The sequence below is a fragment of the Podarcis pityusensis genome (genome assembly GCF_964106645.2).
Source record: "Podarcis pityusensis genome assembly, chromosome: 11".
Classification (NCBI taxonomy): Eukaryota; Metazoa; Chordata; class Lepidosauria; order Squamata; family Lacertidae; genus Podarcis; species Podarcis pityusensis.
Genome location: NC_138036.1, coordinates 33,838,239 through 34,098,979, shown reverse-complemented (window position 1 = coordinate 34,098,979; position 260,741 = coordinate 33,838,239). Strand labels below are relative to the sequence as shown.

The following is a 260,741-nucleotide window of genomic DNA, read 5'->3' as shown; positions in this document are numbered from 1 at the left end:
TAAATTGATCAGGCAATGAAGGGAATTGAATGTTGAATTCCACCCTATGAATTGTCGCCTTTTTAATCATAATGTAGTGTAGTTGCTCAGAAGCCTTGTAATAGTTACCGTAGTCTTATTCCTGATTTACTCCCATGTAGGGCAAACTCAAGTGGAGTGGGACCACACTTTTAGTCCCCAATCTTGACTTTGAGCCTCCTTTCCCCCCCCCCCCACCCTTAGTTTGGGTTGAATGTGGTTGTCTGCATAGGAAGGCCAATGAATGAGTACCTGCACATGTGTAGAGGCTCAGTACAGTCAGGACACTCACACAATCCCAGGTGCCCTGGTCATGCAGAAACCCTACATGCGAAGAGGAGTTGGCCTTCCTATGCAGACAACCACACTCTGCACAGGTTTCCCTCTGCTCCCATCTGTACTTGAGCATGCCCTACACACAAATGGCTTCTGCATGGGCCTACTACCTTGCTTGCAGGTTTCTCACAGGCATCTGGTTGTTCACTGTGAGAAGAGGGTGCTGGACTAGGTGGGCCATTGGGCTGCTCCAACAGGCTCTTCTTGTGTTGTCATGCACCCAGTCAAATTTACTTCTGCTGATTTTAAGAGGTCATTTCAAAGGATATTTCACTTTTCAGAAAACATTGATCTAATTAATCATGGATAGAAAGAAGTGCCATTTTAAGTGGAGTGCCGTGACATGAAAAGGCCAGTGCCCAGAATTTGTTGAGGGAGGAGATCTGAGTCTTCCAAAATGACTAAATCAAAAGTGACTCCGACATGCCGCTCAGCTTGCCAAATAATGTATAGGCTCATTAAAAAAAAAAAAAAAAATTAAATCAGAAAGTCCTTTCTCTCTCTCATTTAGTGCTGAGCTCTGCAAATAAAAGACATGCATTCGTCAGAAGAAGGCGTAAAGATGTGTGCATCGAAAGGCTGAAATACTGACAGTCTTGCCAGTGAAAATCCTCTTTATCCAAAGGCGAGGCACTCTGCAGGCAGCTACACAGAAGCTTAGAGTCCTTATGTTACCCTCCTAATAATAATCTTTAGGGCTGAACAGCAATGCAATGCCCATGTCAGCTTAAAATGCAAACTTCCTGCTGACTGAGTCAGACAGATGATTGTGAGTGAAGGACCTTCTCTCTCTCTAAGAAACAAATTCCCTTAAGTATTACAACTTCTGTATTTCTAACCATCTATAAAGGCACAGCAACCATCCAAAAATCAAGTTTCTTCAACTGCTTCTATGGATTATATATTTAAATTCCTCAGCTGAAAACAGAGGACTAATGAGCCAATCCTAAGACTTGCTGAGCCAGCACATGGCTGCTTAGGATGGAGTCCTGCTGGCTGCTACAACAGGAAGACTGCAGGGATATTAATGCTTGTCATTAAATAGACATTGTGCCAGGGTTGCAAGCAAGAGAAGATGAACAATCTTGGGGGCCTGGGCATGGATACTTGCAGAAATAATTCTGGGATGGGGTCTATAATATGTAACTACAGGTTATTGGCTTGCCAAACACAGTCTTTGTACAACTGAACCCCATGCACCATAACATGGTGCTGAAGAGAAGCAACAGCAAAGAATGGTGGGCTGTGCCTGTTGGTGATTTCCTGGATTGCATGGGATTATACATTTCAAAACTAATTTCTAACAAATTGCTTTCCTAGAATCATAGATATGTAAAGCTGGAAGGTACCTAAGCGGGGATGCCAACTTGAATAAAACATTGGGGGGAAGGCCAAGTAAGCCCTGCCCTGCATAATCCATCCCACAACACAGTGCACAGTGCACCATTTGAATGGTAAAGCTCATCAATTTTGGGGTGATCGCTTAGAATATAGAACCATAATAATTAGTAGTCCTTGATGACTAGTGCTAGCAATAAATCAATTGTTACAATACAGTCATACCTTGGAAGTAGAAAGGAATCCGTTCCAGAAGTCCGTTCGACTTCCAAAACATTAGGAAACCAAGGCACGGCTTCCGAATGGTTGCAGGAAGAACATTCACAAACTGGAACACTCACTTCTGGGTTTGCAGCATTTGGGAGCCAAAATGTTCAACTCACAAGGCGTTTGGGATCCAAGGTACGACTGTATATCACAGAAGTCTTTCAGCTCTCTCTGTAGCTTCTGTTTCTCTTGATTCCTTCTCTGCTTTCCTGGAATCTAAGCAGATGTGTTAATTTTTAAAATCAAATGGAGCACATTATATACCACTTTTTGCCAGTCTCCTATCATTGGTCCTAAGTCAGTTTTGCATTCTTTTGTAATTTCAGTTTGTGCAGTTATAATTACATTACTAATCATCTCCTGGTGTCCTGTGTGCACCAAATTAGCGACATAATTCTAGAAAAGCCTTAAGTGGAGTTAAGGGCAATATGTATGGGTATCACCCATAGCTTTTCTTTTGCAATGTTTTGCGTTATGTATACACTGGCGTACATGTAACAGTTGGCATCACTCATCATTCCTCACCTTACACATGCTGACAGGGTGCAAACTCATTACATTATCTCGATGCAACTTAACGTACAGTATTATGCGCCCTGGTATTGAATCTGAGCTCCTGAAACATGCTGCAACCCAATGGAAAAAAACATCCCTATAAATAGCAGTGCCATTTCTAGGCAAAGAGAAGCAGTATTTGACATTTTCTTGAAAATGTTCCCACCTGGTTTTGCTTGGAACAGCAGCACGATCGTTCAATGACAGGAAAACTCTCTGCCAAGCAGCTTTGCCTTCAATATGATCCCGCTTCTCTCAAATCATGCAAAGAGGGTTCATATAGCAGTGCTTTAAAATACTGTATATGAAGAGCTATATAAAGCGGTGTGTTTTGCTCTACATCCCATATTAATAGCCTTCTGCTGCTCAAGCAACTTTATACTACAACGTATTATTCATCACCTTCTATTCTAGTAGTGATTATTTTGTAAACGCAACACAAAGGTCTGTCATAGGGAACTATTCTAAATCATACCAGCAAAAATAAACATTGCTGTATCAAAGCCCATTTCTTTCACTAAGGTGCCTTATAATGGCACATTAGCATAAAAGACACAGTGCCGGCTTTTCAGGTTCACCCATAACGAGGCATTTGAGTCTAAGTGCATTAGATGCTGTTACACATGCAAATGATTTTGGCAGCAGGCTCAGTTGTGAATCATATCTGCACAATTTAAGCACACTTATGCAGTCTTGATGTGTGTTTTGCCTAACGGTTACTAGCCACAGATGGATTGGTCCCCAATAATTCTCTCTTTCTCTGTCTCTGTCTCTGTCTCTTTCTCTGCCCCCCCTTTAACCTATCATAGATTCATAGAACTGTAGAGTTGGAAGGGACCCCAGGGTCATCTAGTTCAACCCCCTGCAATAATAATAATAATAATAATAATAATAATAATAATAATAATTTATACCCCGCCCATCTGGCTGGGTTTCCCCAGCCACTCTGGGCAGCTCCCATCAGCACGATAAAACATCAAACATGAAAAACTTCCCTATACAGGGCTGCCTTCAGATGTGTTCTAAAAGTCAAATAGTTGTTTATTTCCTTGACATCTGATGGGAGGGCGTTCCACAGGGAGGGTGCTACTACCAAGAAGGCCCTCTGCCTGCAGAAATCTCAACTAGATAGATGTTTAAAAACCTTCAAGGAAGTGGAGTCCACCTCATCTCATGGGAGTCTGTTCCACTGTCAAACAGCTCTTACTATCAAAACGTTTTTCCTGATGTTTAGTATGAATTTCCTTTCCTGTAATTGAATCTATTGGTTCAGGTCCTAGCCTCCAGAGCAAGAGAAAACAAGCTTGCCGTATGCTCCATGTGAAAACTCTTTAAAATGTGAAAACATGTTTAAAAATGGTTATCATATCTCCTCTCAGCCTCCTCTTTTCCAAGCTTAAACAAACCCCTCTCCTTTAACTGATCCTCATAACAGCTTGGTTTCCAACCCTTTATCATCTTGGTTGTCTTCCTTTGCATACATTCCAGCTTGTCAATGACCTTATTAAATTGTGGTGCCCAGAACTGGACACAGTACTCCAGATGTGGTCTGACCAAGGCAGAATAGAGTGGTTTTATCACTTCCCTTGATAGGGACACCATAATCCTGTTGATTTGTCCCTACTGAAATTCATCTTGTTAGTTTGGGCGAAGTTCTCCAATATGTTAAGTTCATCTGGAATCCTGAATCTGTCTTCTGTGGCATCGCCCAGTCTCAAATCTTCCATTCTTGGGCAAGGTGATTGAGCGAGTGGTTGCTGAACAACTCCAGGCACGCCTGGAAGAAGCGGACCATTTGGATCCCTTCCAATCGGGATTCAGGCCTCATCACGGGACTGAAACTGCCTTGGTCGCACTGGTTGATGATCTCCGGCGGGCTAGGGACAAAGGTGAGAGCTGTTTCCTAGTTCTGCTGGATCTCTCAGCGGCGTTTGATACCATCGACCATAACATCCTTCTGGACCGTCTTGAGGGGCTGGGAGCTGGGGGCACTGTCATACAGTGGTTCCGCTCCTTCCTCCTGGGCCGTGTTCAGAAAGTGGTGGTGGGGGATGAGTGTTCAGACCCTTGGGCTCTCACTTGTGGGGTGCCTCAGGGTTCTGTCCTCTCCCCCATGCTTTTTAATATCTATATGAAGCCGCTGGGAGAGATCATCAGGGGGTTTGGACTGGGTGTTCATCAGTATGCAGATGACACCCAGCTCTACCTCTCCTTTAAATCAGAACCAGTGAAGGCGGTGAAGGTCCTGTGTGAGTGTCTGGAGGCGGTTGGAGGATGGATGGCGGCAAACAGATTGAGGTTGAATCCTGACAAGACAGAAGTACTGTTTCTGGGGGACAGGAGGCGGGCAGGTGTGGGGGATTCCCTGGTCCTGAATGGGGTAACCGTGCCCCTGAAGGACCAGGTGCGCAGCCTGGGAGTCATTTTGGACTCACAGCTGTCCATGGAGGCACAGGTTAAATCCGTGTCCAGGGCAGCTGTGTACCAGCTCCATCTGGTACGTAGGTTGAGACCCTATCTGCCCGCGGACTGCCTCGCCAGAGTGGTGCATGCTCTGGTTATCTCCCGCTTGGACTACTGCAATGCGCTCTACGTGGGGCTACCTTTGAAGGTGACCCGGAAACTACAACTAATCCAGAATGCAGCAGCCAGACTGGTGACTGGGAACAGCCGCCGAGACCATATAACACCGGTCTTGAAAGACCTACATTGGCTCCCAGTACGTTTCCGAGCACAATTCAAAGTGTTGGTGCTGACCTTTAAAGCCCTAAACGGCCTCGGTCCAGTATACCTGAAGGAGCGTCTCCACCTCCATCGTTCTACCCGGACACTGAGGTCCAGCACCGAGGGCCTTCTGGCGGTTCCCTCACTGCGAGAAGCCAAGTTACAGGGAACCAGGCAGAGGGCCTTCTCGGTAGTGGCGCCCTCCCTGTGGAACGCCCTCCCACCAGATGTCAAAGAGAACAACAACTACCAGACTTTTAGAAGACATCTGAAGGCAGCCCTGTTTAGGGAAGCTTTTAATGTTTGATGTATCATAGTATTTTAATATTCTTTTGGAAGCCGCCCAGGGTGGCTGGGGAAACCCAGCCAGATGGGCGGGGTATAAATAATAAATTATTATTATTATTATTATTATTGGCTGCCCTTCCCAATTTGGTGCCATCTGCAAATTTAATGACCATGACCTTATTATGTAAAAGTGAAAAGGAGTATTTCCTTTGGCTGGTCTTCTGTACATGCTTGAATTGAGCTTCACTTCTGCTCTGTAGCAGGATCAGAGAGCGGGAAAGTTCATCAAGATCACATGAAGATAATTATGTCCCATCGATCCTATGAAGTCTTGTATCAAAGGGAAAGTATGTGATAATGTTTCCAGAAATGGAAACAGGAGGAATTACCTACAACTGAAGAATGGAGAACTAATATGATGGACTATGCAGAACTGGACAGAATGACAAGAAGGATCGACAAAGATTTATAGAAGATTGGGAAAAGTTTATCCAATATATGCAAAAACTGAGTGATAATAAAATTACGTTTGTAAGCTTTAAGGAAGCTCTGTAAGGGGAAAGGGTTATAAGGGCAGAAATGTGTAAAAAGTAACAATAGGAAGGAAAGGCAGACAAATTGAGGGAAGTCAAAAAAGAGAAGTATGATGTAATTAAGATGTATGGAATGTATAAATTTGTTTTTGTATTTGAAAACTAATAAAAATATAATATATATATAAAAAAACAATATAGGGACTACCTGAATCCTTATATTCCAGATCTATCACAGAGATCATCTGCAGGAGCATTGTTGGTTGTTCCCCAAGTTGGCGAGGTTCATTACTATCATGGCAGAGTACTCTGCCCATAGAGATTCAGCAGGCACCTTTTGTTTCAGCTTTTAAATGCCTACTGAAAACTTTTCCATTCCATCAGGCTTATGCAGGCAATTAAGAATACAATGGTACCGAAAAGAAGTTATTTCTATATGCAGTGACAGCAGCAAGAATATTGATGGCCCAGAAATGGAAACAGGAGGAGCTACCTACGATAGAAGAATGGAGAACTAAAATGATGGACTATGCAGAACTGGATAGAATGACAGGAAGGATCCGGAATCGACGAGATCAAAGATTTACAGAAGATTGGGAAAAGTTTATTCAATATTTGCAAAAACTGAGTGATAACCAGATTACGTTTGTAAGTTTTAATGAAGCTCTGTGATGGGAAAATGTTAAAATAAGTACTAAAAATGGAATGAAGTTTACAGTAATAACATAAACAACGGGTAGAAATGTGTAAAAAGTAAAAATATGAAGGATTTGCAGACAAATTGGGGGAAGTCAAAAAAGAGAAGTAAGATGTAATTAAGATGTATGGAGTGTATAATTTTGTTTTGTATTTGAAAACTATATATATATATATATATATATAGAATACAATCTGTCAGGGAACTGACATCGGAGCTAGAGGCGGAGGGAAGGCTCTCAAATGATGCTGGTGAAGGGCCCAGCAGAGAGAGAGGCAGCTCCGCAGATGGGGAAGCAAATCAGCGCAACACCAGGGATAAAGAGGGGCTGATGGGGGAATCGGCGAGAGGGCTCCAGGACTCTTCACTGGACACCAGCGGGGAGAGCACAGGTCCTCCGCTACCCACGCCCACCCTGCGCAGAAGACTTCCACGCAGAGAGAGTAGGAGGAGACTGGGTGTCAAACAACTTTTATGTTGGAAAAGATTTAAGAAACGCCCACTGACGGATTCTGCTAGCGACTGAGGCAGCCACGAAGTGAAGGGCTGCCCAGACTGAAAGGTTTAGCAAGGCAACAAAGCCTGGAGAGGCGGCAAATTACGCACGAGCAACCCATACACATTACACAATGGTACCTTGGTTCTTGAACTTAATTCATTCCAGGAGTCTCTTTGACTCCCAGAACCATTCTAAAACCAAGGCGCAGCTTCCGATTGGCTGCAGGAGCTTCCTGCACTCAAACGGAAGCCACAGAAGCCTCAGAAGCTGTGTTGGATGTTCGGCTTCCGAAAAACATTGGCAAACCAAAACACTTACTTCCAGGTTTGCGGCATTCGGGGGTCGATTTGTTCAGGAGCCGAGCCGTTCGAGTACCAAGGTACCACTGTACATCTTTCCATAATAGTTAGCTGAGACAGGTTTCTCAATCCTGTCTGAAGATGCCAGAAGTCTAACCTGGGACCTTATGCCTACAAAGACACTGAGCTATGGCCCTTCTGTTGTTCCTTTTAAGGGCACCTTCACAAAATATATTTAAAGCATATTTAACACACATGTCAAGGACATGTGTTCCCCATAAAGGATCCTGGGAACTATAGTGTGTTAATGCTTCTGGGAACTGTAGTTCTGTGAGGAGTAAACTAAGTTCCCAGAATTCTAAAGTAATATGTGTTAATTGTGCTTTAAATGTGTTGCGTGGATGTGACCTAAGATTCAAGGCCTTCTCCAATTGCCTTATAGAAACCCATGCTCATTTGAATCAATCAGCACATGATTATCATGATTCAGATAAAGATGCATTTGCAAGCAAGGCTTTGTTCTCTGAATGCAATTATAAGTAGCCATTGTGCTAAGAACAGCATATAAATCCATTGTGAAAACCTGGATTCGATTGTGCCTTAGTACCTGGAAAATTAGAGCTCCTTCATGTACACAATAGATGAACACTCCCCTGCTCAAGACACCCTGTCACAAATCCAGAACACAGAGAATAAACTGGCACTGGGCAGAAATCACAGTGTTGCTCCCTGTCTCATCAAGCTGGGATCCTGATCTCTAACACACTCTTTCCTAATCCTCGGGGGATTCTCTTGGAAACAGGGATATATTCAGTGGGAAATTCAGAAGTGCATGGTCCCTTCATGAATGTCATGTCCCCTGACAGTCTAAGAATATGCAATAATCTTAAAGTTATGTGATAATAATAATTAGGTGTTCATTTCAACAATCAGTGTGGATCTCTATGGGTTGCCTTTCAGCCAGACCTACTATTTCCTGTGCACATACATGAACAAATGATTTGGAGAGTTCCAATATCTTCTTGTAGGGTGATTTAAGTTGTGTTTTCCATGAATTTCCATTGTACGTGACAGAAATTGCACACGTTTCTCTTGAAAGCATCCTGTGCTTGCAGTGTTCCTAAATCCTTAGCTTTGGAGCCTACAGCGGCAAAAAACCCTCTTCCCTGTCAAGCTGATTGGGCAGCTCTTGGATTCTAGAGACAGAGATTCTGCAGGGACCCTGCTGAAGAAATAGTAAAAGGCAGTGCTATTTTTCTAGAAAAAAAGAGGTGCCAGAACTCCCCATGAATACCTCTCTTGTTCTCTTATAATGGCAATAACACCTACCTGAGAGGTGCTGGAACTAAGTTCCAGCAAGTTCCAGCTGAGAAAAGCCTGGGTAACAGATATGTGACACACACACACACCAGTGACCCCAGATTACTGCCCCACTAAATATGGCAAAGTGGCCTCCAGGATTCCAAAGTTTGCTTTTTTCCAACCCACTCCTTCAATTTTCTCACCTGTTTCTCTCCTTGGACAACCCAGCCCTATCCTCTTTTGTACATCTTGGATCAAAATGGAAGGAGGGTTTTTTTGGTACAGCCAGTTGGGCCTATAGCTTAGGAATGGAAACATTCATATACACAATGTCCTGTCCATGACTGGCACTGAAGGAAGCTATCCATCTGATTGGAAAAACTCGGGTTGATGAGCTGTTATAAAAAGGCAGGTGCCTCGGCTTCCAAAGCCCAGCTTTCCAGTTTGACTTCCACTGATTCTCTGTGGGCCTCCAGTGTTTGGAATACAGCATAGGAAAAGATCGGCATGTGATGAGTGCTCAAAGGCTCACTTCTCCGCTTAATATTTTTAGATGATATATTCCACTTTCCAAGCTGTGGTTGGCTTGAACCACAGCCACTGCACTGACGACATTACAGGCAAGAAAGGAATTCTGAAATATGACATATCCTAAAGTCTGTTCCCTTGCTGTACAACAAATCCCCCGTGTTTTCGATTAAATTAGGGGAAACAGGAAGCAGAAGTTGAAGTTTATACGGCATTTCACTTTGTTCTTTGAACAAAGTTTTGTCTGCTCCCTTCGAGTCAGTAAGAATCAAAGTAACGTTATGGCTCTTTAACACATAGCTAGTATGGATGGAAAATTGTAAGGGCTCATAAATCAAAGATCTATTAGAGGGCAGAGCTCAAAACTAATTACACTAATATGTGACATGCCCTTTTCTTCTCATCCAAAATATGCTCTGCTCACACCCTTGCCATCTCCTTTGCAAGTTTTAACTACATTATTTATTTTTGCACATTGCCTGCAGGCAGCTCACAGGGCAGAGGGACTCTTCCCCATTTTACAGGCCCATTTAATGGTTTACTTGGCAACCCTAAAACTTAAGAAATAGTGTGTGTTTTTTATGATAAAAGAAACAAAGTTATGTTTTAACCCTCATCTCCCTCAAATCTGAAGCTCTTTAAATATCCGGACTCATTGTGGGAAGTTAATACACTGCTTCACTGAATTTAAAATCAGTGTATTGTACAATTATCTCTGCCCTCCTGAAGCTTTGAGCATCATTGGAAATCAGTTCTAGAGAGCAAGAGTCAGAGTTAGCAGATGCAAGAGACATCGGGTGCAACAATGACTAGGCTGTGTATGAGCTTCTGCTGATTCACCTTCACCTTCATCTTCCTCTTACTCCTCCTTCTCCCTTCCTTGCCAGCTTTGTTTGTTTGATTTCTTTTTACACAGTGGGAAGATGGGCATAACATTTATTATTATTATTATTATTATTATTATTAACTGCTTAATATATTAAAAATAACTCTAAGCAGTGTACAAATAACTGAAACAACAACAGACAACTTAAACAAAATATTACAAAAACACACCATTACATATAGAAATGTTACATTAATACAAAGTTACTAATATAAAATGTCACTGGTTTTTAAAGCTGAAGGGTGATATACATTGTTAGTAACTTAAAGTCATTAATTTCAATGGATTTACTCTTAGTTGGATAGCAACTGAAGACTCACCCATCACAATACAGGAAACAGTTTTAAAGTGAACTATGGATGTTTATGTGTGATACTAAAAGTTCATTTCAGCTCCATTTGCACAATGGGAGCCCATGAATGGGTGCTACTAATGTGGACATCCATTATTAGAGTAGTGTGGCTACATGGAAGAGGATAATCCAAATTCAGCATCTAGCTGAAAAGGGCTGAGTCAGTGTGTGTGTGTGTAAATACTTACGTCACTTCCAGCTGTGAATGGCACCAACCCATTGGCTCCCGCGATGTTGCCAATAAATACCACACTCCCGCAAAGAAAAATCTTTGGAACATATGTGTATGTCATTTGAGCTGCAAAGGTAGGATGAAGCCAGGCTCACCTCAGGGCTCAGGGATGTAGTGACAGTTCTGTTCAACTCTTTGTATTATGACATCTGTCTTCACCATCATAGTGGATCACTTTAACCTCTAGGGTTGCCAACTCATGGAAGACAACAATTTTAGTCCATGGGCCAGGGGGTTCAGAAGGCAGAGAAAGATGTGCCTCTGGAGACAGAGTTCAAGAATTAAAGGACAGAGCCCCAGTGACTGGGATGAAGTCCAGGATTAAAGGAGCAGAGAATACAGAAAACATTATGATGGACTAAGGTTCACAAAATCCAAGCAGTACATGCATACGTGGTTGAAAACCAAACGCAGATCATTCTAACACAATCCAGACTACAGCTGTCTCACAAGCATAAAGCAAGACCTAAGAGTGCATAACTTAAGTAGTCTGCGGCTAGGCTTGTCTACTCCTCAGATCGCAAATGTGGAGCATATTATTCAAGAATTGGGTACTCAGGGGGGGGAAAACTAGAAACTATTTGTCAGTTTTACAGGGAGGAAGCACCAAAACAGAGAGTTTCTATCATGGAGGACAAGCAGAGAATTCATAAAGCAAGCTCAAAAAACATGCAAGGCAGATAATTCAATGAAGTGAGCCAAGCCACAGGCTATAAATCAAGAGAACGCATAGCAGAGGTATCAAGATAGCAGATCACTCAAGAAAGTGAGCCAACTTAGCCATAGACTACAAGTGGTCATAATAGGCATTATATTGTCAAGCAACTAAACATGTAGAAAACATGTTCCCATTGCAAGCCTCTCCCTTTCATAGTGACACTCTTTGTCACAAGAGCAAGTGGGTCAGTAATCATACAGTTGAAACTCCAGTTAACTCTTCATTAGCAAAAACAAAATCTCCACAAACTGAACTGAGTGTCAGACCTAATGAGCACAGCAGCTCATTCCCAGTGGTCTTAATCCATGAAAATAAGTTGCTGAGACTGAAAGTCCCTGCTTCCCCATAGCCGTCAGTCCCCTCCTCTCCAGCAATCAGAGCCTGTGTGAAGTCTGATGCTGCTCCACATATTTCAGTCCTCTTCTGGTTCTGAGAGACAGGGCAGGAGGGGGGCTTGTTGCAGTAGGAGGAGGAAAAACCCGTGACTCTTCATCAGTCTAACTCATCTCTGCCTCTTGGCCTCCCTCCTCCCCTGCTTCAGCTTCAGCTTCTGCCTCTGATTCTGGCTTCCTCTCTGCCACAGACTCTCCCAGCTCACTAAGCCCTGTGACCTCTTCAGCTTCTGACACCTCCTTTTCTCAGTCTTCTCTCAATGACTGCTCATCATGGTCCCACCACCACTTCTCGGACTCCGAGCTTTCTTCCCTTGGTGATTCCCCAGCTAGCTCAGCCCACCATTTCTCTGCATCCAACCAGTCCATGATACTTTTCACACATGCACACAAGCACAAACATGATCACATTTTCACTCCTAAGATAAGAACATTTCTCTCACTGACTCACACAGTCACAGAGCAGCTACTATCTCTGGATGGCGTGGATGGGGGATGGCCAATATAGACAGCAAACAGTAGTGGTAGGTGGCTGGTTCAAGGAAGAAGAGCACCATTTCCAGCTGCTCATCAATATACTAATGAGACTGCAATCCCATGGAAACTTTCCAGTGCTGTAGCCCACAGTTTTTCTTCCCTCTTTAATTTTGATGTCATCCATTTCTTTCCTTCACTAGATTTCTTTCCTCTCCTCGAATATTCCTCTTCAGTAGCACATGATGGCAAGAAGTGGAATGGGAGACAACCCCTCTAGAAACATAACTAATTCTTGCAGAAATGGCTTTCCAGTTAAATTTCTAATGGGAATGTTTTTGAGAGGTATTTTATTTCTGTCCAGGTGCTAAGGAGCAAAGTTAATAAATTAAATGTTCATATTCATTTCTCTTTGGTCACAAGTTAAGGAAACTTTTTGCTGTCTTGGAATGATGCTCAGGCCAGCATGCTCTCATTTTTCCTTTTGGAGTATGTTGAAATGTGCATAACCATTTGTTTTAGTGGTTTTTACTGAAAACTGACCATTGTAACAATAAATACAGCAAAGACCTTTTTATTCAGTTATGACAGGGAGAATGAGCTTGTCGAGCTGATGGAGGTAGGAACGGGAAACTTATTTTACTAGGGGCATAGAGCCAAGTTGGGGAGTGAGTTGACATTAGAATGTAGCACTCTTCAGACACACACATTAAATGCGTGAAATAGCTACAGGCTGTGCACACAAGTGCACCCTGAGCATTCCATGACTCCTGGAGACCTTCCTACATTGAGCAGGAAGGTCTGAAGGGTCTAAACATGCTTACCTGTAGTTGGGAGGATTTGGGGTGGCGAAGGTGGGAATGATGCATGCTGGGATACTGGAGATGGGACTGGTGTGCCTTGTTCCATGCCCTCTACACAATTTGGGATACATCCTGTTCAGGAATAATCCCTTCTACTAACATCCTCTTGGCACTGGAACAACCCCAAAACTTAAGAACTGACAGTTGGGTCAAATCTCACAATTTCCAGGGCATTTTCTTCTTCTTCTTTTTTTCTAAGGTTCAGATAGTTTACAGTTGCAGAAGATAAGGCTCAGTAAAACAGTTCCAGATGTTGATACAGCTTGTAGGGTTTTGCAGATACAGATACACTTACAAGTACAAATGATCTCTGTTCTTCTAACTAAATTGAGCCATTCTATCATTTACCTTATTGAAAAAGACCGATGTTGAGAGATGGAAAGAAGAAAGAATCCCTACCAGAGAGGAATGGCAAACCAAGCTATTAGACTACGGCGAAATGGCAAAACTGACCAGAAAGCTCAGGGACCAAGAAGACAAAAGCTTCAAGAAAGAATGGGGAAAATTTATAACTTAGGAGACTGCTATAAGCAGATGAAAACATTAGCAGGATTTCAACCTCACTTGTAATATAACAAATACTATGGACAATATGGATAGATATAAAATATAGATTATGATATAATTTGCAGGACCCATGGAGGGAAGTCTTGAAATTCGGAGAAATATCTTTATATGGAATGTATTTGGTTTTGTTATAAATATATATCTGTAAAATCAAATAAAAACTGTTTCAAAAAGAAAAAAGAAAAAGACTGATATTGGGGTGTTGGGAGAGGTTTGTTGTGTGTGCCAGAACTCCAAATCCATTTTCATCATGCGACCTCAATTTGCCAGTATGTGATTGAATCCCTCCTGAAAATACAGTCTGGAAGCTACCAAGGTGAGAAGCCATGCAGGTGAGCTCATTTCCAGACCCATGAGCCAGAAGTAGCCCCCAAAACAGAGCCCATTTTTGTTCTACGCCGTTACACATTCAGGATACGTTGATGCATTAGATGAAGCAGTTGGGAGTACAAAGTGTACCTAGAGGAAGCTGTGCAGTTAAAAGGACTGAATAAAAGTGCCTTACTGTAGCAATAGCCCTTATTTTCCCCTCTAGGCTTTTGAATCCTTTACCAAAAGGCATTCGGAGCTGTGTCAATTCCCTTGCCAAAAAAGGTGTAGTTTCTTGGTGAACATCTTAACAGAGCTTGCAACTTCAGATCTTCCTCTGGCCTGTGGCTTGGCCTGTGGCTAAGCTATTGATAAGCTCTTGGGGCTTAGAGTGGCCACCCATCTTGTTCTGCAGCTAAACCTCCCAGTTTTGTAGGTGCTTTCCTGCCCTTCCAGTTTTGAACTTACAGTTTGATCCCCCCCATCCACTGTGATCCTATCATGCTGCTATCTAAGGTTTGTGAGGCAGCTACATTCTCTTGAGCAGTGTGTGGTAGTATAAGGAGCAAATAAAGTACAAGAAGAAAGGGGAAAGCTTTTACCCTTTGCCTGGCCTGTGTAAATTGATCCGGCACAAAAAAATTGAAGTGAATAAATGCTTTAGAAACCTCAACAGGAGAGAGCAAACTTTTAAAAGATCAAGGCAGCCAGGGACCCCAAATGATTTCTGGCCTTCCAGTGAACAGAAACAGAAATACAAATTGCGGCAATGTGTCTAAAAGATTATTGATTTGTAAGATCACACTATCTATAGGAGAGTCACAGTAGATCTCATCCATCCCACCCCAAGTCTTCAACTCACCATGCTAGCGTGGATCAGCAGTTCTACTTCTATTGTCTAAATCAGGGTTGGTGAACCTGTGACCCTCAATTTGGACCACACCTCCTACAATCCTAGACCATTGTCCATGCTGATGAGAGTTGGAGTCCCATGACATCTGGAGGTCCCCATCCCTAGTCTGCAACAATAAATAAATAATAATAATACATATTGAAATTACGAGAGTTGGAATCCATCAATAGTGGCTGGGCTGAGAGCAGTCACTAGTGGTCAAGCTACATGGGTGGGGAAAATCTTCTCCACCTTCTCTATCTTGTCACAGGTATTGCTGGTAGTACCTCAATTGACTATTCATTCTCACAGTGTGTTGTTCCATACATGCATCAGGCATGGTAATTTTTAATGTTCTATCTTGATTGATTGATTTTAGAATATGTATATGTATCTGTATCTGTGTTTGCGTATATTCAGGCATACATACACATGTATATATGCATGCAAAATGTGGTCATTATACACTGCACTGTGTGTGTGTGTGTGTGAGAGAGAGAGAGAGAGAGAGAGAGAGAGAGAGAGAGAGAGAGAGAATCTATCTATATTCACACATGTATACATATAGACATGCACATACAATACAGAGAACTTTCTGCCCCTACTTTAGCTCACATTCTGGGCATACATATAATGCATACTCAGTCTGGGAAAATGTTTTCTGTTGATTAATGCTTCCTGTCATTATTCCTTCCAAGATCACCAGCAACTTTCAATGCCTGATTTAGCCAATGCCTGATTTAGCCAACCTATACCATTTAGCATGATATAGGTTTGTGCTAATCAATCCTTTAATTTGCTTGAAGTAAGTCATTCCTACTAATGTTCAAGAGCAGCAGTGGTGCAACTTGTGCAGTGTTGAAGGCCACAGTGGAAACATATCACAAACCACATCAAATACGCATTCCTCTGTTGCATGTGATGAACATAACTTCCACTTAAAAATAACAAAGCAGCTGGGTTTAACTGCTGCCATATTCTGAACCAGTTGAAGCTTCTGAACCATGTTCAAGAACATTCTGATGTAGAACACATTGCAGTAATCTAAGCGAGATGTCATGGCTGCAGAAACACTTTTTGAATATCCCAACTAAGGGCTTCTCTCATGACATGAGAATCATGCCCCCTAGTCCAAAAAGACTGGCCCTGGGTCCTGGGCTGTGGAACATGTGGTATACTACAGAGGCTGTTCCTGCATTAATGAAATTACCTTAATATGCTGATGACACACAACTCTACTTCTCCTTTACATTTGCAGGTGTGGGAGTGGATATACCGTCTTGCCTCAGTAATGGACTAGATGTCAGTCAGTAAACAGAAGCTCAGTCCAGATAAAACTGAGGCGCAGTTAGTGGGTGGTTCCCTAGACCAGATGGATGGAAGTTTGACTACTCTTGAGGGGTTACACCACCTCTGAAGGAGCAGGTACATAGCTTGCAGGTCCTCCTGGATCTGTTGCTGTCACTTGAGCCTCAGGTGGCCTCAGTGGCACAGAGTGCCTTCCATCAGCTTCAGCCGGTGGCCTAGCTATACCCCCATCTGGACAGGAATAGCCTAATTCTGTCATCTATGCTCTGGCAACCTTCAAGTTAAACTATACAATGGGTTATACGTAGGGCTATCTCTGAAGACGGTTCGGAAACTTCAGCTGATGCAAAATTCAGCAGCCAGGTTGCTCACCTGGACAAGATGGTTTGAACATATTGCACCAATCATGGTGGGACTGCACTGGCTGCCAATTAGTTTCTGGGCCCAATTCAAAGTGCTGGTTTTGACCTATAAAGCTTTAAATGACTCAGGACTGCAATACCTCAGGAACCACTTTTCCCCATATGAACTGACCCTGTGATCATCATCTGAGGCTCTTCTTTCTGTGCCTTCTCTGTGAGAGATTCTGTGAGAGATTCAGAGGGTGGCAACATGAGAATGGGCCTTTTCTGTGGTAGCACCTTGCTTGTGGAATGCTCTCCCCAGGGAGGTTCGCCAGGCACCTTCATTACATATTTTAAGGTGCCAGGCAAAACCATTCCCTTCTCCTAGGCATTTGGCTAATTGAACAATCAATGGCCTTTTAAACTGTAGGGCGATGGTGATCACTATGTTGGCGGCAACCACATGAGATTCTTAAGACAGATAATATGCTAGGATTTAAGACATTGACAGAATTAAGACACTGATATCAATCGCAATGATACTCATACAGTCATGATGCAAATAGCTAAATATATGCAGAGAGAGGGATATGTTGTGTTTGCATTCTTGCTAGCTCTCCATTTCAGAACTGCCAGACTGTTCCCAAAGCCAAACAATTTCCTGTGAAGCATAGGATATTTATAAATAGCTGGTGTATGTGTAAAAGTACTGAATAATGTAATAAGTTTCTTTGCACAAGTAAGCAATACCTGTAGACCTTTCTTGACACCATTTGGTGATTTATATAACACCTAACACCCCTTAGCAAACAAGCTCTGGTTTTAAAATTAAAATGAGCGTAGGTAAAACACCACCAACAAAAAAACCAACCCTCATCCTAAAAAAAAAAAGAGCTTTCCAGAGGACCACAAAGAGTTACACAATAGGGCTTCTGTGGCCGCCAAGATTATCTTGAAAAAGCAAATTCCGGACATGAAGCAACCCATCCGAGACAAGGAAAGATCAACCATTTGCAAACCAAATAAATACAGCCTGCTGCTGTTGGCTACCAAATGTGACTCAGCGTAGGAGGGGAGGAGGAAGAGGCGGGATTCGGGGAAGCAGGGACCATTTACCGTAAATGAAAGCGGAAGGTGCCCAAGAATGGCAGCAATCGTAGGTGGAACACTGCAAATGTCCCTCCAACCCCTGGGAAGAGACCCTCACATTGTAGCAAAATAATTCCATACACGTTGCATGAAGGGCATTGACATTCCTAATACACGTGCATGAAGATCATTCATCTATATGGTGAACATCAGCAAAGTAAGAGGAAAGGAGGATTCAAAGAACACCTTGTGATTTCACAGATTTCATAGAATTGTAGAGTTGAAAGGGACCCTGAGGATCATCTAGTCCAACACCCTGCAATGCAGGAAGGTGCAACTGTCCCATACAGGGATCGAACCTGCAACCTTGTTGCTATCAGCACAGTGTTCTAACCAGCTGAGCTTTTTAATATCCCTGAGTCCCTCAAGACTTGTCCCTCCTTTTCTGGCCTATTTCCACTTGGCCTGGGTGGGAGGAGCACTTGCTGATTCCAGCAACAAAAGGTTGCTGCTGAAGGTACAAAAGGCCACTCTGCATGCCCTGCAACATTTTTCCGATGAAAATAGGGACATCCCATTCCATAATAATAATAATAATAATTTGATTTGCACTCCGCCCATCTGATTGGGTTTCCCCAGCCTCTCTGGGCAGCTTCCAACATATGTAAAAACATAATAAAACATTAAAAAATAAAAAACTTCCCTATACAGGATTGCCTTCAGACGGCTCAGGGGTTGGATAACTCCATACTCTCCAACACTTCTCCAATGAAAATAAGGACATCCTAAGGAAAAACGGGACATTCCGGGATCAAATCAGAAACCGGGATGCCTCCTCTAAATCATGGACGTTCCTGGAAAATAGGGACACTTAGAGGGACTGTCCTTGCTGTGAGTCCAGAAAAACATGTTGCTCAAATGCTTTCATTTAAATTTTGTTAGATTTTGTAACTTAGTGGATCATGTGATACCCCCCTCCATGCTGTGAACAACTTTGAGCATAGTTTCCAATGGAAAGATGGCAGACAAATAAATGGTGATGGTGAGGACTTTTCTCAACTTGTAGCTGCTATGAAGAGCGTATTACTCATCATCATATGCTGCCTGGGTGGGAGATTGCAGCTGTCATAGATGTAGTGACCAGAGGGGTAGGGCTAGACAGTGACTTTATACCTGCACATACCAGCATTTTGTGCATACATAAATGCTGTCAAATTCTCTATTAGGGCAGAGGTTCTCTACAATGCAATATACTGAGCAGAAACTGGATTTCTCCTCATTCTTAGTGAATATGCATTGATGGAGACATGCAGTTCACTGAAACCCAATCCTGCAAATAGACACTTGCTCATTGTACTTCCATTTCAGTAGCCACCACCTAATAATCTATGCCAGTCACTAGAATGTGTAGTAACTTACCATCACAAATCAATGGCACTAGTTTGTACGATGTCAGAGATGTAAGCCTGAAAGGGATCAAAATATGAATGTAAGTGAATATTCAAGTTCAAAGCTGCTCATTATTTAGACGAGGTTGCTCAAGGATGTCTGAATATGCCTTTGATATTTAGGGTCTGCTTTCATATATGCAACTGATATGTAAGGTCTAATTTCATATATGCAATTGAAAATATACATTTGAAAATATAACCTTGGTTAAGGCCTCGTCATCTTTTGAAAATTCTGACTTCCTGCCCAAGACTGTGGGAATCTATATAATTCTAAATATATTTTTAAAAACCTGGAAAAAAATGTAAGGGGGAAATGCTTACACTAAAACCCCAGCCATAATGAACTAAGGTAAAAAAGAATTCACATTATATGCAAACAACTCATGGGTAATATCTGTCACTGGGTGCTTGTGAAACCCTTTCCTCTTTAGAAAGCCGCAAAGAAGCAAATCCATATTTAGTAAATTTGGAATAATCTCACAGTAGGTTCTCAGAGGGTCTCCGGTTTTTACATAATACAGATTTACTCTTAGTCTTCCGGGTAGCATAACAAAGTTGTCAAGACATTAATTGCTGTGATTAACTTCTGTGTGGTCTTCTTCCACACATCACATGGAACCAAGTCATTATTCAAAGTGACAAGGGGCTGATTAGAGATCCTTTTCATGTCATGGATCCCATCATTGGGAAGGTTCAGAAAGACAGATAATGTCTTGCCACTATCACCTCTGAGTATTCATATCTATTCTCAGAGTGGTTTAATAGTCAATCCCCCTTTCCAGGGAACTCTGAAAATTGTAGTTTCCTGAGGAGAATTGGGTTCTCCTAACAACTCTCACCACCTTTAACAAACTACAGGTCCCACAACCCTTGGTCGTGTTTGTGATTCCGTTTAAATGATACGAGGACAATGGGAAAAACTTGTCTTTGCTCAGTTTTAAATCTGTATGCTGAGTGAGGCAACAGTTCCACCACTGGTCTGAGACAGGTCTGCCACTGGTACAAATATCACCCCTGTATCGACAATGCAGAATGAAAATGATGTCTTCTTCTGCAACATATTCTCTGTTGCCAAAAGCATTGGTGCTTGCTGTTGACTGTCCACCAAGGGGATAAATTTAGCTTTCTGCTATGAATACGTATTTGTTCTCTACTTCTTTTGAATTATTATCAATTCTTTTCTTTGTCTTTCACAAATGGGAAAAAAGTCAGAGCCACAAACTGTTCAGAAGCTTAATCTGCTGCACAACCAGAATTAGATGTGATAATGAAGTTTCTGTTGCTGAAAGAGATATTGCTAACTGATGTATGTAGTGAGAAAGATGTCCACAAAACCAATACAAAGGCTACGTCAATTTTTAAACATCTTGTTCATTTTTTTATTCAGCTGATGTCACAGCATTTGCGTGAAGATGTTCTTTTAATTAATTACGTTATATGCTGGAGAGCAGTTTCTTCAATGCTCTTATTGAAAACTGACTGGAGATTAATAGCATCAGGAATATTCCACAGACCAATGAAAACCTATCATCCTCAGAAGACTATGAGAACTGATGCTTTCAATGCGGCCTGAGGGACAACTTAGTAGTTGCAGAGATGGTTCTTATTTGTGATGGAGAAGATTTGGTGTAGCTTTTTAAAAACAAGCAAAACACTTTGAATGTTTCTTTTAGGCTTCAGATAAGCAACAAAAACAGCAGAAGATTAGTGTGTGAGTCTTTTGAGATGTGACAAAGCCTTTCCAGCATCTTGCCAACAATGCAAGAGTGGCAGGCTGTTTTCTTGAAACTTTGCACAAACAGGAGTCATATAGCCATCAGACTAACATCAACAATCAGAAGGAAAGCAAAGATATTGGAATATCAAATCCAGGCATTATGTATAGGAAGCTTCTCCATTCAGTGGAAAGGTACGGAATAAGCCATAAAACTAACTTAAGTTCTGTTGACTTTAAAAGGATTTCAGTTTGACGAACGCGGGTTAAATCAGAGCCAGAAAGTTGAATGTATGAAAATCACATGCACACCATGCACCTAAAGCACTCATATCACTTTAAGAGTCCTGGCTTCCCCCAGAAGCACCCATAACAACCTACAGTTCCCAGGATTCTTCTAGCCACCCTTATTGTGCAACATCTGAATTGGAATGTTGTACATCTTCCCCACAATGAGAACCATGAACTAACTATTTTCTATTTGCTTTCATTAGCTAGCTGGTGATTCATTTTGCAGTATGTGCGGACAGGCCCTATTAATCAGAAGACTCAAAGTTCAGTGCCCGGAGACATGATATTCTGATCCTTCTTTATATTAAAAAGTTTGCCTGTGTTCTCAGTAACTTTTTCTTCCTTCCTTACTATTACAGTTTCATCAAAATGACAAGTAAATTGGTCAAAGAATCAAAAGGGGAGATTGGTGGCATTTGGTAACCTCATTAACCAGTGGAAGGCTGTTCCACAATAGCTCATGCTATCAGAAAACAGGTCGCCTACTTCTCAATAAATTGCATGAAATTACATGACAGCATGTTACACTTTCTTATGGTGTCAAATTATAGACAAAGAACAGCAACACTTGAAAACAATATGATGCTATCTAACTAGTGCTGTGATGGAACGTGAGAAGGGGGGGGTCATTGATATCCTTCCTTGAAATCTACCACCTTACCTGGATTGTTATAAAGAGACAGGGCTTCTTTCAGAATTCCCATTATCATTATTAGAACACTGTTGACAGTCTTGCTGAACTTCAGATACATGACTAAGATTTTCTTGTTGCAGCAGACATTTTAAAATAGTGTTCAATTTTGTGAAATATTTCTATTGAGTGTCCCATTTACTGTGGATTGTTTTTATGTCCACATCTTACAAATGTGAACAATTAAGTGGTATATAAATGTCTCAGATAAATAAATAATAAAACCCACTTTATTCCCTGGAAATGGGGAGACTGTGGTGTCTTTATGATATATGGTTTGTTTACACAGATATACAACCTGAGTCGACAATGGAGGGGTGCCCAGCATTACATTCCAAGAGGACCTCTTGCTTCTCTTTAGGGCCAGCAGCCTTGGATGCAAAACAGAAATCAGCCATGCTCTCTGCCTCCTTTTAAAACCCATCCCAGTTTTGCTAACTCATAGCTGTTAACTGCAGTCCTTTAAAAAATGAACATGGGCCTTTTGTCTTAATACCTAAAACCAGGGCCTAGGGAGGAGCTTCAGCCATTGGGCTGTCTAGCATGGAATCTCCTCATGCCCCTCGGGGGGGGACTTGAACACAATGCAGAGTTCCCCCCCCCCAAAATAGACCAGAGGCATTATACTTCCTCCAGCAAAGCTTTACTGCTACTGAAGGCAAATAAGCATAATGGTCACAAATCCAATACATTCAGGATTGACACAGTATAAGAAATGCAGTTGCAGCACTTACAATAAAACTTACAATACTTATAATAAGACTAAATTTTAACATGAAGCACACAGAACACCACACCAGAACAAAGAGACAGAAAGAGAAAGTAAGTGAAAACCCAGGCTCCTTCTGGCCTCTTATTATAGTTAGCATGACCTTGACAGAAAGATAACAGAACCAGTTTAAACCAGCTTTACTTGGCTTCTCAGAAGCAATAACCCAAACAAGAACCTTCCAGAACACTCTTGAATTAATCAGAATAGGAAAGATCTCTACAGAGCAGATCAATACTTTCTGTACTAAGAAATGCAAACTGACAGGTCTAACTGCCTACCTTTCATTAGGTCAACAACTTTGCTATTATCAAATGAACACCTCATGAGGAAGCTGGCCTGTGTTATTTCCAACCTTTGCTAGATCCAGGAATTTAGGGCTTTGCTTGAATTCCAGCTCTCTACTGAATCCAGAGTTTAAGGGGAGTCTAACTGCCCCCTCAGAAACTCATAAGAGTATGTATCAGTACTGTATGTCAGCACACATCAGGATGTGATCCAACCCTTATACACTCCTGTGTTTGTAACTTTTGCCGCTTATGGAGATCAGGAACATATCCAGAAATGTCCTAAGGCTCATTTCTCAGAGTATGATGAAGCATAGATGTAACACCAATAGAAGCTATGTGTCATCTTGAAAATATTCACACCTCACTGAGGAGCTAAATGGGGACAGTAGTCTGCCCACTGTCAACACTGTTGAATGCAGTTTGTAAGAGAACCCTGCATACTGTATTGCAACTTAAGGCTCATCCAGACTTCTTTTTGTACCATGTTTCTAGACACAGGGCTGCACTTTAAAGTTCAGTGTCTGAGCACTTGTTTATTTGTTTGTTTGTTTTGACCAGGTGATTTCCCCACGATAACCAGCTCTTTAACCGCTGAAAACAATTCTGTGGAAAACCTAAATTGTCATTTGTTCTGATTCAGAGTTGGTTTTCCTAGAAAAAGCGGAGGAGGCATTTGGTCATGGACTGGGAAAGTGCTGATCTGTGCCTAAAAAGTGCTTTAAAATTGTGTATGAGCCCTTTGGTATTCTGCTTCATTTTAATCCTGCAGTCAGGACACACATGCAGCATGTGGCCCATAGTTTGTGTGAACTGGTGTCTCCTCCAAACACTTATGAGTTGCCTCCATAACACCTGCTACGGCTGTTGTTCAGAAAAGTGCTGCCACGATGGCATCAGTTCTCACAAACAGGCTCTCATGTGAGCTATCAGTTGGTAAATAAAGAATGGTGGGCATAAATCTGAGGCGCTTCCCAATGTGCATCAGAATGGACATCTGAGTGCCAATGCAATCTGTCAGTCATAGAACGTGCGTCCCACTAAAAGCACTGAACTGCTGATGAGGAAAACTGCAGCCCAGTAACATCTGAAGGGACTGTGCTGGCTGTCCCTGGCCCAGCCCATTTATTAAGCTGTCATGGTCTGAGTGCTGTGAGGAGGCTCAGGCATGAAGACCTAGAGCAGAGCAGCAGTTTGTTCTGGGGCAAGATGTTCTGGGGAAATCTTGGAGGAGGCCAAGTAGATGGTCCGGAGACATCTGCTTTTCAGCTGTGATGCTAAATCCTATGAGGTATTTTCCCCCCTTTTTGGTCCTAGCCCAATGCAGGCTTCTCAGGCAGGCCTGGGTTCTGGCACACTTCCAAGGCTTCTAGGGAATGTCAGCTTTCTCAAACAGACAGGCCCAGAGCCATTATACAAGCATAGATATAGATAGATAGATAGATGATAGATGATAGATGATAGATGATAGCTATAGATATAGATATAGATATAGATATAGATATAGATATAGATATAGATATAGATATCTGAGCCACCTCTACACTGTCCTGTAGGTTGGTGGCAATGCTCTAGAGAGCTAGAAGATTAACACAGAGGGAGGGGAAACTAGAGGAGCTCTCAGTGGCATTGTGATGGCTGTAGAGGCAAGGCCTGGCTTCTGATTGTCATTGTCAAGACTTCTATCTGGGTGGTTTTTGAGACACAATAGCTTCACATGTGCTCTGCCCCTGAGCTTTAGCCTTTCCAGACCACCCATGTTGGTGGTTGGACTTCCATATGCCCTCATCCCTGGTTTAACCCAGCACCATTCAGGAGCATGCCTAAATGAGGCTCAAAAGTGTCCTGTACCAGCTGATAGTGAGTGTCTGCAGTTGTCCACTCCCCAGCGGCTGTGAAATCCCTATATTATTCCACAGTAGCATACCGACTTCTCAAGCTTTTTATCACCCTTTTTCTTAAAAAAAAAAAAAAAAAACAGAACCCATTTACTTCCCACTTCAAACTCTCCCTGCAGTGACTTAAAATGAACAAACGAACACACATCAGTTTATGTGCAAATCTGAGATGATCACGAAAAGCACACCAAATGGGACAAAGAAGGAACAATAAACTGAGAAGTAAACATGGCAAGGATCGCTAGAGAGGTTTACTGAGGCAAACCCGAAATCAGAATACAGGTCCTAGTGTGGTCGCTGAAACACAGAGTCGCCCCTCAATTTATTTAGATACATCTGTAAATATAAATATCTTCAGCTCCTCATCGCGAGATGTGTTTAGGTAGTCGGCATCTGGGTCTGGAAGGCTCCCCTCCTCAGACACTGAATCGTCAGTCTCCTCTTGACACACAAGTGCAGCAAAGCAGTAGCTTCTCCTCATGGCACCAGTCTGAGCAGCTGTATCTCCTAAATCATCCACCCAGGTCTCCGCTTCTGTGTGGGTGGTAGAAAGAGAACAGAATGACAGAGCAGGCAGCTAGTGCCAAAGAATTTAGGAGTAGTAGCTTGGGTCATAGGAAATAGCTAGCGATGTCTATGTGAGGTGGCTGGGCTCTGCCTGCCAGTCAAATCTTCACTCAGCCATGAAACTTACTGGAGGATCTTGGGCCAGACGCTATTTCTATTGTGTAGATGAAGGCGGAGAAAGGGAATCTCTGCTATCTTATTTAAGCAACTTGGAGGAATGGCAGGATAATGATAGCCTAATGATGCAATCCTTGTGTATATTAAGGCATGCATTAGTTTGTACATATCTTTATATGTGTGAATGCAAGAGTGATGTCTGAACTTGGTAGAAGGGTGATCTTAATTGGTGGAAGCTGTCTTTTTATGACACACACACACACACACACACACACACAGCCAGTTCTTGATCCTCTTTGGGAACAAGTACCCGGAGTGTATTTTGATTACATGTCTGTGACTGTCTCCTCACCAAAAACAAAAGCCTTGCTCACAAGCAATGTAAATATAGGAAGTGACTAATTCACAGAAGATCGCCCTTTTTCCCTTGTGAAATGGAAATTTGCAGTTTTCCATTTCAAAGTAGAGGAGCTGTGATCTCATGCAATTGTGTAGCTCCAATGATACAAATCAAACTCTCTATGTAATTGGGGATGAGGGGAGGTTGATTCCAGACTGTCAGTATTTTGCAGGAAGCATTTGAACAGAAATTTAGGTTTGCATAATTAAGGTGGGTTAAATAACTCTGGTACAACAAATCAACTTTTTAAAGGACAGGAAAGTGTTAGGAAAATGTGCAAAGAAAATGCACACAAAGAGTGCCCAAGATTGGGGGGCTGTCATGCATTGCACATGCAACAACATGTATGTGACATGTGTCACACACATAACGTTGCATCATCGGGAGGAGGCTGGCATGGTGCGGCTTCTTCTCATGCACTTAGGAGGAGACAGTCACTGAACTGTGCCATACTTGGCGCAGCGCTCAGCTTCCTCCACCCCCCTTAATACTGAGGGGGCTCAGCCCTCTGCCAGCAGATATTGAGGAGAAGCAAAGACACCACCCTTAAGAGTCGGCACACCTGCTAAGAAGTGTGGGATAGATTGATAATGTGAAGGTGAATAACCACGATGCATCTAAATCAGAATAAATGTGCATCAGGATGAAGCTCAGCGAACGGGTTGCTTAGAGTAGCTGAGAGAGTGTGTGTGTTTGTTTTGACTATTGCCAGGCATATCACTGGAACTGATCCTTTTTGATCATCCCAATATAAGTGGTTAGTGCAAGTCTGTAGTTCTGCTATCACTTGTTGATCACAAATATGGGTACATTTTTCCACTGAACCAGTTAAAGATCTTGTAATAGCTGCTTAGACACATAGCATGGGTCAGGACTGGTTATGTTTGGGGAGGTCCCCCCCCCCCGCCCCCGATAGGATGAAAGTGAGCATCAGAAAGTTAGAAAAGATTATGGGTTAACATTTGATTAACATAAAATACGTTTGCAGCACAAGCTCACTGAGGTATAGCACTTATCTCCCACCAGAAATGCAATTCAGCGTGAGTTGTTTCCTAAAGGGAAAAAGTACATGTGAGAATTTAGATTATTTTGTCTAGCACAGCTGCTGCCTGTACTGCAAAACGAGAGCTGCAACTGATGACAAGGTAATATGGAACTTGACACCTCTCTTGGCGTTCACCCAAGAACGCAGAATGTTTTAGCTGGCCTGTGGCATGCGATACATTTCTTAATTGTTGATAACATATAATTAGGACAATGTAAGCTAAGTTTAATGAAGGCAGTAAGTTAAACCAAAGGGCTTTACTATACTTGGACAGACTCTGTTAGTCTTGGAGTGTGACTCTGCAGAATAACATTTTATAAACAGGACAAAATAGCATCTTCTCTTCACAAACTATCAACCTAGAATTATGGCTGACACCCTAAGCCACAGTAAACGCTGTGTGCTGAATAAACGTCAGCTGGTCTGAAGGGGACACAGTGCCTAAAATAAACTTTTCTCCTTAAAGATGCTAAAGTCAAAGCCTGCATGGAAATTTCTGGCATGCAAAGGAATTATTATCTCATACTGAATACTCTCTGCTGATCTTTACAGACTTAGGCTGCAATCCTGTGCACACCTTACCTGGGAGGAAAATGAACTGAACTCAGTGGAACTTACATCCGAGTAGATACATGTAGAATTGCACTGCACTTTGGTCTTAAAGGTAACATTATGATGGGGGGTGATCTAGTCATGCTGAGCACTTTTGAAATAATGATGCCTCCAACTGAAGTGAATTAAGACTGCATAAAAATATATTAAAATCTGTGAGAGCTGAAACAGCTTAATCTAATTAACTCCTGACCACGTATTTGCATGGTGAGCTGCCATCAGGGGCAGGTGCCGGGAGCAGGTCAGTAATAACTCACACGGCGTCAGTGAAGTTAACTCTTTATTCAAAGAAACAAACAGCTCAGGAAACCAGGCCTAGTGAGCACAGCAACTCTTCCTGGTAGAGCTTGCCCCAATTAGGCAGTTGTGAGGATTGAAGGTCCCTGCCTTCCCACAGTTGTTTAAGTCTCCTCCCCACCCATGTCCTTCCCAAGCAATCTGAAACTCCTTCAATGAGTTTATATCTGCTCTGCCCTCTTCATAACTCTTCTGGTCCTGCAAGACCATGGGGGGAGGGGAGCTGGTCACAGCAGGATGGGGAGAGTTCCTGGGCTCTTCTGCAGTCTGCCTCATCTCTGTCTCCTGCCCCAACGCCTCTTCTACCTTTGAGTCTGGACTGCCTTCTGCCACAGCATCTTCCTACTCACTAAGCCCTGTTATGTCTTCAGCTTCCAACACCACCTCCTCCCAGTCTTCCCTATCTTTTTCCTCTGACCACTCAATGTTGTCCCACCACCAACCCCCGGGCTCTGAGTCTTCTTCCCTTAGGGTTCTCCAGCTGGTTCCTCCTACCACCCCTCTGCATCCAGCCAGTCCATGACATGTGCTGTAAAAGCATGAATCACTGGCACAATTTTGTGTGACTTACTTCTGAGTAGACATTCACAGAATTAGATCATAAGGAATAATTACATCCTACTTTATTTCTATAAGAACACTATAGGCTAACCCTTGGTCTCCCACACCAACCGAGTTCTTCCAATGCTTGCAAAAGATACCAAGACTCACAATTTGATGAGCCTTCTACAAAAGGAAATTCTTCAAAATATGAGAATGAAGGGTGATTTGTAAATTATAACATGAAAGACACGTGGAAGCCCTCTTTGGGCATCCAGAAAATAGGTTAACTTAACACATGCAGGGTATGAGGAAGAGCTTTCTAGCTCCACCCCCTCACCATTTCTCTCACTCTCCATGAGCCAGAAGTGGACCTTCTCAAGATGCAAACCTACTGAACTCATGTATGCTTCCTACATGTTTTAGAACTCTGATGTTCCAAATGTAGGAAGCCCACACAAAAATAAACTCCCTGCTTCAGAAAGTCACCTTCCAACTCAGGCAGGGTTGACAAAAACTGTGGGAGATAAATCTAGTGTGCTGTGCTTATCTTCACAGTGCCCCCATGTTAAGTTACAAGTACCTGAAGGGGACAAGCTGTTTGATATGGTGGGTACCTCCTGGCAGAAATTCATTAGGAGATCGCCATACATGAGGGTTTTGCCAAGCTTGAAAAAGTCTAAATATATTTGGGTGGGCACAGTGGCATGAAAATACTCTCCCAGCCTGTATGGTAAGCTGCTGCAGCAGCCATCAACACAGAGGAAGAGCTGCCAAATAGAGCAATTTAAAATAGTGACTAGTGACTATCCAGCATGTGAGCTAGTCCTAGGAGTGGGAGAAAAATTTGATTCAGTTCTCGTTTGAAGGTGGACCAGACTAATTCATACTTTCCAAAGCAATATGCAAACCAAAACAAAAATCGCACTTTTCTGAACTTTGCAGTGCAGATCTCTGGCCAAATAGGGTGTACAAAAATGTATATATTGGTAAAAATAACATACCAAATAGCATTATATTAGGGCTATCTGCTCTGCATAAATTTGTATATTAGGTAAAACTGCATAAAAACCTGTGTCTACTAGGATAAATCCACATTTTTTAAAAAGCACAAGCTGTTGTGTAAATGTGAAGAAATGAACCAAAAACCAGGGGGAAAGTGAGAAACTGGGAGACAGTGAAATTAACAGATTTGCCCATCCTGAGTTGGTCTTCTCATATTTCATTGAGTCATCCAGTTAAGCTACTGCCCCTCAGGTGATAAGCAACAAGGCTAGAGGATCCTACTTCCAAATGAAGATTATATACACATTTGTTACTATGATCTCCCCACACTCAGGTACTCTTAATTATTGTAAGCAGCAAATTCATTTCAGTGCATTCTTAAACATGTCTACTCAGAAGAGGCAAGCCTTGTTGGATTCGGATGGCTTACTCCCAGGAAAGTGGGTACAGGATTGCATCCTTGATGAACTGCTCACCTTGATGGATTCCTGTTATGGTTATTCAAACAATCCTTTGTTAAATAATTTTTTTTAAAAAACCAGGAATAAAACGTGGCCAGGTATTCCAAGACAAGAGGGAAAATGCAATTATTTCAGTATATTAAAAGAAATCTGCACAGGGAATAAAGATGGTTCTGTTTATTCATTGCATGCTTTCGAAGGCTTTTTGCTCTTTAAATTTGTTCTAATGTTATCAGAATTGATTTTTCATCTCTGTAATCCCAGAGAGAATGCCTTTGGTGAAGCTCTCAGTGGTTACCTATAATGAAGAATCAGTTTGCAGAACAGTTGCTATGCTTGCTCTTAAATCCAGAGCTTATCTAGAAAAAAATCCAAAGGGCTAAATATAGAGGTATGGCATATATGAAATATTTATTTTGGCACAGGTGTCTAGAATACCAGGAAAGGGTGTTTGTTTGCATATTTTATAGACTTTAAAATAAACCTTGAGTCTTGCTGTAAGCTTGCTTTAAAAATTCACAGGAGATAATAATGCAAGAGACAATATCATTGTGTTGTCACTGATGTCATTATAAGGGGGGGGGGGGTTAGCCGCAAAGCACATGTTATTCACGCAGTTTCAATCTTTGGCATCTCCAGAGACAACCAAGAGGTGATGATGGGAAAGACCTCTGCTTGAGACGGGGACAGCTGGTGCCAGTCATCAGTGGTGACTGGCCCATTTGGGCACATGGGGCACTGTTGGACCTGCCAACCTCAGCCTGCCCTCAGCCAACCCCCAGCTGCCAGTCCTGTGGTTGATACTGCCCATCAGCTTTCTTCTCCTTGATTTCAATGTTGCCCTTTATGGAACTCAGCAGAGAGGAGGTTGGGGACTTAACTTGAACGACCTGGGGTTACTTGTTATTGGCTCTGGCTCTGCCTGTCATTGGCTCTTGTTCCACCTACTGATGAGACTCTCTGCCTTCTGCCCTACCAGTCACAATGAGCACCAGCCATCACTGGTAGATAATACTGAGCTGGATAGGCAAATAGTCTCATCTAGATTAAGGCAACTTCCTATGCTCTTGAGAATGAAGTCTCTTAGTTGACACTAGAAAACATTGTATTGCGTGAGAGCTAGTTGCATGTTTACTTTTTACCTTTATTTAAGGATAGCATTTTAATAGAGCTGGCTCTCTTGGGCAAAAAGCCCAATACTATTTTGGGGTGTGAAGTGTCCTAAACTGTGAACTACATCGCACAGAGCAAGGGGGCAGAGAAAGAAGCAACATATTCAAGTTTCTAGTAGTTTTAAGAGGAGGCCAACATTTCTGAATATTTGCATGAAAGTCAACCCTTCAGCCGCACCTATTTCCCTGATCTACTAACAGTCCAGAAATAAGTATTAATTTATGCATACATCATTCTGTTTCATGTACGCAAAACATATATTTAAAACATGAAAGGGAAGAGGAGACTGAAAATATGGCAGCAGAAAACGACGACAAGTGGCATACAATTATCACTCAATTTTTAAACCCTTCTCTCACAATATCTGTATATTGAGAACTGATACATAATTCCATCCCAGGGAAAAAAACACCCCTATAAATCTCTTTGCTTGATAATGCAGCTTCAACTTCCCCAAGCAATTACTGTTCACATGAAGGGCTTCACTGATTTCAGTTACCCTTACAGGGACAGGGTTGAATTACTGGCCCCTGCACAGATGTCTGTGTTTACAAGGCAAATTTTGGATGACACCTTTTTTTTATTTCCACCTGCACTTGCCTGTTTGCCATTTGAAACTCTGTTCACAGCCCTGGCAATCAAATTCCATTGTACAGATGTTTCCTGAAAACTCAACTGCATACTGGCCAGCAGGCAGCCACAGAAATTGTCTGCAAGTGGTGGGAGGAAATGGGAACTGTAGTGGTGGCTGATGACTAAACAGAAACCATTGATGAAAAAACACACAATTTAGCACGAAATACTAAGCATTGCACCATGTCTGACAGTGCTTTTACATTAACTGGGGGGGGACGGGGAGAAGTAATAATAGCAACATTTTGATGCCTTCATAAAGTTGGCTACCTCACTGCTTACTTCTGACTAGGGGTGGGAGAATCTGCCATTTCTCATTTTTTTCAATCTTAAAGTCAATTCTCTATATGTCTGCAGCAATTTGCAATTTTATAAAAAAAAATCATGAAAATTCACCAGGATGTTAGTGCAAATCACTCCTAATAAACACATTTTTGTATGCAGTTTTAACTAATGCACACAGTTTCAGAGACAATTTACACTAATACATTGCATTTTAGGGTATTTTCACAAATATATTCATGTTGACGTACAACTCCCCCTATTATATGCATTTGTGTGGACTGGAGAACAGCATCACAAAATTTGAATAAGTGTGGATTTATTTCAAAGTATGGCTGTGTTCTGTTCCAAGAAGTGCAAATTTGATAGAATCACCTTTAAATGTAAACTGAATTGAATTTCTTCTCCCTCTGTACTTGCAACTGCAGATAATTTATGAATATGTTAAGTGTCAACCAATACCAGTCATTGACAAATATTTTTGTTTATTTTCATTGTTTGTTATCTACCTGAACTAAGATAGCACTCAACACTTACCAGAGCAAAGAGACCATTAATGCTGAATCACAAATTTTATTTAGTTTAGGGAATGGCTTTGTGGTCGTACTTCCTCCCTGAAAGTAGCAGCTGGGGAGGTTAAGAATCTAAGTCTTATAAAATGCTTTAGCCCTAGAGAGGACTTGAGATAGAACAGGGGAAGGGGTAAGACTAGAAACAAGCAGGTGCTTGCTGGCTAGAAATGTAGTGGTTTGTTTTTAGTTTGGCTGCTATTGTAATTATCAAGATAGGGCTTTGTGGGGAGGGGGTTAATTATGCATATAACTTTCACTGAGGTGTTAGCATCAAGCTGGATGTCTGACTTAACATTTCTGGCTGCTTTCTGGGCACAGCATAATTGCATGTCAGCTCTTCATACAACCTTGTATTTCATGTTCTGTAATGGGTTAGCAGCCCAAAAAAGGCCTTCGGGACACTGGTGGTGCTGTGGGTTAAACCACAGAGCCTAGAACTTGCCGATCAGAAGGTTGGCGGTTTGAATCCCCGCGACGGGGTGAGCTCCCGTTGCTCGGTCCCTGCTCCTGCCAACCTAGCAGTTCAAAAGCACGTCAAAGTGCAAGTAAAAAAATAGGTACCACTCCAGAGGGAAGGTAAACAGTGTTTCCGTGGGCTGCTCTGGTTTGCCAGAAGCGGCTTAGTCATGCTGGCCACATGACCCGGAAGCTGTACGCCGGCTCCCTCGGCCAATAAAGCAAGATGAGCGCTGCAACCCCAGAGTCAGCCATGACTGGACCTAATGGCCAGGGGTCCCTTTACCTTTACCTATGTTTTCTCAAGAGTCTCTGGTGAGGGGCTTCAAAGGGTTTTGATGAAGTCTGTGTATATGAGGACTCCCAGTTCATCCTTCAGTTATATGTTTGTTGACACTCTCAACAAATTCTAAGAAGCTGATAGAAGAGGATGAAGCCATGCTGATTCTTCCTCAGCTAGGCTTGTTGTGCTTGCTGCCTGAGGCAAAGCTCAAGATGACTCCCTATCCCTCCTAATCCATGTGCAAAAAGCCCATCAGACTTAGGATGGCATCCTCCCACCAGGCCTGAGGGCAGCAAAATAGTTTAGGGGGACAGGGTAGGTCACGTGGTGCTCGCAGACCTGTCTTCCAACAACTTGCCACTGTTCTGCACTCCCAGCATCTGCTGCCTGAGGCACCTGCCTCACTCTGTCTCATGGTAGGGCCAGCCCTGCTCCTGAGCAGATTGGAAACAGGTCTTCTCAGATTCTGCTTTCAAACTTCCCATAAGCATCTGGCTGACCATTGTGAAAACAGGATGCAGAACTAGATAGGCCATTGGCCTGATCCCACAGGCTCTTCTTATGTTCTTAACACACACCTGATTATGGTTATCTTATCACTTAGGTCACCTACCCTTTAGTTTGTTCTAGAGCACCATTATTTTATTGCACCTAGAAAATTTTGTCTCTTTGCCGTGATCCACAAGTATATTTACCCAAGATGTGTAAAAGCAGCTGAAGGACAGAACTGTCTGTTTTTCTCCTTGGAACATTAACATGTTTAAGAATCTAGCTTTCAAACACACAATTGTCCTGACAGTGAATTTTACTGAAGTCTCAAATGCAAATAAATAGTTTAAAACAAAGGTTGTATAAATATCCGCCTGTGCCAGCAGTTCAGTTTGAAAGAGAACGCTGTAAACATGAAGTAAATTAAAAAGGGATCTGCTTTTGTGGAGCACTTGGAGGAGTTATTACAGAGAAAACGTCTGCTGTGTGGTGCAACAGCACGTACCCATGTGGCTAACCCACAACTGGTCAAAGAAACAAGTCCTGCCCGTACCTAGGACTTCTGCCACAGCCAGACCACAATTCCTGAGAGGGATAAGCTTAATTGGCTGAAAATAAAGCCCAGGCACTGTTGCAGCTCATTAACTGGTCACAGACATGTTGCAAGGGAGGGAAAGTGGGATCTGTTGGACGAAGCTACTTCTCTGTGCACTGCAAATAAAACAGACTATTGGTTTTGTTGATAAAGGAACATTGTTTGGCTTGTGCCAACTAAGTAATGGGAGTCATTTTTGGCCAAATATAGCCCTCCCGGATTACTCCAAAAAACCCAAGCTTTTAACTCAGGAGCTGAAACCATTGAAAAGAAGGGAGGGAGTTTACATTCCGGCAGTCTCCTGTAGCAAAGCCAAATGAATGTTTGGCTTAAGTTGCATCTCTGTCACGAGCCTCTCTCAAGCCAGAAAATGTCATTTCTATAATCAAAGAATTGAATGCAGTTTACTATTACTGTGAGGGGCATCATAAGGTCACTGCAGTGGGCATGGGAGCAGCAAGCCAGTAAATGCATAGCTGTTGGTGAATACAGACACTGCATCCTTCAGAGACATGCTGAATAATTATTACCTGGGTACCCTCTTCTTTCTTCTTTTATTGAAAATGAATATAGCCATCCTTCCATTTATTTATTTATTTATTTATTTATTTATTTATTTATTTATTTTATAGCACCCCCACCCCCAATCAATAAAAATCCCTGGGACAGCTGAAGAGCAATTCAAATTACAATGTATGATACAGTGGTACCTCAGGTTACATACGCTTCAGGTTACATACGCTTCAGGTTACAGACTCCGCTAACCCAGAAATTGTGCTTCAGGTTAAGAACTTTGCTTCAGGATAAGAACAGAAATTGTGCTCCGGTGGCGCAGCAGCAGCAGGAGGCCCCATTAGCTTCAGGTTGAGAACAGTTTCAGGTTAACTACGGACGTCCGGAACAAATTAAGTACTTAACCCGAGGTACCACTGTAATTAAAATATACCCCCCAAAATAAAAAAGAGCAAAAGAAGCACAAGCACTTTCCCATACAAGAGGCTACTTTGCTTAAAACCCTTTTCCTTGCAGCTCTTTCCCTAAACACTTTGAAGCCTGGATTTAAAGCTCTCGGTGAATAATAAGATCTTAGACAGCCAGCCAAAGAGAAGGGGCAGGCAAGCCTCTCTGCAGATGAGAGCGACTCTCAAAGTGTCTTGTGAACACCCCTCAGTGTGATTTTGGGGTTTCTACCAAATCCCCTTTTGGACAAAATTGCTTGGGGGAAAAAACCTTTGCTGGACAACAATGAGAAGATACAATGGTGGGGGAGAAAAATGTTTCATTGTCTCCATCACCATCACAGTGTAGGTCTGGTAAAGCAGGACTGGGGACTCTGTGGCCCACCTGTGGCTGCAACTCCCATCACCCTTGACCACTGGCTATGTTGCCTAGGATTGGTGGGAGTTGGCATCTAACAGCATCTGCAGGGCCACAGGTTCCTCAGCCCTGTGATAAAGCTTTCTGTTTGATTCAGCTTCATCCCAGCTTCTTCAGGTGCATTTCTGTCCTAACTTCCCAGCATGCCTCAGGCCCTAGCTCAGAAGAAGGGACAGGAAAGATGCAACTGCTTTAAAACAGACAGTCAAAACAAAATGTTATAATTTTCTGAGGTCTCCTTGAGGATAGAAAGCACTTGTTATGGCTCTTGTAGCTGAAAACCAGGAGTGTGGGCAGTGACATGAAGAATGACAGCTCTCTGTCTCTCCCTCTCTCTTTTTAACAGCCCTTGGCTGACTACAATGTGGACTTCATCTGCACGCATGCACTGGGACTAGGTCTAGGTTTTTGTGACAAGAGATCCCTTCCAGACAGGGTGCTCCTTCCACAGCAAGAGAGCCCTCTGCATCACACCCATCCATTGGTTTTCTGAGCAGCAAGAATGGTGATTTGGGAATCACAATCAGGCTCAGTATCTAACTCAATGGGCCCTTTAAACAACCAACAGCCCGCTTACGGGTTGCTGATTTTGTTGGGTATTGGTTTCAGCCGTGATGCCAGCATTACAACTCTGTTGACTATGGGTCAAGAGAGAAATTTACACATGATCTTATCATAACAAATAAAGCCTTGTGCTGCAAATGTGCAGAGAGGAGAAGCAGGGCAGTGTCAATACTCCTTGCTCCTGACCTCCATGCATTCATTCAAAGTTCTGAGCAAAGCCTGTGCATATACAAACTTTGTGCATCTACACCCAGTTGGTGGGGTCCAGGGACTCTGCCTTTTGCAAGTTTTCCACACGTGCAAAGAGACCTGAAGTCCATTGCTTTGTTTAGACCTCAGGTAACCGGAACTTGCTATCAAGTAAGTGTACTGTATTTAGAACTGTCTGCAGTCAGTGCAGGCTGGTTCATTAAGGTGCTGCCCCACCAATTTCAGTTTGCCCTCAGCCAGTCCCCGGCTGCCTCCCTTCTTATTTATGACCAGTCGAAAGAGTGGAACTGCCTGCCAAGTTCCTCCTCCTTGGTTGCAATGTTGCCCTAGGACTCAGCAGGGAGAAGGATGGGGACAAAACTAGAATTAGTTAGCTCTGGGCTTGTCTGCACTTCCACTTGTTCTATGCCTGGAAAGCATGGATCCCAGCAGTTTTCTGCATGCCCTGTACTTTCTAAGCGCGGCTCCAAGCAATTTTACCTTTGCCCCGATGTTTTTCCTCGGAAAACCTGCTCTTTAGGGCTAAATCGGAACAAATGGCAATTCGCAGAAAACCCAATTGCTGTTTGTTCCGATTCAGCACTAAACCACAGATTTTCCCAGGAGGAAGTGACAGAGCAAATGGATGCATGGTTGAGCCTCCTGCCTCTCACTGGCTGTGGTTCCACATGTTGGTCTCCCTTGCCTTCTGCCCTATCAGTCCCAATGAGCACCGGCTGTGCTACCGTTGTTATTGTTGTTAAGAGTATAAATGACCGTGGTGATCATCATGCATTTTGCTGAGTTCAGTCTTTGACTAAACTGCTCATAATGATTTTACCTAATATTTTAAGGGTTCCCATTTCAAATACCAAAGCACCCAAGATGCCTTATGAATAAGACAGCAATGTTTTTTTAAAATAATAATAAAGGAATCATATGCTTGTACTCTGAAACAATTACTGAAAATGTATTAGAAGAAAGAGGGAATCTTCTTCTGCTAATATGGTAATAGCAACGTATGCTGCACTGAGCTTCATTCTGTGTTTTTATTGTGGGGGAGCGGAGCCCTCTGAGGGCAGAAATTTCACTTCTATACTATTTCTAAAATGTCTAGCCAAACTCTAAATTAGAGGTACCAACATATTATGGGTGAAAGCTCTCCCTGACTTCAAGTAAGCACCAAAATTACGTTTTCGCTGCCTCCAAGCTTCACCGTGTTAAAACTTTTGCCTGGCAAAAACTGATCTCAGGGGTGGGAGAAATGGGTGGAAAACAGATACTAAAAGCCTGAACACATGAAGGAAAAACACCCAAGTGGATATAGCAACAGCGTGCTCTACTTCTTCCACTTGGACGGGTTTATGGTCACACTTTTGCTTGAGCTACTATGACTGATCCTGCTGCCAACGCCAGCACTTGATGTTTTGTTCCAAATAACAGTCCACGAGGAAATGGGGTGGAAATTTCCAAAATGCAGGCAGTCTGTTTGGATAAAGACTGCCTTTTATATCACTCCGGGGCCTAGCCTGCCATGATCACTGGTTCTGTGTGGGTTTGCTTGTGCGGGTCCACATGGATGGAGTCCACAAATGAATGAGGCTCTCCCTCCCCCGGCAGTCATTGACTCCTGGGGTGTTGCAAAGGAGAGGGGGGGCAATTAAGCATGAAGGGAGCTGTCAACAACCCCTTGCAGTTAACACACAGCTCTTACTGGGAGTGTGCTTGGCTCAGGGCCTAGAATGGTGTTATTGTCTTCTTCCATAGGGTGCAGAGGAAAGGATTTTTTATTTAAAAAAAAAAGTTTGCAAAAAGATGCTGTTCTTAGCAGGGGTGCTTTGCTCATATACAATACTCTTTGCTCAGTGGTAGCACGCAAAACAGAATGTGAATTTATGGTCTAACATTTACTCTGCTAAAGCAAATGCAAACGCTCCCGCTGCCAAACGCAGGGGTGGCAATAAACGTTTAATGATCCAGACAGGCAATATGTTATAGTGGTTAGAGCACTGGCCAATGACTGGGGAGAGCAGGGTTCAAATCTCCATTGAGCCATGAAGCCCTTTGGGTGATTTTATGTCAGGTGAACCTTCCTCACAAGAGGAGGAGGAATTTTGTACAGTAGTGTGGACTCCCTGGAGAAAAGGTGAGACATGAATGTAAACAGTTAGGTAATTGCAAATCTCATTTATCTTGTTTAGTTTGACCCTCAGACACAGGGCTTATCCACACTTAGATTTCACCCTGTTCTTTCCAGGCACAGGTTCACACTTTAAAGCTCCATGTCCGAGGGATCAATTTTTTTCCTTGGAGCTTTCACCGTAAAAACGTGCTCTTTAAAGCTGAAGTGCAACAAATGGCAGTTATGGTTTTCCATGGACTGCCGTTTGCTCCAGAAAGTGTGGAGGAAGGGAAGTGTGGATAAGTCCATAGTCTCTCTTACAAATGTAAATGCTAAGTAAACATGGATATATTATTGCACTGAATAATAAGAATAAAAACTTTATTCGAGAACAAGAGGAAGAAAATTCTGCATGTGCTGCTCATAAACATTTGCACTATTATATTAGCCTGCAACACTTAAGCTGCAATCTGTTACCTGTAGAATTCAGTGTACAGATGGATGGATGGCTCAATCAATCAATCAATCAATCAATCTATATTCAACCCATGTCAGCTGTTGTTTTTCATGAGCTAATTCACAGATCTTTTCTGTTGCATTTCCATGTCACTCTGCAGATTAAAAAGAAAAGGGGGGGAAAGAATTTGCATTATTTCTCACAAAATATGCATTTTTATATGCATTTTGTCCTAAAATATACATTTGTGAGTCTGTATATTTTAACCTAAGATATGCATTGTATATGCATTTCTTTGAGGCAAAAGCTGTGTTGGAAAATTCGGAGAAGTGCACAAACTGAAAGATAACAGTGTTCCAATTAGCATGTTAGTCTGGGAAGCACAAATCAGGCCAATTCACTTAAAAACACAAACTGCTTGAAATCCTTGAGCACCCCTAAATCAGTGGGCCTTTTCCAAAGCCATATATAGGAATGCACCATACAATACTGTTCCAGCATACGATTCCATGCTTTGTAGTCCTGTACAGTGTGTGTGTGTAGGCACAGCAGTCCTACAGCCATTTCTACTCATTCATGAGCTGGCACAGCATATTTTAGTGCTAGGCCATTAGTAACCAAAAAGAAGGAGAATATCCACAGCCATTTTTTTGTAAATGTTGGTAACAAGAGCATCAATATTCTCTGGCAGCAAAGATTAATACTTTGTGTGTGTGTGTGTGTGTGTGTGTGCGCGCGCTTTAAATACTGTGAAATGAAGCAGCTGAAATTAGTTGCTATTGCCAGTGTTTTGTAAATAAGGTTTTCGGAGCTTGCTTCACCTGTTCCCATATTAGGAGATTTTTCCTTAGCTTCTTGAAAGAATTTCTACTTTTTTTGTCAAGGAATTCAGAGTTAACATAAACTGCAATAAAATATAGAGTAACACGAACCACTTGGCAGTACTTCTCTTGCTTACTGCTCTGCCATTAGAGTGGAATAAGGCTACCAAAGAGGAACTGCTTTGAAAGGGGTTGATGGAGAAATTGGATTCTCTCCATGAGTTTAGAGCTCTCATCATTTTCCTAACAGCCAAAGAAAGTATTTTCCAAGAAAAAGAATGGCTATATATAAGTTGAATGCTTAAGTGAACTTCTTTGAACACACACGAATGTACACACACACAGACACACACAACTGTGTGAAAATACAAAAAAGTCGTTATTGTTTCTTGAATTATCCGTTGGTCCATCTAGTTAATATTGCCTACACCAGTGATCCCCAAATATATTTTTTCCATGGACCACTTGAAAATTGCTGAGTCTTGGCAGACCGCTTAATGATTTTTCTGCCTGTTGTAGAAATCACAATGCACTGTGCTAGATTTTAAATTGCATTCTATTTCTTTTCTTATTTCTTTCTTATTTCTTATATTGTATTTTTATTGTATTACAATTTCAATTCCATAGAATTCAATTTGTAAGAATTCAGACATGTGGTGCACAACCTGAATGCAGCTTGCGGACCACTGGTGCATAGGCTCCACCTGTCCCCCAAATCCTAGGACAGTCCTGAAAAATCACTAGTCATTGCAGCAGAGATGTTGCCTTGGGCCAAAGATTGTGGGGTCCAGTGGCATGGCACGCACAATATCTCACGGAACGCTTCTCCCCATATGAGCCAACCCAGACCCTGTGATCATCATCTAAGGTCCTTTTTCATGTGCCTCCTCCACAAGCGGTCCAGAGGGTGTCAACAGTAGAACAAGCCTTTTCTGTGGTGGCTCTCCATTTGTGGAATGCTCTCTCTTCATTTCATACCTTCAGGCACCAGGAAAAAATGTTTATCTTTAACCAAGCCTGTGGCTGATTAACATTCTATGACATTTTTAATGTGTTTTGGGGAGGTGGCTTCTTGGTTTGTTTTTGTTTTATTATGTATTTTGCGTCCTCATTTTATATTTTTATGTTGTGAACCACCCAGTGATCTTCGGATGAAGGGTGGTATACAAATTTAATAAAGAATAACAAACCATACCATACACTGACTGGCTGCGTCTCTCCTGAATTTCAGGCAGAAGTCCTTCCCAGACCTACCTGGCGATACTGGGAATTGAACCTGGGATTTCCTGCATGCAAAGCAGATAGTCTACTGCTTTTGCTATAACATGGACTAAATAGCAAAGTCTTTTCACTTCCCCTTCCTTGGTTATGAAGTCTCATGCTTCAAATCAATGTGTTTTTTGGAGAGCAATCCCAAGCAATCATGCGGTCATGGGAAACTGGAACAAATGACCACTTGCTGTGGAAAGCAGCACAGTGCGAGGCTGAAATCGCTCTTGTTTACCTAGTGCCTTGACTCTCAGCGACAGGTTAAAAGGGAGGGAGGCAAGAGCTGCCTGAAATATCATGTTGGGCCTGTAAACCCAGGAATGCTCAATCAGCTGCCAGCAGTGCCCCCAAATGATCTTGCATAGTTTGCCTTCCCTGAAACCTCAGTGAATTTCAGACATTTCTGACTGAACTAGTGTGCCTAAGGTGAGATTTATCAGACAGTGTCAGAGCTAGTGTACGACGCATACTGGGTTCTCCTTAAGCCTAACTTCTGCTCCCAACTCTATGGACAACCCAATGCACACACAGAACTCTGGGTAATCAAAGGGATTTGTCAGCACTGCATGATGGAAGGTAGGTCTCTCTTTTGCAGCGTAGTTTTGGAGTTGCTGTGGACATGGCAGTGTTTCAAAGGAAAAGCCCCTTGAGACATTAGAACTCCAGACATGTATCGGAGGTCCTACACACGTAGCAAGCTTCTGAATCAAGATGTTTGTCAAATTCTTTTCATGCCAGTTTGAAGCAGAAGCATAAAATGGTAGATTCCCTAGACCAGCTTATGGTACGTGGGGCCCAATTTTAAGGTGAAATTGTTTTGTTACAAAAAAGTTGCTTACAACACTCAAGTAAATGTGTTAAGAAATCAGCATTCTTTTAAGGAGAGGGAATGCGAGGTGAGGAATGTGGGGTGAGGCTCCATTCTCCCCAGTCTTAATTCTGTCACGCAATCCACAACACCACACCAGCTCTTAGCTAAGGGCAACTATAAAGGAAACCTCTTGATAAATGGTGGGAAGAGGGTGAAAGTGTCAAGAGAGAAAATTGAGGCAGAAGCAGAAGCTATAATGGAAAGAGAGGGAGGGAGTGAATGACAAAGAATATCTAAATTGAGCTTCTGTGCAGTGGATAATTCTTTTTTAGTAATGTGCATCACCTGGAAATGTAAGTTAAATATAATAAAGAGTGTACTACAGTTATTTAGAAACTTAAGAGACATTTAAATTCAGTAGAAAGCAACCCATTTCATTCAGAGTTCAGACATAACATTAGGACTGTTTACTGTTTTATATTTACTTTTTAAAATATATTAAATACGCCCAGTGGCGGAGCTTCATGCTCCGACACCGGGGGGCAGAGAGCAGATGGGGGCAGGGCTGGCACGCATCCCAAGGGGCGTAGCACATGTCCTGGGAGCGTGGCACGTGTCCTGGGGGGGTGCCCAGCACGGGTGGGGGGAGTAGCCGCAATGGCACCCCACCAGGATTGCACTGCCAGGGGTGGTGCTCTCCCCTGCAGTCCTCTTCCTCCACCAGTGAATACCCCTTCACCTTGTGGATTCCATATTTAATCCCTTTTTAGCTAAACAAGCACTGCCTTTGGAGCAAAGAAGGCAGTGAGGGCCACTAACCTAGATAGCCTTAGAAGAGGATTACATAGATTAATGGAGGAAAGGGCTATTGGTGGCTACTAGCCATGATGAGGACTATGCTATGCCTCTGCAGTTGGAGGCAGTAATGCTTCTGAATACAGTGGGGAGTGTATTCTTCTGCTCGAATCCTGCTTGTGTAGCCACTGTGAGAACAGGATGCTGGACAAGATGGGCTTGATCCAGCACAGAGCTTCTTATTTCATTTTTTTATTTGAAACACTTCACACACATTATCTTGTCATAATCCCTATAACCCTGTGAGACAGGTCAGTATCATCATCCCTATGTTGCAGAGGATGAGGCCAAGAGATGGTGGCATGTGTCCAGCCACCCAGTGAGTTCGTGGAAGAATCACGGTTCAATATGGAGTTTCACAGCTTGGCCTCAGACGCTAATTTCTCAGATGACCACATTACAAAGGGACCGATTCCTCCCCAGTTCACAGGCTACCATACTACCCAATTAGGGAAGCAGATGCTTTTATTTAGCATTCCCTCGGTTTTTATGAAGTGACCTATCTTTTTTCCTTCACTATTAGGCTTATTGGTGTTCTTTTTAATCAGGTTGGTGTGGATGAAGTAAAACACCAAAACAAGATCAGCAAATCAGTGAATGCATCAATGCTACCAACACTTCACAACATAATTCCTGTGGAGTCTGTCAGGGTGAAGATTTGGGGCTCATGGTAGCCATGAAGAATTAGCATGCTTACACACATTATGATTTTGGGGCTGCACACACAAGTTAAACTTGGTCAGCCTAATAATATCAGGAAGTGGGCAGCTTAGACGGGGGGAAACAAGAGATGAGTAATAAAGAATGCTTTCTTGAGGTAAACAGCCTTCCTGTAGTGATTTGCCTCTATTTTTTGTTACACCTGACCCAACTTTACAGTGAGAAAAAATATATTGTGGTATTTTCTTTCTGTTTTTGTTTTTATTGAAAACCAGGCATATCTGTGAAGGACAGTGGACACAAGAAGAAGCAACCATCTCTGCAAAGCAGGAAATGAAAAGAAAGAAAAGGCAAGTTTTGTAAGAAGTACAGAAAAATAGAGTTGGAAGGACTAGTGACCAACTATCTGTATGGTCCAGGGATAGGGAGGGAGCCTGTAGTTCTTTAAATGTTGTCGGACTCCAACTCCCATAATTCCTGATCATTGGCCATGCCAGCCAATGACATCTGAAAGGCCATATATCTAGTCCATGAGGAAGGAAACATTCAAACTTCTACCATGTTCTCTTTAAAAGCTTCCACTTGTAAAAAAAAAATAAAAAAATCCATACAGCTATTTTACTTATGCGTTTTTTGCCTTGTGTCCTGTGCTTCTTCAAATGACTTCAAGGTATCATACATGAGGAGGGGTTATTCTGTTTCATCCCCACAACAATCCCATGATGTAGGTTGGGCTGAAAGATCAACTTGCTCCCAAATTACTTTGTATATTTTCCCTGTCGAAACCCAACCTGATCCAAGAATATTGATTGACCAGTTGGGTAGGTGGTTGAGAGTCGATATTCTAGGCTCAGCATGTGTTATGTTTTAAATTAAGTTGTGTATGCTCCCCAGCCATTCTCGGCTTGAAGGCACTCCCTGTGTGGCCTGGTGCCCTGACTCATTTCCAGTAACACGGTGCCTCAAGTCTCATTCCAAGTAATGGCTGTATTTCATTTCCTTTACTCCTTCTTTTTGACAGCTTCCACCTGCTGCACAGCAGGAGCAACTGGGGCAAAATCAGGCTGGGGAGAAGGAGAGGTGAACTTACTTATACAGTTAGAACTCTAGGCAGGAATACTAGTTCTCGTTAGAAACATAGGAAACTATCATATCCTGAATCAGACCATTGGTCCATATAGTCAGTGACGTAGCCTGGGTTGCCAGTGCCCAGGCTGCATGGAGGAGGAGTGGGAAGGAGGGAAATGGACAGAGTACACATGCACCTTCAACCTGCCTAAGGAGTCCATGTCACACAGGAGATCACAACTGCAGAGATAAGAAGAGTCGTTCCGTTGTCTGGAGAAGTCACTTCCTGGTTCACATGGAGAAGCCATTTTCAACAGAGCCCAGCAATGGAAGCATGCAGCTGTTTTTTTTGTTTTTTTGTGTTTTTTTAATAATATTTATTGAAAATTTTAAGATTACAAAGAAACAAAGAAAAAAAAGAAGGGAGGAAAAAACAAGTAGCATTTAAACAATACGAATCAATAAAAATAAAAAAACAAGGTCAAAAAGAGAAAAAAAACCCAAAACACATAATACATCAAAATCAAAAAGCAAAAATAGACAAAAAAATTAAAAACAAATCCAATATTCCCAAATCATTAACTGTCTTTACCTTGTTTCATCGACCTCCTCACACCTCCCTTTTTTGTATTCTAGTTGTTAATTATCTCAGCAAATCCTTTCCATCTTTCATAATATTCTGTCATTAAATTACCTTAATCTATTTTAACCTTATCTTACCATAAAAGGCCCTAAAACTTAAAACTTAAATCTTATTTATACCAAATTCTCTTAACCATAACATATTCTTACATAATTCTTTTTAACATTTCTGCTTAAGCCAAATAATTTCATTCCAACGTTTTTCTAATACTCTTTACTTTTACAGGATTTTCCTAAATAATTTGTTTAAAACTTTCTTCCAATCTTCATCCAACGTCTCTTTCTCCTGGTCTCGAGTTTTGTCAGTCCTTTCTATCCCATCCATCTAGTCCATCAACCTGGTAACCTTATATCCGAGGCCCTTGGATCTCTTACATGTCCCATCCGCAGATCTTCTTCATATTTATACCTGTGCTTTACTTTGTCTTCTGCTCCTTTCACTCGGGGAGACTCCAGCTTGACAATGTTTTTGTCCCTTCTCGACAGATCAGCCCCTTTTCCAAAGTCAACACTGAACTCCATGTGGTATTTAAAAGCATGTTTCAAAGTCCCTCCAAAGTTAAGGGCCCGCACAACTCCGAACGCCTCCCGGCACAAAGCCAGACTTGTAAGGTCAAAACATCCCTGCATAGGGGGGTCTATCCAGCCCCCCATCTCCAAGCCAAACAGAACTCTGTCTCTCCAAATCTGGCTTTCTCCAGGTTCATTCGTCAAGTCCAACAACTTATGTTCCTGCTGGGCCACAGTTCCCTCCATCTCTGCCTCACTAGGTCCAGCAACAACCTCCTTCCTCATCTGATCTGTCAAAGCACACCCCTGAGTTAATTCCTGAGTGGGTTCTAAATAAGTACCCACTGCCTGTCCAAACTTTCTGATCCCAACAGTCATCAAATCCATCTTCTCATGTAACTGTTCCAATAAAGCACTTGTCTTACAAAAAGCCAACACCAGAGCCTCCGAGTACATTCTTGTTGAAGGTCAGAGTCTTTTCCCACGATCTTAATCTATTGCAGCTGCAAAGCTCCCCAGTTCGAATTTAATAACAGTTTCACAAGCTCCCTCTAGGGGAAAAAGCTTCTATTTGTATCTATCTCTCTTTTTTCTTTTTTTTTAAAGCAAATCTAACAACAAAGTTTCCTTTTTCAGATATTTTGTCAATATTTTGTTCCTTTTAGATGCGAAGGGGAACAATGGAATCAATATGTTTCTCTTCTTTTAACTATCTGTCAAAAATGTTTGTCTATAGTCAATGAACTTCCTGAAGACGTCTGTCCTGACACCCCGCTCCCAGGTTCAGGACGGTGGAGAATTGCTTTTCTCTACTCATCTTCTGCAAGTTTAATCAGTCCAGAAAAAGTCCCCCCCTCTTCTGCTTCCAAGGGGGGTTCAGTAATTTTAAATGATGAAAATTGATCCTTTACAAACGATTTTCTATGCTCTAGCTTGCCGTGTCTTTGCTTCAATCTATTTACAAAAAGCGGAAGGCAGACTTCCTGTTTATACCTTTCAGCTTCAGTGCCAAATTAAAGGAAATTTCTTATTCCAATTTTCCATTCTACTCACGGACAGTTATTTAAGCTCCAATTGTCCACAGGAAAAAGTCAGCGCTCTCCGGCAACAGGAATGCGGCTTCACTCCGTGAAAGAAGCAGTCGATTCAAGGCACCGCGCCACTCACCCCACGTCGCTCCGGAACCCCGAAATCGGGTTTCCCCGCGAGTAGGGGGGGCGCAAAGGTACCGGCCGAATCCCACGTCCACAGGCTTCTCCCGCCTGTGGTTTTTGATGGGTCTCCGCGTCGCCGTGGCGGTTCAGACCCTGTTTTCCATGGAGCGGATTCCTCCCGATCGGAGGAAATCCGCCATTGCCAGAGGCGCCAACCCGGAAGTCTAGCATGCAGCTGTTTTGAGGCAGCAATTTGAATATTGAAATTTTGCACCCCTAACAAATTTTGCACCTGGGGCAACCGCCCCGTGCCCCCTCCCCACGCTATGCCACTGCCCCTGGCCCAATATCTCCAGGGTTTGGGCAGGAGAAAAGAACCTGGATGATAGAAGTTGGGAGCTTTTGCATGTAACACACGTGCTCTACTACTTAGCACGTGCCCTTCCTCACAGTCTTCCTGCCTATGGCTTTCTTGAATATTCTGCAAGGCAAGCATCAGCTCTGCCAAACCCTGTGTTGCCAGCTGATAGTCCAAAAGCACTAACAGGATTAGCATGGGGAAAAGATCAACCTTTATGCAAAATCAGTAGCTGTCATTTCAAACTTCCTAGTTTCTTCCTACTTTCAAGCTGATGACTGTCATCACTGGAGCGGGGGGGGGGGGGGAAGCAATAGGATAAGTGCATCCATGGCTACGTGCACCTTTTAGGTTCAGGGCCATTCTGCATTATCTCTGAAAAGTAGCAATTGAGGGGCAACAAGAGTAGAGTCACTGCCTTCATATCCTGCCTTGCAGGTTTCCCAGAGGCATCCAGCTGGCCACTGTGGGACTAGATGGACCCTTATGGTCTCACCCAGCAGGGCAGTTGTTATGCTCTTACGAGAAGTGCCTGGCTGTCAATGATGTTCACCTCAATAAGATGCCTGTGGAGAGCAGCATGTTCATTGATGGTGTGAAAAGCAATGGAAAACGTAATTATTTAAAGCACCAGCAGCCCACACTTCAGAGACAACTGGAACAGCGTACATGAATTCCTGTGTTTCACTTTTGTCTACTAAGCATTGCAACACAGTATCATATTCTCACTTGTCAGACGATAACTGCAGGTTCAGTCATATAGTGGGATGGGGGATTACAATGTTGTGCTCTGGGATTTACATTTGTTGATGCCTGCACCCCCTGAATGTGTGTCTTTCAGGACTTCCATCCAAGCAAACATGTTGAAAACATAAGCTGCTGCCACTTCGCAGTGTGCCTTTGTGGGAACTCTTTATCAGTATTATGTCTGTAGGTATATTATGCCCTTGAATGTTTGAAACCACTTCAGATATTAAAGCTGGGAAGGTCTGAGGAATCTGATGTCTAAATAGTAATTCAGTACAGAAGGCTTTCTACTCACATGCTTTTTTAAAGGGCAGGTCTGAGTTATTTTAATCTTTATGTTCATGTCATGATTCTTGTCCTTTATTTTCACTGTTCATCTTATCTTATGTTGTCTGCTTTGTAGTTTTGAGTCAGTAATTTCTTTTCAACCATAGGAATCACATGCAAGTGGGGGGGGGGGAGGTGTGGTTCCTGCAGTGGCGATAGCAACGTCCCCATGACTTCTTCCCAGACCTGCTCAGCTCAGTTAATTTTCTGTATGTCAAGTAGGCATGATGCCTCCTTTGCCTTGGGACTTTGGTTTCTAATGGATCTGGGCATTAAGCCTTCTCCCCTCCCTTAATCCTTTAGAAGAGACTTGCATTCTGCTTATTCATGGACAAGTGGATTCCCACCCACCCCCCAATGCTTTTAATCTTTCCAGACACAGATGTGATGTGAGCACGGACAGAGATCTCTCTCAAAACCAGGAGATACTCACTGCAGGAGGACTGAACGCACTAGCTGTGCTCCTCATTTCCCTGTGTTGATCAAGTCTTTTGCACACAACCTAAGCACACACATGGAAACCTGCACATGAATTCTGCATGATACAGGTCATGCCAACAGAGCCTGCGCATATACAGTTGGTACAGGTGTAGGCTCCATGCAGAACACCTTGACCAACATGTGGAGATCTGGCAGGTGGCCAATGGATATGAACATGCTCCTCTCTCCATGCGTTGACTGTCCCTGGATTTTTAATTGTCTGACTATGCAACACTTCACATGTATGAACATGCTCCACAGAGGGCCCCCCCCCCCACAGCACCCATATCTCTCACACAAAAAGCATATCACTCACCGTCATGTTTGGCAGGAAGGGAAACGGGGGGGGGGGGGAGGTGGTGAAGACATCTCTCTCTGTTGGAGCTTTTGCTGAGGATATACTGGCTCTGGTTTTGCCTTGTTTAACTATACCACACAAAGTAGGTGCATGTGTTGTGTGTTGTGTAGGGTCCCCACCTTCCTTTTCTTCATTTGCAACTTCTTCCTTTTAGGAATTCCTGCTCTACTTTTGTGTCTTAAGTTTTAAGACATCAGCTAAGCATGTTGTGATACAGACTTTGAAAACAGAGATTGCAAGTGGTGCATAATGCAACGGCTAGGCTGCTGGTAGATGCTCCTACCCAGACTCACATCAATTGTTTTGAAGGATCTACACAGATTGATGAATCATTTCCAAGCCAAATTCAAGGTGCTTGCCCTGACATATAAAAGCCCTAAAAGACTTGGGACCCAAATATCTGAAGGAATTTCTGTCCTGCCTGAGTGTTAAGATCTGCAAGGGAGACTCTACTGATGGTCCCAGTGCAAGATGTTCAGGGAGCAGTGGCAAGGGAAAGGGCCTTTTCTACATTGGTGCCCCATCTCTGGAATGACCTCCGCTTACAAGTGTGTCTAGCACTGACACTGCTGACTGCTTGTCTGATAGTGAATATGTGCCACTTGGCCTAGGTCTTTGGGAGGGAGTGACAGCTATAAGGAAGCTGCTTGTTGCCTCATGTAAGTTGATCTTGCATATTTTAAGGATATTTTATGATATAGATAGATAGTTTTTGTTTTACTGACCTGGACTTTTATTGTTGTTTTCTAGTGTTGGGACCAGTTAGAGAAGGGTGGGTTAGACATACTATAAACCAGGGGAAGGCAACCTAAGGCCCATTGGCCACAAGCAGCCCACAGGGGTCGTTTAACTGGCCCACAAGCTGTCTCCAAACTGAGCCGCCCACTTGGCGAGTCCCCATGCGCTGCACTAAGCCGACGCAGTGCAGCACATGGGGACTCGCTTCCGTGGCACTGAAAATTGTGCCTGCGCATGCGCAGATAACAGAAATCACATCTGTGCAGACACTGGTGTGTGCGTGATCCAGCCCACGGGAGGGATCTCCGCTGGAGTGAACTGGCCCAGGCAAGGTAAACCCTGCCGACCCCTGCTATAAACAAATGAAACAAAGAACAGGCTTGAGGACTGGGTTCATTGAAAGCCTTACTGATATATACTCACTACAGTTATGTTACTGGCAACCTTTGGACAACCCAAAAGGTGGGAGGGGATTGTTGTTGTTGTTTTACGCATGAAAGGATGTACACTACAATGTTTGAGAATTGTTGCTTAGTTTAGAGACTCACAAAGAATCAGAGATTCAGTAGGAAGAGTCAAATCTGTATGGCTCAGTTTGTCCAACACACTGGGAATTTCTAATGCCAAATTATTTGAAATTGGCCTTTTCTCTGCCTTAATAAGGATATATGGGCTTTGACTTCTTGAAAATATACCACCTCTGGCAGAGGAGGTGTGTGTGTGTGTGTGTGTGTGTGTGTGTGTGTGTGTGGTGTGTAGGCCATCACCTCTTTTACATGTTTAATTGACAACAGAAAGGAGACAAAGCATTAAAAGGTTATTATAATTATATTTGCTTCCATTTCTTTTCATTAGCTGCATTTTGTTAACTTTCTAAATTATGCAGTGTTGCTTCGACCTATATTTTTAAATGCCTGAAAGAATAATAAAAGATCTGAAAGGCAGTAATTTTGGACTTAATGCTTGAACTTTGAATGCTTGTATTTTTAGTGCATATTCTAAAGGTGCCTGTAGAAGGAAAAAATAGGTTTAGGTCAGCTAATAAGAGTAATTTGTGAAAAACAACAGCCCTTTGTGAGCTTTTTTTTAATTGTTCATCTTTTCATGTCTAAGGACATTATTTCCTTTTAAACTGACAATTATGTAATATCACAAAGTCTGACCAAGAAATACTAATCTATTGTAAGCACTTAATATCAATGAAGTCTTTTACCCTTTTGAGATCTTATGAATACCTTCAATGTAACAATGGAATTAAGTGTAAAATGAAGATATCTAATTACAATAAAATGATGTCATGATATGTATTCCAAAACGGAATCTAAGCTGTTTTCCATTCCAGAGGCTATCAGAATATACTCTGCCGGATTCTTAAGGAATATTTGGGATTCAAGAAGCACAAGACATGCTCAAATCCTTGGAAACTATGTCTCAGACTTGGTGGCTGATGGCTCTTCCAAATGGAAAAAAGTCCTACGGTGAAATCTGACAAACATGAAGCAACTGTTCTGAAGAATGTGCTTTACAGTTTTCAGATTGAATGACAGCAGTTGGATTCGGTGTTCGTAGAGAGTACAGACCAGTGGAGCATCACACTTCTGTTTCATTGGGAGCATTCAGAAAGATTCACCCAAATAGCACTTTGTGGAATGCAGTTCCAGTGCAACATCCATTGAAGCAGACAAACAGTTCCAAGGAGCATTACTGCTGCTTAAGAAACTGTATTGACCTATGCAGAACTGCTTCTCATATAAGCCATGGGACTGCACAACTCTAGTAGTAATGAAGCAGAAGTAGACAAAGTTTCACAAATTATGCTGGCAGCCCAGATACCAATGGAAAATTACTGCTATTATTTTCCTTCTGCAGATAAGCTTTTCATAAAGATATCCTCACATTCCTTAAGAAATCTCATTGCCTCGAAATGGCTCAATATCATAAGAATAGGAATTTATCTTGTCCAGAATTTTAGGTCAGCAGCAGATGTTGGCGAATTCCCATAGAATATGTGCCCAGCGTGAAGGCATTTGTTTTATTTTATTTTAAAGTGGCAGAAATCTGCTCGCTATTCTTGCATTATCTGCAACAGCTGAGCAATCTTTCAGTGCCACAGGGAGATTGAAAACTTGGCTGAGATCTAGCACGGACAAGCTTGCCTTAATCACATTGCTCTTTTACATTTGCACAAGGACATCAATACTGACAGTGCCACAGTCAAGCCGCCATTTGCTGAAAACAACTGTCAACATTTTCGAGTTTTTGGAACCTTTTACAATGCGATCTGTGTGGGCAAAACTTATATCACTGTATTCATCGGCTGTAAGCTCCCTTTACCAAACATAGCAATATGCAAAAAAAGTGCATTGGCTGCTACCTGATTCTCCTGACTGACAATCAGAAGAAAAATGGAGGGGGTTGCAAAATGAATAAATTGAAATGAACAAAAGTTTGTGTCAAATTATCTGTTATTTAAGCCTTCCCACAGCTTTGAACCTAACCCAGAATTTTTTCTTGAAACACACAATTGGTCTTCTCTGGCAAAGCTTTCAACAGGGAGAAAAGAAAATTAAACTAACTGTCTTTGTTGGTCATGAGGACTAGCCAGTTGTTTTCTATTTGGGTGAATGCTCTTGACCACTCAATTCTGTTGAGTCTGTGGCAAAGCTGAAATCTCAACAATGACACAGAAGCAAAATGTGGTCTAGTGAATCATCATACAATCCTAAATTAAAGTCAGATCTCTAGATAGCTTTTTAATAATCTTATCTTTGTAATAGTCTGTGGCAACTTCTCCCTGTAGGAGTGAGGGACAAGTTAGAAAGGTCTGCCCCCAGAGACTCAGTGAACCAAGTGGATTCCTGAATGTTCTGGGAGATTTTCCATTGCTGATCCTGTTGAGTCTCTGGTCTTGCTCTGGAAAGAAGAAATGAGGTAAGCCATTGACAGGATCACTCCTGAGTGTCCTATGTGGTGCTATGAAGCTCACATTGGTCCCTCATATACCAGAGACTTGTGAGTTATAAAGCAGGCAGGGTGAAGACTAGAACAGAAGGAGTGGAAAACTTGTTTCAAAACTGGCCCAACATTGGTGAGTAGCATGTAGGCAACTGTGCTTACTATGTAGCATGAGGGCAGTGAAGAAGGCCTGCTCTGCTGCCTCCATTGCATCCTCTATTGGCCCTTCAGGGATTTTTGCTAGGCCCCTCAGAGGGTCACTGTGATGAGTATACTGCCTGTCATGAGAGACTTTTGAGGATAAAGTCACTTAGCATCACAGCAATCTTGTTGTCGTGGTTGGTGCTGAATCAGTTGAGGTGTTCAAAATGCATATTTAGGAGGAGATGCATTGGAATGTATAGAAAAATGTGCATTTTAGGGGAAGAATGTATATAAAAAACACTCAAAATGCATACAATTTAAAAGTGAGATATATATATATATATTGCACAGGATGGATCTGTGATTGAACACATGGAAAACTGACATGGAATGAAAATAAGCTGGTCCACGCATCCCTAAGATATATATAGGTATACTTGATATAGGTAGGAAAACCTTTTATCACCTTAGCCACTATTTCTAAAAGGCACTATCAGTAATCCTGCTGATTCTTTCACATTAGGTTGTTGTTGTTTTTGTCACCTACTAGCATCACTTCTGAGATCTCTGAGTAAACACTAAACAAGTCTTGGTTCTTAGCTGTATCTGAAGTGAAAGACAGAAAAAGGAACATGTGTAGAGCACACATCTGGCCCAGAGAGTTTCCTTTCCTATGAGAGGTCTGGGCTCCCTGTCAGATGGAATGGTGTCTTACAGTTAATTTGTTTAGTGGCCGGCGGCAACAAATAATTCTTGTCCAATGCCAGGAATTAGTCAGCTGTATAATCAAGACCAAAGCCTTTGCTTCTGTAAAGCCAAAGGCTTTGTGGCCATTCTTTTTCTTTTTTTCTTTTAGAAAAACCAGGAGATGATAAGGAAATGTATACATTGCCACCGGCTCAATGAGGTACTTGCTCTCGGCTCTCGGCGTAATTAGTTTCTAATTGTTTCCAAAGTTTACAGCCGATAAAATGGTTAATCTGCACCATGGCAAAAAGGAAGCAGGGGGAAAAACGTGACACACTTGAATGAACTGTAAGGAAATAAAGTGCACAACATGTGATAATGCCATGACTCCGTGTTGCTGCTGCACATTTCTGGGCTGAAAAGATATAGCTTGATGGGTAATTTGTCATGCTGTGCAATAGAGAACAACAGTAAAGAGACTTCAGACAGAAGAAAATTACACAAATAGTAGGGTGGAAAGGTATAATTGAAGATGGCAAAAGATTGAAAGAAAGACATTTAAAATTACTGTACTGACCTGCTAAATGCACTTGGGCGTGGAATCCTGACCCCACAAGAAGAGGCATTAAATGACTGCAGGCTGTGACACTACTACAGGATAATGCCAATCTAGCAAAGAGCTGAGAAAGAATGGGAGGGGGGGAGGCAGGCAGGCAGGCACCTACTGAAGTTACAGGAAAGAACCTGAAGCTTATTCACGTGGAATTCAAGCAATTTAAATAGGACAACCCTGGATAAAAGAGAGAAATGGAATACAGAATCAGAATTTTGTTGGATGCTCTTGTTGCACTGCCAGCCCTTTGATGATGATTTATCAGATTTTAAACGGCACAAAAATGCTTCTAAAGGTTCACTTTCACCATTGCCATTTTACAAGCGGGGAAACGAGCTGTCTCCTGCTTCTCATGGGCTTTGCCTCCACCCACCCATCCTTAACTGCAGCCACTCTTTCTCCCTTGTTGCACCTTCCCCTTTCAGCACAACTGGTACTGAGGGTCAAATAAGATGTAACTATGAGGACAGTAGCAGATGTGGCACAGTGGAGGTTTGCTCAACCCTTTACTCACCTGCTGCAGCTCAGAGGAAACTCCCTCCACTGAAGCTGCTATTTGCATCCGGAGGAAATTCCTCACTGGTTCTGGCCAGTAGGGGATTTCTCCCAATGCAAAGAAAGTGGCTTCGAATTTTCCTCATTTCTACAGCAGGGGGAGAAATGGTTAAATTCCCCCCTGCACACCTCCTGCGGTGTCTAGAGGTAATCAGCTCTTCCTGCCCCCCCCCCAAGCTGATGCTATTTGCATTTTTAAAACTTGCACATTAACTGTAGAGGCACATTTAATGTTGCATCTAGTTTAGTCCTAAGTGTGTAATCCAGGTGTTGGGAACTTCTGGCTCTCCAGATATTACTGAACTACAACTCCCAACATCCTCAGCAAGCATGGCTAATGGCCAAGGGTGGTGGGGGTTGTAGTTGGGTAACTTTTGGAAGGCAAAAGGTTCCCAATGGGCCCCATTTCTTACAGCTCTTCCAAAACCCTGGTGGTGGTACATATGCCAGAGTAGAAGCTCAGCCCTTTCAGTCTGTGGTGGAGAGCAGCTGCTCCCATGGCCAGTACCATTTGATGTTGTGGAGAAGGCAAATTGAGAGTGTTCATACAGGCCTATTTCGTAGTATGGGGTATCTAGATCTTGTGAGATTTGCTGGAACCAATCAGATACAAGGTTAGGACAGAACAGGTGCCTTTCTAAAAAGTGAGCTGCTGTCACAGGCTCCTTTTGAGTATTTGTGCTTTTTTTAAGCTTAGAAGGGACATCCATGAGGATTCCAGAATGGAGAACCTCTATCCTTTCTTGGCTCTCCTTATGCAGTACTAACTCTGAGGATGGAGATCAGCAATGCATCTAAGGAAGTAGAAAACAGTTTCCCAAGAAACACACAAAATGAAAAACAGCTATCCTTTGAAATTCACTTTTCTGAATTTTGCAGTGCAGTTTTTCAAAATATGTATTAAAACACGCATGCATTATATGGGAAAGTGTGCATTAAAATGTATGGCATCAGAGGAAATTGCTTGCAAAAGGTGTGGGTATTTGGCAAAATTGAATTCCAAAATTATATGTATTAGGAGAAATGCACTATAAAATGCCGATGAATTTTCATGAGCGCTTTTTAAAAATCAAATTCACAAACTGATGCAGAAATATGAAGAACTGAATTTTTGGAAAAAAGAAAAAACTGCAACTAACAAATTTGTCAATCCTTAGACACAATCTACATTTAATAATTATGTTAATATGATACTACATTATGGAGGGCACCACATCTGTTAATCGACAACAACAACAAACTCTCAGAGGAAGGCTAGGCAGGTTTAAACCTTTTCTGTAAAAAAAGGACACTTGGTTTTGTTTTCAACCGAACATCAGAATGCAGCTGGCCTCTTTAACCTCAGAGAGTTCCCAGTTTCCTCTGAGAGTTTTATAGGTATGCGGGTTCTAGGGAGCTGCTTGGCATTGCAAACTCTGGAAATTTGCCATGGCAACCACCTACTCCATCTTCAATCTGGGCAGGGAAAAGTGATCTTTTCTGGGGTTTACAGAGAATGAGCAAGAATAATTCAGAGGATTCTAGTTTGCTTAATTTAAACGCAGGAGACCTGGCTAGGCAGACTGACTAGTAGAGTAGCACAGGGGCTGAAAAGCTTATTCCATTCCTGGAGGGAGCATCACACTGGCACAAACTGTGTGCCTTAAATCTCTCTTGCTGAAATTAGTGGGGCATCAAAGTGATTACCTTTGAATGGACCATGTTCAGAGTTTTAAGCAAATGCGTTTTTTTCTGGAGGCAAAAACATTCAAAGGATCTGTGTTTTGTTCAAATGGTCTAAATCTTTTTCATCTGAATGATCTCCAGGGGCAAAGAGCAATTCAGGTGAGCATAGAAAGGGGGGGAAGGGCCGTCACCTTCATGTGAGTCACAGCTCTCAATATAGTTATGCTGAGTCAGTTGCTGCATCCTCCATGTAGTTCAATGCGACACTGTAAGGATGTCGTTTATACAGAATTTTAGGGCAGCTGCACTGGGCCTCAATATTTGGCATGAGGGCCAAACTAGCATATTGTTAATTTGTTCCGTAAGCAGCAGGCATGAGAAAGCCTGAGCTATTATGGTTGTGTCCAAAATTGGGGCTTTTTGTATTTCAAGGAAAGCTATTGCCCTGATCGACCATTGGCGTCAACATCAAAGAGGTGATTTTTGATAAAAAAGAAACAGATAGCAGGATATCAAGATAGCTCAAGTTTCCTGGTGGCTGCTATTTATAACACACATACACACCCACTGTGCATGTTAATAGAATTCATGAAATTAGCACATGTCTACTTGGTCCTCAAATGCCAGATAACATGGGCAAGTTCTGTTTCCTGGGCAGGCTGCACAAGTTAGGGAGGGCCATAGCTCACTGGTAGAGCAATTTTTTTCATGCAGAATTTTTTTTTAATGTTTAATCCCCTGCCTCTACAGGTAGGGCTGGAAAAGGTTCCTATCTGAAACCCAGGAGAACACTTGTCATTCTGTGCAGACAATACTGGATAGACCATTGGTCTGATACAGTATATGGCAGCTTCATACATTCTTAAGAGATCCTGGTCCTGACTTTAATCCTAGCTCAGAAAGGAAGTTGACAGAGACAAGCAGATCATTATGACATACAAAATGAAGAACTACCCACAAAGGTGTTCTGAAGAGTGGTACTAGAATCTGTACACCAAATGTGGTAGATGGCAATGCATGATTATTAATGATCAACAAAGCTAGTATGTTACTGTCAACTTAAAACAGTAAGAGCAAGGCAGCGTTCCAAAGAGCAATTGGATTTTCCGGTATTCACTTATGGTTGTTTAAAATACAGGGAGCATGTCAATAATGCAAGTTTTTGCGTTTGTTTAGGATGTCCAATGAATGTGAAGCAATGTCCAAATGTTCTTCTGTGGCTGCTGAATATGCCAAATAATCCATCTGCTTCTGCAAAACTTGGCTCCAAAAGCAAACATCCACTTTAAGCAAATTAAATTAATTAAATATCATAGCTCCACCCTTTGGTAGCAAACTAAAATCTTGCCAAGTTTCAGCTGCGGCTGCCCTATTGATCTCAAATGTGTATAGCACCGATGGCCAACAGAGGACATTGAAATGGGCAACAATGTAAGCCAATCACTATCACTCAATTTTTGCAGAGATACCTACATGTTTTACATTTGGAGGAGGTTTCACTTGACTAGAGACTGGAGGTGCCTCTGGGTAGGTGGCCACAAACTGATTTCCGGATTTTATGTATAAAATAGTGCCTTTCAGCTGGCAGAATGACTCAGCAAGATCAAGATTAGTATACTATGCAAAATTTGTGTTCAAGGGCAGAAGTGAATGATTTTGAAACAAAGAAGGAAAATTTGATGGGAAAGTCGTCTGCTTAGCTCTACTCAGATCTCACCCTGGGTGGGAGCCCCATCTTTCCATATACCAGCTTGTTCCATTCCAAATATCTTCTATTTATGCATGCAATATAGACCAATCAATGTATAGGTACATAGAACTTTCATGGCCAAGAGATAGTGCATCTCTGAGTGCTACACCCTATAGGTGAGCTTCTAGAGGTATTTAGCTGCAGATGGAAGGCAAGTCTTTCTTCTTCTTTCTGGTGTTTCTTACCCAATGTTTGCTTTCCCAGCATATGTGAAAAAGGAACTAAGTTCAACTAACTTAGCCTGCATCCAGGGCTGGTTCTACCATGAGACAAAGTAAGGCAGCTGCCTCAGGTGGCAAATACTAAAGGGAAGCGAGTGGGCAGAGCTGTGTGTGCAAGTGCCATGCAGTCTGCTCTGTACCTGCTAAGCCAGTCTTCTGCCTTTAGGTACAGTGCAGGATTCTGAAGCAGAATGCAACTGCCAGCCTGGTCAGTTTTTGGACATGGAGTGTATCCTTGGCCTCAGGCAGCCCAGTGTCTTGGATCCATCTGAAAGTGAATTGTTGCTTGGATCTCTGCTATTGTACTTCAGGCATCGTAACAGACAGTATGGCATAATGTAAAGCATTTAGATCAAAATATCCAAAATAATGGGACAAGCTGATGATGGGCTATTTTGCTGGGGGCAAAATGCTGTCATACAGCACTGAAAGCTACAAGGGTCCTACCAAACGCTGTCATGCAGCATGCAAAGCTACAAGGGTCCTACATGAAGATAAAAATTGGTAGCCTGTAATGTCCCATTGCAAGTGGGCATTGCTAGGAAGCCTGGAAACAACAGACCTGGCTTATGTTGTCCCCAAGCTCTGAATCAGCTAGACCTCTAGGTTTGGGTCTGCTCATTATCTTCATACCACTGTACAACTCTGAGTGTCTTCATCCTCACTAGGGACGAATTCAATTCTGCATGCTATCTCCTCCATCTCAAACTCCTTCTTCCTTCAGAGTTCATCCTCCTCAGCCAGCAATCCTTTCCTGCCTAGGATGGTCACATAGGTCATCCTGGAAAGGAGGAAATGCATTGCCCAAAAAACATAGCATGGCATAAACTTTGCATAGCCCAGTTCATGTGTTGATGAAAATTTAGAAATCATGTGTACAGTTTAAAGAGAAATACAGCACATCTCACTATGGGGAGCCTGCCTACCAGTTCAGCCTGCGGTTCAATGGCTAAGTGTCGATGGGCAACTTTAAGGCCCTTGCTCTCCCTTTGGAAGGTTCTTTATCCTTCATCTTGACTTAGACCAGACAGCCTCTCAAAACAGACGCTTGTCCCCTAGCAGCCTTTCAAATAAAGCATGGCACATATCCATCTACTCCAGCCACCTGTTGTTCTTTGCTTCAGCCCACTGGCCTTGGCATTATTCTGCCAGGAATCCTCGTATCTGGCCTGAGGCTCCACTCTCACTTTTTCCATTCTTCTCCCTCCCCAATATGTGACTCGCTTGCTTTGTCCTCACTGTTCCCCACCCCCACCTCTAGCAGACGACTCTGGGGTTGTGGTGCTTATCTCACTTCACAGGCCGAGGGAGCCGGCGTTTGTCCGCATAGTTTTTCTGGGTCATGTGGCCAGCATGACTAAGCTGCTTCTGGCACAAAGGAACACCAAAACCAGAGCAGCGCATGGAAACGCCATTTACCTTCCCACCGGAGCGGTACCTATTTATCTATTTGCACTTTTTGGTGTGCTTTCGAACTGCTAGGTTGGCAGGAGCTGGGACCGAGCAACGGGAGCTCACCCTCTCGTGGGGATTCAAACCGCCGACCTTCTGATCAGCAAGCCCAAGAGGCTCAGTGGTTTAGACCACAGTGCCACCCGCATCCCCTTGGTACTGGGTAGCGAACAGCAATTACACAAGTGACCAGATATCAGGTGACAGTGCTGTCTGGATAGGAAGCTGCCTTATAAGGTCCATCATATGCTGTTGTTGGTCCATCTAGCGCTTCCCTGGCTACACTGACTGATAGTGGCTCTCTAGAATTTCAGACAGGAGCTTTTCCTAGCCCTACTTAAAGGCACCAGGGGTTGAACAGGGACCTTCTGTGTGCAAGGCTCTAACACTAAGCTACAGTCCTCCAAGGCTCCTGCTATACCTTCTTCTGGTTCTTTTATCTTTGAACCACATGTGGATGGACAACCTTCAAGACAGGAGTCTCCTTTCACATATTAAAAACTATCTTCTGTAAAGTAGGACACGCAGCCAGCCTATTTCTAGCGTATTTGTCCAATCCTCATTGAGATATTGGGTACAAGTGAGAGAAGAGCAATTATGCTGTTTCTTAGCAAGCATCTGAACATGCTTCTTAGCAGGATTCTCTCATGGGGAAATTGACATGCAGTCAGGGTCAGCTGTGCTGCCAAAGAAAGGAAGGAAGATATATTTTCTGTAGTGAAGAAATATGCTCACTTTTGCACAGAGGGTGCATTACACAAAGTAATATGATGGATTTTAAAAGAAAAGCTCACAATATGAGCTGACTTCTCACAGTATTCATGCTACGCTCCTCTGTGCCTGTGTATTTTAATATATTTTGGAGGACAATGATAGGCATGAGCTCAGAGCGAAAAAAAGAAGAAGAATGCAGTAATCCAACAAACAAATGCTGAGTTGGTGGAAAAAGCTTTGCTCATGTTACAAAATAATATTGCACAAGCCGAGTTGTGTGATGCACTCCAAACAGCTAATTAGAGCAGATCAATGAAAGCTAGAAAGATATGTGACAGTTGTGTGTCATCAAAAATGTACCTGACCTATCATCCAATCCCCATGAGAAGATGGCCCTGGCCCTGGTAAGTACTCTGCAGCCATCCTCAAAGCATTAACCTGACAACACACCAGAATAAGCAATTTTAAGCTTCCGCCGCAGCAGTTCTCAGACCATGTTCCTTTAAAGGAAAAAAAGCAACTTAGGACCAAATTCCAGGGCCAGCCCCAAACACTCTCGGGGCTGAAGGACAAGATGACTTTCCCCATCTCTCTATGCACAGAATCTGACAGGACTGACAGCTGGATCTTAGTATAACACTGGTCATGGGACAGTGTCCTCCACTTCACTTGAAGACAGCTGGCTACTTTAGGGAGTGCATAGCAGGTCACATGACACATACAGCTCTATCATCCAATGCCTTGCCACCACCACCGCCACCCCCAACACATACCTGCACTGAAATAAGTCCTGGAGCGGCACTCCCTCTCCACTATACCACTGGTTTCTGGGGATAAAACGTAGCAAACAAATGGTTGGCTGGCATCCATCTGTCTCTAGAGATAACGGGATGTATCTCCAGAGGTGTAGCACATAAATATACCATTGAGAAAAAGAAAAAAAATTGGTATTTACTCCGGACACTTCTAATTCAAAATAGCCCCTCTTAGTTTCAAACTTTCTTGTTTTTAATACTGATGTAATTGCGCAGCATTACAGATCTGCCAAAAAACTAAGTTCTTGGCTTCAATTTTAAAAACTTTGTTTGAAGTCGCTAATTAATTATTTTCCTTTTACACCTAGTTCTTCTTTAACCTAAAAATATTCAGTTTTATAATATAACTCTTGGCAAGCTGAAGAGACTAAATAGGCAACTAAATACTAAAAGCAAAACTATGCAAAACAGCAAATATCACGAAAGCTTAACACTAAATAATCCACACAATGGATAAAGCAGACGTCCATCTGGCCACAATCAAGAAGGTGGCCTTTTCTGTGATGATGCCCACTCTCAGAAATAGTCTCCCCCTCTCCTGACCAAAAAAAGGTATACACAAATATCTGCGCAATTCAACACATGCGAAAAATGTTTCTGCTTTCTATAGTTTTTGCTGGCTCCTGTTCTCTGCTGCTGTAGAACTTTAAGGCTTTTTTAACCACTTGGTTGTTATACATTGCTTTTTATATTGTATTTTATGATCTGCTGCAGACATGACAGGCAGCATATACGTATTTTTAATAAAGAAACAAAATTAATATTAAGAATAACCACAATAATAGTAATTTTTGTTTTTAAGAAAACCCAATTTGGTATGCAGTGTAAGCTACAACCCTTGGGCACCCGTGGCATTATAGAACAGCAGTACACAAAACATTACTAGGCATCTGTGAAACCAGCTTGAGAATATATTATTTATTTACTTATTGCACACTTCCTTTTACCAAAGTTGTACAGTGGAACCTCAGTTTTCAAACTTAATCCATTCCGGAAGACCGTTCAGCTTCTGAAAAGTTCAAAAACCAAGGATCAATGGGCTGGTTGCAAAGTCAATGGGAGGGGGGATGAAAAACGAGCCTTGGAAGCCATTCAGCTTCTGAAAATCATTCGAAACAGGAGCATTCATTTCCAGCTTGTTGGCATTCAGGTTCCGAATTCTTCGGCTTCCGAAGCGTTCAACAATCGAGCTTCCACTGTACTTGCATGAACATCCAGGGACCAATTTGATGATTAATTGGGAAGGTAACCAATTCTATCTGGGGTCTTTTCCCCACTTTAATCATAAATGTATGTACAAACACATAACCATCCAAACAATAACATAATCATACACGGAGCATATTTTATATAAAAAACAAATTGAAGAGATGTAGTGAGATTTAGCCAAGAGGCCTCTTTTTAGTGCTTATCCTTTTAAATGAGGTAGGTAGGATTTGCACAATGTCTTGTTTTATTGCTGTTTTATATTTGGCTTTAGTGTATTTGTATTATGTAAGTTGCTTTGAGACACTCAAGAAGTGATGAATATATACAATAATACCTTCATAGGCATTGGGGGGTGAAGTTATCTCAGGCAAAAAAGAGAGAAATACATCAGTCTCTATATTTTTACCATGTCCCCCATTGTAATAATAATAATAATAATAATAATAATAATAATAATAATAATGTATCACCCTTTATCCATAGATCTCAGGGTGGTTCACAGCATAAAAATACAAGATAAAACACAAAATACATGATAAAAATAAGAACAAAAATAAGCCAAGCCAATAAACCACCCTCCTTCCCACAGGCACATTTCTTTTTTTAAAAAAAAATTTTTAATTTTTATTAACCAACCAATCAAATCAAATCACATCACATAAATTCCGAATTACAAAGCCGAATTTTAAATTTTGTTGAGGGACCCATATTTCAAGATCCGAAAGGGGATTCTGATCATCTTCTTGCTACTGCGTTAATGTCCAAATCAGTCCAAACAAAGTTCATAATTCAATCCAGTCTTATCTTGCTGTTTCCACATCTCATCTTGTTCGTATATTTTCTCTTTTTTCTTTATGATCTCTTCTGATAATCTCCTTAAACCGGTAAACACCAATAATAATCCTGTGTGAATTTTCCGTTCATCCAATCCTCAAATCGAGATGGTTTCCATATATCATCGCATTCATAGATAACATCGCTCTTTCCATCATTAATCACAGAACTGTCATTCTTAAGTCCCTCTGAGGAGTTTCACCCACAATATAAAAACAGCTCTATTTCTCTATTTCTCCTCCCAGACTTAAGTCCTCCGACAGAACTTCCCAATATGGCGACAGTATTTTTAACTGCGTCATTCCAAAGCCCTTATACATTCCACGCTCTTCTTAAAGCATGCTTTGGTTAGAAAATTTATCTCCACACAGACATAAATCCACAGCTTAATTCCTTCAAACGACATTTCTGACTTGTGGGGGGGGGGATTCTTGTTTAATCACATAGAGAAAAGAAAGGAAAGTTTTTTTTTCCCCTCCCCCATCCAGTCCTTTTGCCATACCGAGTCTTGGTGTATCTTCATCTGGTTAATTCTTGTTCTTCCGACTCGTCTTGTTTATCAGAGATCTCTTCTGTTAGCAGTCTTCACTCCCCCTCCTTCCTTGAAATATGTGCATTCGCTTCATCCTAATCGTTTCTTTTGAAGTTCTTGCAGCTAGAGGCGCGGATCAGAGGCAGCGTCCAGGAGCGCCGATATCCACAGAAGGGCATTCTGCCTAGTGCCCCCATCCCCACAAATTCGGGGGTGGTATAGGGCACAGCAGGCAAGGGCAGCCCCCCCCAATCCTGGGGGGGTAGGGAGGCTATTTACTCCCATCACAGCCTCCAAATTACCTCGTGTGGGTCGGAGAGATGTTATTGTCAGCCATCTTCTGATGCGCCCCTAGTGCCCCCCCACACACATTTCAAAGGATCTGGGATGTTAGTCAGCCAAAGCCCTAGTTGAAGAAGAACCTTTTTGCCTGGCACCTAAAGGTGTATAATGAAACATCCCCCAAAATAAAGAGCAGCAGTTGCAACAACAGTGGCCAAAAACCCTCTTCGTACTACTAATAATTAAATTATTATTTTCAGGATTCCAGCCAGCCATGCCCTTTTCCAGGATATGATATTACACTCATTTCCAACAGTCCATACCAGCCCTTCACCCTTGGAAAAGTATCTCCTCCTCATCTGGAAGCTGGACGGTAATAAGAACAGACACTCATGGGGAGAAAATAAAATATCCCCACCTCCCGTACCAGTCCTCCTCTTCATCTCCCTGTTGCAGTGGCCGCAACACAAAGGACTATAAAAGATGTTGCTCTCCCAAGAACTCTTTCAGGAGTTCTTGTGAAAACCAACAACTACCATAATCCCCTGAGTTCGTCCACTGTTAGTTAGCACTATGGGGAGAAAGGGAGGGGTAGAAAACTTCCATCCAAGCGGGGGGGGGGGAATTCAGGGCTAATGTGCACCTCTCAATTTGACGCAGGCTTTCCAAGTGCCTGTCGTTCTTTTTCTAGCTTGGCTCAGGAAAACTTCACTGGTGCCTCTAATTTTAATATTGTGCTGCGGCGCATTTAGAACCATCTTCCATGATTTTGTATGAAATGCATATTTCGTCCCACTGTATATGCCAATATTTTTGTTTGTTAGTTTTATGTTGAGTAGGCAACAGTTGGAACATCACGCACACACCCTTACCAACCCCATTTTAAGCAAAGTAAGACTGAGAAGTGCCTAAAATGGCTGCCCAAGTAAATATCTGATTCTAAGTGTCAGAGCACAGCAAAGTCCCAAGTCCGCCCCTCCGCAAGGGGGATGACTTATCTAAGGCCTTGGAATAGATCCAACCATTTTTGACCAGGTTCTAGAATCACAATACTTAAGTAAACTTCTATAAAGAATCCGTACGCATACAGACCTGAAGAATGATGCGGAATCCGAAGCAGGCATGTGGTAAAGTAACATTTTTATTGCAGTAAGAGAAGTTTAATATAGAATGTCTGCAATACCATTCTGGCTTATTGAGCAGAGAATCTGTGGGATCATTCATGCCATCTGCACTCAGCAGGGACGGGTTGCTGAGAAAAGTTAGCAAATAAAAACAATAAAGAAAGTAAATGAAAATAATATGCAGAGTGATAAAAATAGGGAAGCCAGAACTCTAAACCAGTTGGATTTCAGTTACCTCCGCTGGATCTTTCAGCAGAGAAATGTGTTGCGGTAACGACTATATTTAATGAAATGCAAATATAAGAACCTAGTCCAGGTAGGGGAACTGCTATTTACCTGATTGAGGCTGTAATTCATAAACTACTTAATCGGGATTAGTCAGTGAAATCCATGCAAAATGAAGCTCATTTTAAAACAGATCTTTTTCTCTCTTCATTTTCAAAGGTAACAGATTCATAATATGGAAACTCTGGAAACTCTGGAAAAAATGTTTTAACTGCTTGTGTCTAGAATTTTTGCAAGACTTCACACTCTAACATTTTTTTTTATCTTAGTATTAGAAGGCATCATTAGAATTTTTTCTTCTTTTTTGTAGTAACCTTTTTTGTTTTGTTTTATATTATTTGTTTTCCATTGCCTATTTTTGCTTTTTTTTGCTTTTTGTTCCATTAGAAGACTATAAAGATATTAGAAGACTATAAAGACAATACCATCATTTTCAAAACGTTTGTTAGAGCTAAATACATAAATACCAGTTATTAACCACTCCAAAGTCTGCTGGAACCACAGTACCTTTACTCTTTTTCAGGTTTAAATAGACTTTGCTGGAAAAGAAGTTTCATTACTATTCTTGGACATCATGCTCAAGAAGGATCTATCTTTTCTTTTCATGGTCAGGCCTCATTTCCCAGTTATCTGGAAACTTGATCAAACCCTTTCCTAGTGATCTTGCTAGGTGCAGATGTCCATACTACAATATGGATATTAGTCGCTACAACTTTGTTCGGAAGAAAAGGGCCCTAATGCCAGGAGATTAACTGATAAAAAAGTACTTGTGGACATGTTAGACATCTGGGCATCCAAAAACAAGTGTGGATGTTTCTTAGCTCCCTGGCTAAGAAACTAATATTTCAGGGAAACTGATCTCCCATGCAGAAAAGAAATTTAAACGCCTCCAGATCACAAAGGCCACCTATAACTATATCCTCCATTTTATCTAGATTTAGCTTCAGTTGGTTTGCCTTCATATATTCCTAGATGTCAGTCCATAACCAAGATTACTGTTGACTAGGCATAGGCAAACTCGACCCTTCAGATGTTTTGGGACTACAACTCCCATCATCCCTAGCTAACAGGACCAGTGGTCAGGGATGGTGGGAATTGTAGTCTCAAAACATCTGGAGGGCCGAGTTTGCCTATGCCTGCTGTTGACTCTTAACAAGTATGTGTGTGATCCTAAGTTCTACTATCTTCAGAGCACAACACTACCATCACTTATGCCTCATTATCTTCATGAATATTTCCACCCAAGACTGCAGCCTACACACAAATAATCTAGCCTTTAAAAATAAAGGCCTTTTTAAAAAATAATTTCATTTGATTCAAACACAGTGCATGAAATTCTGGCCTCTCACTCTAGTCAAAGATTTCGTGTTGCCTGGCTAATTCTATGACCTAACAATCAAGGTATAAATGCTTTGAAAATCTTCCTATTTTATTTTGTTGGGGGGTGGGATACAATAGGAGCACTGCCTAACTACTAAGTAAACAAAGAAGCAGCTTTGTTCCAGTACTAACAGAGGTTCCAAGTTTCAAACTCCTATTCACTGGGTCTTGAAGAAGGTAGCTTGCATTTTTTGGTGTGTGGGGTATGTGTGAATAGCTAGAGAGTCTGAACCTCAAACACACGATTTTTTAAAAACATGATGAAAGCATAAGGGCTTTGTTATGGCACACGCAACACCCCAAACCTGTTTCCCCTTTGCGAGCTTCTAAAAAGTATCTCCCATATAATTATTAAATGAAAACACTCACTTACCCAGTACTCAGCCTTTAAATCTTGAATAAGAGACATTCACTCTGAGAGAGGTACTTACCGTGTTTCCATGGATACTGGATGATGCCAGTCAGGTCCATGTTTTTATCTGAAAGTGGTACCCTGCAGAGAAATGAGTTTGGTGAGTAGCTGTTTATGTGCAGTAAGTAAATAGGAAGCTTGTTTATTTGACAAAGGGCCTGTGACCCAGCCTCCCCTTCCCAATACCTCTCATTCTCTCTCCCCTCAACCCTCCCCCCCTTTAAGCACAACGGTACTGGGGCATGTCGTCAAATAGTTTGCGTAGTTTCCTGCCAAATTGCTGAAGATCAGGATTTTGGTAATGCAGATAGATCATTTGCCTGGTATTTCACCCATCTGGTGAATTAACGATACTAATGGAAACTACCAGATTCCCCCCCCCCCCCCAATATCTAGTACCATACACTTTTTTTCTCCCCAAGGGAAGGCAGATGAGTAACAATAGGTTACATAAATACAATAGAAGTTACATAGTCAAAAACAGCCTGTGAGTTGTGTGTGTGTTGTTACCAGGATGAATAACAGTAGCAGACTGGCGAGACATAAATGTCCTTACCTTAGTCTAGAAAGGAGAAAAAATCCAGAATGAAAATGCTTCAAGGTTTAACAAGGTTTTACTTATGCACATTTGCTCCGATTCCTCAATTTTCGAAGCCTCTGTGTAATTCTGAAATGCAGTCTCTTAACACGACATTCTAATTTGGGGAGCGAGATTACTGAATCCTCTTTGAGAAGTTTTAGGTTTCTAATATTTCTCCGGATAAAAGTAAGAGTGAAAAGGGAAAGAAATCCACTTTAATACTTAACATAGTTTAATAACCCGAATGATGTGTGTTCTGTTTCCATTTCTAAAGAAGTTTCCTTCCAGCTGTAATTAAAAAGTACAAAAAGTTGTCTTGTTCTAAAATTATTCTTGGAAATAAGATTTTTTTTTTAACTTCACTGTAAAAGAGGGGTATTCCCCCACCCCACCCCACACACTTTTTTTCTTTTACTTTCGGCCATCTGAAAGTCATTTCATTTTGCTTCCTCCCAAGAAGTGATTTTTGGATAAAGCTACTGATTTGATATTTTCCAATTGAACTTACAGCTTGCTTTGTGGACAGAGTAATTCTATGTTCTTTCGCCAGAGCTGACAAAGGTCTGCTTGTCAGTGATACCTTTTACAGCTAAATTTACTCTCGAGTGACAGGAGCAGGTGGGGCCAGGCATGCCAGACACTTGTGCATGGAAATCACGCATCTTACAGGTCAACAGCAAAGGGGAAAAAGCTTGTGCCTTTATAGCAGAGGGTGAGTGAGGCAAACAGGACCCAAACTGGGGGGTTTCTCTTCAAAGCCAGCTGGTCTGGCTTTATTCTACAGGAATTTTTTACCTGTCAGTTTAATCATCGAAACCCTCAGCAGGTGCTGACGGGTACATCTTCCTGGAGAAGAAGAAGGGCACTGGTGAGTTTAAATAAATAAAATCCTTTTTAATATATATATATTATAAAAATAGAGTTGAGGCTGATCTCCCAATTCTACTATAGAATTCTGCCTAGGACCAGGAACCGCAGGTAAGTTTTCAAAAACTTAAGGGATATTTTTTTATTTAAAAAATGAGACACATTTGGAAACATGCTTCTTTCTAATAATTCCTTTGACAAAAGAAACTTTCGTGACCAAGATCCAGTGTTTTATATTACTGCCGCTTTTTGGAAAAGGTATTCTGAAGACTAAATGCTGAGAATATATATGTTTAGCATGGGGGGGGGGAATTGGCAGGAAAGCTAGGAAGCACATACCCCCCACTTTCAAAATGATTTTCCTTTTTTTAAAAAAGTGAGAAGTGAAAAGAATATGTTCCATTTTGTTTGCCTCATTCTACCTATGATTCTGTATTTGTTTCTGACCCCTGTTGAATGTCCTATCGGATATAATGTACAGGAGTGAGTTTTTCAATCAAATGGGGAGTGAATGTGGAAGACTTTTTAAAATTTTAAGATGTTACTGATCAAAGGGCAATCATACATTAAATACTGGTGGTGTCACTGGGGAAAGAAGTTGGATTATGAAACAAAAGCTACGTGTTAATATAATAGTGTATTTGCACCCTGATTTCACTATAATTGCATCATGTGTGCTGTTTGAACAACTGTTAATTTCATAAAACCGCCATTCTGCTGGTGGAGTCTACAGAGAGGAACATTTTTTCAGGACAATCTTATTTTAATTACTGCAAAGACGTGGGGGGGGGGGAGATCAAATGCTAAGGCATATTTTAGGGAGGAGCAGAATTTTTATGATGAATTTCTATTTTCACAAGCTTGTGCTTTTAACTGTGCTTCACAGCAGTTCTTACAAACTGTCAAACAAATTGAAAGCATTTCTGTAAACAAGTAATCAAGTTTTTTTATTTAAAAAAAAGAGGGGGGAGAAGAAGAAGAAGGGGGGGAACCCAAGACAAAGTCTATATACAAAGAGAACATATGAAACTGCTTTTAACAACCAGATTCCATACTGACATACTGCCTGGCATGCAAGTTTAAAGAGCACAGAACAACAGATAGATAAATTGTGACATTAATTTGGCACTGGAGGTTATTCTGCTTGGAAAATAAGCATGGGAGTTTTAAAGCCAGGATTGTTCAACAACTTTAAAGAGATTTTCTACATGGAATATTTGTGATTTTCCCTATGTATGGAACATGAAGTCCAGGGGTTACTGATCTCAAGAAATGGGCAAGGTTTTTCAGACGCTAATCGGTTTTTCAAAGTAAATCCAAACAATTTCCTTTTTTTTTTCTACAAGAAATTTGTGTTTATGATCACAGCCTTGGTCTGCCTGTCTGTCTTGTTCATGAAAAAAAAAAAAATTGAAGCATGCAGAACAGCTGATTTGCCTTTATATCTGTCCTAAAACCAGGCAGCTGCCAAAGCAGAATGCCATTGACACAGACATTTGCAAGAACAGTTTTCAATTTGTGAACTGTCACTGTAGGTCACTTGATTTCATACAACGACACAAATTATGTTCAGAAAGAAGGAGGAAATATATAATCGGTAACTTAATTGGCTGTTTAAGGAACCTGAACCTGTGTTTCCTCTGATATCAATCCAAGACTAAAATCCTGTGTGCATTTGCCTGGGATTAAGCCACATGAAATACAGTGGGGTTTACTTCCAAGCAAACACGAATAAGATAGCACTGCATGGAGCTATACACTGATTGATAATACCTAAATATGTAGCATACCACATCATTTGCTTCCTAGGCTGTGACCCTAAATACATTGTAACTGTGGTACTACACACACTTTACTGGGAATAAGACCTGCTGAACACAGGGGGACTTATTCTGAGTAAACAGGCAAAGAAGGTTGCCTTTTATTTCTGAAAATCCTCCATGCCCATTATCTTGAAAGATAAATAATTCTAGAAAGTTTTCTTTTTTAAAAGCAAAACAGATACCTATGGGAAATTACGAAACTGTACAAATTCATGAGCAATGGCAAAAATAGTAAGCTACAAACTGTTTTTCTTTTTGTGGAATCAAGACACCTGAGCTTCTGTTAATGTGACTCACTTAATTAAAATCTTTGTAAATAGAGTTTGTAGCCTGAGTTCCTTCTGTTTAAAAATTAGTCTGTTTTGTTACACCTGAAATCATAAAGTAGTTTACTTCTTTTGAATAAGAAACCTAATTTTGTGTATTGGCAATCATATATGCAACTTATTTAGCTTCATACTGATTAACCCTGATCATCAGCTTTTGACATTGTTACCATATCATCTAAATATCTGAGTGTGACTGAATAATAAAGGGCTAACATTTATCTACTAACAGATAGTATCTGTTAAATGGACCTTTCCTCTTGTCAGTGAAATTTAAAATAAATAAATGTTGTTGTTTATTTAAAGGTTGGATGGTTTAAAAAGCAGAATTGGTGCACTTTGTCCTTTTCCTAAACGCTCAGGAGTGACTGAAACAAATTTAAATGACTGCCATCAATAGCTATGTATATTCAGAATTGTAGACTCTTAAGATTTGTAAACCGGCCCGGGAGGACCTTGAGTCCAGTCCCATTATTTAAGGCAGTCTAACCTGCACCTCAAGCTTTTCTGATGGGCACATTCACAGTATTTGCATAAAACCTTGCAAGGAAGAACATTTTGGAACCTCCATTGGTAGTTTACTGTTGCAGAATTCTTCCTAGTTCTAATCTTAAAATTTTGTTTGTGTAACGTGAGGCGGGTGCTTTGTACTCTATACTTGGAAGATATGGGGCATGGTCACTGGGGACTTCGTAATAGGCAAGCCCTATTAAAATACACCTTGCCTGGCCCCTGTTCGTTGCAATGAGATTTCCACCAGGGGATTTCCACATAGATTGTGCCTATAGTTACTCTCTTCCTTCTTTCTCACACCCTTTTAAATAGCTAAAACCAGCTCATGTGAGCCCCACAACATCGGGGGGGGGGGGGCTAAATATACTCTGTTTCTCTAGATTTTCCAGATAGACCTTTTATTATCCATTCCATTCCTTTATGTAAAAACGACAACACCCAGCAATCTAGTTCACTTTTCTACTACTTCTTTGTCTTTACCAGTAAATTGTAAAACTTGACAAAGTTTTCTCTATGTATTGTCTCTAACTGTGACTCCCTGGAAGTGCAGAAGTTTTGTGTATGCTGTTCCTTCTTCCAAACCTTCTTTCTTTCCCTTGCACTAGGGAAAACACATAATAGCTTTAATGAAATTAAGATAATGACGAAACTGCTGAAATTATAATCTTGCACAATTGCCCTTGCATACATCTGTTTGCATATATATCTATTGATATTTCATTTTAAAAGGTAAGTGATACATCTGAAAAGCCAATTTGCAAACTGGTTTTCCTTTTGTGTGTGCGTTAGATGCAGTATTCCTGCAGCGTAAACCCAATGCTCCTCTTCCTAATCATTTAATTTAGAGCAGTCTTGAAAAGTACAAAAATATGGCCTAAGAACAAAATATTCTATCAGAATCGCTCAGGTACTACAAGACCACTTGAGTGGCAGGTATAGTAAGTTATTCTTCCTGGAAGGAACTGTTACACATCAAGGGCAGTTGAATGAGTAGGAAATTGTTACGTTCTTAGAATAAATTATAGATCATATGAACCAATACTCTCAAAATCAGCCATGCTCTGATTGTGACTCCTCACTAATCCCTGAAATTAATTGAATACTTCCTTGACGTTGTCACTTTCAGAGCTATTTGACCCCCCTTTCCTCAATGTATTCTCATTCAATCATCTTGGGTGATTATCAAACACCACATTTTAATTCTACTCCAAGCCTGCAATAGATTAGCCTTTTTGTATTTCAGTCATGGCCTTACAGTCGAGTTCCATACTATTGGAGATCCAGCAGTTTAGGAAATTTGCAAAACAGCATCACTTGCAAAATATCCATATAGCTGTCTCAAGACACTGGGGAAAAAATATAGGCGTATAGGCATATGAATGAAAAGAGTCTAATGTAGCATCAAACACAACTAAGAACCAAAATATAGTATGGTGAAAAGTGGCAGACACTGTCCTTCTATCACTCTAGTATGTTATCTTGGAACATACTCCTCCAGAGTTAACGCTAAAATGAAAGCTGCCCTCAAGTATCTGGTAGGCTTTCATGAGAAAGATGAAGCAGACTCGTTCTCTCTTGCTCCAAAGAGAAATTAGAAATTGAAAGGAATCAGAGCTGGGTTAAATATTAGGAGGAACCTCCTAACAGTAGCAGCTGTTTGACAGTGTCTTTTCTAGAGGCCTGTCAGAAACATTGCAGCTGTACCCTGTATTGTAGATCATGCACTGAGCTGGGGGTTGAGCTAGGTAACTTCCGAAGCTCCTTACCAACTCTAAAATCCTGAAACCTTCCCTGATCAACACAGGTCACATCCACTCCATATGTTTAAAACACATTCATGCCACTTTTGCAGCCATGTCTTCCCCCCACCCAAAATCATGTGAATTGTAGTTTACCATGCACAGAGGCACAATTCCCAGCACCTCTAACAAACCACAGTCAGTTCCCTACAGGAGTTTTGGGAGAAAGCCAAGTGCTTTAAACATATGGTGTGGATATGATCATAATCTACACAGAAGACATGCAGCATTACAGAGATAATTGCCCACATAACCAATTCAAAGATAGAATTCGAGATGGTAGAGAATCCCAGACAGTGAATCAAAGTTATGAGCCCAGAAAAAGGGGAATCCGAGATAGTGGGGTGAAACCCACATCTCATTGTAGTCCATGGAAAATCTCGCTTTTATTTCTGTGAATCATATCCACAGCATGCTCTGACTTGTTCTTATGATCAAACAAATTATTTACACAGCAGACCTTTATATAGGTGGGTTGTGGTACTTTCTGTCTATTTATAAAAAGTTATATTTATTTGGGAGAGAAAAATTGCTAATTTTTTTACCAACTATATATCTAATAAAACTATTTAATAACGAATGTACTGTACTCCTTGTTTAACTCCTATTTACTAATTTGGCTGGCTTCCAAAACTCCTGGGGAAAAAAAAGACTGACTGTTTTTAATAGAATATAATGTATTTAGTTTCTGAGAAACTTGTTAGGTGTTGAAGTGTTTTAACTGATTTCACTCATATTCACAGCAATGCAAAGAGAAAGGACAATGAACAGATTAGAAAATCCATATGAATAAAGAAAGGTAGTTCAAATGCTAATGAATAAGCACCATTTAAAGTTTAAAAAGAATGTTTCTGATTGATAACTTAGTAAATTGTGGGTATTGTAATCCCAAAACTACCTGTTTTAAAATAAAATAAAAAAATACTCTGGGGTGGCATTTTACATGTGTTTCTGTATTAAGAGACAACTGCTGCTTTGTGGTGAATTTCAGGTTAAAGAAAGGAATCAAGCCTGAGACGTTTTTGTTGTGTTTTAACTGGCCTAGCATTTAGACTTGTAGTACTGCAGATGAAGTGGGATCTCATTCCTGCAAGCCTGGCAAGGCAAGCTGGCTTTATCCTGCTCGTCAGAAAAGCCTTCATCTCACTGCTTTGCTTTCTCAGTCCCAGTGCATCCACAGTTCCTACAGCCCATAGAATCCAACCTTGTTTTAAAACATTGTTTTAATACACTGAGTGCCATTCTATATTGCGCTGCACTGGACTATCTCTCTTCCACACCCAGCTTGACTGCCTTCCTGTTTTTGAAAACCTCTCTATTCAGTGTTTGCTCTCACTCCCGAGAGCTTGTATTTTGTCCACTGATAGTGCAGCGTGCTCTCTAGCAGGTTCAGTGTTGTTTCATTGTTTCAGATGCTTACTGAAAAACAATATACTGTATACCAATACTGAAAGTTTTGTGGTTTGCAAAGCAATGGAACATAATGGTGAGGAGCATTTTGTTTTGTAGCTCATGCTGCTTTCACACTCCGGCAGCTGACTTTCAGGCTAGATTAACCCCAAGGCTAAATAGGCTATTGAACGAGGCTTGGACCCCACAGTGTACAAGTACAGCCATGCAGTGCTCTAAGAGCATGTAAAGTGTGGGCTGGGCCTATATTGCATGCCTTCATTCCATGCCAGTCTCCTTTCAAATTCCACTCTTCTCTGAACATGGCAGCTGTGTGCTTAATCACATGACAAGGGAAGAGTGATATCATGTTCCCCAGTTAAGTACCAAAAGGCTGCAAAGCATGAGAAGCAGGATAATGAGCAGTATGGGACTAACGGGGCACGAAGAGGATGCTTTTAGGGGCTTAATTGTGCCAGAGGCAGGCTCAATATCTGTTTCCAGCACAAGGGCTTAACCCTGGAGAATATGAAGCCCAGTTTCCACTCTCAAACAGGACTCCCATTGCTTCCACATTTGGGGAGAGATCACATGGCAATAGCATACCTCTTACCTAACGTCACAAAGTATTGTGAGACAGTTGAGAGACCACACCTCTCCACTCCACCTGAGTTGCACGAAGGGCAAGTCTTCTGTATGTCCAGTCCCCTGTTCCTTGTAATCCACTGATGAATATACTGCTTAATGCCAAAAAAAGGATTCTAAGCGCTTTACAAGTGTAAAAACCAGTGGTGTATTATATTGCCTTTTTCTCCTGCAGAAAAATATAGGCTCAGTGAGGATTTTTTTGCCAGTCCATCTGATTTGGCTTTGGTGGCTTTTGCTGTTCTTGTTGGCCTTCTTGTATCAATTTGGGGTCAGGGTTTATCGATTTGGGGACTGCCACAATTGGTGCTTTAGCATTGGGCAGCAAATCAGGGTTAGAGATATTAGCAACCCATTTGGGAGTCACCTTAAGGACTTTGGGCTACTAGAAATAACTGTATCCCCCTCTGGGTCAAAGGTTAGTTGGGGTCTATTCTGCCTTCCACCATGTGATTTTACCAAGCAGGAAGGTTGGATGCTACATGTTGATGAGGAATTGCAGCACTAGACTTCATGTCCTCTTAATGTGAAACTGTCATAAGTTGGTAAGGGCTTTTTTCACCCAGCTCAGTACATCTGGTTTCTGGTGCCTTTCACTTCATCTCCACTGCAAGGATATGTAAAGAGAAGATAAAAAGCCTTCATCAGCAAGGGGCTACAGAGTCCCCCTGCACACCAGGGATTAGAGGGAAGAGTTTACAGATCAAATGCCAGTAGCTGGAAACTGCAGGAGGGGAGAATGCTTGGGTCTTACATGCAGGCTTCCCAAAAGGACACTGGGCTAGATGGGCCATTGGCCTGATCCAGCAAAGCTCTTCATATATTCTTAGAGGTTGGTATTGCCAGGTAGATTTGATCCTAAATATGTAGCTTTTGGGATCCTTATTATTTATCCCATGTCTGGTTGCTTTGATGTTTGCCCTGACTAATAGCTCAGATGGGAGAGCATGAGACTCTGAATCTCAAGGTTGTGGGTTTGAGCCCCACATTGGGCAAAAGATTCCCACATTGCAGGGGGTTGAACAAGAATAGATAATCCTCGTGGTCCCTTCCAACTCTGCAATTCTATGATTCTACTGTGGTCAAAGAGAAAAGAAAAGGTGATGACAAGCCCTTGCATTAATGTGCAATGAACATTATATAGTTTAGAAATACATGATGTTGGGGTGGGGGGCAGATCCCATGTTTCATGCCTCATTCCCCGGTAGCACCGTTGGAGGCAGTATGTCTCTGAATACTAAGTGCTGGGATGCACAAGTGAAATAGTGTGCGTATACTGCTTGTGCGCTTCCTACAGACATCTGGCTAGCCATTGTGAGAAGAGCCTACTGGACTTAAATGGGTCTTTGCTCTGATCCAGGAGGGTTCTTCTTAATGTCCTTATAGCATATGTATTTTTTTACTACTTGTTACTTTGTTGCTTACTTTTTTACTGGCATGGAGGGAAGAGAGATGCTTGTGGGATTTTAGCTGATTAATTTATGTTGTCTTTGGAGCCAAAATAACTCGATAGGTCTTCATTACCATGCAGCTTAACTTTTTTGCAACTGGCGGGAGGCAGGGAGCATCTGCTGCTCCACCCCAGGTACCAAAATGCCTTGGGTCATCCCTGTTCAGAGGGCATTCCGAAGCAGAGGATGAGGATTTGTCTCAGAAGGATGGCATCCTAACATCCCCCCACTTTCTGAAGAGCAGGGGCAAATGTTTGAGCCCTGGAGATCTTTTTTGTTTTCCAACCTTATACCCCACCTCATGTTCAAAAGAATCTCAAAGCAGCTTTTACAATACAAGACATAACACCCAAATAAAATGTATAAAACACGCCATGTTTCATTGCAAAAATGAAAATGTGTGGGAATGAGATCTTCTACTCTTCTAAAGCAACATGGCCTGAACTGGCACCCTCCATTAAGTTTTGAGCTACAACTCCCAGCATTGGGGCTGTTGAGAGCCCAAGACACCAGGTTGGGGAAGACTTTCCTACAAACCTGGCCACATTCCTGAAAAAATTATTTTGTTTAAGAACACACCTGAAACACAGAGAAGAGGATCATCCTGACCATCTCTTTTACACGTGTGTATGAGATGACTCCCTATAGATCTCCAAACCTCCTGCCAAACAGAATCAACCCAGAGCACCCAGGGAGTTATCTCCTTGTTGAGAGATTCCCCCGCCTTTCGTATGTGGGTTTTTTTCATACCCCCCAAATCCTTGTTGCAGTTGGAAGAGGAGGATCTGATCTCTGCACCGTGGAGCGTCTGAGCTACCAACCGGCAGCCAAGCATCAAATCGCTTTGCAGCAGGAGGAAAATGAAGAGGGGCGGCGGGGTAGCACATCAATAACCGAATGGAGCGTTGGAAAAGTATGAAGTGCTCTCCTCGCTCCCCACCCCCGCACCCCCGTTGGTCGGTCCCAGTTTCCTGCCAGCCGCGTGGCTTGGGCCGCACCAAAAAAAGACTGGAGGGGGGGTGGGCGAAGAGAGAGTCTGGGCATCCGGCAGACTGGACGCTCCTGGCCCATCGGCCCTTTGGGCTCCTCACGGGCGATATCCAGGCGCAGGAGGCGGCATGGCGGCAGCCGGCATGAGACGGACGGAAAAGGAAGTCTTCCGGCGTAGCTGCCGTGGGGATCGCAGCCCCGTCCCGACGCGCCTCGTCGCCGCCTGCGCGGTTTTTCTGGCTGGCGAGCGGCGGGAGATGGAGGCGGTGAGCGGATTGCAGGCGTCGGGCTGTGCGACCTGGTTGGCCCCTTTGAGGATCTCTCTCTTTCCTTCTTTTTGAACCTTCCCTGAGACCTGCGTAGGAAGGCAGAAAAAGGAGGGAGTCCTGACACATACCACCAGCTCCCACTTGGCATGAGAGGACTCAGTCAGCCTCCTTTTTATATAATGTATTTGTTTTAGTGTTTAACTTGCAAGCCACCTTGGGTTTCCTAACAGAAAGGCAGTATATAAACCCAGTCAATAAATACACTTTGAAGCCACAGCTTGACCCTCTTGGCTTTTCAAAACCTTGAGGTCCTTCTCCGTGAAGCCTCGCTCTGCTCCCTACCCCCTTGGCAAGGACAGTGACAGTGGCCCTCTTTTTTTCTCCTCTGGAAAGTACATAAAGCTGAAGAAGCGAAGTTGGAAGAGGGACACCATGGCTGTACACACACTTCTGTTCGCCCAGCATCAAGCACACTCCCGCTTCTCGTTCGGGGAGAGTTGTGCGCATAATGTTTGCCAGAGCTATTCTGCAATTTCTTACGAAACGCCGCATTTCGACGCTTCCTCTGCCACCCCTTCCGAAACAAGTTTCGATCCGAATTGAGAAAAAGAACAGCCTAGCTGTGTTTTAAGCTACTAAATGTGTGCACAGTCTAGTTCTCACTTCCTCTTTCAGCTGTATGGGCTTTTCAAAGCTCAGATTAACTCTTCTGAACCCTCCATTGATCCCTTGGAGAAGTAAAGTTTGTGCGCTCACTTTTTCTGTTGAATGAGGGTGGGCTGATAAGAGGGAGTGACAGGTGACAAGACGTGGGGGGTGTCCATGGCACTCACACAAAAAATTCAAATGTGTTCTTGGGCCTAAAAAGGTTGGTGACCCCTAACTAAGAGTTTTTGCATGCCAGAGCATTCAAGAGACCACATGAAAATGCCCACAACTCCCCCACAGTAGGTTTTGTGTATTGTGTGTACAACTGCATCAGAATGTAGAAGGAATAGGTTAACCCACAATCCTTTCTAGCAGCCTCCATTGTGGAGGAGGTAAAGTGTGAAAAGAACAAGCAAGCTGAACACAAGTCTGCAATGTAAAAGAAAAAATCAGGGCTGCAATTGTGGGCTTGTTGTTTATCTGTGACTAAGGTCCATGGACCATAGTAGGAATTGCTTCCAAGTAAACAACCCAAGACTCGAACTGGCTTAGACTCGATACAGTTAACAGGGTTCTGATGTAGATACAGACTATCAACACTTTGTTATTGCGTACAGCAATACAATGAATGTCTTCCCCCATGAATTTTGTAAGTTAGAAACATAGAAAGCTGCTCTATATTGGTTAGACCTTTGGTCCATCTAATTCAGTATTGTCTATGCTGACTGGAAGTGGCTCTCCGAGCTTTCAGGCATGAGTTTTCCACAGCCCTACCTGCAAATGCTAAGAGTTGAACCTTGGATCTTCTGCATGGAAAATGTGTTCTACCACCAAGTTATGGCAACAACCTAGAATAAAACATTCACACAAATAATTCAGTTAGTGATACATTGTATATCAAATCCTGTGTGTGTGCGCACACGTGCATGTGTGCATGCGTTTTCACCCTCCTTGCTTCCTTCAGAAGTTCCAGTGAGGGCGTTTTATGGGGGCAATTTCTCTGTGAGAGACTTAAGGCCCCTCTTGTAGCAAACTTTATTTACAAAATATACAGGAGGAGCAGCAGTAAAAGTCACCAAGCAACACCCATCCATCTTCTCAACATCCTTTACCAGCTACAAACCTCTTAGCAACCACTTCTCGTAACCTCAGCCTCAGATTTCTGTTTTCTCCTTTTTGCTTATATTCAAACACACACACACACCCAACAACAACAAAAAACCCTATATCTCTCAGTGTCTGCCTAGGCTGGTTGGGTATGATAAACTCCAGTGAACTAGGGTAGCCAATAGCATGGGAGTAGCCAGGATTTATTTTAGGAGGGGGGCACAGAACTGAGTTATATGTGATGCAATTGGTCGGTTAGTTAAGTATTTTTATTTATTTACTTGATTTAGGGGGCCTGGCTGCACGTATGGCCAATTGTCCTCAAAGCCATTAATCAGGAGACCCTCATACCACCATCAGATGTCAGGTTGGAGAGAAGAAGAGGTCCTTTAGCAGGATCAAGAAGAATGACTATATCTACACCACTAGGAACTAGAATTACTTTGAATCACAGCCCTTACAAAGTTTTTTTAAAAATCCAAAAACCCACCTGTGTTCCAAGCTAAGATGGTAGCTCTGTTGTGATGGATTGACTCTGAAAGGCTGTCCACATAAGACTCTTGTGCTTCTTGTTCAGCACCTTAACATACAACTAGAATGTAGGTAGAAGTACTTTGGGGTGGGGAGCACCATGTTGACCAAATATATTCTCAAGGGACTGTATCCAATATTGGTCAAATTCAGAGCAGACCCATTAAAATTTGTGATCAGGACTAACTTAGGTACAGTAATTTCAATGGGACTCATCTGAGTGGTGGTCTTTCCATTAAACATGCCACCAGCACTGCTGTCATGATCCCTCTGATTTAATATATCTATTGAAGATGAAATAGCTGTAAAGTTATGGAGCTCCCTCCTACTGGAGCTACAATTGGCCTGCCCAATACTGTAATGTTTTTCTAACACATTTATTTACTCTGTTGTTTGAAGTTGAGGCACTAGTTTCGAGTCTCTGGGACTGTTCTATGCTGTCAGATTACTTTATTTTAATGCTATTTTTTTGCTATTTTAATATTATCATTTTGTTTTATTGTATGGTTTTATATTATGTTGTATACTGCCCTTAAGATGAAGGGTTGTCTAGAAATAACAGCAACAATCAGTATAAAGCATCTCACATAATATGCCAGTTTGCATTTATTTCAGTCTAGCATTCCAGATTTGGTGTGGTTCACTATTATGATAATTCAGCATCTTGGATAATTTAAACAGTATTTACTCAAAATACTCAATCTTAGTTGCTTGTTAATACGTAGTTTCTAAGTGATATCAACCAGTTTGCCTAAAGCTTTACAGGAACTGTTGTCTTCAAGAATTTTCATATTATTTGCTTCACGAATAGAGATCTGCATTTTAATAATGTCTTACTGTTCTGCTTTTAAACATTCAAGGTGCCGACTAAGAGTTGTAAACTGTGAAGTAACTACTATGGAACAGCTTAAGTAAAGCACCGAAGGTGGATGAATTTGAAATACAGAGGGTGTATGTGGTGAGTGTTTCATATTTTAATTCCCTGCCTCCTGCAAGATCATTCAATATTACAAAAAGCTCTATTTATTGCTTCCTTTTTTGGATTTAGGGCTCAAGCTAAACTCTGCAGTTGTGTGTACTAAAAGGTATACGGATGACAAAGCTTCTCCCTAATCACTACTTATTGTACATTATATCGTTTTAGCCATGGCATGCCACGGTATTTAATATACATGTGTCACCCTTTCAGCTCCTACCTTTGAAAATATATTTTACAATTAATTCATTCCACAAGAAATTATATACATTTTCATTCTCCCCTATGGATTGTGAAATATTTAAATTACCCTCCTGGAATCTACATCCTATTATAACGAGATTTTGGGAATTTATATGTTATGGGCAATTATAAAAGCAATATGGATTGAAAGAATATTCTGAATGATTGGAGAACAAATACAGTATTGTTGAATAAAATCTTGTGGGGTAGATCAATCTATAGCCTTGGTTCCTCTCAGGGTGGGTTGCTGTGGCAACCGCCCCAGCTTTTATATATATATATATATATATATATATATATATATTCCCCTAAAGCTTGTTTCAAGAGCTGTACCCAGCATGGGCCAAGCTTAAAAGCAGACAGATGTAGAAAGAAGTGCTTTCGTGAACTACTCTTTCAAGACAGGCCTGTGGTAGAGAGGAGCATAGGAAGACATGGGGTGGGGCTGAACTATGAACAGAAATTGGAACCCAAGTCACCCCGGGTTAGGATGTATAAACTCTGGGGTATTCAAATGTGACTCTGGCACTCTGTAATTTAATTGTCGCTTTTGCAATGTAAATTGGCAGCGCTGTTTCTTTTGAAGAAATAAACATTTGACTATCACTCCAAATTGAAGAGGGGGGGGGACTCGGATAATTACTGAAAGGGGATGTTAACTGAGCTCACCATGAAATAATCATACTTGTAAGGGAAAGAGACACTTGGCTGCACCTCAGCCCGTGGTAAGGGTATGGAAGGGTTGATTATTCCAATAATTACACCTCCTGTTGTGCAGTTTTCCCCCTGTGTGTTTTGTTTAATTCAGATGTAAGTTTCAGGTGGAAGGCTGGGAAATGGTGCAAGATTTTCTGTTTCCTGTTGCCAGCAGGCCTAGGCCTAACAGGAATCCTTAATCTTACCTTCCTGGAAGAAATCCAACGGGGATTTGCTGCCAATTATTGGCTGTTTGTAACACATGTTTTTAAAATAATGGTCTGGAGGTGATGGTGTTTCAGTGTAAATTATATTGAATGCTAAATGACACAGGAAGATTCTTCAGGTGCTGTAAGAACTATTTTTATTTGAAGCCTAAAAATATTCTCTACTGAGTTTCAAGAATGAAGGAAACAATTTGACTTCTATACTGCTTGTCTATGAAGTACTGAAACACTTTTTATTTTTTAAGGGAGAGGTGTCTTATTCATTGCTTTGGGCATCTTTGCTCTGACTGAAAAATAATGTTGGCACAAACCACTGAGTATCAGTCCCCAGGATAAGGTCATGTCTATTTAAAAACTGGGCCCTAATAACCTAAATATGTAGACGATGCACAGGACATATGAAGCCACTGCATATATTTCTTTCAGTGGTGTCATTCTCTGATTTCGGGGTATTGAGACAAAGTAGTGCTGACCTTTGCCCTGTCAAGCTGAGAGCCTTGCCTTTGAGACATTTCAACACTTTGCAGCAGCTTCCCCCCAAAGAAATGCAAGAAATTATAGAATTTTGCTCACTACACTTGGGTTGGCTTCATATAATTCCCCTTCCCCTTATTTCACCCTCTCCCAAGTGATTTTGTGTTGTGTGTTTAGCAACATCCCAAGATGACAGGCAGTGTTGAGTTTTGTCACCCCTTGTCCAAGAGACAACCATCTTGGTGTATATAATTTCCTGCATTTTTTTCAATGCCCCCAGCTTTGCTTTGAATAATTACAGACCAGTTTGGGCTATGTGAACATACAGTTCCTGGGTAACCATAGGTAAGGATTTTGCAATGTATTTCTTTCTCTGTCTAAACAGCAGCTGATAGCCTGTAGATTGAATTTTGATCACCCTATTTTTGTGCGCAAAAAATAGACACTTTGAACAAGCAATAGCTTCTCTAGTCCTACATCTACTATCAAGATATCTATGAGATCCAGTTCCTAAATCCCATCTCAGAGCCACTACCAGACTGTTTCTATTCTGTGGATAAGAATTCAGTTGCAGATCTGCAAATTCACTTTGCGAAATGAAAGTGGATTTAGCCTTCTTGCACAGCAAATCCACTTCCCCCCAAAATTGGACATTTTCAGTAAGGAAAATGACTGGAAAGTATGAGAAAACAATATTTTGATACAAAGTTGTATAGACCCCCCCACAAACAAATCAGGATGAGTGTGCAACAAACAAACAACATTGTACAACCTCCCCGCAAACTTTGTGAAGAGAAATCGGGATGAATGCTCATTAGGTCACCTGGAAGCAAGTTTTGTCCTACTGAGCACTCTACTGCCCTTCTAGCACATGCTAGAAATCTGAAATGACGAAGAAATTGTGGGGACCATAGATCTTTGTTTATAGTCAGATTCATTACTCAACTCTATATGAAGTCAAGTTATGGTAGGCTCATAGGTCTCTGTTTCTCTATGTGCATGACTTCTTTCCTTGGGGGCAAGCTGGCTTCAAGGGTCAGGTGGTGCTGCAAGTGATGAAAGAGAAGTTTTCTCTCCATGGAAGAGCCCAGCCTCTGCCTCCATTCATGCCTTGCTTGTCTCCTTGGAGACAACCAGGGTGTGAAGGGGCAGATGGGCCTGTGAGAGTGAAAGAAGGAGTGCCCTCTCTCCTAGTGCAGGCTGGTGACTCTGAAAAGAATTGAGCCATACCCCATGACCATGCAGCCGCTCCCCCCGCAAGCAATGGGTAAAAGCAATGTTTCTCTCACTTCTAATTTCTCCAGTCTTAAATTCATTGTTGTTGTTGCTTTGAAGAATGAAGTCCTCATGAAAATTCATAAGCATTTCACTATAAATATCTCCTAATATACACATTTTTAATACAATTTCCCCTTATGAAAACATTTTTGCAAAAAAAGCTTTCCTGTAATGTAATACAATTTTTAATGCTATTTTCACTAATATGTGCATGTTTATTTACAAAGCTGGTGCATCATGGTCCTTGATCCAATTTATGGGGCTGTGAGGTTAGACAACATTATGTGTTCCCTTCTTCTTCTGTGACTTTGAACAGCCAGGTATCTTGAAAGGAATTCTTGGTGTTACTGTAATTCAAGACATATCCTACAAAAAGTTACATGATCTACCTTAAAGCCCATAGTCCAGATCCAAAGGGACCACCTAAACCTGAAAGCTGAGGAGAAAACGATGTGCACATTTCATCAAACCTTTAAGCACTTTCAAGCTCTGTTGCTTTCAAAAGGAGAGATTAACTCTCCCATTGAAATCAACGCAGGTTAGCAGAAGTTTCTCCATGCATTTGAACTTTTTGATGGCTGCAACAGCAAGTAGTTATTTCCATATGTGAAACAGCCATCACAAATCAAACACCATCTCACACCATGTCAAGCCCAATGATTTTCAAGTGAGGCAGCTCACCACAATCAGTGGTAAGTCACTGTGTGATGCATTATTGAGTGGTGTGCATTCATACATGCATGTGTCAGGAATGTGGCTGCATAGTGACGAAGTGATATACAGTCAACGAGCAATTTGCGCAGGGGTTCCATTCTTGGACCCCATGCGTGTTAGTGGAGAACGTATAAGCACACCCCACCCCATTCTGCTCTGCTCCTGTTCCGCCCTTTCAGTGATGTGTTTTCTGACATTTTCAGTCATTTCTGGGTTTGGTGCTGTGCACACATGTGCTTTCACGCATCTTTTGGATATATCTTAAGTGGCCGTTGCCAGTATTGTGAATTTCCCCTAGAGCATGGTCCCAATAATAGGTATACATTGAATTTTGAAACCACAGAGGAGTTATAGTGTATCAACCTTCATAGTGCATTGCAGCATGTCATCTGTCTGGGGTAACTAGATTTTTCCTGTTGTCTGCACCATTATCACGTTAAAGGTGTTTGTTTTGTTTGTCACTGTGGAAGAAAGAGCAGGGTTGGTGCTGAAAAGAAAATGCTAGTGCTGTATGACTGAACGTGTGGCAGTTATCAACAGGCCCACATTGTCCTGGATGCTATTTGATGCTGTGGCTTTCAATCCTGAACAGTTTCTACATTGTTTCAAAACCAGTTCCTGTTCAAAATGTAATAAAAAAAAATCCAAAATACTGAACTATGGTAAAATTGCTCCTCAGCCATTTATGGTGTGCCTCTTATACCCATGACAGAGATGTGTCTGACTGTTGTAATACTAGAATATCAAGTCTTTCCAATAACACATGGATCAGTGAAGCAATAAAACAATATCACGTTGCTCTTAATTTACAGTCTTACCTTGTATTGTGTGCTATGATGATTGTCACTATGATGTGCAAGAATTTTGTCTCTGGTGTTCAATGGGAACCTGGAGGTTCCTTCTCCAGGCAATAAAAAGAAGTTATTCTACATTTTCTGGTCTTTATGCCCTCAACTCTGGAAGTTCACAGGTCCTTTTCAGGCCATTTTGTTTGTATTTATTTATTTATTTAAAAATTCATTTATAAACTTCAATATGTCTGCATACATATACCCTGAATATGTAAGAAACCATTCTTTTGTGGTGCATCCAAACTGATAGGCACTTGACCATCTGAGATGGCATCATCATCATCCATTCCTCCATCACAAAAGAGGAGTCATGCCATGGCCAGATTGTTGGATGAGAACATGAGAACCTAAGTTTAAATCTGCCCAGCACCATCATTGTGCAGTGCTTGAATAATGCTTCCCTTTAGCAAAAATAAAGTTCAGTATCTGATGGGAATTATAGCAATTGTAGATGAATGGCTGAAACTGGATTCTCTCTGAAACAAAGTTGTGTGCTTCATAGATACCTCCTGCTCCCCGCCTGTTCAGCTATAGATTCCTTAGTCTATCTCTTCCTTATGCTACTATCTGTAGTGTCATCTGTGTGCCAGGTGCTGGACAAAACACTGAAGTCTGGTCAAGAGGACTTGGCAGCATTTGAATTATGTAATATGTATAAAAGGTGTGATCAGAACTTAGAACTTATCTTAAACACTCCCATCATGGTGATATACCAAACAATGTAAGGAAGGATTCAGATATCATACAAAATGCTGAAAGGTTCACTCTTCAGTGGCATAAATCCTAACGCCCAGAAAATAATGCTCAAGCAGCAGCAAATTATGTTGAATTGGTAAGTGGGCAGAGCAATCATAGGTGGTGGAGGACCTCTGGCAGAGAAACTGCAACTTTATAAGTTCTGCCAGCTTTCACGGGCAGTGTGTGTGTGTGTGTGTGTGTGGAGGAGACGGGTTTTCCATTCCCAAGACCCACCACTGTTCAGCCTTCCAAATTTCCCCCTCCCGATGACACTGATATTCTATTTCTGGGAGTGTGTTGGGTGAATGAGAGGGCCTTGGGTCCAAGACCGCTCCCAACCTGTCCTCTCCAGCATTCCTGAACACCCTGTTTCTGGCCTTGCTCCTTTCAGAGTTACTACTGGTAAACTCTGACAGCAGCAGAACCTGGCCCCACACCCAGAAAGCCTCTGCCTGCAGAAAGGGAGGTCCACACCACCCAACAGCTTCTCAGCCACCCTTTCAGGGAACAGTAGTTCAGTCCCTTATTCCATATAAATAATTAGATACCTTTCCATTCCTTTTCTTTTTAAAGAAAGCCACTGAATTCCAAAGTGCAAATCCTTTTCCTTTTCTTTTGGCAATAGGGATATTTAATTAAATATATACTTTTATGTTTCATTTAAAAAAAAATACAAGTGGCTGCATTGGTTCACGGGGTTGGGGGAATCTAAAAGTCAACAATATGGTGATATGCAGAGTGGGAGAAATGTAAATGTCTCCATGTACTGAGCAAGATTCAAAGTACCCCAGCACTCTTGTTAAACAACAAGTAGAAAAAGAGAGGAGGAAAGAAAAAAGATGGTCTTGGGTATCTAAATAACAATAATAATAAATCTCTCCATTTGCCCACACTCTGTTTTTTGTTTTGCTTTACATCCAGCCTGAAGAAGCATTCTGTGGAACTTCAAAGCTTGCTCTCTGTTGTGTGACATTTCAGTTGGTCTTAATTAAAAGGATTATCCTGCTCTTGATTTTGGATTTAACCTGGATTGTCTCCTGTGTTCGGGGCCTCTTCAGGTTGTGAAGTGGTGTGAATGTTTAAGCAATATTCATATACGTGAATATTCATGGTGAGAGGTGAGGCTGCAGGGAACCAGGCAGAGGGCCTTTTCAGTAGTCACTCTTGCCCTGCGGAACACCCTCCCAGCAGATGTCAAACAGATAAGCTGCTATGTGATTTTTGAAAGACATCTGAAGGCAGCCCTGTACAGGGAATTTCTTAGTGTTTGATGCTATATTGTGTTTTTACTGTTTTTTGTTGGGAGCTGCCCAGAGTGGCTGGGGCAACCAAGACAGATGGGTGGAATAATAATAATAATAATAATAATAATAATATATGCTCCATGCCCTTAATTTATCACCTCTTTAAAAGTCATGTTTTATTTTGTATTTGAACGCAATGAACACCCTTCCTCTATTCCCACCCCCTCCGCAATGAAAACACAACCCTCCATGTACAGATCAGAAGGCAAGTGCCAAAACTACGACGAATCCAGAAAGCAGACCGTCGTGGAGTTTCACAAGTGATCTACCGCCCTAGAGAAACAAGGAGGAAGGTCAGCAAGTCAGCCTGTCCCCTTTCCGAGAGCGGCCACTTTAGGGCCCAGGGAGCGCTTCTTGGCCGCGCTGCGGTCTCCAGGCAAAGGGGCAAGGTTGCTCTCAAGCTCTTCCCGGGCGATGCTCTCGCAGAGCTGAGCTGGTGAGCTGGCACAGCGGAGTTTGCGAAGGCCAAGTGAGGATCTGTTCAGACGGGGCACCAGGGAACGCGAGCTGCTGCCAGACGAGCGAGCACGCCTGGGCTCGGCAAGGAAGGGAAGGAACCGTTATTTTATCTTCCAGCCACCCCGACCCAGCTGCCCTACTGGCAAAGCCTGGCGAGTTTTATCTGGCTCCCCCCCCCCTCCCCAAATCGTAGGAGCATCCCGCTTTTTCCCCCGGAGCCCGCGCGCCTGTTTCCTGTGCAGTTTGTTTGGAGACGTCCCGGGTAAGTGAAGTCCCGCTGGCGCGGGGAGACGGAAAAGCCGCCCGAGTTTGGGAAGTGGGGCTGCTCCACTTTGGCGAGAGCGGAGCGGAGGGTCCGCGAGGAAGGCGCAGCAGAGGTGGAGGGAGGAGGGGGGCAGAGGAAAGGTCAGCGCGCGGCAAGAAACGAAACGCCAACAGCAGCCTGCCTCTCGCCTCCCACCCCGGCTGGGCGAAGGCTTTCGGGCAGAGAAATGTTTTCAGAGCACGTTGGAAAGTTAGGCTGGCTGGGCAGCGTGGAGCCAGCGCTGCCGCCTCCAATGTCGACGAGATGGTGCTGCCGCCGCTAGCGGCGGACTTTCCCTTGCAGTGCAAGCGGGACTCCCTCTGCTGCTTCCTCCGAGAGCCTCGCCGCTCCTCCGATCTGCTATCCCGTTGAGCCGGAGGGCTCGGATCGGAGCCCATCCGGACACGCACCTCGCGTTTATCTGCCGGTCGATTCCCTGCTTTAGCCTCATCTGTCTTTATTGACCTCAATGGGCAAACGAAGACGCCACGCTTCCTAAGCATTTAAGCAGCTCCCCCACCCCAGCTCCGTCCCCTCGCCCTTCTGGCTCCACATCTATCCCAGCCAGCCAGCCAGCCCACCGACCCACCGGTTTTAAAAAAAAGTGTTGCCGCTGGGGACCTCCGGGCGCCCTCCTTCCTTCCTTCCTTCCCTCCCTTTCCTCCCTCCCTCTTAACTTCCCAATCCACGCGCGCCTGGGGAGCTGCCGGGGTCGCCTCTGGCCGAGACCACTTCGCTGGCCCAGACGACTCCAACCACGATCTCGCGCGCGCTCTCCTCCTCGCCCCCACCCGCCCCTGTCCAATATCTTCTGGGGGACAGACAGACCTGATCAGGAGGGGGGCCGGCATCTGCCGGGCGGTGTTCTCCGCCTCTCTGCCGCGCGATCGCTTTGCTCGTGAATAATAATAACAGTAATAATAATAATAATAAGGATTGTCACCAAGGCTTGTTCCGTGGCATATACCAAGTCCTTCGACTCCCCATATCCACTAACCAAGACGTGCCCCCCCCCCCCACTATTAGGCGCGCGCGCGCTCTCCCTACCCCCCCCCCCCGGTAAAAAACTAAAATTAGCAAAATGTCAGGCATGGCAAGATTGATTCAGCCAAGATGCAATTATCATTTAAAAAGTGCTTGATTGAGGTGCCTGATGTTGGGTGATTTATTCTGCATACCATATACATAATTAAAGTAGGGTAGTGGAGTAATTTATCAATCTCGTTGAGACTAGAGAGGGGCGAGAGAGAAAGAGAGAGCGAGAGCGCTTTGCCATCGCCTCTTCCTCCCCTTCTAGACTCCTAGCTGGTCTCTCGCCTCACTCTCACTGTGTTTGTTTTATTAAAACGCTTTCGGGATGTGATCCCGCCCCCTTTTTTCAAGAGTGAAACTGATTATTTCTCCAGCTCGGCAGGAGAGAGTCATTCGTTTGGGATTGTGGGAGAGAGAGGGGAGAAGAAGAGGAGGAGGAAGAAGAAGGGAGGAGGAGGAGAGGAGGAGGAGGGAGGACACAAGCAAGAGAAGCTTCGCCGGGCGTGTAGTTGTGAAGCTTCCTTTCCCTGCCTCTCTCTCTCTCTCTCTCTCTCTCTCTCTCTCTCTCTCTCCTCCATCCGTGATGTTACAAAGCCTGTGAGCTGTTCTTTTCCCCCACTCGCCTCCTGTCACTTCCTTCCTAGACGCTCTCAGGACGATTCCTGCTTACTTTTAATCCGGCCAGCAGCACGGGCACTTTCGCCTCCTGAATCCTCAGATACACACACACATACGCCGCCACCATCGCCAGAGAGCTGCTGGCTGCTCATTGGATTGCTTTGCAAGGTTGTGTGTGTGCGCGCGTGTGCGTTGCGCGCGCGCGTATGTGCGGTTAAAGGAGGCTGCATGTTGAACCAGGTGGTGAACATCTTACAAGGCTGGAAGAACTAACGGCTCCCCCCACCCCTGCTTCCTTCTCCTCCTCCTCCTCCCCACCACTCTCCTCGGTCTCTTGTCTCTTCTTCTCCCTCGGTTGCTCCCAAGAAGGGGGAAATATCTCAAGGACTAGCCTGATCATCCAGCCCTTTGCAATGTAAGTACACGTGCGATTTCATCGCGAAGTAGCATAGACTTGCTCCTTCAGCCCCTCGTGGAGGCATTGCAATGTTTTGTATGGCAGGAGGCTTAGAATGTACTGGGAACGTGCGTGGCGCAGACATAGCGTAATCGGGTGGCTTTAGAGTAACTTTGCACTCAAACCCAACATAGTTAAAAGTTGTAGAGAAATTGTGTCTCTTCTCTTCCCCCTCCCCTCCCCATCCTCCATCAGCTGCATGAGTATTTAAACTTTCATGAAGTTAGTTCACGTCACTGGTGTGTTTTGATATTGTGAAGTGCACTCAGGTTTGTTTGTCTGACCTTGGAGTACTTGCCCTGCGAGTTATCAAACAGTGCAGTGAAGAAATAAGCTGGCATAAGTGCAAATGGCCTTTTCAACTCGGCTGTGTGCAGCACGTCACTTTTGTTTTAATGCCTCGGTTTTCGACACAGCATCCCTCCCAGAGCATCTTTTTCATTTGCACACTTTGCTTTGAGATGGGGGAATCTGGGAGATCCGAATGGGGAAAGGTCTCTCTCTCTCTCTCTCTCTCTCTCTCTCTCTCTCTCCAGCCTTTCCAACTTTAGCTGTAAGTTAAGCAAAGCTAGATTGCTCCCTGGCAAGCTGTCTAACTTCATTATTTATCTAATTTTCACCCGGTTTTAGTTTTGTGTGGAGAAGGAAGGGAAATCTATAGAAGATAGTGTTTCATTATTTGAAAATAGTTATATTTTGGAGTAGCTCAATAGACTTGACTTGGGAGATCATGTGAGAATAGTGTTACTTTAATAATGCTGTTTGTCTGAACTGTAGAACTTGTTGTTTTCATATTTACGTAGCTGGCCAAGCTTGTAGTGTCTCATCTTTAGAGTAACCAAGATAGGTCTTTTAGAATTAAATGCTTATGGTACGCACCTCATACCTGCTACTGTTTTTAAATGATTAAGCGGAAGAAGGGCATTCAGCCAATATTTCAGTGGTGGTCTATAGATTCCTAGCTCAAGACAAAATGCTTTTTAGTAGCATATATAAAATGAAACATGAAGGCCATTGTCTTAAATATATATCAGTACCTTACATTTGCTTTACTAGAGGATATAAAAGTGTCCAGTTGGCCAATTACATTAGACAGATATGTGAAGCCTGTTTCCCCCCCCCCCTTTCCCAGTGGCACTTAGCAGTGGCATTGTCGTTATAGAGTATACATATTTATATGTAATATAATAATGCCAAACCCTAAGGCATAATAGAGGCAGGGCATAGGAATATAATCACCTGTGAACCAAGACCTATTTTTTACAGAGTAATTTCAGGATGCTACTTCAGTCCTAAATAAGGTTCAAGGAATCTTTTATCATAATGTGTTACTTATGTTTTAAGGAAGTTATAGTCAATAAAATGAGCATCTTTTGAAGCATTTATATGTCCCCCCTATGCTTCAGTGCGCATTGTATCTATTCTTAATATTATACAAGATTACTCAGTGCCACTGGAAGCACGGGAATATATTTCACTAGCTAAAATCCTCAAGATCTGGAAAGCATTGCCTGCAATCTAGCAAAACATACATATATGAATTGTTATTGTATGTTTTGATATTAGTTTTTTGGGGGGCAGTTCTATGATTTGATCCTGCACATCTTTCTATGAGTTAGATTTCACAAAACTGCTTGGGTGACAATAGACAACTCATAGGAATGAGTAAAATGAAGCTGATAAGCAGAAAGAAATCTCTTTTTGACAGGTTCCAAATATGACATAAATGATTAGATAGCCATTTTATCCTTGCTGATAACTGCATATAGTTGGAATATATGAGTTTTGCTTTTCTCTAAAGTGTGCTAAATTATAAACACTGCACCTATAGCGAGGTTGTCTCAGAAATGTGTACCTGGGGTTGCATTACAAATATCATTGTACAGAATGCAGTTAAAGTTACTTGTTTGGGTTGCCTGTTCTGGAATCCTTAATGTGTGTAATAATGACAATGTAGTACCCTCATGGTAAGGATGTTTACTTGGAAAAGAAGTTGTAGGCAAATAACTTGCTTGTTGATAAATTCTTATGATCATAGAGCAGATGGCTGACTTTTCATAAACCATCATGTAAGCAGGTACCTGTCTTAATATACCTAAACTATATACATTTATATACCTAAAGCTTATATTCAAAGATGTAAAATATTTTTGTCCTGTGATTTCAAAATATTAAGTAACTCTTAAGAGGACAGAAATATTCCTACCAGTTCTGAACTGAAAGCTAATTAAGTTCTATATTTTCCATTTATTACGTGGATAAAAATGGGTAACACCGCACTCCAAAACGCATTTACTAAGTTGTAAGTTCTGTTGAAATATATGGAACTTGCTTCTAAAGGAAAGTTATTTGCCAGTGTTGTTGTATTTAATAGAATTTGTTCACAATTATTTTGCTTTTAAAATGTCTTATTTCTAAGAAGTAAATTTTTCAGAAGTTTGACACACTAATCAAGGGCATACTATCTCTACAAGACAAGCAGCCTTTTAAATGTTTTCAGCAAGTCATGATTTCATGTCAGATGCCAGAGAGAATGATCACTTTAATAACTTTCAGACTTTAACCTGTTGGACATAGACCAACTTCTTAGCTATGTAGCCTAACCAAAATTAGAATAACATGGATTTGAGTGGTTTTAAACTCTCTGATTATTTCTATATGAGGTTCACAAAGTTCTATTCATGGAAATAAAAATAGTATCTTCATCATTTCTACACATCATGTTGTATTTTGTGTAATGTGGGTTCTTTCCCCATGTTAAATTCAAGTTTTATGTAAATGTACGTTCCTAGCTACCCGGCAAGTTAAATGTTATAAATGGAATTCAGAAAAAGTATACAACTTGCTAAAAAGTTTGTTAACTAACTGAAGTGTAGCAAGTTGTGGCTTTAAATGACTGATGGCATAGGTCTGCCACATTTATGTTTGTAAAGTACAACATATATACTTTAGAACTAGTTGACGCAGACTGCAGAAGTTGCAAGTGAAATCTGCAGATATTCAGGCACATTCCCTTGCTTTTTGAATATAGTAATTGGTTTGCTGCTCTGAACAGATTTAAGTTAATCTCCTGAGAGCTGACGGTCAATATGTTACATGCGGACAGGTGATTAAATCCCAGTATCTTCAGTTCTGTACCTTAATCTCAACTGTCGCATTGACTGCAGTGCAGTAGAGCTTGGCTGTTCGCTGGGATTTGTCATCTTTAGGAAATCAGAGCAGCTTATAGAGACAATTCACAAAACCAACAGTGACAACAAAGTCTTATGTGCCTTACAAAAGGAGGATTAGGCAGTTCAGATGTCAACTTGATTGGACAGAGATAAAAGCTGATTGCTGCTGCGTGGCAAGGCACACTTCATTTTCAATTGGTTATTTATTACATAAGGGCTACTATAGCATGATTGCTTAGTCATTGTTAAGTGCAATTGGAAGCATGGGGAAATCATTTTTTTTAAAAAAATTGGAGGGGGGATTGCAATGTGATCATTCAAAAATTGCAGCTTAATGGTATTCTAATGCTTTGAGAGCTCAGTGGCTGTGCAATTACTATAGAACCTTAAAGTTTTATGTAAATGCACTACCTGGTTATATGAACCTTCTTCCCAAGTAATCATTCAGAAAGTCAAAGACTACACCTATTTCTTACTGTACCTCTATAGCAAAATGCAACGTAAAGGCACAGCGAATCCTCTAACAAGTTTATTTTGGAGGATTTCTGTTGGAATCATGGAGATTGCTATTGAATAATTTCAGGATGGCAGCTATTTGCCTCAGTTTATAATTTATTTATTTTTTTATGTGTGCAAGGCTTTTAAACTCTCTAACTCCCGGAAGCTTTTGGCTATCTTTTAGAATGGAATACTCAGTTGTGTTTTTTGTATTTGCATCTCTGGAGGGTTAACTAATATTTTTTGAACTAAACTTTGGAAGCACTGAACGTTCTGGCTGACTAATTGTCTAGTTTCTCCCCTTTTATTAAAACCTGATAAAACCCAATGGATACCTCTCAGTGTCTTACACAGTGTGACCCCAATGAGTTAGCCATAAATGTAAAAATTCCATTCCATTGCCTTTGGCAGAGGTAAAGGTGATCTCTTAAATTAATACTGATATGCTTAATTGTTTTTTAGTGATGGTTTGTATTTTTAGAATTAAAAAAAGAATAATTAAAATGGGTAACACTCATTTAGCTATAGATTTTCCCCTATTTGTCATATAGGAAATTTCATTTCCTATGTGTGTCTCTCTTTCCCTCATCCTCCCTGCCCCCACCTTTTCATTTCACATGACCTTATTTGTAGGATTCATTGCTTTGTTAAGGTGTAGTACATGTTCATAAGCAGATTTGGACTGTGATCCTAAGCACACTTACTCAGAAGTAAGTTCCACTGAAATCAGTGGGGCTTAAAATAAATGCTTATAGAGATGAAGAGCCAGTCACTAGAGAGAAAGGACTCACCCAAAGCTATGTCCCTAAGCATGTTTACTTGGAAATAAAGCTCTTCAAAACTAGTGGGATTTGTTTTTAAATGATGTGTTAGGACCAGGGTGCCAGTCAACTTAAATCAAAGCACTCTGGTTTAACTAGATTGTGGACTGGAGTGTGTAAGCATTGAAAACGAACAGTGGCAAGATTGCCGTCTTACTTTGAGGCTGCGAAAATATATAAACAGTGTAACAGAGCGTTTAACCTACCCTGAGCATTTCATAGCACTATCAAGTAGAAGTTTAAGTGGCAAGAAACTGTTTTAAGGCACGTTGTTATACTTCATGAAGCATTATTAATAATAAAGTTTAATAACAGAATGTGTAGATGCTGCTGGAAATTAAATGTATTCTTTCAACTTACTCTCAAGTGTCAAGAATAGAGTGGAAGCTCACAACTGCTCTGGTTTGTGTTTGTGTTACATGTTTTTATAAAATCTGGATATGTCTGTGTTTGTAAGCAGCATTTTCAGCGTACAGATTATGATTTCAATCTGTAAATATCTCTGGTAGTGATTATTTTCAGTGGGGGCTGAGCCACCAAACAAAAATCTCTTAGTTTTCCCATGTTTTGTGTGGTCGCAATGGATTCTGAATAACTTAATGAAGTGAATATCATCTAGCAGTAGTGGGGTGTATTAGGAAGGGAGAAACTTACTTATCAGAATTTATCAACTTTTTCTTATTGTTATAACAAAAAGTTGTGAGATGGTCTTTTATGGGTCACCAGCTGTGTTTTTGTTGTGTGTGTGTATGTAATCGTGAAAGTCTGTTTAGGTGGCTTTAAACCATTTTTCACAAATCTCAACTTTTGGAGAAAGTATTGGGATATGAACATCCTCAGCAATGAAATGTATTTTCTTTCTGACACAAGCCCAAGATGTCATAAGGTGCCATAAATGTGGTTTATGGCCTAGACTGCAAATACAGAGGTGATAAGACACTTAGCCTCATTCTGTCTAGAATTTACACTATAGACTAAAAGCATCTGAAAGAAACTGGTTCCCCCCCCCACTACAACCCACAGCTGAAGATGTGTGTTAATATACACTCAATTTCATATAACTATTAATTAAAACAATTTTCTGGGTGTGTAGTTCTTGCTGACATGCTGAAATTTGTTATTATTATTTTTTATCAAGTGTGGCAAATCTTTAGGCTAAAATGCTGCCACACAATTAGCTGTATTTCAAATGTCTGTGCAGTAGAAAAAGAACAATTCTGGAATCTGCCACTTATTCATGTCATTTGTGATGGGACTATGGCTCATTTGTCACCTTACAGATTCTTACTATCAAGTTAAGTGGTTTTAACAAAGGCATCTAATGAATTAGGCTCTTGATGTGAGCTCATGGGCTACTATTTATCAGTTGCTCAGGTGCCACAGGATACTTTGGCTGCAATCCTGCACATAGTTAGGCTGTTTAAATTTCTCTGGAGCCAGTGGAATTTAAATAGATTGATTGTGCACATGATTGCACCTGGAAATGTCTTTTCTTCAGGGGAGGGGGTATACTGCAAGCTGTACTGAATGTATAAGAATGCATGAAACGTAACATCCCGGTAGACAACAGATTAGTAAGTGTACATGCATGTTCACATGAGTGTGTATTCCAGAACACTCCAGAAAAGTGCTATAGAACTGGGTAGGTTTGGGGGGGGGAGTGTTACACTCTTTTTGGCTCACCTGTCTTTCCAGCAGGAAATGGCATAGCATATGATAAACTGTGTTGAAGCATTCCCTAGTAAGGCATTTGTGGCAATTCCCAAATGGTTAGTTAAATATGTACATGCTGGAAATGTCAAAATACATGAGAGGTTTTCACCCTTTAGCCAGGAAAGCAAACAAGCAAAACAGATTGCAAACTTTCCCATGAAAAGACATGCTTTTCTTTTTCCTGGAAAACAGAAGGCAACTTTTAATGCTTGCGTACATTACATTAAAGAAGGACCTGGATTTTATTGGGAAATCCTGCTAAGCAAGTGTGCCTAGAAGATATTGTAAACTATTGTGGCAAGGAGTGGGGCAGGTGGGAGTCCTTAAAGACAAATGTATAATTTCTTTCTAAACGAGATCATAGTAGCGGCTCTGCAACTAAGAGTAAAGTAAGTGGGCTGGATTGGAATAATAAAATTCACTACTGCTGCAGTTAAGAGATTTAGTTAAGCTCCATCTCTCATATCCATAAGTCTTGACCCTCTCCCCCAGTTCCTACAGGTTCCCCCTGTCCATAAAGCTATCATAGCAATTCAGGACATCAGTGCTGAATGAATGAGAACATCTTGGTATGCCAGAATGATTTAAGCCAGTGCCCATGTTCTGTCACATCACTGTCAAGGAGGGATTTCAAGGATGGGAGTAAAGAACAGGAAATGGAAGGGACTGCATAGGCCACAGGCTGGACGCCACTGTATCACAGTGTCACAACAGAGTCAGCTGTCAGAGGAGGCTGGGAACTAGGAGCTGAGCCAAGGAGTTATCTCAGAGAGACCATAGTGGGAACTGGAGCTGAAGAATGCACAGGAATACACCAGAGCAAGGAAGATCTTGTTCAGGAAATCAAAACAGGAAGCCTTCATAGTCTTTCATGTCCCGGAGGACCCAACGGCCAACATGGATCTAAGGAACAAGTCTGGGACCTGAGAGCCCTTTATTGCCAGGAAGGTTGGGTAGCAGACCACACAGGGCAGCCATGCAGAAATGAAGGTTCCCAGTGCTATTCCTGGCAGGTCCTGACAAACAGCAAGGAATAATTGCCTAATGAAAAAGAGCTAAAGAGTTTTCTCGTAGGCAACAGAGCCATGTGTGGTGCTGCCTTGGTACTCTGGTGACATTCTGGATATGTCAGACTTACACCCTCCGCTGATGTAGGCAAGTTCTGTCTATAGCAATTCCCGGATTATATCTGATAAATTAAGACCACTGTAGAGCTCTGAGCTCTGGAACTTGTTCTTAAAAAATCTTTGTGGTGGAGATGTTACAAAAGAATTGACGCTACCTTTAGAATAAACAGTTGCTTTGGCAGACGCAGCTATGTGGGCATGCCAGAATATAAAGAGTAAACTATATGTTACATGCTCACTCACTTCGCTATGCCTCAATGCTTATTTTGACAACAACAACAACAACAAAAAATTACTTTGGGAGGGGAAAATTTACAGCAAGCGAAACAATGAAGTTCAGAGTGTGATTAAACTAACACTTTGAAGCAAACCTTTTAGAGAAAATGACACTTGGACAGTGATTTGAAATGGAAAAAAATGTGATCAGGGAATGAGTTAAATGTGTGCTCCCTCCTCTGTGGATAAAAAAGATAACAAAAAGAAAAGATAGTTATATGTGAAATGTTGCTTTATTTCTCAGTGGGGCATAGAGGGGCTAATATTACCAGTGTTTAATGCTGATTGCTGACAGCATTCAGTTGACCCTATTATTTGCAATGTGATTGAAGTCAATGCTAAATTTAAATGCTGGCCTAGGAATCTATCTAATATATGTTTTAATTTTTTATCTTTTAGTACTTTAAGCCAGAGATGTAGAGTGAGATAAACTCAGTTAAAGACAGTGGCTGAGTTTGTAAACGTAGCAGGATGAGTGCCGCTTGCGGTATGCAACTATTGCCTGGGTTAAACTGCAGTATTTGCTTTTAAATATTCAATCAATACCTGTTTAAAGAGGGAAGACTTTGTACAAAGGGCTGAGAGGGCTAATTGCTTAGAGACAACTTCTATAGAAGCAAAGTTAGCAGATCAAACAATCCTTAGGAAATGTTGCCTTTTAACAGTGAAATCATGTAGCTATTGTGAATGTTTTCTTAATTTTAATTGTCTGAAAATATAAACTATCAGTGCAGTTAAAGACAATGCAACTGCAATAACTGCTTCAGTTTTGATGAAAAGCAGATTTTTGTTCCGGATAGTGAAATGGACAAAGTTGTTCCTGCACAATTGGTGACAGCAAGAGAACTTCCTGATTTAAAAAGGAAGCCCAATGTGGTCTAAACAGTCACATCAGAGCGAGGATTTGGGTGGTCCTGTTTCTCCTTTGGTTTTGCTACCCTAAACCACATTTTAGGAGGCCAAGTCTTCGTGTCCATGTTAACACTGTGGACTCCCAGAATGACAACGTTTTTGCTTCTGGTGGTGGAGAACCTCCGGGGCCAAACAGTGGGTTTAATTCTGAAGCCCTAAGCACAATTTACTATGAAGTAAGTCCCATTGAACTTGTGGTTGTTACTTCGGGCTAAAACATGCTTGGAATCCCACTATGGATATGTTACTTTGTTTGGCTAGATAATGCCAAGAAGATCGGGGATGATTATTTCCAAAATAAATTTTTCATCTCTTTGATTTTATTGCTCCAATTCCATATTCCTTTCTCATTACCTTTGGTACAGAGAAATTTGCAGGTGGGTTGTAGCTAATAAAACAAATTTTCAACAAAATACTCTCCTTTTATAAAGGAGACACCAGTGCATTTGGTTTTAAGGGGTTAGGCAAGCTAGACCAGTGAGGAGGGAGAGCCAGATGAATCTGGTTTAGCAGTTTCCCTTAACCATTTCAGGGTTTCCCCCCCTCAAAAATTGCTTCAAAAGTAACGAGCAGATTAAATTTAATTAATAAATAACTAAATAAATAACTAAATAAATAAATAATAAATAAATAATAACAGGATACTGTTATCACTAATATTTTTTTAAGTGTTTGTTTTGATTGAAAGGTATTTTGTAGCAGTTTTCGGTCACATTGTACATGCTTGTCTGGAAAAAAAGAACTGACACACATTACTTGCAGTGATTTTGCTGTCCACGGCAAAAGAAGTTGTCAACCCCAGTTTACAGTGTTCAAAATGCGAACTGGAATGGTCATAGGAGCCTTAGACATTCTGTACATCACACAGCTTAAAATGCAGACTAGAATATCCATCCTTGCCACTACCGTAGCATGTAGCTATTGAACTTAACCAAAAATACATTTATGTATAAATTCACATCACAGTAATATGATCGTTAATGTTAATGAGGTACGGTAACCTGATAGACTCATTAACTACCAAAGAGAATGAAACAGTATTTCATTAAAACTGCTTAAAGTGTAAACATTTTGTTTAAAAAGAATTTTGTAACCTAGTGATATCAGATCATGGATACTGTGATTAAATTTAAAAGCATGGCAGTGCCGACAGTGGAAGATAATTTAATATTGTATTTTAAAGGGAGAGCACTAATTAGTCGCTGGAAACCCGACATTTTTAAAGAAGTGATTGAATGTGCAACTACTAAAGTACTTTAACATATATGTGGAATTGATGCCATGAGGCCATCAACTTAGTGGGATCAGTCCAGCAGGAGAAAATTTCTTAGCAATTGTTCCCAATGAACAATTACTTTATTTGTCAATTATTTCTCAACAACAGAAATTTGAAGTATTTTGAAGCAAATTTTCAATTTTGATTCTGTCTTTTGAGTTTTGTTGAATGCAAGAAACCTTTGCCAAACTTCTTTAAACTGTACCTTTCATTATTTTGAATGGCTGACCTGTATGCTTTATGGACTGCAGACTTTGCATAGCTTTTTTGTTTCAGAAGAGTCCCATGCCACCCTAAAGTGGTCTGCTGCAGAACTTATTGCTGCGTGAAGTTGGGGGGCTTTTTAGTTAGCCTTCAGCACTGAAATATAAATTTGCTCTCTGATTGCAAGCTAAGATATGTATATAATGTCTCACCTAGTATATTTAAATGGTGATTTTGCAATGGTAAATTACGATGGAGGGCTTGCTGACTTTGACCGCAGGAGTTATGTTTTCCTGTGTTTTTGTAATTACCTTAAATAGATATTCAAAATATATGTGAAATGTGTCACAAGAGGCTATTGGATGAGAATGACAGAAGATCATTTTTCTTGAGTTATTGGGGCAAAAATGAGAGTTTGGGGATAGAACGGGACAGTCAAAAGGCACAATATGAGGTGGGGAGGATTGTGGTACCACTATAATAATGCTGAAGGGACATGAGTGACGCTGTGGGTTAAACCACAGAGCCTAGGACTTGACAATCAGAAGGTTGGCGGTTTGAATCCCCGCAATGGGGTGAGCTCCCGTTGCTCGGTCCCAGCTTCTGCCAACCTAGCAGTTCGAAAGCACGTCAAAGTGCAAGTAGATAAATAGGTACCACTCCGGCAGGAAGGTAAACGGCGTTTCCATGCGCTTCTCTGGTTGTCCAGAAGCGGCTTAATCATGGTGGCCACATGACCCAGAAGCTGTATGCCAGCTCCCTCGGCCAATAAAGTGAGATGAGTACCTCAACCCCAGAGTCGGCCACGACTGGACCTAATGGTCATGGGTCCCTTTACCTTTAGCTATAATAATGCTGACTCAAACTAGCCAGTAGTTGCATTTTGAAGTAATGCAATGATCAAAATAGCTTATCAGCTGCCCCTCTCCTTCTCAGCTGTGAGGAGGACAACTTGTGCAATTATGTGATTATACAAGCTCAGAACCCACCCCCTACTCACTAACATCCACACCAGAAACCCCATTAAATCGGGCCTCTTGCAGTGGAAATACCTATATTTGTGCTTTTCCACAGTATGGAGGTTTAGGTCACTATCAAAATATGCTGGTCACTGCATTGCTTTGTTTCTTAATGAAATAACCCAATGGAACAATTGTGTAGTGAGATCTACTGAAGGAATCAACTGAATGATTTTTCGTTTAGGATGGAGCTAACAAGCATAAGGCCTGGGGGGCCTTCACAGGCTCATGAATACAACCCATAGCACTCCTAAGACAATCTATACAAAGCAGCCCAGTGGGTGCTAGTGTGTACCTCTGCTTCAGCCTCATCCAGATTGAATCTAATTGGAACACAGTCATAGAAAAAGGAGTGTGTGCTTTACTAAAGTCAGAATTTGCAATGAATAGTGAAGGATGTAGAAGGCTGACAGTGGCATGGGTGCTTATGTTGGCAGGATTGGTGAGGGACACAGGTCTTTGGGTTTGTGAGGATTTGCAAGGGAATGTGCTAACCTTGAGAAAGAGCTGAGAAGGTGAGGAATGGGAAGCTTTGGTGTTGCTTAGACCAAGATGAGTGAGAACTGGTGGCCTGAGTTTGCAATAGTAGTAGCAGTGAATGGGTTTTGGGCAGGCAAGATATGGAAGGTGTGAAACTTTGGGACTTTGTTTTAATGGGTGTTCTTAAGAGTCATCCCTGGTCCTACTGCTGTGAAAAAAATTGTAGCTGAGACCTCTGGGCACGTGCTGTGTGAAGCTTTAAACCCTGCAACCCATTTCAGATTGCCGCCTGTAATTTAGGGAAATCGCAGTAATAGAATAGCCAGTCTACTGCAGTACCATAATACTTGGGGAAAGGGCTGTAACTCCATGTTAGATCATCTGCTCTGTATCCAGAAGGTCCCAGCTTCAGTCCTCAGCATCTCCTGCTAAGGCTGTGAAAGACTCCTTGCCTGAAAGTTGAAAGAGCTGCTGGCAATCAGTGTCAACCAACTAAGTTATATTCAGAGTACATCCATGGAAATTAATGAACATTCCTAAGTTATCTCTATTAATTTCAATGGGTCTACTTTGAATAAAACTTAGTTGAAAACCGCCAAATATAAGGTTGCTTTTTCATGTTCCTATGTACACATACAGTGGTGAGCAGTTCATGCAGTGGGGAGTAAATGGTAGTAAATGTCCCATTTCTGGAACTGTTAATATTTACTGTGCTGACTGAATGGCTGTGAATCTGCATTTGATTTTATTATGTTGCCTGAAAGAAGAATACCAACAAACTGGGCTAGAACATCCAAGCACATATTTATTCCCACCAGGCATTTATCTAAAAGTAATTTCAACTTGAAAACAGTTGGTTTGCAACTGAAAATTATTATTTTTTATTTTTATTTTAAGGCGGTACAATATTTACACATATAGATGCATCTGATAAAAACAACAACTTGTAGCGTGAAGATGAGCTGAAGGCCAGATTTATCACTGGTCTACTTTTGTCTTAAGTGGAGATTGGCAATACAATACTACGCATTTTTATGTGGAGGCTTGTCTCACTGCCCTCATTGGGGCTCACATGGGATGGCAGCCTGCATCGTACTGCTAAACCTCTGAAACATACAGCATTCCCCCTTGCAGCCATTCCCGTCAGAGTGCTGCTGCAACAAGGAATTCGCTGAAACGCAACATTGTGCTTACTAATTCTTATTTTCTCTGCTACTGTTCCTTTGTGGACTCTAGCTCAGAGTTGCGAGTGTATCTGTTTGTGGCTCCCAGTGACTGGGCATTCCAAGCAGATGTAAGAAGTTAGCAAATCCTCATCCTGCTGCTGCTTTCGTTATCTATCTGTCACTCTCTCATATTCTGAAGCCGGAGCATAAGGAGATGCAGTGACGGTGAGATAAAGCAGGGCTTTTTGCTGGCTGCAAAACCAGAAGTGTCTATAACTTTATCTCTTAGAGTTGTTAGGTATAGAATGTCATGCGATGCAGGAATTTGGGAGTATCAGATACTGTAAATGTAGGATGCAGCATGACATGTTGCAAGTCTCTCTCTTTTTCCCTGTTTGTTTATTTGTGTGTGCGTATGCAAAGCAATACACAAATGAAGATGTTAAGAATTAAACTGGATGTGGAAAATACAGATCATAGCAGCAGACAAAGAAGAAGAATCTTTTGTACTTGTGTAAAAAAAACCCAGGTGGTTTCCAGAGAAGGTTTTGGCCAGGATGCAGTATGCTAATTTTTCTCAGATGGATATTTCGTCATGTGCCTTAAGCAATGTGCTAGAGTTGTGCATTGGTGGGAGGATTCAGGAATGATTTCATTACAGAATGGGAGAGGGGGAGTACCTCCTTTTTGTCTACTGATGTCAACTATATTGGAACAATAAACACGATTAGAGTAGCAGTAGAGTAAATTTGTAGCATCATGAAAGTGTCCTACATTTCAGCAAGTGCTCTGGAATCCCACTTCTGTCCATGAGCAGAATATTTATTTGGTGTAGGACTTTAGCTGTTGTAGTCTGTGGGCTGAATTTGTTCCTTAACTGTGAATGGAAGTTGAACTCTGCACTTCAAACCCTTGCAGAGAGCTTATCCTGCATGCAACATACCTCAGCATAGAACATGGCCCTTGGAGGTATAGGATAAGCTTCAAGTAAATTTCCATGAGTTGAAAGGCAGAAAATTAGCGCTGCTCCTCAGACATCCCAACAAGAAGGGAAAAATTCTGAAAAACAAACAAGCATGAATTATTAGGAATGACTGCCAGCTGACTGACCTGCCACTTGTGACATGGTTGTGAAATGCCTTGCATAGAGCAAAAGCAGGGGTGTTTAACCTCAGGCCCAAGGGCTGAGTGCAGCTCTCCAGTTCTGGGCCCCAGATCTCTGCCCTGAGACCACACCCTTCCCTGGCCCCATGCCACACCCTCCTGCAGTACTTTTATGTGCCTGGAATATGTCTTTGAACTGAAATAATGCCTCTTGCTTGCCTGGATGGAAAGATGTGCATGCAGAGATGGAGTGAAGGAGGGGGGGGGGGAGAGAGAGAGAGAGAGAGAGAGAGAGAGAGAGAGAATTTGCAAGGGTAGACTGTACCCTACTTTTAAAAGATAAGAGACACATCCATTGTCCCACCAACCTCTGGCAATGTGGCCCCATATTTAACCAGAGGGATAATCAGGCATACGAGGGGCACTTAGATGAATGCTCATGAGCTTCATGGGTAAAGCCCTGAATAATATGTCTGGTGACCATTGTTTTTTTTCTCCTTGGGTACATTTCAGCCAGTAGAACATTAAAGGGGGGACGGTATTCAGTTTAGACCACTTCTAGTACTATAGCTCAGGGGTGGGAAAATGTGGGCTCTCTAGATGTTGTTGAACCTCAGCTCCCAGCAGCACCAGCAAGCATGGCCAGTGGCAGGGATGATAGAAGTTGTAGTCTGGCAACATCTGGAGGGCTGAAGTTTCCCCATACCTGTTACAGTGGTACCTCAGGTTACAGACGCTTCAGTTTACAGACTCCGCCAACCGAGAAATAGTACCTCGGGTTAAGTTTGCTTCAGGATGAGAACAGAAATCGCATGGCAGCAGCACGGCGGCAGTGGGAGGCTCCATTAGCTAAAGTGGTGCTTCAGGTTAAGAACAGTTTCAGGTTAAGAATGGACCTCCAGAACAAATTAAGTTCTTAACCCGAGGTACCACTGTATGGCAAAAGATGTGTAAAAAGAGCCACAGTTTCAAATTTCACACACACACACACACAGAGAGAGAGAGAGAGAGAGAGAGAGAGAGAGAGAGAGAGAGAGAGATTTCTTAACATCTTATAAGGGAGTTGTAGCTCTCCTTTTAAAGCCCATGTACTCAGAATTATTCCCATCTGTCCTTCCTCTACTCCCATTCAGTAACCTTGTTGCAAGGTTATGATTAGTGAGAAATGGATCTTAATCACTAGTTGTAATGTTCCCCTTTTTGCTGCAGCTGCTCGAGAGAAGCGAACAACATTGCAAAACTTTGTCTTCGGTTTTATTTGCTACCCAGAAAGAAAGAAAGAAAAGAGAAAATACTTTTCTATACATACAAGATATGGAACTCAACAGCGGGGAAAGAGAAAGGATGCTATATAACAGAACATGCTTGTTTAGGCGTGTTAAATGTGTCTCTTTCAATGGCATTGTGTTTAGTTGGGCCGAGTCATCATTAAATGGATAGTAGAAGGAATAACAAAAAGCATTCATTATAAAGTCTTTACCTTAAAAAGAAAAACTTCAGAATATATTACATGCATGGACATTCAGTCTACAATATGCTGCTGAATTTATTTAATTAGAATTTAAACATGTCTCTCTGATTATTTAATTGTGTGAGGGGAGGGGGTATTCGTGTTTCTTTTTCGGTAGTTGTGCCAAGCTATCCGTGTGTGTTTCTTCGGTGGTCACCTGCCTCGTTCCTAGCAGATGCGTGCAATCGGCTCATCTTGAAGATGTTAGAACGTGCTGCTGGTGTAGCTGTAGTTAACACATGAATCTTTTCTTGGGCGGAGGGTAGTAAAACAATTAAATAAGGAAGCTGCTTTATACGAAGCCAAGCCATTAGACTATCCAGCTCAGCATTTTCTGCACTGACAGGAAGAGGGTGTCAGGAGGGTTTTCACCAAGCCTAACTTGAAGACTGAACCTCAAACCTTCTGCATGTAGAGCAAAAGTTTTACTACTGAGCTTATAGCTGCTTCTTTGCTGAAGTGCAATTGCTCAAGGTGCAGTAATACCCATAAGCAGTAAAAATGTCTTACTTCAGGAGGAGTTGAACAAGGGACCTTCCAGGAGACAGGCTTCAGCCTTGAGTCACTTATTCTCACTTAAGCCCACTTCTTATTTTTAGCATGCACAGGTCGTCATCATCATGCTTATACATTATATTATAGCCTATGTCCCTCCAGACATGGCTGGACTGCAACTCCCATCATCCCCGGCCATTGGCTTTGCTTACTGGGGCTGATGGGAGTTCAGCCACATCTGGAGGCCCAAAGGCGCCCCCCGCCTGTTGCTATTGCTGCGGGGGTGGGGTGGGATGTTGTATGATGACTGCTCAGAGTGGATGAAGGTTTCCTTGTGGGTCTGTGAGCATTTCTGGCATTTTCACATCATCATCATCATGGGTACTACTGTTTTCCTGTTTCACTACAATTGATGAAGAGGAAAATCCCAGAATACCAATAGCAACCTATTCATTATGACTTGTTCTTTTACATTGTGAGTGGACGCTTTAGGGCATTGATAGGCAATCTAAGGCCTGGGGGCCGAATCCGGCTCAATTGCCTTCTAAATCCAGCCCTCAGATGGTCCGGGAATCAGCATGTTTTTACATGAGTAGAATGTGTCCTTTTATTTAAAATGCATCTCTGGGTTATTTGTGGGGCATAGAAATTTGTTTATTTCTCCCCAAAAAATATAGTCTGGCCCCCCACAAGGTCTGAGGGACAGTGCACCAGCCTCCTGCTGAAAAAGTTTGCTGACCCCTGCTTTAGGCCCCAACTGCTGATTGGGGGAGGGGTGCTTTCCAACTCATGGGATAGAAACTCCCCCTGCCATCCATGCCCCTTCCCAGGCCACCTTTCAACCTCTTTAGGTCTTTTTTGCAGGGTTGGAATGGAGAGGTATATGTGTGCGTATATGATTTTTGACTGACTGACATGTGGCCCCAGGAAGATTGGCTAAGTGAATTTGCAACCCTCAGATGTACAACAATTCCCTACGCTTGCTGTAGATGTTCTATTGCATAAATGTCCTGTTACTTATGAGAGGGCGTTATTTGTGGTGATTTTTTTGGGGGGGGGGGGGTTACAGCATGAGGAAAATCTGTCTCTTTTCGCTTCTCACCACCGCCAATAAAAAGGTGCATATCTCATAGTGTGCTCTGAGAACCCAGCTTGCTATATGAGGCAGAAGGTAGCAGTTGTTCCTCTGTGGGAAGAAAGTTCTGTGTCATATGAGCTTACACATCTGTAAGGAATGCGTTGCAATGTATGGACTATGGTACAGGAGCTTGGTGGATAAGATGCCCACTGTCAGTGGACCAGGACTGATAGATATTTTGATATACACATTGGATTTGTTATTCTCACTACCCATCGGCACACCCAGTGTGATAAGGAAGACTGGAATTCAGAAAGAGCAATCCAGATGGAAGTTGCATGCACATAGCTCTTGCTAATTTACCACATTCTTGCTCGTCTAACTGTGCAAACCTCTGTATCAGTGCTTTAATGACTCTGGTCAAAAGGTGGATATACATTCAATAAACAAACACACACCTTTTAAACTTTCTCACCATCATGCTAGTCTATACAAATCTTAATAAGCAGAAGGGAGGTGTCATTGGCTACCTGCCTTTCTTTCCAGCAGCCAACCTGGGCTCATGTCTGAAAACAGAGCTCTTGCCAAGGGTAGCCAATTGAAACATAATTGTAAGCAAACTCCAGGCTGTAGTTTTGTGGCAAATGAAGCAGAATAGGGCGCTATTCATTTTACACAACTGTTAAAACTTCATGGAACTCTTTAAATATATTTACACCCATGCAGTGCTATCTTGAGATCTTGAAATGAACTACTAGAACAAGCATAGCATTTTTTTAAAAGACGTGTGTTAACCTTAAAAATGTGTAGACACAATGCATTCATACCAAAGAACAGAATTTGTGTTACAAGTTAATGTCATCCATCATCCTATTATTCCCATTCTTAACGATAAAACTTCTATCTTTGAATTGCCCTCTTTTCAGAGGAGTTGATTTCTTTGGGCTTTTTCGATAGCTAAAAAATTAATTCTTCAACAGTGGAAAGCTCCATTAATTCCCAAAATCAAAGACTGTTTTAATGAGCTTAGTGACTTGACTGAATTTCAAGTAGCTGCAATATACATTTACATAAATTAAATATATTTAAAGAATTTGATCTCTATTTTTAGTGGGTTTTTTAAAACAAAAAGTCTGTTCTACTTTAGGGCTGGTTGCCATGAATTTAAAACCCAAATTATTCATGGTTATTGAGTCAAGAAAAAAACCCTACTATGTGTTTCTTTAAACAAGCTCAGGTGATATATTAATAAAAATTATTCAGTGAAGACAGTCATATCTGTAGTGTACTGTTGGTGACACTAGCCTTCTGTTTTTAAAAAATGGATCCAGAAACAGCAATGTGAAACATTATTTCAAGATGTGAAGTGATACTTTTAGTCTGAAGTCTAAAAACACAACTTCCTGTATGCTACTTCAGCAGAGTTAATGAACAGATAAGTCTAAGACATCTTAAAATTACTTTTTATATACTTTACTTTCTATACAAATGGCTAAAAGAACTGTGGTTGGCTTAAAATGCTGTGAAAAACACAGCAATCTGTACCTGAGCCACAAAGAGCCAGGTTTCCTCTTTTTCGTGCTGTCTGTTGCATGGCAGTACTTGAGGCCGTCCCCCATGGATGTGGTGTTACTAGAGCATACCAGTTGCCAACTGAAAGTGAATGAATATATTTTGGAGTGGGCACCTCAGTTAGTACACTGGCTGTGCAGTTGTCCTAGAAGTAAAAAGCAGCAGCAACAAAAATGTTAGCCATAATAATATCAAAGTAGTAATTCAAATTGACAGTTTCCATATTAGAGCTGTATACAGTTAAGGCTGCAATCCTAGACCCATTTACTTGGGAGTAAGCCTGTGAATTCATCTACTGCTGAGAGGGATATGTTAAGATTGCACTGTAAATTTCATTCATTTCGGTAGGATATAAGTGACCTACCTGTGTGCAGGATTGCAATCTAAAAAACTCCAGCTAGAATTCTAGTGCTGGTAGTCTGAAATAGGAAAATTCCTTCCTGGGCCCAATTAAAGCTGTGATGCTGGACAATGTCCAATGATAACATCTCTCTCTCTCTCTCTCTCTCTCTCTTTCGCTCTCGCTCTCTCTCTGTGTGTATATATCAATATATATATAGATATAGATATTGTGTTAGGTTGCTGGTGTCCACACTCTGAGGACAAGTGTGCGGCTAGTCTCCTGAAAGCCAGAGAAGACTGGGCCAGCAACCTCTTGCCACCCAACAAAATAACTCTGACATGCCTTCCCTAGCCTTTCAGAACAAAATTAGCTCCCTCCTCAGTGGAGGAAGTGGAGATATGTGGGAGAGAGTGTGGTATTTTCAGCCACTAATGGACTAAAAGCCTGCATAATGCTTCTGTTATTTCTGGACATCTGTGTGCCTGGTTCTTTTTGATATCTGTTCCTTATGTGAATTCTGAATCAACATTTGTGAATATCTGAATTACCCCTTCAGGATAAACTACCTGGAAAGGAGAATGTATATACACTAAAATCTTACTGTGCAGTCCTACACATGTTTACTCAGGAATAAACCCCATTGAACTAAGTGGAGCTTGCTCCCAAAATGAGTGCATCTGATTGAAACCTTACAGTGTAATCCTTTGCATGTTTACTTGAAAGTAATTTCCATTGTGTTCACTGGGGATTATTCCCCCAGTTACGTAAGTATGTATAGGATTGCAACCTAAGACAACTTTGCCTTAAACATCAAACATTTAGTAGTTTATCTACAGTCAGAAATAGTCCAACCCAGCAAAAGGCACACCTCATGGAGTGTCTGAATATTGGTTTTCAGTTCTTGAAATGTATTCTTAAACATACTTGTCTCTCTTATTGAACTCAAGATGACCAACTTGAGCAAGTTTATACCCTATATTAGGGATGGGAAATCTGTTTTGAATCTCTTGAAGGTAATGAATCGAGGGCTGCATGCTGGCAGTGGGTGTGGCAAAAGGCAGTACAGTGGTACCTCGGGTTACATACGCTTCAGGTTACAGACTCTGCTAACCCAGAAATAGTGCTTCAGGTTAAGAACTTTGCTTCAGGATGAGAACAGAAATCGTGCTCCGGCGGCACGGCAGCAGTAGGAGGCCCCATAGGCTAAAGTGGTGCTTCAGGTTAAGAACAGTTTCAGGTTAAAAACGGACCTCTGGAACGAATTAAGTACTTAACCCGAAGTACCACTATAGTAGACAGGGCTTGACCACATGTATCCCACACATGTATTTCCTTGAAGAAAAGGTAGAATAGAATTGCAATACAATAAATAAAAGTAAATACATTCCACACTTCAGCTAGGCAATTGCTCTTGGTATATCTATCTTCCCTCTTCCAGTGGTAGTAAACACTGTTGTATAACTCACAGCAGCAAAATACTTCCCATGTAATCTATTCTTTTTTAAAAAAAAAAAGAAAAAGAATCACCTTATCATTCATCACTTATGATTTTCATTTAGACAAAGATAGCTTTTATAAAACTGGAATGGAAAACAATTTCTTCCCTGCGGTTATACCATGGGAAATTAAGGAAATGGCATTAGAGGCAGAAATATATATATATATAAAATCTCTTGGTGCAGACAAGATATGACGAGCGTGGGCATTTTGCACTTAAAAATACCCTGTAATGCCTTTGCCAGCAGCCTCTGTTTCCGAAAGGGAAGGACCACCCTCTTTAGTGGTGAAATGCAACTCTTTAGTCATGCCTTTCTTGGGAACAGACAGCTTGTTTTGTGAAGCTGTCCCAAAATATGTATTATTCATGGATGGTGGCCCACCAAGGAGACTTGGTACAGTTGTAATGATAGGTTAGAACTTTGCCAGTCCAGTTCATGCTCTTCTTCAGACTCTGTTTCAAGTGGAGCAGGGAAAGCATTTATCTTGACATTTCTTTGTCCATGTCTACATGTGCTTGCTGTGTGGTGTTCATTGTGGTGTTCACCAATTCTGAGTTGGCTGTTCAAGGTGTGAGTCCACCTGAACGTGGTCCCCCTCTCCCTGACTGTGTCAGATTTATCCCTGTTGTGTGTGTGTGTGTGTGCGCGCGCGTGTGTGTGTATGTGTGTGTGTGTGTGTGTGTGTGTGTGTGTATTGATCTGATCTCCATAGCTCCCAAGCACATTTGAGTGTATAGGGACACAGCATGGTGTGTGGTCCTGCAAAGTATTGTTTGAAGCCTATTTCAGCATTTTTTATGTCTTAGTCGGCAACTTCAGAGAGAAATCTTTGCTTTTCTAGCTGTTTTGAAACTTCAGCTGTTGTAATCTGCTAAATGGAGTGGTCAGCATTTATCCCTGGCTGGCTGTGCTTCCTGATCTGGAAATCTCCTCATGGGAGGAGTTGCCCCATGAAGCATGTACCCAGAATGCTTCAGTGTGTGGACCATGGTTGAGATGATCTATAGAAAGGTGGGAAAGGGGTACACATGACCCCAACCACCTCAAAAGTATGTTGAGTGGGACAGAAGACTTTAGCTGATGGAGTGTTCCTTTTAATGTAAATAAGTATACATGAAATTTTTTATTTTGTCTACTGCTTCTACCCCTTGGAGCTGATGTAGTTATACGTGTCATTGTTGTTATTTCTTTTGCCTGGTCTTTGACCATTATAAAGATTGATGGATTGAGACATAAATGCAATTTTTCTCTGGATTACATAAAAAGGTAAATTGAGAAAATGAGCACAAAAGGGGTTAACAAATCTTTTAAATAATAAAATAAAATAATGGTTGGGAGCTTTCCTAACATATGTATTCACTGGAACCTCAAAGCATGGATGCAAAACAACATCTATAGAATATCACATAACGAAAGGAGAAAGACAGTGAGAAATCCCCTTGGTCCTTATTCTAACCTTGAGAAATTTGTTAATGAATTTTGGTGCTTCAACATCTTGTTCCATCTGTCGGTGGCAATTTTTCTTAAAGTAAAGCAACCTTAAGCAACCAGATGGAAAATGTCCAGAAAGAATTAAATGATCCACTAGTTTCTATATGTTCTCATCTTTAACGCCTGTCTGGCTAGGGGTATTATGTTTTCAGAAAGTTTGACGCCATATGGGGGAAACAGGAGTTTAAGTATTTGGTGGAAGTGGAAATATATGCAATGCTTACTTATCAAACCTATCCATCATTTACTACTGAAATGTGATGTGTAGTGGATGAAATCGTACGGTTTGGTATACTAATGTCTTTTATTTTATTTTATTCAAACCATCATTGCAAATGCACCTACTGTTAGAAATAGAGCGGCAAACTGATTCATGTCCCAGGACATCTTAGGATAGCCTAGTGTTTGCAAATCAAGGAAAATAGGTATAAAATACAAATTGAAAATACAAACTGCTCTCATTGCAGTGACCAGAAGGAAGGCTTTATTATCAGGCCTATAGCAAGAGTGGCCTGGAATGAAGAACCACACAACTACATCCACAGACTTAAGGAGGATATTTGGCTCTCTCAAACAAGAGCCCCTCCTGCTTTGCATGAAAACAGGGGAGTTTTTAAAGCCAATTAGGAGCATAGGAAGTTTCCTATACTGAGTCAGTCCATTGATCCATCTAGCTCAGCATTGTCCACACTGCCTGGTAGTGGCTCTCCAGGGTTTCAGGGACGGTTTTCTCCCAGGCATACTTGGAAATCCTTGGCACTGAAGCTGCGACCAACTGCCTGCAAAGCCCTTTCCAAAATTAGGCTTCAGGTCTGTATTTAGACTCAGCCTGAAGACAGAGATTACAAACCGAATAAGAGGTTTCCTTCTACTGAGTCGAAAGTTTTGCCCATCCAGTTCAATTCTTTCTGCACCAACTCACTGTTAAATTTGCACTGGTGGGTTTTCATGAGGACTTTAAAAACAACATCAATCCAAATTGATGCGGAAATGTTAAGAACTGAACGTAAGATTGAAAGAAGAGAAACCGAGAAACCAAAATATGACAGGTTCACCTGTTTCTGGTAGACATGTATAGGAACAGACAGCAAGCATTATTGTAATTTAAGAGAAAGACTCTTAAATTTGTTTGTTGAAATAGTCTTTCTCTTGCTTTCTTTCTTCCTTTTTTTCTTTCCCTTTCTTGCTTTATCCCAGTAAGTGTTTAGATGTTGACAAACTATGCTGAAGCTAAGAAGAGGAATTTGGATTTTTTTGCTTCTGATTTCACTTAATTAGTTTACTATTATTTCTGAACTGTGGTTTATCTTAACTATAGTTTGTTGAAACTTTCTCTCTTTCTTTCTTTCTTTCTTTCTTGCTTGCTTGCTTGCTTGCTTGCTTCATCCCAGTAAACAATAAACATGGAGGAAAATTAACATGATCCAAAGTTATTGCTCTTTCACATGTTAGATTACTCCTTGACTGCGCATGTGAATTCAGTTTATTTTACTTAATGAAAAAAGATAGAATGGCCAATTTCTCCATTTCAGGCCAGAGAGTTTGGGGGGGGGGATTCCCCTCTCAAAAAAGGAAAAGAAGAGAGAGTTCAGTCTTCCTGGGTCGTAGCATCACTATTTCATTTGTCATTGATAGATATGGGATTAAATTACCCTGACCAATATGGCTGATGTTCTTAGATCCAGTAACAACACTGGAATATTTGAACAGAGCTAGCACTTGCATTTGTTTGGAGGTGTTTCATTTTCAACTTTTATAATTTCTAAAGTACGCTCCAGTTCTTTTCATAGTTATCATCACAGCAAACCTATGAGGGAAGTTATTCTTCTAGATTTGCAGAAGAGAGCTGGGGGCTTAATGTTTTGCAATGAAAGTCACAGTACAAATCCATGACTTAGTCATGATAAGAACACTATTTTCCTGATTCACAATTCAACGTTCTGTATCTGTGCAGGGGTAGCCATGATGGTGCCCTTCAGAAGTGGCTGGACTCAACAGGCAAACTGAAAATTCATGCAGAAGTCTTTTTCTTTGTCAGGACTACAGAGTTAAGTCAGCCTGATGCATGTCTGAGAAATTCACATGGTAAATGTTACTGGCTACCTATCTTCATGCCAGAATTATTAGCCGACTATATTTTATTGTGTCAAGCATAGAGTGAATAACAGTTCTATTTGAAGCACCACAGACGTGCTGAAATTTGCTTGGCAGATAACCGTCTCATCATCTGACCCTGGGTAGCATGAGCTGTAAGCAGCAAAGTCCTAGGCCAGTTGCTGAAGATCAGAGTTGCCAGCTTTTGAAATGGCTCTGCAGTTGTGCCTTTAACAGCTGCTTGATACATAGGCATTAAGCAGGTAATGATCTTTCACCCTGTTTATGTGGTACTTACATGCACAACCTAAGTGTGTAGAGCAAGGAGCTTTTAGGCTCTCCTAACCTAACTGCCCACCCAATAACTTCAGGTGACATGTGGATATGTGAAAAGAAAGCCTGTGTGAGTTCCTGCTCATATGCAATCAGTTTGGGGAGACCTCTGGGATCATTACCGTCATTGGAGGCCTGAGTGGATTTCTGGATCCATTCGTTTTGCCTCAGGCAGAAGTGGCCTCATTGGTGCAGAGTGCCTTCCATCAGCTTGGGCTGGTCTGTCATTTGCAACCCTAACTGGCCAGGGATAGCCTAGTTTCTGTTGTATGCGCTCTGATAATCTCTAGATTAGATTACCTCAAAGACAGTTCCAAAACTCCAGCTAGTGCAGAATTCAGGGGCCATATTGTTGACTAATTTCATCATCTGACACTCTTCTTCATGTGCCCCCCCCCCCCCCGAGGGAGCTTTAGAGGGTGGCAACATGAGATTGGGCCATCTCAGTAGTGGCTTTCCAGCTGAAGCATATTCCCCACAGAGATGCACGAAGAAGTTCCTATTCACCCAGACATTTCACTCTTAATTGGCTTTCATCTTTTAGTTGGGTGTGGTTGGATGTGCCCTTTTCATATTATTGCAACGTTTTCAGTTCATAACTTTTTAAATATAAAAACACACACACACATGTATTGTATGCTTTTTTAAAAAATATATAAGTTTATTTGAGGCACTTTTAAAATAAGCAACAAATAAATATTTTAACTGATCATTAAACGATAAGATAACAATTCCAAGGCAACAGTTCCACCGAAAGCAATAAATCTGGTAGAAACATTTACATCCATTTATAGGTCATGCAACAGTTGCTATGAATTGCTACCCATAATATCCAAATAAATAATTTTTAAAAATGAAAATGAAACCTAATTGTGTGGGTCCCACATAATGGAACAATTCTCCATACAAAAGCGTAATAATAAAGTAACCCCAGAAAATAAACTTTTTGTCGGGGGGAAAGTTCTGGACTACCCTTCTCTCTGATGCTCTTGTTTTCCATGTGTAGGATTATTTGTTGGTTTGTATAGAGTAATATTTAATTTTATATGCTCTCTCTCCCCCCTCCCTCCGCCGCCAGCAGTCCAAAGTGGCACATCTCAGAGCTGTTGGATTACCACCACAATAAGAACAAAACCTTCATCAGTAAATGAATGTTTTTTTAGAAAAACAAAACAAAACAAAAAGACCCATGCCTGATATTCATTTTTGTCTGTGTCAGTCCGAGAGCTGAATCAGTTAGAAAGGTGTTGTTAATTGTTTTTAGAGTTTGTGTAGATTGTGTCCTTATTTATCCTGCTGTGACCTCATGATGCCACACACGGCCTCTTAGAAGTGGGACAAGGATTATTGCAATTCCCTCTAGAAGTGCTCCTCTGTCACTTTCAAGCTGTTGAGAATGCTCACCATCTCAAACAAGAGTACATTCAGCTTAACAAATTAGCTGCAGACGTTTTGAAGCAAGGGTTTGATTTTTAGACAACACTGCAGCATTCAAAGGCCTATAACAATGTGGATCTGGGATGTTTTCAAGATGCTGTCTTTGAACTTCATTTTGGCAGGCAAGTGAACCCAAGCACACCATGTTCCCTTTATGAATCTCTTCATTGTATATGAGATAAGCAAGTGATCAAGCCTTTGGCATAGCAAAAGCCTGCGCTCACCCACCATGATTTTATTTTATTTTTTTGTAAAGCAGACATAAGACTTTACAGTCTTCCGTAGCTCCTATCTCTGCCCACTACTCCTAACATCTTGTTTTCAGATACAAAAAAGGAATATTACTTGTTTTATTGTACTGCAGATTTTATCAGATGTATTACAACATGGAGCATCACATGTTGAGGTCCCGAACCAAAGGACTTCAGGGAAGTCAAAAGGTTATTATGTTCGGTCTTCCGTAGCTCTGTCAATCTACACCGGTTTGTTTTATTTAATTGTTACTTGCTGGGAACAGCAGGAGGGCAATAAAGCCACAAAATAGGAGGATTTTTAGGTGATGTACACACTATCATTTACTCTGTATCCAGTACAGTCCCACTACTAGTTTGAGAAGTGATGTACATACAACATTAGCCACAATCCATGTCTATCCTGTATCTCCGTAGTTGTTTCTTAGGAAATAGTGTGCTTTGATGCACTCCTCCACCCCTCCCAGACCAGCTCCAACCCAATTTGAGAAAAAGGACGCCTGAACTATGTTTTAAGCTGGTAATGTGTACATAGTCTTAGTGTGGGTGATATTACATGGGAACCTGATAGATACGTTGTAAACCCTGAACCAAAAGAAAGCTGATTTTCTTCTGTATCCACTTGACTGTGCTTTCTATGTATGAGAAGCACAGTAATGAATCCACATGGAATCGGTGCTTTTGGGCTGATCTGTTCAAGCTGTATAGCGATTTTCCTGTTTTGTATTACCAGAAGCCATGCTTTTAAAAATTTTGAAGCTCATTTTTCATATCAAAATTGTTGCTTAATCTAAATTATTGTAATAGTTTGGGTATTCTGTGCTTTGGCACACAACTCCTGGGTAGACGGTGCTGTGTTCTCTGGCGAGCAAAGCATGCTGCTGTTTGTTGTGAGCAACATATATTACAAACGTGCTATTTAAAGAAAAAATGGAGGAAACAGGGGAAGTTGACGTAAATACCTATATTTTGACAGAACTATATTTAGTTCCTGTGAAACTAAAAATATTTTGGTGTATTGTTCTGGTCAGGTCAGGTCACATGGGTTGGACAATGCAGTTACGTGGTTAGCTGTCTGGCTTCCTACTATTGGCAACTTTGTTTTGCTAGATTACAAGGAATAAGGAAGTTGGAGGTCATTTAGCAAAATTTCTGGTACACCTCGATGGGGAGGGGGAGAGTAAGAGGCCTGCTTTGATTTAGGCTTTTTGAATTATATGTTAGATCTGGCACTGATTATGTCACATTAGGTTTTGACATATCGTATTGTTCATCTTCATCCTGAGCATCCAGACAAAACATGGTGCATTTTTAATAGCAAAGGCTTATAGCGAGCAAGCTTTTATTATGGCATTCTGAAATATTTTCTATGCCTTGATGGTATATCATCTTTGGATACAAGTCAATAAAGATATGTGCTCATCTGTTTTGATTCACAGTCGCAAAATTGCTATGCTTCTGATTTGTGAATATGGACATTTTGATTAAATTTATTGTAAGTGCATCTGGCAGCCCATAATTGCATTGAACCGAACTATCTTTAAAAACACTGAAACCTCAGATCATTTGTGAAAATAATCATTTGGAACATAAAACACAATTCTGCCATGCCAGCTTGTTTCTTCAACAGCCCCCACACCCCTGCTTTACCACACTCAGGAATGGCAGCTTGAGGATGTGGATCATTCCCCACATGCGCTTTTTTAGGTCCCCTGCTTCCCAGTCTGCGTGTATCTATAGGTTGTATACGGTGTGATTGCCCAGGGATGGTTACCAGAATATTGGGACTGTCCCTTAATACAGACTGTTCTATCATATGCATGAAACAGTGAATGGCCCAGGCTCTGCCCCCCCCCCCCAAGTGTTTTGCTATGGCTTTGGGGATGAGTGTTAATGATCTCTCAAGGTCCCCAGCTCAGTGGTTCTGACTGTAAAAACAACAACCCAGGATTAGCAACTGACAAGAGTATAGGAATTTTTTTTAAAAAAAAATGATATTTATTAAAGTTTCAAAAAAAGGATACATAGATAAGAAAAAGAGAAATAGAGAAAAGAAAAATACAAAATACAAAAAAAAAAAATTAAAAACAATTCCATCTTTTCATCACTTATCTTTCATTTACTTGTTTCCCGGACCTCCTCATGCCTCCCTTTTTTGTATTCCAGTTCAATTTATTAGTTCAGCAATTCCTTTCCCTCCTTATTTTATCCTGATTTTTAATCTTAATATATTATAGCATTAGGTTTTTACGTATTAAAAATCCAATTTTTCCATATTCTTTTATACCATTACAGCTAGAAACCACTTAACTTCAATCCAACATCATTCTAACATTCATTAATTTTGCAATATTTCTGTAAATAGTCTTTAAGTTTCTTCCAATCTTCTTCCACCGACTCTTCTCCCTGGTCTCGGATTCTGCCAGTCATTTCCGCCAATTCCATGTAGTCCATCATTTTCATCTGCCATTCCTCCAGTGTGGGTAGGTCTTGTCTCTTCCAATGCTTTTCAATAAGTATTCTTGCTGCTGTTGTAGCATACATAAAGAAAGTTCTGTCCTTCTTTAACACCGATTGGCCGACTATGCCCAGGAGAAAGGCCTCTGGTTTCTTCAAGAAGGTATATTTAAATACCTTTTTTAATTCATTATAAATCATCTCCCAGAAAACCTTAATCCTTGGGCACGTCCACCAAAGGTGAAAGAATGTACCTTCAGTTTCTTTACATTTCCAACATTTGTTATCGGGCAAATGGTAGATTTTTGCAAGCTTGACTGGGGTTATGTACCACCTGTATATCATTTTCATAATATTCTCTCTTAAGGCATTGCATGCTGTAAACTTCATACCTGTGGTCCACAACTGTTCCCAGTCAGCCATCATTATGTTATGTCCATCATTATGTTATGTCCAATGTCTTGTGCCCATTTAATCATAGCAGATTTCACCGTTTCATCCTGAGTATTCCATTTCAACAGCAAGTTATACATCTTTGACAAAATCTTAGTTTTGGGTTCTAACAATTCTGTTTCTAATTTTGATTTTTCCACCTGGAAGCCGATTTTCTTGTCCAAATTGTATGCCTCCATTATCTGATAATAATGAAGCCAGTCTCACACTTTGTTTTTTAGTTTTTTGACAAGAGTATAGGAATTGGCCTGACAAGAACATGCCCTGTTTTAACTGAAGATTTTCAACTGAGCTGCTGTTCGTTCATGAGAAAGAAAGATTGTGTGTGGAGGGGGTGTGATAACTCATTTTTGTCTACTGTCTGGCCTGGCGAAGGGGGCAAGCTAGGTTGCAATTTGTGGCCCCATATTGGGCCCAGATTTGCTGGAAGTGTCCCTCCTATAAACCTAATGGGAGAGGAGGATCTTTTGGGAGTGTTGATGCAAGGAGCCTTCTCCTTGCTGAGTAATCAGGGTAGACATAGCAGGATTCACATTCCTGACATAATATCTTTCTGTCTAGGGAGTGGAGGGAGACAATGAGTCACTGAGGCTTCCATGCCCAAGAGTTGTCCACCTTTGGGGGCCCTAAGCTATTGTGGGCACCACACACACCACACAACCAAGGCTGTTTGCAACAATAGAAATTGTTGCATAATTTCAATGGGAGAGGGGGATTCAGTGGGCACCAAGAATGGCCTTTGAGGGCACATGGGCACAACACAGGTGACCCTTTCATATATACTTACCCTGGGAATAAGTCCCATAGAACACAACAGGGCTTGCTTTTGATCCTGGATAGGTAGACCTGTATAGGATTATGCAGCAAGGATCCTTGTCACCCTCTGAATGCAGAGAGCAGGATCAATGGCAGAAACAAACAGGCTTTTAGGTAGGCTATCAATATCCTTCTGAGAATTAAGAACACTTGGAATTATGCTTTAGAAAGCATACTTAGGTTTATTTGTAACATTTATTTCCCACTTTTCTTCTCAGTTGCTCAGGACCATGGACATTGTTCTCTCCCCCATTTTATCCTTACAGCGACCCCACAAAATCAGATAAGCTAAGATGGTAACCAGCCCAAGGTGAGCCTCATGGCTGAGTAGGAATTGGAATTTGGGTCTCCCTTTTTCTACTCCAACCACCACACCAGGGGTAATCAACGTGGTTGGTTTCCGACTGCAGCTCTCATCATCCCTGATTGTTATCTATACTAATAGCAGCTGATGAAACTTGCAGATCAGACATCTAGAGGGCATCCTGGTGACTATTAGCCCTGCACGACACCGTCCTGTCTCATCTTGAATACAGGCAGTGACCAATTTGCACAGGGGTTACAGTCCTGTTATGCCCCGTTGTGCCTTCACTCCGCCCCCTGTTCTGCTCCCTTTTCCAGTGACTTCCCGGTCACTGTGATCCACACATGCACAGTCACACGTCAGCTGGTCATTGCCTATATATTGACAATATCCTAAAATGTCTTTATATCTTATCTCCAGCACAGATTAATAAGCATGTGTAAGAAGAAAAGTAGCTGACTTTCTTTTAAGATGCTGGAATTTTATTCACCTATCTGAACTTCACAGTGTTATATTTAAGAACATGGCAGTACTCAGTGGTGGGATGGGAATAAAGACAGCTTTTGACTTATGATGTCTAGCACTTTACAGTACATGACCAAGCTGAGTCTGACCTTGTTGGCATCACATGAGTAATCTTTGCATAGGGACGAACAGTTCTTTGAACAGTTTCTAATGCCTATTGTACAAAAGGTTTTCCCTTCAGTCTAGTGCATATCTTTTTCTTCTTTTTTTGTACAAATGTAAAGAAATGACTACAGTGGTACCTCTGGTTACGTGCTTAATTTGTTCCAGAGGTCCATTCTTAACCTGAAACTGTTCTTAACCTGAAGTACCACTTTACCTAATGGAGCCTCCTGCTGCCACAGCACCACCGGCGTGCAATTTCTGTTTGTAACCCGAGGTGTTTGTAATCCGAGGTACTACTATACTGGCAAAATCATGCTTTCTACTTCCCTTGTAGTTTCTTTTCTCATGCATGGTGTCTTGAACTTCCATAGAGCTCAGATGTGGGGAATAGAGACATATAAATATTTTGAGTTTACATATCATCAATTTAATACATGGGGAAGGGATGCAGCTTGGAGGGAGAGCTGGAGGGAAGTTTGTATGCACTGCTCATGACAACAATTCCAAAGCAATATTATTTATTTAGGATAATAATTCATAATCATTAATCCGGGACCCTGATGCTGTGAAGATTTTTAGATTAATATAACTTAATCAAAGAGTGTCACAAGTTTACAAAAGTGAGCATTTTATTTATCGTATAGATGTTGTTGACACCCATCTTTCTCGGGAGACAATGCAGGAGTGTACCTTTAGGGGGTCACAGATTGCAGTGCCTGCTGTAGAGACCAATATGGGAGAGACATGTTTTGTTGCAGCTGGGGCAGATAAAGGCATTTGGTTGTGCTGCTGCAGATGCACCATGGGGTTTCTTCTATTTCAGTTAGAATTTTATTTGATCCTACATGTGCAAAGGAGATAGCAATTAGGGATGCAAGGGTCTGGCGGTTTTGGTTCTCTCGTTTCTCACTCCCCACCCACCCCCCAAAAACACTTCAATACAGTTCTCCACATTTTGCAGCAGTTAATGCTTTTAAAAAAACACATCCATGAATATTATCAACATTTTGAAGTCAATTTCTCCCAATAAACACATTTTTATATACAGTTTTGATTAATGTACACATTTTTGCAAACAATTTCCCCTAATGCAATGCAATTTTGTATTTCTTTTTCACTAAAATCTTTATCTGTGTGCTCCATTTCCACAAGTATATTCATTCTTGTAAATATTGTTTGGAAGACTGCATAATTTGGATATGTATGAATTTTGAAGACTAGCTGTCTTTCCGAAAACTCAGATACAAACTGAATTGAATCTCTTCTCTATCTGTAGTAGCAGTAGTGTATATTTTATGTGCATCGTGCTCCTTTGTGGTCAAATGCTTGGCAGTGAACCCATTCATGTGACTGCACACAGTTTTGGGCCAGGGAGACACCACAGTACACGTGCATGAATGCAAAAGTCAGAACAGAGCCTTAATGCTATAATCCAATCAAGGGGATCTGCTGCTATCATAATCTCAGACTGAGTGGTTCATAATCAGCAGCTGAGACTGGGAATGAATTGCAGCCCTTAGCAACATATTTACTCAAGGGTTACGCTTAAGAAGATATTCAAAACATATGTTAGGTTTATTGGTGAGGACAATGTCAGGATGTGTTTTCTCCTTTTGCTTGGAGATCATTGGCTGAGTGAAGTGAGGCCATCAGTTTAACTCAGCGGTGTATCGTTCTGTTTAAATCTGTTTGCCAGTCTGTAATGCGATAACACCATTGAATATTGACATATCAGAATGAAATTTAGTATACACCTTAAGGGCAACTGTTATTTGCTTCTGATTGGAATACCAGCTGGATCCTTGCACCCATTTTCAGAGGACGCGGGGATAAAATGCAAGCTATAACACACTGTGATATGTGCCTTAGAGACAAAGATATCATAATGAAATTTGGTACATACATTCAGGGCAACTTACTGCATTTCAAATATGAAGCTTTCCCACCTCTACAATAGAATTTTTAAGGTGATTTAACCAGAACTGCACCCCGTATTCAAAGTATGGTAGCACCATAGATTTGTGGAATGGCATTATTATATTGGCCATTTTATTTTCAGTCCCTTTCTGAATGATTGCTAGAATTCACCTTTTTCACAACTGCTACACACTGGGTCAACATCTTAAACAATCTATCCACTGCAACCCCAGTGTCTCTTGACTTGGTGTGTATGTGAAATTAGGATACTTTTGCCCCGATGTGCATCATTTTACACTTGTTTACACTGAATTTATTTGCCATCTTTGCTGCCCATCCACTCAGTTTTGAGCGATTGTTTTGGAGTTCCTCACAATTCCTTTTTTTGTTTTAACCACCCTGAACACTCTGGTATCATTAGCCAGCTTGACTGCCACACCGCTCACCCCTAACTGTGGATCATTTATGAACAATTTAAAAATCAAAAGTCCCAAATCCTTGGGGAAAAGGAAACTGAAATGACAGATTTGCAATATTACATATTGATAACATGTTTCATTCTATGAGTATGCATCTGTGAAGGCGCAATACAATTCCTTCATTTAGTTTTGGGAGCTAGAACTTGCTTTGTAATACTGTAACAAACGTATATACATAGGATGGAAGTGAATTTTGCACTAATGCAGTGTTTTTCAACCTTTTTTGGGCAAAGGCACACTTGTTTCATGAAAAAAAAATCACGAGGCACACCACTATTAGAAAATGTTAAAAAAATTAACTCTGTGCCTATATTGACTATATATAAAGTAATTCTCTTGAATAGGAATCAAATAAACACAAAGAAAGTATTTTATAATTACTTTATTATGAAATAGTAAGTAAACAGAAATCTGAAAATTTATAAAATACTTTATTCAGTGCGCAACCTGGGCCTGTTTGGCTGAACACAAAGCTGATATTCTGGCTGGAATCGAACGTTGCGGACCGTTCTCTGCTCAGCGGGGATCGATCCGCTGATCCCCGCTGAGCCGGCGGATGACAGCTCCGTCTCCGCACTGTGTGCGGAGAGGGAGATGTCAGAGCCCCGCTGCTCTCTATGGGGAATCGGATGAGAGCGGACCGCCTGTCCGCTCTCATCCGATCCCATCCGATCTGATCCCCACCTAGGACGGATGGAAAATAGGGTGGACACAGTCCGGCGCCCGCCTAGTGGGCGAAAATTTGACTTTTTTAAAAAAAAAAAATCTTTCGAATTTTTCAATTTTCCCCACGGCACACCAGGCAACATCTTGTGGCACACTAGTGTGCCGTGGAACAGTGGTTGAAAAACACTGCACTAATGCAACATCACTGCAAGTGTTTCTACTTGCCAGATAGAACCATCTCTGCCCTCCTTCCCCCCCGCACTGTTCTGGGGATACTCCTGAGCCTCCAGAGCAGATTTGGGGGAAATCCAGGGGCGTGCAGTGAGAGGAGAGTGGGGAGAACCCTTGTTGTGCTAGCATGAGGTCTTTTGCTGGCTTCCTCTAGTTCTTCAAAGCAATCACTTGGAGCCTTAGAAGCGGCTTTATTCCAGAGCACACTGCTATTACTTTTACTAGAAAACATTTATGTAATGCTAGCAAATTTTGTTTAATTTCAGTTTGGATCAATCTTTTGGAGTGAATGGGATTCCAACTGCAGAAGTGCTCGTTGGATTCACTCCTTTGTTGCCAGATTCCATTTTGGACAGGTGACTCACCCCTTTACATCCACCAAGCTTGGGGCAAGTTCTGCTGCTGCAGTTCGGAAGCTGTTCCATCCTGTGGAGCTGCAGCCAATAACATACATTAATAATAAGCATAATTACGGGTGTATAGGCTTTTGTCCAAATGGAGTCTGGCAATCTTACTTGAGCTGTGAAAATTGAAGATAAACTTTCAATACTTATTTCAGTCTTTTCCTTGGAATATCAAGTCTAAACTTTATAAATACTACCTATTTAATCCCAGGAAATTTTCATTTGGTTGTACCTGGCAGAGAATATCACTGGGTGACTAATGCCATTTCTGCTTGCGGGGTTGAGGGAAGGCATTGGGTTTTAGTGTGAAAAGCACTACACAGTGGCTTGAACAGCGAACACATTGCATGCTAGCAATACATTGTGTTTATCCATCTGTGTTAAAACACCTTGGCAGTTCCAGGGCTCTGAAAGCAACAGTGTGGTTTGGGTCTGCTACCGTGTAGTATCGGGGAGTGTTTTAAGATGAAGTTGTTTCAATTAGAAGCTTATAAGATCAGATGAGTGGGGGGGGGGGAATCTTAGCATTGGCAGCGAGCATTAAAGTTCAAGTCGGTGTCAGCAATTGGCAACAGTTGGTTGCATCTCAGCCTTGGAGGGGGATTTGCCCTTGAAAGGGTTGTAAACAGCACTAGGCACATGTTTGCGATCAGGTCTCCTCTTTATCTGAACTGCATTTTATTTTTGTCTTGCTAGACACCATAGAAAGGATGTTTTCTCCTCCTCTTTCACATGACAATGTTTTATTTAGGGTTTTACAGTGCTATACCACACATCTGTGTCTGATTTATGGGATGAAGAAAAAAGGAAAACAGATTTTTTTTCCCCAAGCCACATCTACACCTCCTTTTCTCTTTCATCAGATTAATGAGCAAGTGTTCATACGACATACTGGAAGTTGGGATTTTCATGAGCTACCAATAATGTCTGCATAGCTGTCTTCTAGTTTGGCCATGATTACTTCTTATAATGTGGGCAAGAATGTTTAAAATTCAAGGGACAGACTAGTCTGGAAAATCATACTGCTTTTCTTTCAGACTTCGCAGGTCAAGATAGATACCTTTGCATTCGAAATAGCTACAACACTGCGACATAATGCAGCCATATTTCTTTCTCTGTGTCACATGCATATACTTGGATAATTTCCCCCCACTTTCAGTAGTCCGGTAGACAAATGTATATCAACCTTCAACAGACATATCAAAGATCTATGCATTTTTGTTTCTTTGTGGCTCAGTCAGTTGGCTTTATAAGGTTCCTGCCAGGAATAACAATTCAGTATATAGGTTTCTGAAATGTAGCTGTCACTGAGATAACAGGCTTAATATTCAGCCACAATTATTCTTAAATAATAGTACTTGACATTGGTATGGTACTTCAAAATGCTTCACGTAAATAGTAATCCTTCCAACAACACTGTAATGTTATTTAATTAAGTATTGTTAACCTCCATACGGAGTCTGAGAGAATGGCAGAGGCAAGTTTTGGACCAGGGACCTCTTGAGTCATAGCTCAGTCTCTTAGAACGTTAAGAGGACCTTGACAATGTGTGATAGGGTTGTTTGCTGTAATGCCTGTAAAAATGCAGCTTAGTGTTTCTTCATTCTCTTGCCTTGTAACATTAACAAAAAGTTTAGTACTTTTTGTCCTGTGAATTGTGTTGAAACCAGCGAATTTACGCTTCCTCTTAATCTGTTTATGCCTTGCTTTGATGTATGTGTTCCTCCTTGCTATGTAGCCGTTGGCCTCTTTAAGAATGTAACCATAATTTGTGATTTCAGAACAGAAAGTAAAACTTACTGTACCAAATACCTTTGAAGGAAAAGCTTCTTCTGTAGTAAACACAACAGGCTATATCCAGTGGTGTTATTTTCGGACGGCTCTTTGATCTAGTGGAGGCTTCCATGAATGGAAGGGGGAAATAATTTTTTTGCTGATTCCCCCTTCTCCCAGGGGACTCTGGGTTCCCTCGGAATATCACTGGAGGTGTTGTGGGTGGGGGGCTCTAGGAGAAAGGGAAAACTTGTCCAAAAGTGCTCCCCTCTCTGTCCATTCACAGTTAGATGAAACCTGTCATAGAGATCGTAGACAAATCACAGTTCATGCATCTGTACACACATTATCAGAATATAATGAGCTTGCATAAACTGTGAATTGACTACACATTGAATTAGTCAGTTAGAGCGCATGGAGTAATCCTATGATGTCAGGTGTTTAAAAGGTTGTCTGAATTTGCCTTGGTTTGTGCAAAACATCGACAAAGTAAAGTGCAGGGTGATTATGTTTTATTGTGGTGGAAAATGAGCTGAGGAAACCCAGCCATGCAAACTCATTTGCAACTTCCACCAGCAATTCTGCAAGTGCCGTCAGGAACATCATTTTCTAAAAAGTAGTAATTATTTTCCATGAAATCATTCAAAATGGGAATATATGAACGATTGCTTCCTGTGAGTGTCAGAGTGTACTACAGAGTGTAGTCTATGGTAAATAATTTCTTCATTCTGCACTTTGTGTTAATTGATCTATGTTTCTATGGTTTAATAAGCATACACAGGCTTTTCTGCTACTCCCCAAGCAAGAATGTGTTATGAACTGAAACTGGCTTCTGTTTCTTATGAATCTTGTCATTGCAGAATAAGAACTGAACATAGACCCAGAGTATGGCATCGCCTGCTATGCAAACATGAACACACCACAGTTACTGGCATGAATAATTAACATTTTAAAGAGGCATTTGCACAACCAATTACACCAGTGTAAGTTCCACTAAAGTCAATGGGATTATAACAGTGTAAACTGTCATTGAATCCCTCCCACCCCCAGTAACTGCTCTGCCATGGACCTGATTGGATCATGTCAGGAGCTCATGTGGATTCAGGGAGGCAGAAAGTGTCTCTTTCTCGTTAACATGGTTTGGCCATATGTCACACAGTTTAAGTAGTATGTGAGGCCTTTTAATTAAGGCTGACAGGTCTTTAAATGGACAAATCTATAGACTGGACTTGGCCAAACTAATCTTCCCTCCCACGTTCTTCTCTTGAATTCTGCATATCTATGTTCTGTTGTGTGCTGTGCCAAATAAATCCCCCCACTTTTCTCTTCCTCTTCATCATTTGTTGATTTTTGTGAGTATCCTTTATTTCATTCTGCAAATCATTCCTCCAGTGGTGTGCACACTGCAGCCTTCATATCAGATAGCTCAGTGAGTAGAGCACGAGGCTCTTCATCTCATGGTGGTGGGTTTAAGCCCTATGTTGGACAAAAGATACCTGAATTGCTGGGGGTTGGACTAGATGACCCTTGTGGCCCCTTCCAGCTCTACAATTCTATGATTCTAAGAATCCTTGCTGTTTCCTGCAAACCCCATGATATCTGCGACTAACTGTGCAATCTATGCCTGACTTTGTTCAATGAAGCTTACTCCCATGTAAGTGTGCATAGGATTTCATTCTTAATCACATGGGCACCCCAACTCACTTTCTCCCATTTCCACATCTTTTTATTACCGAGAAGGTTACTGACTTTGGTAGAAGTGGTCATGGCACAGCGTGGGCAGAAGTATTTGCAGGAACAAGGGTGTGGCTGAACTGGAACTGATATGTGACTGATGAAATAGGAAGGGATAAACAGTATGATATGATCTTCAAGGGAATGAATTTCATACATGCACATCCGATATAAATAGAAGTGATATACAGTTCAAGTACTTGAGCAGAAGAAAACACCTCTTCCATAATGGGCGCTCTTTTATGTATTTACTTATTGACTTGTTTGATTAAAATTGGACCTTGCCCTCCTCCTCAGGGCACAAATGGAGTTAGTTCCCTCGGTGGACACAGATGACATCTGCAAATTTTTGCAATAAAAAAAATTGCAATAAAAACTTTTGCAATTGGTAAATAAAATTAGATTCCGCTGTTCGGCTTCAACAAGAGGAGTTTGGGTTTTTACTGATAAATATTCATACTCAGAAGTTTTAAAACCTTTGCATTTTTTCCAAAAATGGAGAGAATGAAAAAAGGAGAAGACATGCATTCAGAGCCACACAGATGCACAGGCAGAATGGCAAAACAGAATGGCACATTTTAAAAAGATGCAAAGGGCATAATGTTAATGTTCCACAATATTTGGGGTGAAAGAGCCCTATCCTTACAACAGTTTGTATATACAATGAACTTAGAGCTATTATTAATGCATATGATGTAGGTAGATGAATGGGTTGCATCTATATTGAGCTGGTGTCTGCTCATGCAAGGACTGTTACACTTCACACTTGGGAGTTGAATGAGGAAAGGGAAACTTAATAAGAATAATAATAATAAAATCTTATTTATATCCCACCCTCCCCAGCCAAAGCCGGGCTCAGAGCGGCTAACAACAACAAAAGTAACACAACATTCTAAAATCAATTCATTTTAAAATCAATTCAAAATCAAATTCATGGCAACCATTGGGCTAGTTTGAATCGTTTTTTCCCACTTGCTTGTGTGAAGCAAGTGGGGAAAAAAGATTTTTTTGCTAGTGGCTGTTTTTGTTCTGCTCGTCATTCTTTGGATCTGTGGATTTGTTGTGCATGCTAATGCTTTGTAACATTCCCTTCAGTCCACCCACCTGACTTGGGCAAAATCTATCCAAAGTTTAATTCTTTGGAAGATGCCTCTTGGAGTCCAATGAATTTAATTGGTATTTTGTAAATGGTGTTTATTTATTCACTCAGCTTTTGCATAATAATAATAATAATAATAATAATAATAATAATCTCCCATCACTATTAGGCCTAGGGAATGCCAGGATTGCCTCATGTCCCTTAGGCCTTGCAACAGTTCTCAACAGAGCTGTAAATGACCAGTTGCAACAGTTCATGGTCGGAACTGTAAACTCATGGCACTCTGTTCCTAGCTAGGAGCTACTGTGACTGCCCTACTCATTCACAAGCACCATCATTGCTTGATGGGTCATGTCAACACAGTTTGGAGAATTGTGAATCATGCCATATATTTAACTATGATCAGATTCCCAGCCCACATCTGTCATAAGTACACTTTCTTAGTCTTAAATCCAGTAAGTTTTCAGTAGAATTTGCATTCAGGTGACGAAATTCACTATTTTAAACCAAAAACAAAACATTAGCTCGTCCTTCCCTAATCTGGTGCTCTCCAGCTCTTTTGGACTACAGTACCCTTAATCCCTGACTGTTGACCATACTGGTTGGGCTTGATGAGAGTTGCAATTGGAAACATCTGGAGGACACCAGGTTGGTGATGGTCACATTAGAGTCATCTCACAGTAGTGTAGGAATCTGGATTCCTGAGGTTTGGGGTGCGCAGTTTAGCTGGATTTTGGATTGCAGTCCTGAAGCACATGTGTTTGTAAAAATGAGAACTGACTGTGCTTCCACTTGACAAGCCAAAATGTATCACTGAAGGCTCCCCTAACTCAGGGGATAGTCTGTATTTTCAGATGCCCTTAATACAAAATAGCAGCTGTGGTGTTAGCAAGTCTTGCTACTATTCTAACTACCAGTGGTGACTCCAAAAAGAAATACTACAATTTCTCTTCTGTTTTTAAACCCTAGTATCCATTATCAGTTGAAATACTAAAAGACTAATGTTTATTTCTTAAAATACAGAATATTGGATTTGTCTTGGCTCTTCAATCATATATTAGCAGTTCTGGAGCGTCCCCCTCCCTGGCATATGTTAATTGGTTGTTTTCTTTGACAAATTATGGGCTCTTTCTTTGATGAGGCTCAGTTGCAATCATGCTGGAGTCAAGGATGTAAAGTTTCCAGTCTCTGCTTGCATCTCGAACCACTAAAAACATCTGCATGTTACTGCAGTGCTGAGTAATGGTGAGATTTGTGTTGGTCTGATTTCCCTAGAGATTCCTCCCCCTCCCCCTGGATATTTTCTGCTCTGTGTACTCAATCTGTTACAGGGTTTGTCCTTCATAGCAGAAGCGTGCCCTAAAATTACCATCTTTTCCTATTACTAGAACACCGTCAGAAAAAGTATACAAAAATAATGCATTTGGATCAGGCCTGACAACTATGACCCATGAAGCCAAAGGCAGTTCACTGACTACTGCCTGGGGCTTCAGAAGTTGCCCGATTTTTCTGCATGTCTTGGAGGAATATCTCACAACTGGACACCCCCCCCCCCAATATTGAACTCAATGGTATTTACTTGTGAGAAAATATGCTTCATACTGCACTGTTAGACTCCCTTTTAGTCTACTGATGTACTGTTAAATAAGAGGCACACACCATCAAGAACTTAAGCAGAATCTAGAGTGCAACTTGGAAGTCCCTTCTCTATTAGATTCTCCTTGCAACTAGGAACTAATTTAATTGGTTGTTTTAATGATTTCCCAGGTGAAGCCCCCCTGTGCTCTAGTTCAGAGGGGGAGGCAGGGTACAAATCCATCCAATTAATAAATAATACTGTGGAGAACCTGAACTTTATGATGACTCCATATCTCCCTTTCTTCATAAAGAAAAATCTAAAATTACAGCAGAGTAAATTTGATACTTAAGTCTTCAGATGAATTCTGTAAAGTTGACTTCATGAAATATAAATCACCTTTGGATTCTCTTGACTGTTCTCCCTTCTTTTGCTTCCTCTGGAGAGAACAAGCAAACACCTCTCTTACACGACCACTTGACAGACACTGGCTTTCTTTTGGTTGTGTCTGAGGCATGTGTTTTCAAAATAAGGAATTGACTAACATTTCAGAATTCAGTTAGTTTCCGTGGAAAGCATGTCTCCTTCATCTCACCCCTCCTTTATCTGAGGTGCATTTGGCATCTTGCATCTTGTCCTCACAGAGGCCAGTCGGGCCTGTGGGAAACCCATGAACAGGACAACAGTACTATCCCCACCTACAGTTACCAGGAACTGGCATTCAACAACTCACTGCCTCAGATAGCGGAGGTAGAGCATCACCATCCTCATAGCTGGTAGCCAGCAGCCTTATCCTTCATGAACTTGTCTTCTTTTAAAGCCGTCCAAATTGCTGGTGATGATGTTTACATATTCTGAGAGAGAATTCCATACTTTACGTATGTGCTATGTGAAGAAGTACTGTCTTTTGTCTGTCTTGAGTCTTCCAACATTTATTGGATGGTCCTCCATTCTAGTATATGAGAGACCTGCTCTACAATTGTGCCAGTTTGTGGAGCTCTTTGCCTCAGGAGATCCATCTGACTCTCACTTTATGTTTTTGCCTCGCTTTTAAGATCTTTAGGCAGTTGATAACTTAGCTAAGCAAATAATTATTTTAAATACTCTCTTTGTTTTTAATTGTTGCAGAAGTTCTTTTGATCATGTGATGTTGAACTATTTTTTAAAATTGATTTTGAGCCACTTTGGGTGGCAAGGCAATATATGAATCTTCTTTTTTTAAAATAAAATAAAAATACAAGCATACAATAATTGTGGATTGTGTATAAGACTCCTAGTTGGACATCCATTATTTCTACTTAAGCAGTAGCTAAGTAAGAATGGTTTTGCTATATTTTATTGCCTATGACCTTGAAGATTGGTTAACAGTCCTTAGCTAGATGAACCATTGGTTTAAACTCAGAATAAAACTCAGTGGTAGAAAAAGCATACGTTTGCAAAGGAAAATGTATCTCTTTTTTTTATTTCATTGTGAAAACATGCTAGTCTCAAAAGACACTTGAGTGGAGTGGACCTTCACAGTGAAAAAAGAAAGAAAAGAGAGACGTTTTTCTTTGCAACCTTGTACTTTTTCTATCACTAGATGAAAGTCTGTTTTGCACTATCTGGTCCTTTGTTATCTCCTTCAGTTCTGAAAGCCATTGTGTTTGACTATATTATTCCTGCAACACGGGGAACATCAAATAGAAAACACTTTCCCCACCTACCCAGCAGTATTAATCGTTGTAAAGAAATATAGCAGATATTCTTTCAGCTGCCATTTTTAATGTCGCATCTTGATGAGACTGTTTGAATAATTCTCCTATCTTTAATGAGCCATTGATTAAAAATATGGCAGTGTACTTTATGTGTTATCGTTGACAGCTGCACTGTCTGTAGTGACTGTCATACTGAAGATATGTATATGGAAATGTAAGAAGTCATGTTTTTAAGAGCAATACAACATATGTAGGGATAGTATCTTTCATGGTCTGCTTCTGCAGAAGAACAAAATGTTGGAAATAAATCACTCTCTGAAGTATTCCTTAATATTTGGATTAGCAACATGAAAATGAACTAATCCCCTTGTTCCATATCTGTCTGATGAAAAGTTATGTGTACCTTGAAAAATCCTCATCCCACCACCAAACATACACATATACACTAGCACTAAGAAGCACAGGATCTGATGTCTGTATGTACCACTGTGTAAAAAAACCCCCACACAGTTGTAATCTTCTTTTCCTCTGAACAATGGGATGGTTGATTTCCATCATGACAGCATGTGTCTACATGGGGTGAAGACAAGATGTTAGTGGCCTTAAACATGCTCTATGCTAATTACAATAAGATAATATCAAAAAATTATTATTTTTATTCTGGGGATCCAGTCTTATGGCATGGCCATAACAGTGATAGCCTCCTTTAACATTAGCAGTTTAAATGAACAAAGAAGGGCATAATTTATATCACAATAATTGTAGCACAAGGTCATGTGGCTGCGCTTTGGGCTCCAGAAAATGACTAGAGATAAATCTCTGCTGTTTGTTCTTCAAAGCAGAAGATGGAGGATAGATTCCCAGGCAGGTGTTAGCAGTTTAGATTAAGATGAGCCAGATGTGTCCAGAAACTACTTTTAAGTCTCAGGAGAATGGTTTTCATTCATTCATTTCCCTGGAGACTTCCCAATCAAGGAGCTCCAAATCCTGAGGCTACCTGCATTTCAAGTGAGGCACAACAATGTCCCTCCAAAGCTTTGCACATGAACATGTGTGAAAAAATTAGAGCAGAAAATTAAAGATGTGTTCTCATCATCCCTTCCAAGTGCACTTTCCATGTGTCTTTAATTCCCATGCCCCACAAAGAGTAATTCATTTGTTCCAGTCTTTAGCTAGTTTTGCCCCAAAACGAACGGAGGGTTGCTAATCGTGAATAGCTACTATGTTATATTATAATAATCATCATCATAATCATAATAATAATGGCTACTAGGTTTGCCATGCCCTGGTGTGAACAGACATTTGATCTCCAGAAATGAGCAGGAAGGGTATGGCGATAAGTATGATTGCCTGCTAATTCCTACAAATTGTTGCTAAAGACATAGAAGCAGGAACCAGTTCAGAAGCTGACAATTCCAATGGTTACAGACTCCAAATGTGGGGTGGTGTCCAACTAGCATGTTCCATCACTGCAAGCATTTCTGCTTGCAAAACAGGACTCACCCCCTCACACACACCCCACTTTCCTTTTGCATGGGCTGCAGCTCTTAGAAGTCACAGTCATGGCCAGAAGTGGTTCACCAGGCAGGATGGAGCTGTCACACTAGTTTCCTAGCAGGTGGGGTGCTGTTGTTTACTGGGAACGGGTGGGTAGGTTGGCACAGTCCAGACACCCTAGCAGAGCCAATTTAGCACTCCTGCTGGTGTGCTTGCACTGCACTGACTGCCCTGCCGTCTCCCCCTATCCCTTCTCCCTTCCGTTCAGCAAGAGCAACACACCTCGCTGGGAAGCTAGCTCCACCTGGCAAGCCACTTCTGGTTGTGGGAAGAGTAAGATATCATTTAGAATAGTTTATGAAACATAAATAATGGGTTAGATCCAGATTAAGTAAATTATGTTTTAGTCTCCTTGAAATAACTGGAACAAGTTATTACAACACAATAGCCTTCCACTAGAATATAGATCCTTCTTTTCACCTTTCTTTTTTTTTAAATACAGTTCAGGACTTATATTCACAAAACTAAATTAAAAATAGGAAATGATATCAAGAGAAAGAAAGTATCAAACATAAGGGGTGCCAATAAACTCAAACACAATTTGGTATGTTGCCTCTTCTCAGGTATTTATCCATTTCCATCATTTTGAAAGCATAATTGTTTAGATCATGTAAAGCACAAATTAGTCAGCCTCTCTTTCTCATGCGCGCGCACACACACACACACACACACACACACAGTCACTTTATTATAATAGGTTCATTAGAACAGAGGGAATGTTTGCAGAAGACCTCGTCCATTACTTGGGTATGTCTGAGCTACAAATTGATACGTTGTATCATGAATTAGGACTCACAATAGCCTTCAATTGCACTTGATCAGAGGAGCTTAATTGGCATTAAGAAAATAGACCAAAGTAAAGAGAGATGTACAAGTGAGAGGATTCGTCACTTTATTGGATTTCAAGACCCTGTGAGCCATGAATCTTAATTGGGGCCAGTTGGGATCATTTAATAATTGCTGTCAGAAGATCAGATTTAATTCTCTTTATAAAAATACCACAGTGGGATGGAGTTAAGCAAATTGTCATTCAAGGTTTCAAATGAACAAAGCTTTAATTAGGTTGATTAGCCTACTGTAAGGAAGAGGAAAGATACAGACAATTGATGAATCTACTATAAGCCATATGTGGGCCATATATGACAGAATTATCAAATACCTTTATTTCAGTTTGGTATATGTTATTTATCAATATTTATTAATACAGTATGCTACATTTCAAGAGTAGCTTCCAAGGCCATTTATTTCTGTATTTATTTTGTTTGCTTGCTTAGATCCATTGTTTTGCATGTATGTTAACTTTTACATGCTATTAAAGTTACTGGAGATTTTCTGGAAATTAATCATTTATAGCACACATTTACCACAAAGTAAAATGGGGCTGACTGCAACCTTACCTGAGATTAACCCATTTTACTAAATATGATTTTTTCCCCCTGAGTCCATAGAATTGAAGTATTCAGTGTTTTGTCATAATGTCATCTTCTATGTTTTCTGGCCACAGCAGAATGAAATATTATACCTTTTTATACTAATGTTCATTCTATAAATATGTACCTGTGTGATGTGCTTAATAATGACGATATTTCTATTGGGCCAATAGAAAGTGTTCCTATTATATTCCTTCAATGCTCCCTCTAACCTTGGGGCTGTGGAAACTCGCTGTTCTCAATTGCAGAAACTTTGGTGGACTCCATCTCTTCTAAGTGTAGAAGCTGTCAGACCTGGGGGGTGGTGTGAGCTCACATGTACATTGTTTGTGTGAATGCTACGTCAACAAGAATTAGCACAGGTGTAAACAGCAGTCCAAGTTCAGTGGGGAATGTCCAACATGATCCACACTCTAAAAATGTAGAGGATACCCATTTTGCCCTGCTTTGTCTGTGAAGTGTGCAGTTCCTATGCAAATTTATCCAGAAGTAAGCCTCAGTTGTGGGACGCGGGTGGCGCTGTGGGTTAAACCACAGAGCCTAGGACTTGCCGATCAGAAGGTCGTGGTTTGAATCCCCGCGATGGGGTGAGCTCCCGTTGTTCGGTCCCTGCTCCTGCCAACCTAGCAGTTCGAAAGCACGTCAAAGTGCAAGTAGATAAATAGGTACTGCTCCGGCGGGAAGGTAAACGGCATTTCCGTGCACTGCTCTGGTTCGCCAGAAGTGGCTTAGTCATGCTGGCCACATGACCCGGAAGCTGTACGCCGGCTCCCTCGGCCAATAAAGTGAGATGAGCGCCGCAACCCCAGAGTCGGTCACGACTGGACCTAATGGTCAGGGGTCCCTTTACCTTTTAAGCCTCACTTGGTGGATTAGACATGCACATGGAAGACAAAGCTCTCTGTGGCTACTAGTCATAGTGGCCATAGGCTGCTTCCAGGAAGAGCAGCAGGATGCCTGTCAATACGAGCTGCTGGAGAACAAGGAGTGAGGGCCATTCAGTGCTATTTTTCTAGAACTCAGTGCCAGAATTCACCATGAACGCCTCCCTTGTGCTCTCATAATGGCAATAGCGCCCATCTGAGCGGTGCTAGAACTGAGTTCCAGTGAGTTCTGGGTGAAAAAAACACCTGGGTCCATTGCCCTTGTGTCCTTCCTTGGGGCTTTCTGCAGGGAACAGGATCTGGACTATTTAGATATTTCCTGTATCAATCCTTTTACACTCTTATTTTAGTAGAATATACTCCCACTAAGTAGGCTTAGGATTGCAGCTGTAGTTGCTACCCTCTACTATTTTATTCTCTGTGTAGCTCCATGGGGCAGAGAGGAGTAGGGTGGAAATGGATGCAGAGTTTTGCTGGATCTCGAAAGTTCTCACACTGGAAAGCGTTCCACTGCAACTGGGTGTGGCTCCCATCCGTGTTAGTGAATGGTGATTTTTTTCTTTCTCACAGGTTGCAGCTTTTAATATCCTTTTGTCACTCCGTATACTAACAGGTTACAAAGAGCCATTTCTGAGAAAACATAATGCACATTGAAGGCCACGAGAAAGATTAGCTAATGTACCTTCCAATTGATTTTGTTTATTTTTTTTCCGGCTTACTCATTATGACAATAATAAAATGAAAAATATTGACAATAATCCTGAAGTGGAAAAAGAAAGTCTTTCCCCCACTGAAACAGAGATTGTTAAGTGAACGGGTATTTGGTTACTAAAAGCTAAAAAAAAAATCAGCATGACAGCAATATTTCACCTATGTAAATGAAGTGTATTTGTATTTTTGTGTCAAATTGATACTGACCTTCAAGGAGAAACCCTGCCAAACTATACGTCCATCCATCTGCAGTTATGGGCAATGTCAAAATATCTCCTGTTTCTATGTACACTCCTATAAGTGTCTCTGCATGGTTGTTCATATCTGTCTTGAGAGACAATAGAGTCTGCCTCTGTGGGTGAAATCAAACGCCTGTGTCTGCAGCATTGAAGTGACCTCTGCGGAGCACAAGTCTAGGCAATGTGTATGGAGGTCCTGGGCTGCCCATATGGCAAGACCCCCCTTGACCTCACAAATGTGGACCAAAGGAAAGCCGAGCAATAAGTTTGGCAACAGCTTGGCTGCAGGAGTTGTTGGAAGTAGGTGTACAAGGAGCCATCCAACCGTCTTAGGAACTCCACTCCAGATTTGTGTAGAGTTTGCTCCTTAGCCTTTTCTTCTCCCAAAGATATCTCGTAAGGCAGTGGAGGTTTAGAATAAGCGTTTTCCTTCTTATTTTGGAGCCTTTCTGTTACAATTGCTTCTCCATGCAAGGAACAACCCTGGAAGATGAGCCTGGTGTGAAAATCTAGAGTAATTTCAGGCTTTGATTATTTAGGACATAATCACATCTGTGTCTCTTTTGCTAGCAGCCTACATCAGTGTTTGTCCTTACTGATGATCAGACACACTATTTTGTTTATAAAATAATTTCTATAAATGAATAAAATTTATGTCTTTTGGCAATGCGATATGGAAAGATGAAATAGTCCTTTGCCAGAAGGAATACAGTTTTACTATGTAATAAATCTCATCTGTAATCCATAGAAGAATCTATAAAAGCAAACACACGCAAAAGCTTTATAACAAGTTGAAATCATCACCTTCGTCATTTAATATTTAGAGTGTTATTGGATGCTGTAGATAAAATCAAATAAGTACTTGCCCACCAAAGTCTAACCCAAATTTGTAGTTTATACTCAGGGCTGGCCCTACCATTAGCCAAGGGAGATGGGTGCCTCAGCTGGCTCAAATTGTGGGATGGTGAACAGAAGCAGTTGGAGAACAATATTGTGTGTCTGTGACACATGGTTTGTCCTGCACTCTCTAAGATAGCCTGCTGCCTTCAGTTGCACTGGAAGACAGGGTCCCATCATCAGCTTTGAAGTAGAATTCAGTTATTGCCACTTTGATCAGTTTTTGTACTTGGAATGGGAGAAGGGAGGCATCTTGATTTTTTTGCCTCAAGCAGCAAATCATCTGGGGCAAACCGTGTTTATGCTTGTAGGCAAGGTTACAGCTTCTGTATGACTTCAGTGTTTGTGCTAAACTTCCTGTTGTAAAATGCATGCTCTCCTGAGATGAATTTAGCAGATTAGAATGAAATCCCTTGCACATCTTTTAATGTGGCAGACCAGTCATAAGATCAAAACACATAAATGTAGGTTATGTTAAATTTCTGAACTGGAATGTTTGAGACAGATGTTTGAAATCTTCAGATGACTCAGATTCACTTTATTTATTTCTTTTAAAAATAATGGCTTTCTGCCCAAATTAGATTACTGCATATAGTGGAGCACGCTGTTCGTGTGTTACAGATCTAGTGCAGCAGTAATGACATCTAGTGTATAACTGTATAATGAAAAAGTTGTTTTAAAAGGGCCAGATTCTGGTTATATCCTTGTGTGATTGGTGCCAGGGGAAATGGATTTGGCAACGTCTGTACTGACCCATGCCAGCCTCTATATATTCAACAGCAGCATACAGATCATGTCCCATAATAGTTTCTCATTGGTGGTGCTGCCTGGACTGGATGTAAGTATTCCAGGTTCAGATTCCTACTTAGCTGTGTGTAAAACTCATAGTGGCTTTGAGCAAATCTCTGTCTCGTTCAGCCTGATTTATCTCACAAAGTGTTATTTTGAGGCGAAGGCTATGATCTTACACATTGTTATTACTAGGGAGTAGGTTGCATTGGAAACTGTGGGGTTTATTTCAGAATCAACAGGAATAGGATGGGCAGAATATATGTGTAACAATATGTGTTATGGCCCGCATCAAACCATAGATTAGCATGAATTTAGGATACTCAGCACTCATATACAAACACTCTGTTCCACATCTGCAGTTCTTCAATGTTGGGCTGTGCGCGGTCGTTCATGGTCCTATAAGGCAGAACAGTTGAAGCTTTCTTTGTTTAATATTAACTAGACTTTTCTGTGCCTGTTGTCATATTGCTGCTCTCTTTCTGGCATCAGTTGGGCTTTCTCTCTTAGTGTCAAATGTACAGGCTGTGCTTTTTGAAGGAATAGAAGCAAAGCCCCTTGTTCATCTTTGAAAACAGAACAGGTTTTTATTTTTATTTACAGGGCAATCCAATAGATGTTTACTCAGAGGCAAGTTTACTTGAAGTCAATGGGGCCTGGGCATAGGATTGCAGTCCTATTCACACTTACTTGGGAGTAAGTCCTAGTGGGAATTCCTTCTGAGTAGACCTATCTATAGGATTGTGCTATCAATCTCTGCCCATGACACAAGCTTGAGGGCTGTTTTGTTTTTGTTTCAAATTTAAGAACTGTTACATTTGAATGTAAGAATATGTACAGCCCAGGCAAAATGGGTGGGGGCTGCTATTTATGGGACACTTTTTGCATTTTCTAACAAAGCTTCCATCACCATTAAATAAGTTTTCCCTCTGGCTACCACCTTGTTTATAAATTGGATGCATTGAGAGTCCTCCGTTTTGCTGCTGCTTCTTGCCCCTTGGGTGACTTGTTCAAAGGGACCTCTGTCTGGGGTGTTATGCAGCTGAGCAGATTCAGAAAGTTCTGTTCGCAGAAGGAAGTAAAGAGTTTTGGTTCCCATTTTGCACTTCTGGAACAGTTTAAGGAAGGAAGCACCTTTACACCTTTTATTGTTCGTGGTTGCTGACATCATCTCCTTCCCTGACCACTCAGTGCGTGTTTCCTGCTATTCTGTCAAGATTCTTCTGTGTTAGCGAGCGGGAGGGAGAGAGAAGGAGAGAGAGGGGGGAAATGTGTGAGAGAGGGAGTGAAGAATGGCCATCTGCAGTGCTGCATCTGCCCACTGGAACTCAAATCACTCTTCCCTCAACTATCTGTGCCTTTGGCAATCATAGAGCGAACAGAAGCCCGCCAAATTGAAGTTCCTCTTTTTAGTAAACAGTCTGATTTTATTTTATCTTTACAAAAGTATTTGGGTTTCCAAAAGGGGGGAAATGCTGAAGGCTGTGATTTTGAAGAATGTTAATATCTGAATAATGAAACATCAACATTTTTTAAAAAGATGCATTTGTTTACATATAACTCTGTCATTAGCCTGGAAGGTTTATTTAATGTGGACACTATTTTGACAGGGCTTCTGGAATAATTTTAACTTGCCATATAGCTAGTTTTGCCTAGTGCACTTTTTTATTTTTAAATGCAGTCTGAGGGTTTACGAAGCACTGCAATTTTTCTAACACTTGTAGTGTGCGTACCTTGAGATAACACCCTTTGCAACTCAAAGCATCTTTTCCAAGTTCCAAGGGCAGGTGGTAAGGAATTCTGGATCGCCTTCACTGGCACAGATCTTTAAAAATATTTTAAGGTTTATGGCTTTTTTGTTCGTCCCATGATGTATTTTAATTACTTTTCTATGTACTTTGCTATATGGTTGGGAGTCTTGCCTGTACGTATAAAATAAGATGGATCCTCTATTCATGCAGTTTTGCAAAAAGGCATGTACGTGTTTGTGTGTGGTGTTAATAAATAATGCATGTTAAAGAGAGAAATCATGAAAAAGACAAAATAATATGGTTTTGACATTAAGCTGGATAGTGTGTGTGGGAATCCTAACAACGATTTTTTAGTCAAAGCAGTAGCACCAGACTGCAACTTCCCTAGCTATAGAACTGCAGTATTTCTGTGTGGTGTGGGCTTACATACACACATAAGCATGTATATACGGATTAAAACAGTTGACACATTGTTTCTTGTTCCTCAGCCTATATATATATATATATATATATATATATATATATATATGAGAAACAACAACATAATAATTGGACTCAATGTTTCCTTTTTAAGCCATATAGGCTTCTTTTCCCCACCTCCCGCCTCACCACTTGTCAACAGATTGTTGCGGCGAATGGGAACAATGATTCAAATTCATCTCATAACTTACAATGATGTACATTTGGAGTTCTTTCGATGTACCCGGTGAGCTTGCCCTAGATTTACGTCTGCTGAGTCCAAGAAGTGTTTGTGGAACTATTTGGAGAATATTTTTATGTAGTTGTGGAATGCTTAACGTTCCTGACACCGGGCTGTTTATAATCTTCTTCTTCTTCTTCTTCTTCTTCTTCTTCTTCTTCTTCTTCTTCAAGCTCAGTATGAAATGTGGAACTGCTAGTTGTGTGGGAGGGACACACCACATTGTTACTTCACCAGGGGCTCTGCATCCTCGTCCTAACAGACGAGAGTGTCAGCATTTTGTGATCTCTCCCCCGCCCCCCCTCATCTTTCTCATTCGGCTCCAGCAGCTCGATCCGTAAAGCAGTGCTCCTCTTGGCTAACCCCGTGTCACCACTTCTCTAATCTGTCCACTCTGACCTTCCACCCTCAACAAAGCGACAGCTTAGGCAGGCATAGGACTGTAAGCCAATAGTGCCTCGGGCTCCACGTGAATGAAAGGAAGGGAAATTGTTCCATATGCATTTGCTGTGGATTAGTCTATTGGCTTACTGTTGTGGAGAAAGCCTGTTAGACTTCCTGCACGTACATGGGAATTACCTGGCTTTTTATATCAGAGGTAAGCTTGACTATTGGGGTTGGAGAGATGTGGCGGGGGGGGGGGGAGAAACTCCCAAGGAAGCAGTCCAGCTGAGAGAAGTTTAAAAACATTCAAAATGAACTTATTGTCCTAGTCACCAGCGAATGTCAGAGAATGCAGCTTTTCCAAAACATGCTTAGATTGTATTTAAAGTACTTTAGAAAAAGAAAAAGAATCTACTACAATTGAGCGTATGCACTCTTTCTGTGTTTCAAGAGTAATGAAAGCAGGTAGGGTTGTTTTGTCAACTCAGACTGCATAAAAGTGAGTTCATTAACTATTTTAAATGCCTAAAACTGCAGAAATGATGTGAGTTGATAGTTTCGTTTCTCTGCTATACTGTAAAGTAATGATACCAGCACTGGATTCCTTAAGACTTGGTGGTACAGTATAAAAGCTAACTTATGGTGTATAAGATTTGGAGTTTGTGACTGAGTAATAGCCTTCTATTTTTTTTTCTGAAGAGCCCAGAACACAGAATAGCTGTAAAATAAACTGACGGAAACAAAATGAGCACAAAACTGAAAATTTGAGAAAGATCAGCTTTTCCGATCTGAATTTTCAGGCCAGAGCTTCAGAATAGTGTTACATACTGTACCTTTGGGGATAGTTTAACAGGTTGGCTATAGGAAAGTCAGTCTACAGTTCAGATTGCACTGTCATATTTTAACATTCGTGTGAATTAAAAAATCATTTTATTGGAACACAATGGTGGGGGGGGGGAATTAGGCACTAATAAATATAAATGCAATTTTTGATTTCTCTCTATGTGTGCTAAAATTTGTAGTTTAGCCTATGTGTGTCTACTCAGTAGTGAGTCCTACTGAGTTAAATGGGAGCTACACTTGGGTGAGTGTGTATAGGATTGCAGTCTCAGTAGACATACATAATAAACATTAACGTTTGCAATGTGCTACAGGGAGATATTTGATTTTATCCACATAACTGTCATATATCTTTCGCTTGTGACCTTTTGCTTATTTTTTCAGCTTTTGATTTGCTTTTTATGTAATGTTTTGCAACAGTTTTGAATGAATCCTCTGGTTTATTTTTTGTGTGGAAGAATATTAGGAACACATTGTCATGTGTTTATGAGCTTTCTTTTGCAGTTATGACTCTTTATGATGTGATTAGTTTTTTGCCCTTATGTGTGAAGGAATGGTAGATGCGTGGATTATATTAACAACTGCACCAATTATTACACTTATTGTAGGTGGAAATATATACAAATATATTTAGTCTCTAAAAAAAAAAGCTCACTTTTCAATATGATAGAGCTAAAGGGGTATTTTTCTCTTGAACTACTTCATCTGCAGTCATTCTCTTTCTTTTAAAAAATGGAATATAAGGTTAAAGGATTTAGATTTGGCTGACATTTCTCATATATCAAAAAGTACTTTAATAATGGTCTAGCCTAGTTTGCATAATAAGAAACATTATCACCTCTTCTGTTTTCCTTCAAAAGTGAATTAGCTTGATTACTTAGCTTGCACAGGTATGGAAAGGTTCATTAACTCCCTGATTTAGGTAATTTTTCATATTTCCTAGGAAGTCTTACAGAATAGAGAAAATTTGCATCTATGAGAAGTATGAGTGCATGCGCTTTAATTGTTTTAGTGATGTCTTAAAAGCTTTCTTCGGCGCTTATATCCAGAGCCTAAGATGTATGTTCCCCACTGAAAGAGCATCTCTTACTTCTGAATAACTGTCTGTAGGATTGAGGTGCCATAGCTACAAAACAAAACAAAAATCCAGTTTAGCGCAATTACTAATAATAATGCCTAATAATTTCTGACTTTATTGCTTATTTAGCATTTCTGCATTCAAAACCACACTTAAGCCAGTTGGTAAGACATCATAGTAGCATCGTTCTATAAAGATTATGTCCAAATAACTCCCTAACACTTCATTTCTTTTGTGTACTTAGCAGGAACGGATGCAGGGGTCTGTGAATTGAATCGCGTAAGTGCTGAAGAAGGATTCTTGGTTTGAGGAAACAGGAAAGAGGAAGGAAAGATAAGAAGAAAATACACGAGTGTAGGAACGAACGAGAGAAGAAAAACGGGGACTATGGGGAGAAAAAAGATTCAGATCACAAGGATTATGGATGAACGTAATAGGCAGGTAGGTTGCAAAATAATCCTCTTTGCACTTCACAGTCACATCATGGCATAAGTCAGTTCTGTGCTTTGGGGTTAATTTTTTAAAGGGCTCAAAAACATCACATCTGCATCATATATCTGACATTTATAGTAATATTCACATGCTATTGTCTGTGAAGCTTCAATGGTTTTATGCATATTGTTGCATGTTATACACTTTAAAAAACACTCTCTAGTTTTAATATAATACAAGATCCTTCTGCTGAGGATATATCACTGTGACACCTGAATTGTTATGTAGGATCAGCTCCTTTTTATCAATTGCAAACTACTTTAATTCCAAAACTAACTTTGCTTAGATTGAGACTGTTGCCAATTGCAATGTCAATATTTATTTTATAAACCAGAAAAGCTCAAGTTGGTATGATCAAGCAAATGTTATTATTTTTCTTTGTATCCCCCCTGTCAAAAATCTGTCATGGACTAGGGTTTTTAGTCATAAAATTTTCAGGCAGAATACCACGCAGTCCTGAAAGACTACCAATAAATCTGACACCGATATGGCAACCATAAAATTGAATTAAGACTTTAAGAAAAGTTTGTTACTTCCGTTTTAAACCAGAGTCAACCTTATAGTAGAAAGGTGTTTGCTTAGACAAGCCAATGTACAGAGCAAGAAAAGTACAGAAATAACAACAACAACAACAACATCAAGAAGAAGAAAAGCGAGACAAGCAAACAAGTAAATAACATTGTAGCTTCTTACCTATTCAAAAAGTGGTTTGTGCATGTGTGTTATGATTATTTTTATTCTATCCAAACCTTCCCACAATATTATAGGATAGGTCATGATAACTGCATGTTAAACCGTTCTTTTATAGTGCAGATGTCGCCGTAAAACACACTCATACTTTACTGTTAAGGCTTTAAAAGGCTCTGATCCAGAGAAAACTGTGGGTAACAAGGTGTTGCTGACTACCAGCAACAGGCAGATAATAGCTATATGAATTATCCCCGAGGGATGCACATTCCCCTTTTTATTATAAAACTGATGAGAAGACGTCCTCCCATCTGCTCTGTGCAGTGCTGATGTCTATGTACATTTCGATGCACATCCAGTCTGTGCCAGCTGTGTGCTGAGCTCTGTCTGCAGAGTTCTCACTGGAAGCCATGTGTAGAGTCCCACATCCCAGCTATCTGCGTTGGGGCTCCTTGCACGTTTCACCTTGTTGTGTTCTTAGATTTCAATCCAACAAGGGCAACTTGTGTAGCTGGAAGCTCCTTGTAGAAAGAACCCAACATAGAAATAATTTATTGTTCTAATTTTCAAGCAAGCCTTGTATGAAATTTAAAACGCTGCAGTGCAGGCATAACTTGCCCTCTTCGTGGCAGAAAATCAAGTTTCAAATAAAGCAAACAATGATAATATTTATGATTGATGCATTCAGAGTTTTCCCTGTAGGTTACTTGTTGCCCTGGGCCAAGCCAGAAAGCAATAATTCTGTCGATACCGAACCACCATATTTGCTTTAATTGTTTATAGCTTAGAATTTAAATTAAAAATGGAATAGTGAGCAGCATTAAGCATTTGGACATCAGTTGTTTTGTCCATGAGCATATTGCCAGTTTATGTTAAAAAAAATGCCTAAATTAAATTAAATTAAATTAATTGTTGAGGGGATTAATATTTGGCAAAAAGAAGCTTATTTTGATTTTTAATATCTATTTAAAATATGGACAATAGTTCAGAAGCTATTATTTTATTCAAGTGTTACTTCATCAAGAAATAGAACACTCTTACTTCCCAGAACATGGAGGTCCATGGCCCTGTTAATCACCTTTCCGCCAAGGTTTAGCACAATCATTTAACTCATTCATATTGAATCAATGGGTTCGGGCATGATTTCTGTTTATGGAATTGGCTTTCCAAGGCAGTTAGATTTGCACAAGGTATTGCACAAGACTAAGTTAACCACCCTTTAGTCCCACTAAAATCAATGGTGCTAAGGGCTTGTCCCCACTTTCGCTTGCCCTGCCACTTTTCCCTGGGGAAGCATGCTATTTGCCTCTGAATCTGAGCAAACGTCAATCAGGTTTTCCATGAACTGACATTTGCCCCGGTTCAGTGGTAAAGAGCTGGTTTTCCTCGGGAAAGTGGTGGAGCAAACAGAGAATCCTTCTGACTTGTGCCTAGAAAGCACAGGGCAAGTGGAAAACCTCTCGGACCAATGGATGAGCTTTTAGTCATGACTAGCTTGTTTCATTTTAACTAACTTCCTCAGGATCAAACCCACAGTTGGTCATTTTAGATTGTACAGTTTTAGGATCTACGTGTTTGATCTGTAGACTGTAGACAGTAAGATACAGTTAGAAGTCTTGAAATGAACTACAATATAAGCTTACTCTTTGGGCACTATAAGGGAAAGTTTCACATTATTTACGGAAGAAGAGCACCGGGAAGGATTGCAAGTGTAAGGGGAATGGCCACGTCCTCAATATAGGAAATGGCCACGTCCTCAACATAGGAAGCATCCTCATACCAAATTCATCCACCTAACTGAATGGCAGGTTTTCAGAGAGGGGACATTCCCAGTCATATCTGGAGATGCTAGGAGTTGAATCTGGGGCCTTCTGCATGCAAAAGAGTTGCTCTACAACTGCACTATGTCACCCTCCACTTACTGTGAGAAGAATATACAGAAGACATGATTCATTCAAAGCTAAGCATTTTCAAAGTCCTGGTCACTTCCATGGTGAATTTCAGAAAGACTTGTTTCTTCTCTTGAAATCAACGAGGCTTGAACTTTGCATCCATAATGGCTCACTGAATGTGGTCTAGATTTCAATGATTTAGTAGAGAGAGTGAAAATCCTGACCTGGAAGATATCAGGATTTTTCTTTCCTCTTAAGCTAGCCCTGCAGTTGCAAGATGAACTCATGAAACCGATTTACAATTATGGCATTAAACTATGCTTGCCATTTTCCCTTTGTGACTGCATGTCACACACTCAAGGTTGTGTTCTCAATCTTCCCTCTCTACAACTTAACAATGTTAGAATTGTTTGACTAGTTTTAAAATAGAAGCTGAGATTCTCAAGACCTCAGGTATATTTAAAGAACCCTAAAATCATATGCTGTGGCAGATTTTTAGTAATGCTGAAAATAATCTAGTGTGATTTGAGAGTTTACTGAAGTAAAATTTGCAGGGTTCTGCAACCCTTGCTTTTGAGTATATCTGTGTTTCGAAGTAACCCTGATTTGAATCCAGCTATGTAATACTCAGAACTCACTGAAATTGATGGACTTAGCTTTGAAATTAGTTGAATGCAACCCACAAAACTTGCTATTGTTTTAAGCTTATTTTTGCCAGAAGGTGTAGAAGGGGATGCCCAGGTAAGGAGTGTAATATGTGAAATGTAAAGACAAATTAAAGATATCCAACTCTGTATTTCCCACAGTACACTAATGTAGGGGCAACGGGTAAGAAATAAATTTAATCCTGTTTGCATTTATAGGCAAATATACCTAGTCTGCATTTTCCAAAACAATACGAGAACTGAAACACAGCCATCCTTTGAAATTCACACTCCTCCACTTCATCACAGTTCTCCAGCCAAGTAATGTGTACAAAGATGCCAACATTTGTGAAAACAACCTACAGAGACGCATCGTATCAGGGGGGATTGCTTGCAAAAAATGTATATATTAAGCAAAACTGCATTAAAAATTTGGCTCTTAAAATAAATGTGCACTAAAATATCAATGTATTTTCACTTTTTAAAAAAATCAGAAAATGATGTGGAAATGTAGAGAAAAATGAGCAGGAACGGAAAGAAACAGAAATTCTCTGATTCACTCATCCCTATTAGGAGCTAGAGGAACCTTCTGGGAGGTGGGGGACTGGCAGATAGGAAGGAGAGTTTAAGCTGTCCCCTGCCGGCTGATTCTCACCTACAAATGTTGTCACTCCTTGGCAGTTTTAAATATTCTTCCAAGCTGAGCTCTGAAACCACTAGTCACGGGTAAAAGATGCAAGGAAGTCATTTCATAGAATCATAGAATTGTGGAGTTGGGAGGAGCCCCAGGGTCATCTAGTCCAACCCTTTGCAATACATGAATCTCAACTAAATCAAACATAACAAATGGCCATCCAACCTCTGCTTAAAAACCTCCAAGGAAGGAGAGCCCACCACCTTCCAAGGGAGTCCATTCCACAGCTGAACAGCTTCTACCATAAGAAAGTTATTACTGATGTTCAGTTGGAATCTCCTTTCTTGTAACTTGAATCCATTGGTTCAGGTTCTACCCTCTGGAGTTGAAGAAACAAGCTTGTTACATATTCCATGCAACAGCCCTTTAGATATTTGAAGATGGCTATCATATCTCATCTTTTTCAGGCCAACTCCCTCAACTGTTCCTCATAAGGCTTGGTTTCCTTAATCTTCTTGGTCCCCTCCTAGTTTGCAAGTGAGAAGTGGCATAATATCCAGGAAAACAAAGATTTGGCCTATTGTCCTATTCACACTGAACTGGGAGTAAGTGTTACAGAACTGCCTAGGATTTATATCCAAGTAGGCATACATAAGACGGCACAGTTAGACTTCTTCCGGCTCACAACCCAGAGAAGGAGATTGTCTTTTCCAGACATTTCACCCTTAATATAATTTTATTCCTTCACAATGAAGATACTGTTTCTTTTTGTATAAGCCTGCTTCGTGTAGCCAAGCACCGGAGTACAAAGTTGCAAGATGGTACCCAGCAACTCATGAAACTGTTTAAAATCACAAAATTAAAAATACAGTACAATAAAGTTTTGTGCAACTTTGTTTTTGCTGCTAGGAAGGGAAATGTTTAACAGAAATATATCAACTGGAGCGATCCTTGTGAGTTAAAATACAAATCAGTAGATATTTAGAATATTTTTTTCTCAGGAGAGTTACCTTAACTTTAACGTAGCTTGAGCTTTCGTGGGGAAGAGATTTTCAACACTGCAGTGAGACATGAACCCCAAAACAAAATCCTACAACAAACTCTGCTGCCAACTCTTTCCACACATATAGGACTGAATGATATAAATTACAGTATTGCGTAGTTATACTACCACTGCAGTGTTTTTAGTTGATTGGGATTCAGTCTTCCGTGGCATTCCATTTGTGACCTATACTTCAGGGGGGAGTTTAAGAGACAGATAAAGTATGCTGAATGAATTCATCTGTTAATGAATTAACAGATCTGACACACTTTCTTCTGGTTTGAATCATGAACTCAATAGGCTAGGTAACTACAAACAGAAATGATCTCATGTATGCTGTGTCATGCAAATTGAGCACAAGCCTGCAAGTGTTTGGGGGGAGGCAGAATCCATCTTCATTTATGGGCTTCTTAACTGAATGTCATTATGTTGATTTGATAGATGGTGTCTCTGCTTCAATTGTGTGCTCATTTTTAATTCCAGTTTACAAGCATGTGTGCACACACAGCCCATCTTTTTCACTATCTGCTTCGTGCATTAAATGAAATCTTCCCTATGAAAGCTAACGCCACAGTTCATACTCCAAGTCATAAAAATATGAACTAAGCATTGATTCCTATAAGTTTGTATTCTTGCTATTATTTGTACCAAGACCTATTTTCTTCCTGATAGCTGTGAACAAAATGTTCTACTTTTAAGAACAAATTCCATTTCTTTCTCAAAGTAGAAAACAATGTTTGCTTCTTCAGCCTAAGAATTTTTTTTTATTCCAATTAATTTCGTTGGGAATCACACATAATCATACCTGAAGTCATGTTTAGTTTTATTGTCTGGGATCCCAGTTTGATTTTTATTTTTTAATGCTCCTATAGCACAAAGTATTATTCATGATTTTGTGTGTGTGTGTGTGTGTGTGTGTGTGTGTGATGAAACAGATTTTGAAGGCAATTGCTAAACAGATTATGATCATCGTGGCTCTAGGCTGTTTGTACAGTACTACTAAACTATATTGCAGCACAATTTAGATGAACTAGCTTCAAATGATATATTTAGATCCCACTGCTTTTAATTGTTAGTATTATCAAGTAGACAAAGTAAAAAGCAAGCCAAGTCAGTGAGTTGTCACAGACACAGGCAAAAGAAATGATCACTTCTAAAATTCATTTGGAAGGCCCTGAGGGAGTAAGAGCTGGAGGTGGGAAGCAAAACTAAAGTCATTGTGTGGAGGAAGAAGTTGCACTCTTCCTGTTTTGACAGGAAATGGAGACAAATGTGCTTCCTGACCATTTGCTCAGTAGGGAATGAAATATTCTCTGACCTTTACCTCATGAACATTTTAGCTTTGTTTTAACTAGTAAACATGTTTTCACCCCAAACATTTATTTGTATTTGCCAAAATGTAATATACGGCTGAAATGACACCCTCATTGCTTATGAGGGTGTGCAGCATACAAACTCATTTGCAGCGTGTGTGTAATGCTAAGCCGGGTGAATTCTATTGCAAATGAAATGTTCTCCTTAGAAATTTATAACATACAGTTCTCCAAGGTGCAATTTCAAACCCCACAAGATTCACGATTCATGTTCAATTAGGTATCTCTTTTGACCACCTAACTTTTCATGCATGTATGATTGCCAGTTGTCAGCATGTGTTGGTCTGAGACAGCATGAGGAAAGGAAAGCAACTCGGAGTCCTTCCATCTTGCAGTGCATAACCACAAAATGCAGCTGCTATTCTGGCTTATGCTCATCTAACCAGCATGGGGTAGAAGGGAGGGGGGAGAAAGAGAGAGAGAGAGAGAGAGAGAGAGAGAGAGAGAGAGAAAAGAAGAAGAAGAAGAAGAAGAAGAAGAAGAAGAAGAAGAAGAAGAAGAAGAAGAAGAGAAGAAAGAAAGAAAGAAAGAAAGAAAGAAAGAAAGAAAGAAAGAAAGAAAGAAAGAATTGTTTTAGAATATGGGAGAACAAGAGATATGAAATACTTCTAAACCTTTTAAATTCTGGATTCTTAAAACACCTGTTAATTAACATACCTGTGAACTACCTCTCTTCCTGTTACTCTTGAAGGCAAGTGTCATAACAGAGATCAGCAATCCTGTATTTGAAAACTTAGGACATGTACTGGGTTTTTGTTTTGTTTTTTACTAGATAGAGGGTGCAATTTGAACAGTTTGGTTAACTCCATGCTCAGTTATTTGTTTGCTACTATTCTAATGAGATGAAAGAGAGAAGACCTTTTCTATGATGTTCTAGACTGTTCTGCTTTATCACATCCTGTCTACAGTGTTAGAAACTGAGATATGAAAGCTAGGAGCTAAACAGCACCTTAAACCTAGGTTATGGGTGCCACCATGGAATGTCTAGGTGCACGTTTTTTATAACACAAATACAAAGCTGAAAATGAATGAACTTCAGCTTAAATCCTATGTTCATTTTTCACATGGTCTAGTATGAAGACTGCAAAAACAAAAACAAAGCTATGCTTCCCCTGCCCACCCCCTTAATATTCTTATGAGGATCCCTCAAAACGCTGTCTTTCTGTAAGGCCAACTGAGAGGCAGAATCTATCAGCTTGCTTGGTGCTGCAGTGATCTCCTGGAAGTTGAGCAGACAGGAATTTCTCCTCCCACACCCTCAGCACCAGCAGTGGCAGTTTTAATCTGAAATCTTAGGCGCAGTATTGCGCCCAGAGCTCAGAAATTGCTCTCGCTAATAAAATTCCCAGTCGCAAAATGCGCCTAGAACAATGGGAGTTTTGAACGCTGCCTGTGTAATCCATTGCGCAGTTGAACTGGCATACAGTATTTAGTTCTGAGTCCATTCATTTCCGTTGAAGTCAGTGACACTAAATCAGTGTACATCTTAATACTTAGCAAACTTGTCAATTGGCTGCTTGCAAGGTGGGGTATGTGTGCGATACATTACAGCCACAGCTTTACAGCATCTCTCAGGCAGCTAGGGATCAGCATGCTTGTGCTGGTGACAATGGTTCTCTTCGCAGCCTGCCTCAGTGCTGTCTTGTCCCTGTGAATTATCCAGAAGGATTATAAGAACATGGCAGCAGGCTGATGAAGTGTGCCTGGCTGCTCTTTTTAAAGATCCTTTCATTTAATGGGTCCTGCCCAGTCGTTACACAAAGGAGGATTTGTCAGGGGGGAATCCTTCAATGATGCTTCGGCCATCACTGCTGTGGAGTGTAACCATAAAGCTGGTAGAAAAGGAGCCTTTGTTAAATCATGATTTGAAAACACAGACACACATAAGGAGATGCAAACTTGGGAATCTCATTACTGCAGAAAGTCATGTTCAGCTTTTTATGAAAGCTAATTGTGCTTAACTGCTTTGGATGCTTTTTTAGCAAACACATGCAAAAATATGATATCCTGGAGTAAAGAGACTTTCTGGCTTTGGTGGGGAAATATATAGAAATAGATAAGGAATGGAAAAAGAAAGTGTTGTTGAACAACAGTAAAGAGTTGGATCCAGAATGAATTAGTCACACTTGGGGCTTGTTGAAATCTATGTGAAAAGTTAGTCATCCTGGATTAATCTTAAATCCTGCTGATTGTCATGGGAATGAAATGCAAATAACTCAGCCTGCAATCCTAATTCCACTTACCTGAGAGTAAGCCCCATTGAATCTAGCAGGAATTGTAGACATGGTTAGAACTGCGCTGTTAGTCCAGATCCAATTTAGCATGGCAAGCAATGTTAAACTGGTTCTTCAAAGTCCTTTGTAATCCTTATAAAATTATTTTAAAGCAAGGAAGCTTTATTTAAATAGGCAAAGTATTTAGCAGACATAATTCCTACCTACACATTGTACGCTTATGTCTCTATAGAAATGCCATGGTATAATGGCTCTAGTTTGTAGAGCGAAAAAGGATTTAAAAGGTCACAGTGAGTCCCTTCTCCCTCCACATACTTGGTGGACATCAGCACTGTTATTATGGGATGGTCAAAATTATTCTGCCAGCTTACTAAAGGGAGAGACAGGAATAGTCCGGGGAGTGGGGGCAGAGGAGGGGCAATGACGACAACAACAACTACACCCTGTATCATTCCCTATCACCACAAGAGCAGATGACAAAGTGGGTAGATTTGTGGCTTTTACCTTTCACCAGTAATTTTTGCTCCTACACGGAGCCAATTAAAGCTAGGAGTGGCACAGTATGTCATCTGTAATTTTAGATAAACATAAACAATGGCCAAGTGCTGTTCCTTTTTTGCTACCACAAATTGTTGGGGTGGCTTCTAGGTGGAAGAAGTCAAATTTGTTATGTTTTACGAAGTTATATGTGAGGGGGACCTGCCTGCAAAACAGGGAAGCTTCATTCACTACAAAGCAAAATACTACTTGATCTCTGTCTGCAATTACCGTACGCATAGGATCATATTGCAGTTTGTATACAGATTTATATTTCAACAAGTTCTAGTCCTGTTCACTTTCACTAGGGCCATCTTCCACCAGTGCTATTTAAGGACTAAGGACTCATTCATGACCACTTGAGCCCATGCTTGCCTGCGCTGTTTTTCACTGATGCAGCCCAAGGCTGAGCCAGGAACTTGAAAGCTGCACACCATGTGTAAAGTGAAGACAGACTGGCTTTTTGCATGTCATCCCAACTGCTCAAAAAGCTAGGGTGGTTTGTTTATGATCATCTTAGATTGTGGCAGGCCGGCAGCATGAATGAGAACGAACTTTTAAAAACCACAAGCTCAGATGGTTATGTGAATGATCTGTAGTGTTGTTGTTTTCAGGGGGTGCAGCTGGCAATATATCCTTAGTGTGGTTCCCCTCTCTCATCATGTTCCCCTCTTCTTAGTGGGACTCCCCAACTCCATTGTCCATATCTTCAGCTCCTCCTTGCCATTGCTTTGACTTGCTCTCTAGCTAGAGAGCCCCAGTGAGCAAGCTGCTGTCCTCCCCATTGCTGTCCTCCCCATTGCTTTCATCATTTACTTGCTTACACTTTCTGAGTCAGAGAAAAAGGGTTAATGTATCTGGAACCCTGCAGGAGAAAGAAAAATAAGTCAAGGGTAGAAGAGAGAGGATTTGATGAAGGCAAGTTCCAGGTAGAGGTAATTTTAGCACACACACACACACACACACACACACACACACACACACAGTGGCTTCATAGCTACAAATTCCCCTTTCTGAAGTTGCCTTTTAAAAAAGGATGTTGGGGATTTACTTCAGTTGGTTTTGTGCCATTTCAGTAGCATTATTAGAAGACTGAGGGTGTTTTCAACTATCTACAGCCAGCCAGATGCAGTGATGTCTTATAACCAATGACTGTCATGTGAATTCCTTTTGCGTGTTTTGAGTGTTAGTGAGCTGTGAAGTTTTAGTTGTCTTTCCTATTTTGTCGTGCCTGGTGGCAGAGTAGGCCAAATGTCTCCCTAAGGAGGGACTCAGTTGAAACTTAGTGACGTGTGATATACTTGGAGGTTGCCTAGCACCTGTTTTGCTCTCCAAGTAAGAGCTGGTTTACACGTTTCTTTATTCATGTGTTGCAGATTTCCACCCGATGATTATCCTCACCATTGCTGTATCCTCACCATTGTTGCTACTCGGATCCTCTGGAATGCATGGGGAGTTTTTATGCCAGTACCAGATGTTGCTTGTGCAGAAAGTCTCCACAAAATCCTGATGATCCGTGCGGCAAACCACACTAGACAATACAATCCTTGTTATGGCAGCCAACACAGGGAAGCCTTGAGCATAATGTAATGTGTAGACTGATATTAATTCTGAGTGGTAGAATAACAAAGTGCTCTATGAGAATACTTTTAATTTGAAGTTCATCTTTAGGAACATTGAAAGTTGTCTTGCACCATGTCAGAGCATTGGCCCGTCTTGCTCCCTGGGGATTCAACAGATCTATCTGGAGATGCAGGGACTGAATTTGAGACATTCTGTGTTCAAAGCAGATCCTTCTACTCAAGTTGTTGCTACAGGGTAACCTACAGGCCTGGACAGCTTCAAAATTTTCTTCAGTATCTGAGCCCATGTTAGTTGTGTGTGTTTTCTTGGCAGCATTGACATTCTTTCGGGAAGACCAGTGCTCACAGTGGAAGTGCAGGGCACTTTTGGAAGGCATGATTAAGGGCACTGGAATGTTCTGGAGCACAGGAGATGTTGCAGCAGAATGGTGCTTCAGGAAGAGTGGACAGAATTTGGGTTGCTAATTGAGGGAGACTGAAAAGTGGATTAGCAAATAGAAAACAGCAAGCAGAAATAGTTGACTAAAGCAAGAAGCAATAGAAATGATATAGGGCTGTTGGTCAGTGGTAGAAATTTTGCAGAATGTTCCAGGTTCAGCCTCCTGCATCTCCAGGAAGACAGAGATAACCGTGTCTGAAATCCTGCACAGCTGGTACCAGTCAGTGTAGACAATGTCGAGCTACATAGGCTGATTCAGTATAAGGCTATGTTCTCATATTGGTAAAAGATGGATGGTTCTTGAAGCTCTGAGCCATTCTGGGACTGTACTCGGCCCAGTCATACCAAAATGGGATAAGGTATACTTAAATGAAGACTTGACATTCCACAAGTGCAGCATCTCCCATTATGTTGCAGTGATGGGGGAACTGTTTTGCTTCATACCCTAATTGCATCTTCTATCCATGATTCATTCACAAAAGGGGGGGGGGCAAAAGAGAGACAGGCAGAGGGACCACTTACAGGACCACAAACCTAAGCATGCAGGCAAACAGGAAAGTGCACGCACTCATTCTGACATGGGTGCACAGACAAAAATACCCCTATCAGTTTTCAAATCCCAAGAAATGATACACACCCACAATGCAGCAAAATCAAACTTGAGCCTGACCTTTTTTAAACTTTCCTTGCAGTTGCCTCAGTTCTGGCTCTCTGCAAAAGAAGAAGGCACAAGCATGTTAACTTATTTCTCATGGGTCTTCTGGGTAAGAACTTAGGGGAAAAAAATGTTACAATCAGACCCTTCTCCCTGTCATATTCTTCAACTCTCAGTACCTTTTGACTCTGTATGGAAGTGGCATAATAGAGGTATAATCAGCAACACTTGGAAATAGGGCAATAACTTGCACCGGAGATAGAAATCAGAAAAAGTAGTTGCTTCTCTAGAGTAGGAACTGGGTCCTACTTTTGAGGCTCCATGCTCTGGCTTCAGAATCTCAGGGTATGAACCTCAGACGACCTGGCTACCCTCCTGGCTAAACTGTTTTCTGAAGATCGGATTGCACTACGTTGCCTGTAGATGCTCTTCAGATATTTAGAGAGCTTCTTTGTGGATGCCCTTATGAAGAATCTCATTGCAGAACTATATTTATATGTATATACTAATGCTGTGCTGCAACCCATACTCCAGTTTCTCAAATTATTTCTTCCCAAGACCGACACTCAGCTGAGGATATTATGGGGTTTTCAGGAAAGGCAATACGCATGAAGGCTGCAGAGTGCAGACCACTGGATAGATGATTTGTGGAATGAAAAAAAGGGCATCCACAAACATCGCTTGTCGAACTTGAATGTATGGTAAATACAACAATCCCCCACCCCTCACCCCTTTGATAATGGACACATGTAATTTCTTTTCTTTTCTGTTGGTAGAGAGTGATAAAAAATGTGGGGATAGAGAATGATCGAAAAACATTTCGGCATAGCACACAGACCACATTCATCCTTTGTGCAGACAGTAGGTCATCCACTGAGTAAGACCTAGCTAGGTGGTCTCATTCATCTAGGATCCAATGCATTTCACTTTAAGCACCATCATGCCTAAGTTTAGACCTGTACATACAGATTGGCTGCTTCCAATTTTGTATATAGTTGTGTATGGTGCTGAGTAATGTGAACAAACTTACAGAAAATTTAGTGTAGCCAGTAGGGTAGGGATAGCCAACACAGTACCCTACAGAGGTTGTTGGACTACATCTCTCATTGGCCCCAGTCAGCATGACTGTAGTCCTTGCTGTAGTCCAACAACACATTGGCTACCCCATTGCAAGGTTTTTGTGTGTACCCATTAGTCCAGCAAATGAAAACTTTCATGAGCTAGATCCATATTCCTGAACATGGACTGAGACAAAGAGACGACATGTTTTAATAATTCATGAAAACTATATACTCAGCAAAGTTTTCCCAAATTAAAGTCAATGTCTGCCATCTCAATCTATGCTTATCAGCTAATTATAATTAGCTGAATAGCTAATTGAGTAGACTGGAGACCAATTCCACAACTTTTAAAAATTTAATATTGATTTTTAAATTTTATTATTAATGTAATGTGCATTCAAAAGATAATATACTTTTGTTTTTAAAGTATGAATAATGGGAAAAAAGACAATTCATTCTTAAATACCTTTCAAGATGTTCCAAATAGTTTTTGAAGTCTTTGAACTTTCAACTGTTACTAAAAGAATAGATTCATTTGTATGACAAGTTATTGTAAAAGTATGAGATATTAATGATTTATGATGATATTGTGTTAAGTGCAAAAATGTCCTTAAGTTTTTAACACTAAATGAGTGGCATATTTTAAATGAATTGTGAAATTTCTCTTTCACTTTAGAAACTGTGATGCATAAAAACAGTTTTATCTCTCTGTGAACAATGGTATCATAGTGATATAATACATTTGGAGAAGATGATAATGAATCAATGAGCAATTAAGATTACATTTTAAAGAGAAAAAATTAAACGAAACTTTTATTCATTTCATCTTTTTAATTGTGATGAAAAGAAATCATTTGCAATGGTCTGTGACACATCTTATGAAAATTAGTATGTGCTGTGTAGCATATTTATGTGGTCTCCTAAATGTTCAGGAGGACCTAACTGTAAACACAAACAGTGGCCTTAAAGATATTTCTGTCCCAAAGTGTACTTTGATGGTGAGAAGCTGTAAATTCTGAGGTTTCTCTGCAACAGAAACCATACTATATGCAGACACTCCTCCTCCAGTGCTGTGGTCTGCAAGTCTGATTGAAAATAGCTTGAGATGCAGCACAGTATGTGGGGTTCGTGCATCCTACTCATTCCATGTCCTGGGCTGTACTCAAGTCATGTATTGCCATTTCCTGTGAAGCAGAGACAGTCTTAAAACAGCATTAAGTTCAAAGTTACCAGGTCTGATGGGTTCAAAATGATGGTTTGACTGCCTCCACACCATCATGCATGCATACTTAAGCATTTTTATCAATTCCAGTTGCTTAAGTCAGCTTGCCTTCATGAGTTCAGGTGCTTTGTCTGGATCATTTAATTCAGACTAGTGAACCATTTAAACCAGACTTTAGGGTTCATATCTTACATTCAACATGCATACAATCTGCCTTCCTATGTACACTCATACAATGAGATAAACGTAAAATTCAGCATGCTAACACAACAGTGGAGTTGTAGAGACTGTGCTTGTATTCAGTTTAAAAAAACACATAGAAGGAAAGATAAGGGATCCATGTATTTTTTTTCATATAATATTTATTGAATTTCATTTTTAAAACCAAACATTTTCTCTTATCATCACATATATTTTGACTCACTCGAGTCTTCAACTTCCCCCCTCCCCCTAACTGACTTTCTTACATCCTTATTTAATTTCTTTAGCATTTCAAATTCCCCCTATTTACCTCCTTTTATTCTTTATTTATTTTTTTATAATTGTAAACAGGTTTCTACCTCTACTTTGCAAAAAAAAAAGTCAGCCTGTTAGTGTTGTCAAGCATTTACAATGTTCTTTCAAATATAATAAAAATTTACTCCAGTCTTTTTCAAACTAGTCTCGCATTTTCCTGGTCAGTCTTGCCAGTTCTGCATATTCATTCATTTTAGTTTGCCATTCTTCTAATGTTGGTACTTCTTGTTGCTTCCATTACTGGGCTAAAAGAGTTCTCGCAGCCGTTGTGGCATAGAAAAATATATTATAGTCATTCTTGGGAATTTCTTCTCCTATTATACCCAACAAAAAAAGCTTCTGGTTTTTTATGAAATGTATTTTAAAACATTTTTTTAATCTCATTATATATCATGTCCCAGTAAGCTTTAACCTTGGAACAAGTCCACCACATAAAGTCAAAATTCCCTTCTTTTTCTTTACATTTCCAACACATATTATCACTTGTCCTATACATTTTTGCTAATTTAGTTGGTGTCAAATACCATCTATACATCATCTTCATTATATTTTCCTTTAAGGCTGTACATGCAGTGAATTTAATTCCTTTTTCCCATAGCTTTTCCCAAGCCTCTAATTTAATATTATATCCAAAATCCTTAGCCCATTTTATCATAACCATCTTAACCTGTTCATCTTTAGTATGCCATTCTAACAATAGATTATACATCTTTGACAAAATTTTACCTTTACATTCTAACAACTCAGTCTCCAGTTTTGACTTAGTATTTGCAAAGCCATTATTTTTAACATCATCCTTAAAAACATCGTGCAATTGATGATATTCCAACCAATCGGTCAATTTTCCTTTCAACTCTTCAAAAGACTTTAATTTTACCTCATTTTCAACTTCTATTAACAAATCTTTATATGTGGCCCAATTTTTTTCCATATTTTTCTTTTTAACCACTGTAGGGATCTATGTACTTCTAATACCTATGGCATAAGTGATTATAGGATGAGCGGGTTTTCTCCTGCATGGCAAGCTACGCCACCAGATTCTCATTTTTACACAACTGCTTGTCACCCTTTGCAGTCAGTCATCGTAGAGACGAAAAGAAAAGATGGACATGGGGTTGGGATTGGTGTAAGGATAGAAGCACATGGATATTTGCTTTCATCAAACCCAGCATATTTTCAAAGGAAGCTGCGGTCATCAGGTAGCCCAGTCCACAGCCTGGTTAAGCCTATTCAGTCCCACTATTGAACGACTGTTCAGTTGTTCAAACCTGTTCTCAGATCATTTGCTACTGGACTCCAACACTGCTGCATACATATTGGCAAATAGGTAATAGCTGTCGTATGTTGCAGTCCATCAAAATTGTTGGATAGTTAGTAGCTGTAAATTGGGTTCAATCCAGCTCTCCAGGTTTGACTAGATGGTGGCTCGAACCACCCCTGAAAGGGGGCAGAGAAAGAGAGAGAGTGTCATCCTGGTGCTGCAACCCTTTGGTAAAAAATAATTTTGTAATGGGAACAGGAAGATTGAGATGGCAACACAGAACATCATTTGGGTTTTGTTGTGGAAAATAAATGTGCAGCGAATTGGCATCTGGCCACATTTCTTTTAGATGGACTAGCTGGTGGGATTAGACAGACTTAATGTCACGTTTTTCATGGCATGACCGGCCGAGATTTCATGGCAGACCGGGGCTGCTGTTAGCATTAGCCTGCATTAGGCATGTAAGAAGATAAAACGACAGCTTTGTGAGCCATGTACAGTAGAGTCTTTTACGTCTAGCAGAGATCCATGTGCAGAGGTACTTTTACTTATAGCATTAAAGAGCTGATAGTAACTAGCATATCATTAAGTAGCCTTGCCCCGTGTGCACTGTAGTGCTATGATTTTTACTATAGCTGTCTTTGATTTGGCAAATTGCTGTAGAAACTTGCAGTGGACTTTATCTCACAAACAAGCAATACTATATGAAGAAAGAGTGAACATACTGTTTTATATTGAAGAGCTTTTTGTTGATTTTATTGTGGACAGGGTCACTTTAAAATAGGCAATAAAGTTATCCAGTTTTCATGTGCACGTCTTCCTCCTGTTAAGGCAATACAAGGTAGAGCAACAAAAAAATTAATGTACAAAGAAATGCAGTTGCCATGATCATTTGCCTGGGCACTATTTCCGTTCTCCCTGCCCCAAGTAGGATGCAGAATTCTCCACTCTTGTGATGTGTACAGGGAGAGGATATCCGGTTTGGACTGAGAAAGGCCCCTGCTTGAGGCCCCTGATGGCCCCTGTCAATCAGTGCTCTAGTTCACACATAGTACTAAACCGTAGTTAACATTAATTATAGCTAATATTAATTATAATTTAATAAACAATAGTTAAAGATGAGTTGTCTGGCAGATGATCATTTCAACCTTGGCTTATTACATCACAGAGTGGTTAAAAGCCCCAGCAAGAGCAGCTAAGCCTTGAGAACGTTTTTGTTACTCTTTGAATTTTTTTTGCTACTCTTCAAGCACGGCTCTGTAGCAATGACAGTTTCTTAGCTAAGAAGGGGGTCCAGGTTCACACATAATGCTCAGCTATAGTTAATATGAACTAAGGTTTATAAGCTGGTTACGAAACATGATTAACAAACAACCTTTAATCATAGTTAATAAAACATAGCTCAGTTGCTGAGTTAAGTTCACACTAAGCCATGGTTTAATAAGCCATAGTTTAATAAACCATGGTTTTTCATATGTGCAAACCAGACCTACATTAGAGGTGATACTGAGCTAAATGGTCCAATATTCTGACACGGTATAAGGCAGCTTTCTATATTCCTACATTTTTGTACTTGTGCTCTAAATATCAAATGTGAATTGGCCCTTGTTGTATATCCTTGTATCTATAAATGGAACCCCTTTTCAAAACAGCTATTATAAGATTATTATTTTAAAAAATGGCATGAATTTGGCAAACTCTGGTTATTTTACTTGAACAGTATCATAACTAGTAAACTCATTTTTTATTGTCTCAGGCAGAGACAAAAATTAGGAGGAAGAAATTGGGAAGATAGGATGGAAGAAGAGTACAGGGCCCTAGTTCATTGCTACTTCATTTTGTAATTTAATGTACAAGTGCATATATATGCCTGGCTCATAAGTGCTTATATTAGCTTCTTTCTTAATATTTGCTGATGTTGGAAGATGTTAAGCAGAATTGTTTGTTTGTTTATTTGTTTGTTGATATTCTACCTCTCCCACTTCAGGACTCAATAGTTCACGACGTAAATTAAAACAGATACAAGTTTTTTAAAAAAACAAAATAAATATAAATAATAGAATGTTACAATATATGAAACGTGAATATCTCTAAATGAAATATAAATAATAAAATGAAAGCATTATCCTTTGTATATTTGAGGGTTTCTCAAAGCTAAGATGGAGTCAGATTGGCGGCATACACAAAGGAGTCTGCTCTTCCCTCGGAAGAGAGTACATTTAAAATATTGCTATTGCTAGGACTACACTCAAGGTAGCAAATTTTAGTGAGAAGCAAAAGTTCATGAGTCTGAAAATACATGAAACAGTTTGTGTATCGGCAACCAAGTATGCTGAATTGCCTTATTACGCAGAGGGTTCTAATGCCAGTGTTTTGAACTTGTAAATAAGAGCAGAGACACCCAGCCCAGATTAATCATTATGCTTCTCGCCTTTCTTAAGCATTAAGCATTGTTCATATGTCTTTCCTCAGTTACTTAAACGTCAGAGATATTTATATTATTTGTTGGTACTATATTTAGGTTGGCTGTTTCACTTCCCTCCTGAATTTGTTCAAGCCCAGAAATTATATCAACTGCAAGGTAACATTTCATAAAAAGCAAAAGAGACGGACCTGACTTCTCCCTTTCTTTCTTTTTTTTCAGGTGACATTTACGAAGAGGAAATTTGGGTTAATGAAGAAGGCTTACGAGTTGAGTGTTCTCTGTGACTGTGAGATTGCTCTAATAATCTTCAATAGCACCAACAAACTGTTTCAGTACGCCAGCACTGATATGGACAAGGTGTTGCTGAAGTATACAGAGTACAATGAGCCACACGAGAGTCGAACGAATTCAGATATTGTTGAGGTAAGAATACACCTCTTGCAACTCTCCCCACCTATACTTTGCCATGCAAGTTTCATACTGACTTTGTTTCCTTCATGTCAATTACTTGATGACGTTCACCTGAAATTGCTGCATGTGTTTCTTTCTACAACTCACACAACTGTGGAATACAGGACAAAACAATATACTATTTGAGTCGCTGTTTGAGTCCCTTAATTAAAGTTGCTTCCATTTTATATTTATAAAGAAGTCACTTCCATCCAGTGCAGAAACCCTTTCTTACTGTCAAGCATAATAATACAAGCCATCACCTTCTTAAAACAATGGATTGACATTAGAGAGATAGGTAGGTCGCTAGATAGCCATCCAATAGGTTTTCTAATGTGAGTGCAAGTTAAATATCATGTAAAAATCTTACGACGCAAAGTAAACCAGGCCTTTTACACATTTGGCCTTAATGTATTGTTCAGTGTGGTTTGAAATAAATATTTTGTTGATTTGCAAATAACGAAAACGAAAACCCAGAAGAGCATTGATTCCCAAATGCATTGTATTTCTTGTTTGCCGCCATTGATTTACTCTGTAATCTTATGGCAGTACTTTTAAGTAAAGATGTAAACAGATAGGTGAGTCACCCTAACCAGCCTTAACCGTCTTTGAGAAATACTTATTTCAATGTAACGATCTATGAGAGTTTTGCTGCTGATTTCAGTGGAGCCAGAATTTAAGTGCCTGTCTGCTTGGTGGCTTCCTGCACTCTTGGTTTTATGCTTTAATGCAAATCCAAAAGTGCACAAAGCAGTCCCATAAAGAAGAAGAAGTTTGTGCTTTCCTTCCCTGTGATAACCGTACCAACCATGCTGGCTCTTTGGCTGACCAGACACCATGCTTAAGGCTTAGGGAATGCATGGGTAGCACATTGTTTGAAGGTTCAGAGTCTGCTCAGCAATCTGAGTACTAGGGAAGGTAAATGACGTGCGCTCTGGTTTCCGTCACAGTGTTCCGTTCCACAAGAAGCTGTTTAGTCATGCTGGCCATATGACCCAGAAAGCTGTCTGTGGACAAACACCGGCTCCCTCAGCCTGAAGTGAGATGGGCGCTGCACCCCATAGACGCCTTTGACTGGACTTAACTATCCAGGAGTCCTTTACCTTTTACCTTAGCTAATATGCTAGTTCTTCAACCACTCAGCCTGGCCAGTAAATAATATGTGGCAACTATGCTTTGTGACAGGATGTGCAGTAGTGAGTTTGGTGGCCGTGAAGTTGTGGCCGTTCATAGATTTGTGTCAACAAAGGTTTCACGCTCTTTCTACCAAAAAAGCAAAAGCTGCAGGGACACGTTGGCAATCATTTTGGTAGATTCACATGGTTAAGCGATAATCACACAAAAGAGAGACAAAATGCCTTGAGTACTGTTTATTCCATATGGCTTGCTGGCAGCTAAAATAGCTTACTAACTTGAAAGGATGTGATTTTCTATATTCAGACTGAAATACAGAGTGCAGAGGTCACTCTGGATTCAGCACTGTTTCAGGGTCAGAGGAAATAGTTTTGCAGCGTGTGTGAGTGTTTTTTGGGGGGGTAGAATCTTTACATTAGGGAAAAGGAGGGGGGAAACTTCAGTGTAATTATATTGTTTTACTTGATAATTAGCATCACTGTTGCTAGTACAATGAAGCAAGAAAACAAAAGCTGAAGAGGCAGGCAGCTTCACACACAAAAGTAGCTTGAGTACATGTCTTAGTGCAGAATAAAGAATTGCTGTCTTTTAAATATTTAAATGCGCCAGGGAAATGCAAAAAAAGAAAACCCTATCCCACAGAAAACCAGAAATCATCTTCTTCTAAGGTACCCAGCATTGTTTGACATTGATCTCATTCATATATACTGTAATGCTAACCCAAATTGAGCAAACTGTTCTCCCAATAAAATGATATTTATATTTTCATACTACAGGATTTCTTTTTCTTTTTCTTTTTCTTTTTCTTTTTCTTTTTCTTTTTCTTTTTCTTTTTCTTTTTCTTTTTCTTTTTCATCTTTCTTTTTCTTTTTCTCTTCTCATCTCTGTGATTGTTTAACAGACTTTAACACATGGGTAGGCAAACTAAGGCCCGGGTGCCGGATCCAGCTCAATCGCCTTCTAAATCTGGCCTGCGGATGGTCTGGGAATCAGCGTGTTTTTACATGAGTAGAATGTGTCTTTTTATTTAAAATGCATCTCTGGGTTATTTGTGGGGCATAGGAATTCATTTTTATTTATTTTTTCCAAAATATAGTCTGGTCCCCTGCTGAAAAAAATTTCTGACCTCTGCTTTAACAGAATCCATATTGCTTTTTTGCCACATATTGGCATCTGGTATGTGGTTGAGTCTTCTTTACTTCACAGTGATGCTGAGCACATGTGTGGTGATCAGCCTATAAACTAATGTTCTGCTTCTTTCTAAAATGAAGTTTCAATTCTTAGCCTATTCGAACTGAGCAGCTTAGAAGCATGGCCTCGGTCAGAGTAGGATAATTAGATGCAATTTCGCTTGTAAAGTATATATGTGGGAACTGCATGGAGGGATTAGGGAACTAAGTGTGTTTTCAGTTCTCAAGATCCAAATATGACTGCTCCCTACAACACACTCTGGCAATGTGCATCCTTTTATTTTAAAAGCTATTTTATTTATTATTCATCTTCAATGGATTCTGCTGGAGCTAATAACACAGAGTACTTGCTATCAAATGTCAGAGGAAATCTGCAGTGGGACTATGTGCCCTTGACTCCCATGTTTTTCAGAAAATAGAGATTTGATATCCTTTGCTTATCTGACAGGGTTTTCACAGCAAATTCAGGTATTAGACATGGCAGAGCAAAAAATAATCATCACAGATTAACTTTTTGACCTTCTAAATAATAATAGTTATTACTGAAATTGCTAACAAAATCATTCCTCCCACTTAAGAGTGAATCAGAATATACATTTGGAGACTCTGAATGTTGCCCTTACTAGTTTAGACAAAACTATAAAGGCAGGGAACAGACTTTTTTTAAAAAAAAAAAATTACCTATGAAATGAATTTGCTTTGGGACTCTGAAGGCTTCAGCATCTGGTGTGAAATTATGTGGGCTTTTTAATGATTTCAGGATAACATCTTATTACTTAAGGTTTTATTTGTCCATCCCAATCCCCTGGCACCACATTCTCGTTGGTTGTACAGTGGTACCTTGGGTTACAAACGCTTCGGGTTACAAACTCTGCTAACTCGGAAGTAGTACCTCAGGTTGAGAACTTTGCCCCAGGCTTCTTGCCAAGGATGCTGTTTTTGTTCCAAACATTGCAAATTTTGGATAAAATGGATTGCTTCAAGAAGCGGCAGAGAGATATTTCTAGATTTGTCTGGCAGGGCAAGAAGCCTCGAATAAAATGTAAGATATTAACCGATGCTAAAGAAAGAGGTGGATTTGCCCTGCCAGACCTTAAACTTTATTATGAATCGGCCGCGTTTTGCTGGCTGAGAGAATGGCTGCTTCTTGAAAATACTGACGTGTTGGACCTAGAAGGTTTTAACAACGTATTTGGGTGGCATGCATATTTGTGGTATGATAAGATTAAAGCACATAAAGCGTTTAAAAACCATATTGTCAGAAAAGCACTGTTTAATGTCTGGATAAGATATAAGGACTTGCTTGAAAATAAAACCCCAAGGTGGCTGTCACCAATGGAAGCGAAGGCTCAGAAAAAGCTCAATATGGAGGCCAATTGGCCGAAATATTGGGAAATTTTGGAACAAGAGGGAGACAGATTAAAATTGCAGAGTTTTGAAAAACTAAAAAATAGAGAGCGAGATTGGCTCCATTATTACCAAATAATGGAGGCATACAATTTGGATTAAAAAAATGGCTTCCAGGTGGAAAAATCAAAATTGGAAACAGAACTGTTAGATCCCAAAACTAAGAACTTGTCAAGAATGTATAACTTGCTATTGAAATGGAATACTCAGGATGAAACGGTGAAATCAACTATGATCAAATGGGCACAAGATGTAGGACATAATATTATGATGGCTGACTGGGAACAGTTATGGACCACAGGTATGAAGTTTATGGCATGTAATGCCCTAAGAGGGAATATAATGAAAATGATCTACAGGTGGTACATGACACCAGTCAAGCTTGCAAAAATATATCATTTGCCCGATAATTAATGTTGGAAATGTAAAGAGACTGAAGGCACATTTTTCACCTTTGGTGGACATGCCCAAGGATTAAGACATTCTGGGAGATGATTTACAATGAAATGAAAAAGGTATTTAAATATACCTTTCTGAAGAAACCAGAGGCCTTTCTCCTGGGCATGGTCGGCCAATTGGTGCCAAAAAAGGATAGAACTTTTTTTATGTATGCCACAACAGCAGCAAGAATACTCATCACGAAGTATTGGAAAACACAAGATCTACCCACCCGGGAAGAATGGCAGATGAAGGTGATGGACTACATGGAACTGGCGGAAATGACTGGCAGAAATGACCTGGTCCGAGACCAGGGAGAAGAGTTGGTGGAAGAAGATTGGAAGAAATTTAAAGTTTATTTACAGAAACATTGTAAAATTAAGGAATGTTAGAAGGATGTTGGAATGAAATAATGCGGTTTTAGCAGAAATGCTATAAAGGATTAAGGAAAAATAGATTGCTAAATGGTGAAGGAGGGAAAGTAAAGTTACATTATATTAAGATAAAATAGAGGACAAAAACTGGAAAAGATGGAAAGGATTTGCTGAAATAGCTAATTGAACTAGAATACAAAAAAGGGAGGTGTGAGGAGGTCAAGGAAATAAGCAAATGAAAGATAAGTTATGGGAAGATTCATTGTATTTTTTCTTATTTTTCCTTTTTTTCTTGTTTTTTTTATTATTGTGATGTGATGTTTTGTATTTCTTAAATATGCTGTTTTTTAATTTTTTTTCTTTTTGTAACCCTTTAAAATTCAATAAATATTGTTGTTGTTTTTTTAAAAAAGAGAACTTTGCCCCAGGATGAGAAAGGAAATCGCACACTGGCAGTGCGGTGGCAGAGGGAGGCCCCATTAGCGAAAGCGTGCCTCAGGTTAAGAATGGTTTCGGGTTAAGAACGGACTTTGAGGTACCACTGTACTTCGTAACCCGAGGTACCACTGTACTTTTAATGCATTTGCTTAATTGTAGCACTTTAACATCTCTATGACTGCCTCCTCAATTCCCATCCCCTGTTATACAGAGTATTGCAAACCTTTCTCATCCCCTGTACATTGGTATTTCTTGTTTCTTCATTTCCATTCTCTCTCGTCTTTCACATAAATCATTCTTCTCTCTTCCTTCCAGACCATCGCTCACCCTTTTTGTTACCTCCAGCCAATCAATCTTTTATTTCTCTGGTATTCTCACAAAGCTTCACCCTTTCCTGTCCTCGCCAATCCACTCCTTTCTACCAAGTCCATGGCTGCTACTTCATAGTTCAGATTCCCTGCTTCCCTGAAATATTTCATTTCTCTCCCTTCTAAACCTCTGTCTCAGCAGTTCTCTCCTTAATTACACAAACGCAGAGACAAAGACACAACACACAGACATTCCCACATCCCCTTCAAACATTTTGGAAACTCACAACAACTCACTCTACTAAACAGTTTTGCTGCTCCCATACAGTTATCTAGAGATGGGGGAGAAATCCAATTTTTATTTATTTTATTTTTAACGAGAAATTGCCTAATTCACACTTCTCACATCACTGCATGAAATGAAACATAATTATTCAATGAGATACTCACGTCTCTTAATTCTGTGATGCAGTTTGCCAACAACACAATGCTTATCAAAATGGATATATTAGAAGAAAGTATACATAAAAATGCATATATTAATGAAAATAATGTACATTAATACATCATGTTAGGGGGAAATGTGTATATTATGAGTGTGACGTGTGAGCCAGGAAGTTGCCATGTCAAATTCACTTTGGCCATCAATTCACTAAAGTAATTTTCAGCACACTTCAATCTCAGTGCTGCTATGTCCAGTTCTGCAACATGCTGAGAATATAACTGATCCACTGTACAGAGTTGTTGTAAGCATTACTGAGATAATGGTCTAGTTTAGAGGAAACATGCTTGTTCTAAGAAACCATGGTGCCTGAGTGCTGCATCCTCATCCACTGAACTTTAACGGTTCTGTCATGGTTATTAAATTGCAGCTTCCTGGTGTATCCAATCTGGAAAACTGTAGTTTAATCTCTGTCTACAAAGCAGGATTTGAAACCAAGGGATACGGTGGTTCAATAAGCCCTAGAAGTCGTAAATTAAGGCAAAGGGGAGAAAGGAAGAGGCAGTGCTGGATTTAGGGCGATGTGGGTGGTGCTGAGGGGGTTGCAAAATTATAATAAATAAATAAGGAATTATTGTGAAAAATAATAACTATTTAGGGGAGGCACTGAATTTTGTCCTCCACTGTAAGCCCGTTTTATAACCTGTGTAAACTGAGTTCACATTCTGGAATATGCCACATATTTCTTCAGTGTGCAGAGGTTCCTTGACAAACACATAGGAGATAAATAAATCAGTGTAGAAAGGGAAGACAGGAAATTTAAAACCACTGGTGTAGATCGTAATGGATATATGAAGTGTGTAAGATAGCTCAGTGAGTTTACAATCTCATGCTCTCTTTCATGAATGATAATGCATCCATGTTCTATGTATCTGAAATCAAGTCTCACTTATTTCCATGGGATTTGTTGCCAAGTGAGCATGTGCTAAGGCTCATAACTTGCAAAAACTGCAATTTGCTCTTCTTTCTCATTGGCTGTGCCTGACAATGTGGCTGATCTAACTGAGAGTGATTCTTGAACCAAAGGGCAACTCTCTCTCAGCAGCGTGTTCACCATAGTACAGTCATACTTTTTTTTCTTCATGTGTCATGCTGACACTCTCAAAGACTCAGTAGGGTGGTAGTTCTATCCCTGATTATGATGATTGTTAGAATAGAATATATTATTTATACCCCGCCCATCTGGCTGAGTTTCCCCAGCCACTCTGGGAGGCTTCCAACAAAGTATTAAAATACAGTGGTCTAAAAAATAAAAAATAAAATACAGTGGTCTGTTAAACATTAAAAGCTTCCCTAAAGCGGGCTGCCTTCAGATGTCTTCTAAAAGTCTGGTAGTTGTTCTTCTCTTTGGGAGGGCGTTCCACAGGGCGGGTGCCACTACCGAGAAGGCCCTCTGCCTGGTTCCCTGTAACTTGGCTTCTTGCAGTGAGGGAACCGCCAGAAGGCCCTCGGTGCTGGACCTCAGTGTCTGGACAGAATGATGGGGGTGGAGATGCTCCTTCAGGTGATAAATATCATTACTAGTGATAAAGTAGCCCCATGGATCAGTCTCTCACAGGAGACTTGATGTGGCATGACACTCTCTCATCTGCCAGTTAATCTCTGATGAGAGGATATACACAGTAGTGCCATGGGATGGAGCCCTGGAGTCACGCTCATGACACTGGTATTATTGCTGCTTACCTGGATGCAGCTGGGGCAGGGGAGCACAGCAGTAAGGTGGAAGCCACACAGGGTGCCCTGGTGAGACTGCCACAACCTGGGACCTTGCCAGTTCTGTCTGGGTAAGCAGCAGTGACTTTGGTCGCTGCTGGATATACACACTGCTAAGAACTCTTTTTAGCAGCAGTAGATGTAGCTGCTTTTTAGTAAGAATGCTTGGCTGAGTGCATATACCTCTAGCAAAAGTTAACTGCACCGGTGGTGTTGTGTCACTGCCATGAAAAAATCGTTGTATATGTGAGATATAAGCAAAACAAGTTTGTAAATGTGACTGTTGGCACTGGAAAGAGAATCCATATTTTCTGGAGGAATATGAAACCAGTGCCAGTTTACAATGGGCATTTCTTAAGAGGTCTGTTTGCTTTACATTGGGTGATGAATTCCTTCACTGTGAAGTTCAGTTGTTGCTGAAAATTAAAGAGAGATTTTATATAAGCAACAATATATTCTTAACAGACACGAGCTGTTGAGGAGGGGGGGAACCCTCTGGTATAGGACAACACAGGGTTCAATGTCACAACTTCAGTATTCTGAAAAGTTGGCAGCCATTCTGCACTAGCTGCCATTTAGATTGCTTAAAGAGCACATATCCATGTGACTTGCTGCATAAGTGATACATTATGTGTGAAAGAAATGACACCATCCCATTTTGCTGATTGACTTACTACATTTTGTTGCCTCAGACCTTTATTGCAATGGATCCTATAGCATACCTAAGATTAGTTACCTGGTAGGAGGTTATGAATGAGATGAAGGAGGAAGAAATCCCCTCTGTCAATTATTTCTAAAGGTCACAGAGCTAATGACTAGCTGAGAGGTTAATTAGATTCTGAAAGCCTTTTTTAATATCAATTAAGACTTATCTGTATATCCATAGTAAATAAGCACCTCTCACTATTTCAACTTGTGAACCTTTGTTCTCTTGCTCTGAGTGGCCTTGCACATGACAAAAATGCAGTGAAGATATGCTTCTCCATCACATCTGGAACAAAATGGTTGCATCTTCCCTGTACCATGAGATGCACAGAGTCCCAGGAATGTGCACATCTCACTATGCAATGAAGCAAAGTATCTCACCAACACCTCCCCATCCTCTGTGTAGCTGCTATCTGGGTAGGATTCAACTGATGAGTCCCTTTAGTAGAAACCTATGCCATGATTTCTGCTAGCACAAAGGGGCTTCCTCCCCTCACCCCACTCTGCATGGTCCCTGTGCCCTTGAAATTAGCTGAGGGGGATCAGGCCACCCCAGAACAGCTTGTGGGTGCGAGAGCAGGGATTGTTCTCCCTGGCAAGCTATAATGCTTGCACTGACAGAATGATTGTCCTAGTGCCACACTGAATTCCTCCCTAAGGAGTTGATCCAAAGGTTTCCCAGAAAAGGTGAGTTTCATTGAGGCATTGGAGGAGGTGGTTCCAGGTGTAAGGGGCAGCAAAGGAAAGGGGAGCAGGAGACTTTTGCAGAGCTGAGGATGTAGAGTTGGACAAGCAAAGGTCACAGGAAGGGATGTGTCAGGAAATAAGTACAGAGAGATAAGGAGGGGAAAGGCCGGGGGGGTTGAATTTGAGAACAAGAGGTTTGTACAGTATCTGGAAATGGACAGGAAGCTGGTGCAGAGATTTATCACATGGCCAGAGTGACAAGAGAAGTGAATAATTTTGGCACACTATTCTGAATGGATGCAAGTGGGAAAAGGTGAGACAATGGAAGACCAAAGGAAAGAAGACTGCAGTAGTCAAGGCAAGATACAACCAGGATATGGACAAGTGGTTTTGTTGAAGGAATCACTAGGAATGTTTTTAAAGCGAGAAGCAACATGACTTGGCAACTGACTGAATTTGGGAGGCAAAGAAAAATGAACAGGGGGGATAGCTGACATTGTCAATAGATATAAGGAATGGTCGTAGCTCAGAGACAGAACATCTGTCCCACATCTAGTCCCCAGCATCTCCATGTAGGGTGGTGAAAGACCACTGTCCCAAACCCTGGAGAGCCACATGGTCTGACTCAGTCTGACTCGGTATAAGACGGCTTCCTATGTTCCTATGACTTGGCAGAGGTCTGCAAACTTTTTCAGCAGGGGGCCTGTCCACCGTCCCTCAGACCTTGTGGGGGGCCAGACTATATTTTGATGGGGGGGGGGATGAACGAATTCCTATGCCCCACAAATAACCCAGAGATGCATTTTAAATAAAAGCACGCATTCTACTTATGTAAAAACACCAGGCAGGCCCCACAAATAACCCAGAGATGCATTTTTAAAGGACACATTCTACTCATGTAAAATCACGCTGATTCCCGGAGCGTCCACGGGCCGGATTTGGAAAGCGATTGGGACGGATATGGCCCCCGGGCCTTAGTTTGCTTACCCATGACTTGGGCAGTAAACTCAGAACCATTAACTGTGGAACAAAACAACATTCTAACATAATAAGCTTCCAGCAAAGTCACCATATTAGTTTCGTCCTGCAAGAGCAACGAGAATCAATGTGATGAAGTGGATTTTGTTCCAAAGAAAGCTTATGGTGTAATAAATGTGTTCATCTTTAAGGTGCCACAAGGCTCTTGTGTAGATTTTGACTACTGTTAGGCAACCACAGAGACAGTGTAAAAGCTGAAGGGGGGGGCTTTGGAAGCTGCCTTAATTTTTGTGGGAGGGAAAGTAAGTTTATGCAAGCAGCACCCATGCATTTGTCCTAATTTTTCCACTCTCGTTAGTCATCCTATGAGGCAAAAGTTGGATGGGGTGCTTTAAAATTAACAGCATATAAAGAGCAAGGTCTTGAGTCTGCATCATGCTCTGCTCGTTCTGCTTCACAGATAAGTGTTTCTTCTTCAAGGCATAAGATAGCTGGCTCAGGAGCAGGGGGGGAAATCTTGCACATTTGTGTAACATTCTTATAACCTAATAGGTCTACTGTTTTGTTCTGGGTTTTTTCTCTCCACTCCCTCCTAATCTCATCATTGGATAAGGTTCTTTGTTTTTGTAGTCACTGTTTCACATAGTAACAGCTTGTTGTGTTTTGGTCTATTTGCCAGAGGCTAGGTTTATTTTTAAATCCTTGAACTTTTGCGTTTTCTTTTTTTCCAAGATTGGAAGCAGCTGAAATGCCTAGAGTTACAGGTTGAAAAGCTTGCTTTACAATATGAGAAAAAGGAAGCTCCGATTTCCCCCTCCCCCCTTTTGTGCTGCTTTGCTCCTTCTTCTTTTTTTAATTTTTCCTAACAAATGTCTCTAACTGGTAGTTGCCTAAAAATAGAAAACCACCTAGCTAAAAATAGGTTTGCTCTCAGTCTTGCCAAGGAAAATGGAGAGGAATGGGGCGTGGACTTGGAGGCTGAGTAATCCAGCTCTATTCATTCAGAGATCCCTTTGAGAATGCAGGCCGATGATAAAGTGCCCTCCGAAAAGGGGGGGGGGGGAGCCACAGGCCTCACTTGCTCTCTTCAGACTGCTAGGTGCCAATAAACATTTTAGCCCAAGGATATATTTTTTTCTCAGAGTCGTAAACATTTTATGAAAGACAAGGCTTTGTTTCACAGAAGCTAACTTGCTGTCAAAAATAGCTGGCTTTTCCTAAAGCCTTCCTCCGTCTCCCCTTCAGCCCTGGTCCCGCTTTCCTCAGAGTTAAAAAATATTTTTTTAAAAAAAAGGGTTTCTCAGATACATACTGCCAGTGTGTGCAACTGAGATACAACCTAACATTTTATAAATTTAATAACTCGTTGACGCTGGGATACGTGCGGGCCTTGCTTTCAACACTTGCCCAAGTGAGAGAAATGGCATTTCTTTTTTTTTGAGTTTTAAATTGGTGGGTTGCTATAATTTCCTAATTAACTCTTGCATCGCCTCAGAGTGGTTCAGTGTTCAAAATCCAGGAGCTAAGGGATCTGTTTATAAAGTAGCATTAAATGAAGGAACTGGAATAAAAAGTATTCTTTTAATCTGAGGGACCAGTAGGCACCTCTATACCATATTTAGGCAGATTCCTTATCCTGCTCGCATTTATTTTGGGTTCTTCCGCAAAGAACCAGAACTTTGGGGTGTATGTATGTAAAAAGCTCTTGGTTTAGAAACATGTTAGTTCTGATAACGCAAAACACTTGGTTCTGATAACACAAAATCAATACCCTATTGATTCACATACAGTGTGGGAGAGACATTAATAAATAAGTCAAGGTTTGGAGGGTGGATTGAGAAGGAGGCATTTTATGTTATGAGTGGACCTTGATTTTCCTTTCCTTTCCTTTTTTACTTACACAGAGCACTAGCAGAAATCTTAAAGCTGCAGCATGCTTTCAAACGGCTTTCCTTGAGCTTTTGTTTTTGGAGTACTTTTAATTAAAAGTAATCTTGACAAATATACCAGCTGGGTGTGTAGAAATGTCAGCAGAGTTCAGGAGGTTACATGGGACTGTGTATTATTATGCGCAGTTCCTGTAAATGCGGCTGGTGATAAGACTCTGAAGACAAAGGACAATAATTGATGAGAGGGGACTTAAATCACCCCAGAAGAATCAGAGCCCTTGTATCTATACAAATTAACTCTCTTAGTCGCTTTCCTGCTTATGAGGAATTTTGTCATTGCATGTTGCAACCCTCCCTCATTCCCCCCCCCCAGCTACTGCTTTTTGTGATGGAGGCGAGGCAGACCACAAGTGACCTCTTTATGCAGTAAACAGGGTGTGATTGTGTCTGTGTGGTGTATTAGTAATTACCAAGACTGAATTCCCATATTGAATCTTAACTGCTTGCATGGAAAAATAGGACACACAACCTTGTGCAACTATTTCCAACCTAGATAGTGATCTCCTTATTGCTGTGTTGCAGAGACAACTTTTTTTTAGCAGCAAATTCATTTTTCTATGTTTTATCATTAAGACATTATTGTTATGCATGATAGATGCAAATCTTGTTTATGTGAAATTTGTTTATAGGTACTATTCAACAGATGCTTAGAAGTGCCACATCGTGTGTGTGTGTGTGTGTGTGTGTGTGTGTGTGTGTGTATTAACCACGTACTGTAACCAAGGTTTGTTCTTGGTTTATGGCTTGTGGTTTGAACAGGCAAGCTAAACGACGAGTCCAAGTTCGCACACCATGCTAAGCTAACCCGTGGCTTAGCTCGGTGTTGTGCAACAGCAACAGCAGTCAGGGAGGAATGAGACAGCTATGAAAACTAGGCCACTGAGTGTTAACGTAATCTCCGAAGATTTTTGTTTGTTTGTTTCTGGTATATAGTCTGGTAGCCAAACCCCACAGTGGCCTGATGCAGGTGAGGTGCTGACAACATTGCCCAGTTACTGTATTTTTTGCTCTATAAGACTCACTTTTCCCCTCCTAAAAAGTAAGGGGAAATGTGTGTGCGTCTTATGGAGCGAATGCAGGCTGCGCAGCTATCCCAGAAGCCAGAACAGCAAGAGGGATTGCTGCTTTCACTGCGTAGCGATCCCTCTTGCTGTTCTGGCTTCTGGGATTCAGAATATTTTTTTTCTTGTTTTCCTCCTCCAAAAAACAGGTGCGTCTTATGGTCTGGTGCGTCTTATAGAGCGAAAAATATGGTATTTGCTCCTCTCCTCCACTCTCAGATGGGTATCTGTGGTTTAATGTTATGACACTAACTCTTATTAGCCAAAACTTTGCTGCAGATGTAATACAAACCATAGAGGAGTTTGTATGAAAGCTTAAGCATTCTCAGCAAAACTTCTAAACTTTTAAAGTAAATTTTTCTGGAAGTTTATAATTTATTTTTCAACACTAAGATATCTTGGTTGTAATAAGCCTGGTTTCGGCTCATTAAGATATAGAACGTGCCATTTTGGGTTGGATCAAAAGCACAGGGAACTGAAGAGTGGCTGTCCTTTGATTTATTTGTTTATTGGAAAAATCCTAACCTTCTCTTTCATAAAATGCAACAGGGAAGCTTACAAGTATAAAATGCAACAAAATTAGCCCATAAATATCTATAAAACGTAACTAAAAGCATCAGCAATGTGGCTAAACAGATGGGATAACAGGTAATTCTCTACAGCAACCTGCAGATATTAGGAGGGCAGAGAGAACTTATCAGACTGCAGTTGTTGGGAGTAGTGCAGGTGGGAAGGGACAGGCTGGTGGGAGCCATGTCAGTTAAGAACTCGGCCCAGGGCTTAATTTTGAAGACCTGAGCAGACAGAGTTGACATGTTTCCAGGTTTTTCTCTCCAACCATGAGGGCCAGTGTCTTAACATTTTTAAAATGAGGAAGGGGGCAGCTGTTAAAACAGAGTCCTGGCCGTTGTGCAACTATATCCACAAGAAGTGGCAGAATGCTTCACTGTTTTTCTTCAAATGTAGCCACCTTCATAGTTTTCCTAAATTCAGAGTGAATAACTTGCTCTTGACTTAAGATCCTCTCCTTCATTTTTTATACTTTTGGCAAAAAAACTTGGTTAAACTTCAAAATATGCTGACTTCCCCCTTTGTTACAGTAAACAAATGTTAATTATTTATCTGTGTTCTGCATAATTTGCATCCATACTTTATGAATTAAGTAGATGTTATTGATTAGACTCCATTTGCCTTCTGAGAGGTCTCTAAATGTATGGCATGGGTTTACCTAAAGCTCAAGATGAAATTAACACAAATTATTAAATTCATAGTTATGTAAAAATTTCAGTTACATTTGCTTTATTAACCCAGATACTTAATAATCATAGGGTCAATGATTCACTGTGAACTATGTTCAGAATAAACAATTCTAAATTATTATTAATGCTTATGTATTAATTGTTCAATGCTGTTTAAATATACAATAATGATTTGTATCCAGATGCTTTATCATTTCAGCAGATCAGCCTAGATCTTCTTCTTTTATGCTTAGAAATTAATGACCAAGTAAATGTACCAGTAAAAGAAGTCTGCCCAACTTTATTTTGAATAATTTAATGTCTTTGCAATAGAAGCTGGCATTAAGGGTGAAAATCTTTGATGTATTGGATATGCATGCATTATAAAAGTCTCAAACCTACTTATTTACATCATCCTGTGCAACCTATAGACAACTATAATTACATTTTATAGAGCTCTATTATATATAAAAAAGTGCATGCACTTTACGTTAGGGTTGTTAAAGCATGAGTTTATTTCTTTGATCAAGCATTACACCACAGAGGCTGTTCAAAGGAAGTAAATTATAGAATAGTCGATAAGAGTATTTTAAACAACATGCAGCTGCTATAGATTGACTCAAAGGAGATCAAAATCTTGACGGAGAAGCAATTCCTAATGGATTGTGTGCTGTGTGTAGGGGGGGAGAGAGAGAGAGAAATTTCACTGCCACAATAGGACCATATGTAGAATATGACCGAACGTAAAAAGCACATAATGTATGCTTCCAATGCCTGTAATTGAGGGACTTGATATTGGTTATTACATGGTTTTAGTGTGTTCAAACTCGTATCAGCAAAATCGCAGCTCCACTCTCTTGCCCCCTCCCCAATCCCCACCAGTTAAAAAATGTGACTGCTAACCTACACATTTTATATTTTTATTTTAATGATATATGAACATGACATTGATTCCTAAAATGTATATTTCCTGGAACACACCTACTGAACAACTTCCATCCCACCCTGCAAGGCTTTTTATTGCCATTGTGGCTTCCTTTCATGTGGTATCTTTGGTTCCTTCTCTTCTGCTCCAAAGCAGCAGGATGCTGTTGGGGTGGTGGTGGTTATATTACATGGTTCTTTGATTCCATAAGACAGGAAAAATCATGTCATGGGATGTCCCAATCCAGTGCTGTAAAAATCATGCAGACACAGTAAGACTACTCATGTCTTTTATCTCTCTGGTTGCTTTTTGGATTCTGTGGGTCATTTCTGCATCTGTGTGTATATGTGCATATGATGTGCAGCTACCTTGCAGCGCAGTGTCAATCCACTCATGTTGTTTGGATGTTGTGCATTAATACTATCTGGATCCACAGTTAGCCTAGTATGTGATGAAAGAGGGCTATGGAGTTATGTAGAGAAGGCAGAAATATGAAGGATGCCTATTGGCAGGGCATGCTATGTACTCATACAGTAGGTGTCTGCATGTTACATTCTACAAGTGTACACAAAACATTGAGCTGTACAAATCAACAAGTGTGCACTCTTTCGCACAAGTGCATATGTGTAGAGATAGCTTGTACCTGTATTCATCATAATGTGTGAACAAAGCTATAGGTAAGAAAAGACAGGGAAGGGGGTTTTGGAGAAGCAAGGGCAACATTCCAGGGAGCATTGCCTATCTCTATCCCTTACAAGCAGACAGGATTTTCAACTATTTTCCCCAGCATGAAGTGGGGGCAGAGAGAGAGAAGATCAGAGGATATTTAAGTTGCTGCAGACTGTTAGATATTAATGGCAGAGGAGTAAAGTGGCTGTCAAGAGAAGGTAAGGAGAAAGCAGAGACAGCTGCAATTAATGTGAATGAAAATGAGGTGCGTAATGGCAGCCTTTGTAGGTCTGTATAGAGTTAAGGCAGACTTTAGACATGGATCTTAAAAACAGAGATTCAATTTTTTACTCAGCTATGGGCTCCTTGCGTGACTTTAGCCATTCATTAACTCTCTCTCAGCCCCAGTTTCCATTTTGTGAAACAAAAGTATATCTGCAGATGCTTAACTGTGGTCAGTCCCTTCAGTAGACAGTGACATTGTTAGTCTCGGAAAAAACAACCCCATATTTGCGTCAAAACACCAGCCTTCTTGCTGTTGATGTATCGCTAAAATAACAGCTTCCATAAGGAGCATCCAGTACTCACTATGTTTGTTGTATGTTGGCTTGCAAGATACACAGTACTCTTCCTCAGTTCAAGAAAAATTATTTTCTGAAGCTTTGTCTAGGGATTTAAAAGGTGTTTCTCTATTTCCTTCTCTCCAGATGTCTCCATTTATAGCTTCTAAATGTTGTCAGGTATAAATGGTTTCACCTAATTGTCTTCATTAGCAGAGGCCTTGAACTGTCAGCCCCCCTGCAGATAACAAGATTTGACAGTTCTGACTAGAGCTGCACTTCCTGAACCAATAGTACAAAGTACAAGTAGCTGAGAAGTCTTACTAGCAGGGCTGTGCAATCCCCTTACTCCATAACAACACACTACACTACATGACAAAGGATCCCATTTTACTTTTGCATTGCATATAATGTATTTTCTGAACAGTCACAATTTCATGGTGTGTCCTGAGCTTTAGTTTTTGAGAGAGGAGAAAGATCTGTCCCCATCCAAAATATATACACCATTCATAATTTTATAAAGTTCTGTCATGACTCCCCATAGTCTTCTTTTTTCTAAGCGAAAAAACCTCAGAGGCTTCACCCTTCTTTCGTAGGAAGGTAATTCAACCCCTTCATCATTTTGGTGGTGCTTTTCCAATGCTGGGATAACACTTTTCACATGGGGCAACAAGTATTTTGAATGTGGGTGCACCACTGAAAGGCATTATTATTTTCATGCCTTCCCTTATGCTTTGTTTTCCTTTTTAAATATTGCAGTATATTTAGCTGATTTTGTTGGATGAAATAGGAATTCCCTGGACAATATTGGAGCTTGGAGTTCAGTCCACAGAAAACTGTGCTCCCGCGACAACTCCTTGTCTGCTTACATACTTTGCAAGTGGGGCTTCCTTTCAGTGCTGATCAGCTGATTGGAAAAGAATGGAACCTCTCTTGGGATTGGCTGCAGCAGGGAGTTCCCTGTCAGAAACTCCCTATTGCGGCTGGGGGGGATGTGGAATCTCACTTTCTATGTTTGGAGCAAGTGGTTTGGATTCAAGCTGCTTCTTCCAAATGGAATATTTTTATCTCTGCAAACGTTGCAGCTGCTTCCTCTGCTGAGGGGGAAATACTCTGTTTGGACTTCAAACGTAGCATCCCCTCCTTCCCCCAGATAATCTGCAGAAGGAAATATGCTTTGTATTGAAGCAGCAGATTGAATCTAAATAGTGTCCTCCAAACAAATTTTGAAGGGCTTCCCTGTAACTGCCAAGCAGCGGATAAGCGGTTAGAGGTAGCTCCTTCATCAAGTGATTGACCCACCTGTCAAAGTTGGCCAACTAAGGTGGAGGTATTGGAGATCTGACCCACTGGCCAGATCCAGTTGCCCACCACTGCTTTAGCTGAAGTATAGTTTAATGTGATGTGTGAACCAAGCCTTTGTTGATCACTTTGTTATCCACAACTGTCCAGGCAGTATAACTGGTACCTAATGTGAGCAATGGACATGGTACTATTGAAATAATGAATTTGGCACAATTCATAATGTATTGTGTGTGCGCACACAAATAGTGCCTTGCTGTGTCTCCCCTGCCCACTGTCCCTTTTTGTTCACTTCTACTTGATCACAATATTGCACAGCCAGCAATGTGAGCAGCTGCCATCTCAATGCAGCCTTAAATAAGTCTTGAAACCTCTTTGACAACAATTTTATGCTGAGCCATTTCTTCTTCCTTGATGGGACAACAATTAACAACCATTTCTGGACCATAATATTTGTCGTTATTGGATTTATGAAAGACAGGATCCTGTTCAATAAACTCCAAAACTGATAGAGTGGCATTTCTGTCTGTTCAGAGCGATGTAGGAGAACCATATTGTTCAGATGTTTTGGACGAACAGCTAAGTCAGGAGAACCATGTATTTTCTCTGTGCAGTTTATTTATCTCACTTGCTCACAGTTAAATTCATATGAAGGTTACAGCTGGCTATATTAGTCATACCCTGCCATGGCCAGGATGAAGATTTGAAGCAACAACATGTAACCTAAGGAGCAGGGTGTGTTTAGAGCTATGACCCTGCATATATCCATTTGAAAGGAAGTTCCACTGAAATGAATTGGGTTGACTGAAATGACGATTCAAATGTTATAGCCCCTCACACAGAAATTACCAAATGGTCCTTCCACTTGGTAGGAAATCTTTAAAACAGAGTTCTGGTTTCTCTGACCGATTGATTCCTTCTCTGAAATCACCACCACCAAACCTGTGAGGTTAGTGGTTAGGTGGAGAATCTTCCTGAAATTTAGATGAACCAGGTTTATCCAGGAATTCAAATATTTCAGCAAATATGACCACAAAGAATAGAAGTTCAGTGACTTGTAGAGCTGGAGCTGAACCTCTTGAACTAGTTTATTCTTGCAAATAAATGTGTTTGAGAATCTGAACAAAAATAGTACAATCTTATACAGTTTTAAATGGCAGAGTAAATATTTTGCTTTTTGCTTTTTAATTATTACTGCACTGCATTCTGCGTTAAACTGGAAGTGGTATAGCAAATCACTTCCAGACTTCTAACACTTTGTAGCTAAGAGGGCAGTCCCCCTTTCTCCAGTTTCATTTGTTGGCGGGAAGATGCCTTTCATTTGGGACTATTGTATAGGGAGAAAATGTTAGATATTATCTCCCCAACCCCATTCCTGATCTTGATTGGCCCCTGCATTTTTTAGGACAAGGGAGACAACAACCATGTTACCTGGAAAAGGAATGGTTAAAGTCACAGATTTGGTTTCTAGAGAGAAGAAAGAAAGGCCATAGTGAAGGAAATTTCTAGAGCAATCTATGACTCTGTAGACACTATACCTTTGAAGCACATTTGCAACACGTTCTTTCCTTCAAAGAATTCTGGGATTTGTAGCTTGTTAACAGTTGCTGGAATTTGTACCTCTTATACCTTACAGTGGTGGTTCCCAATTAGCTAAGTACTTTAGAGCCCCCATTTTTCCAAAGCCAAGCCAAAGCCTTCTTTTGGAAATTTTTATATATCTGTTGTAGTTTTTATTATGTGAATGGGACCATGGACCACCAATTGGGAACCACCTTTCAGAGTTACAAATCCCAGCAACTGTTAACAAGTTGCAATGCCCAGAATTCTTTGATGCAAAGAATGAGCTTCAAATGTGCTTTAAGGGTATAATGTGTGTAAAGCCTATACAGACCATAACCAAATAGAATAGTATTGTGATAGGCCTGCAAAGTTGTTCCACTGAGTTTTTAAAAGCAAGGGGGGTTGGGGGGAGGCGGGGGGCAGATGCTGGAGCAGTGTACAACAGTGTTGTGTGGACTGAGTGGGGAAAAAGTGTGGCTGTTCCACTGTAATTGCCCAGTGTGGATACAGCCGTGCATTATAATTATCATTACGCTGTATTTCCAAATAAACAGCATAGAATCATTACATTTGTGTTCTTCTCACCGAGTAGATCTGCTTTCTTTTTCTCTTGCTGCTCTTCGTATCTTCTCAGATAGCTACAAAAACATGAAAATTGGCCCCTTGACTATTTCACAGCTGCTCCTGGAGTTCTGAATACCAGCAGTATAATTGGCCAAAATCTTGTTAATTTCACTTGCCTGTTGCTTTACGAAGCTATGAGAAACAGCAGGGGTGTTGACCCTGTATTTCTATTCAACTTTGTAAACCAGCCGTGCTCTTAGCTTTTATTACATGATTCTAACAATGTTTTCCTACTTCCCTGTTGCTTTCTGCCATCTCACTACATCCAAAAACCTATCCTGGAGTTGGGAATGATGTGCATTATTGTTGTTATATTTATACCCCGCCCATCTGGCTGGGTTTCCCCAATATTGGCAGGGGAGAGGTGCACATGGAGGGAGGAGTTTGCTGAAAATGCCTTTGTTGTGTGAACAGAGGGATCTAAACAGTTATCTTTCCACATAGGATTTAATGAGTAGAAGAACTTCATATGTTTAAATAAAAGTTTATATTTTACTGAATCAGTTTTCATCTAACAACAATATCTTCCTAAAACTAAACAGATCATCCCTCTTCTTGCACATGCTTGCAAAAATTATATTCTGACAGAGAAGACCATAATGGTGGTGCTTAGAATTCCAGAGTCCCTATTTTCCAGGGACAGTCCCGGATTTACAGAGTCATCCGTGTTTTTGATTTGATCCTGGAATGTCCGACTTTTCCCTAGGATGTCCCTCTTTTCATCAGAGAAATGTTGGAGGGTATGGAGCTATGCAACTCCCAAGCCAAGGAGATAAATAACTATACAAGCTTTAGAAGATATCTGAAGGTAGTAGCCCTGTATAGGGAAGTTTTTTAATGTTTAGTGTTTGATTATGTTTTCAATTATGTTGGAAGCTGCTCAGAGTGGCTGGGGCAACCCAGTCAGATGGGTAGAGTGTAATAATAATAACAATAATAGGATAGGACATCCATATTTTCATCAGAGAAATGTTGAAGGGTATGGCATTCTGGTGAGGAATTCCTCCTTATTTATAAAATGTGAAGGAACAATATTGGGAGGAGAAAGCACTGAAAAGTTCTGTGACTGTGTAGTGTGATAAATGTGACAGTGGTGTGCCCAAAGCCCTGGTCTATGTCGGTAGGGCTTTGTTGAGAAGCACAGTATGTCCCGAACTACACCCAGGTTGTGGTTTTGTAGCTTTAACCAAAGAACTGCTCCCTCTCACTTTATTACTGTAGTAGATGACTAATTCCTGCCCCTCACTGTTAATAACGGCTGTCATATTAACTTACCAAACTGCCTTATGCTGAATTGCACAATACTGTATATTTATTCCAGTTATCTGGACTAAATTGCCACTCTGGTTGGCAGTGACTCTCTAGATCAAGATGGGGAACCTGTGGTTCTCCTACATGTTGTTAGACTACAACTCCCATCATCCATGTCCATTGGTCATGCTGGCTGAGGCTGATGGGAGCTGGAGTCCAGCGACATATGGAGGGCCACAAGTTGCCTACCCTTGCTGTGGATTGTCATTGTTACTTAAATTTCCCCATCTCATTCTAGAAATACCCCAAGCACCTTATAAGCACACCTAATATACAATGTAAGTGATACATAAAGTAAAGGTAATGGTACCCCTGCCCGTACGGGCCAATCTTGACAGACTCTAGGGTTGTGCACTCATCTCACTCTAGAGGCCAGGAGCCAGCACTGTCCGCAGACACTTCCAGGTCACGTGGCCAGCGTGACGATGCTGCTCCAGCAAACCGGCACCAAAGCAGCACACGGAAACGCCGTTTACCTTCCCGCTATAAAGCGGTACCTATTTATCTACTTGCACTTAACGGTGCTTTCGAACTGCAAGGTGGGCAGGAGCTGGGACCAAACGACGGGAGCTCACCCCGCTGCGGGGATTTGAACCGCCGACCATACGATCGGCAAGCCCTAGGCACTGAGGTGATACATATTATAAAGTAATTGTAAAGATAAACAATTTCAGCAAGAAGAGGGAAGTTGTTAGGCTAGCAGATCCAACACCAACCAGAGTAAGGCCCATTGAACAAAGGACGTTTCCATGTACTAACCAAATACCACCAAGAGCCATTTTACCCTCTGGTCAATGAGTTCCATGACTTGAGCACAATTGCAAAGAGTCCCATCTAGTGTACTACTTATCTGTCATGGTGGAGGGACATGGGGAAGAGTGTCTGCTGGTGAGCTAGGTGGACAATTGGGCTGCATGCCACACCTTTTACACTGCCACAATTCCTTCTCTCCCTCTCATCATTTTCATAATAGACATTTAATTGAGAGTTATAAATGTTTCCGTTTGCAACATTTGGATTTTTTTAGTTCAGCTCTCTCCAGGGAATGTCTGTGAGCAGACACACTGTAAACTAAAGACATTCTAATGAGCAGATAAAACGCCTACAACTCTTAATAGCTGTTTAAAGACCAGGCCTGTGATCTTACACGCAGGAGTTGGGGGGGTTGTTTTTTTGAAGGTGCACAGATTCCATGAGGTGTATTCATTGCAGTAGAAGAGTTTTGTAATTTACTAGAATCAATTCTGTGGATTTATTCACTGGTATGTTGCAACCGTTATGAACAAGTAAGCAGACAGCCTGCTGTGATGAGCACTGACTATTTCTGAGGCGCTACATGCGTGTTGACTGGCAAACACATGTAAGAGGACCCTTGTGCCATTTTTGTGTGTGGTGTTTAGAGCAGAGAAATCAGAAGGGTGTTTTTTTCAAGGGAATCCATATTTGCACTTCCTAATGTCCATCTGGCAATTCATTATTGTTATGTTGTAAAAATGATTTAAAGCAAGCGGGGGTGGGGGGTGGAGAGAATTATCCCAAAGAAAAGCTTGCCTCTAAGAACCATTTTTTAAAAAAGAAACTTCTAAGGAACAGCCAGGTGCTGTCAAAAGTGGGGTTGGTATCTCAGTTGGTGGCAGGCTTTCTGCTGAGTCAGCATTGCCTGGCCTCTGCCTTCAGTGCCATCTCTGGAAGTGTGTAGCCCTCTAGATGAAATGCAAAACCAAAATATTGGTTACTTAGAATTTCACGGCCTGTTATACAAGAGTGACTGTATTACTTCCAAAGTCTAAAGGGGGGGGGGGAGTCAGGTTCTAGTAATTATATTCTGCCGTTCAGTTTCTGCTGGCTGCATCACACATCATTTCCTGCTCTAAAAATAGTTGCTGGCAAAGGATAATTCTGATGTTTCCACCCTAGAGGTAGCCGCAGCTTGAGAGAGCAAAAAAAAAACTTTTAAAAATTCTTTTTTTAAAAAAGAACTGGTGGGGTATTTTAATTATGTCCATACAAAATATGATACATTTAATTTTTATCGTAAGCAGCTTTGCTTCTCATTTTAACAGAAAAGCTGGATATAAATAATAAAGGAAAACATCTTTTCCGTAAAACTTGTGGCACATGTTTTTTTTTTTCAGATGTACGTGCACCAGACTTTGTTCCTCAAGTGCAAACTTAAACATGGAAAGTGTAACTGAGACAGACCTGTGCTTGCAGGTGTGTGTGTGTGTGGTGTGCAGGTGCACGCATTTGGGAGTCAGGATATGCTGTGGCCTCCTATTAAGTAGATGCTCAGCATCAGGCTCAGGAAGAGGTGGTGCATATGCATTTATTTCCATGCGTCTTCTCGTCTGCTTCTGACGTTGGGGATGGAAGTGCTTCCTTTATCTGTGGAAGGACAGAGAAGCGCTGAATTCACAGCTGCCACTGCCCCCTTTTCTCCTTTCCCAACTCAATTCAGGTATTGGTACCAGAAGTAAAGGGATAAAGGGTCTGGAACCACCAACTGCAGGAAGCGGGGAAAGAATTCAGTGCCTCTTTCCTTTTAACGTGATAAAGTGGTGGGAGGGTGAAAACTACGCAATATGCCAGTCATGAGGATTGTAGTTTTTACCCTCCCACCAGGGGGGTTTTCTTTTCTCAAAAATTCTGCATGGGTTCCCTGATTTGGTATCTGGACCTTGGCATACAAGGCTAGGGGTGGGGTGGGTTTTTTTTAATCCTTTGCTTCACAGTGTAGATCTCATCAATAGCAAGGCCCACAAACTATTTGCCACTGAGACGAAGGAAACCCTATTTGGATATGGCTTCAGTATCCCCATGATATACTGCAGAGCGAGGTGTAGAATGAAACATTAGGGAATGGACAATACATACAGCTAATGTGGAAAGCAATCCTGTATTTTTTTAAAAAAATTAAAAATCATGAATATTATGTTCTTAAACACTTAGCACAGTGGAGAGCTGAAAATTGTGACAACGTTACAAGTACAAAAAGCAGACTGCTGAAATCCACAGAGATTAGCAGCCCCAGTCTGCAGAGACACAACTGAGAAAAGCCATCTATGGCCATGTTGCAGTAGAAGCGACGGCGATTGGCTGCTGTCATTTGGTCTTTGCCAGAATGGACAACAGGTGCAGAGTCGCTGACAGGTGTGGATATCTAGGATAAGTAAAATTGCTGATGCCTAGTGATGTAGCCTTATGTCAGACTGTAAACTGCTGAGCTCTCACGGAACAGGGAGCCAACTTGCATGTTTTCAGATCACTTGATGTGCCCTCGTTCACTCCCCCCTCCCCACAGAGGCTCTTGATGAATGTCTGGATGACTAAACTCAATCCCTGCCAGGGCCCCAGGATGTTGGTGTGTCTGTGGGCATAGCCCACCAGATATGTATCCTGCATTAAGTCTCTTGAGATTAAGAGAGGGGTTGTGTGTCTTGCATTCCGGTTCAAGGAGACTTGCGCAGAAGAAGTTTCCATCCTAGGAAACTGTGCCCTACGAACGTTGTTGTCGTCATTTTTGTCAGTTGGTGACTTCCCCTTTTTAAAAATATTTTTTATTAGAGTTTATAAAGAGAAACACAAAACTTAGTCTCAAATATCTCTTTTCTTCCAACATTAATCTAAGATAAAAACATGAAGAAAAAGGAAAGAAGGAAAGAGAGAAAAAATAGAGATAGAAAAATAAGGAAAACTTTTAATCTTTTCTATTTCCTCTTGAAAGTTGGTGATTTTCCTTAATGATTATACGTTGGGGTTCAGTAATGTTTAAAATTTACTTTACAAGTTCATACCTGTTAATATTAAGGCAGAAGGTTGAGAAAACGTATTGCATTAGAGCATTATGAACATCCTGGAATTTGAAATGAGATTCAGAATTGGAGAGTTGGAAGGGATCTCAAGAGTTATCTAGTCCAACCCCCCCTGCAATGCAGGAATTCTGCCCACCGCTGTCCCTGGGTGGGCTCGAACCAGCAACCTTTTGGTTGACAGCCAGACACACTGCCCCATTGTGCCATAGAAGAGTCTGTGTAATAAGCTGAGATATATGGTTGTAGCCAACAAAGTCATTGTGTGAGTAGAACAACTTTCGCTCCTTCTCCTGCCCCTGCACAAATACCCCAAATATGCTCTGGTAGGGCTGCCATATGTCCGGATTTTCCCAGACATTACTGGGATTTCTAAGGTGGAATCGACGTCTGGGGGGGGATTTCTGAAAGGCGGGTGCTGTGTCCTGTATCTTAGGCAAATCAGTCGTTTTTTTGGTGTTTGTCTTAAAAAAAGCTCAATAACTTTCCCCTTGCTTTTACTTTTGGAAATATGGCAACCCTATGCTCTGGCATTTCCCCAGCTATCCAGAGCAGATTTGGTTGACTGTGAGTAGCACAAGGAAGAAGAGAGGGGAGGGGAGGGGAGGGGAGGGAAAGCTCCATTGCACAAATAGAAGTCATTCTGTTCAAACAATGACTTCACTGGGATTCAAACCATAGATTAGGAATCAATGACTGGAGCCAAACGGTCACTTGATCAGTACAACCTGGATCTTTAGTAGCCATACCAGAAATGACAATGGGATATGGAGGCAGTGGCAGCTGTAGCAATTGTTTACAGTCCACCTTGCTAATAGATGGTGTTCAAGAAATAAAAGCAAAGCAAAAGCACATATCTTTTTCCAATTCCAGTTTGCATCTATGTGTAGCTTTGCAGATGTTGAATTATCAGCTTGTCACATTGCCTTGCTGTGCTTACTTAAATAAGCAAGCACTGTTGCTGAATATTGAGTGTAGATCTGGCCACTTTGACTGCATTGAATTGTCAATGATGAATTTGTTCAAATGAAATCCTAAAAGTTTATATCTTTTAAAACTACATCATAAAACGCACCAGTTTTTAAACAGTGTTTTGAGTGACTAAGAGCTACTGCTCAGAAATGCTATCTAACACCTTTATTGAACTTTCTGCATTACCAAATACAGTGGCAGCCTCTGTACTCACAGTAGAGGTGGACTGGGAATATACTGCACAGATTTCTGCCTCCTTGAGTTACTTGAGACATAAATCTTCCTAATGGGAGCAAGGAGCGTAAGACCTGGCTGGCCTTCAATGACAGAGAAAGACATTTCAGATCTGCAGCAGGAAGCAATGACCAAGGGAAATAGGCTTCCCCCAGCACTTCAGGGTTCGTTCCCTTCCTACACACTGTGTCACGAGGAAGGATTTTTAAAAGAGTGGCACTTTGAGCCCTTGTGGTTTTGTTGCGTTGATTATCCAGGCTACTGAAATCTGAAAAGAAGAGACCCATTAGATTACTGTTCACCTGATGGAGTGCAAAAGTGACTCTAGGAGTAGATTTTTTAAAATCATTTTCCTGGGTAATACAAGAAACTAAAATATACAAAATTCAGAATGAGCAGTCCAGGACTTCACAATCTCCTGCTATACAGTGTTTCCTTGCAAGGTTCCCACTGTGTTTAATAGGACTTACTGTACATCCAGGTATGGATCCCCTGATAATAGTCTCATTCTTTAAAAAGAGCCATTCAGAGAAAGTTGTCACAAACAAGTTGGAGAGACATTTTAATTTTATAGTCAAATTAAAAACAGAGCGTTCAAAACAAAGGTAAAAATTAACAGAGCTTGAGGCTGTCAGAAAAAAATAACACCTTGCTCTTCATTTGGCAAGACAAGGAAGACAAGGAGCAAACTTTACTACCTTAGTGCTGTTTATTCCTTCTGCAGACAGCCATGCAAGGGGCTTCAGTAACAACAACATCCCTAGCAGTTTTTCCCCTCCCCTTTAGGCATTTTGCCTACTATTTAAACTCAAGTTAAAGCAGAGACATTTCAACTGGCTTGAGGCATGTATCTGAAGGTCCCAAAAATTGCGCAAGTGATGTGGTGATCCAATGTGGTGTAATAGTGAGGGGAAAATCCATGCTCAAATGACCACACCATTGTGAAGTTCAGCGGGTGATCTTGGGCCAGTCACTGTCTTTTAGCCAAGCTTACCTCTAAGGGTTCTGAGAAGATAAAATGGGAAGGGAGGGGAGATCCATACATACCACCTTGAGCTCCTTGAAGGAAAGGCAGTGGGGGCAACCTGGCTTTCAAGCATCCCCCATAGAGTGGCCCATGTTGCACCGATGCTATGATTCTGTCAGCATGAAATTAAAAATTATTTTTTTATGTAGGTTAATTTAATTGATTGCAAGTATCACTTTATCATCATATTCTATCAACAGATAGATTTTAGAAATCCTAAAAGAGACACAGAAATAAGGAAATAAAATAAACAAAGAGAGAAGGACTATCCCCTCCCAATGCACTCCTATATTTAAGATCTTAGTAAGAGGAAAGTGTATGTTGTGTATATGTAGACACAGGCATGTTGAGCTGCTCAGTTATGCTTTAGCATTACTTATAAGTAAATACATCAATTTTTCTGTTGAATTTAGAGCTTGTGTGTGGGACAAAGAAAGAATCTGCATCCAGAAGTTCTATCCATTTCGAAGCTCATTCACTGTCTTCTTTGATAAACATAATTAATAATGTGTTGTTTGTATTTAATGATGTTTTAAAGGTCTCTTCTTGTGTTATAATTTGGGCGTGAGGGTGAGAGTAGCCTAGTGACTTGAAATTGTAACCTGGCCAGTACTGACTTAACTGGACAGTGTATCCTGACTTAACTTTTAGTTCTGCCCTGAGAAGTAGCAAGAGAGAGAGTGTCCGCTGATTGACACAAAAGCTATTACAGGCTTAAAACTGCACTACCTTGAAAACTGCCTGTTGTTGTTTCTGGGATCATCATTCTGTGCAGAGAGAAGTGCTAGCAGCTCCCTACTTGATCAAATCCATTACCCTTTCTGTGTGCTAAAAAAGATGTGAATGCTGAAATTTTTAACCACTGATGTTTCCGTTGCAGGCATAATCACAGATGGTAGCGCAGACATTTTATTAGATTGTATACTCTCTGCATTTATTGACTGACTCCAGATTCAGACGAGGTCACCGTGGCTTCTCTCTTTGCCGCTGGTAACAAGAGCCGTAGTTTGTTGACCTAATGCATTTCTCTCCTCTTTCTCTCCCTGATGTAAAATGTAACAGCTTTCAACCACCAAGAAGCCTGAACTGTTTTAAAGGCCCTGGATCTCTCTTGCAGCCTATGTCAAGGCTTGAACTTTCCAAATTATGTATTTCAGACGTTGAGAAAGAAAGGACTTAATGGCTGTGACAGCCCAGACCCCGATGCAGATGATTCAGTAGGTCACAGCCCTGAGTCAGAGGACAAGTACAGGAAAATTAATGAAGATATTGATCTAATGATCAGCAGGCAAAGATTATGTGTAAGTACTCTGAACTCCCTTTCATTTTTTTTTTACTTTCTGATATTTCTCTGAACCTGGCAGGCATTGAACAAGAAAGAAAACAAAGGCTGTGAAAGCCCCGATCCTGACTCCTCTTATGCCCTCACCCCACGCACTGAAGAAAAATACAAAAAAATTAATGAAGAATTTGATAATATGATCAAGAGCCATAAAATTCCTGTAAGTACCAAAGGTTAGATGGCTGTCTGCTGATAACCGCTGCAGTAACACATCCTAACCCTTTCAGTTCTGGTTTCTTCCAAAAATGCAAATTCAGTGGGGGACCCATTTTGATAGCTCCCACTTGAAACCAAATTGCATGTAGGACATACCGCACCAATGTATATATTTTGGTCCTGAGGTGTGTGAAGTTCCTTAAAAAGATTTATTTGACAAACCAGAGGCAAAGCCTAAAGAAGGAAGTTAAAAAATGTACGTTACATACAGGAGATTTTCAGAATTCTGGTTTACCACACTACCTACCCCCAAAATGTATTTAGAAGACATCTGAGAACCTCGCTGTGGGCAGTTTAACATACTCACAGGCAACTTTCTGTGGGTCTAAAAGGAGGAAAAAAGAATGGCTTCAAGTTGAATTAGAGAACGTGCATCCTGCTACCACTATTATTAAAGCTATGCTCTAAACTCAGTTACCACACTGAAGGGTTACGTAGCTAATTGCTGGTTGCAGGAAAACAGACTGCATGAGAGCCTAATGGTAGCATTCAGTCACGTTGGCGTGTTGGAGGTGATTTTTACAGCTTTATCAGAAGATTTGCTTTGACCCCATCAGCATTCCTCTTAACGCTTTAACAAGCGCTAAATTTTGTTTTAACCAGGACAGAATTTCTAACAGTCATATGCCTTGCCAGATACTTAAAGAGAAATAACTCTGCATGTAGCTATTTTGTTTGCACAGACATAAAGGGGCAAACTTCACATGAATACTGTAAGCATTACATAAGTACAATTAAGTATTGTTTGCGTGTACTATATTTGGTCGCAAATTTCAGAAGGGCACTTGTTTTCTAGGCAAAACAACCAAGATCCCTGTGACATCTTAAAAGGTTTAACAAATATACCTTGTCATAAATGTGGATTAGACTCTGCTCTGTGAAAGCTTATGTCACAATAAACGTGCAATAAAAGTCTTTTAGATATCACAGGGGCCAATGTTAAATTCTGTAGCATTGTGTTTGTGACACTGATTTAGGGGGGAAAATCCATAGGTGATTTCATTCTCATAAAGGGACAGTTTTTAAGAGAAGAAACTTCAGACAAATTCACACATGATAGCATACTGCAGGGGTCAGGTAATTATGAAAACTTGAGCTCCTTATCTCTTTCACGTTAGGCAGTTACCTAACGGTGGGGACCAAGCTTGCAGGGAGAGGAATATGTCAACTTACCATGGCTCTCACTTAAACCAAATCTGTAAACTGTCCTTTAAAGCTTGTAGGCTATGCTAATTTACCCCATACTTGAGATAAGATTGTTCCAGTTGTGCCTTTTTGGACACTGAAGCAACGCATGAATCTGTATGGACAGAAAGTTACTTAGGGTTGCCGTATGTCTGGAATTTTCCAGACATAGCTGGTATTCAGCGCTTGTAAACAGTGTCCAGGCAGAAATTGCTAAAAAGCCTGGGAAAATCCAGACACATGGCATGGAACAAGCAGAAGTGTGGATGGGCCCAAAGAGAGGTAACATTCCATGTTCTAGATGTGCCATTTGGTCTGTTTTGCAAGCCTCTTGTTCTGACCGTGCAAGCCCAAGTGATCTGCAACATTGGATTACACTTCCAGAAGTGAACAGGCAGTCATTTGGCACAAACAATTTGAGTACTAGGAGACACAAAAATCTGTGCCTGAAAAAAATATGTATTCTCCATATGCAAAATGTGCCCAGCCACTTGTGTACACACAGTCCATTACATGTGCAAAAGCTGACATCCAGATGGGAGACATTTGCTCTTCAGAATTTCTGCCACAATTTGGAAAAAAAAATAGACTTTTTGTAACTCATTCCTAGGGGAGCAGATCTTTCATGTACGTTAAAGAACACTTTACTGAATTGATCTGGCCTTTGTAGTAAAAGTCATGCTTTCGCAAACTTTTGGAAAACTTAATGTTTTACCCAGGAGACCAGAACAGCTCCAAATTGGACCAGTGTTCCATTTCAGAGCACTTTTTTCCGAAATGCTTAACATGTGTATTCAATTTTTAATTGAATGCATGCGCACTTGTGTTTCCCTTTCCACTCACGCTCTTCTCACTTGCCTAATTCCATATGTCGGAAGGAGAGCTTTGAAGCTGCCACTGTGATTTTAGCAAGCCAAGCTCCGACACGGAGGTATTGCTCAATAATGAAACAGCTATAGCCTTTTACTGAATCAGTGGTCTTGTGAAACCTCCAACCCTTCTTTCTTCACCAGGTGGAAACCTTGCCACTGTTAAACTATGGTAGGGGAACTAAAAGAGATAATCTCTGTTCAAATGGAATTCCAACAAGGTATCCAGATTTAAGAAAGAACTGAGGTCCTGTGCCCTTTGTGGGTGGGTAGAATTTCAGCAGGTACATCTCCTCTTGCAATGCGGAGTCATATTGGAGCAGACCAAAGGTCCATCTACTGTAAGCTTAACATCCTGTTTTCCATTGAGGCCAACCAGACATTTCCTGCACTGAGGGCAATAATTCTCTACTGTGGCTTCCTCTCACACTGTCTCTGTGCATGAAGTTCTGTAGAGCCATCATGGACTTGTTCACTCACCTTTTAAAGCTATCTGACCTAATAGCATTGCCCAAATTTAATGCAAGGGAATTCCATTCAGTCCGTGAAATGTAAAGAAGTGTTTATTTTGTTTGCTGTGAATCTGCTGCTAGTCACTGCTAACAGTGGGAGGTAAGGTAATAGTGGGAGAAGCTTGATTTCCTTGAATTCCACCCTTTAATGCTGGAATTATTACCACAGCCCTTCCAAGTTATGTCAAGCCACATAGGTTGCTATGTGCCCTCAGAGACTTTCCCTAATGCCCCAGGGTCTTTTCCCCCTGTCCTTCCCTTTGCTGAACGAGCCACGTTTGGCCAGTAGAAGGCTTTTTAAAAAGGCTAATTGCAGTGTGGGGGGCATTTGTGGGGTCAGATTACTGTGCACCTGAGGTGATTACAACAGTTTCTCGGAGTTGAAAATGTACCCCTGGTCTTGCCTGTGTTGCATCTCAGCAATTTCAGAGTCCAGGGTCCAAGTCTGTTGACTTTTCTGTGTAAAAGACAGTAGTCTTCCAAAAAGTTCAATCTCTTTACTTTAAAAAGTGGGGAGGAGCACATCAGAAACAACAGCAGCAAGAACAGCAGTATCAAATTTACTTTTTTATTTAAAAAATCAGAAATCCATGTCTGGCAGCATACTTTTCTAATCTGAATTATACATGGTGGCATATTTTTGTGAATGGACTCAATCGAAGCATCTAGCACCACCTCCAGGGTAGATGTGGTAAAAAGCTTGTTTATTTACTTATTGCTTAGTTAGTACATGTTTTTAGCCCCCTTTTTCAGATAACTAGAAAGACGGACAAGGGAAGAAGATTGGAGGGGAAAGGCAGAGGAGGTGGTCCCTTCTTCTGGGACAAAATAAAGCAGTGAACTACATCAACTTCTATCTTGTTTGGGCCAGGCTGGTCTTCCCTTGCTGGTGTTCTTGCTTGAATAGCTGTTCATGACACTTGTTCCCTTGGCAAAGTGTTTTCCCCCTCTTGCTTCTGAAACTGGCCCTTGGAGCAGAGTGTTCTTTCTGGCAGGAAGGGGGAAAGCATGTTTCCTACAGCTGTTCCATCTTTGGCTGATGGACAGGGCCAGTTTGTCTCCCAGTAGCTGTGATATTCTTCCTTGTCAAGATTGCGTGCACTCAAATTATTCCCGATCTCTTCTTCTGCCCTACCTCTGGGCCAATAAAGTATTGCATCGGTGTTAAATACTGAGCAGCCTCATCCAACACTGCCAGTGGCCTTTCCTACTGCTGTTGAAAAAATCTGTTCTGCTTGTCTAGAGTTCAGGGAAACTGTGCATGGCCATTCCACCCACTGCAGGGCTGGTGTTTGTGACTAGCATCTCATCTGTCTCCATTTGGAGCATAAGAATCTGCCTTGCATTGAATCAGAGCAACAGTCCATCTGCCCTGACTCTCCAGAGTTTTAGGCAAGAGACATTTACAGCCCTCCCTAGAGAGATCAGCTATTGAACCTGGGACATTCTGCATTCAGAGCTGATGCTGTATCACTGAGCTACTGTCCTTCAGTTTGCTATGAACAGGAGCTGAAGTTATGCAGTTCTGTGCTTCAGGCAATGGAGAAAAGTGGTCACCATGAACAAAGCAGTTGTGTGCGCAGGTGTCCATTTTTTTCTTTGTTGGAGAATGTGAACAGGCCTTGCAAATTCCAAAGTGAACTGACCTGATCAGACTAATAATGTTCTGGATCAGAATGTAGCTATCCTGAAGATATCATACATCTCTGGAGTTTGCAATCACTTGTCTTTTAAAAATAATGTTTACAATTCCATATCTTAGGCTAGAATACATTTAGAAATGTGTATTTTGAGAGAAAAATACACTTACGTATGTATTTATTATTATTTATTTCATAAAATGTATACATCACTTGATTGCAAAGAAACAACAACCCAAACAACCTCAAAGCAATTTACAAAAGATAAAACAATAAAACATGCATGTGGTTTGGGGGGGGTTGAATTCAAAAATACATATTTAAATATGATTATTTTGTACATTTTTTTAAATATAGAGTAATGCAGAAATTGAGCAGAACTGATTTATGGATGAACACAAAGGAAAGTGACATGAACCAGAAATAGACTGAATTTCCCATACCCTAAGCATTAACAAGAAGAGGAGTAAATGTGTTTCTTTTCAGCAGTGTGTGAAGGGGCTTCGTGTGTTTCAAAATGCATATGTCCCATAGTTTATGGCTGGCAGTTGAAATGAAAATGTGGAGCGCAAACTAGCTTTAAAATTTCATGATGAAAGGCATTGGGGTCAGCCCAAATCAACACAACTATCTCCAGTACAGTAACTGCCCTGCATGCTTGCTCATACCCAGAGCTGAAGCTGTTTTGTGACAGCCGAATGCTTGCAGTGCACACAATGATATGTGGGCTGGCCTTTGGCCAGGCCATTTCAAGAGCGCAACAGGGCTTTTTTACAGTGAAGACAATCTGCACAATCTGTGTGCTCAAGACAGCGGGTATGTGAATGCCACAGTTCCTAGTTTGCACACCAGTTACCATGCTGACATTGTCTGAGTGTCTCAGTCCGAAGCCTGTATGATCTCCTGTGTGATCTCGCCAAGGGCCATCTCCAACATTCCTTTTTATATGCAGTGGACCACTTTTTATTGTGGTAGCTTTTACAATAGTTCCCTTTTTTCTGGGGTGGCCACACATTGCAGCCATCTGAGAGAGAAGTTGCAAGTTGGGCTGAATAAGGCATGCCCCTTTTCTGACAGAACCCACATTTAGAGCAAACCTTTGAAAGGGCAGCATTGGGCATCAGTTTGTTTTTTTTTATTTTTTAAAAAAGAGTGTGTGTTTTAATATCTCCACATTGTGTTTTCACATTTGTGGACACACCCACATCTTCTGATGTTCATGAGATTGCAGTCAATGTTACCTCTGTGGTCTACCTGCAACATACCTAAAATGATCCAGTGTGGTGGAGTGGTTAAAGGATAAGGTGAGGAGCAGGGAGATTGAAGTTCAAATCATTACTCAGCGAGCAAGCTCACTGGCTAACCTTGGACCAGACACCATCTTTTAGCCTTTGTCTGGAGTAAAGGAACAGGGATGGAACAACCACCTACATTGCCATAACCTCTTTGAAGAAAATGCAACAGAGGACTTTTTAAAATGCTGGTATTGATGTGTCCATTTTTATTCTCTGCATGAGGCTAGAGAAGAAGGCCTTTACACAAGAGACATCATCACAGAAAATGATTTATCTCTTAGAGAAGTGGCTGTGTATCTAAAGTAGCAGGTTCACATCAGGCAGCTCTAAGGGCTGGTTCTCAATTTACATTCTGTACTCTAGAAAGGATGCCCAAGCTGAAAATCCATGACACTCTCATAACGTGTAGAGGAGTCTCTTACGGCCTGTTAAACTATTCAGAAGCAGGAAGAAGGAAAGGATTGAGTATCTGCTTCCAATAATTAAAAAACAGTACATGCTTGACAAGATCAGTGTCCATGCCTTAGTACAAAATGCAATTGGAGAACTGAAATACTGTACCTAGATCCTAAGGTTAAGTGTATGTTAGCAGTAGTTCAGTTGTGTTTCACATGCACTTTACCATCTGCACTTGCAATGGCCTTCACCATTGCAGGGAGGGCCTATCCTTTGCTTGTGAAAGGTCCCATGTTTGATCATGTAGCTATGCTAGTATCTGTGCTTGATATACTGGAGAACTGCCTGTAGTCAGAGTAGACAATAGATAGACCAGTGATATGACTCAGTTTAGGACAGCTTCCAAAATACATATGGGTGCAGTCATGAATTGAGGTGTCCATCTGATCACAGGAGCACCAGGTCTTTCCAAGCTGCATCAGTCCTATGCACTCTGCCTCTGCCACCATCACCAGTATTGCAGACAGGGCCTGAGTTCATCACTCAGTTTGGCCTGACAGCTTTCAACAATGAGAAAGGAAATTAACAAGGTAATCAGGACTCTGAAATGATTTGTAGGGGGAAAATATGATACCTGTTTAGCCATTTTTCTGGGCTTATAAGGAAAGAAAAACAAGGCCAGAAATGTATTTCCCAGGGAATAGGGGTTATGAAATGCTATTTTGATAGTCTAGAAAGGATTCATGTGCACATCAGCCAAAACATCTGATAGCAATTATACATTTATTTGGGCTGCAAAAGATTCTGAAAGCTTATAAGGAAATGCAGCTATGAAGGTCACTTTACCATAATATATTTTTAAGGTCGTGACAGGTTGAAATTAGAAAGCAAGACCATTTCAGCACTGCACTACATTGGAGTCAATGGCTGCAAAGCATTTCAGGTGCTCTTTTTCCAAATTGCCAGTGTTTGAGTGGTTCGGAAATACCAAATAGATCCCCTTACAAATATGTGATTTTTGAGATGGATGCAAATTGAACATGGCAGCAGTCACTGGTAATTCTGGCAAAGAAGACAGATAGCGTAGCATAACGGACACATTCCACTGGGAAACTCTGCACAAGCCCTATTGTAATGAAAAAGAAAGTATTATGGGAACAATTAAAAGGATGTTCATGGCAGGCAACCCAAGATTGGCCGAAGGGTTTCTGAGGTTCTACATATGTTTTCATATAGCACAAGATCATTGAAACAAGAGTTTTCCATTGACTTAACTGGCCTCAAGACAGATACAAAACTGCTTGTTCAAATGAAGTGCAGTTGAGAACCAGCTGCTTTACTCTATGATTCTTAGGCAAATTGGTGTTATTTTATGATAACTTGTTTGCATATGTATTATCCATAAATAGAAAAGTACTGCAAGCCCGGCTTTTAGAATGACGGGTATTCATGGACAAGCTGCTTTTCTCTTTATTGTAACGTAATGACTAGGTCATCCACACCTTTTCCAGTTGTCTGTCTGCCTCCTTTTCTATAAGCTCATTTTACCTGTGTGTATCATTCCCTAGCCATATCCAGAAATGCTTTTTATATCCTCCCAATTCTTGCCACTTCACTCTGCCCTAGCATAGAGCTTGAACATTTAAAAGCTGTAGGGAACAATCCACCTTTGTCTTAAGTGTAAGCAAGCCCAGCTGAAATAAACTGGAGTTGCAAAGGAACACAGTTGTACATTTTCCCTACATGCATGGTAAACCAATCATTCCCCTCAAATTCACTTTGATACGTGACCATGATGAAAGACTACACAAACCCTGCTGATCCTACAGAAAGGAAAGGATGTGGGCAGACGGCCATGTGTGTGGTTCTCCAAATCTCTTAGCACCCTGCCAGGTCAAATGGCTTCACGCTAGCCTGTTCACTAAAGCGACTTGGAAATGGAATTATTGCATCCACTTTGACATAGGTTCATTTTGTAGACACTTACATGTGCCTGTTTGGGTCTTGGCAGGTATGAAATTCAAAATAATTATTTTTTAAAAAACAGCTTGCCATTTCGTGTCTATGGTCTTGATTTCAGGGGAGCAGGGATGATCTGAGACTGCTTTGTATTGTGTACTATTTACTGTCCAAAATCTCTGGTTTCTACTACGTAATGGCAAACTGTAAAATCCCAAGGCCCAAAGACACAAAGGCAGTGCCTTTGTGGAAGCTAATCAGGTGTGAGCCTTCAGTGCCTGGATGGGAGATGGTTTCCTGGGAACCCAATGCATGCAACCTTGAGTTTGCTCATAGAAGACAGGCGGGATAGAAATGAAATAAATAAAAACAAGAAGTTGCTATTGGAGGCTTTGAGCAGCAATAAACTACACACAGGCAACTCACTTCTAGGCTTTTTTGAATTTGAGGTTGCTCTTTGATTGCAAATGAATCACCCAGAAAGACTGAAATCGTCGCTCTGTTGTGTAAGAGAAGAGCTGTTGACTTGGGTTGCAATTTCAGCCTATTTGCCCTTTTTATTTTTGTTTTTAAGTGAAGAGGGATTAGACTCTATTCGCAGCTCACAAATTCCAAGAAGTTCCTGTCGCATCATCCCAGCATTTGGGCTTTGAGCTGTAAAGGGTGAATTTCATCCATTGTGTTTCTATACTTGGATACATAATTGTATGATATTTTAAATTACATGGTACATACGTTTCCTAAGAAACTAAGCCTTCATCATAACTCATGCGTCTTCCATTGCTGCGGTGTATGTGTTGAAAAACAGGCTCTTCTCCCCGACCCTCATGAGACAGGTTAAGTGTGGAAGCAGAAGAGATTTTTATTTTTCATTTTGGGTTAGAAGAAATTTCATGCCAGGGTTTTGCGACACAGCAATGACTCTCCCTATTTTTAGATTGGCTTCAGACATTCTAAAAGGGCAGCAGCAGAGGAAGCACAAGTGAATTGCAATTTTTTGAACTGTCCTTTTGAGGTTAGAGGCACAAGAGTTAGTTTTTTCAGTGTGTCGAAAGCAGCCTGAGAGTCAAGGCTCGCCCCACTTCCATCTCTGTGAAATGGGTCTTGCAAGATTTGGTATTGTTTCTTAAAAAAAACCCTGCAAAATTTGTTTGATAACAGAGAACATGAGAATCGCCTTTCAAATCACCATCAGCTCCCTAAAGAGCTATTGCAATTCTCCAGACTGGTATTGTAATGCTACTAGTAGTAATATTAATAATGACTTGTATTTAACAAGTCTGATTGGGGGTATAATTCAGCACCATCTGGAGAACACCCAGGTTGGCTACCCAAACCTAGGGGTCAACTATCTATATCCCCCTATTGACCTCTGCTGTTTTGGTAGCTCCTGGCTAAGACAGAGTCAAGTTTATTAGGTTGCTTCCTATGAATGCACATGGAAACAGTTTCTGAGAGAAACTGTTTTCCTCAATGATAATAACATTACCAGTAAGTGATGTACATTGTTTTTTACAGCTACTGCTCTGTGGGCTTTGGTATCTTAGATTCCACTGATAGGGAATGTTCCCTGGAGAGTTTCATCTCCAAAAGTTCCTTTTTTCACAAGCAGATGTGTATTCAACTTGCAAAATGATTATACCTTATGAAGGACAAGAGGAATAACTTCTTTCTTACTGCCTGATAACTCTATGACTGCAATAAGGGAGGGGTGAAGTTCTGGATGTTGTGGGGGGAGGAGGAGGGGTAGACCCCTTCCATTCCATTTTCCTCTTTCCTAAAGATTTTCCTTTTCCCCAAGTCACACCAAAGTAAATAGAAAGGAGAAATGGACTATACCAGCTGAATGGAGCAGGCTTACCAGCTGGTAAAGCCAATTTCACTCCTAAAATAAACGGGAGAAAACGAGGGAGAAAAAGTAGTCACACTTTTTAAAAAAAATGGCATCAGTGTAGATTAAATCTAGGTAAGTATTTGTCTTTTCAGCACATCTTTTTAGAATTAAAATTTCAAAATTGATCTGAGACTGAGTAAACATATATTGCTCATCATGGGCCTTATTCAGTATGTACCTGTGAAAGTTGCTCTACACACCAGCCATGCATCAGTTGCAGCAGTGTTGGTCACACTGCTTCCAAGTAGTTTCCATATAAATTGAAAAATACCATCAAAATTGCCAAATTTTGGGAAAGGCTGCTTTAGACCCAATGAAATGACAACAGCTAGGCTTGATACAGGTCGGTCTAATCATGCAACTTCCATAGTACAGGCCATATTGTGCCTTCCATAGTTATTGCTGTGGAATGCTCAAAAACAAAGCATATGAACCAGCTTATAAAGTAATGCTGTTTTGACACTTTTAATGTATTTCCATTCAGCCTGACAAAGATTTCTTTATAACTTGAAAGTCTGCACATACCAATCCCAACTGAAGTTGTTGTTGTTGTTGTTTTATGCTGGTTCTATCTTTGGATGTGATTTATTATTACTAATAATTTTCAACTTCTGCATTAAGCATGAAATGCTTTGTGCATATATAAAAAAAGTATATTTTAAAGCTATGGTAGAACTCCACTGGGAAAACATAACTTAAAATAAACAAAATAAAAAAATTCCTTCCTGTAGCACCTTAAAGACCAACTAAGTTAGTTCTTGGTATAAGCTTTCGTGTGCATGCACACTTCTTCAGATACACAAACAGTAAGTGCTGAGTGTACTTCAAGCTCTAGCATAGATTGTCATTTCTGACTTGGTATATTTCCCCAATAAATGAGAGCAGGAATGGGACCTAGTGCCTACCTTTGTAGGTTTTGTGGAGAATCCATAACAAAACCATGATAATCGTCATCATCCTTGCAATAATCCCTTAAGATAGTTTCAGTATCATTATCCTATCTTGCAGGGGGAAAGTGTATTCCTAGCCCTGTATTACAGCTCTGGACTCACCACTATGTTCTTTTTAAATGAACAAATTTCTCCAGGGTCAAACACTTTCAGCTCTGTGACATCACAGATTCAATTCTTCCCAGAGGAAGAATTCACCTCTATCCTATTCACTGAAGAGTTTTGGTCCAATAGATGCCTCCACGGGTAGGATGGGGAAGTTGATTTTTGTCATTTTTCTTTTCCCCTACAGCAGCCACCACTACCTCCACTGTCAAAGATTGTCCAACCCTTTGGATCATATTTGTGGGGTGGGGAGAACAGACAAAAAATACTGCCTCCTCTCCACCTCTTCCTCCAAAAACAGCTTTCTGTGAGCAGAGGTCCACTGCCAATGTGTTGGTTTTTTCACATATATGGGTTGCAGGCAATGTTAGTTCTAGACCCACTGAAATTAATGAACATGACTAAATTGAGGCCAGTAATTTCAATGGACCTAGAATTTAGTTGGATACAACCCATTGTCTCCATGAGTGTTACTTTGTTTTTTAAAATCTGTATTTGTCCTGATACATTCATGGAGATCAAGCAAAGTGAGTACATTTTGCAAAAAGAAGAAGAAAGAATACAATATACTTGTCCCTTTCACAAAGCTGATCATAATCCCAAGCTTCTAAGATTCTTGAGACTGAAGCAAAAAGCTTCCCTTTTGCATTCCTCACCCTTCTAATATTTCTCTGTAAAGTGAAGTCATCGTAATCAAGTGTCTTTCATCTACATTCTTCTATGACACCATATTAAGATGCCGCAAGTAAGCAATTACAATTTCAGTGAATGGAAGAAAGCTAAAAATTGAAACTTAATGAAACAGGGTTTTCTTTTAAAGAGAACTGTGAGAGGAAAGACCTCTCCAGTCTTTCAATACAGAGGAAATGTAGAAATAGGAGATGGGTGTTTGGGGAGAAAATAAATATTAATTCACGATCCATTAAGCATTTTAAAAAGGCTTTCCTCAAAGTTCAATGCTGTGCGGGTTTACTCAGAGTAAGTCCCACTGTGTTCAACGGAACATGCTCATGAGTTAGTCGTACAGGATTGCTGCCTCAGAGGTTAAAAGCTTGCTGGTAGTGACATTTCATGTTCCTGACTCTTTTCTGTGTTCTTTTAACCAGTGGTTACAACATATTTGCACTAAATGTAGCATAAGTGTTCTCTGAGACTGTTGTGCCTCCTTACTATTCTTGTCTTTTGTTTCCTCCTCCTCCCCCCTTCCTCTTGTACAGGCTGTTCCACCACCTAACTTTGAGATGCCAGTTTCTATCCCAGTGTCCAATCACAACAGCTTGGTATACAGCAACCCTGTAAGCTCATTGGGTAACCCCAACCTGTTGCCTCTGGCCCACCCTTCCTTACAGCGGAATAGCATGTCTCCTGGTGTGACACACCGGCCACCGAGTGCAGGAAACACAGGTAAGGCGCTACCCAATCCTATTTCTTCACTTTTAAGTTTGGAAAAGGGCTGTAGCTTAGTGGTAGAGTATCTGCTTTGCTTTCGGAATAGCCCAGGTTCAATCCCTGCCATCTCCAGGTTGGACGAAGAGAGACTCGTGTCTGAAATCCTGAAGAATTGCTGCCAGGTGGAGTGCACCAGGTTTTCCTAAACTTGGGTCTTCAGTTGTTTGTGGACTACAACTCCCATCATCCCTTGCTAGCAGAACCAGTGGTCAGAGATGATGGGAACTGTAGTCCAAAAACAGCTGGAGACCCAAGTTTGGGAAACCCTGGTATAGACAGTACTGAGATCATTTCTCAGAATTTTCATTTAAAAAGAAGTAAAGTTAAATTCTAAAAAGAGCTAAATTCTTTGTGAAATTAAAGATAATTAATATAAAGAAGACAATGTTTTTAATATGAAGAGAATTAATGGACTCAAGCTACTGGGAATGTTTGTGTGACACCCAACTAAACGAATGAATATTCATGTGGTAACTTGTTCACGAACATGAAGTAAAATGGTTCTCTTTAGAAAGTGCCTATAGGCTTCTGACAATAAATCTTTTTTACCCTACTGTTGTCCTATTAAAGACTGTTTCAAAAAGTAGGCTCTGAATCTAGGCCCATTTGTCGTCATGTCATTAAAAAGCTACACATCTTCTTTCATAGAAGAAAAAACTGGGAAATGAGTTGGAAGTAGCGGGAGAGGTTAATCCTTGCTGGCAAAATAGGTCATTTGACTCCACAGTTAAGAGGCTAAAAGCAGCCTTTGTGATAATGTGTCAGGTCATTAGAATCTCACTGATGGTGATGTATTGTTTGAACTCCTGGCTTGTTTGTCTCACTGTACAAGCAAGACGTTGCCATCCACCCAGGTGTAGGATCACCTGTAAGTAGGATAAATAAGGATTAGGATCCTTCACTCTGTCTGATTGAAGCAGAGTCAGCCTTAAGCGTGTTGACCTCAGGAAAGTCAAGCAAGGTCTCCACCGTAAGGAAGGTAGTAGAAAAAACAAGCCATTGATGCTTGCGAAAATACCAAGAATGTCATGCAAAAATACACCACCATTTGTTGGAAAGGTGTTAAGGGAAGTACTTCCAGTATGTCTTTGTAAGACTTTGACAACACAGGATTTGCTCCCTGTTGTTCCTGATGTCATGCACTCCGGTCATGCAGGAGTCTGATTATGCCATTAGGGGGTGTAATGCGAATTCACAGTACACATGCAAAACACTTGAGTCCCCTAAAGAGCTGTTTGGATCCTAACCCTAATGTGCAGCTGGCATCCTAAAGTGTCATAACTGTGCATTTTGTGGGACTGGGAAACATGAGCAAAGGAAGCTGCCCATCTAACTCAGCACTGTCAATTTGATAGGCAGCAGTTCTCCAAGGTTTCAGGCCAAAGCCTTTCCCATCCCTGGTACCTGATATGCTTTTTAAAAAGGCAGAACAAAAACAAAATATTGAAATGTCTTGCATTTCAGGGTGTTGGACTAGATGACCCTTGTGTCCCTTCCAGCTCTAAGATTATGTAACTCTATGAGGGAATGAAGCTGGGATTTTCTATAGTCACTGGGCAGGGAGGTTTCCTAGCACTGAGCAGTCCTGCAACAGGTTGTCCCTTGTACTCTTGTGGGTGCTCAGGGTTCCAAGGCTGAAGACATCACCTTAGGTATGCCATGGCATTGTAAAGAGCCATCTCACATGTATAATTGCTGGTTGCTTGACATTTTCACTGCATTTGCACCACCTGAGTGTTAATTTGCTAGACTGGAAAAGTTGTGAGTGGCATGTAGATTATGAAGCAGCAGCGAACCAGCCTCACATTGGCACCAGGGCTGCTGTGGGCCTGCTGAGCCTTGCTAAGCCTGATGCTGCTCACTGCAGCATAATTTCTTGCTTCTTATTTAAAAAAAAACAAAAACATTTTGGAGTTATCGGGGGTGGCTGCCCAGACCTAAACACAGTTATGGATGCACATGTTATTTTGAAAGTAAAAATACTAATTTGGGCACCTGTTTTTGCCATTATTTTTAACAGCACCCTTTTCTGTAACAAAATACTACTTATTCTCAAGTAAATGGGTTTATCATCAGGCAACAGAAGCAACAAACTCCATTTTACTCTTGCTGTCAAGATGATGCTAAAGTTTAAGCAAATATGAAATATAAACCATCACTTGCTCAGGGTATTATTACTATTATTATTGACAGAATGTCTGTGCAGTTCGAGAGGAAATGGATCTGCTTACACGTATGTAGATAGAAGTCAGCATGGCTCAAGCAGCCTGATCTTTATAAGTGGTAGGAACTCTGCTAGGGTTTGCATTGCTTTGAGGAGCAGGCTGTAATTTCTGTTTGACCTTTGTGGTTTATTTCAGCTCCTCTCTCCATTTGACTATTTTATTTGTCTTCTCCTAGGTGGCCTGATGGGTGGGGACCTCACAACCGGTGCAGGCACCAGTGCAGGTAAACAGAGGAGTGTTTTATGTCCCCTTTTAAAATGGTTGCAGACTCCACAACAGAGAGCTAGCATGAAGCCGGTCTTAAAATAACTCTATATAATTTCATTAGGATCAGAATTAGGTTAACCCTGGATACTTCTGAAAATCCTACTCCCAAGAGCCTTCTCGATATTAAACTTCCCAATTTCCGTGCATTTAAAGACTTCCTGTTGCTGTTGTTTTTAAAGACTTCTAATGTACTGTCACAGAGACTCTCGTTACCAAGAGTTCCCATCAGGCGTCACCTACGGTAATCAGAGGACCCTTTCACAAATCCCTCACTGAAGCTGTCACATACCAGTGTGTGGTGGGAAAGAAAAGGGGGGTGATTCAGGAATGGTTCTTGGGCCTACTCCATTGTTCTCATACTACGTTAGAGCAGAAATCATGATTGTGCTTACACCACTGATTAAAAGGTGACTCGTGAAACTGGGTCCAAAGAATGCAAGTTTGAGTTACCTAACAACTCAACATTTTATCCAAGTGAATACTTAGATTCTGCACTAATCGCTCCCGTGTTTCAGCTTTTAAAAGCCATGGAGGCTGGTGATGTCTCATTGGATATGGAAGCATTAAAACCTCTGAAATAGCATAGAAATTTTGACATCGCATCAACATTATGCAGTTTGTGGCTGCAGAATTTGTGATGCTTTTTATGAATGCAATTTATTGTTGATTTTATGCTTTTTACTGCTGTGTGTGTGTGTGTGCTGTTTTTAAAACAAGTTTGTTTCTACAGTCACTTAAGTATAGAGAGTGTAGAAAGCACGATAATCTCCATTGTTAGTTTCCCCCACTTTTCTTGATTCTGTTAACCAAGTTCTGTTTCATGTTGGTGATATCTGTCTGAAGCATGTACTAGGATTCTTGACCTTTTATGTTAGAGAAACTTAAAAACTGCAGAGTAATAAGATAGGAATGGAACTTGATTGACCTACTAATGAGTGTCCTCTACTGGTTTGTTAAAGCATAGCAGTCTCCCCCCCCCCCTTGCTCATAGGAAAGTGACAAGAATAATTTTTTGGTCTTTGGGAGAGGGTAACTTTCATGAATTGAAATGGAGATTTCACTACATACAGAGTTGGTTTAAATATCACCAGTTTAGTTGACTTGAAAGACAGTTGGTGGGAGAGACTTCTCTTGACAACTAGAAAATGAGAGAAATTCTATTTTAAAAGTGTAAAATATATTATTGACTGGAGAATTTGATTTTAAAAAAATTAAAAGTCCTGATGGCTCCTTCCTGTGGAAGAGTAGTGTTTGTATGAACAGATAAAAAGTGTGATTGTGCCCAGAATCCTGGTTCCTTTTGTGTTTAGACCTTATTGCAGATGTGCATTCTTCATGTCTTAAATTTGGAGCAGTAAGAAGAGTCATTTGCTGTAGGGCAGAAAGGAAGAGGAGAGGTCATTACGAGGTTGAAACGTCTGCCACAGTGGCATCATTCAACAATGGTTCTATTTTGGAGAGTCCCCTCTCCCTCTTAAATATCAAAAGTTCTTTGTTGACCATTTTTTCTTGAGGAACAGAGGCCCATGTGTACGTCGCCATTGCCATCTTAGAAGCTGATAGGGTGATCTTATGGATCAATTTGCCAGGGTATACAGTCTTTGTCAAATTAGAAGTTCATGCATTTGCATTTTTCCTGTTGCACCTAAAAATAGCCAGTTTGCAACAAAGGAAGAAGAATGTAGTTGTTTTTGAGTTTTACTACTGTAATTATAAAAAGAAGCAACTTTTGATTGCTAACATAAGGGCATCAGTTCCTGCATTACTTTAACAAATTACACCATAATGCGAAGATGGGAAACGGGGGGGGAAACCTACTTAGGTTAGATATACCCATGTTTTCAAAAGGCTGCTCTTTTGTTGGTTTGGAACGTTTGGTATAATAATCGTGAAATCATCCACAACTTTACCTTGGGAACCTACCCAAGACATAAATATAGCCTGGAAATAGTGACTACTTTTTTATTATCCCAAGCAATTAAATACCAGTAGTGGTATTTTTAACTAAAACCAAGGTTATCTCAGGTTTGCTAGAGTACATTTGTTCAAAACTTTTCTCCAGTTGGGTAGCTTATGCCATGTGACCATCACAACTGCCAACAAAATGAGAGTGGACTTCCTATTTAGTAGTGTTGCTAAGCTATAAATAAAGCCACGGGTTTGGCAACTTTCTTTGAAACAAGAAACTTGTGATTGAAAGGAAAGAATAAGAACTCTTTGACCTTAAGCCATCATGTTTTAAAACAATCCTATAGTTACATTCTTCATCTTAACACTCAACTAAGAGAAAAAACAACTGGCAATTAAGCTATAAAATTTAAAATATTAGTTTGCTTTGTTTTCAAAGGGGCACACACATTAAAATGAGACATAATCCTTTTCAAATTTGGACAATAGGTTAAGAAGTATATATCAAGTATTGAAATGGGTTTTTAACTCTGACTATTACCTGGCCTATAATTTTCTTAATAACAGAATATTAGTATTAAATCTCAGGGGGAAACTCAACATATCAAATGAATAACACATTTTGTAAATGTATTGTGCGTGTTCCCATTGCAAATGTGTTATTGGCTCTACAGAGGCTATCCTGATCCCATTAACGTCATTTGTACCAACTCACACAGTTCAGGGAACTGAGACTATATTAATTTCTACTACTCTAAAGTAATACTACAACTTGCACTATGACCGACCTTTTATCTAATTGAACATGTTTTATCTAACTGTTCTCATATTTGTCATGTTGAACAGAATATTATCTGACTGCCTCCTGCCTCCCTTTTGCACTAGTGTACATTTTAAAATGGCAGTCCTCAACTTAATTTACCATAATTTACCACGAGGAGTTGCTACTACTTTGTCTGACATTTGGCCCACTAGATGTCTGGCAGTGGAGATGGCAATGCCATCATTTTTGTTGAATAGTGGGTAGACATAGCAGACGACACAGCGATTTCTCCAAAGCAGCTCTTTATTTGTAAGCTGGAACAGAACTGAACTGAAGGGTTCAGCCAGCCTGCTTATATAGAGCTCCACTAGAACGCAACAGTAACCATTTTCTGTAACTATCCAATCACTGAACGTCACTTTCGATCCCTTATTTGCATATGTGGACCTGAACTATCTACAGTATCCCCCTGCTGGCCCAGGGTGAGAACTTCAGTACATAACAATTTTCACATCATGCTAAGCTAAACCATAGCTTAGTGCAAACTTTCTAGCTCCTAAGGAGGAGGCTGTGGCTGCTTTGCTCCTTCTGGGACTTTCTAGGTAAGCACAGAGCAGCAGCTAATCAAGGTTTGGTTTAGTGTGTTGTCCAAGCACAGGATTGTGGTTAAGGTCTCTCCTTACTCGTGGTCTGTAGCCAAACCTTGGCTAAGCTACCATCCTGTGCTGACCTAAAAAGCCTGAGGAGGAACAAAGCCGGTGCGAGCAACTCTCCTGTAGCAAGTCTCACTTACTCCCAAATAAAGGTGAGTAGTTGCATTCTCCTGTTACACAGTGCTGTAGGGCTCACCACCAGCACCATGCAAACATCTTAGAATCTAAAGCTTAGATGCTGCAAGCCCTGTACTGGCTATGTGTTGCAACATTCCCATGGAGGAGGAGATAGGTGATAATTGTCCCTAACACTCTAGCTGCAGAAGGGCTTTTTGCCAAGTTAATGGGCTTTTGGCTCCTTGAGGGTTACTATAGTGTTAAGTTGCCGTAACCCTCTTCATGGAAGCTGATGACCCCTTCCCATTTCCAGCTATGAAATGAAAGGGTAATCTTCATGTTTAGTAAGTATGGATACGTGTGTCTGTGTCTCTGTGTGTTTCTCTGGTGCATTCTTTATTTTTCAAATAAGTTTTTAGAAACTAAAGTACAAAATGTCCCATAAATGATCTTTGTGTTCTGCAAACTGCATCTCGTAGAATTGCATTCTACACCTGCCCTTACATAGGAAGTAACCACAAAAATCTGCCAGGAAGAAAGCCTTAAAAATCAGAGAGAGAGAGAGAGAGAGAGAGAGAGAGAGAGAGAGAGAGAGAGAGAAGGCAAAGGCAAACATTAAGCTAACTAGAGAAGACTTCCTCTAAATTAAACAAATCAGATATTTTCAACAAGGCAGCAGGTATTCAAAATGCTCCCCTGGCCACCTACTCCTTGAAAGTCCATCACCTTTACCACATATGTGAAGTGAAGTGATAGGCAGGAAGTGCCTGGCAGCAACAGATGCAGTATAAAAGCTTCCTCTCGGAATTGTAAGCTCAACATGACAGTGATTGTCAGACTTGGCCAGCTTTAAGCATTGGGCCTCTTAGCTAGATTATATCTTGTTAGCATTACACTACTCATTTTGCTGCTTTTGGTCACACGTTGGCCGGGTATCAATTTATTATACATTTCTGCTAGCATTTCAAACTAAATACAAATGAAGGTAATAGCTATTTATAATTTATGGGTCTCTAGGCCGGAAGAATTCTGGGCATGTTTTCAAAATAACATAACTTAAAGGAATGATTTGCAAAATGAAAAAAAGAAGGCAATATGCCCAAATAAGCTTATACCAAACAGGCACAGTATGAAGCAAGTAGTAGTGAGATGCTGAGCGAATCCTAAAATAACACGAGGCACCCAAAACTCATAAACATCAATGCTATGTACACCTAGTTCCCCTTTGTGCCTTGGCAATGCCAATCTAAGCAAACATGCGCACACACATACACATGTGCCACTGGTAGGCAACCTAACTTTATTAGTAGCATTCCACATTCCTTTAGCTCTGACAGTGTGCTACATGCTGTACAGAACGTGATTATTTGCCTCCAGATGGTGCTTTAGTGGCTTTTAGATATGCCCTGGTCACTGGGATGTTGCACAGAATAATGTGAATGTCATTGCAACCCTGTACATGTCTCCTGGAAGATAAGCTCACTTGAGTTCAGTGGGGCTTAGCTGGCAGGTAAGTGAGTGTAGGGTTGCAGCCAAAATGTAAACACTAGCTGCAAGGATACGATCAAAAATGCAACCATCTCAAAAAGCTTTCGCAAATACAGCATCTCCAAACACGATGGATGCCAGAGTCAACACATATTGGCAAAATAAGTACCAACCCCACGTTGCCCTCAATTTTTTATACCACAAATGTTCTGGTATATTTTTGTCTGCGTTTGTTGCACTATTATTGCCTTCTGGCAGCAGTAATCTGATTGCATTGGGCAAGCATCGCAACCAACTAATAAAACAAAATAAATCCACCCAATGCTTTGTCATTATGTTGTGAACTTACTGCAGAATACAGCCACCATTTCACACCAGTCTGCAGTTGGCCCCTCATTTACTCAGGTGTGCCTGGTCAGTGTTCTGAAATCCATTTTGCACCTGGAACTGCAGGTGACCCATGGCATCTGGCTGGCCACTGTGGAAACAGAATGCCAGACTAGATGGACTTTGGGTCTGATCCAGCAGCACTCTGCTTATGCACTGGCAGAGGAAGAGGAGTGCGGGGGGAGTGCACTGCCCCTGGCAGCACAATCCCGGTGGGGTGCCATCGCGGCTGCCCCCCTGCCCACGCTGGGCGCCATGCCCCCACAGGTGGCTTGCCATGCCCCTTTATGCATGCCAGCCCTGCCCCCGCCTGCTCTCCGCCACTGTGCTTATGTTATTAAGAGAGATGTTCCTGGCTCTATCTGATGATGAAGCTTAGCTTGTCCCTCAGATGAGGCAACCATCTTTCCTGGCTTTATATGTCTACCAGTTGTAATGTACCAGTATTGGGGGTTCCTACTGGAGCCTGCAGATGATGGTGAAGCCTCGCTACTTTCAAGGATGTCCATTTCTGTGAGGACCAGTTTTATATCAGTGTGCCAGAGTCTGTGTTGGCTGCCAGTAACTTTCCAAGTATAATTGAAGGTTCCAGCAAAAACAGCCTGCGGGGAGCACTGATAGTTTCTGCTTCGGGAAAATGTGGCCTTTGCCATCTCTTTCAGCATTGTTTGCCTTAATATCATTCTCTTTTTAAAAGTGTTCTCAGTCTTACCTTCTCTCTAATTTACAATGTCTCAATATTTACCTTGGTACAGTGATGGATTGAAAGAGTAAAATCATTGCACCAACTCTGAGAATCCCTCCTATTAAATGAGTCATAGAAACTGCTAGTCTTTTCAAGGTGAATTTTTTTTTTTAAGGATGATTGACTTTTTCCCTTAAATAACAAGCAATTAAGTTTATTCTTATTGGGAACCCACAGTTAAATAAAAAACTTTTGAGTTGCTGCAGTCTGTCCTCTCCACGTGCTGGTGCCAAGATGATTGTGGTGTGTTTTCTCTCTGCACACAGCAATCTGTCCTTTTATTCAGAGAGGGAGAGTACAAGGAAGCATTGCAAATCAGCAAACATCTGGATTTCATGCATACCCTTGAGTATTGAAAGAGATAGTTGATGCCTTCTGGATACTTGGCTGCAGCTGTGTGTTTGCTCCAGAATGAAAAGCAAGCCATGCATTTAACTCCTTGGAACAAGAAGTCCAGATTTTGCTCCTGGAACTATTGAGTTAAAACAATCCTTTCCCTTTAACTTTTCACATGAATTCTCTTTAAATCACTTTGGCTGCTTGATGTCCACATGCTTTGCAAGCGGATTAGCCTCTTGATAGTTGCCGAAGCTTTGACTTTGAGAAAAGTAAATAGATAGAAATCGAGAAGAACCACACTTTGGGCCCATCCAGGTGTCCTTTTTTAATTGTGCATCCATAATGATTTGTGTTCATTATGGTATTGGGGTGGATATAAAGTACATGATCCCACTTTAAGTATTGTTTGTACCAGCAAAAGTTTCAGGATGAGCATACTACTTTGTATGCAATACATGCATGTCCCAGAGCTTGCTGCTGAAATCCTGTAACTTTTAATGCTGCCTATTGAGGGAGGGGGGCTATTTTTGTTTCACTGTAGCACAGAATTGCCTCTCCAGATAACAATAATGTAGTAACATTGGGGAAGCATCACAGAACAACTAATAAAGCAGAATGATGTGTGGATGTTCCAGTAAAAAATCCACTACTACCTTTGTTTAAGAAAACCTTAGTTTATGAACAACTTGGATTAAGAACGCTGCAAACCTGGAAGTAGGTGTTTTGGTTTGTGAACTTTGCCTTGGAATACGAACATGTTCCGCTTCCTGTTGAGTGTGTTCCGTTTGTAAATTGAGTCCCCCGCTGATATGGGAAAGCACACCTTGGTTTAAGAACGCTTTGGTTTAAGAACGGACTTCCGGAACAGATTAAGTTTGTAAACCAAGATGCCACTGTTATGCACTATTATTGTGCCAATGACATGTTGCAGAATACACACACACACACACACACCAAAAAACAAACAACACGATTCTGGAGGGGCTCTTTACTTTTCATTTCTGTTTGACCAGGGTTGCCTCCAAACTGTGATTATTTTGCCAGAGCCAAGCTTGCTGGGACTGCTGGGAGTTGTAGTTCAGCAACATTTGGTGGGCCAAAGATTCAAAGATTTTGTTGGGTTATAGGACCACTTAAAGCCATGGCAAAGTACCTTCGGTGTCTTGCTTCGTGAGACCAACCACACAGTATAGCAACAGCTCTAACCTTGAAGAAGGGGGAAACACAATGTTCACACTTTATGGCCATGCTCTATTTGATGTTAATTTTGGTCTAGGACAACAGCTCAGAAAACAAATATCTGAGAGAGGCAATTGATTTCCAGCCACAGATAGAGGTAAATGAATAGCCCTCTATAGAAAGAAGAAGGAAAAAAAGCTTTCAGGTAGTCAAATGGGGATAAGTGCAAGGCAATGATCTACAGAATTGCAATGCATTCCCCTTGATGCTTCCCCAAAGGGGATGTTGTATTTTCCAGGAAGGTGTTTGGTCAAATTAGCTTTTTTCTTTCTTTTTTCTTGTTTGATTTAACACTCTAGGAAAGTTAAGCTACCACCACCACCCTGCCCCACACTAGAGAGAGAGAGGGAGAGTTAATGTAATTTGCTTTCTGTGTGAAAATTGCATCTGTTGAGGGGTGGGGGCCCATGGAGCAGATCAGATATGGATTCATCACCTGCATAATTGCTTTGCTGGACGCAAGCCCATCTCAGGACAGCCCGTCCACACTTGGCAACTGTTGTTGGATTCTGCTGCTAATGAAAGTGTGGGAAGTTTGAGAAGCAGCAGCAAAATCTCACCGTGGATTGATTCCTTCCCAACTCTTGATTGTTATGCTTGTGGTCTCTGCAACCTTTTGAACTTGGAAAGTAATGGCAGTGTTATTTATTTATTTATTTGTTTATTTATTTATTTATTTATTTATTTATTTATTTCTATTTCACATGTAATGCTTTAAAGAAGAGGCTGGGGACTCTTTGTAGAATTTCTTCTAGGGGCCTCATGCCAATGGTGAGAATGGCCAGAGGCAAAAGTGGCAATTCCCGAATAAACACCAACAATAATAACAAAGAGAGGTATGCTTATCAACAAAGAAGAAGTTCACATATATTTTTAGTATGCTATTTTTTTTTAGTACCCCTGTTTTTTAATATCCTTTTTTAAAAAGTATCCTTTGTCTATTCTTTCTAATCTGGGGGAAAATATTTTATACCACTTCTAAACATTTTACTTGGAAGTTATGGGTGGGGTTCCCCTAACCAGCCCTATCAGCAAAAACCCTTCTCAATAACTTCACTTTCACAATGGGGCTTCCCCCACTGTTCACACCCTGCATGCTCTCCACACACCCTTGAAATTGGCTCTGGGAGGGTCAGGAGAAACCCCAGGATAGGCAGGAATTGTTCCATACTTGTGATGATGGAGTGTTTGGAAGAGTGAGATGTTGAATCCCCACCACGCCGAAGACCTGAAAAATCCTTTTACGCACTCCCTGATTTGTTGTTTTGCAATGATGTGTTAATATTCTTACGGATGTGGGCTTTTATTTGCATCAACCCTTTTTGATTCTGTTAGTTTTGATTTTTATGTGTGTGTGTGTGTGTATGTACGTGTGTGTGTATATATATATATATATTACAGTTTCCCCCTGTGGTTCTAAACATCCTTGAGATATGATGTGTTTGGGAAAGTATTTTAAGTGTGTGTGTGTTTAGGGTACAGTGGTACCTCGAGTTACAAACGCCTCAGGTTACAAACGCTTCAGGTTACAAACTCCACTAACCTGGAAGAGTTACCTCGAGTTGAGAACTTTGCCCCAGGATGAGAACAGAAATCGTGTGCCGGTGGTGCAGCGGCAGCAAGAGACCCCATTAGCGAAAGTACGCCTCTAGTTAAGAACAGTTTCAGGTTAAGAACGGACCTCTGGAACAAATTAAGTTCGTAACTAGAGGTACCACTGTGGAAGGGAGAATCAGACTGCTGTGTGCCCCATCCATCGTCTGACATCTGTGCACAGAACAGTATTCCAGCAGGCTCTCCACATGATCAGGAACCCCAGTTGTGCAAAGTTTCGCATCACACATCAGCTCCCCTTTTCAGATGCTGCCCCAAATGTCAAGGGCAGGCCCAGCAGGTGTGGTCCTCCTCTGTGCCTCATTTCTGTAAAGGACTCCAGTTTATAGGAATGGCAAGGGCTCTAAAAAGCAAGGCGAGCACTGAACAGAGAGCACCTGTCACTGTGGCAAACCTCTGCTTCTGCGCCCACACATTCAGTATCCAGTGCTACAAACCTGAGTCTTCCACATCTAGCAAGGATTCTTAAAGCATGCATACTCAAGACTCATATCATTCACACAGTCCTTTGGATGGAGGAGATATTTGATTCTGTTCACATTTCAAGGCAAGTTTACCTGATTTGCACTTTTCTGAAACGATGCATGAACCAAAAATGCAGCAATCTTTTGCACTTCTCTGAATTTTGCAAAGCAGTTCTCCAGCCAAGTAACTTGTACAAAAATGCAGATAGTGGAGTAAACGTCTGAATGGAAAATGCATATGTTAGTTAAAAAAAAACCCCTAACATGCAAAATTGCATCATGTTAGGAGAAACTGCTTTGGAAAAAAACAGTTATTATAGGCAAAATACATGTGTTAAGAATGCTGATGAATGTTCACAATGACTTCCTTTAAAAAAAAAAGATGCAAACTGATGCAGAAATGTGGAGAACTGAACAGTGGACAGATGAGAAACTTAGAGAAACCAAAATTGGCTGATTTGACCAACCTACCCAACCCCAACAAATGGCTTCCATATAAATAGAGCTTGTTACCTGCCCATATAGCAGATGCAGGGAATTGTGGGTCTTGCATAAGCTGCACAGAGTAATGTGAGCCATGTCATGCCTTCCTTTTGGAAGCACCTAATTGGAAGTGTCAGAACCTCCCAAGTGAGCTTACACTTAACCGTAAAGCCTAACCATGCGGTAAAACTACAATCCCTTACTGTAGGACTGCAGCATTCAATCAGTTGACCTTGATGTTTTAAGCCTTTTAAGGCTATGGCCATTAAAAAAGAAGAAGAGTCAGATGTGGACATCAGCATGTAATACTTCTAAGTGGCTTGTTTAATTAATTAAAATGCTATTGCTGAGTTGACTGGCTGTGGGGCGAGGAGCTCCTAGGTAAACAAGATAATGTGATAGGTATAGTACAAAACAGTTTTGCTGAAGTGGAAACAAATAAATCAATGCAATTAGTAGCAGAGAATATAGGAAACACGTGTTTTCCTGCATTACAGCAATATATTTGCCATCCCCCCCGCAATCAGATACCATTAAGAAACTATAAAGCATAAATTTCATAGCCTATGATTGCAAAACTGATAGTAGTATTGACTGCAACATCCATTCCTCACCAAAAAAAACTCCAGGATCCTGATTCTGCACTTTATGCATGGCAAAAATATTACTTTGCCTTCAAATGCTTCCTTCCCTGCAAAAATCTGTTCTGTCTTCTCAGTCTCTGTGTAGTACAGCACTGGGTTGACCGTGGCAGCCCCTCTTATTCCCCAGTCGGCAGTGCAGATGGGTGCATCTATATAAAGAGAAACTGCATACAGTACTGTGCAGAAGCTAACAGGCAGTGAGAGACAGTGTGGTTTGGAAGTGCTGGTTGCACTGAATGTTATCACCAGAATTCATTCGTTTCATTGGCTCTTGCCCATACATGGAAAAGCTTTAGTTCACTGGTAGAGCAACTCTCTTGCATGCAAGATAGTCCAGGCTCCTGGCAGCTCCTGGTAGGGCTTTGAGAGGCAGTCAAACAAGCAGCGCTTAAACAGGGGCTATACTGAATTAAGAAGATGCAGGCCATTGATGCTAAATTTTCCCTTTTTTGAACTCCTGGGCCCAGGTAAACCGTATAGAAAAGCAATTTGTGCAATGATTTAAAAAAAAATGGGACCTGCAACAAAACATTTCATTGTGAAGTTCCCCTGTTCAGGTTTCCAGTCCCTCCATTCCATCCACCACCAGCCCTCTCTGATATTCCACTCCTGCCTCCAACAGCCAGTCACCATTCCGAGCCCACTGAGCATGCTCAGTCCCCATTTAGCTGCTTTGGGGGTTTCCCCCTACCTGTAGGTTGGTTGGTTCTTCTAAGAAACTTTTTTTGTAATCTGACAGCCTTGGGGTTTCCCCAAGCCTGCAAGTGCTTCCTTCTTGTGTGCGTTTCAGCAACATAAGAACTGACGCTGTTAGTAAAAAACGGAAAAGAAAAACGGTGTGGGAATCAAAAGTTCTAAAGATTTTCTCTCTCCTTGTTCCCACTTGGGTTTCCTTTGCTATTTGCACTTAGCCAAGGTAATGTACTATGAAATGCTTAACAGATGTAACATGTGAGTAGAAAGCTTCAATTAGCTTCTTGGGGAATGGGGTGGGTGGCAATGAAGCTGGATTGTAGACTCAGAAGTTGCTTTTCTGGCTTTCCTTTTTGATTTTGCAAGTAACACATTATTAATTATAAGTATGTTTATTTTTTTGATGCAACTTAGTTAAAAAAACCAAAAACCTTCTAAGATTTCTATCCTGCCTGGTCATCCAGGGAATTCAACGTGGCATGCATAGGGGCTACTTTCCCCCAATAGCAAATCCTCTGCAATGGCCCAGTGCGACCTGGAAGCCAATGTAGCTCATCTCCCTACTCACCTGTGTACCTTAGGGGGGAAGAATTCTCTGTCTCCATGCAATGGGATGAGGAGGCAGTTTCCATATAAAATGTAAATACCCCTTCTCCTGCCCAACCTCCCTTCACTCAATTTCCAAGGATGCTGAGAGTTCCTTTCATATTAGCTCTGGGCCCTCTCTATCTGGCCTCCAGGATTCTCCCTAGACCTCTTCTTCTCAGCCCTGCTGCACCCCTTCCCTGGGTGCTTTTGCAAGGCTGGAAGTTGTCCTTGAACTACAGTAATGCTGCTTACTTGCCTGAGCAGAAGAACAGCTTGTTGAATCAGGCCACCTGGCCCAGCAGTGGCCGACCAGATGCCTGTGGGGAGCCTGCAACTAGTTTTCAGAGGCAGAGTGCCTCCGACAATAGGTTTGAAAAACAGCTATTGTGGCTAGTGGCCTAAACAGAGAGATCTATGTGTGTCTAGATGTCTGAATTGCTTGAATGACAGTAGAGTCACATGTACTGTGACAAGAGTCATACCTGTTGCCCCACCCACTTTTTTTGCTCTGGCCACGCCTGCCACTGGTTGCCTGAAAAAGCTTCCCTACTCCTGCCCCCCGGCCGAGAGCCTTCCTAAATACATCACATTTATTTTATTTATTTATTACCTTTATATACAACCTATATCTTCCAAAGATCTGAAGGTGGTGTAGATTGTTTTCCTTCTCCCCATTTTCTCGTCACAACAACCCTGTAAGGTAGGTTAGGCTAAGAGATGGTGATTGGCCAAAGGCCAATCAGTGAGCTTTATGGCTGATGAGGGGGGATGAGGGGGGATTTGAACCCTGCTCATTATAGATAATGTATCTCAATATAGATCCGTTCATTATCTATATTGTTTCACTCAGGATAGTAGGGAAGCTTTTTAAAGAAATTACATTTTTTTGGATTTTTTTTAATCAAGTTAGGCATCTCTGTACAAATGGGGAGCGGTGGTGTCCTGTCAACAAAGTTCACTCTGCTCATTTATTTAACAAAACGTCCTTTTCAAAGCTCTGACTGTTTCCCCTGAAATGAGGAGAGCAGAAGCAGTGACCAAAAAAGAAGAAGGAGGTGTTAGACAACATTCCATTTCTTTTCTACCGCTGCAGTGACTTTGGTTCGTACAAAGGGCTCCCAGGGCATTCCGGGAGAAAGTGGTTATTTGCTGCAGCGCTACACTCAGCAAGAAATAAACTATCTGTAAACACAATTTGCTCAATAAAGTCAATAAAGCCAAAAGCAAGTTCTTGTAAGGGTCTAGGGAAAGGAGTAGTTTGCACTTAAAGCACCTTGGCTGAGGAAGACTATAAATTTACACCTCCTGACACATGCCCTTTGGAAACTTGTGCTTCCTCTGTTTTTGTTGTCATTATTGAGTGCAAGTGATACCCATAAATGTTGAGTGTGTGTGTGTGTGTGTGTGTGTAGATATATATATATATATATTCTGTTTCAGCAAATGTACAGCTTTTTAATCGAATGAAAACGCAACGCAAAACTCAGCCGAGATCTCATCTGGTCTTCATTTTCTCCTAATTTATAATCAGGAAATCCATTCGTACAGGGCATATAATTTTTGCGCTTTCTAGTGGCTTGTGGAACGTACCGTTCTGCACACAGTCACATTTAAATTGATAACCGTCCAGGCAAAGTGTAATTTTAAAGTACAGGCTAAAGGAAGGGTTTGATCTCTATATTAGAAGGGCTGCTCCAATTTTGTTGCTGCTGGCTTTTCCCTTGAGTTGTTTTGCATCTGAATTTAACCAAGACCTTCTTCTTCTCCAGTGCATTTGACTAAAGCTGCCTCAGTAGAGGCCAAAGCTTTCAGCGTACAGAGGAGGATGCGGTTTAAGCATCCAGATTAAATGCAGGCTCTCCTTAGCTGCAGGCCACATGCATGTATTCATCACTGATTTCCAAATGACGGGTTTGTATATCATTGGTTTAGAGTCCACAGCCTTACATTCCGGGACCCATATTCTGCCAAAAGCATAACAATTTGGTGGCTGGAAGGAGAAACAGTCATTATATGGCTCCAAATTGCTAGCTGGCACAATGTGCCAAGAACAGCAGAAATCCGCTGGTAAGGAGAAGATTGCAGTCGCTCTTTAAAATAATTTGATGTTCTAAAAATACAAATGCAGGAAATGTCATCACGTTTCAAAATATTTTACATTAGTAGGTAAATACATAAAGAGTTGCGTGATTGGTGTTTCTAAGTGGCACCGTCTCTAAATGATAGGAAAGCATTCCTGGTGTTGAGTTTTTGTATTAAATAAATTGCTTTGATTTGAAGTAAATCATTTGTAGAAAAGAATCCCCCCCCCTGCACCCCACTCCATTTCCCTTCCTTAAAATAACAAGCATGAAAAAAATCAGACTCTTGTAGTATAAAGACAGGCACATATACATATTTGTTATATTTTTTAAATTGCATTATGTGCAACGTGTGTTTAATTGCACACATGCGAGAACGCCACATTCACACTCTGAACAACTGCTAGTCATGTCGCATTATATGGCATGGCCAACATATTTTTCCAGAACAAAATAGCCTCTTTAGGTATATCGTTATCAAACCAAGCCTTACTTCATGTATCCTTTATAGTACTTTCCTGAATTCCGTAAATATGCCTTTAGTTCTTTCCATTAAAAAAAAGTTCCCAAAAATAATTGTAGATTCGGATAATTATTTGAATCCCATTTCAAAAAATGTGGTTTGTTTTTAAAGGAACTGGTTTGTTTGCAAAGCATTCCTGCATTTCTTTACAGTGAACTCCTACCTTTACTTTTTACATTTCTTTGCATCACCGGTAATGCCAATCAGAAACCTGAACTAGCAGAATACATTAAAGTACATAAATAATGATAGAAATTAAGGTTGCAAAACTAACCCCACTTACCTGGGAGTAAGCGCCATTGAACTCAGCGAGACTTACTACTAAGTAGACATGGTTAGGATTGCACCAGGAAGCTTTCCTCTGCATGCTACATGGAAATGAAATGCCAAGATAATTTTTTATGCTTATGTACAGTATACGTTGTACAAGGGCAGAACTTCCAGAAACATTGGCCCTAACTTTGTAGTTTTAAGAATTTCCCGAATATTTGTGGTACAGTTTTCCTTCAGTGTTGTTGGACACAAATTATTTGACTGGTTAGGTCTAAAAGCAATTGCCATGGAATTTGATGCCTTTTTAAAGAAGTCTTCCTACGTTGAAGTGTGATTTAGATTTTAAACAGGGGTGGCTAAGCTGCAGGTGTTGTTGAACTCCAGTTCCCATGATCCCCAGCCAGCGTAGTCAATGGCCAGAGTTGCAGTCCAGCCACATCTGGAGGGCCACCTCTGCCTTAGTCTTAACTATCTTACCCTTGGCAAATGTGAAGCAAGCCTATTTTCTTTGTATTTGCCTCTGTGTCTGTGTTTCGTGTGAGAGAGTTTGGGAGACTTTCTTCAGCGCACACTGCCGATTCCCTGCTTTTAAGCACCATCTCAGACTTGTACCTTTCAAATAATTCTATCAGGGTTTCAGGATTCCATGTTCCACTGGAGTTCTCTGAAACACAGGGTGTTTAAAGGGTAACTCTTTTGGTGGCCTTGAAAATGTGCCCTTAGATTTGAGGCTTCCAGCTATCTAGGCAACCGCACAGCAGGTGGCTTTTGGCACAGAAGTCGCTGGGGGAGAAGAAGGGAGGGAGGGAGAGTAAATGAAATGTTAGCATAAGCCCCAAGGAGGAGAGTTGGGAAGCCAGTCCCGGAGTAAATATGTTTTGGGGCTTTCTTCTTCTTCTTTTTAGTAGGCGTCTCCTTTTCCCTGAGTGGCGTTCATGGGCGAGAAGGTGGATCCAGCTTTTGGGCGCTTGGGAGAAGGTGCTAATTGCAGTGCCGTGCCAGCCGTTATCATTGTTATTATTGCCGTTGCAGAAAGAGAAGGGGCTGCTTCTGAAAGCACCAAATTAGCACAATACGGAGATGCTTGAATGTCAGGATGTAAAAGCCTTAAAAGCAAAAGACAGCAGAGATGAGATAGAGGGGTATTTTCAAAATCACACAGCCAACTCCTCCTGCTGAAATCAACGTTCAGGATCGAGCTCTGAAGGTGGAGGAAGGGAGAGAGGCAAGATGGAGAAGCATTGAAGAATTTTCCTAGTCCTCCTCCAGTTGTTTTTTGCTCTTTCTCCCCCCCCCCCGCCTTTCACCCCCCACCATGGAAATTATAGCCTTGCTGCACTTTTCTTTGTTTCAAAACAAAAAAAAAACCTGAAAGGGGGGGGGGGAGAGTGAGTCAGGCAGAATCCTCTTGTATTTGTCCATGAAAACAGCCTGATCCAAGAAGGGTTTTCTTTTGTTCTTTCTGTTTCTGCTCCCCACCCCCACTCTCCCTGCAATATTGTCTGAGGTTAGCGTCTTTCTTCTAAGTAATGCACACTCGGTTGTATTCAGTTCAGTGTTCAATACTATATGACAAGCGCGCATAATCCAATCACCTGGTTGCCTCGGGCAACCCAAATTGTTCCCAAGGTCACCAGGATACCTGTTAGGACCCTTAAAAAAAAGTTTTGGCTTTTATTTTTAATCTCCCCCACATTTTTTGTCCGCCTGTCTGTCTTAGCTCTCTATCTTTATATAGTAACAGAGAGAAATGGGAAATAGAAACCTGGGATATTGGGTAGTATCCAACTAACTTGTTCCATCGGTGCAAGGATTTGCACTTGCGTAGTGGAAACCCCTCCCCCCAACACAACAAAATGCACTCCATGCCCTCCTCATATTTCTTCTGGGTTTTCTCCCCACCCTCCAGAGCAGATTTGGGCGAGGGGGAGGAGGGAAGTTCAGTTACATGGACATAAATCTGTGCACTGGCAACAGAGCAAGTTAGTTGGATAATGCGCATTGTTATTAATTGCGTATGTATACTCCTAACTGCCTCCTTCTGAGAGGTCACAGCCATGCGCTTGGGCATATCCCAGTCTCTCCCCCACCCCCACTCCCTTTTGCATCAGTCCTGTGTGGTAGATTAGGCTCTGAGAGTTACCGAATGAGTTTTATGGCTTCCTGGTCAAGTGGTAAGAAATGCTTCCCAAGTACAAGGCTGTGGCAGGGCTGTGATATAGACGTTTGAGCTCCTAGAGGGGTATCCAGGCTGAAGGCTACGCAGATATTTCCCCAGTTTCTCATTGAAGAATCCGTGGTGTCTTTTCCCTACAGAGGATGCCATTGCTATTTTAAAGTATTTGCATTTGATTTTTTTAAAAAATATGTTATATTGTTTTCTGCCCTTTTGGATGGGATAGAAATTTAACTGATGATGATGATGATGATGATGATGATGATGCATTTGACTTTTGGCATCCTTACACTGTGCAAAAGTAAGGACTGGCATTTTGCTGCCTAATTTGAAGCAGCAAAAATGATATATGAAGAGATGGCTGGATCAGGCCAGGGGCCCATGTAGTCATGTCCTCAGGCTGTATCCACATAGCAATAAAGAGGTGGGGAGTTGGGGCGCAGAATAAGGGAACTGCTCTGGATCTGCATATGGTCAAAAAGAGAATAGTATATAATCCTATTTACTAATTATCAGGATTATCAGCACTAATAGGTGCTGATCCTTTTGTGGCTAAAGTGGAACCATTGAAGGGCAAGAGATAGATTTCAGGGGTTCCAAAACTCATAGAAGAAGAAAAATAAACTTTTGGGGGGGAACCGAAGGGGATCCCCAAAAACATTTGTATAAGGACTGACTCCAACAGATGCTAATTGTCCCATGCAGGACGTGAAACTTGGGAAAGGGCATGGCTGTCTGGGCAACAACACCACACCACTGTACAACCTTTTGTTGCGGCTCCCATGTGTTAACAGAATATATTTGGCAGCTGATCACTGTTGGCTACTATGTGTTTCAGTGGCTTAGCAAGTGTTCTGACTCTATTTGTATGGTTGATTCACAGTAACATAGGACTGCCTGCCTTTTCTGTCAGTGTATTGTTGAATTAGGGAATGTTTAGAAAGAATAATCGTTTCAAGTCCATTGCTCCACTTGGTACCTAGGCCACAATTTCATAGAAGAGCACAGTGTTTCTGTTATCTGACACTTCTTCTCATCCATGCACCGTTGGTGTCCTCCATGTCATATGTACTCTTGTATTTCAGGTGTTTTTGCATAGCTCTGGCTTTGAGATGGGAAACCCAAATGAAACCCTCTCCTCCTACTCCTACAAATTAACATGGGACACAATCCGCCAGGGTGTTCTTTTATGCATGCCTCATTGAGATAAACGGGACCTGTGCATGATCATTGCCAGGAGATGGTGTGGCTCTCATTTCTTAAAAGGAAGGTGGTGCAAGAGAACATTCTGGTGGATTGTGTACAGTGACAAATATCCAACTATATTCCACATTGTGCTGCTCTGAATGGGATGGGAAATCTGCAACCACCCTATATCGCATTCTCTTCTTCCAGGACCACTGAAACAATCCAAATATACACTTTACAGGAGATAGCAATATTTCTGGGCTCACGTTAGTGTTAACTGAATTCGAGTGTCAGCCTACGTACCAAGGAAGCGTTTTTCAGTCCACATCTCTCCTTACCGTTTTCTTTTTCTCTCTCTCTCTTCAAAATTCCACAGGGAACGGGTATGGCAACCCCCGAAACTCACCAGGTCTGCTGGTCTCACCTGGCAACTTGAACAAGAATATGCAAGCAAAGTCTCCTCCTCCCATGAACTTGGGAATGAACAACCGTAAACCAGATCTCCGAGTGCTGATTCCACCAGGCAGCAAGAACACGATGCCATCTGTGGTAACACATTTTCATCCTTCCCCTTCAAGATAGAAATTTCCCAGACAGCACTAAGGCCATGGGGGATCGAACACAAGGGCTTGTCCAATTTATCTGTTGTAAGGCTTCCTTGCTTAAAAAGGGAGTTGCTCAAGCAAACTGAAACAAAACAAAGACTTAAAAGTCAGATCTAATTAAAATGTATCTCATCTAATGTAAAAAGCCTGAATCAAACTTAAAAGTTACATTGTTTCTGATTCAAATTAATTATCACTTCTCAGAACACATATGAAATCAAAGTCCCTGTACAAAAAGTTTGATGCGGCTGTTTGATGGGATTCTGGATAGCAGAGGGCCTTAGTGGTAGTTTCAAATAATTTTTGTTGTCTTCTGAGTAGGTCCCTTCTCTCTCTCTCTCTCTCTCTCTCTCTCTCTCTCACTCTCTCTCTCTCTCTCTCTCTCCCTCCCTCCCTCCCTCCCTCCCTCCCTCCTTTCGATTTTAATGAATTTATTTTCTTCAAGTATTTTTCTTTCCTACTTTTTGTTTTACCACTTTGCTTGGATTGAGGAAGCCTGCCTCACCATGAGCAGTGGAAGATAGAAAGCCCATGGCTCTCCATCAAAGAGCTGCTTGACAGCCTTAGCCTTTTGATGAAGCCCAAAATTCTCTTAGTGTATTTGATACCGCTGGGGCGGCTGTTCAAGAAAGCGAACATACAGATGCGGTGTGAAATCCACACATTCTCCACCTTTAAAATCAATGGGGGTTGCAGTGCGGTATGTTTTCCACTAACTTGCTTAATAAACCTTAAAACACAAGATGTAACATCAAACCATGGTCTGGTACTACACAAACAAGCCTGGAATATGGGTGTATTCCCTTGCATGCTCTGAGCTGTGGAGCAACACAGAAAATTGTCTTGTACCGAGTCAGAACATTGGTCCACATAGCTCAGTTTTGTCAAGTCTGCCTGGCTGCAGCTCTCTGGAGTTGGAGGCAGGGTCAGACCAGGAATTGAACCTGGAATCTTCTCCATGCAAGCTATGACGGAGCTACAACTCTTCCCTTTTAACAACTTCCTCTTCCTGTTGTTGTTCTTGTTGTTATATCTAATACCCGCCCTTTGCCAGCAGGTCCCAGGGTGGACTAGAACAAATTAAAATCCAAACAGATCACAGTCACTGGAATCGGGTGGGCCCTGAAAACATGCATGTGTCACAGACCAAAAGCTGTATGGGAGCCAGTGTGGTGTAGTGGTTAAGAGCGGTGGACTTGTAATCTGGTGAACTGGGTTCGCTTCCCCGCTCCTCCACATGCAGCTGCTGGGTGACCTTGGGCTGGTGACACTTCTCTGAAGTCTCTCAGCCCCACTCACCTCACAGAGTGTTTGTTGTGGGGAAGGAAGGGAAAGGAGAATGGTAGCCGCTTTGAGACTCCTTCGGGTAGTGATAAAGCAGGATATCAAGTCCAAACTCTTCTTCTACAGCGAAGAAGCCAGATGCACCTTTATGGAGAGGGAATTCCACAGCTTAGGGGCTGTCCCTCTCCTGGGCCATCACCGTCCAAACATCCGAGAGAGATGGAACTTCTAAGGGGGGCTCCTGTGCTGGTCATTACACCCAGGAAACATGCAGCAACACAGTGTTGCCAAACAGCATTTAATCCCGATTTGCAATCCCAGTTTTCAGGACAAGCTAGGGTGGGCAACCTGTGGCCCTCCAGACGTTGTTGGACTATAGCTCCCAGGGTTGGACATGTAGGTTAGTGTGGATGGGAGCCTCCCCTGCCACAAAGTCTCTTTCTACATTCCCTAGGAGTGGCGACAGAAGCCTTCCTCCTACCCCGATCCCTAGGGCTCATACGAAGGCCTTCTTTGTACCTCCCTGTGGGAAAATGTGCATTCTGGCCTCATCCTGGGAGAATGCATTTCTGCCCTCAGTCTTAGCAACCCTTTTCTGCTCGCCTGCTACAACTTCACTAGGCACCTGTCATGATTTTTCATAGCACTCATACACTGCTTTTTTTCTTTAAAAAATGTTTAGGGGCCCTCTCATGTTCCAACTCATATTGCAATACTGCCCCTCAGTGAGGCCAAACATAGATTCACAAAATGCTTAGGGGTATGCCTACCCCTGTGTACCCCCAGAAAAAAAGCACTGGGCCGATATATTTTGGACAGCAACTTCCACCTTCCTTCTGTTTCATGGTTTCCTCTGTTAATATCTCAGAAGGAATTTCTGAGCAATAGTTGATTCTTTATTTCACTGAACGGCATCAAGAAGTGGTGTTTTTGAAAAGTGAAGCTTTAAATCTTCCACTCTGGAACCAGGGTCACATTTTTCAATAATCGGAAACAGCAATTATTCTTCATGGGAAAATCCTTTTCTGTTATTATTGGTTTTTTAAGGGGGGGCATTATTAATTTGGTGTTGTCAGATTATCTTAAATAGAGCTAGGATACTGTCAAGCCATCAAAAGTGCATGAGACATGCTAGTGTCTTTTAATTCCCTACAAATTAGCATAGTGGAATGTGAATCTTTTACCAGAAATCTACCATTTAAAAGGAAAACATATCACCCTGCAACCCCCATTGATTTTAAAGGTAGAGAATGTGTGGCTTTCACACTGCATATTTTTTTCAAAATAAATAAATAAATAAGATCAAGGTGGCACATGTAAGTGACGCAGAGAATATTTGTTTTCTTCATATAAAATGGGAAGCAATATAAACAGTTCTATCTTCGCTCCTAGCATGATGCATTATGAATTAAATTTGGCACTCGAGGTAAAACTCCCTAAATGCAGCACTCCCCTCTTGAAGCAATGATATAAGTACAATCTCTCATGGGGCTGCTCTTCAGGCGACTTAGGCAGTGACGCGGCATCTCCATCAAATGATTTTTCCCAAGGAACGTTTTCAAGGGGTCCTCTTCCTGGTGGGGTCTCTGAAAACCAAGTACTTTGCAGCCACTGGGGCTGTATTGACAAGACAAAGCCTTGGTTGGGGTGAAAGCTGGTCTTCACCTTTGAGGCAAATGTCTGGAGGTACTAAATGCAAGGCTTTATTCAGCAGAGACAGGCCATGTGAGCTTCAAATCTTTTACTGAGAGCTGCTCAGGCTATTTATACTGCATGGCAAGATTACTCTGGAGTAAGCAGTTTAAGAGAGAAAGAGAGGGTCACCCCAGCTATGCTTTGAAATAGATCTATGCCTTGTAGAATAGCAAAGTGGCACACTTTAGAATATCTGCTTTTGCTAATTATTCATCCTCCTTTCTTATGCTGTCAGTCTGAGGATGTTGATCTGCTTTTGGTAAGTGAGAATGATCCTTGTTTTAGTAATGCAAAGACAGTTTGTTTGCCAGCCCTCACTGAGCTAGTAGGAAAGCTTCTTTACCATGAAAAGTTTTATCAGAATTTTTTTTTTAATGCCATGTTACTTTCTGTCAGATCCTATAATTCAAGAGTTGGGAGTGATTCTGAATCCTCTTCCTGTTTAGAAAGAATATTGCTGTTCTAGGGATTTCATCTTCCAATTTCCCCAACTTTCATATATTCACACTGAATGCTCTGTACATTTAAGTATCCCAAGCTGAATTTTTGCATGTTAATATCCAACACCAAGAAAATATAAGAAACATCTTATCCTTAAAAAAAAACCCCACAAAAAATAGTTTAAATATCCTTCAAGTAACTTTTGCCATTGATGAAAATGAAGTGGTCACAGCACCATCTGCTGTTGGAAAGTGAACATGCAGGTTTACGCTTTCATATACAGTGGCTTGCTTATTTGCAACATACAACACTCTGAAAGAGATCTGTGTGTTTAAGCGTGCTACTGTACACATGCCACTTGCTGGGCCAGGAACTGTGGGTGTGACTTGGGTGAGCATCCATGTACATGTGCAGTCTATCTGCACTGCACTGCTTTCAATCAAGTGTGCATTCAGTGCTCTTCTATATTGTGACAAAGCTATCATATATAGCTACCTGTTTAAAGCATGGATGACATGGGATGAAATACCATCATTTTAATAATATTTTGCAACCAGATTTTTAAAAAACCTAAACAATGCAAGTTACATATAATTAGTTATCATCATAGCCTGTTGGCTTACTAGTGTGTCGGGGTGGGGTGGGGGCGAATCTTATATGTTACTAGTTTGGTTACCTAGGAGATTCTGATGTAATGGGTTACTATGGAGACAAGTGGTCTCTTGAAAGATTGTAAATCATAAGGATTGGCAGAGTTCATAAAAGCCAAACGATAAATGATTAATTTTGTGAAATCTTGTGTACAGTTGTATATCGTATGAACAAATCTGACACCTAAATATAGCTCATTTTGACTGTTTTGCACCCTGCCATTAATATGTTTATTTTACTTACTTTAAAAGAATCAGAGGATAAATAACTCTCAGTCTGCTCAGTCATTGGCTACCCCAGTGGTTTCCGTGGCAACTCCTACTTTGCCAGGGCAAGGGATGGGAGGATACCCATCAGCCATTTCAACAACATATGGTACCGGTAAGTTTCCACATAAGATGCAAGCAATGTAGATGGGGGGGGGGGGGAGAGAGAAAAGCCAGATATTGACAATACTACTCAGTACTACTGAAATGTCTTCTTGTGCACTACTTCTTTGAGTGCCATTCTGGCAGAAAATGCAAGAATAAATAAATTGTCTTCTGAATCATAGGAATAGAGATGTATTTTTTATTGTGCATCTTAATAAGGAATTACGTTAAGTGAGCAACTTGGATTTTCAGCATTTGCTCTACAGCTTTCGTAGAAGCTTAAAACTGGTGTTCATCACCAGGCATCAGGTACAGCTTACCCAGTTCTTGAGGTTGTCAAGTATTCAGTACTATTTCTGATGTGCTCCGCTGTGTGTCTGTCCAATTCATGCCGTACCTCTTTTGTACTCCCACCCTGCATCCATTTGTGCAGCAGAAAGGTGTGGTCGAAAAGTGGTAGCAGCACATCTCACCTTCTAAATTGGACCCATCTGTTTGCACAGTCTGTCAGGGCCAGGCTGGGCTGTGGTTAGATGTGTCCAAATCTTCACCTGGAAGGGACACTCTTCAGCGCAGGATCTCCAAGCGCTGGACCCTTAAGTACAGAAGCGTGTTACTGATCTGGCCAAGCTGAAGGCCGGGCTCCTAGAATTCACCCCAGTCTTCAGACTGCAAGAGTTGACATTGTGCAGCCTTGTTCCCTTCTGCACCTGAAGGCTTGCACATACAAAGTTCACAGGAGGTCCCTTGATGAGATCCCAGCCTCAGAGGTTGCTGGCCTGTGAGCTTGGATGCCAACGTTATTCTCACTTTGTAGTTCCCAGTCATCCTCAATAAGCCCTGTTCACTTCAGGCCATACTCAGTAAGATGACTCTGGAGTGAATGGATTGTTGGCTCCTGTTTCAACATACATTTGTGTTTGATGGTAACAAATGTATGCACAAAATTAAAAAATCGACTGTCCTCCAGGAATACTGAGAATCTGATTGAGTCGGCATTTGTTACCCAAGATAACAACCCGAATTTAAGCTTTTGCTGGGGCAGTGGATACAGCTTGATACCACAGGAGTAGTGAAGGCACAATGGCTTATCAACTGAAAGAGCAAATGCTTAGGTCTGTAAGTGTATATCAGGTTTTCCCATGACTTTTAAATAATGGCATGTTTTCTGTTCTTGCACCTAGAATACTCACTCAGCAGTGCAGATTTGTCATCGCTCTCTGGCTTTAACACTGCCAGCGCTCTCCACCTGGGCTCAGTAACCGGCTGGCAACAACAACACCTACATAACATGCCACCATCTGCCCTCAGTCAGCTGGGGTAAGTCACTACATCAGCAAGTGCTGTGCGCTCCTGAATATTGCATCGTGGTGGTCCGAGTGAAACAAGAATGGCTGTTCCCCCAGGGCAAACCCCTGTCTCTTGAGTTGATATATAGCAGCACAGTCCCATCCGGGGTGAATTAACAACAAGGGGTCACCCAGCTCAGTACCAAGAGGCATCAGAGAACAGGATCCATATTCTCCTATGCAAATGCTGACTCTGGAGGGTGTAGCATGCAGAGGAGATGGAGGCCACAGCCTTGTCAGAGAGGCAGAATAGGCTTTGTCCTTGTCAGAAGTGGCTCACAGACAGAGCCGGGATGCTAGCTTCCCAGCAGGTGAGTCACTGTTGCCTCCTGGAAGGGAGAGAGGTGATGCTGCAGGGAGGTTGGTGTGGCCAATCCAATAAATAGAATAAATCGACACCCACCTCTCTGCCATCTTTCTCCTTCTCCCCATCCTGGCAGACAATAGTTCCAAGTCACTTCTGGTCTTTAAATGAAGCCTGGGAGTCCTGGCACCATCCGCTTTGCATATTCCTGCTTCTGTGAATAAAAGTTGTTCTGTTGCTTGCAAGCTACTGAGAACGCCCCTTTCCTTTGAAAAGCCAAGTTTAACATGTAATAATAAACTGGCCAGCCCGCAACATATCAGTGATGGATACATCATGCAGATATGCAGGATGTCTGTCATTTGATCACACTGAACTCCTGGGGTGTGTGCAGTTCAATGTGTCCAGACTCCCTGCCCACTTCTGGCTGAGTTTGCTTGCCCCATAGTCTCTTCGAGCTAAACTGCCGTGGTGTGGAAGTGTTGGCTCCACCTGAGATTGGGCTGCTTTGTTAAGGAGGGATTTTTTTCCCCTCCCCTCCCTCTCTTCCCTTGGCTCAGAGCAGCAATAACAACCCATGTCCAGAAGTGGCCTGTCATTGCGCCACTATAGCGATGGACAGGAATCCTTTATGCAGGAGGCATGTTGTTAATACTCAGATGCTTTTCAGGTCAAGCAGTTTCTATCATTTTCTGTTTGCAGAGGCTAAGGATCTAGAGTTGGAGAACAGGGGGGGGGGGGGACATTGCATGCAGAAGGTTCCAGGTTCAGTCCCCAGCCTCCCCAGTTAAAAAGGGATTAAGTTGCAGATAATAAAGATCTGTGCTTAAGATTCTGTGGAGCCACTGCTAGGCAGGGTAGACAGCCCTGGGAAAAATGCGCAAAGAATCGCAGAATTGTATCTAGTTCAGTCTCCTGCAGTGAAGGAATCTTTCAACCAACATGGGGCTTGAACCCATGAACCTGAGATTAAGAGTTATGCCTGCACTCTGGTATAAGTCAGTTTCCAAATTGTTAATCTGCCCCTGATTTCAACTGTGCTTAAAAGTCATATTTTAAATATCCAAAACCTGAATGCAGGTAAGGCAGTTCAAATGCAACCTTACACCCCCACTCCAGCCCCTCTCCAGTCTATTAACACAAAGGTTGTTTCACTAATTAGAATTCTAATATATCTCTCCTCTACTTTTTTTAACTAAAGCTTTAGCACCACTCAAACTTTTTAACACTTTGCTCTACCAGTTTGCTGTGTATCTTTGCCTGATGTGTTGCCGAGTGACCTCACGTTGACCCTTATGTTTATCTGGCCATCCTCGCACAAGCACATTTCACTTATTTGGAATTCCATTCTAGGAACTCAACCTAAATGCCTGCAAGCAAAGCTCAGTTTTCTTTCCCAGTTAAAGGGCATCCGTTCCTGCCCTCTAGTGGCTATTGCAGGAGAGCTCTTTCTTGAAAGGAATGAAGCCTGTTGCAAACCTTTGAAACTTTCAACAAACTACTAAATTTTCACATCTGTAATAGAACAAAAAATGCAGAATACAAAATGAAAAAGAGCAAAAAAGCTGAAGTGCTGACTTTTCTTATGATCTGAACTTCTACATACCATGAATGGGACAGGCTTGATGTAAGAATTGAAAAAGCCTGTGCCAAGTAGCAGTAATATCAATGAACAAATTGCTTTCAGTAGCTCACCATAAGATGTAGCAACAAGCCTGTCTGTTTGAGGAAGCAAGGTAATAATTAAATGCTTAACCATCTGCAAGCCTTCAAAGGAATGCCATGCGCTATCCTCAATTTCCAATGAAGTCATAAAATAACTGCCCTAATTTTACCTGGAAAAATTGTTCTTTATTCATCATTCTAACTTTGACAGAAACCAGCACTTTAGGGGCAACCTTTAACCACACTTTCAGTGACCCCACAAGACACCCCTGAATTGAAAGAGCTTTTTTTTTCTAGCCAGAAGAAAGGTTAGTGAAACTGAATATTAAGCTTTTGGGCTTGGTATAATCTCCAAGCTGGTATATAAGATGATTTAAACATATTAGAAACAGTCAATTACTAAGAAAAATAATTTGGAAATCAACAGAAACCAAATCCACTGAATAATATTAGGTACTCATGGAGCAGAGATTATTCAATAGATTTCAGAATGCATTAATTCCTTTGTTCTAAAAATAAGCGGTGCTTTTCATAAATGCAGTATAATGCACCCTCGTATAAATTTGGGGAGAAAGAGGGGCAACCAACAAGCCTGTCCATACTAAGTAGAGTAACAACAGAAATATTATGGGGGGAAAGTGAATTACACTGGAAAAAAAGAGTTTCTTGAAACAATACAAATTTGTAGTTGCAAATGTAACCTTTATTAAACCTACCCTATCCAGCATGACATTCTAATCAGATGGGGATAAGAAACAGTAGACACTGGAATAAAAAAGAGTTACTTGAGTCTGTGAGTAAATAAGAAATTCTGAAAATAACAGGTGCATCCTGCACTTTTCTCTATTACACCAATGTGGATTGTAAGTGGATCATTCTGGTGTTTTAAAACTTTTACAGATTTGAAAATGTTTTATATAAAGCTATTTTACAGCATCAAGAAATGTCTTTAAATTTTCAGTGGCTCATTTGACCAATTTTCTTTCCCTAATGGCACAGTACTTTAACTACATTGTGGCCCAGTCCTGTGCATGTTTACTCAGAAGCAAGCCCCACCGAGCTTGTGGGGGAAACTTATTGGGCAAACTCACAAGAGAGTGTACGTGGGGTTGCATCCTGAGTTTATTGGCTTCAGGAGCCCCAAACAATGCCTATCAGAGGAAATGCTGCACTTCCGTTTGCTCCTCACACAATCGCAACTGTAGGGCCAACACACTTGTCCTTTCTGTTTGGGAAGATAACGGCACCAATTTTGACAAAAATCTGCTGAATGCTGGGCAGATGAAAGCAATTACCCATGCAGCGTTCAGTTCTCTCTTTGTTGCCTAACAATAGCCATTCATTATTAAACATTGTGACAATTAGTGAGAAAAGCACCGCCACATCATTCCAAGTACAAATGTGTTCACATGAGATAAAGCATTATTTTTGCGTTTTTGCAGAAATTTTGATAGATATTGGCTACAATCCTCCAGTTCTTGGCTCGGGAGGGTGTCCCACTAAGATTGCCAGAGCCGGGTGCAAATATTCATGCGCAAGTGGAGTCTCCCCTGCAGATAACTTTTCACTTCACTTCAAAGGAGCAACCAAATCTATGCTCAGAAAGGTTGACACAGGGCCACCATGTGCAAAGCACATCAAGCCCACATCAAATTTAAGTAGGAGCAAGCTGAAAGTTCAGTTTGATGCATGGTTCCGGAGCGTGATTTCACTCGTAATTGGCCGGCGTAAATGGTCGGTGTCTCCAGAGCTGTTCAGATCAACACTTACAACAACCACTGAACCTTTAAGGGGCAGAATTGTATAGCACCCACTAACTGTGCTCTAGCCAACTGCATTCAGGGTTACTGGGAAAGGGGAGGGGCATGTGTGATTAAGTGGGGAGGGGCATAGTCAACATTGTTGGAGTTGTGGCTTAAAGATGTAGTCCTGCTCCCCCATCTCACAGGTTCCTTGAACATGTTGGAGGGCATCTGAACAGTCTTCGCCTTTAGATGCAATAAACTCCGTAGTGCAGGCATTAAATCTCATTTTAATTTAGACATTTCACACAGCTATCGTATCAGACTGTTTCCTACCGTCAACATTTAATTTATACTTCCCATTGAACTCATGCACCTACTCCGGGAGATATTCAAAGAGCAAACAGCTCTCGGGGTGGCCCTGCACATTCTGCAACTGCCAACCTGAACGAGTCTCTTTAATTGAAACGAGTGCTTTTGAATTCTTATCTTTCATTTACTCTCACGACACTTCTATAAGGTTTGTCAGGTTTGAGGTTTTATTCAGAAGTAGAGCAGTGGGTGTGACAGAATAGTGCCATTGCTGACACCAGTATCGGCATACGTTTCTCCACACACACACACACACACACACACACACACAGCCCCATCCCATAGCAAAGTCTCATCAAATTGGTTTTGTCATACTGGTTTTCAGTGCACTTCAAGCTGAAATCAGGACAGCCTGATCCCTCCTCTGAAGAGGCAGGCAAAGAGTAATTCCACAAATGTAATTACTGTTGTGGAGCATGTTGGCAGTTGCCCGTGACACCACTGGAACACAGTAGTTTTACAGCTTTTTTGTGGGGGAAGGGTGCGTGTGTGTACGTGCGTTCATCAGTTCACACACACACACATTTTTTATAGTAGCTATATGGATATAGGCATAGAGATGTAGATGTTATTTTCCTAGGCACCATTTTTCACTGAGCACACAGACCCTCTTTCCACCACTTATAGTCTACATCTGCTGTATTTTTAATTTTGTTTAAAAATAGCAAACCTTTCCCTCCATAGCCCACCCCATCCCCTTTCCATTTGTATGGTTATTGAGCTTCTGAAGCAGGACTTGGGGATAGGGCTGTCATCATAGAAAGGGGGAAATTACTTTTAAAATGTTGGAAGAACCCAAGATAATAACCCAGTTTAAAAGTAATGCTAAAACATCGTTTATGAACAAGGCCTGGGCTTGCATGCTTCTGCCTCACCTCTACGCCAAGTTCTGATTACTTTAAACTGTGATTTATTGAAATACAACAAGCTGGAGGAGGAGAGGCGGGAAAGAGCCCATGAGTCCAAGGCTCACCGGTGCTCATTCATGTAAACATTAAACCATAGTTTAGCATTACATCTGAACCACCAGAGAATTTTCCGAGAACTTTCTTGAGCAAGGATTTAAATCTCCCCCTCCCACATCCAGGTTAATCTTTTGAGTGCACTAGAGAGTACAGAGTGTGGATCCCTCTCGCTGTTCCTGGAAAGTGTGGTCCGAGTTTTGACCTTTCTTAATTTGCCGCATCCTGGCTCGAACCTCTTCCCAAAACGGCCACAGTGATTTGCAGTTCCGACAGGCAACGAGGCGTTCATGAGGTCAAACCGCCCGGCAGGGCAGAGCCGCAACACTAGCTTCCTGGCAGCAGCCCTGCTGCCACTTCCTGAGAAGGGCTTGAGGGAGGCTAGAGCTGTGCGGGCGCACCAGTGACACCAGTCCCACATTCCCACAAGCGAGCCCACACAGCCTTGACCTCCCCACCGCTGCCAGGCAGTAGGGTTATGGCTCCACCCCTGCAATGGGGCCACTTCTGCCTCTGTAAATAATATCACCCCTTGCCCTCCTCACTTCCTGGCATGCCCCAGTCTCGGCCTCGAGTCTTTGAGCTGTTGTTTTGTGTTACGTGTGCATTTCCGGGGGGCTCTGCCTCCTCAGTCTGTAACTGGGTTTCCTTTCCTCCTACAGAGCTTGCACTAGCACTCATTTATCTCAGAATGCAAATCTCTCCCTGCCTTCTACTCAAAGCCTCAACATCAAGTCAGAACCTGTTTCTCCTCCTAGAGACCGTACCACCACACCTTCGAGATACCCACAGCACACGCGTCACGAGGCGGGAAGATCCCCTGTTGACAGCTTGAGCAGTTGCAGTAGTTCGTATGACGGAAGCGATAGAGAGGATCACCGGAACGAATTCCACTCTCCCATTGGACTCACCAGACCTTCGCCGGACGAAAGGGAAAGCCCCTCTGTCAAACGCATGAGGCTGTCTGAAGGATGGGCAACATGATAACATTATTAGCTATTAGGGGTTTTTTTTTTCCTTGCAGTGTGTGTGTGCGTGTGTGTGTGCTATACCTTAATGGGGAAGAGGGCGGGCGGGAGGGGGTCAATATGCATTATATGTGCTGTGCGTGTGGGGGCGGGGGGGAAAAGTCAGGTACTCTGTTTTGTAAAAGTACTTTTAAATTGCCTCAGTGATACCATATTAAAGATAAACAGCAATGCTGAGATAAGCTTCGCACTTGAGTTGTACAACAGAACACTTGTACAAAATAGGTTTTAAGGTTAACTTCTTTTCACTGTTGTGCTCCTTTGCAAAATGTATGTTACAATAGATAGTGTCATGTTGCAGGTTCAACGTTATTTACATGTAAATAGGTGGAAAAAGAGGAAAAAAAGGAAACTTTTTTTGCCCAACGGTGGCAGATCTTTACTGAGAGAGAAAGCAGCTGTTATGCAACATATAGAAAATGTACAGACGTTTTGGGAGACCCAGAAATTGGGTGACCAAGTAAAAAAAGAAAAAGGATGGTCACCTAATATATCTGAAATGCACACAAATATGTTGGCGTATTATTGGAGTATGGCATTTAAAAGAGGACCATACTTGTAAAAAAAAAAAAATTAGTTTGAGGGCTAACCTATTTAATTTTTAAAATTCTGGGTCTGCATCACTTATTAAATAAAAATATAAAAATATGTAAATTACATTTTCCTTATTTTCATATTAAAAAGTAAGACAGAGTTCGCAAAGCATTGTGGCTTTTTGTAGTCTACTAAGCCAAAATGTGTTTTTTCCCCTTCATAGCTTCGCCAATATTTTAAACATCCCTGAAAGAAACAAAAGGGGACTTTTTGTTTTTGTATAGAAAGCACTACCCTAAGCCATGAAGAACTCCATGCTTTGCTAACCAAGATAACTGTTTTCTCTTTGCAGAAGTTTTGTTTTTGAAATGTGTATTTCTAATTATATAAAATATTAAGAATCTTTTAAAAAAAAATCTGTGAAATTAACATGCTTGTGTATAGCTTTCTAATATATATAATAATTATGGTAATAGCAGAAGTTTTTTGTTATCTTAATAGTGGGGGAATTATATTTGTGCAGTTGCACATTTAAGTAACTATTTTTTTCTCCTTTTGGTTTTTCTTTTAATCTGCATACATTTTACAGAATCAGTCAGCTGTTGAAGGCTAATCTGCAAAAGATTAGATTTCCCCCCCTTCCTATAGCAGCCCATATAATTCTAATCCATCTGCCATCAGTTTTCTGATCCATTGTATATACTGATCAGCTCCATCCTACTGATCTACACATTTGAGGCCCTCTTCTTACTTTATTTATGTCTTGCGTAACTTGTGGCTTTCTGCAAATATTGATCACAACATGATCTGGCTCAGCTTGGCCTTCATTCCATAAATTCATCAAAATTGGCATCAGATTTGCTCTGATTTGCAACCTGGAGGAAAAAAAGAAAGGAAGTTTAGGGTAGCATCCTTCAAAACATAGACATCCATGGTGGGAGGAGGCAAAGGAGGCAGTTCCCCACCCCTGAAGAACCATAATATCCTGATCCTCAGCTTTTTGGGGTATTTTTAAAAGATTAAGTTTTTAGGACCTGAGATAGGAGGCAAAATGAACAGGCACTGTTCTCTTTTTTTGTGAGAAACTAGCCTGCTCCACATTTCGTATGCTTTTCCATTGCCACCGCCACCCTGGAAAAATTCCTTCAGACTCCCATGCTTCAAAGTGAAGTGGAAGTAAATATAAAAATCCAGTACGGAGTTACCTAAAAGGGGAGCTGCTATCCCAAGCGTAACTGTCTTTTAAACCCAAGGAAGGTTACGTTACCTCAGAAATGTGATTTGGCATGCAAGTGTGGAATATCTCTTCCAGCTTAGACAAAAATAATGGAGGACAGGAACAGCAGCACACCAGTTCTAAAGCTCATTGCAAAGATGAGTTGATGGAGCCCGAGGCCTGATTTATATATGCATTTACATCACTTGCAGCACAGTCTTCAGTGGAGATTACTCCCAGGTAAACGGGTATAGGATGACAGTCTTGGTCATGCATCATTATGGTAACTCAAAGCAGAATGGGTGATCCATCTGCAGTGAAAAGTATTGCATTTGAGTTGGGATCTTTACTTAGTCTCGTGTTGCAATCAGAAAGTGATGAGCGTGCAGGTCTGACCCAGCAACTCTTAGTGAGTAACAGGAGTGGACCGTTCCGCTCAAAAGCAGTCATGTTTTGCACTACCTTTGTCGTGAGCAGACAAGATGTCCTTAAGTCCCAGTCAATTGCTGCATCAGTTTCAGGCATCCCACAGTTTCATGACCATGCAAAAAGAATAGCCAAGTTGTGCTATTTCCAAACCTTCATTCCACAATCACCCCAGTATGGAGAAAAGCAACTGTGGTTATCAAGCAGAAACATGTCCCACAGGGGGAAAGTGAAGGACCTCTTCTCCACCCGCCATTTCTGTTCTGATGGCTGCCTCTTGAGGCTTCTTTTCTTTAAAGAAAAAAAATTATAATGTTAGGAGGAACTTACACCTGCATGTAGCATTGAGTTTGTCCCTTATGAAATGACATGTTTTGTTAAGCAGAAATAGCACTGCGTGAAAGAGAGCGTCATTCATTCCGAATGCATCTTTTCCTTCTCGTGTGGAACTTCAGTGGCAAGTGATTGGTAGTTAATTCATTTTCTTTCTTTTAAAATAATAATAATCCTGAGACTGAGGCTTGTTAGGAATCCAGTCCCTCTATTCCCAGATGTGTGTGTGATGGTGGTGAGGCTCTATGTAGCTTCTTGGTAGGATAAGAAAGGCACTCTGCAAACAGGTCAAAACACCCTTTGTCTTCATCACAACTTGCCGTATTTGAGGCTTGACATGGGGCATTCCAAACAAGTCCTGCATATCAGCCTTGCTGAGCTCTGCAAGTGATGCAGCACATATTCTCAGCTGGGAAGGAGGAATACGAGTTAGAAAGCCAAGTACTGTAAACTTCTTGTACTTCAGTGACGTAAGTCAGCTGGTGCTGCTGCTGTTCCTAAATTATCCCTACCTCCCACATAGATATATTGCCAGTATAAAGAAGAGTGGAGAGAATAGAGGACCTCCTATCCTTTATTACCTGTTAATAAACACTCTTGCTGTGCACTGCTCATTAGTCAGCAATACTTTTTCAGTGTCACAAGCGAGAATTGCACTATGACATGTATGCAAAACACCCATCTTACATTGGACCAATGCTGATGTAGATTCATAGGTTTAGTAGACAGAGGTGAACTGTATAAGCTTGGTTTACGCCACCCATCGCAAATAGTAACATGCTTTTGTTCACTCGTAACAACCCCCAATAATAAGCATGAACAACATAGGTGAAACTTCCCATTTTTTTCTCATATCATGAATGTTACTCTAGACCTATTTGCAGGTATACATTTGCACCTGTGTCTCTGGCTACTACCACAGCTTGTAGCATTGCCATTTGGGGTGATGAGCTGGTTCAACAATTGCTTGGTCCCATCCTAAGTATTTATTGGCTGGCACAGAAAATCTTAGGAGCATGCTGAGACCACATATTCCGAGCACAGAAAAACAGCTGATCATGCATCATTCCTACAGGTGATTTACAAAAGATACGCAGACATTCAAAGAAAGTGAAAATGGGGCAAATAATTGATTTTTTTCGAGACATCTGCCAAATTATATCCCTCACCTTGACATATACCAATAGTCACATTCTCCATTTGGGAACTTTCAACTTAGATGTGTCTTAAATATGCAAATATGTCACAATTTGTACCTTGTTGTTGAAACAAAATGAGAGGGAGAGAGAAACAATATTTGGTTTTTCAGTATTGTTGGAAGTAATTTGTCAATGGGGCTGATGGGGTCAGTCTTCTGAGTTTGAAGAATAGCCATATGAATAGTTTACCGTACAGCTGCCTCAGCTACACAACAAGGGGGGGGGGGGAGATAATACTTGAGCTTCTGAAGAGAAGTGGGTGTGTAATGTTAACTTACCGCATTGTACCTGTGTGCAAGTAGGTAACAGTGTAAACAAGCTCATGCAACTAAGCTAGGCAATCTCTTGCAGTTAAAACCTTGGTTTTTATACAGCCACAGAACTGAATTGTGTGGAAATAGACGTGTTTTCGCTCCTCTTTCCTCTACTGAGCTAAAGTGAAGTATAGGGGCAAGAAGTGAGGGTTAATTCATAATTGTAAATGGAGTTAATTAATAAAGAAGCACAACTTTTAATTGTGATGTCGCTTTCTAGAAACTTTAACTGTCTATCTTTAACTGTTCCTTTTATCTGTACCTTAACCATCTATTGCATTTGCAAAGCTACTTTTTGGGCTTATTGTGTGATTCCTTTATATTTAAGCAGTTTGGGGCAGCGCCCCAAGAATGGATTAAGATTTACTTCAACCCAGGCAGTACAAAGGTATAGGCAACGTGAGATCCCTTAAGAGGAATCTCCTCCCTTTCTTGCTCATCCTTATTTGGGAAAGCCTTGTCGATGACGTTATTAAACCTAATCGCTGGTGACAATGATATGATATACACAATCTGCACAAATTTGTATATTGTATGCATTGATGCCTTTCCCAGTGAAGTCTTTTTAATCATTTAAATGTTTTTTCAAAGTTGTTTTTTGTAACCAAATGGTTTCTATTTTCCCCGGAAGCGGAATTTAAAATTTTTTAATGATTAATATAAAGATATCTGCTGTTTCTCAGAGCTTTTTTCAGGCAAAGCTAAAAGCAAGAATAAAACAACTGCTGCGCTGTTTGCAAGAATGTCAAGAACCCCTTTTTATTGTTTGCATTTGTCTTAGGCCCATCTTCCCTAGTAGACACAACATATGTGGTTTTTGTTTCCTTTCTCTTCTCCTTCCCCCAGAAGGCAAATGCTTTGTCTTTGTTTCCCAAAAAGCCACTTGAAACCTCAATAAAGGCTGTTGCCTAAACACAGCATACTTCATCTGCTCCCGTTTTATGCCATCTGCAGTGACGTCCTCACTTCTGTGGCCTCCATTTCCTGGCATTACAGGTCCCGTGAAGGAGTGGTGGGACATTGGGGTCGGTTGAGAATGCTTCACTGTTAGCTAATAACAGGCTTTTGTGAATATACTTTAACCAAAGATGTGGAGCAATCCAAGTGTTGAGTTCCATACATCCTGTATCATGTTCCGTGCTGGATTATGAGCATAACCAGGTCATTTGGCTTCACCATCCCATCCCTGTTCATCCCTCAGACTGACCCATGCCTCAGTGTCATTCAAAGAGGTCAACCCCATGACAGATGAAACCCCCAGCATCGATGCTCTCTGTGGAGCCACTGACATCAGCTCACATTGCACCACAAAGCATTTGACTTGGATTGCTTCAGATGATTTGCTTCTATTTTCTTTTCCTGGGGATTTGTTTTGATTAAATCAGCGATAATTAAGAAATCATCCTGTAAATGGGGGCATACGAGCATTTTGCAAGAAATATTAAACTTAAGAGGCTCACAGCGGCATAAGCTGGACTTTGTCGCCACTAGATAACAAGACATTATAACCAAGTTAAAAATCACATCTGTGAATCTCAAGGGACTTAATTCAGCTGTCTGTAGTGAACAATAAATAAATAAAATGGGAAAATTTCAAATGTTTCTCCTGCTGGAAATAAGGTATAATTTGTATTTTGCAGCCGAATCAGTAAAGTTACTGGCTTTCTTAGTGATACAGTGTCTCTGGTGCATTTTTTAAAGTAATCATAATAATATAATTATAATAATTAAATAATGCTCTGCTACTCAGTTAGACATTAATGTAAGCTCAAGACCTGGAGTCCCTGCCTAAAGCTTCCAGAAGTTTTCAACCTTTTCGAGTTGACGGTTCCCTTGACCAACAACATTATTTCTGCAGCTCCCCTGTAGGGAAGCTTGTTCCGAGTCTCAGAAGCTCAGTTATGTTGCCCCTTGCCTGCCAAGCTGTCAGCCCCTCACCCCCCTTTTTGACACCCTCCCTTGTGGAGGGTTTCATCAGCCTCCTCTCCTCTCCCCTCTCCTCCAAGGCCACCTCAGCTCCCAACAACCAGCACCCCCTGGCCGGCCCCAGAGGCATGATTCGCCTGGAGAACTTGTAGCCAGGGCCACTGCAACAAACAGCTGTGCAAGCCTCTGGAAGCGGAGACTTGAGAGGGCATCAGAGGAGGGAGGGGAGGAATGGAGGCCAAAGCGGCCTGCGGTGCACCTGACCACCATTCAGAACCACTGGCTGCACCCACAACAGAAGAAAAGGGATGAATGGACCATTAAGGACAAATGGTGCCCTGGAGATCATAAAACTGGAGGGGAGGAATTGGCAGCCTTTGGGTCATCTGTGGCTCTTAACTGAAGTTCATAAATCCATCTGCATGGAATTAGTTCACTTCAGGTTTTCTGCAAGTGCTTGTTCAGACCTGTTTTAGTGGAGAGCAGGAAAGCGGGGCAAAGCCAAAACAAGTGGAGGGAGGGGAAGCACAGGAAGTGAGAGAGAACACTCTGCAGTGTTGCAATTTCCATCCACATTTGACTAGTTCAGCCTCCCATGAGTTGACTTTTCTCATAAATCAGTCTTTCCTAGGAAAACAGTCCTGTCTTGAAGCTAAAAGCAGGATCTTCAGATACGGATATGGCACTTAAAACACAGAAACTCATCAAAATATGTTATTGTTTTCAGGGTTGGGGAACCTTTGGCCCCCTAGATGTTGGACTATAGCTCCCATCATCCCTGATTGTTGGCCATGCTGGCTGGGGTTGATGGGACATGTAGTCCAACAACATATAGAGGGCCAAAGTTTTCCCACCACCCACTTCATATGCTCTATGCTATTGGAACAGTGCAGAACACTTAACATTTCAGTAGACTGGGTCAAGCCCAGAAGCATCTAATATAGCAATGGTGAAGTCAAACAATCGTGAATCTCTGCCTGGATGGGAGACCACTGAAGCCCCAAGTAAGCGGTTCTTGGCTGTCTAAGGGAAAAGTAGGCTATAACAAGCATGGAAGATAGAATGAGAGGTATCAATTTCCTGCAGGTTCTTGGCATAGCCTTCTTTCCTGTTAGGCATGCTCTAGCACAATATGATTCCTGTGTTAAGCAGGTGGTTAGATGAGATGACCTACCAGACCCATTCCAGCTCAGTTGTTACTTTCATTCAAGATTCTTCTTTCCATTTCCCTCCCATACTGCTGAGCTCCCAAGAAAGGAGTTGGCAGCCAAGTCTTTCTGCAGATAACGTTTCTAGGAGCAGATTTGTGAATGCAAAATCTGTGGAGAACCAAGTGAAACACATACTTGTTTGTGCACTTTCTGTGCACCGTTGGACTCATCAGAATCAAAAGTTAAGATCATAAGACACACTTTCCTGGATCTGACAAAAGGCCTTACTAGTCCAGCATTCTTTGTTCACTGGATACTCAGCAAGAAACCCACCAACCACAGCACTCTTCCACTCATCATCTGCAACAACTGGTATTCAGAGGCAGTGACTCACAACATTGACTGGGCAAAAGTATGAAGTAGGCCCTCCTCCTTGAGGTTCCTACCCCTAGTATACCTTTTTCTTATTAAGGTCACAAAGAGGCGAGGGCAAACTCTGTGGCCTTGTATGGCAATATGGCATTCACATACCGTTCAACATTTTTCCAATGAAAATAGGGACATCCTATTCCATACCTTCCAACATTTCTCCAAAGAAAATAGAGACATCTCTGCCAACATTTCTCTGATGAAAATAGGGATGTCCTATTTGACACTGGCCAACATTTCTTTGATGAAAATAGGGACATTCTAAGTCATCTAAGGAAGAGCGGGGCATTCTGGGATCAATCAGAAACCGGGACAGTTTCTGTAAATCTCGGACTGTGCTTGGAAAATAGGGATACCTGGAGGATTTTCATTCACAGCCAGATAGTAGAGGTCAGATATCCCTGCATATTCTCTTGCAGAGGTCCCTGGAATTATTATTATTATTATTATTATTATTATTACTATTATTATATTAAATTGCTATACCGCCATTCATCCAAGGATCGGGGGGGGGGGCAGTTTACAATATAAAAACACAAAACAGCATAGTAATAAACAAAAACAATTCCATTTTCATGTTGCTGCCAATCAGACCTTTCCTGGTGGAGGCACACAAAGAAGGGCCTCAGATTATGATCACAGGGTCTTGGTCAGTTCATATGAGGAGAAGCAGTCCTTGAGGTATTGAGGTCCTGAGACATTTAAGGCTTTATAGGTGAAAAGCAGCACTTTGAATTGGGCCCAGAAACTAATTGGCAGCCAATGCAGTCAGGTCAGGATTGGCATTCAGTGCTCAAATTTTATTGACCTGGTGAGCAACCTGGTCGCTGAATTCTGCACCAGCTGAAATTTCTGAACCATCTTCAAAGGCAGCCCCATGTAAAATGTGATATAGTATCCTAACCTAGATGTTACCAGAGCATAGGCAACAGAAGTTAGGCTATGCTTGTGCAGATAGGGGTGCAGCCACCAGCCAAAGCTGATGGAAAGCACTCCATGCAGTTGAGGCCACCTGAGCCTCAAGCAACAGCAATGGATCCCAAAGTACACCATCTCCCATGCAGCCAGTCTAGGGAACCTCCTACTAATAGTGCCTCAGCCTTAACTGGATTGAGCTTTGTTCAGTTTATTGGTTGCCATCTAATCCATTACTGGACTGGCACATCCACTGCCACACCTGCAGATGTAAAAGAGAAATACAGCTGTGTGTCATCAGCATATTGCTGACAATGTACTCCAAAACTCCAGATGACAAGGCTTCCGGGGTGGCGCCATCGGCAATGGCGGACTCCCTCTGAACTGGAGGGACTAGCTCCGCGCGAAACGGGTCTTTTCCGCTACGGCGAAGCGGGGACCCTTTTAAAAATCACAGGCGGATGAAGCCTGTGACCATGGGACTCGGCGGGCACCCTTAGCGCCCCCCCAACCCGCAAAGGAACCCACTAACGGGCTCCGAAGCGAAGAGGGGGAAGCGGCGCGGTGATGTGACTCAACTGCTATTTCCGTGGAGCGAAGCCGCATAGCCGTTGCCGGAGAGCGCTGCCTTTTTCCTGGGACAATTTGGCTTCTAAAATAAGCACCCGTGAGTACTTAAACTTTGAACAAATTGGACTTTAAATAAGGATTTGCGAGCAGAAAGGAATTGGATTTAAAAATTTACTTCAATTTGGTACTGAAACGGGAAGGTCTAAACAGGAAGTCAGCCTTCCGTTTCTTTGTAGACAGAATAAAGCAAAGACAACGTAAACTAGAGCTCAGAAAATCGCTTCTAAAGGATCGGCTTTCATCATTTAAAATCCTCGAACCCCCCTTCGGCAGCAGGAGAAGAAGGGGGATCTTTTTCGGACTGTTTAAACCTGCAGAAGTGAGTTTAAAGTAAAGTAACTTTCCACCGTCCTGATCCTGGAGCGGGGTGTCAGGACTGACGTTTGAAGCTCATTGACCAGAAACAAACGTTTTTGACAGATAGCTAAAAGAAGAGAAACATAGTGATTCCACTGTTTCCTTTCGCATTTTAAAGGAACAAATATTGACAAAATATCTCAAAAAAGAAACTTTGTTGCAAGAACAATTAGAAGTTTTCCCCCTAGAGGGAGACTGGGAAACTGTAACTAATTCCAGGGAGCTTGCAGCTGTCACAGATTACAATTGTGGGAAAAGGCTTGTGACCTTGTAGGACAATGTATTCAGAAGCTCTGTTGTGTGCTCTCTGTAAAATAAATGCTCTACTGGAACAGTTAACTGAGAAGACGGATTTGATGACTAATGCGGTCAGAATTTTTGAACAGGCAGTGGGAAACTATATGGAGCCCACCCAGGAATTAAATCAGGAGTGTGCCCTGACAGAACAGATGAGAGAAGAGGATGTTGTGGAATCTTGGGCGCCAGAGATGGAGGGAGCTGTGGCCCAGCAGGAACATGAGCTTTTGGATTTGACAAATGAACTTGGAAAAAGCCAGATTAGGAAAGATAAAGTTTGGACTGATTTGGAAATGGGTTGGCTAGACCCCCCTATGCAGGGATGTTTGGACTTTCCGAGTCTGGCAATGGGCCGTGAGATGTTTGGAGCTGTGGGGGCTCTCAATTTTGGAGGGATTCTGAAACATGTTTTTAAATACTACATGGAGTTTAGTCTGGACTATGGAAAAGGGGCTGATTTGTTGAAAAGGGTCAAAAACATTACCAAGCTGGAGTTCCCACGGGTGAAAGGTGAATATGAAGAAGAGCTGCGGAAGGGACATGGAAGGGACTTAAGGGCCTCGGATATAAGGTTACCAGGTTAATGCACTAGATCGATGGGATAAAAAGGACTGACAAAACCCGGGACCAGGAGGAAGGGACGCTGGATGAAGATTGGATTGTTTCTATTTCTTTTTTTTTATTACTAGGATTGTTTTATAAAATTGATGACTGTTAGAAAAATGTTGGAACGAAATTACTTGGCTCTAGCAAAAATGTTTAAAGAATTAGGCAAGAATATTATGTTTATGAGAAGATTTAAGTTTTAAGGTTTTTTATAAGATAAGATGAAAATAGATTAAGGTACTGTAATGACAGAATATTATGAAATATGGAAAGGATTTGCTGCGATAATTAATAACTGGGATACAAAAAAAGGGAGGAGGAGGAGGTCAAAGAAAGAAGGTAATGAAAGTTGAAGATTTGAGAATGTTGGTTTTATTTTTATATGTTTGTGGTGTATTTTTGTTTTTTGAATTTGTATTGTTGGATGTGGTTTGTTTTCTTTTTCTCTCTTTTTTTGTTTCTTTCTTTTTTCTATCTCTGCTTTGTCTTTTTCTGTAATTTTAAAAAATTTCAATAAATATCATTTAAAAAAACAACAACTCCAGATGACTCCACTCAGCAGTTTCATGTAGATGCCAAACACCATGGGGGATAAAATCAGACCCTGAGGAACTCCACACTGAAGACTCCACAGGGCCAAAGAGCCTTCCCCAAGCATCATCCTCTGGAAACAACCATCCAAGTAGGACCAGAACCACCATAAAGTGGTGCCACCCACCTGCAACTCGGACAGCCGCTCCAGAAGGATACCATAGTCATTGATATTGAAACCCGCTGAGAGGTCAACAAGAATTAACAGGGATACATTTCCTCTGTCTCTTTCCCAACCGAGGTCATCATACAAGGCGACCAAAGCAGCTTCTGTGCCAAAACCGGACTTAATCCCAATAGAAGTTGATCTAGTAAATCAGTTTCCTCCAAGAGCACCTGGATCTGGTCTTGAATTTTCCTTGCCTTTTCCAATTCCTCCCCTGTTCTGCCACTGATATCAGCAAAAAAAAATTCACTACATGCCCAACATCTGATTAGGGAGGCTTTAAGACTTCTTTCTTTCCCTCCCCATTTTGTAACTATACTCCTTTTCGTAATTAAAGACCTCGTCCTTTTCTTTGTTGAAATCACACTCCTTTCATTACATTTGTTAAATTACGCTGGGTATCTTACAGTCACGTAATCTGCGGGGGCTAGTGGGGCATCTTGGCGGGTGAGTGACAGATGGAAGCTGCCAGGAGTGGCCATTGTGGTCGGCTCACCTGCTGCCACCACCATTCACTTTGGAATGAATAGAAATTGAATGGGACACGTTCATTTAGAAATAAATGCACATCCCTAGATCTGACTTTTTTCAACCTGGTCTGACATACTTGCATTGGGTAAATCTAGGAAGTGGCAAACCATGATGGAGAAACAGGCTTGGGCATATGGCAAAGCAGTTATATGACAGGTTCGACATCTGCTTAAGCTTATAGAAATCAGCAGAATCAAACACTAAAGCTTTTTTCTGAACCGTTCCAATTTAAACTGCAGGGATGTGTGTGTTTCATATTTGGGAGGGGAAAGCATATTGGGAGAGATAATTTGAAGACTTGATATACATCTTCCACCCTCAACACACGCAAGCATTTATGAGCCCTTTAAAAAGTGCAGGATCCATCAGCAGTTCTTAAATGGCTACAGTAATTTTTAAACCAAGGGTGGGGAATGAGTAGCCTACTAGATGCAGTTGGACTACATCTCCCATAGTCCTTGAGCATTTGCAATGCTGGCTGGGGCTGGTGGGAACTGGAGTCTAGCAACATTGTCATGGAGCCAGCTGGTCAGTAAATCACACGGCTCAAAGCTGGAGTTAACTCTTTATTAGCGAAACATGATCTTCACAGACTTAGCTAAGTTTCAGGCCTAATGAGCATGGCAGCTTATACTCTCCACGCAATCAGTCCCCAACTGCTGACAGCCATCTCCTACATGTCTCCTCCTCTCCAGGGCTTCTTCCAAGCTATAGGAGACTGTGCCTGCATGCAGCCTGACTTTGCTCCTCCCTTTTCATACCTCATCTGGTTCTGGTAGTCAAGAGGGAGGGGAGCCTGGACTCTTCACCAGCCAGACTCATCTCTACCTCTTCACCTCCCTCCTCCCACTCACCTGCTTCAGCCTCTGCCTCTGATTCTTGACTTCTCTCTGCCACAGACTCTCCCAGCTCACTAAGCCCTGTGAAGGGGTCTTCAGCTTCCAGAATCTCCTCTCCTCCCTCTGACCACTCATTGTTGCCCCACCACCACTCCCTGGGCTCTGAGCCTTCTTCCCTTGGGGGTTCCCCAGTTCGTCCTTCCCACCATTCTTCTGTGTCCAACCACTCCATGACAGCAGACAGAGCATCTGCCATGTGTGGAAAACCCCTGGTTCAATCCCCAGCATCTCCAGGTAGGACTGTGTGAGACCCTTTGTGTGAGACCCTGAAGAACTGCTGCTGCCAGCCAGAGTAAGCAGTACTGCTCTAGACGGGAAAATAGTCTGATTCGGTATGAGACAGCTTTCTATGTTCCTATTCAAGCATCTGCAAGAAAATGCACAGTTCTCCATCAATTCAAAAAGATGGTTTGTTCATACTCTTTCATCATCACATTCTTCTGAATCTGCAACAGCCTCTGCCACTTTCTGCACTTGAAATGGTTAAGCAACAATATTATACAGATTTTGTGCATTGCGGTTCATTGATGGAGTTGTCCAATTCTTTAATACTTGAATGCCTCTGCTAGTTCTCTGTAATTGGAACACATGGCCCTGGCAAAGCCCCTTTTCTTTAAATCCTGCTATTGCATTATATTGCACCTGATGTGACCTATTGTTTTCTGTGCTGGGAGGAGCTGTTCAGCTGGGCTTTAATGACCATCAGTCGTCTCTTTTTTCACAATGGCTGCTCATTTCTTGGGTTTCCAGTTCCCTCTGATTACCATGTTTGACGATGTGTCATCTAATCAGAAAAAAAAGGAAATTAGGGGGGAAACATAATAGGAGTTAAAGAGGGTTCCGCAACCAGATGCAAATGAATGCGCTGAAATGTTCAGAGGCTCCGTTATCAAGAAACCGTGCTGGAAAGGGTTTTTACAAGATAATGAACCCATGGCAAGGAACCAAGTGATGATCGGAAGCAACTGATTCAAAAAAGGATGCCAACCTCTCTCCCTTTCAATGCCCCAAGTCACAACATTAGCTCGAAGATGAAACCACGCGAGTGAGGGACAAACCACCTTCACTTGCCCATCTTGGTTGGGCTTTTAGGCTCGGTTTGGGAAGGGGGAGCAAGAGGGAAACCAAGTGTGGGGGAAAGAAGTATGGGAAGGACCTCCCACCCTTTGCTTCCCCACTTGGTGACTTTGCAGAGCAGGAAGAAGCAATGGAGCTGCCTTGTCCAGTCTGAGTCATGAGCATGGCGAGACCTGAGAGATGGAGAGACTGCAGGGGTGTCAACTTGAATAAAATATGGGAGGGGGGCAGGTAAGCCCTGCCTCACATAACTGATCACAAGACATGGTTCACACATAACATTGGAATGGCAATGCCCATCAACTTTGGGGAGGTAAGCCCCTCAAATGTTTTATTTGGGAGGCTGAAGGGAGCTCAACCCTTAGGAGCTGGCCCAGGTTTATAGCATCCTGGAGGACAGCATGACTGACTAACAGGCTGGTGGAAACCCTGCCAGTGTGGTGTAGTGGTTAAGAGCGATAGACTCGTAATCTGGTGAACCGGGTTTGCGTCTCCGCTCCTCCACATGCAGCTGCTGGGTGACCTTGGGCCAGTCACACTTCTTTCAAGTCTCTCAGCCCCACTCACCTCACAGAGTGTTTGTTGTGGGGGAGGAAGGGAAAGGAGAATGTTAGCCGCTTTGAGACTCCTTCGGGTAGTGATAAAGTGGGATATCAAATCCAAATTCTTCTTCTTCTGAGCCAAGAACACTCCTGAGCAGCATGAAGATGCGCTGCGACATATTGTTGTTGGTCCCTCTGGTTGGAGCCTGAATTTCCATCTCCCAAAAACAGCACATCTCCATGGCAAAGCTTTGGCTCGCTTGCTTCTTCTGCAATTCCCTTTCTCAGAGGAGGCAGTAGGAACTCCTTTTCTTTTCCCGGCACAGGTACCTGTCAACGTGGGGGGGGGGAGCCGGGGGGATGTGTGTGTTGTGACATTATCCCACTGTTTGTATTATCTCCAGTTCCTGAGTTTAGTGTTGGCGTAATGCTGCACCAGCTCTGAGTCAAATCATGTGCTTTTCTCAGTGTGCAGTTACATTAATAGCCTTCTGTTTTGATAGATTTGCAAAGCAAAACCTCGAGCCTGGTAATAGTCTTGAGAAGCCCAATTCTGCCCTCACTCTCCTGGGTTCAGCTCCCAGGGGACAGCAGAGTGATGGCTGGGTTCGCTGCAGCTTCTGCGTTGACTCCTTTTCTGTCTAAGACGGTAACTTATCCTGGTTTCCACATTACCAACAGGGAGATAGTTTGGCACTGCAGGAACACAAGCAAAGCAATGCCAAAGGCCCTGGGGTTTGCCTGGCTTTTTTCTTTCTTTTTTTTACTTCAAAGAAGTAGGAGGAGGACTCTAAGGTTGCAGCCCTAAGCACACTTCGTGGGGAGTGAATGAAAATCCCACTGAATTTTTGGGAGCCAGAGACTCAGCTGGCTCCCTTTCTGCCCACTTAGAAGCAGAACTTTATTGTTACAGTGGGCATTTTTAAAGCTATTTTTCATCTGGTTATTTTAATATACAAGATGAAAAATATTACAGCACAAGAAAAGACAAATGCTTTCTGTCTGAATTCAGTTGAAGGGGAAATGATCTAAGGACACAAAAATAAATTAAATATACAAATCTATTAAAAATACACAAATGATTGCAAGGTTTCTCCAAAGAAATTCATACTTGGGGGATATAAGAGAGAGGTAAAAAGGTAAATGTAAAGGGCCCCTGGATGGTTAAGTCCAGTCAAAGAAGGTTGGTTATTCATATGCAGCATATGATTCTGCAAGTTGCTGCATCATCTGCTTGTCCTCTTAAAGGTAAAGGTAAAGGTACCCTTGACTGTTAGGTCCAGTCGCAGATGACTCTGGGGTTGCGGCGCTCATCTCGCTTTACAGGCTGAGGGAGCCGGCGTTTGTCCACAGACAGCTTCCAGGTCATGTGGCCAGCCTGACTAAGCCACTTCCGGCAAAACCAGAGCAGCCCACGGAAACACCATTTACCTTCCTGCTGGAGCAGTACCTATTTATCTACTTGCACTTGACGTGCTTTTGAACTGGTAGGTGGACAGGAGCTGGGACCGAGCAACAGGAGCTCACCCTGTCGCAGGGATTTTGTTTTTGTTTTTTATTAAAGATTTTCTTGATTTACAGAAGTGTTTGCAATGTCTCTCTCTCTCTCTCTTTTTTTCCAATTTGAACTGCCGACATTCTGATCAGCAAGCCCTAGGCTTTGTAGTTTAGACCACAGCACCACCCCACATCCCTTAAGGTGTGCAAATAATGGGGAAGTTTCTCAAATAACTGTTTGTTGTTTGTTTGTTTGTTTGTTTGTTTGTTTGTTTGTTTGTTTGTAAAAGTATTTGTATACCACTATATCATTAAAAAAATGTCTAAGTGATTCACAGCAATAAAAACATAAAAACATAAAAAAATTAAAACAGCTAGAAACAGAAATCCAGTAACCATTGCAGAAGGATGTATTCTTAATTGCCTGTGTAGGAGCCAACTCCTAGAGGCCAAGGTACGTTTGCTCCTGTCTCCAATAAAATATTTGAGGAGGCTGGGCCTTCCCAACGTTGATGGACATTGTCATTCAAATAGTGTGTGTGCACTGTGTCATGTGACTGGTTGTGTAGGGCAGGGTTTACCTGCAAACCCCCCTCCCCCCATGTTTTATTCAAGTTGCCACCTCCAATTGCCTGCATAGGCCTGGTGGGATAGAAAAGTTTTCAGTAGGCACAGAAGGCATCTACTAAATCAATATTGGCCTGAGATATTTGGATGAAGAGTTTGTTATTATTAAATTTGTTATTATAAATTTAATAATAATACTAATAATAACAATAAATTCCACAGGACAGAGCCAATGACTTTAAAGGCTCGATTTCTCATTGTTATCAAACAAGCTTCACCAACTCAGGGAGCGACAAGTGATGCTCCTGCAGATGATTTGACTTTTGGTTTCTGCTCTTGTTATCATGGTTGGTTTATTGTGTAAATATATCTGATTTTGCTTCTCTAGTTTTACTTTAAAATATCTGAAGCAGCCTTGAGTGGCACTTATGCCTTGCAGGGCAGGGTGTTTTTTGTTTGTTTGTTTGTTTGTTTGTTTGTTTAGCATATTGATTACCCACCATTCACCCAAGGGGGGGGTTTTAGCATGAGAAAAAGAATAAAATACAATAGACGGTAAACAAGTAAAACAACAGCCAAGCAGTAAAATTATAAGCAGAAAGCAAACAGAAAGGCAGAGGACTAGTTTAAGGGAGGGTAGAGGAGGGCATGTGGAACAGCCAGCCGTATCCTTGGGTACTATGCTGCCTTTCCACAGTATCTGCTACCTAAAGCAGCTGCTTCACTCTGCCTAATGCTAGGGCCGGGACATAAACATATAATGTGCCTAGGATTTCTTAGATCAACATATATAGCTGCTTTAAATCTGGTTTGTAGGATAAAATATTTCCTCCCTAAGGTAGCATTGAAGAAATAGGTTTTTTTAGGTTTGACTTTTTATATATAAGTCCATACACTATATAATCCACAACCCAGTTAAATCAAACCACTTGCATTTACATGAGCTTTCTCAGTGGGCATCAATGGGATTAAAATGTTTTGAATCCAAGTATTTTGGTTTCACTGCATTGTATGCTGGCTTGCCAGTTAGCTACAGGCACCTCCTTATAATGGAAACATGATTCTCCTAACATAAAAGAAAGTCATTTTGGCTTCCTTTGTCAAGCTCACATTCACCATTTCCCTCTAAAGGAAAATGGGACTTTTTTCTTCTTCTTTTAACAGAACTATTTCTTAGCAACCTGAGTATACCGGGGAGAGAAAGGCAGGCAATGAAACTTTCAGCTCCATCCTTGCCAGTATTTTCTCCTCCTCCTCCTCCTCCTCCTCCTCCTCCTCCTCCTCCTCCTTCTTCTTCTTCTTCTTCTTCTTCTTCTTCTTCTTCTTCTTCTTCTTCTTCTTCTTCTTCAGTAAACATTGCCTGCAGCAAAATGTCAGCTCTCCCTAACAAACAATCAAACCAGATGCAACCGACATTCACAAACAGGCTGTCTGACAAGTGTGCCCCAGTGATTCATGCAGCAAATTTGGCATCCAAACAGCCAGACAAGCTGTCTCTATTGACATCTGCTCCTGTTCAGCACATGAGTTATCCTCATGGGCTCTCTCATCTCCAGATATTCCAGTCCCTGAGACCACAACTCATTCCTCCTCTCCAGCAGGCCCTCCATTATCCACAACTGGGACATCATACACACTGCTGAGTTTGCCCCACTGACACCTAAATGCACAACACACTTTACAAAACACCACCATAACTTTCAAATCAAAGAATGCTCCTCGTGAAAGTAGGGAAGAAGTTGAGCATTGCCAAGAGATGCCACTTGGGGCTGGTTCTATGGCAGGGGTATGAAACATGGCGGTGACGATGATTACAATGGACATTCATTTATATTGCATCACCAATGTACATGGCTCTGCAAATCTACCCCCAAAGGGCATACAATCCAAAACAACAAATTAAAAAATATATTAATAAAATCAGTAGTTTAAAATGTACAATTTTTCAGAACGGCATTCTTTTCCAGGCAAACGTCTGGGGCCACATGGCAGTGGTGGGAGGGTCAGATACAAAAATGAGTGGAGGAAAAGCCGGTTAGAGTGTGGGGCTGATAATGCCAAGGTTGCATGTTTGATCCCCGTAAGGAACAGCTGCATATTCCTGCGTTGCAGGGGGGTGGGATAATAATAATAATAATAATAATAATAATAATAATAATAATAATAATTTATACCCCACCCATCTGGGCGGCTCCCAACAGAATATTAAAAACACGGTAAAACATCAAACATTAAAAACTTCCCTAAACAGGGCTGCCTTCAGATGTCTTCAGATAGTTGTTTATTTCCTTGATATCTGATGGGAGGGCATTCCACAGGCTGGGCGCCACTACCAAGAAGGCCCTCTGCCTGGTTCCCTGTAGCCTCACTTCTTGCAGGGAGAGAACTGCCAGAAGGCCCTCAGAGCTGGACCTCAGTGTCTGGGCTGAACGATGTGGGTGGAGACGCTCCTTCAGTATAACGCTCGTTAACCGCAAGCAGTCCAGCAAGCACGGAAAATGGTCATCATCAATTCAACTGGTCTTTATTTACAAAAGCATACATCCAGAGTGGTTCTCTCACAACAGATGTCTTAATCTGAATCAGAGCTCCGCCCCCAACAGGAACAGCTCCAGAACCCCTTACGCCTCTTCTACTGGGTCCTGGGGGGGGGGGCACGTTCCTGACATTCAGGTATACTGAGCTGAAGTCATTTAGGGCTTTAAATGGGACTAGATGATCCTCAGGGTCCCTTCCAATTCAGCGATTCTATGATTCTGTGTTACCTTTGTACAATAGGCTAGTTTCGTCACCCTCACCCCCTCTCTCTATTCTCCACCCAAGTTAAGCAAGAGGTATTATCAGGGCATAGGGACACATTCCAGCCCGGCGAAAACACTCAAAGAGGGTGTGCAAAGCAAGGCGGGTGAGGGTCTGGATGAGAAGGGTGTGGGGTCAGATGAGAGCCCTGAGGGTCAGCTGAAGATGCCCTCAGGCCTGAGGCTTCCCACCCTGTTCTAGGGTTCCGGGTCCTGAGATCCCTTTGTGATGTTTCCCCTAATCTACGCCCAAAGGTGGCTAAGTGGCTGGGGTAATAATAATAATAATAATAATAATAATAATAATAATAATAATACGTATCTTAACATAGGGTTGCCATACATCCGGAAGATCCCGGACATAGCTGAGATTCAGCTGTCTGTAACAGCACCCAGGCAGAAATCACAAATTTCCAAAAAAACAAAAACAACTTTTGTGTCTGGATTCTCACTTTTGGAAATATGGCAACCTTATCTTAACATGGCAGGTGATTTCCTCCAGAAACAATTAGTACTAACTTAAAGCCATGAACAGCAAACACCTATTTTGTCAACTGCCTTCCAGGAGTAAAAGGGGAGACATTTTGCTGAGGTAACTAAGGGCCACCATTTTTAAACCTGCAAACAGGATCTGCAGTGGATTAACAGCCCCTAGTTAATACTAAATCTCAATCCCTAATACAGGTTACTATTTGGCCTACAGCAGCAGGTGCCATTTTGCTCCCAACCACAGCTCATCCTTTTGGATAAATCCACTCTGTCTCAGCACTACTGCAGTGGCTACTCAGAGGCTACTAAACCTGACAGCTATGCTCCACCTTCACTGTAGGAGGCAGTCTGTCTGTCTATGACTACCAGCTGCTGGGAATCACAGATGAGGAAAGTGACACTGAGTACCTGTCCCGTTTGTGGACTTTCCATGGGTATCTAATTATAAGGCATTAACACTGAGCATTGAGCAAACAACATTGACTTTAATAGAATAAGCAGTCCCTCAGATTGTTCCCAACAACATAGGTTACTGAATATTCAAACACCAACACATAGTGAAATCAATCTTGGTGAAGTAGGAGGTTGAATATATAATGTATGTAGAAGTGGGAACTGCAAAAAAAAAGTTGTGTGTAGTGCTATCATTCAGGGTTCCTGCCCACTAGCCATGCCCTATTCTAGGGTATTCCATTTTGTTCCCGACTCTTATTTCCCATTCTAACCCCAAACCCCACCATGGACAGTCAGCATTCAATGATAATTGGGCATGATCATTCATTGTGAGGCTACTTTGGTGTCTCCCCATTACTTTTTCTTTCTAAAGTATTTTGTACTTCTGCAGAAACTGGGGCTCTCCTGAGCCTACTGAACTTTTCTCTTGGGCTTAGCTGGTGCCACTGTGAGTTTGAGTGTGTGTGTGTGTGTGTGTGTGTGTGTGTGAAAGAGAGAGAGAGAGAAAGAGAGAGAATCTTTGTGTGTTCCATAATGTAGTTCAGTTGAGATGTTTGCATCATCTTCTGTGTTTAGGAATTGTGGACAGGAGAGATCGAGCAGACCAGCAATGATGGCTTGGGTCTAGAAGAGGACATCCTGTTCCTAGCAGAACAACATGTGGTTTTAGGAGCTGCAAAAGAGCAACAGGAGAGGCTTCCCCCATCACTGTGTCCCCAAGCTGAGTGCCTGCTGGCCGTGCAGAGCTCTTAAAAAGCACAGAGTCTTTGTTGGGGAAGAAAGATGGTGACCTTACCTGTTGCTGTGCTCACTGACTTTGTAGGAGATAATCTGAAATCAGCCTGGGCAATTGGGCAATGCTAATGGTTCCTGCTGTGATTCCTGCATCTCAGGGCATTGGACTAGATAACCGTTTGGGTCCCTTCCAACTTTACAATTCTATGATTCTGTAATGAGCTTCAGTGCCGCTGTTGGGCACACTGTTCACTCTGCAAAACCAGGAATCCCTTAAACACGTGGCCTGGAATAAGGGTTGTTGCTTTAAAGCTAATCACATCCAGGCAACACATTTCTCCAAAGATTTTCCTGCTATCCATTTGCTGGAGAAAGGCAAAACTGGGGGTTAGGTTGTCACCTTTTCCTGCCAGAAGTGCATGGTGGTTTTAAAAAAACCAAACATGTGCATTACAAGCATACATTCAACAGATGCTGCTTTTTCCCCTTTGTTGTATCTCTTGGCTAGGAAGGTTGCGCTGGTGAACCATTGCCTAGTGTCCTGAAACTAGGAGAGTCAGAGAAACATCTGTGAAGAACAGGGTGGCAGAAAGGATAACAATTGTCTCCCTAAGAAATTAAGTGCCCAGCCTGTGACATAGTCTGAAACCAGTCAACACAGCAACCTTGCAGGAACTAAGTGGGCCTAGATGGGAGACTGCCTGGGAAGTGTGCCCTGCATAGTCCCCATAGGAAAGATGAGGGTATAAATTCATAATGAAATTCATGCAAATATAATCCTAACATTGAAGATCTCCCTATGCTGCCTCCATCCGGTCCAAAATGGGCTTTGCATCCTTTGGATTTCAGCAGGTTTGTGTTCACCTGGAAATGCCAACAGACTCCAGCTGCTGTCTGGTGCTCTGCGCTTGGTCAGCTCCTTTCTCACCCACGTGGCTTGAGCATCCAGGAAACCCCTGCGGTGTGGAAGTGATTGAAGCTTTTCCTGTTGTGTTAAGACAAAACAAAACAATCCCATTTATTTATTTATTTATTGTGCATCCCTCTTCCTACTAAAGGTCCCTCTTTCTGGCCATTTTTTTCACTCTGCCCTTCCGCCTTCTCGATTCGTTGAGCTGTCTTCTTCAGCCTTGTCTTCCCAAATGCTCCTCCACTCTAATTCCCATCTTCCCCACGGATGATGGGAGTTGGCGTCCCACCACATCCGGGGAGCCAAGGATGCAAGGCGTCTGGGCTGGAGACCGATGGCTCATCCTCACAATCACCATTATTTACCGATTTCACTTTAAGAACTTTATTTTTTCTTACCTGGGTTATATGCTCTCTCCCTCCCCTTATTTTTCAAAGCCTCCAGGTCCGTTCCTCTAGAAAGCTTTCCGTGGAAGCGCTCTACTTTTGCGTCCAACAATAAACCGAGAAGACAGACCTTGTCGAACTGTCTTTATCCAAGTGTCTAGATATTTTGCACCCAAATTATGCAATACTGTTGTGTGTTATATCGGATACATAGGATGCTCTCATGCAGGAAAGGGGGAAGAGAGGTGGTTTCCGTTTGATTCCTACATTGTTTCAGAATACAATCACAGAATTGTAGAGTTGGAAGGGACGACGAAGATCATCAGGTCCAACCCCCAGGAATGCAGGAATCTTTTTGCTCAACGTAGGACTCGAACGCAGGACGCGGAAATTAAAAGTCTCAAACTGTACCAACTGAGCTATCCCGGAAAGAGAGAAGAGGGGTAGGCTTCAACATGGAAATAGTTCAATAGTTGGGAATGCAAATAATTTGGAGGAGCGTGCAGAATGCGCGGGCGTCAGCCTCAGTTTTTTGGGATACAGGGTATCGTGGAACATGAGGACTAGAGACTTAGGATTCTCCTTCATCCCCCGTCGCTGTTAGGGATTCGTTTGTTTTTAGAGGAACTTTTGAAAGCTTGGCTTTGCCTTTCGGTTCAATCACAATTTCATTTGGGCGCGGTTAAAATAGGCACCTGCGCAAACCCAGAAGGGGAGCGCGGATTTGGGAGGGTGGACAGAAAAGCAGGAAGCTACGGAACCTGAACAGGCCCGGAGGATTCCTTTGCAAGAAATCATTTTGAGAAGGATCGCATCCCTGCTCAATTCCACCGCCTGCGCGTCTCGGTGACTTTAGCGCACTGCGGAATCGGGGAAACTGAGCGAACAATATGATCGAATAATGTCCATGGCTATTTTGGCTGTCGATCCTTATTCCAGTCCCACCAAATTTCTGGAAGAAACTCGTGCTTGTGGGAAACACACGCGGGCAGAATCGCCCAACCAAAAATCGGCCACTTTTTGAAAGCCCCGTTGGCTTCGGCGAGAGAATTAAAGACCGTCGGTCCCAATACGACTTCAGAGTATGTAACGTTAACTTGCAGAGTAAGTTC

General features: G+C 41.4%; 1 protein-coding gene and 1 long non-coding RNA gene across 16 annotated transcripts; one reads left to right on the top strand and one right to left on the bottom strand.

Moving 5' to 3' along the window:
* Nucleotides 1-24,575: 24,575 nt before the first annotated feature.
* LOC308458462 lies at nucleotides 24,576-67,709 on the bottom strand. Its single transcript, XR_013977441.1, has 3 exons — nucleotides 67,594-67,709; nucleotides 39,168-39,301; nucleotides 24,576-25,445 (listed from the first exon to the last, which is right to left on the bottom strand). It is a non-coding gene; the product is annotated as an uncharacterized lncRNA (long non-coding RNA).
* Nucleotides 67,710-68,841: 1,132 nt separating this feature from the next.
* On the top strand, nucleotides 68,842-243,350 carry MEF2C (myocyte enhancer factor 2C). 15 transcript variants are annotated; one of them, XM_080972853.1, is made up of 13 exons: nucleotides 68,842-69,022; nucleotides 81,373-81,470; nucleotides 144,496-144,692; nucleotides 163,168-163,371; nucleotides 191,674-191,733; nucleotides 191,881-192,018; nucleotides 204,097-204,283; nucleotides 206,729-206,776; nucleotides 225,563-225,735; nucleotides 229,006-229,029; nucleotides 230,114-230,243; nucleotides 231,418-231,553; nucleotides 237,290-243,350. In XM_080972853.1, exons 3-13 carry the CDS (start codon nucleotides 144,639-144,641, stop codon nucleotides 237,609-237,611), a joined length of 1,476 nt encoding a protein of 491 aa, XP_080828979.1. In that variant the 5' UTR covers nucleotides 68,842-69,022; nucleotides 81,373-81,470; nucleotides 144,496-144,638; the 3' UTR covers nucleotides 237,612-243,350. The 15 variants fall into 15 exon arrangements, with proteins under 15 accessions (XP_080828979.1, XP_080828978.1, XP_080828987.1 ...); XM_080972861.1 differs by lacking the exon at nucleotides 191,674-191,733 and having other exon boundaries at nucleotides 68,845-69,022; XM_080972850.1 differs by lacking the exon at nucleotides 191,881-192,018 and having other exon boundaries at nucleotides 68,846-69,022; nucleotides 191,674-191,817; nucleotides 237,386-243,350.
* The last annotated feature ends 17,391 nt before the right edge of the window (nucleotides 243,351-260,741 follow it).

Coding starts and splice junctions, on each gene's coding strand:
- MEF2C (XM_080972853.1), top strand. CDS start 144,639: ATGGGGAGAAAAAAGATTCAGATCACAAGGATTATGGATGAACGTAAT. Junction 192,019..204,096: donor TCAAGAGCCATAAAATTCCT/GTAAGTACCAAA, acceptor CCTCTTGTACAG/GCTGTTCCACCACCTAACTT. Junction 206,777..225,562: donor CGGTGCAGGCACCAGTGCAG/GTAAACAGAGGA, acceptor AAAATTCCACAG/GGAACGGGTATGGCAACCCC.